Here is a 241,013-nt window from a genome sequence, read left to right as displayed (position 1 = left end):
TAGTTCGCTCGTCGAGCCCTTCGTCGCAAGCGACGGGTTCGACGAGGACGGTGACCGGAAGGTAAAGGTGTATTCGTCATATCCGACCCAGACGACGCGGACGCGCAATGGCGCCGTTGTCGGCCGGAAATATGTCTTGTCGGATCCCCCGGATTCACTCGCGGTGTTTTTAGGCTCTTTAAGCACCTATTACCATCCTCGTTGAACTTATCGATTGCGACGAATAGTTCGCTGAGCGAAGTAACCCACAGGCGCAGTTTCTCACCGGGACTTCGTCGTAGTGGGTCACGATTCCGATCCGGTGGTAGATTCTGCAAAGCAGTGCTCTTGCTAGGGCTAGAGTTAGCAATTTCTCTCAGATTGAGGCCGTGAGCTCACACCTACCCGTCAGCGCTAGAATACTCCCATAGGCTACCAGCGAATTAATAGGGAAAAAAGTGTATTCGGAACTTCGGAAATCATATAATAAACGGAATCATATAATAAAATCGGAAATAATAAACGCGAAATAAAAACCTCAAAGTATTTATATTCTAAATATTCAGATTTAGATGCAAACTGCTTTGCTGGTTTTTCGAAACAATGCCACGCTATTATTACAGGCGTTTTACACTTTCAATGCTTGAACAGTAAAACAACAACTGATTACATTAAATAAGTAAAAAATTGCTAGTCAGGTACATATCCTTCACGTGTTTACAAGTTTAATATCTATTGGAAACATTCCACAAATACATACATCTATTGATTCAGGTCATATAAGATAAGGGTTCCGTTGCGTATTTAATTTTATATCGGCTAATTATGATAATTAAACTTCATATACTTTATTATCATCGAAGCGTTCTTTATATTTCAATGTCAATATGAAACGATAACTTCAATTATTTATGATACTACACAAGTTTTAGTTCAGTATTTTAACGATCGCGGAAAGCATCTGTGCTAGATAATAACTATGTAGAAATTTGCAATTGTGAAGTGATGTTATAGCAAAGCAAAGTAAAATGGAAAATCAACAGAATGCTACGAATAATGATAATCGATCTGGCATTGAAGAACGACAGAATGATAATAGAAATAAAAATAGATCGAAACTTTCGAGGATGTAAGTAAATATTTGTGAATTCAACAAACATTTCTCTTTCAATAATAGGTAAACTATTTAATATTTTTTTAATCGTGATTATTTTTCCTTATGACGATAGATAAAAGGCGCATTTGCAGCTGATTTCATTTATTATGCCTATAAATCTTATAAAATAGGCAGCATTTAATTTTTGCTTAAACTATATTTCAGACAGCGTTAAGTAGGTATCTCTTTTCAACTTCTTTAGCTGTATTGTGTTATAATATTTTAATTGTCGTTCAAAAATATCTAATGTAGATAAAATTAGCGCCAACCAATGTATTTTTCAATTTTTGTGTTGAAGAATTGAATATAGTGAAGAAATGTAATATAGTAAATTTCACTTTAGAATTTAACCTTAAATTATTCTTAAATTTATTCTTAAAATTTATTCTTAAAAAAATCATGTCAATGCAGCTCAATGTTTAGTTGTATCCGTGTACAGATAAATGTATTATAAAATATTTAAATATCTTTATGATAAGATTAAATATGTTATACTATAGACATTTAATATTATTTTAGTCAGTAATGTTTTAATAGAATTTCGAATTCGATACTGATAGATATAGGACGTGCATGTAGAAATATAAAGGCTGTATATTTTGGCCCCGAAGCAATATGGTCCGGCCTGGAGATTAGGGTAACCGTTTTATGTTCATGAGCAATGGTGACCACTCATTATAAGGTGGCCCTATAGCCATATAGCCCACGTAACACCCGTCGACCTGCAATGACAATAAATAAATAAAATTGAAATTTCGACCTCATGTGTCTTTTTTTCTATGCAATTTTCCTCGTAATTCTTAGGTTGCCAGATTCTTAGTCTGCACGGATTGGTATTATTGTCCTATTTTTGCGGGCCGGGGGTCCGTAGCTTAGGGGGCGCTCGGGATGTGTAAGACTCGGTGGCCGAAGATGTTAAAGGCCGGGACCAAAGATGTTAATGGGATTACCGTCCTACCCGTTAACCGGATTACATTAAATAGGTAATGAGAACGGTGGTCTATAAACTATATAAAAAAGTTGCCGTTCACTTTGCCCCCATGTCCTCTATGTATGAGTTTTGTCTCATCCGATACTCGGATGGGGGTTTTTGAGCTATAGGGTGATTTACTCGGTCCAACTGCAGCATGCCTCGCTTACCGGCGTCAAAACGAAAGCGCAGGTCCGGCAATTTTCTCTTGAACCAAAAAACCAATTTGTCCCCTAAGGAAAAACGCTACTAAGTTTTGATCCTGAAATGAGAGTAAAGGAATGTTCAAAAAGGTAAATCTCGTAGATTCCACAATCCGGCAAAAATTATGATGCATATTTTATTATATTTTACGTTGGGTACAATGATTTAATATACCTACAACTTATTCACTACTTTTTTAACTACGTAAATAGGCAAATCACTTTAGAATCTGTTATCTTCTCTTTGTTAATCAATTTTGTTTTTTTGTTTCTTTATTTAGTACGTAGATAACACTTTAAAACTTAAGGTGACAATTGTTATTGGTCCACCAAGCATTTCGAATAATTGGCGAAAAATAATAAATGCAATTAATTATATTGTTAATTATCAGAGGTGCCCTTTACCGTTTTAATATAAAGCTACTCTGCTTTGAAATATTCACTTTAGATTAGACTAGACATTAGACTGCTGAAACCCGGATACGATCTGTTATGACTGTAGCTGTATATGAAAAACATCGATTTCTTGAAGTTACACGCGTGATATCTATTCTGAGTTGATAGTAAGTAAGTAATATGACAGAAACCTATCGCGGACACTCATCAAAAACCATTATACCAAATTTCATCACACTTGGAGGAATAGTTCAAAAACACATTGACAAAGATATGTACCTAGTCAGGTCATAAATTCTGTCACATGTTTAATGTAAAATAATTGAAACAAGTTTATTCATTATGTAACCATTCATATACCAAAATGAACTTCACAAAACCTAGATTCTTATGACACTAAAGTTTATTCAAAATGACCTCCGTGATTTTGAATACAGGCCTTCAATCTGCGCGGCCAGTCGTCTATTGCAGCACGAACGAGGTCCATGTCAATATCGGCGGCTGCCTTAATCAATGATGTCTTGAGTGACTCCAAATTGGGATGAGGCTTTGAGCACGCCTTTTCCTCCAAGTGTTGCCATATCTTGTAATCTAACGGATTCAAATCTGGACTGGAGGAGGGCCAGTCTTCGTGCCGGATGAAGTCGATTTCACGCGCCGCCAGCCAGTCTTGTGTGCTCTTCGCTCTATGAGCTGGCGCCGAATCTTGTTGGAATACCCAGTGCCTGTTATTGAACATGGTATGAGAAACAGGTTCCACAAGGTTCGTCAGGACTGTATTTTGATACACAACTGCATTCGTTTTTTCAACCTTTCTCACAAAAATGTACCTCTGTTAAGCCCCAATAAGAAACTCCCAACCATACCATGAGCGAGGATGGAAAATGTCCTCGTTGGACACGCGGAATACGGTTGTTCGCTTCTTCGCTACTGTGTGCGTACACGTTATCATTTTGTTTGTTGTAGCTCTCTTCTACGGTAAAAATTTTTTCATCCGAAAAAAGAATTTCCCGATATTTTTTTCCCGCGTACCGCTTCAACAAAGCGCGGCATCTCTTCAGTCTCAGGTCCATTAGACGAGCCTTCAAACGATGTCCTGTTTTTCTTCAATATGCCCGAAGCCCTAAGTCTTCATTTAACACCCTTTTCACCGTGGTTCTGCTTAACCCCATCTGAAGGGCCAACAGTTTCTGCTTACGTTTGGGATTTCTTTGAATTCGCGCCTTCACAGCTTTTATCACTGCTGGAGTCCTAACAGACTGAGGGCGACCACTTCTTGACCTGTCATCTACACTAGAGTCTTCATTGTATCGTTTGATGGTACGATAAACGAATCTTTTGGTTATATTCAAATTTTTCAGTATGTTAAAAATTTGAATTGGCGCGTAACCGCAACGATGCAACGCAATAACTGCAACACGGTCTTCTTTAAGCGTCCACTCCATATTTTAAAATGAGTAAAATTTCTAAAAGTATACATTTTTATTTTCATGAACAATTCGAAATTCGAATTCAATAAACTTTTTTGTGGCCAGCATTCTAAAAGAAAAGTTTTTACTGTGTGACAATACTTATGACCTGACTAGTTATATACAAACACTACATTTTAACTATAATACATAAATCTCATTTTTCAATTTAAGGTGGCCGTCGAGCTCTATTGTGAATTTGATTAATAGTAATAGGAACAGGAATAATAGTGTCAACGAATTTGTATCGACCGAACCCGAAACTATCACAACACCGGGAAACGCTCTTGTTTTGGCAGCAGAGGTTTGTATAACACATACGTACACTTACATTCAAATTTTATTCAACAGGTTTTTTTAAACAGCTTTTTGAAATTTATTTATTTATTTATTACTCTTCATGTAAAATTTACATTGGCGGACTTATGCCTAAGGCATTCTCTACCAGTCAACCAAAGGTAGTGCAGAATGAATAGTGGTAGGTGCAATGAAATTTATATTAAGTTACACATACATACACAAAAAAAGTACATATATACATACAGATAAACACAATCACATTCACATACATGCATACACACACACATACATATATGCATACACACATATATACACACATACATATATACGTATAATAGCTTATAAAGTATTAAAAGGAAAATTAAAAGGAGGATTAAGGAGTATTAAAAGGAAAAGTTTGTTGAAAAGTTGGTAGGCAGCGGCTTGGCTCTGCTCCTGGCATTGCTGAAGTCCATGGGCGACGGTAATCACTTACCATTAGGTGGGCCGTACGCTCGTCTGCCTACAAAGGCAATAAAAAAAAATTAAAAAAAAAAAAAAGGAAATTTATGATTTTTTTATGTATGAAACTTTTTTAATTTTCGATGTCAGATTCCAGTAATTGATCGCGTTAAAAAGAATAAGGGGAAACATGCGATTGTATCTATAGTCTTAGTCGAAGCTAAAGGACTTCCGAAACCACCTGAAGATGGTACTAGTCATGTATTGTACTGCAAGATACGGTAATTATGTAGTGTTATTGTCAGCAAGAAATTACGTAGCGATCGTGTACTTTTAGAAAATTTTCAGCGTAGCCACTGAAAGTTTACTTTTTTGTCAAAGGGAATGAATTAATTAAATACCTAATGTGATTGTTTCATTATTGCCAAAAAACGAAGATAAGTTCTAGGGTTGGTGATTATCAGAAATACGATTTACAGATATAACACACTGTATAGACAGCATTGTAATACTGGTGGTAGGACTTCTTGTGATACTGATGGTAGGACCTCTTGTGAGTCCGCACGGGTAGGTAACACCACTCTGCTTATTTCTGCCGTGAAGCAGTAATGCGTTTGGGTTTGAAGGGTGGAGCGGCCGTTGTAACTATACTGAGACCTGAGAACTCATGTCTCAAGATAGGTGGCGGCATTTGCGTTGCAGATGTCTATGGGCTCCGGTAACCACTTAACACCAGGTGAGCCGTGAGCTCATCGACCAACCTAAGCAATAAAAAATAATAATAATAAAAAATAGTACAATGTAAAAAGCTGCTTTTCCGAACATGAACTTATTAAGTTTGCTTAATATATGAAAAATATGTATGCTTACCTAAGAAAAACTTACTAACGAAGAAAGTTTATGGTTTAATTACAGTTTCGACTTTAACATCAGTTTTCTTTTACGCCTTGTATGTGGACTTGAAAATATTAAAAAAAACCTTTTTACGTTACATCGCGTTGCGTGTTTCATTAAAATGGTTTTTCATTTGTAAGACACTCTTAGACTTTTTTGTAGTTATTGTTGCATGTCGTCACATTACAGATTAGGTTCAGAGACATATAAATCGAAGACTGTAAGTACTCGGAAACCAGAATGGAGAGAACGCTTTAAGCTCCGGCTCGGTAATAAAAACATGCTATCAGTCTCGCTGTGGGATAAAGGAAAACAAAAGAATTTTATGGGAAGGTGAGTGCAGTGTTTTACATTTAAAAACACATACTCCAAGAGGACTTCAATTTTAATATTACCCTATGGCAATCTTGGATTTAAGACAAAGAAAAAGTTACCAATTTGGAAAATCTTAAGAATAATTTTAGGACAATCTAAGCAAGTGTTCCAAGATTCTGTGAATAACTTCATTAGGGATATGCCAAGGAAACTGGCTGTTTTAAAGAGCTAGTGGGGGTAACGATTTTAGCTCAAATTAGCCTTTCATAATCATTAGTAGGAAAATTAAATAAAAATAAAAATTATATGAAGCACAATCTATATTAATAAACTTAATTGTCACAAACATCCATGTTTTTTTCCATTACCTTAAATTATTTATTGACTAGAGTTATAAAGCATCCTCTATAAATTAACTTCCTACGAATTTACGTACGCCTTTACAAACACCTTTATTAGGCAGAATACAAAAAATTATCGTCTTTATTCAATAAATGTAGTTAGACATTATAAAAAAAATTAATGAGTTTGAAACTAAAGGAGAAAATTTAAAGGTTTTATTAGTCTTGAAAACTAAATTAAAACTATTTTTGCAGCACTAACCAAAGCGTAACTCTTTGTACACCTTTTTCGATCTTTCATTAGTGCTTTGATGATCACAATAAAATATATTTCTAAATAATTCAGACAATTTTGTTTTGTAAGTTGTGTTCTAGACCTTTCATTGCTGGAAAAGGAGCGTACTCATGAAATATGGCAACTTCTTGATGACGGATATGGTTCTATACATCTATCCGTGACGGTGTGTATGGTGGACAATAACACAGACTCTGGCACCACTTCTGAACAGGAAAAATACGTAATTATCATTTTTATACTGTAAATTTTATTAATCGCCCGCCCCTTATTGACACCGTCGGACTCAAATGAATAACTAGAACAATTACACTTAGATTCCGAACGGGAATTAGCTTTGTTAATGTGTACGTTGAATTTAGAATAGTTTTAACTACATACACCGATACAGAAAGCTCCAAAATCAAGAAAAATTCTTATTAGTTTTTGAAAATGCGTAACGACAGGCTGATGTTTTAAAATATGTTTTGCATGTTTACATACATAGTTTGTGGGCATTAGGGAAGGTGTAATTGAAGTTACGAAAATTTACATAACTTAGTCCCAAGATATAGTTCCGTCGGCATTGGCAGCATGCGCTGCGTTTCGATAAAGGTCTTCTAATATTATTACAGCGAGTACCTACCTAATCATCCTAGTGAAGCTAAATTGCGTTTTAGTGGTTTGCAAAATAATGAATCTAAAATGAACTTCATTACAATCAATGTTTTTTTTAAAACTCAGTAACAATGAAAATGTTATAATTATAAATTATATTATAAGTATTTCTTTATTACCAAGTTTTAATCTGAAATGAAGGAAAAAATGTAACTTTTTAAAACGGTGATTTAGAACAAAAGTTATTTAATTTATTTACAGTCTTTGTCGGATTTGAGGAACTGGAAGTTAGTGGGACAGTTACATGTAAAATTGATAGCCGCTAAAGGTTTAAGTGGAAAACCAAACGCGTATTGCGTATTAGAACTAGACAACGAAAGGGTGCAGACGCCGTTTGTTCCGGGTCCAGAACATTTATGGAACAGGACTTATGTATTGTAAGTACATTGTATGTTTATGGGTAAAATTTCCACTTCGATAAAGCGGCACGACACGAGAACCCTCCCATCGTGGCCGCCGGTAACTACATTCCCGATCCTGGGGAAAGAATGGAAAGCAGTCGACGTCGCCCAAAACACGTCATCTCGGATCCTGCCGATCCACTACCGGTGCTTTTAGGTACCTCAAGCATCGGTCACCGATCTCGTCGAACCAGTCGCTCGCGACGAAGGGCTCGACGAGTAAATTAACCCTCAGACACAGCCCACTGAGTTTCTCGCCGGATCTTCTCAGTGGGTCGCGTTTCCGATCCGGTGGTAGATTCTGCGAAGCACGGCTCTTGCTAGGGTTCGTATTAGTAACGTCGTCAGGTTTGAGCCCCGTGAGCTCGCCTACTAGTTAAGGTTACGCTGGAATAGCCTCTCATGGCTACCAGCTTAGGTAGGAGAAAAAAAAAGGTAAAATTTGATTGGGACCTTTTATTTTCTTACTTACGTTTTAAAACTAATTTTACGGCTTAATCTGGAGTTTTTTTTAGTTTAATTACGACGTTTCGTATACTTTACAGTTTTCGTGGACACGGACGACTGAAGATTAAACCGTAAAAGTAGTTTTAATTGTGTTTTCGGCTCGCGAAAACTGAAGATAATTTTTATTTACTAATTTTTGGTTGCATCTGATGGGTGACGTAGCTAACGGTCCGACAGCTATTTGGGATAACGTCAAATGGGCTGATGGCCTGAGAAGTACACTCAATACTAATCTGCTTTGTAACCACATAGACCTTTTAGGAGATTGGACGTAATTTACATTATCATGTTATTAGTAACTGGAGGTCGTGTTTATAAACTGATTGATATTACTAGAATGAGAGTTATTCAGAGAGTCCATGACCCTAAGCATCCAAGTTTATCGCCGTAAGGAGGAAGAGAATGTTATTACTAATACCGATTATAGTGATTTATAATTATTAATACCGAGGATATATATATTTTCTCATTTGTTTTATTTTAGTAACGTGTATGACGTCACTTCAACATTAGACTTGAAAGTTCATGATAGTTCATTAATGAATTCATTCTTAAGTGAATCGCTGGGAAAGATTTCAATACCGCTACTGAGAGCGTGCAACGGTGAAGCTCGTTGGTACGCCCTCAAAGATAAGAACAAACGGAACAGCGCTAAAGGAAACTGTCCCAGGATACTTTTGGAATTGAACTTAATTTGGAACCCCGTAAGTATTATTTCAGATTGTATACCATTTCTATTCAGAAAATTACTAAATTTGATTTTATTGTAGAGCAGATAATATCACTCAATTAAGAGGCAGCATGGAGCAGGAGGATTGGTCTTTGGCAATGGACTTTCATTTTGTTATAACTTTAATGTTGAAAGTTTCGTAAAACTCAGTATTCATTGATTATAGATTTTTGTTTTCAGTTAAAGGCGTCTTTAAAATTATTCCAACCAAAGGAAGTGAAGTACATTAAAAAGTCGCATAAATTCGATGTATTCCTGGTCTATAGGAATATTGAATTCGTTCGAGATACGTTCATACTCTTATATGATGTCAACGAAAGCTTTAAGTGAGTATTGGTTGATTTAACGCTCTATTAATTATATCTTATATATAAATTCTTGTGTCACAATGTTAGTTACCATACTCTGCTGAAACGGTTTGACCTATTTTTATCAAGTTTCATATGCATGTTCAGTGGTCTGAGAATCGGTTACTATCTATTTTTCATACCCCTAAGTGATAAGGATTGTCGACCTCTAACATTTATTTTTTATTTTATGGACAATTTTTTGTTGTTGTTGTAATGAGGCATTATGTGGTTGATTGAGGTTTTGTTATTTTTATATTCCCTCATCGTTCAGAGCGTTACATGCCTCTTTCACTCATTTACCACATCATTACACACTTACAATAAGTTAGCTTTTTTTTCCACACTAGAAATTCCCTAGTAATCTTATATACGACAAAACGTTTGCCGGGTCAGCTAGTAATTAATATAAGTATAATTTTAGTATTACTATTCTCGCGATATTCACATTTCGCGAATTCATTTCATCACCTCAGTTCCAAGTACTTCTTAGTTAAAACTGTGGGATATTATTAAATGCTTTTTACCAAAGATAAAATAGTTTAAAATTTACCGGTGCTAGAGTGTATTGTAAGCCCGCACGGATAGGTGTCGTAATTCTACATATCTCGATTCTCGACCACGAAGTTGCGTTCTGTTACGAAGAACGAGAAAGCTCTTTTGTAAGACGAGAATTCATGATTTAAGTTGGGTGACTACATTCACGTTGTCATTGTCTATAGGATTCGGTAACCACTTAATACCGAGTGAGTAGCCAGTTGGTTCACCGATGAAAAAAAAGCGTCAAAGTTAATTATTAAATAAAAACAATTTCAATAAAAATTATACGTGAAGCAAAAACTTTGTATCCCTTTTTAAGAAAATTGCGCGGACGGAGGAGTACGAAATTTTCCACACTTATAGAGAATATAGAGAAGAAGTGCACAATGCTAATATTTTTTTAGAATAATGCATAAAAGATACATTAAATCAATAAAGAAAACATTACACACACTACATACCATGTATTTGACGCACACACGCATGCATGCTATTTATTGTCAAACTTTTGTTCTTGACGTCTGTCAAATTGAGATTAAACATTGTTTGTCTTTTTTAATATTTTTTAGTCTTGGCGAAATTTGTGATTATAGAAGTATAAAATACAATCGTAATAGTGTACAAACTTACAATTCCAATTAATTATAGTCGAATTTCGACTGCTGCGGGACCTCTAGTTTCGATAAAAATGCCGTTTAATAATTAACGCATTTTTCTCAAGTTAAATTTCGTGCAGTTACAAACAAAAAATAAAAAAAAACCCAAAAGCTAAGTCTAGCGTTATCAATCTTTTTTCACTGCAAAATGTGTCAGCCTATAACCGTAATTAAAATTTATTTATTCGTATTATAATTTCTTCATTTTAACTTATTAATTATCTCAGAAGAACATATTTTTCACATTTGAAAATACGTTACAAATATTTCTCAAATTGTTAACATACTTTTTTCGCATTAATTGGCTAAACGACTAACCTAGTGTTTAGCCATTGCCAAAACCATAAATGAGTCGAGAAATGACGCTGAAGACAATTTTTTTTGTGTACTGGTTATTCTATATCTACTGGAATGCTTGTGAAACAAAGCCACAAGGTAGCAATTAGCTTAATATTAGTAGTAAACTTGATTGATAACTTTTTTTTTATTACATATTTTCACAATATTGAATAGTATTTTGAAATACCTTAAAACGGTTTAACGGCCGATAGCTTTATCTTATCGGTTATCTAAAGAACGTTCCCATTATTGTTGTTGTAATTTTCATTAACATTCGGTCAGCTATGTGGTTTTGATAGATTATGCGCCCTTGGGCACAACTAGGTTGCCCGGTGTAGTCGTTTCAAGTGATGCGTCTATGCCGAGACACAAACCTCTGGATATTTTTCCAGATGTTTCTTTTCCATATGCTTACCATAATGGCCTATGCGATGATGGACTGTAGTATCGGGTATATGAATGAATGATATTTCTGTCGTGAAACAGGTATGCGTTTTATTTGTCAGGATGAAACAGCCGTTCGACAATAATGATGCAACTTTATCCAAATGTCTTCTGGTGTATTATTTTGTGAACACGAATAATGAATACCAAATCTAGTAATTATTGACTTAGAGAACACATCTTATAAAATACATAACCAATATTTTAGTTACAGATACGCTATTATATTGTAGGATAAGCCATGTTTATAACCTATTTGATTTTAGGCGACTTTTTGAATGGGATAACCAGGAATTGTCGGCAATAGCACTATGTTTGTGGCTCGTTTTTTGGTATCATTTCAAGTTTTGGACCCTTCCTTTACTACTCGTGGGCCCGTTTATATATTTTTGGGCGTTCAACAGACGACAACGTAAGTAACTTATTTTAAGCATTATTAAAATGTTACATAAAAAAAAGACAATAATTTTGTAAACTCAATCAATGTGTTTTAATAAATGGTGGGCATTTATTAAACTTACCGATGAAAGGCGAATGGAAATAATCAGTATCTTTTTTTTAAATCCTACCTATGCTGATAGCTTTGAGAGGCTATTTCAGCTTCTCCTTGACGTGTAGGTGAACTCACGGGGCTCTAACCGAGAGTGCTGCTAGCACTGGCTCTAGCAAGAGCAGAGCTTCGCAGAATCTATCACCGGATCGCAAACGCGCCCACTAAAAAGATCCGGCGAGAAACTCAGTAGGCTGTGTCTGTGGGTCAATTCACTCGTTGAGCCCTTCGTCGCAAGCGACGGGTTCGACGAGGACGGTGACCAGTGCTTGTGGTACCTAAAAGCACCGTTAATGGATCGGGAGGATCCGTAATGACGTATTTATTAAATATATGTATGTGTATAATAAAAATCTTACATTTATTTCCGTTATGTGGTACCTGTAACACAAGTTCTTTATGAACTTATCACGGGACCAGTTAACGTGGCGTGATTGTTAGTAAATATTTATTAATATTATTATTTATTATTATTTAGGACACATCGTTAGTTATTTCATTTTAGATTGCGCGTCCATTTATTATAATGAATCTAAGTAGCAAGACGATATTATTGAATTAACAAATTTTCAAATATACTTCCCTTATATCGCAACATATAAAGGTTCTCGTCGAATTATATTCATAAACTTATATATTAATCTCGAATTTCAGAAGAGATGTCTTTTATGCGTAAGTATAGTCCGAGCAATGACCCCTCTGAACAGGAAAGTCCACAAAACGAGAAAACATTCACTGGACGGATTCAAGGTCTGCCCGATATGACCCTAACCATTACTAATGGAATTGAATATATGGCTTCGATAGCAGAGAGATTGTACAAGTGAGTTCGAGTTTTAAAATTGAAATTTTCAGCTGATACGACAAGAGCGTGAGTTTCTGAACGGAAAATATCGTATGCTATGAATATAATATGAAGCTATATAGTTTAGTAGAGTTTATTGCGTGTGTGTGTGTGTGTGAGCAAGCAGAAATTAATTTTTCTAATGAAATGCGTAATTAACTAATTTTCACGAATGACTTTCACGATAGAAGGCGATACGAAGGAATAAATAACATTCAGTAATAAAAAAAATTGTTCACACGGGTAGGTACCACCATCCTGCCTATTTCTGGCGTGAAGCAGTAATGCGTCTCGGCTTGAAGGTTTTTTTTTTTTTATTGCTTAGATGTGTGGACGAGCTCACAGCCCACCTGATGTTAAGTGGTTACTGGAGCCCATAGACATCTACAACGTAAATGCGCCACACACCTTGAGATATAGTTCTAAGGTCTCAGTATAGTCACAACGGCTGCCCCACCCTTCAAACCGAAACGCATTACTGCTTCACGGCAGAAATAGGCGGGGCGGTGGTACCTACCCGTGCGGACTCACAAGAGGTCCTACCACCAGTAATTACGCAAATTATAATTTTGCGGGTTTCATTTTTATTACACGATGTTATTCCTTCACCGTGGAAGTCAATCATGAACATTTGTTGAGTACGTATTTCATTAGAAAAATTGGTACCCGCCTGCGGGATTCGAACACCGGTGCATCGCTTCAACATGAATGCACCGGACGTCTTATCCGTTAGGCCACGACGACTTGTGGGTGGGGCAGCCGTTGTAAATATACTAAGACCTTAGAACTTACATCTCAAGGTGGGTGGCGCATTTACGTTGTAAGTGTCTATGAGCTTCAGTAACCACTTAACACCAGGTGGGCTGTGAGCTCGTCCACCCATCTAAGCAATAAATATATATATATACTCGCAAAAAAATATAATTTGTGTTTTTACTATAAAATTGAGCAATCAAATAAAATTTCAAATCTCAAGGTGGCCGGTGGATGACTATGGGCTCCGGCACCCCCCATCACCAGATGGACCGTGAGCTTGTTCACCCTTTTCTAAGCAATAAAACAGTGCATGTTTAAAATAACTTAATTTTCAGTTTGGCAAGCTTCAAAGTACCGTTCATAAGTTATTTAACAATGTTGATACTTGTAATATCATCAGCTGCGTTTTATTGGATACCTTACAATTATTTGATGATGAGCTTAGGTGAGTGTGTACATTTCACTTTGACCATAACACAGTAAAAAAAGCAAACAAATTAATTAATTAAAAATTATGTTCAAAGATTCCGTTACATAGATATATACAAAGCTAATAAAACCGCGTTAAAAAGAAAATCGGTTAAGACCCATAGAAGATAATAGTACTGAACTATTTTAAATTTTTATTATTGAATATATATTACAGAGATTAGGTATATATCAGACAAAGTATGCACGTTAAGCAATATTGTTTTTTTTAGGGTTTTCTTGTTTGTGAATTATCAATAACCTGTTTATCTATATTATAAAAATAAAATAATATGATTTTTAAACTTATTCAGGTATTTACAAATTCACGAGAAAATTCTTGAATCCGGATAGAATTTTGAACAATGACTTATTAGATTTCATATCAAGGGTTCCAGATAATAATATATTGGTGAGTAATTGTAACCTTTAATTAGCAACATCCTAATAGATTCGTTTCTTAAAAAATCGGAATCATACAGTACAATTTCTATTGCCCAAAACGAGTTGATTTTATTAAGGTCTTCATGGCCTAAAGGCTAAGACTTCCGATGCATTCGTATCTAGCAATGCAGCGGTGTTCGAATCCCTCAGGCGGGTACCAATTTCTCTAATGAAATACGTACATAACAAAATATGTTCACGATTGACTTCCACGGTGAAGGAATAACATCGTGTAATAAAAATAAATACCAGAAAATTATAATTTGCCTAATTACTGGTGGTAGGACCTCTTGTGAGTCTGCACGGGAAGGTACCACCACGCTGCCTATTTCTGCCGTTAAGCAGTAATGCGTTTTGGTTCGAAAGGTGGGGTAGCTGTTGTAACTATACTGAGACCTTAAAACTTATATCTCAAGGCGGGTGGCGCATTTACGTTGTAGATGTCTATGGGCTCCGGTGACCATTTAACACCAGGTGAGCTGTGAGCTCGTCTACCTATCTATGCAATAAAAACAAAAATATTTTTATGCAATAAAAATAAAAATATTTTTATGGCCCTTGTAAGCAGCACACGGCACACCAACTTGAATATTAAGCGATTATCAAAGAATATAGAAATTACAATGTGAATGCCGCCACCCACCTTGAGAAATGTGATCGAAGACTCTCTCAGTTTTCAAACCGGAATATAAGACTGAATGAGGACTGTTTCGCATTATTTATAAGCAAAATATTACTTAGGTGGGCTTACAATACGCCCCACCATCGCAGGCATGGTACATAAGACGCATGAGTGAACTTGTTCATAAAATTAATTTTAAATATCCCGATATAAAAAAAATACATTTTAGACATAAATAAATACCAGATTACATCGTGAGTATAATTATTAATCAACTCTGTTTGAGCATATTTAGCGTGATGAATGGCCTTCTGTTCTAAATTTTTTTACACAACAACATTTTTATTTTTGCAGAAAGAATGGAAGGAATTAAGCGTTCCGGAGCCTGCGCTCTCGAGATACAGCAGTAGTTGCAATGGAAACTGAAGCTTAAACCATAAATAGGAAATAGAGTAAACATATTATATTTTCTAAATAAAACAATTCCTTCTCGTTTACAAAATTATTTATTCTCTTAATTCTATCGATCACAATCTTGAGCTATGAGTTATTTATTATAGGCAACCGCTGCCTATGTAATATAGTTATTACACAAAAGGAAATCAACTATCACATATTTTTTTGCAATATCTATGCAGCACCTAATGAACGCATTTAAATATAAAAACTTAACTCTCATTGCTTATGTAGGAGATCAGCAACATCCCTATTGGTGGTAGGCAGGCACCGTGGCTTATACATATCAGTAAAGCCAGGGGTATCAGTAAACCTAGCCGCTGCCTACTGCAAACTCACGGTTAATCAATTTATATTTACAAAAAAATACCTAAAGTGCTCATGAATATATAATTATAATAATTGTATTAAATCAATACAATACAATATCAAATAATTATTAAGAATAATAAAGTATATAATTAATTTAGATTTTATTTAGAGACGGTAAAGTATAATATCATTTAACATTAAAATGCTGTTTAAGCTATTCTAGAATCGAGTCTTAAATTATATTGTGATAATAGAGAATAAGGATCCACATGAGTATTGGTCAAACCGTATTTCCGCTTTAAACTTTTGAACCTACAAAAGTGGTGAAACAGGTCAAGTGTGGTTTGAGGAGAACCTAGCTCTCATATTTTTTTATATTTCCATTAAAGAAACATAGTAATGCTAAGATTCGGTGTAAATATATATTTATAAAATAATCACGGCTGTTTTCTAAAATTACTTCGAAATTATTTCGAATCACCGAAACGGCTTAAAATTATTTTTATCACATTTTTTTTCTATATTGCCTTTGTTCTTTATTCTTAGATAATCATGTAATTGTTTATATTTAAATTGATTGAGTATTACATGAATAAAAATGAAGATCTCAAACTTGCTTGCCATTACGAAAGTTTACACTATCAAATAAATGTAAATTCCAGAATGGATACCGTATTATTTCAAATGAAACCTAATGCTTAAATCAAAATTAAAATCTAACTAAAAATGAAAGTCTTTTATTTAAAATTATAGTCTACAAGTATTAATACAGTTACTAAACAGTTCATTGTAAATCTACAATAATAAAATGTAGATGTATTTATTCTGTGATGTTAATAAAATGACCACACATTTTTTTTAAAATATTTGGAATGATTGGAAAAAAGTATTTTAATATAAATATCTTTGATTACTAAATAAATAAATTTGAAAGCTTCTATATTGATAGTAGTATTTTTTCATAATTTAAGTAATAGAAGTGAAACTACAATCGTACAGTTTATATACGGCATTATATATTTTTATTTTATTTTATCCTAATTATTAATTTTTAAAATCATACTTGGCAATTACTTGAATAAAATTAAATAGTGTACATGATGTGTACTAAATTGTTGTACATTTTTATAGGATATTATGGATCATCAATCCTTCTTCGATTAAGCACTCCGGAAAATTACCCTGAGCCTATTTCCGAAAAGATCGCAACCGATAACAAATCACTATTCTTTTTTCTGCACAATAAATTATTTTAATATCTAATATTCAAAATACAATATCGCTTTTTTGTTTCGCACTTAAAATAAAGTTATCAATTGTGAGATAAGAGAATACTAGTTCACAGACTGGGAACCCCATTTTTTTTATTGCTTAGATGGGTGGACGAGTTCACCCTTTGCTAAGTGACTACCGGAGTCCAGCAAATCCTAGTGCCCTTTTTTTCGCCTACCTATGCTGATAGCCTTGATAAGCTATATCAGCGTTATCCTAGCGTGTAGGTGAGCTCCTTTGATTGATTCAGAGAGAGAGAGAGAGAGAGCGAGAGAGAGTATACTTTATAGCACGCCATAATTAAAATCGAATAAAACTCAATAGGTAGGTGTCATTAGTATTTAGTACACTAAGCGGTCTTATCGCTAAAAGTAATTTATTTCTGACAATCGTTTTCTTCTAAAGAGATTCTAAAGCAGGTACTAGTACATAATATAGATAAAAAAGACCAAACCTTCAGGAGCATTATTAAATAATGAAAATACGTGAAATAACATCATACGGGGCTATTAAATTGAAGTATATATATAACAACACAACAATACAATAACAAATAGGGGGCTATTAAATTGAATGTCTCTTACAACAAACTTTGTAGGTGATAAATTAAATATAATCCTCGCCCTAATACTAATACATTAAGTACATACGTCTAATCAGATCTAAGCGTTATGCAAAACATGACTTATCAATTAATATACATTATAGATAAAAATAGCATGTAAGCAAATGGATAAGTGTCAAATCCGATTCACGATAAGACAAGCGTTCATTATCTTCTGCACTTTGATCCTGTCCTGCTTAAGCTCGGTTCGGGTACTTTCAATTCCTGCCATTGTTTCTGAAAGGTGATAGAATGACACGTTGACGTATTTGATATTGTCACCGGACTCATAGAAGCTACAGTGGTTTTTGTTATTGCCCTTAGTAAGCAGCAAGCATACCTGACGGACCCAAATTTATTAAAACACAAGCGGCCCGTTCCGACTCCGCTCGGGTCCTTAACAAAAATTTCAACGATATTTGACGTTGTTTTATATTTTTAAATAAAAGAACACTTATTGCAGCATAACTATAATAGTTAGACATATGCTATCCCGACACTTTTTGTAAATAATAATGTGTTCTACAAAGTTGTAGTACGTTATTTTATTCTATCATCAATAGTTTTCGCAGGGCACGCGATATAAAGAGAATATTTTAGGTAATTTTTTTACACCTTGGGTTGCATTATTGGAGTTTTAGTAAGGATCCCTAATTTTTTTTCAAAAAAGATTATAGCCTATGTCACTCGGGAATAGTTTAGCTTCCAAACAGTGAAAGATTTTTTCAAATCGGTTCAGTAATTTCGGAGCTTATTCAATACAAACAAACAAACAAACAAATCTTTCATCTTTATAATATTAGTATAGACTATTATTTACGCGAATTGTACATAACAGTATATATAATATAATATTTACTTATAGTTTACGAATAATAGATATTTCAAAAAAATTATAGTTGATGATCTCAATTATTATTTACCAGTGTCCTATCGTCGGGCACCCTCGATATGAAATCCAAGATATCATTGTTCGGAACTCGATCGGGATTCAAGTATTTACGAGTAAATTTATAAATACCTGAAACAATATCAATCGTTAATGTTTACGAATTTTGCTATACTTGGCCATAGCTTGGTCATAGTTACCATAGTATGGTAGGTATTTCGAATTAAATTAAGACTTTGATCATTTGCTGCGGTTGCAAAAAAAAAAAAAAATTAAGAGGCAAAATAAATGTAAAGTGATGTTTTTATTTTGAATGTTAAGGCTTCTTTTATAGGTAAAGTGTAAACAAAAATCTGTAAAGCGCTTTACGTACCCAATGCCATGAAGATGTAGTTCGCAGGTATTATATAAAACGCCACGCTGAGACCCACCATTGCGGCCATCGCTAAATAACTTAGGTACGGTACAGTGAAGTTCAATAAACTGAAAATTAATTGAAAGATTAATATTATTGGTTCATTTTACTGCATAAACATCTTAAAAATCTTCATTAAAATAATAAATTGACTCCCTGAGTGACGAACAGCGAAGACGCTGATATGTTTAAATCTTTGTAGTACACGAGAGGCACACTAAATATTTTCGCGGTAAAAATGAAAGCGACAGAAATATAAATATAATATAAATATAAATATTTACTAACAATCACGCCACGTTAACTGGTCCCGTGATAAGTTCGTAAAGAACTTGTGTTACAGGTACCAGATAACGGAAATAAATGTAAGATTTTTATTATACACATACATATATTTAATATACATCCATAACCCTGGAAAAGACATTTATATTTATCATACAAATATCTTCCCTTGGCGGGATTCGAACCCGCAACCCCCTTGTGTAGTGACCATGTCACTTACCACTACACCAGACGGCCGTTTGTATTGTGGAAAAAAAAGTGAATTGATATATTATAGATTCGTAAACAGTACCTATAACAATATATCTGTCAAGTCAAGTCAAGTATAAGTCAATGAGAATATCAGACGAAACGCAACATTTTGATTTCTGCTCCGATTTTTATGGGACAGCAAGGAAAGTAGCATCGCGTATGTTTAACAGCGATTTTTTTCTTCTATCAACGTCCACTGTTGGACATAGGTCTCCCCCAAGCATCGCCACAAAGATCAGTTTTGCGATGCTTGCATCCAGCGGATCCGCGCGAATCGCAGTAGGTCGTCTCAATTCGTCTCAGCGAATAAATAAAGCAATTTCACACTGTATTCGATCGCATCGTTGGCCATGTGGTTAGTATTCGAGATATGGATGTATTTGTTCTTATTTCGCACGTGTGTTAACGGTACCCGTTGAATATAGATTCATTTAATATTTTGAATTCTAAAGTACTTACAGAAATGACCTACCCAATCCGACTTTGCATTTTCTAAAAGCGCACTTGAATATTTTTATGACAAACTAGCTGACCCGGCAAACTTCGTAGTGCCTTAATCGATAAATAAGAGACCTAAACTTTGTATAAAATAAACTTAAAACAAACAAAAGGAATCCGTCCGACGGGGGACACATCAAAGGAAAAACAAAATTGTTATTTGTATTTAATTCCGAGCATTTTCATATTTATCTACCTTTTAAACCTTCTCTGGACTTCCACAAATAATTCAAGACCAAAATTAGCCAAATCGGTCCAGCCGTTCTCGAGTTTTAGCGAGACTAACGAACAGCAATTCATTTCTATACATATAGATTAACATAATTCAAGTTCGAAGAATAATCTTCGCCAAGTCGCTGTGTTGTGAAAAATTTGTGAAAAAGCTATATCGCGCTAATTAAATTTTCAAGATAAACTTGCTTATACATACAAGCTTTCAAAAACAAAGTTCGGACCGTTGGCCTGAGGAGCAATATCACTCAATCCACAACAAACAACAATATAAAATCTTCTCTTTCTCGTTTCCCCCAAATAGTCAAGGGGAAAAACGCATATTAATAACAAACAAAAATCCTAAAATCATTTCACACGGTAGTCGTTGATCACAAAACTTTTGATCGGGAATAACTTTGACCCTGTGAGCTTATGTTGTGTTTGACTTATGAACGACGCTATGATGAGCCAAAAGTAGGTATGTGTATAAAAAACTTACTTTTTAACTCGCTCTAAAAGTGACACTATGTAATCGATGCCGTCTTTTATTGTAAACGTCAGTTCCTGCAATCCGTACAGACGGGTTTTAATCGTTTTTTCATCCTGAGAACAAAAACGAAATATAGATTTATGACAATCATATATTAATATAATTTATATTTAAACATTGTCTGCGAAAAAACAAAAAAAAAAACACAAGGTCAGCTTCAAAGTGCAGCTAATTTAAATTAGAAAATTAAAAACTGGCTGAATTAAAATGAACGATCACTTGTACCGGTGACAGATATGGATACCGGTTTCAAGGGTGAAACAGTCGAAACATAGTAGAACTAATGAAAACAATTCGATCATGACTATGACTCATGTTCTAAGACGACTTTGACGTTTTCATCCTTTTTTTTGCCTATACCGGTACCATGACTCGAAACGAGTACACTAGGCGTCTTATCCTTTGGGCCACACCGCCTTCTTAGATCCCTACAGGCTTCGGTAATTAACGTTACGTGCTAATAATCCGCCTGCCATTTTTTCACAGACAGGTTAAGTCACGGCCCGAATTATGCAGAGTTACTTGAAGCCATTACAATGTGGATATCACCAGCACCCTCATGAGAGACGAGATCAAAGTTTCAATTATATAATTTAACGGCTGCCCCAACACTTCAACATGGAACGCATGACTATTCCGCGGAAGAACTAGGTAGAGTAGTGATGATACCTATCCATGCCAGCTTACAAAGCGCTCTGCTATCACAGTCTGCCTGTCTACAGAAATAAAAAAAAAACTCGCGTACATCCGATCTTGTGTTGTTTAAATCAATATTAAATATGTAGCAAGTAAAATTTACGTAAAATGTAAGTAAAACCTGATATTCATTAGTAAAATGACGCGCGAATGTACAGACTGCGAACAAAAAACATGACTTTTTACGTATTTATAAAAAAACATACAAGGACTACTTCAAATTAGTGAAAAGTAAATTATATTTAGATTTTTACTAGGTGATCCGGCAAACGTTATTTTGCCATATAATTTAGTAAAGATAAATAATCTAAATACCGACTGCAGCGCCATCTGGTGGGCTGATTTGTGAATCTAAATCATCTCTGGCGCCACAAACGCACGCACAGAAGAAAGAATATATGTGTAAAGATGTACAAAGTAAAAAGAAGCACCTTCGTTGATTCAAGATCCTCTTCCGATAATTCATCCTCGGATCCGTAAATGTTACTTAATGAATTAGTAGTACCTGTGAATAATTGAATCTGTTTTAATCACGAAATAAGCACAAAGTCACTCACTCATTTCAGTTTACAATTGGAAGCAGTCTGAACGAAAACGTAAAGTCAATTTATCAATCACGTTTATATCCTATAGATACACTAGATTTGACCGACGGCCTCCCTGGCGTTAATATCAAAAAATATTTATATGTAATATATTTTTGAGAATTGTCCTTTTTTCATAATAAAAGGCACTTAATGTCAATTTTGTAACCCTGACAACGTGTATGCAAAATTTCACGTTGGGTAGTAAAGACGTGAAAGCATAAATAACAAACAAACTCATTCTCGCAACTTTAAACTGATATTAGCATGGATATAGAATGCTTAATGATTTTTTTTTTTGAAAACGAATTATACCAAAATCTGTTTATTTTCGCTGGATCGCTAGGTAAATAAGAACACTGTGTGATTGTGTTTCGTAGTATGTGTCTAGTTATAAGATTTTTGATTAATCATTATTAATTGAAGTGCTTTTGCGTACGTGTTAGTTTTGACACAAAACATCCTAGGGAACACTTACTATTGCTACGATGACCGGTCCAGTAGTAAAGGAACGGTAGAAGAACTAGCAGCGGTGTCATCCACATTCGGAAAAAGAACCAGAAGACCAGCCAAGCGCATAACGCTAGCACCGACTTCTCTCTGTTCTCCCATTCAAATGAATTCCTGAAACAATTTCTTATTAGCGTAGGTGCGTAGGTGACGGAGCTCACGACACATATAAAAGGCTACCTGAACTATGAAATCTCAATTACACTGAAATGGCGATTTTTTTTTTGTTTGCCTACCTAAGCTGATGGTCTACAGAGATCATATCAGCGTCACCGGGCTAGTAGGTGAGCTCACGGGGCTCAAACCTAACGATGTTGCTAATACGAACCCTAACAAGAGCCGTGCTTCGCAATCGACTTAATTATTGCGCTATTCAACTTATACGAGCTGACCTCAAGTGATTGGCGCAGCCTAAAAACAACGCAACGTAAATTTCTAACCAGCACATGGGCTTAAAACAATTGTACTATCAAATTTAAATAAGGATATTTTGAATTTCAGGCTGTATTCGGAATTCAATATCAATCTAGCTCAATGTTTTCTTTCCTCTTTAAGTACGTACATTACATCAAAATACCCTTATACAGTACAGATGAGCTCATTTTTTTTCAACCTATGCTGATAGCCTTGTGAGGCTATTTCAGCTTTGCCCTAACATGTAGGTCAGCTCACGGGGCTTCAACCGGAGTGTTGCTAACACTGGCCCTAGCAAGGGCAGTGCTTCGCAGAATCTACCACCGGATCGGAAACGCGACCCACTGAGAAGATCCGGCAAGAAACTCAGTGGGCTGTGTCTATGGGTTAACTCGCTCGTCGCGCCCTTCGTCGCAAGCGACGGGTTCGACGAGGACGGTGACCGGATGAATTTAGAAGTAAGCGTCGGGTATACGGGTATGATAATACTTTTGTTATTTATTTTTAGCTCATCTAGCAATATAAAGTACCGAATACGAAACGTTAAAACCGAAACCCCAAAATACGGTAGTGACTTAGACTTAACTAAGTCTAAGGATATTACCGTATTTACCGTACTAATAAAAGTTTATTACTATTATTATTGTTAAAATTGTTTGAACGATAAAACGTAAGAATATTTGAATATCGTATGTAAAAACAGTAATTAAATAAACTTTTAGCTCAATGTAAAAAGTGAGCATCGAAAATATAATCGACATTTATAAAATCAGTAATAATTTTTGTAGGTACAATAGGCATTCACAAAAACAAAGTTGAATTAAAATTTTAATGATACATGGTTTTTCCATGAATAATTGCTAAAGTTCGACCACAATCAAAACTGGTTTTAGAAGATCGATTTATTTATTGCTCACTAGCTGACCCGGCAGACTTCCTAGTGCCTCAATCGATAAATAAAAGACCTAAACTTTTTTATAAAATAAACTTAAAAAAACAAAACGAATCCGTCCGACGGGGGACATTTCAAAAGAAAAACAAAATTGTTTGTTTTTATAGAATTCCAAGCACTTTCATATTTTTTCAAACTTTTAAACCTTCTCTGGACTTTCACAAATAATTCAAGACCAAAATTAGCCAAATCGTTCAAGCCGTTCTCGAGTTTTAGCGAGACTAACGAACAGCAATTGCTTTTTATATATATAGATTGGAAACTAATTTCATTGCAATAGGTAGTTAAAAATATTTTGTGTAATAAAATAAGAATACATAATTCTAAAATAAATAGCCGGATGGAGCAATGTTTATTGTATACTTATTTAAATAATGATATACTAATAATCATGAACCATCCAGTAAATTAATAGCCTTTATAAAACTACGGTCATTAACGTATCGTTGCTTATGCTTTTAAAATACTTTTTTATCATTATGATCTTTTGTAAAATATTATGCTAAATCTATTACTAAGTTTTTTTTATTTTTATTGTCCTTGTAAGTAGACGAGCATACGGCCCACCTGAAGGTGATTGGTTACCGTCGCCCATGGACTTCAGCAATACCAGGGAGGGAGCCAAGCCGCTGCCTACCATTAAGTACTTTCCACAAGCCTCGTTTGAAGAAGGATAATAAGTCGTAGCGCTCGGGAAGCATTGTGGAGGGCAACTCATTCCAAGGTCGGATGTTACGTGGCAAAAAAGATCTCTGGAAACGCACTGTGGATGACTACAGTGGCTCCAGGTAGTATGGATGAACTCTACTCTGGTGGCTTGCGATGCGATGATAAAAACGAGATGATGGTATCATCTCAAACAATTCCTCAGAGCACTCCCATGGAACATACGGTTATGTACACGGTACGGTACAGTTAAATATTAAAGCAAGTATTTGATTGCTTATTAAATTGAGGCCAGTATTGGAAATATCCTTGAACGATAAAAGCAAGTTCGGGCCAAACTCGTTGAGATTTTCTATCTGAATTCTTGTACTACTCTATTGCACAGAACATAGTTTGTATTTCAGCTCATCTGAATACCATATTTTGATTGTTCTTTAAACAAACCTTTCCATACACGCGCAGTGTCATCGTGTCAATGCGTTTGAATGAGAATTTAAATGCGGCCAGGTCAATGTCCGATTTGGAACTGTGTAAAGATGTTATAGTATAACTGCATATCTACTTATAAATAATCTAACTACACATATAATTATGTTATTCAGAATAATGAATGTTCCTGTTGAAAAAACTATACTGCTTTGATTAATTCTCATTTTTACATTCAAATAGCTTTCAACCAGTTTTTTTAAATTAAAAACCAACGGAATCTCAACGGTCTGTTATGTTTTACTAAAGTTTTTTCGAACGCTTTGGATCATCGAGGAACAATTAATTTACAGGTTTTTTATTAATTAGCTGCTTATGAACATTTGAAGAAGTGATCCACGTGGTTTTAAGTAGTTGTAGGAGCGAGCACAAATAAATAAAAAAAGTTTCGAGAAAAACAACTGGTACTGTAGCCGTTGTAACTATACTGAGACCCTAGAACTTATATCTCAAGGTGGGTGGCGCATTTACGTTGTAGATGTCTATGGGCTCCAGTAACCACTTAACACCAGGTGGGCTGAGACCTCGTCCATCGATCTAAGGAATAAAAAGAAATAAAAAAAACTTTTGATTGGCGATTCATACTCGCTTATTCATATTCGCTTCGCAAATGTATTTAACAGTATAAACAAAAATTACTCACTTTAAATATTCGTTCCCTGTATGTACCACATTAAAGATATCTTTGATGAACAGCAGATCGTTATATATTAAGGGAATACTAAATTTTTTAGGCGTCTTCTGATCGTATTTCGTTTCCTTAGGACTTAAAGTTCGTAGCGCAGCTTTTAACTAAAAACAACAATCGTAATTTAGTAATTTCACCATTTTGGAGCTTTTCAATGGATCTTTGACTCAATTCTTGCTTTATAATAAATAAATAAAAATGATACAAAAGATCTAACATCTACTGTCTATTTATTAAAATAGGTATAGATAAAACCGTTCTGTAAGAACTTCTTATTTTAAAATAACAATTATTACATCATTATTTTATTGTATTAAAAAACGCATTAGGGACGGTTTTTCCCCCTCTTTGCATAAAAACAATTATAAATAAAACAACAGAAGGTAAGGTGTGAGCAGTAAACAACCTTTAAGAAGAACACGCAAAGCAGCCCTCACGCACAGAAACCCTACGTGATCAATTTTTAAATACTCTATGCATATTAAGTGTATAATCCAGGGGGGTGCAACTCCCATACAAAGGAAAATAACATACAACTAGCGTCATCTTACTCCTGTGGCGACGTCATTTTTGTAACTTTTAGGCATTAATGATCTAATAAACTCACTAGATGGCAGATATGAGTTCTGACTCAATAAAAAATGTAGCGTACTTTGAAGCAGTGCTTCCACTTTTAGGGAATTCTCCCTTTTTTAGGGAAAAATAGCTGATATTTTGGATGATAAAGACAATTTAAAAAATACCAGGATTTAGGATATTTCGGGGTAAAAAGCAAAGCCTATACTAGTAACTGTTGTGAATTTTAAAATAAACGATAATTAAAGTAAAACAATGAACATTTTATTTTATGGAGAGAGAATGACATTAAGTCGAGTTGACAAGTAAAAGAATAAAACAGAGTTGTGTATAAAAACTATAAAGGTTTGATTCAACAGTAACCCTCTAGTAAAGTAAATCATAGATTAAGCCACTGCTTTTTCTTAGGGATTCCCCAGAATCCCAATAAGTATAATCCGCCAAATTTTTATTTACCTATTTTCGTTGATGTCACCAGAACTTACTTGTATTGTAATATACAGGTACTTCATGTACCATGAAAGATTATCATGGTAATTTCATTTACGAAAACCTTGTAATTGTCATTTCACTTTTGCTAGCAGTTCCTTCTTCAAAGACTGAGGTGGAAAGATTATTCAGTGTTCTCAAATTTAAAAACTGACAAAAGAAACAGGCTTTCTAATGAAACCCTGAACGGCTTGCTTCATAGAAAGTTCCCAACTTTGCCAGCAAACAATTGCTCAATTTTAGAACCGAACAGTGTTAGGTTGTGCAGCAAAAGAATATAAAAGCAATGCGTCGACTTCCTTGAAAATTCTAATCCTATAGATCTATGATCTTCTGGGGGCGTTTATATTATATATACCTACATTAAATAATATGCTGTGGTTTATTTTCTGTATTTTATTTACGCTTTCTATATGAGTCGTCTATTATCAAAGGTGGCAATCTGTGCATTTGGACAAAAAAATGTTATTGATATGTCAATACAGATTGATTTGAATATAATCGTCTCCTTCAAAGAATACGGTTCAAAACCTGCATTAAATAAAGGTTAATAGTTAACCTGTTATTTATCTAAGATGTCGTTCCGAAGAGTTTTGTGACTGCCAATGGAATATAAAGTCAATAATTCGTTTTTCTGATTTACCAATCATTGTCCAAAAGTCAGATTGCCGGCTTTGATAATAGTCGACTCATATAAAGGATTTATGAAAGTTGTCTAGGAAATTTTAGGGTAAATTCAAAAGAAACTAGGGTAAAATGTGTTAAAAAAAACGTAAGTGGAAACACTGCTTTGAAGTTTTCAAAATTCCAGGGCCGTAAAACAATCTCAAAAAAAAAAAAAAAGTTTTCAAAATGTCGTAACGATTTAATTTTTTAAATCGTTTTTTTTTGGTCTTGGTGTGAGTTATTTTACGTTGTAGTATTAATTTAGAGCAACTTTTAGCTTTATGAGAATATTAGACGATTAGACATTGAGAAACTCTGTTTTGAATTCTCTTTAGACATAACTTGGCTCCAATACTTTTTTCTTCGTTAGCGTTTCGTAAGCCTGTGTAACTATTTTCATTTCTTACAGAATGTTTATTATTAAAAATCAGCATGCCTCGAAGATCGAAAATGAAATGCTATTTCGGATGCCTTGATAACGGTGAGTTTACACTATTTTCCCGGTATATTATTTGCTAACATAATTATTATTCATAATATAATTAAATGAATTAGCACCAACTAATGGTCCTTCCTATTTCTGCTGCCTAGCTATCATATATGTTAAGTTTTGATCAAAACAGTCGGTATTAAGTCTCGTACTATCACACACACACCTCAGATAATAAAATTGTCTCGAGTGGGTGGAAGTATTTATGTTTTGCAACTCAGCGTATTATATGCTTATTGTCAAGTGGGCCCGAACTAGTTTTTTGGAATGATCAATCAGTCATGCTTTCCTGTTTAAATAAAATACAGCACAATTGATCTCACATCCAAAGTTAGATGATGGCATTCACGTTTTGTTTCCTGGTGTTTGATAACTAAGTTACACCAAGTGGCCTGTGACCACGTTCATCCTTCTACCCAATATAAAATAATGTTTTTATTTTTGTAGACAAAGGTTTGATAATGACAAAATTTTATGGAAAAATTATAAGGAGCACTAAAATGTCTGAAACATGAAAATATTGATGCACTATATTTGAACCAGAACGTGTTATGTAATATATTAATTTGTAAGTAAGATTACATTAACACTAAATTTTTCATGGTCGTATTTTTTCAATATTTGTTACATACTTAAGATACTTTGTTTCTCCGTTTCAGAAGAGAAACTGATTCAGCAAGGAACGTGAACTCTCAAGGGATCTTAATTTTTTTTAAATATGTTTATAATTGATAAATTAATAATTGAAATAGTTCATAAGAACTAAATTGATGCCAATTTTGTTTTAAAATAGGTTGTTTAGTTCTTATAGTTATAGTATTACGTTTGAATAGTTGTAATTAGTAAGTTAGTAATATATGAAAATACTGATATAAATTTTTGTAAATAACCTTTTGTAAATTCTACGAGAAGATGATTTTAATTAATGATCAAAAGTCAACGGTCTTTAAAAGCATTATTTGCAATTATTTAGATTTACTGTGGAATATATTTGCTAAGTTGTGTTTTCTGTATGAGCAGATATAAATGAAAATGCCCAAACATGATTATGTTTCTTACATTTTCATTATGTGAAATCAATATGCTTGTGACTGAGTATATTAATAATTTATTAAAACTTAAGTGATAGACAGCAACCCCTATGGCACTGCTGAAGTTTATAAGCACTGGTGACCACTTATCATGGGCCGGGTTGCGTGCTCGTCTGCTGTTGAGTGCAATAAAAATTTTCGAAACCCTTTCTATTATTTAGATGTAATATTAGTGTACATTTAATTTGGATTAAAAGATAAATTTACATTTTATGTTTGCATGTGTATGTTTATAATTCATTTGCATGTAACGAACACCAGTTTCTTTTTTAACAAAATGTAAACTAATGGTTTGTAATGAATGTAATTAACTTTAAGATGATTTTCTTTCAATCTGCTGTTTGTTTCATCTAGTATTACCAAAGCTAAAGCATCAGAAACGTCAGAATAGAAATAATTTAGATAGGGAATAAAAGTATAACTAATGTAATCATGTCTAAGATTACTATAAGCGTCATTAAGTACAAACTATCAATATTTAAGAGTACTTTAAATCATCATTACATTTTTTAAACATTTTTTGTTTTTCAAATCATGTAATAAAACGTTTGTGCAGAACAAAATGTCACATTTTATGAACATGATTGTGGGTTAATCGTTTCTTAAATTTCTAAATGTTTATAAGAATGCTAAGAATAATTTAGTATTCACTTTAGTGTGTGTATTATCTCTACAATGCTAGTATAAATGACAATTATTGTATGACGAAGCATAGGTAGTGTTTATAGATGTAATATTTTCATACAAGGTCATGATCTGTCACGATCAACTTTAAGCAAGAACTGCTATAGTTAAGAAACAAATTTATTAAATTTAATTCAAATTGTCTACTATGTTTGTAATGGAAAGCTGACATGTTTATATTTCGCACAAATGACTTAAGTGACATTGAATGATTTGATTATCTAGACTTAATTAACTTTTAGATAACTTTCGATTTAATGTTATTAAGTACTCTAGTAGGATTAATCTAGAGGAGTTATTGTTATTCGAAATTTTATACAATTGTACATTCATACTATCTTTTAACAGTAAATTGTTTGTAATATAGGGAAATTAAATAGCTTACAGAGAATTACAGCTTTTTATTTAAAAAAACTGTTTTCTCTCTGTATGAAAAGGTCTTATCGATTAGAATGCTGAACACAATCAAACGTTCTTTAATATTTCATAAGTACTACCGGGAATTTCAGCGATTCTAAACGATAAGATTTTTTCATAAAGAGAGTTAATTATAAAAAATATTAAAATTACTAAAAAAGCCACCTGGTGGGGGGTAGGGAGACTAATAATCGACAGCAGCGACGCCTGCTGTCCTGGGCTCTAACTAAAGCAAAAATAAAAATGAGAGTTGCGCATCTATCTCAAATATACTAAGTGTATAATCTATGGTATAATCTATGACTCTATGTGCTTCAATACAAGTATTGTCAGTTGATTTCTGCTTGACGTTTTCTCGCGTACCAGCGCTATTGTCGATACGGCGAAGGTTGTATGAAATGAATTAAAAACAGGATTTTTTATAATATATTCAAAAAGTTTTTGTTTACTCTAGGTATTGCGAGACGACAAAGAACCGTAAATAATTTCACATACCGGATTCCATATAATGGACATCTGCAGGAGTATCCTGGGGCAGTTTCCCTTCGCATTCGACTTTTTCGTTTTATCTTTTAGAGCGTACCATCTTTTCTCGTCGTTGATGATTCGTAAAAGTGGTATCGATATTTTACCGAGAGTTTCACCGATAATCGATTCATCGTGAACTTTGATATCCAGGGTTGACGTAATATCGTTTACGGCACTGAAAAAAATAGATTAATTAAGTGGTGACTTTCGTACGATGACGAAATATTGTGCAATAATTAATTTGGTTACAACAATGGATTTTTATTTTCAATAAACGTATGTGTATATTTTTTTTATAAAGATTATTTTTACATAGAGGCAGAGGATCTACGGTTCATCTGTTGATAGGCACTATTAGAAAAAAATATAATAGATTTCTTATAACCAAAAGATATCTTATAGTAGCTAGGAGAATAAATTGGGAAAAACAAGGGAATTGGAGGTACGAAAAAAGATAAGGATACCATCAATGACGTATAGTAGGAAAAGAGACAACGTGAGGGAACATTATATATTAGCCATAAGTTCTGTTACAAAGGAAAATGCATTTTTTTTAAAATGAAGTAATGTTAGAAGCAAGGCAATATATTCTTAAAATTTATACCTACATATTAATTAGTCTCAGCAAAAAATAAATAAAATATTCTATTCGAAATGACCACCTTTGGCTTTTATACAGGGCTTTCTGTTTGGCCACGAATCTATGGATATACGAACTGTTTCCAAGGGAAATTTCGCCACTGCTTGCTCCACAAAATTTTTAAGAGACTCAATATCTGGGCTAGATGAGAGCCAGTCTTCAATTCTTATAAAGTCCGGAACGTTGGTTTCAGGCCAGGTTTGGGTAGTTCGTGCCTTATGACCACTGCAGAGTCCTGCTGGAAAAAGTCCCAGGTATATTTTTAAAAAGTGTATTGCTGAGACGTTTCACAAAATGATCCCAAACTTTGGCTGAAGTTCTCAGTCCTTTTTCACAAAATTGTAGTTTTGTGACTCCTTGATAAGACACGCCCCACCAAACCATCATAACGCAGGATGATGACCATGTTGTACCTTTGCGACCACTTGAGCAGCTTCATTAGAACTGTGAGCGTACACTTTATCATTTTGCTTATTGTAGTGGTCTTCAGTGAAAATTTTTTCATCGGTAAAGAGATTAGTTTCTGTGCCTTTCACCTGCGTATCGCGACAGAAGGCGTTTTGATCGATCCACTCTCTTTAATTGTAAAGATTGATTTAGGGCACGTCCTGTATATCGACGATAAGCACCGAGCTTCAGGTCTTGTTTTATAATACGCGACAGAGTCCTAGCGGGAATCTTCATTTCTCGCGATAAAATTTTTTGCTGCCTAATGGGGTTTCGACGAATTATTGCTTTAACAGCATTAACGGCCTTTGTAGTTCTAGCATGACGCGGCTGCCCCGATCTTTTCTGATCTTCGACAGACGAAGTATTGTTGTATCTGTTGATAGTACGATATGCGAACATATGGCTGATCCCAAGCTTTTGAAGTGTCTGGAATATGACCGACGGCTCCATACCCACTTTGTGCAAGGCAGTAAATGCAGTCCTATTTTCTTTAACACCCCATTCCATATTGTAATTTGATAATGAACACAAAAAAATATGTGAAATGGCGCAAAATCGAAAGAAGTTTTTAAAATAATATACGTGTTCTAAATTCAAAATAATTGAAAAGTTGAGAAAAAGAAAAGTTTTTATGTAACAGTATTTATGGCCAGACTAGATATATATTAATATTTATATATATTCATAAATGTAATATATTGTTTACTTTTCTATCCTAAAACTAAAGTATCCCTATTAAATTAGGAACAAAAATTAGTACAGAAAAAATCAAAGTTTATTATTTCACAAATGGAATTTCCGATTAACAATAAACCCCTACTTTGATTTTACGAAACACAAACTACAGACATTGTTATATCTTACCAACAGTATGTACAAACAGATAATATTAAGATTTAAAAAATTGTGACAAAAAAACTTTTGTACAAATAAGAGCATTTGAAAAAAAGAACGATTTTATTAAAGTGGTTTTAATTATCAGGTTGAGTGTTAGAAGCAAAAAGTATTAAAAAAACGATGTGTTGTACATTTTTTGCCATCGTCACTTTAAATTCATCATTCCTTACATGTGAGTAGAGAGCTTTTTGTAGTGCTCTCTAGATAAAAACTCCTTGCCATTAATCTTTTTTTTATTGCCCGTGTAGGCAGATGATCATACGGGCCACGTGATGGTGAGTTGTTACCGTCGCTCATGGACGTCAGTAATGCCAGGGGCAGAGCCTGCCCATCGCTTAATACTCTCCACAAGCCTCGTTTGAAGAAGGACATATCATAGCGTTCAAGAAACACCCTGAAGGGGAGCTCATTCCAAAGCCGCAGGGTACATAGCAAAAAAGGTCTCTGGAAACGCATGTGGATGACCGCTGTGGCCACAGGTAGTATGGATGAACTCTACTCGGGTTGCGGGTTGTACGATGGTAAAAACGAGATGACGGTATCATCTCGAACAATTCCTCTGAGCACTCACCATGAAACATACTGTACCAAATACAGATGGAACAGAAATCCCTCTGCAGACCTCTTTCCAAATGGGTCATAAGAATGGGATTATCGACAACTCGAGCGGCCCTCCTATATAGAGTCAAATGGAAGTAGCTGGTGTTTGGGAGCCCCAGCCCAGAGGCAGGAGCAGTACTCCACGCGAGGCTGGACTTGTGCTTTGTAAAGAAAAAGCCTTTGTCCAGGCGTGAAGTACTGCTTCGCTCTGTTGAGGAACTCCCAGCATTTTAGATGCCAACTTGGCTTTTCCCTCCAAATGACTCCGAGTTTGGACATCGCTCGAAATGTCCACCCCAAGTATCTCAATACTCTTGGTAGATATACTTAATACTCTTGAAGGTTACAGAGATACTCCTTAGAATTACGGTACTATTACAAAGGGGTCTTTCTTCGCAGTGAATCCGCAAACTTGTGGCTTCAGCAGGTTGAATTGAACCAAGATCAATTCACCCCACTCGGAGACTCACCCCAGAGAGCTTTCCACTTCAGACCCAAGTTTTGATCGTCTCTCTTGTACCACGTTCCGAGAGAGATTCTAATGGCCGATTATTATAAATATTTTCAAGGTTAATTAATAAATAATAATTATTATTATTATTATATCGCGCATCCCCCGTGCTGTCATCCGTATAGCAATGCATGCCATCAATAGATAGCATGTCATTGATATACAGGATAAAGAGCTTGGGCGAGAGCACGGAGCCTTGTGGAACGCCACCGTTAATGGTCATGGTATCGAAACAACAACCTTCTACAACAACAGTAAAGCTCCACCTTTCCAAAAAGCTACCAATCCACTCGGGGTTTCCGTATGATAGTAAATTCGACAGAAGTGGCCTATGCCAGATCCTGTCGAAGGCCTTCACGACATCCAGGCTTACAACGAGAGCGTCGCCCTTACTCTCTAAGGCTTCAGCCCACTTGTGAGTAAGGTACTTCAGGAGTTGTTTATTATGCACTTCATCACTTTGGAAAACAAGGACGCTATCGTAATAGGCATATAAATCGATGAGTCCGACCGGTCATCCTTCTTGGGGATTAAAGTGGACATGGGCAGTCTTTCCTGAAGTCAGAGCCCTGTTAGTACTATACGAGAGGCGATACAAATGCGTTAGCGTCAGCTCAGGGGCGCATTTTTTACAAAATCACTGCGGGATGCAATCTGGCCCAATCGACTTATACACACTGTGTAAAGCAGATCTCCGACAGAGAGGTAGTATGTAGTATAGAGTTGTGGTGGGCAAACATTTTTAATGGCGGGCCACAAAGCTTAAGAAATTCTAGAGGAGGGCCAGATTTATAGATTTTTTTTTGTATTAAAGCGTTTTAATAAACAAAATACCTTTTACTATTTATTACGCCTTGTTAGGCGTGTGAGACGTGAGGCGTGTGATAGATAGGTGAAAAGAATAGTTTTTTCCAATAAATAAACGAATACTTGTGACAGACTGCCGAGATAATTATAATGATGACAAGTTAATTATGAGATATTGAAACCTCAAAACACCTTTGACCAATTGGAGCTTTCATAAAAAATTCGAAGATTTTCAATTATAAACGTCAGATTTTATTTTACGCGCCAAAATCCTGACTAGAATATTTAGGATGGAAGGACTCTCGGCGGGCCGGATTAAATACTTCCGCCGGCCGGAGTTGACCCGTAGGCCGTACTTTGCCCATCACTGGTCTAGAATGTAATCATTCATTCATTGCAGTGGCTTTGAGGTATAACCATTCTAATCGGAACGCATATCTGCTTCGCGGCAAAAACAAGGTGATAAAACAACACGGTGATAACTACCCCTGCAGGCTTACAGTATGTCCACTCGTAAAACAATCTCTAATAATTCTTTAGGATTTTGACCGTGGAACGTACAGTACAAAGTGTAGAGAGAGCCAAAGTACCTCCGAAAGGATTTTTTTTTAAAGTCATGTATTTTGAATAATTTTGTTTTTATATTCTGAATCGCACTTACTGAAGCGTGACATAGTTTTCTTATCTAAGTAATCTAATAGCCTTAAAACTGTTGCAGTCCTTTGCAAAGTCATTTTGCGAGACATTTTTTGTAACATAAGCTTATCATAATAACAAAGTAGGAAAAGTATTATTCCTATTCTAAGTAATATTTTTATTTGTAACTACCCTCGTCGCATTATATTGCTAAATTTCCATAAACACAAATAAAGTTTGGTTCCACACTAAAGCTGATTAAAATAGATAATTGCGATTTAATAACGTTTCGTATACTTATTTCGTTTATAGTTTACGTTTTAATAATATCTCAATTATCTTAACGCTGGAGCCGAAATAGTTACATTTAAGTATCGTCTCAGTTGCTTGCAAATGAGTGAGTATATATTATTACTATTGATATTTATAAAGGTCAATATTACTTGTAGGAGGAGCTAATAGTATCTTGTAGCGCAGTTTATTTTAAATATAATTTCATCTTAACAGTTACAGGACTCCTGGCTTACATCAGGTAAGTGTAAGTAATTACTTCCATCTTACGAAGGGATTGAAATAAATATCAAAAATGTGAAATAACCAATTTAAAAATCGTTAAGCAGATTGTGTATATTTAAGACAAATTGCTATTTAGATTAATCTAAGTGACTGCTCGTTTAAGTCACTATCAAGCAATGACGCATAATGTTGATTGCAAACGACATTAATATATTTAAAAATATAAAATTTGTTGGTTGGTTCTTTGTCTGCGTTCTGTGTGATAGTACCTCGTTAATTCGATAGATTTGTATCTGCAATTATTCTTTGCACGATGCTAATATGAAGCCCAAGTCATACTACCTATAGTTTTATTTCATACAAGAAAATCAAGCTATAGTGTAGAGAATTTTTACAGTTATAAGCCATAAAGCACTGAAACTAAGATAAGATAGCTAGTACACAAGCGCACATTGATACCTATAGAAATTAACAGAATATTAAATAATCAACTGGGTTAATATGGTAGATTCTGCAAAGCACTGCTCTTCTTGGGGCTAGTGTTAGCAAATTCTCTCAGGTTAGGCCCGTTAGCGCACCTACCCATCCAGGCGTAGCTAGAATAGCCCCTTATGTTACCAGCCAAAAGGTAGCAAAAAAAACTACATAGGATTGGGATTTAAAGTTACGAATTAGACATTTAAGCATTATTACGTATTATATACGAGGATATCACTAATATGATCGAATTTTATTAAGGAATTAACCGACACTAAGAATCACTGGACAATATATTTACAGTACATTCTGATTAATACATCGATAGACTATTGCTACTAAGATCTTGTCAGAACAGGGCCTGTCCGCACAGAGATATTTCGCGTATTAAATTACACCTAGTACGCATTGCGAATAAAATTTCGTATTATTTTTGTCAGTTTAACTCAGTTCTCGGCTGCAAACTTTTCAATAGCGACGTTGCACGACTGAGCGAAATGCGCGAATTATTATTCCGCAGTGCCATACTTACATAGCCATACTTTATCTATATCTATACTTCTATATCTATACTCTATACTAATATTATAAAGAGGAAATATTTGTTTGTTTGTTTGTTTCTAATAGGCTCCGAAACTACTGGACCGATTTGAAAAATTCTTTTTCCATTAGAAGCCGACATTGTCCCTGATGAACATAGGCTACTTTTTTTTTTTTTTTTTAATTTTTTTTTTTTGGTTTCATGTGTGTTTTAATGTTTCCGAAGCGAAGCGAGGGCGGGTCGCTAGTACGGTATAAAATATTCGCGCGGAAATAAATCGCACCGCTTCGCGTTCAATTTGCATGAAGTCACAGATTTTTTTCCCGCACCATTTTTTTTTACCGCCAGTGTGACTACTCCGATAGGATTAAACGTGTTATAGAATTACAAGAAAAATAAACACGTGCGGTGAAATATAGCAGTGCGAAAAATGGTCGCCTTCCACTGCTCACTAATAGCACATAAAAACCTAATGCTTTTTTATAACCTCGGCTTTAAGAATTTACTTACAATGTAAAACTTTTGTTCCACATCGGCTCTGCCGCGCCACGGACTGTGTGAGTCTGTATCCTTGAGTTATCCAAGACTAAAACGCAATATGCATCAGCCTTTCCGCTGATCCCAAGTGGACTTAGCCCTCTGGCGCCGTATACAGTCACTGACAACTGACCCACTTCATTCCAATTGTTCTTTAGGCGATACCATGACTGAAACAAAAGAAGCATATTAACCTGATATTTAATTTTCTGTAATGTACATACCTACTCGTATAATTACTATGTATTCTAAAACAATTTGAATGTCCCATGGTGAATAAATTATTAATGTATATAATACATTCAATAAAATTTGCATATACAACCAAGAGGAAAAAACTGCAAAATAAAAATTATTTTAAACATTTATGTAGGTTTGACTTAATTAGTTAAACTTGTTTTTGTTCAAACAAACGGTCTTGGTGTTTGATTTGATAAAATAAACTTACATCTTGTTGTCTTTCTAACTGTCTTGTTAAACTATTTCAAGAACTTACGATTAACCTCAACTTGATCTGAGGTCTCAATGATGTCGAAGGCTATTTTTAATTGAAAACACCTAATCCTATCTACTCTTCGATTACGTGAGTGAAGGTACTCGCTATTATCTGAATAAAAGTCATCGTCATCTTGTGAGGGCTCACAATACCCAAAAATAACCAGTTAGTTTTGAAAAAAAGAAATAATGCATAGATAGGAAGAACCATTATCTTTTTTTACAATGATCTTATTTCGAATTTATAGGTATCTTTATATATAATGTAATTTTCCTGTGCGCTCAAGTGAATTCGAGTATGGTTCATATTCACAATTCGGTCCACTAAAAAATTTTGTTTATATTCTATTTTTTAAATGTTTAAAATTATCAGATTTAAGACGTATGTACAGGACAACGTTTCTTGGGTCCGCTATAGTACTTTAATATATTATATTCAAATCTATTAAATACTTCATAAATTGTATAGAGACAAAGAATCCGAAAGCTTAGTTACCTATCACTTTATGCATACGTTTTGAAACAGTTGTTTTGATGAGAAAATGATTGGGTTTTTTCCTAATTGACGTGTTCGGTGTTCATCCGACCATTTTGTTGAAATGATTTTTTGTTGAAATGAAACGTAATGTACCGGTTCAGTTAATTCTCCTTCCTCGTTCATAAGCTTAAGCACATACTGAGAAACAATAACCTTTGTCTTTAACAAAACAATATAAATTTGAATGAATACTAACTACGCAAAAACGAAATTGTTGAAATTATTATTTTTTCTATATCTATACTTCTATACTTATTACTTATATATAATATAATATAATATAATAATATTATAAAGAGGAAATATTTGTTTGTTTGTTTGTTTCGAATAGGCTCCGAAACTACTGGACCGATTTGAAAAAATCTTTTTCCATTAGAAGCCGACATTGTCCCTGATGAACATGTGTATTAATGTTTCCGAAGCGAAGCGAGGGCGGGTCGCTAGTATATCATATAATATCGAAGTTCGTCGGCATGTTAAAAAAAGTATACATTAAGTTGAAACACAAATAACGAATGTTATTTTCCATGAAGTCACAATGAAAACTATCGTCATCATCATCATTAACCTGCCCTTCTCCCAGTCACTTGGGGTCGGGGTTTTCTCCTTCCATACTCTTCTATCATATACCATTTCTTCGCTCACTCCCCTCTTACCCATATCGTCTTTCACACAATCCATCCATTTCTTCTTAGGTCTACCTCTTCCTCTAAATCCTTCCACATTCACAGTTAACACACAATGAAAACTATCGTATGAATGTAATATCCACATCTGGGATATAAAAAACCTACTAGTTATCTGAGCATACATTGAATTATACGGATGCGATTAAATAAGTCACTTTCTGTTATAATTAATATGTTCAACGGTAAGTAGTACGTAGGCGGTTAAAGGAATATTTCAATTATTATTCAAACCGGATTGTGTCGATCGTCACTAATGAGAATTTATTGTAATACACTCATACTTAGAGGTACATATGTATGTGGGAGCTGAACGCAGAAACTTGATTTTTGAAATCATGTAAAAAGTCGGTCTAGTGTCATGTTTATATTTGGAAAACAACAAAATTAAATTGACTTTTTTTTTAGCTGAGTTTGAGGCTTAGGCAGTTGTAATCCATGAATATTATTCTTTTTTTTATTTTTATTGCTTAGATGGGTGGACGAGCTCACAGCCCACCTAGTGTTAAGTGGTTACTGGAGCCCATAGACATCTACAACGTAAATGCGCCACCCACCTTGAGATATAAGTTCTAAGATCTCAGTATAGTTACAACGGCTACCCCACCCTTCGAACCGAAACGCATTACTGCTTCACGGTGGAAATAGGCGGGGCGGTGGTACCTACCCGTGCGGACTCCCAAGAGGTCGTACCACCAGTGATTACGCAAATTATAATTTTGCGGGTTTGATTTTTATTACGCGATGTTATTTCTTCACCGAGGAAGTCAATTGTGAACATTTGTTGAGTACGTATTTCATTAGAAAAATTGGTACCCGCCTGAGGGATTCGAACACCGGTGCATCGCTACATACGAATGCACCGGACGTCTTATCCTTTAGGCCGCAACGACTTCTAATGCAAAGCATTATTATATTACTCATTGGTTACGCTGCTCATTGAGCAGAATAGAACTCTTGAATGACGTGAAACTTCTTCGATCAATAATACTGTTATTGATCGAAGTGAAACTTCTATGGTGTAGCAAAATATAAGCGATTTTACAGAAGGCAGAATCAATCTTAAATCTGCAGGAAAATTCACAGCAGAAATACGCAGTCCTAGTACAAAAATCGCAATATTTTTGTTAAACATTTTGAAATATTTATAATTTAAATGAAAATAACAAAACTGAGATACCTACTGAACATAGGAGGACATGATAAGGATAAGTAAACATTAGATGCAGCGTAATGCATACAAATACCGTGGATTGGGCCCAAGCAAGTAATGTAAAACGAATAAGTAGTTATTTCTTTGTATTATTTGTATAAAACAATCTACAGTTTGTACGTGTATTGTATTCAAATTAAGTTATGTACTTTACTAATATACTGAATATCCATTATATAATTTATTCATGTTGCATGATCATTTCTATATCTCAAGTGCTGATGGCGCCTTGCATGTGTTGAGAATTCGCCTAGAACGATATCGATCTCATAAAAGAAAAGAATACGATGTTAGGATTGCTGGTGGCCCGAAAGCCTTGTTACTGGTGGTAGGACCTCTTGTAAGTCCGCACTGGTGGGTACCACCACCCTGCCTATTTCTGCCGTGAAGCAGTAAGGCGTTTCGGTTTGAAGGGTGGGGCAGCCGTTGTAACTATACTGAGACCTTAGAACTTATATCTCAAGGTGGGTGGCGCATTTACGTTGTAGATGTGTATGGGCTCCAGTGACAACTTATCACCAGGTGGGCTGTGGGCTGTGAGCGAGTCCACCCGTCTAAGCAATAAAAAAAAGGCTCAGCAGGGGGTTTGTGGATTTTTGCTATCAACTGTCCTAGCGTCCTAACAGCTGAAAGGCAGCTGCTTCACAAATGCATCTACAACCGGGTTCGGAGTCGAGAAGATCCGGCGAGAAATGGCGAGATGGTGCAATGGACTAAGTGACTCGTTGAACTCTTCGGTGAGTAGAGCGAACTACACTTTGATGGTTTCTAGCGTTACATCTAGTATTACCGAGTCTAAAACTCAGAGTGGATCTACTGGATCCATCAGGAGGGTATAGGGCGTCAACTGTGATTGACGTCAAGGTTGTACTCGACGGTCGCTTTTATAAGGGGATTATTGTATCGCAATATCATCGCGAAGAAATGTTCGATACTGTTTTCATATACTTATGGATGAGATCGAGATCTATAAAACAAGCTATCAATTCGCGTGAAACTAACATTATGGCAAGTCGAAATCATACTAATGGTGATAAAAAATTGTAATAAGTTAAAGAAGATGGCATTAATGATTAATAGTTAGTACAAATAATTTTGTAAAATATATCCATAAATAATATCTGTCAATTTAAATACTACTTAATCGAAATTCAAAACGTTATGACTTCTATGCCGATCACCCGATCAGGCTCTTCCTAGCAGTAGGCAAACGAACGACTGCTCGTTAACGCTTCGGGGACTTTATCACCTCGAAAGGCATCCTCATAAACAAACAGTTTGGATTTCGCGCCAAATACTCGTGCATCCAAAAGTACACCATCTCATGGACCGCATCTTAGTAGGACTGAAGAGACCTAGATCCGTTCTCACGACAGCCCTCTTCTTCGATATCGCAAAGGAGTTCGACAAAGTCTGACACAACGGTTTATTTTACAAGCTATACAACACGGAAGTGCCAGACAGCTTGGTGCTCATCATACGAGAGTTCTTGTCGAACCGTTCGTTTCGCTATCGAGTAGAGAACTTCTTTCTTTTTTTTTTATTGCTTAGATAGATGAACGGGCTCACAGCCCATCTGGTGTTAAGTAGTTACTGGAGCCCATAGATATCTACAACGCAAATGCTGCCACCCACCCTGAGACATGAGTTCTAAGATCTCAGTATAGTTACAACGGCTGCCCCGCCCTTCAAACCGAAACGCATTACTGCTTCACGGCAGAAATGGCGGGGCGGTGGTACCTACCCGTGCGGACTCACGCAAGTTTCTACCACCAGTAATTACGCAAATTATAATTTTGCATATAATTTTTATTACACGATGTTATTCCTTCACCGTGAAAGTCAATCGTGAACATTTCTTAAGTAGGTACGTATTTAATTAGAAAAAGTTGTATCCGCCTATGAGATTCGAACACTGGTGCATCGCTAGATACGAATGTACCGGACGTCTTATCCTTTAGGCCACGACGGCCTACTCTCTTCCGCGTCAGATCCGGGCCAGACTCCCGCAAGGCTCTGCTGTCTCCCCGCTACTTTTTACCTTATACATTAACAATATACCCCGGTCGCCGGTGATCTAGTTAGCTCTCTTCGCCGATGATATAGCTGTCTACTACTCGAGTTCGAACATGTCGTTTATCCACAGTAAGCTCCGGACCGCGGTCATCAATTTAGGATAGTGGTTCTGGCAGTGGCGCATTGACATCAACCTCACAAAAAGCAAAAGATGGTCGCCCTCCCGACACCACTGCTAGTATCTCAATTTATGCGCGGTAACACCATTTCAGCCATCAACATCTTTGGTTAGCCCATATCGTGACCCTCGAAGGCTAAGTATCAGGCATCAACCTTGACAGAGGGATGACATTCCATTCCCTCAATAGGACAGTCTGCGGCCGAACCGCATTCCTACTCGGTCTACTTTACTCCATGATATAGGCTGTTATATGTATATAAGCTGTCCCTTCGTAACAATCTACAAAACTTGCATACGTTCCATCATGGCCTATGTAAGTGTAGTCTTCGTTCACGCAGCACATTAACTCTCTCCAGGTCATCCAATCCCGTTTCTGCAGGATAGCCGTCGGAGCACCATGGCATGTGAAGAGTTAATTTTCGAAATGGGTAGAACCGATACGTAAGTATTTAAAAGAAGCATCAGAATATTACTTTGATAAAGCGGCGCGACACGATAACCATCTTATCCATCGCTACCGCCACCGTTAATTACTTTTATCAAGTTTTATCCCCTACCTATTCGCTGGTAGCCTAAGGGCTATTCTACCTACACCCGGACGGGATTAGGTACATATACGACAAAGCAACGTGGCAAAGTAAAGGCACCCCCGCCTAAAACATGTCTCATTAGATCGTTCGGATCCGCTCTAGGTGCTTATATATTATTATTTTTCTCCAATTATATTACTTTTTCACTAGAATGCACGGCACTAATGTAAATTCGTCATGTATACCAAGGCAATCTAAAATAGTAAGTTTTATTCAGTATATGAATAAATCCCCAACTAAACTAATAAGGAAACTGCAGAACACAGAGTGGATAAATATTCATAATAGTTGAGCCAATATTTAACATTTGCGCAGACTTCCGTCTATTTAAATAATTATTAATTTATTTGGCGTTTGAAAAAACAATTAGTTTATTACATAATATAATCTATAACATAAATTTTTTGAAACATAGTAACTTATTATTAGACAATAAGAGACAGTTAAAAAAAGATAGTAAAACTTCGCATTCGATACTATTTTTAGATACAATTTTTTTCCAGTGGTAATTTAAATCATTTTGTAATAATATAAACGCTAATTATAATCTATGTCGTCGTATTTCAAACATGTAGCCGACGCTTATTCTAATAAGAAATATGCTAATGAATAATATATGTAGCAGGTTGATTCATTTGTTATTCTGCATATTCTGGTACCAAAATATTTGTCGTCATAAAATCTTATGATTTGACCAGCAATCTGTTATACTGGTTTAATACGACGTTTAATACGTTTATTAATGTGCGAAATTCTCATGAATGTTTTTGAAAATATTATGTACTCATTTGAAAATGTTAGTTAAACTTTCTTCTATTTGGCTATTAAATCAATATGACAGGAATTAACGCTGTGCACTATAGTGTCTTTGACTACTGTACCGAAGATTTGACACCAAGTTGGAATAATTTTATAGATTTAAATTGTTGAATGATCCAAATTCGACCATAATTGAGATCTCAACTTTTAAATTTAATTTTATTGTTTGTATGTGTTTGTTAATGACATTTAAAAAAACTTTTTTTTTTATTGTTGACATAATTCTGACACAAAACAACAGCTGTTGATTTCGAGCGGCCATTTTGAAAAGAACAGTTAAGCTAAAACCTAATCAACTGCTACATCGCGGTCGCTTAAACTTTGAGATAGTTCAATCTACGACTATAATTTAAAACTACGTGTTGATCGTCAGTGACCGTTTAGCCTTCGATTTTACTTTAAACTACGATTGCTATTCGGCTTAAAGGCTATCAACAGCTACTATAAAATTAAAAAAAACCCTTATTATGTAGCTACTAAACAAAAGGAAAAAAATATGATTTGTTTAGACCATCGATTCACAAACAGAAGAGAAAATGGTATACTGGTACTTAACTGGTTTGTCTTTGAATGTTTATGTAGAATTTACGTTCGAGGTTCTGATTGTATCTTAAATTTATTTTTTTATTTTTTATTAGTAAACAACTTTCTTCAAAGCAACGAATTCACAAATAAAAAATATAAACTCAGTTTGAAATTATTAAGCTTATGATTTAGATTTTTAAATCGAAGTAAATGGTTCTAATATTAATAAATAATAATTGTACTTACAAATTCTTCAATATTTGGTGTTGGGTGTAAAACGTTGTTGCTTGTCGGTATATTGTCAACAGCCAATCCTCTGGTTAACTGTGATCCGTTGACCGTGATCAACATATGTATAAAACCGTATCCACATTCCAATTCCTGCCAAATATCGTGAGTCTTTTCTTTTTCGAGTCGAGAAAGGTCAATGACGCATCTGAAATCGCTAAACATGTTTAAGGAGCAAAACCAGTAGGTACATTTAGGTTATATTTATGATACAACAATTTCAATCCGTATATTATTACAAAAAAAGATTCCTTAGGCTATTTTCAGGATCAAGAATTAATGTTATACTATTTATTAAAAACTAATATTTTAGTAATTTTATGGTATAATTTGTATGTTTACTAGTATGACATTTCTAATCATAAAAGTAGGTACTACTATCGATATGTAGGCACTACTGGGTACTACTACTGCTACTATCGATATAAACTTCGACCTCAAGTCTGCGGTGGGCGTGGTCATGATGTTATGAATACGGGCTCCCTGTAACCGATTTACAATAAACAGGCAATTTGCTTCAAAATGCTGCCATAATCACAATTCTATGCAAAAAAATCCGTATATAACTTAATAAAATTGCAATAGAATAAAATATTTAAAAAAGTACAAAGATATGATTAACAGGTTTGAATCTACACGTTGACCTCACTAAGAAACAAAGTACCAGTAACATTATTTCGTATAAAGTTTACTATTTTAATAATGGCGGACTCCATGGGTTTCATGTTCCGGTTCAACATATTTCTGTTTAATCACATATAATGCTAGGATCATGCGACGGCTGTGGGGGACTTCAAACAATCCATTTTTAAAGACTACATAATAAAAATCGTACATATTTCGATAGCTTTAACGTCTTTCTTAAAAAATAATTTATGTTTGATTTTTTTTAGATGTTATTCTCACCTTCCCATAAAGTTTTTCTGTTTTCCTTTATGCCACAAGGATACCTCTAAATTGTTTTCCTCGTACAAATATATATTGAATCTCTCACACCACGCAGGTTTTGTTTTCAATACTTGTCTAGATTTGTGGGATTCGTTGCCTAACCTAAATAAAAGCAAGTTTAAAAAATATTGACAAATATAGGGATAAAAATAAAGAATAACGCGAAAAATATAGTGAGTGACAAAAGTGTTATATATCTTAAAATACATTGATTACTATTTTATTCTAAATAAACATATTATGTAATTTATCGAAAATGCTTATTGTTGATCTTTTCATGTTGGTGATTCTCGGCACGAAAAACAAAAATGTATGAAGTGGAATGCTTCATAAAATACACTACAGAAAGAGATCAATAATTCAATTTAATATTTCAATTATTAAGTTTCGATTCATTAGTGCTATTTAAAAATACCCCACAATTCTGTACGAAGACGGGATGTGACGACAAAATACTGAATAGCTTTCACACTGGTCGAGACCTTGATGTCTCTTACGAATATTTTATTTAAAATATTTCCGTGACGCCTTATTTATTGACTACATAATATATTTTTCAAATTTACGAATGAATTAAGTTTACGTATGAAGTTATTTTATCGCTTGATTTATCTCTTTGTTAGGGATTCTAACTGCAAGAACACGTGATCCAGATTAAATTTCTCAAAGAATGTCATTCTTAAAGATCTCAAGCGCAGATATTTTCACCACTTCTAACCAAAAAGAAAATCGCTGTTTTAGACCCTACATTTTATCGTACCGTGTACCGTATATTTTTTAGTTAACTTTTAGTCTATTAGTTTAAAAAAGCAAACAAAATTGTATCAAAATATTTGTCAGACAGGAAATACAAATAAATAATTTAACAGCACAATAGAATAGACTTTATTCGATTGTTGAAAAGGTATTATTTTTTTCGTGTGTAAAGGTTTTATTAAATTCATATATTCTTTCGTTGAACATTCTAAATGTGTTATCCTTAGTGCGAGCTTTAGTAAGGTATTCTGAGGATAAGATCAACTTTAAACATGTATTTGTCCAACGTCTGGGCATTATTCAGCGAAAATTTAGACATTGACGGACATTATTTGATTTGTTAATAAGATTGTAGAATTTTTTTGAATTATACTAACTTGAACTTGCAGTAGAGGCCATTGCAGGTTGTAGTCTGGTCATCCGGCAAGTCTTTAGCTTCTATTAATACGATATTTACTAAAGATTTCGTAGGCTTCTTCAGTACGTCAAATTTTCTGTTTTTCCACACGTACTAGATGAACAATTTATTTCTTTATTTCATCAATAGAAAAATGACAACAACATTTTACCGTACACCATAATGAACTTTCTTCATTCATTTATTTTTTCAAATAAATTCGGAATATAATTCTTAGGCGTAAGCAGTGCTTAGACGTGCTTGACATGACTAATGTACATGTGTGATGGCAACTTACGAGCACGTGGGCGGTAAGCTCATTCTATCTACGATGGCGATTAAAACGAAACAAACTTAACTGTGTTTAACCTTGGAGCCTAATTTGTAAAATACATATTAATCAGCAGTAATATATTATCGAACTCGACACATACCTTTTGTACTTTTTTGCCGTGATCTCGGAGCAACGAAAGTCCGCTTCCGATCCGGTCCATGATGTCTGCTGATACCACCAGCGTGTTCGGTACCATCGGATCCATACCGAAACCGTCAGGGATCGGGAACGACCTAAAGAATAACACTAATTTCACGTACAATCCACTACGTTTGCCCCGTTTTACGAAGTTTTATTTCCTTAAACAATTTATTTTTATCCACTAAATCGATCACTAACTGTTGATGGACTTAAAAGTCTTCCTCACGAATATTATACATGCAATATTATAAATAAAATAATTATTCTTGTTATAATCATACTTTAAATCGTTCGAAAATTAATTAATTATATGCGATATTGAACGACATGCGTGCTATATCCGCGGCGCATGACTGTAAACTCGGTCGGTTCAACTCAGCTCTGTACCGTACCATTGAAATCTCGTTTTTGTTTAAACAGGTAGTGATCTTCGCCAAACTTTTCACGGTCGCAATAGGTAATGTAATCTTAATGCTTAACTGAATTGTGTTCGTAAATTTTACTACAAAGGTACTAACACTAAACACCTGTGTTGTAGTTCAACTTTACTGTCTCAGAATAAGGGATTGTGTTTCTATTTTAAAACAAAAGAACAATACTTAATTTAGTCAAAGATCCAGGTTACATAAATTAAATGATTGTCTTTTTTGTCGTTCTTTATTCATGAGATTTATTCCTTCGTCGCTTTAACTACAACTAAGTTACTTAATGTATATTTTTAAATGCATTTCGGATTTTGGTAGGAAAAAAAACAGAACAGCTCTTAAACAATTTTTGTACATCCAAGGGCTTAAAATAGGGTTTCCGAATGTACTACATACACTTCATGGCAGTACCGGATCGGATACATTTGAAACAGGAACACGCAGAGCGTAAAAACAAAATATTAGACTGATTGTTTTTCTGAAATGTTGAGAAACTAGCTCATTACTAATAGATTTTGAATTCGATGAGTTTGTTTTATTGATTTTTAATCATCCTATGAATTCAGAATCAGATGCTCTCCTAAAGTCTGTTAGTAAATGGGCCACTATTGTATCGTGGGAGGCGAGTTTGTTTCCAGCTTGAAGGTAATATTTTAGTAAATTTCATTGATAACATTTCGTATTCAGAATATACACTATTGTGTGCAAAACATAGTAGGAAATCCTAGATGGAAAATGAAAATTAAGGTCTTTTCGATCTAATGTACATGTGATTTATTTTCAAACTATGATTTTAGAATTTTGCGAATGAGTACATAGGTATAATAGAAATTTCTGCTGCATACACGGTCCAATGCAAACAGTCGAAGATTATAGTTTCTTGTGCTTTTTAAGAGTTTAAAATAAACCTTAAAAAACCCAAAATCTGAATTATATCGTAATGTTTTCCGTTTGAAGAATTCAAAATCACGATCAAATCGTAATTCGTAATTCTTATATTAATAATATGATGTTGCAATGATTTATATTTTCACTATAGAAAAAAAAATCTGACTGAAATAATACTGTTTTTTTTTTTTAAAGAAGGATTACTGGTGGCCCGGAGGCCTCTCCAGTTTCACCAGGACAGGTGGGCGAGCAAAGGCTCAGCCAGGAGGGGTGGGATTTGCTAACAGCTACCCGAGCGCGTCCGAAGGAGACCTAACAGCTCAAGAGTAGCTGCTTCGCGAATGAATCTACTACCGGATCGGAATCGCGACCCGCTGAGAAGATCCGGCGAGAAACTCAGCGAGCTGATTCATGGGTTAGGTTGCACGGCGAACTCTTTGTCGAGTTCGACGAGTACGGTTACCGAGGTCCCTAAGCCTGCTAGTATTAGAGCTGAAGGCGTCTAATGCAAAGGTTACTGGATCTGATGGATCCGTAAGGACGTGTCTAAGGCGTCGACGGTGACTGGCTTCTGCGTGTACAGGATTCGGGGAGTAGTCAGCGGCGGCAACGATAAGGCGATTATCATGACGAATATTCATTGTTGTGAGCTGCAGCTGTGACCTCGACATTGACGATCAATCAACCAAAATGATCACTACGAGTATAATGAAATGAATATCTTCCTTTAGATTTTTTTATCTAGTATTACTTTGACCTCAGATGTCTGAATATTTCATGTTCATGAGAAATGTATAATTAAAACTACTTTTACGGTTTGATTTCTCGTGCTTTATGTTGTACTAACTACCGTCTGTTCAAATGTCGACGAAAAACACCTTCATTACCAAGTATTCGAAACGTCAACAATAATATAAATAATAATAGTTTAAAAAAACTAAAAAAATACTCTTTAGAAAATCCAACTAAAACATAGAAAATAAATTTTAATAAATTTGAATTAAAAATAGTGTAAGAAAAAATGAAAAGATAATGGGGTGCATGGTATCAGTAGTTATAAATATTTTATGAACAGATATGAGTAAAAGGGTTATTTTGATAATATCTTGAAAAGCAACTCACGCTTTTTTACAATAAAATATTTTTTTCTTACACTATTTTTAATTCAAATTTATTAAAATTTATTTTCTATTTTTAGTTGGATTTTCTATAGAAGCGTATTTTTTTAGTTATTTTACATTATTATTTATTTTTCATTTTTTAGTTGTATTTAAATTTTTCATATTTTTTTAAATATTGAATTGTCATCGGTCCTTAATAAGCATACCAAATTTCGAGTTAATCCGACGTTTTGAAGGGGGTCAAAATCATGTTCAAAGATTCCGTTACATACATACATACTTACATACGTCTGAAGCTAATAAAAGCGTATTAAAAATAGTTTTCATTATTGAATATGACGTCTTGTCCGCACGGGTAGGTACCACCACCTTGCCTATTTCTGCCGTGAAGCAGTAACGCATTTCGGTTTGAAGGGTGGGGCAGCCGTTGTAACCATACTGAGACCTTAGAACTCATACCTCCAGGTGGGTGGCGGCATTTAAATTGTAGGTGTCTATGGGCTCCGGTAACCACTTATCATTGGGTGGGTCGTGAGCTCGTCCGCTCATCTAAGTAATTAAATTTAAATGATTCGGGAAAACCGAAAAAAATACTAAATCAGATCCGCAAAGCGAATAGTGGAATGAAACACCATTTATAATATTTAGTTTCCGTAAAGCTAAGCAAGGACATTATTATAATAATAAATTTCATAAGAATGAATTTAAAACTGGTTTTATTCTAACCAGAGCTTATTTAGCGACAATGTTTATTTGTACTAACTAACGGTGAAGCCACAAGCCTCCGGTTCGCTGTGACTAATATAAAATGTAAGTATTATAGTCTACAAACTTCAACTTAGTATATTTATCGAATGAATAATGCACGTACGCATAGAACGCGCAAACAAACATAAATTATAAACAAATTAATGAATATAATATACCTACTCGTAGTAGGAAGATAGATTAGCATCGTGTATTTATTGTAATTTTTAATCACGTAATATACCTACTAGACCCTCAATGTTACGATCGTTTACACGTGTGTTGCTTTATTTTTTTATCTCCCTCCTAGGCAGACGAGCATACAATCCATCGGATGGTAAGTGATTACTGTCGCTCATGGACTTCAGCAATGCCACGGGCAGAGCCTAGGCACTGCCTGCTGTTAAGTACTCTCCACCACTAACCTCGTTTGATGAAGGACATGTCATAGCGCTCGTGTATCAACGTGTAGGGGAACTCATTCCAAAGCCGGATGGTACGTGGCAAAAATTATGTATAGGAAGTGTTAGTATTCGTAGGTGAACGTGTCCATGTGTCAAAAACTGTTAATAAGTCTTAGTTTATGCTTGGAACATAGTTTACAAAATTAACGTTTTTTTTTTAAATTATACGTACAAGGAATCTGCCAATATACCAGTATTTGCGCAAAATACATAATGAGCAATTTATAAACAGTCTGCTATGTCTTATTCGCTCGAGCCTGGTTGGTATAATCGTGATGTGAAATGATCCAACTCTAGTTGAAGACCGGCTCGACCTCAAACTTACTTAAGAATAAATAGTACACTTGCTTAAAAAATCAAAACATGAATTATTATTACTATAGTTAATTTATTTGTTATTATAAGACGGATGATAGTGAGATGTAATATTAGTTCGGATCGGCCTTCGATCAACAATAGTAACTTAGTAGTTACTATTGTTGATCAAAGGAGTCGGCATACTTAGTGGGGGCATTTGCATGTGAGACCTTCTAGTGAAGTATTTTGATATAGTTATAATTATAATCGTAGCATACAAATTGAACACATAATGCATTAGTCAGGCTAAGCTTTAAATTAGAAAGCAAAGGCAATTATCATTTTACCAGACTACCGAAGGGTGATTGATATTTTCAGAAAATGTGATGTTTCTCTGTATAAAAACAAAACGGCTAACCTTAAGGTCATGCTTTTCAAATTCTCGGAAGTATCTGTGCGTCACAATACATATTTTTTGTATCTCATTTTATCCTCCATCGCTCAGCGGCGTACTCAGTTCAAAACAATATGTAAAATTAAAACTGTTGATGAATGCAATTAGCTTTTGTTATTATGTATAAGGTAATAAATAGTACAAAGTAAATACCTAAATCTATGTTTTGTACATATAGTTTTTAAGAATATGATTTTTGTATCTACTTATAATAAATCCACTGGTAAACTAGGGTATTTTAAATATAATCATGCTTATTATACCAGTACCTTAGAAAATTATATCGTACTATATAATAGTAGGTATATATGATAATTACCTAATGACATTTTATAAATCCCAGAAAGAATAACTGTTAGACCCGAGTAAAGAAAAGTACTCGAGGGATCATAACATAACATCAATAACGAGGTAATTTACCTGGTATAATATGATAAAATACCAGTTAATACCTGTGAATCGTTGCTTAAAGATTAAGAAGAGTAAAAGCTGTAAAGTAATTTAAAAAAATACACATTGTGGATGACAAGCTTAACTGGCTTCGATCAACACTATTGTTGATCGAAGTTAACCGGGTACGCTAATTTGCACTCTGTCAACGTGCACTTGAGATATGAGGTATGGAATCTATATATTAATACGTGAAGGAAAAACTTTGTATCCCTTTTTACGAAAATTGCGCGGACGGAGGAGTATGAAATTTCCCACACTTATAGAGAATATAGAGAAGGAGTGCAGATGTTAATATTTTTTAAACTATGCCTATAAAATACATTAAATCAATAAAAAAAACATTACACACACTACCATGAATTTGACGCACACAGGCATGTATACTATTTATTTATTGTCAAACTTTTGTTCTTGACGTCTGTGGTCAAATTGAGAATAGATTGAATATGTCTTTATTAATATTTTTCTATAGTGTAGTCTTGGCGAAATTTGTGATTATAGAAGTAAGTCTTTGAAAATAGAATTATAATAGTGTACAATTTACAAATTCAATTAATTATAGTCGAATTTCGACTACTGCGGGACCTCTAGTTGTTCCAGTTTCCAAACCGAAATGTGTGACTGATTCGCGATAGAATTAGGCTGTAAAGCGAATCCCATGTATAGGTGTTTTTTTAAATAATTTATGTAATTATTGGTGGTAAGATTTACTTTAAAACCGCACGAGTAGGTATCATGTAGTCATGCGTTGCGGTTTGAAGAATGAGACACTGGTAAACAATACCATCGAGACGACCTCATGTCTCAAGTTATGCTATGATATTTAGGGCTCCGGTAGCAACCTCGAATCGATAGAACGTGAACTTGTTCACCTACCTATTTATTAAATAAATAAAAATCTTGATTGTTTTATGGCCACCTTTGAAAACAAGTGGTATTAGTTTAATTGACCAAAATAACATAGGTTAAGTGTTTTACAATTGAATAAACAATGCCTTTATTTATATCACAAATGTATCAGGTTTGCAAATATGTATGTATATTAAGTATAACAATACTTATATTGGTATATTAGTGTATTATTTATGATTTACACAACTGGGAAAAAACTATGACGTATTTCTTGACATTTAGTTGACATTGAGCTTTAGCGAGTTTCTCCTACAATATAAAGCTCTGTGTCGCTCTTCAAAAAAATAAGATTTATTCATTCGCCGACCCGTATACATGGCTTACTGTAAAGGGTCAATCAAAAAAGGTAAAGACGCGAAGAATTCTTACAGGATAACAAAAAAACGTGCTTCTCTCTAAAATTAATATTGTATATTTTAATCCTTTGCTTGAGAACTTGGACTAGCGGGGAGAGAACAGCTTACGGTAGTCAAAGGATTATGTTCTTGGCATTGCTAGGGTCCATGTGTGGCTGTAACCACTTAACATTGGATGTGCTCGACTAATTACAAAATAGTAAAAAAGAGACTGCTACACATTACGATGCGAGGGCAACTACACTTCATCAGTTCCAAGACCCACGACCTCTCAGCCAAGAGCATATAGAGTGACATGGCGTCAGGTATAAAGATATAAAGATGTAAAGAGCTACAAATTTTTTTTATTGCTTAGATGGATGGACTAGCTCACGGCCCACCTGATTTTATGGGTTACCAGAGCCATCTACAACGTAAATGTTGCCACCAACCTTGAGACATCAGTTCTAAGGTCTCAGTATAGTTACAACGGCTGCCCCACCCTTCAAACCGAAAAGCAAAACTGCTTCACGGTAGAAATAGCAGGGTGGTGGTCCCTACCCGTGCGGACTCACAAATTATACGTTGATTTTTATTACACGATATTATTCCTTCACCGTGGAAGTTAATCGTGAACATTTGTTAAGCACGTATTTCATTAGAAAAATGAATACCCGCCAGCGGGATTCGAACACCGATACATCGCAAGATACGATTGCACCGAACGTATTATCCTTTAGGCCACGACGACTACTACCATTATTATGGATATATGATGGAAGCTTTAACTTATTTGAACTGAATTTAATCTTAAATAAAATAAGTTAATAACTGAGAACAAATCACGCAAGGTCATCCGGCCCCAAACTAGAATTCTCTGTGTTATGGATACCAGAAACGACATACATACCTACTTATTTACATATAAATATATACATATGTAGATAATAAAACCCAAAGGAATGGCAAACAAACCTGTTCATCACACGAATGTTTAGTCGATGCGGGAATCGAACCCACGACCCTCGGCCCAACAGTCAAGAGCGCTAACTATTGCACCACCGAGCGAGTCAATCTTCAAATCGGATTATAATAAAAATTCAAACATTGCTATTTTTATCCCCAATTTCAAGTTTTTTGAGGAATTAAGCATAAAATCTAACAAGTTTTGTTTTTAAAATTTTTAAATTTTACAATTTCACCTTTGACCTATTTTCAATTATTATTTTACTAAGTTACTCACAGATTATCTGTTTCGGAGTACAGGCTGATAGGACTCAGTTCCAAATGTTCCGATTTCAATACTTGAATGATCGATTTGCAACTTGTATTCTCGGTCGAGTCAATAACCGCTTTTTCGGTAACTTGCAACATACTTTGTCGTCCGATTGTTCGTTGAAGGTTTCATCACCAACTGTTACACCGATTCGTTTGAAGTCCCGCAAATGACACCATTCTGTTTTCAGTATCAAGTGTAGCCATTTGCAATTCATCATTTTTTAATGATTCAAAGATAATTTTTTTTCCAAATATAAACTTCTTCATTCGATGAAACATAACTCGTTCCGATATCGAGTCGAGGGAACGGTTCCCGGCCCCGTCACGTCACAGCCGGAGTCCCGCAAGGCTCCGCCTCTCCCCGTTACTATTCAGTTTGTATATCAACGATATACCCCGGTCTCCGGAGACCATCTGGCGCTCTTCGCCGATGACACCGCCATCTACTACTCGTGTAGGAAGAAGGCGTTGCTTCATCGACGACTTCAGACCGCAGCTACCACCATGGGACAGTGGTTCCGGAAGTGGCGCATCGACATCAACCCCACGAAAAGCACAGCGGTGCTCTTCAAAAGGGGTCGCCCTCCGAACACCACGCTGAGCATCCCTCTCCCGACTAGGCGCGTCAACACCCCCGCCCCCGCCGTTCGCCCAATCACGATGTTCGACCAGCCCATACCGTGGGCCCCGAAGGTCAAGTACTTAGGCGTCACCCTCGACAGTAGGATGACATTCCGCCCCCACATTAAGACGGTACGCGACCGTGCCGCCTTCATTCTAGGACGTCTCTACCCGATGATATGTAGGCGAAGTAAAATGTCCCTTAGAAATAAGGTGACACTCTACAAAACTTGCTTACGCCCCGTCATGACCTATGCAAGTGTAGTGTTCGCTCACGCGGCCCGCATACACTTAAAATCCTTTCAAATCATTCAATCCCGTTTTTGCAGGATAGCCGTCGGAGCCCCGTGGTTCGTCAGGAATGTCGACCTCCATGACGACCTGGACTTAGAGTCCATCAGTAAGTATCTGCAGTCGGCGTCCATGCGCCACTTCGATAAAGCGGCACGACACGAGAACCCTCTCATCGTGGCCGCCGGTAACTACATTCCCGATCCTGCGGACAGAATGGAAGCAGTCGACGTCGCCCAAAACACGTCATCTCGGATCCACCCGATCCACTAACGGTGCTTTTAGGTAATTCAAGCACCGGTCACCGTTCTCGTCGAACCCGTCGCTTGCGACGAAGGGCTCGACGAGTAAATTAACTCTCAGACACAGCCCACTGAGTTTCTCGCCGGATCTTCTCAGTGGGTCGCGTTTCCGATCCGGTGGTAGATTCTGCGAAGCACGACTCTTGCTAGGGTTCGTGTTAGCAACATCGTCAGGTTTGAGCCCCGTGAGCTCACCTACTAAAGTTAGGGTTACGCTGATATAGCCTCTCAAGGCTCTCAGCTTAGGTAGGAAAAAAAAAAAAAAAAAAGAAACATTACAAGTTTTTCAGTTTTATCTAATTGAAATAATTTACGCACGGAACCGCTTTAGAATGCTAAACTTCAAGCGCACTGATGTCTCCGCAACAATTTCAATAAAGCACGAGTCAGGAAAATTTTAAGAAGAGATCCATGCAATCTTGTCAATATTCATATGGTGAATCGAATAAATAATAAATTTAAGTTACATGTCGCTGTCAACTATCAGTTGTACAAACTGGCTTCTATGATGTCTCAAAAACGCAATTGAGGCTCGTTAGTTAACCACGATCGTTAAATTTGTATTATGGAATAGCTATTAAGTACAAATTGATGAGATTTTATTGTTCAAAACATACCTTCCCGGCGTTCGATCGAGCGCGATGCTAACAACAATGACTTGTTCAATGATTGCAACGAGCCGGTTCACTGAACATCGAAGGGACTTCCACATTGATTGCGGCTTTGAGTTCACACGTTTTAATTTATGTTTGGTTAATGAGTAATGTTAATATATGTTTAGTGACGAAGTGTCCTCCCAGTAGTTAGGCAATAGTTGCGAGTCATGAACGAATATTCTTTTATGATTCTCGACAAATAATCATAAATTAATTTTTAATCGAAAAAAAATAATTACCTAATATAACCTCTACATAGGCGGCACTGAAAATTTCGGGAATTGACGAAGTGACACAACATTACTATTTAAAAATGTATTTATTGCTTTTCGAAGTATTCTCCGCGAAATTGACACATTTTTCCATACGATGGAACCAATCATTGAAGCAACCATTCCATTCGGAAGTTGGGTCTCCAAAATGGCCGTTTTGTAGGCATCCACAGCTTCTTCAGGTGATGAAAATCTCTGTCCATGCAATTTATTCTTTATTTTAGGGAAAGTATAGAAATCATTAGGCTTAGGTCGGGGCTGTACGGCGGATGGTCTAATAATTCTATGTTTTCTTGCTCTAAAAACTGTTCTGTGCGCGGTGTGAGAACTCGCATTGTCGTGATGGAGGATGATGCGGCGGTTGCAGTTCTCTTTACGGAGTTCAGAAACGACCTGTGGCAAACAAATGCTAGCATACCATTCTGCATTAACCGTTCTTTGTCCCTCAAGAGGAATAGTCGTAACATGGCCGGTTTTGGAGACAAAACGTGGCCACCATTTTTTTGCAACACTCCGTGAACGAACAATTTTTGTTGGCTTTAACTCATTTTCGAACACCCAAACTCGTGACTGGTTTTTTGTTTCGGGTTCGTACGCGTATATCCAGGATTCGTCACCTGATACAATGTTGTATACAGCATTTGAGGATCCTGCGTGGAATCTTTCGAGAGTTCTGACGCACCAAGTAACGCGAGCCGCTTTTTGCTCTTCACAGAGCGAATGCCGGTATCCATCGGGAAAACAACTTTTTACACCTAATTGTTCATGCAAGATTATTTGTATTTGACTCATGCCAATGTCTAAAGTTGCCTGAATTTCGCGGTATGTCACATGTCGATCTTCCTCAATCAGCTTACGTACAGCATCAACGTTTTCTTGGGTACTGCAGTTTTTGGACGACCTTGACGGGGATCATCACTGAGCTTGACGCGTCCACGTTGAAACTCAGCAAACCAGCGATAAATTGTGGTTTTGGATGGGGCTTCATCACCAAATGCAGAAATCATCCGGTCAACACACTGTTTTTGTGTTAAACCACTTCGAAAGTCATAATAAATCATCGCTCTTGAATTTTCCGAGTCAATTCCATTTTCTCAACGACTAAACAAGTTTGACAAACCTCGTGACAAGACCGAGAATCTTTTTTTAAATAAATAAATGGTATTCGATTAAACCAAGGAGTTTTCAATTAAAATATTTTAATATGACAGGAACAGTGGAAATATTCCATTCCCGATACTTTAGTGCAGCCCTCGTACTAATAGGTGACAGACGACCACTCTCAAAGCCCTAACTTGAACAAACTGCCCTAATGTAATTGGAAAAGATATTTATGTATTATAGTTGAACAATTAAAACAATTAAAATGACAATGGTCCCTCCGGAATCCGGTTACTACCCTGTTGAATGTCTACAGTAACCATAAACTTAAGCTGTTTAATCAAGTTTTTTTTTATCGATACAAGATTCTTAATGGTCCATGACGTGTCTTGCGACTTGTCTACCAAGTCCCTCGAATGTAGTTGTTTTCGTGAAACCGCATGCAATGGAAAGTCATCCGTGCCAGGTGTGTGTGTCAGGTGAATATTGAATTGTGTTCCATTTTGACCTTTGAACACAATGTTTTCATTGTTGTCGTGTTTTAAATCACTAGATCCAATGTCTTACGTATTCGAAAACCGTTCTAACACACCCAATACAGAGCAATACTTACTTGTCAAAAGCATTTAATTTCCTTTAGGTCTTTGGTCTTAAGAATACCTAATTTTCTCATAAAATCTTGATGTTATTGACCTATTATTGGGTTTCAATTCAACGTCGCTAATTGAGTGCCGCACCCACCTTGAGACATGTGGTCGAAATCTCAATTGTGTTTTTAATTTTAATTTCATTACCTATCCATACGTTACTTCACGTTTAATTACTACAGTATTTTGTACCCTGTTATTGATAATGACGGGAACCCATTAACACCAATTAGCATTAAAAAGAAAGCAGGAAAACACATAGTCCTACAGTAATTATTTAAAAGTCACGAGAGCTATAAGGAAGACCTTAACCTTCATGAAATTATTATCTACTCGCTAAAGTTCAGCATTTAATTGCACGTCTTCAATAATTATTTTTCTTTTCCGTGCTTATTTGTTTTTAAGAATCAGACCAAAAGTTTTATTACAATTAAGCATAATGAATATTGCTAGTTAGCACTAATAAATATTACAAATAAATGTGTGATCTTTGTAATTAATAATTAGCAATCTTATACAAATAACTTACGGCTGTGAAGTGGCGAAGTGTGGTAGGTGAACTAAAACAAACTAACTGTTGTCTAATGTTAAAATCGCATGATCGCAACTGATTAGTCGAAGCTTATAGAAATCACAAACACACATTCTTTCTTTGAGCTGACTTCTTTTATTCCATTAGGTCGAAATGAACTCTATAAAATTAAATTACGAGTAGGTACCTAAATTGTATTGAATTGATAACTATAAAACTTAACGGCATAAAATTCTCTAATTATTAACCGTTACTTTTGAGGACATGGGCTTACGGTAGTTTATAAGAGCAGCTGCTTTAGTGGTGCAATTGAACACGTCATTTCGGATCCTCCCGATCCTAACGGTGCTTTTAGGTACCTCAAGCACCGGTCACCGTTCTCGTCAAACCCGTCGCTTGCGACGAAGGGCTCGACGAGTAAATTAACCCTCAAACACAGCCCACTGAGTTTCTCGCCGGATTTTCTCAGTGGGTCGCGTTTCCGATCCGGTGGTAGATTCTGCGAAGCACGGCTCTTGCTAGGGTTCGTGTTAGCAAGGTCGTCAGGTTTGACACCGTGAGCTTACCTACTAGTTAAGGTTCCGCTGAAATAGCCTCTCAAGGCTATCAGCTTAGGTAGGTAAAAAATTATTATGCAATTGAATTTATAAATATTAGATTCGCCGTGTGCTTGCCCTGCTTTGATAAATTCATATAGGTACAATATTTCACAAAGGAAGAAAAGTGCTCGAGTCGCGATCTTAAAACCTTTAAGTACAAATATAAAACGATGCCAATCACTCTCAAATTCGAATGAACTAAGCATTCCTTATGTACCTTTAATTTTATTAAATATTTTCAATATATTCTACATGTGTTACTTCTTTTTTATGTTCTAGACACTTAAGTATGTTTTGGTTAATTGAATACTAGTTTTAAATTTCCATTTTAAATTAGAAACAATAATTGAAATTGTGAGAAACAACCAATCCTTTACCTTGAATTGCGGTAAGCCAACAAGATATTATGAAATATGTTTTTTCTCATTCTAAAAGTAAACGACGCATTAATAGCAATCAATGTTAAAGCTATTTTTTTTTATTTCACTGGCATCAATGAAACGAAAATATTGATATCGTAAATTCAGAAACGATACGTGAATAATGTAATTGTAATCAATTTTATCGTTAACAATTTACCTCTTTCCTTTAAGGAGCCTTGTCTCTTGAGAGGTGATTGGTAATCTGAGCATGGTTTGTCATTTGATAAGGTTACATACGTCCTACGCCTGACCGTGATACGGCTTGACCTTACCCTGATACTGTGACATCTAAATGCAATTGTTTACACTTAATAACGTTAAAATGCGTACGTGAATCCGAACCGTACCTATTATAGTTGGATGTTTTGTGTGGACACTAAAAGCTCAAACAACAACTAACTACGGAACTTAGTAATGATGTTTTATGTTCTTCTAGAATACATATATATCAGAGCTGTGGGTAAACATTTCACGTAAAAATACACATACCATATTTTTATGTTTTGACTACTCTACGGCGTTTTTAAATAGAGGGCGACTTTTATGTATTAAGGTGTTTGGGCTTATTCGGCTATTTCCGATACGCACGACTTTGCTGCCTGCACATACACTGACGTCTTAAACTAGGATGGGCCTTGGGCACACAAGAATTGAGGCCCCTTTGGAAAGTAAAAAAGCGAATTATAATAACATTTTTTTACTGAGTATGACCATTTATTATAGGTAAACAAATACAGTATGATATAATATGTCATTAATGATATTTGAATGCTGCTGGTTTTTGGTTACGATTTCGATAACGGTTTCTTTCGGATTTCTGTTGAGCAAAATCTTCTATTATAGGCATAGTATATGCCTTGTAAATACCTTCTAATTACTGATTTGTGAAAAAAGTTAATGTGCCGACAAAACGTTTTGAGAATAAACGTGTGGAGAAATTGTCGGTCTTTCGGGTCCCTGAGAATGGGGCCTGGGAACGGCCTCGTGTGCCCTTATGGTAAAGACGGTATTGCACATACATACGTATTAGGTACGTGGCGATAGGTATCATAGAGATATTTGATATGTGCCCGAATCGCGCTATGTTTAACGTCGTCGTGGCCTAAAGGATAAGACGTCCGGTGCATTCGTGTTGAGCGATGCACCGGTATTCGAATCTCAGACGGGTACCAATTTTTTCTAATGAAATACAGTCAAACCTGGGTAAGCGAGAACTGGATAAGTGAGAAAACTCTATAAGTGAGAGTAATAGCCAGGAACCGTCATTTTAAGCTCTCAAAACCTCTATTAGAGAGAAACAGAAACCTCTGTAAGAGAGAGTCGTTTTTCCTCATGGACCTCCGTAAGTGAGACTGCTACTTATCTACCTCTATAAGTGACAGTCGAGCTTTATTTATTTATGTTATTTAGGAGGAACAAATGAACAAACAAATTACAAATTTAACATTGCTATTTTATGACTCATTCTTAACTTTTGTGGAACTTCCTTCTATTGTTTTTGAATTGTTTTCTCGTCAATATTGAACCTATTCTATTCGTGGAACTAAATAACGTTGTTATTTTATCGCATTCTTTTCGAATGGACACGTGTCCCTGTGTACCGTCCTGTTGGTCGGACTTACTCAGTTTATCGTTAATCAATTGCGAAGGAAGTTCTGTTCTGCATCATGTTAAAACGGAAAATTAAAGTACTGTCATTAAGTGAATAGTGAATGCGTTGAATCCGGAAAATCGCGAAATGAAATTCAGAGGGAGCATTAGCGAGAAACTCGGGTTAGTGAGAAACCTCTATAAGTGAGAATGAGATTGTGCTCCTTGAACTCTCGCTGATCCAGGTTTGACTGTACATACATAACGATGTTCACGACTGACTTCCACGGTGAAGTAAATACATCTATACTAATATTATAAGAGGAAAGATTTGTTTGTTTGTTTGTTTCGAATAGGCTCCGAAACTACTGGACCGATTTGAAAAATTCTTTTCCATTAGAAGCCGACATTGTCCCTGATGAACATAGGCTACTTCTTTTTATTTTTTTTTAATTTTATTTTTTTGGTTTCATGTGTGTTTTAATGTTTCCGAAGCGAGCGAGGGCGCGTCGCTAGTCGTGTAATAAAATCAAACCCTCAAAATTATAATTTGCGTAATTACTGTGGTAGGACCGCTGTGAATCCGCACGGGTAGGTACCGCCACCCTACCTGTTTCTGCCGTGAGCAATAATGCGTTTCGGTTTGAAAGGTGGGGCAGCCGTTGTAATTATACTGAACCTTAGAACTCATATCTCAAGGTGGTGGCAGCATTTACGTTGTAGATGTCTATGGGCTCCGGTAACCATTGAACACCAGGTGGGTTGTGAGCTCATCCTCCCATCTATGCAATAAAAAAAAATGTTAAGTTCAAGATAAGTTTGCATTTAAACAAGTTCCGAACAACGTTGGACTATTAGGACCGACGGTCTACCGATCAATTTTGCTCGCTCGGTGAAGATCTACCCCTAAAGATACATAATTTTCTTTCGGCAAGCTGCTTTAAGCATGAACATACTGACAAAAACGCTCATGGTTTCCAAACAATCGCGATGACCGAGAAACTTGGACTGGAGAGACTGGATAGGTCATATTACAACTAAGCTGACTTATTTCTCACTACCAGTTGTTGATTTTCATAGAAGCTTTCTTAATTATACTGTAATAATCGATGGTATTGGTCAGCAACGCTTTGTAACTAACATCACCTGACTTGACTGTTATTTTCACAGTACAATGGTTGAATTCATTACCCAATATAAAGCAATATCCAGAAATAAACATCGACAATTAAAATACATTTCAATTTATTTGTATTTCTAATAATTCGGGATGCTTTACCATCTATTTCTTATTATAATTTATTCTTTTTTTCATCACCTTTGTCGGCAACCGAACGCGCATACGGAGCTGTACCCGATGTGAGTGGTTGCTGTTGATGACCCGGCGGTTGCTGATAGTATAGATGAACTTTGCACCGGTGGCGGGAGGTGCGATGGTAAAAAGGTGATAGAGGGATCATTTCGAACAACTCTTCAGAGCACTCCCAGGCACATACGCTACAAACACAGAAATAACCGAATTCCAAACGATCTGTGAGAACGGGTTTATCGACAAAACGACGAGTCCCTTTCTGTGTGGAGTCAAATGGAAGTAGCTAGTATTGGGAGTCTCCGCCCGAAAGTCGGAGCAGTACTCCACACGAGTCGGACTGTAAACCAAAGCAAGGTTTATAAAACTGTTTCATCTCACACCTCAAGGTGTGCTCGATACTCGATGCAAACTTCCATCTCATGATTGTGACGTGTGTGTGTGTGATGCCGCATTATCACGTATTGGATACAGTAAGCAGAATGGCCGTTACGCAGTTAAACATTTACGATATAAAAACAGGATAAAACATTTGCGGTGCTTTTTTTTTTTTTTTTCCTACCTAAGCTGATAGCCTTGAGAGGCTATTTCAGCGTAACCGTGGCTAGTAGCCGTGGCTCAAACCTGACGACGATGCTAACACGAACCCTAGCAAGAGCCGTGCTTCGCAGAATCTACCACCGGATCGGAAACGCGACCCACTGAGAAGATCCGGCGAGAAACTCAGTGGGCTGTGTCTGAGAAACGGTGCGACAGTACACATTTCCGAAGTATGTAGTCTAAAAGACAAATCAACCGGTGTACCTAATCATTAGCAAGCATGCGTCCTGGTTTTGTTCCTCAATTTAGATCTCAAAGTGGTCAACGGTATTTACGGTATGCTCTATCATGAACTTCGATAATAACTTGTAATAATGTAATAATTAAATAAAGTCAAAGCTACAAATTGTTATCAATCATTGACGAATCGTTGTTAACTTGGTTACGTGACACTAGACTCATGTTGAAAGCAGCATAACTAGATCAATATGACAGAGACGGGTAGAATAATACAAGGTATATGCGTAGTTAGTCATCAGTAGTAATCGTTATCTTGATGAATTAATGAGGTCTAATTGTTTGACTTCCGACTTTTAATACTTGGAATAAGGACAAATTTAACTGCAATACATCTATCTAGTTTTGAAATGTTAGTGTCATTTGTGCCACAATACACAGTACAATGAGACAACAGATGTAATTACCAAAACACTGATTATTTGTATACAATTGTTTATTACAAATAACTTTAACTATAATATACATAATGCTACTCATGGTACAATTACAAAAGCCACTGTAAATAAGTGATTATATAATATAATATAAAGTGACCCAATTTATTTATCATTTGGAATCATAGGTATTTTAAACATTTGTTATTGTCTGCTTTGATTACTTCGAATCATTTTGATTGTCTTTATATTTATTTACAGTACATAATTGAAATAACAAAGGGCAATGAGGTAAAGCTATTCTGGGTTGAAACAAGTCATTGAAAAAACTTATATAAAAATAGATAAACTTATTTATTTATATAAATGTAACAAAATTTTAGGTTGCCATAAACAGCTGTAGAACTTACAAATAAGCATAAAAAAGCTTCTAAATTATTATTATACATTAGTAAAAATTGTGCAAATTTGCAAGGTTTAATAGAAAATATGTGGTGGGATAAAATTTGATTAAAAATTGAGTTAAGTATTCAAAATGCAGCAGTAACAAATTATGAAACTTTCACTTTAATACTATTAAATCTAGAACGCTACATTATTATAATCTAACACACATTCCCTTACCATAGTGGACTGTTGATATAAAATATTTTGTACTTCTGAAAATTTTATCATTATTAACGAAGTATCAGAACAACTGTTATTAAAATTATAATGGCAATCATCTAAAATCACCTGTACATATTTTGTGATAGGTTTACTGTATGTATCTTTTGGGCCTGTATGATACAGTACGATACAGGCCCAAAAGCAGCAATTTGAAATTAAAATGAAATCTACAATGTTAATGAACCGCTAATAGGTTTACTCCATCTTATGGATATAAATGTTAATTTCAATTGACATAAAAAAACTGAAAGAATAGAGGGAAGTCAGTTCAGTCTAATCTATGGGAAGTCAGTTCAGTCTAATCTACTGTTGCTCAACATAGTAGACTGTACAAATTTGAATTGACAATTTTGATAATCTTAAATAATAATACATTCCATTCAATATACTGTTATTTGTTTTTTATTGCTTAGGTGGTTGGACGAGCTCACAGCCCACCTGGTGTTAACTGGTTACCGGAGCCCATAAAAATTGTACTAAGTAATGTAGCTAGTAATATTTGTACTAAGTTCTATGATAAAATGTATATACTCAATTTAAACTATATTAGATAATATAGACATTAAGTACACATATTTTATGTCTTATGCCATACAAACAACAATAATAGAATGGGAAATCATAAAAATTAATAAAATTCAATTAAACAACCAAAGGAATGTTAGAAGCAACAAAATACAAAACTAAAATTATTATTTTTTATATTTATCAGCCGTGATATGTTTACATTTTTCTTTCTCTTATTTTCTACACATAATTCACTGATAGTCAGTCTTTTGTTCACTGAATAATGAACACTTGTTGAATTTAATTGTTGGGTTCTGTTTAACCGTGTCACATTTTTGTGGTAGCTTCTAGTGAGCGCAGCAATGGTGCGCGGGCCATATACTAGAAGCGGTCTTTAGAGGCATGCAAGTCTGGGTTGGTCAGGTACTGTAGCTCTTGAAGCTCCTGGAACTTTTCATGATCACGGATATGTGCATAATTAGCTGATAAGCACATCAAATAATGCACTAAACTCAATATGACTAAGATACATGACACCATTGCAAGGATAAACATAAATTCTGCTTTTTCAACATAATCTTTGCAAAACAGTTTTATTTTGTGTGGTTCGCATATTTTCATGTCTTCTTGCTTCACCGTTGAAGGAAACATGAAGTCGAATTGAGTGAAATCTATACAAGTTGATGATACAATATTTTCTGGTTTTGAACATAATTTCCAGAATATTGTGAACAAAAATGTTGTTATTACTAGAAATCCTAGCAACACTATCCAAACAAAGGTCAAAATATATGTTATGATCATAAAAACGGCACACGATATTCTCCCACCGACCCGAGCTCTCCACGCCCGATAAACTTTCTGGCGAGTTGCACCTGTAGTCAAACAGCCTAGACAAAGTAACATAAATCCTAGTGCTGCCATGCATGCACTTCCCACAATGAATATCATCTGCAGGGCTTCAATCCAAATCAATCGAAAGTGGAATACTTCGTCGAACATAAGGATGGAGAGTGCAGATCCACGGTACATGGTCCCACAAAACACACCCACGCCTAGACAACACATTATTGTAGCGATAAGGGTTGCATGTGGCACCCGTGTTAGACAAGCTTGACACGCGTCCCCCATTATTTTGTTAATTCTTATTCACTTTTAGAATCAAAACTTTCGGTCCGAAGATACACAATTAAACACTGAACAAAAAACTATTTAATGTTTTTGAGTTCACTGATGTCAAGATTCAAGATTCTTATTGTCTATGGTCAAGATGACGAAGGCGAACAAACCAACGACCGAACAAAAGTTGAGTGTACACAATATATTAACAGAACAAAATAAATAAAAATTGCTGAAAATTTCTGGCAATCTGAGAATTATTTTATTTTTCATAATTAGTGTAATAACGACGGCTTATTAACTGTTTAGCATCTGTAAAAATAGACTAATTAGGGAAATGAATCAAGCCGCAGTTTTTCCCATGTAGCTTGTCGGGATCTTCTAAAAAGTCCATTGAAAATGTGTCAATAAATAACAGTCATTTCACTGAGAATATTTAATGATACCTCATCTCGTTTCATTTAATTTAATATATTCTATAAATTCTGATCTATTTTATTTAGTCTTTAAATCGCAATCGCATCGCATCTTTTTATTGAAAACCACATCATAATTATTATCATTTTTGTTTCTCAGATCTACTCGGTTTTTATAAAAATTACCTATAAGCAGAGTATGTTCTATTTACTTGTCTAATTATAGAAGATTACTATTTTGATTATATAGATTCAGTGTTTCTTTTTCAAGGTTTAAATGTAAGGTAAGGTTTAAATATAAGCCCTTATTAATCACTAGCATCTATAAGCTGCACAAGCTGGGAAAATCAAACCAAATCGCTTGATGTGGCTTCTTGGGTTTTTAATACGTTATGTTAACGTTATGTAACGACAATGTTACTTTACCTTACCTAATTAATTTCATATTATTCCGTTCTGATTTTGAATTTGTTTTAATGTCCAAAGATCATTCACTTCGCATACAAAAGTCATGACTTCGACTTATGTTATAAAATATTTGGCACTATGGGCTACATTTTCAGTGTCTAAATAATGGACGAACAATACGAAGAATTGTATAATGAAATTTGTGATGTGTGACATGCAGTGCTGCCAACTATACCAACTTTTCGGTAGATCTACCAACTTTTAGTGTCGTAATCAAAAATCTACCAACTTTTGAAGTTTTCAAAAAGTTCAAATCAAACCTCCATGAAAATAATATTGAAACAATTTTTTTTTTTCATATTCTTTTCAATTATCACTATTTTCTATTAATATTTTGAATATTAGTGACCTGTAATTCTGTTTTATCATTGGATTTCTAATAAAAATAGTTCAAATATGTCTTATCCAATCGAAAAGTAAATTAAGGATGCCAGATTCTTATTGGAGGGTCTCTAAAAGACTTGAAAAGTATGGGTGGTAGATCTACCAACTTTTCATAGTAGGGTTTGTTGGAAACTTCCAACTTGTAGAAACCTATCTCCCACCTTGACGAATTTCAAGTTGGCAACGCTGGTGACATGTGTGTGACACATCATGTGTCAGACGTGTCAGTGTCGTCACGATTTGATCACGTCAAATGCTGCCCTTCGAAAAGGTTCACAATCTACCTAACTTAAACAGTATAAATATTTATTATCGTTGATACGATAATATAAAACTTTAAGAAAACATTTTACGTGATTATGATTCATTTAATATAAATGACCACTGAAATTATTTGAAATCCTATTTAAAAAAATACATTACCAATATGGAAACATTATACCATCAGACAAATCAATTGCTACAAGAAACTACAGATCTTTTTAATAAATTAGAGAGAGATCCAGCCAATCACCAACAAATAGAAAATGCAATTCAATCAAAGATAAACACAGTCAATGCGTAAGTAACATTAATTTGCTTGTATTTTATTCTTATCTGAAATGTACTGTAAACTGCTAATAGTAAAACTTATGATCATTAAATTTTCTGTTTCATATTTAATAATTTACAAGCTAACTGGCTTGGGAACCACTTAACGTAATGGCATTTCTGCTTAACTGTAAAATTTATAAGATAATTTAAATCGTACATTAAAAATATACATATTTACATCAATTTGTACATATTTTATAATGATATTATTATTTTACTATTAGACAAACTAGATTTAAATGTTAATAAAATACATAAGATCAAACCAAACTTAAATTTTATTTGTATTCTCCAGGAACTGTGAAAAACTAGATATTTATGTTTTTAAAACACCAATAAATCAAAGGTCTATGGCTAAAATGAGAGTGGACCAGCTGAAGTATGATAACAAACACATACAGGTAAAAAAAGTACTGTGTGTATATTAGCCAATGTGTATGTATGTAGCTTGGGCTGACAATGTGATTGTTCACAGACTTCTGACAATTGACAGAGACAGATTTTTGCTAAAACAAGAAAACATATCACTCCACAGGCTTCTCTTATAAATGCCCAAAACAAAAGACAAAAACGGGAACAAGAATTAGCTGAAAGGGAACAACTTTTGAACCGGCGTTTTGGACATGATCACACAGAAATAAATGTAGACTACTTAGCTCAAGAGCAAGTGTCTTTGCAGAATTCACATAGACATGTCGATGATATGTTGCATACAGGTACGATCAATTGGAATTTGTAATTTTGACTTATCACAACTAATTGTAGTTGGAGTTCCATAAGAACTATATTTTCACTTGTAGTTTATTCTGTTTTAAAGTAAAATAATGTAAATTTTATTTAAAATAGTAATTTTAGTTTTGATTTCATAATTTTAATTTATTTCGATTCGCAATGTTTTTATATATCTGGGTAAGCAGCTTATGGCCATGGCTCATCGCTATCAAATTTAAACAGATACATATAGCTGGCAGAACAATGACCATGTCAACTAGAAATCAGTGAAACACTTTCAAGTGCAATAGAAAATTGTTATTCTAAATTTGTAAATTTCTAAGGCAAATTTATGTTGCACCAAATTTATGTTGTTTTAGAAGTCGTCGTGGCCTAGAGGATAAGACGTCCGGTGCATTCGTATGTAGCGATGCACCGGTGTTCGAATCCCGCAGGCGGGTACCAATTTTTCTAATGAAATACGTACTCAACAAATTTTAATGTTCACGATTGACTTCCACGGTGAAGGAATAACATCGTGTAATAAAAATCAAACCCGCCAAATTATAATTTGCGTAATCACTGATGGTAGGACCTCTTGGGAGTCCGTACGGGTAGGTACCACCACCCCGCCTATTTCCGCCGTGAATCAGTAATGCGTTTCGGTTCGAAGGGTGCGGCAGCCGTTTTAACTATACTGAGACCTTAGAACTTATATCTCGAGGTGGGTGGCGCATTTACGTTGTAGATGTCTATGGACTCCAGTAACCACTTAACATCAGGTGGGCTGTGAGCTCGTCCACCCATCTAAGCAATAAAAATAAAAAAAAGCCAACTAAACATCTTTATGTCTTTGTCGGTACTGATTTCAATAAATCTTGTGTGTATGATCTAGAACTGATAGATAATGTAGGGTCAACCTGGTAATGCTTTTGTTAATTTAAGTACATATATATTAATAAATAATTTTGTACCTATTCTATATAACCATAACTTTCACAATGCTGATTATGACAATTAATTAATATTCTTTGCGCATGTGTGTAGTTGTTTGAAAATATCAACTATAGAGATGGGGTAATTGCTATGCTCAGGGAATGCACTGGGGGCTCTAAAGTGTGAACAAGACCATCAGAGTTTTATAAATTGACAGAATCGGTATCCCATAGATGATATATCTTTATCGCATTTATAAATGAAAATAAATAACAGTTTAAAAAAAACTAACAAAATACGCTGTTATAGAAAATCCAACTAAAAAATAGGAAATAAATTTTAATAAATTTGAATTAAAAATAGTGTAAGAAAAAATATTTTATTGTAAAAAAGCGTGGGGTGCTTTTCAGGATATTACGAAAATAACCCTCTACTCATATTTGTTCATAAAATATTTATAACTACTGATACCATGCACCCCACGCTTTTTTTACAATAAAAACATTTTTTCCTACACTATTTTTAATTCAAATTTTTTAATAATTGTTTTCTATTTTTAGTTGGATTTGATTTTTAGTTTTTTTTAAAGGTTTAGATGAAGAGCTTTATGAAGCCTGAATTTTTAAATTTAAAAACAAACATATTAGAGCTGGGTCTGTACTTAAATATTTTGAAATCGTGAGCTGATATACCAGAAAACAAGATTTGTTCAAAAATAAAGATAAAAATCTTCTTTTTTCTCAAGTTAAATTAATGAACCTGATTAGTAACCCCTCCAACGCTATAATAACAAGCGCGACTTAGACTATGACCCTGATGACGTCATGTATTTTGCAAGTTGAACACGGAGTGTCGCTGCGTTCACTTGTATAGTGTGAAAACATTTTATGCAATCTTAATAAAATATTCAGATTAAATGCACAACGTATAGAAAATTACAAAGTGAATATTAATAAAACTAATTAATTATATTCGCGTTCGGAATACTCAAGAATAAAATTCGTTTGAAATTATCTGTTTACAAATACAGTGTAAATTATATTCTAGGTAGGTACTTACCACATTTTGGTTTTGGGTCAGTTGACGTTAGTGTAGAAAGATGTATATTTCCGTCACTTCAATTATAAAACAAGACTAACCCGTCCGACCTAGTGAACACGCATGATCACTTCAAGGCAACAAATAAACAAGATAATTAATAACCGGTAAATGTACTACCAAGTAACCTAGATTAGATACACTGAAGTCTACGCCATGAGTTGTCTAATTCACTTGAACTCCGAGCAGGGATAATTATTACTGTTAATTAAACCGCGTTAATGCGACTGGTCCCATTGTTTCTGATGCCGATACTCATTTAAACATAACAAACAAATATATTTATAAAATAACGTAGTCACAAAAGATACATTTTTTTCGGTTACAAATTATTGTGTTGATTATTTTGGCCTTGACTTCTTCCTGCGCATGGGAAGTCGACGATAATAATAATTTAAATCATTTCCACTGGATGAATATTCATTAATTTAGAAAAATAAAATAAATTAAGTTGAGTTAATACCTAGATAATAAAAAAAAACACGGTGGGCCATGGAAAACGAAGGCATTTTGTAGTCCCGGCTATTACTGAAACGATGATGACAAAAAGACTCGGTTCTAAAATAATAATAAAAAACGGGATTCGGGGTTTGGTCCTTTGTTTAGTATGCAATGGATCACTACTCGGAATTTATGGTCAAAGTATAATGGTGTTCGATAAAATCGTTTACTACCTTATTTAAATATTGATTGCACTATTTATTTTTTATTTTACAAACTTATAATGTGAACCAGTAGGCGATAGTGAAACGGTGTCAATTGTACAGTTATAAAGGTACAAACTGAGGCACACGACTGCTTCATAGAAATGAGCAGCAGAGAGGCACCTACCAGTCCGGACTTACTACATATAATATTAAATTATAATTAAATAATTCTCGCCAAAAAATATACGTACACCGCGGACATATTTTACAACACCGCAAGGTTGAAGCGGTGCAAAAACGACTTATTTATATCTGTTCATTGAATTCCGAGTTTTTATCTTTATTGAATAACTTACTTTGAACTTCTATGTGTATAGAATAGATCCGGAAAAGTGACGTCTACCTAGTTATAAAAGAATTTGAACCAGAAAACCAAGTTGCATGCTTTTTTATTTATTTTTATTGATTGCTTAGTTGGGTGGACGAGCTCACCGCCCACCTGGTGTTAAGTGGTTACAGGAGCCCATGGACATCTACAACGTAAATGCGCCATGAGATATAAGTTCTAAGGTCTCAAGTATAGTTACAACGGCTGCCCCACCCTTCAAACCGAAACGCATTACTGCTTCACAGCAGAAATAGGGAGGGTGGTGGTACCTACCCGCGCGGACTCACCAGTAATTACGCAAATTAAATTATAATTTTGCGGGTTTGATTTTTATTACACGATGTTATTCCTTCACCATGGAAGTCAATCGTGAACATTTGTTTATGTAAATTGTTTATGTCTCTTACAATACCTAATTGGTTTTTCATCACTACGCCTATGAACTCTTTATATCATAAAATGTGGTTTAAGTCAGCTATTAATTATGATCTAGTTTAGAAATTGAATATTGTTTATGTTAGGGCAAGATATCGTTCGATAATAAAGATAATCGTTCATTGCTTTGCGAACGAGTAGGTGAGCTCACGGGGCTCAAACCTGGCGAAATTGCTAACACTGACCTTAGCAAGAGCAGTGCTTCGCAGAATGTACCACCGGATTGGAAACGCGACCCACTGAGAAGACCCGGCGAGAAACTCAGTGGGGTGTGTCTGTGGGTTAGTTTACTCGCCGAGTCCTTCGTCGCAGGCGACGGGTTTGACGAGAACGAATACATGAGTCGACTATTATCAAAGCCGGCAATCTGACTTTTGGACAATGAACGAATTATTGACTTTGTATTCCATTGGCAGTCACAAAACTCTTCGGAACGACATCTTAGATAAATAACAGGTTAACTATTAACCTTTATTTAATGCAGGTTTTGAACCGTATTCTTTGAAGGAGACGATTATATTCAAATCAATCTGTATTGACATATCAATAAAATTTTTTTGTCCAAATGCACAGATTGCCACCTTTGATAACAGACAACTCATATATAAATGAATTGCTGTTCGTTAGTCTAGCTAAAACTCGAGAACGGCTGGACCCATTTGGCTAATTTTGGTCTTGAATTATTTGTGGAAATCCAGAGAAGGTTTAAAAGGTAGATAAAGGTAATATGAAAATGCCCGGAATTAAATAAAAATAACAATTTTGTTTTCCCTTTGATGTGTCCCCTGTCGGACGGATTCCTTTTGTTTGTTTTAAGTTTATTTTATACAAAAGTTTAGGTCTTTTATTTATCGATTGAGGCACTACGAAGTCTGCCGGGTCAGCTAGTTACTATTATTTTTGTTCTGCACGCTATGTAACATGTTTTGTAGCTTCCTTCACTTTGATTGCTGTTTCAGGAAATGTAAAACTGCTAAAGGAACAAGTACACGCTTAGAAATACGGTTTTATAATGAGTTACCGGAGTTGCATAAGCCCGTTATAAGAAGATTGTCAAAAAGTGTTATTCATTGATATAACTTAATACAACTGGCTTATAAAGCTCGGACAGCTCATTATAAATAAGTCTATAACTCATGATTTTGTTTGTTTTACGTTTATAGAAATAATATTCTTCCCTTCGACTACGGGGTTACATTAGACCCTGAATAATAAAAACGATATTTTTGCTTTCGGGTAAAATTGTTTTATGTTTCCATGAGTGGGAACATAAAACAATACAAGGGACCAATTATACATCCCACACTAAGCTTGGACTAATACTAAGTGTTGCGTTTGAATCTATCGGCAAGAGAACACGGAGAAAACATGTTAATTTTAAAATGCTTATAAAAACTCGGTACCTACCCTTAAAGTAAAGTAAAGTAAAAGTTAAATTACCTTACGATTAGTAGTTTCGAGGTGTCCCAAACATAATTTATGTAATTAATACACTGCACCATCGCACTTCCTTTATGAGAACTTAATTAAATCAACTCGTGATTATACACTTATTTTAGTTTTATAAGACTAGTGGAAGTCATTTAAAAAAATTATTACGTTAATTTACGTGACTATTAGCGGGTAGATAGCTGTTGAGATATCAGACAAGAGATAAATTCGCCTCAAATAATTCGTTATCATTTTTGCTGTGAAGCAATCACGCGTTCTGGTTTGAAGGCTTTCAATACGATCGAACCTTCAATGTTATATTTCAAAGTGGACGCTCATGTTTCTGGAGTACATTCAATTTGGCAACCCCAATTAAGGGATGTCGCTCGTTTCTTTTTAACACGACCAAATGTGTATTTGTCTATAATAACGTTATATTTTTTTTAATTACAATTGAAAATATTGTTGCTAATGAAACCATCCGATGATCTGTAAAAAGACACCATGTTTTTCTTGTTCGTGTGCATCGGTCGCTCTAACTTTTAAATCTGTTGAATATTTCTCTTTTAATATACCTCAATATGCATTTCTTCGTCAATACGTAAGTAAGCAGTCTCAGTAAAATGGTAACTTTCCGATGCTCCAATATGACTATTTTGAACACGAGACACTATTCACGCACTACTACCACACTAATTTAACAAATTTTTTTTAAGAATTACTCGTGTCCCGGAGGCCTTTCCAGTTTCACCATGACAAGTGGCGAGCAAAAGCTCAGCCAGGTGGGGTGGACTTTGCTAACAGCTGCCCGAGCGCCTCTGAAGGAGACCTAACAACTCAAGGGCAGCTGCTTCGCGAATGAATCTACTACCGGATCGGAATCGCGACCCGCTGAGAAGTTCCGGCGAGAAACTCAGCGGGCTGATGCATGGGCTAGGTTGCACGTCGAACTCTTTGTCGAGTTCGACGAGTACGGTTACCGGGGTCCCTAAGCCTGCTCCTAGTATTAGAGCTAAAGGCACCTAATGCAAAGGTTATTGGATCTGATGGATCCGTAAGATGCTATAAAAGTTCGCCAATTCAGGAAACATGAAATTAAATCGCATATTTTTGTTCGCAGGTACGAATATTTTAAACACGCTAAAATATAACAGAGACACGATCAAGAGTGCCCATAGGAGGATCATCGATTTGGCCAATACCCTGGGCTTGTCTAATGCGACTATCTCACTGATAGAACGCAGAGTTTCCCAGGACAAATATATTTTGTTTGGCGGAATGATATTCACTTTGGGTGTTATCGTTCTTGTTGTTATATACTTGACGTAGCATTTTTGGCGTACTTTGAAATACTAGTGCTGTGTATTTAATGTTTATATGTAGTTTAAGAAAAAAACCGACACCTCCGAGGGTTGAAGAGACTATAGCCGCCAACAACGGTATTAAAACTGGTATTGCCAATGTCTACGAGCGATGATGATCACTCGTCATCCGGTGTTCATCGATATAAAAATGATAATGTATCAAAAGTTCGCTTTCGAGTTTAGGGTGTGCTTCGAGAAGTAAATGTTATGTAATACGTTAAATATGCTTTTTTGTTATCAAATATCTTTTTTTTATTTTTATAATGATATGTTATCATTCGAAATAATTGTGGAAATCGTTCGCGATAAGGTCGAGTACAAAAAAATAGTGGCTGTATCAGAAACGAACCACAGATTATTCGCATGACTTACAAGTGCATGCTTTAGCGATGATAATAATAATAGAATTGATTGAAACGGTATCACATGTTGTTTAGTATTTTTATACAACTAATTATTATTGTACTTTAATTTATTGTTAAACCTAAGTGGAAAGTTTTGTTAGTGAAATAAAAATATAGCAACATTCCCCTGCTAATGTAAGTTATGAAGTTTTTCCGGACACTCGAGGAATTCCATATTCATCAGTGGACATCTTGCGACATTGGTGCAATTGCCGCAACTTAAAACAATGTACGGAAGGTGAATACAATAAAGCAATCGTAATAAAACTTCTATAAACATTTATTTTATTGGATATTGTTATGTTTGTTGTAAAAATTAAGGAATGTAATTCGTTAAGTATTATTTTATTAAAACTTTATACAAAAGCACCTTTTTTATTTATTTTTTATTGCATAGAGATGGGTAGAAGAGCTCAGAGTCCACCTGGTGTTAAGTGGTTACCCGAGCCTATAGACATTTACAACGTAAATGCCGTCGAGACATGTGTAATTAACAGTTGCCCCACCCTTCAAACCGAAACGCATTACTGCTTCACGGCAGAAATAGGGTGGGCGGTGGTACTTACCCGCGCGGAATCACAAGAGGTCCTACCACCAGTAAAAATCAGCCATTTTATTATTGACCTAAAGCCCCTAAATATACTTGAAGATATGAATCGATCAGTGACATGATTACAAATTTAGTACCATGGTAATGCGGCATAGTATAATGATGATAATTAATAATTTTCAATAATAAAATACACAGATATCTAGATATTTTGTTTTTTTATTTTTTTTTATTGTTTAGATGGTTGGACGAGCTCACAGCCCACCTGGTGTTAAGTGGTTACTGGAGCCCATATACATCTACAACGTAAATGCGCCACCCACCTTGAGATATAAATTGTAAGGTTTCACTATAGTTACAACGGCTGCCCCACCCTTCAAACCGAAACGCATTACTGCTTCATGGCAGAAATAGGCAGGGCGGTGGTACCTACCCGCGCGGACTCACAACAGGTCCTACCACCAGTAATTACGCAAATTATGATTTTGCGGGTTTCACTTTTATTGCACGATGTTATTCCTTCACCGTGGAAGTTAATCGTGAACATTTTGTTGAGTACGTATTTCATTAGAAAAATTGGTACCCGCCTGCGGGATTCGAACACCGGTGCATCGCTTCAACACGAATCCTCCGGACGTCTATCTTTTAGACCACGACGACTTTGTATCAATCATAATAACAATGTACCTATCATTATTTATTCTGCACTACCTTTGTTTGACTGGTAGAGAATGCCTTAAGCATTATGTCCGCCAATGTAGATCAATACATGAAGTGTAAGTCAATAAATAGTAAGTCAAGTAAACAAAAGTAACAATAAAATTGTTTAATTAAGATACAATTTCTAAATGATTATTTTCGTATACAATAGCCTTTTTTTGATTAATCATGCCCGCCTTCGCGTTCCCTCCATTCTAAATTAAACTTTAGCGGTTTACAAAAAGTTGACAGCTAAATGTATGTATTTTATTTTTTTATTTTGAAGTGATTTTATGACCTGGTAACTAAGACCTTTAAGTCATGTTTTATTTTAATTTATATTCTTATTTTTATGAAAAATTATTATTATGTAGTGAAATGCAATGAAGATGATTAATTTGAGACATTAATTAACTGGGATGAAATTAAATGAAATGAAATGGGATGAAATAATATAATCTCAGTAAAATGGTGGTCATTTACTAAGATTTTTTCAATGGACTTTTTGGAAGATCCCGAGAAGTTACGTCCAGCGGCTTTGTTTCATTTTCCCACATTTGTGCACTTTCACAGATATTAAACGATTAATAAACCACCGTTATTACACATTTAAACCTGAAGAAACACTAAATAAACAAAATAAAACAAAATCACACAACTTCACCCCTCGCGTTCCCGCCAAAAAGTCCGTATGTATTTTATTCGGAGTATTTTTCTACTTACCTGTAGTCTAATAATACTTGAACATTTTTCTATCTACCTGTAGATAGAAAAGTAGTGATACTGTGTTTCATGGGTATTCAGTCGCTCCGACGATTAATGAATAGACGCGGCAAAAAAATGTAATATTTGTATTCTGATAAAACAGTCGCAGTACCAATAATGATGTGAAAAAAAAAACAAGTTCTCATTGATTTTTTTTTAATTAGCCAAAATTCACACGCACATTTATTTTGTAGAATAATACTATATAATTAACTTTAAACGGGTTTGCATGTAGGTACGTACATAAAAAAAAGAGTAGTAAACCATTTTTTCATGGAACATATTTTATAATGTACAGAAAGCCGCGTAGTTTGAGCATAAACGCGACCTTCGAATTATATAAACACTCATCGAAAACCAAGATCTATTGTCTCTTATCCGGGTCACAGCATGGTAGCCCGGGTTTCACGTGAGCACATTCAAAGGCCACATCCTCCGGCTTCATTGGGGCGCAAGGTCCCGTTTCTTCGGGCGGCGGGTTCGTACACGCCTGCACCGGCGGCGCGGGCTCCCTCGGGAGGGCGGCGACGCGACCGGCCGCGGGCGATATCTGTGGCACGTCTTGACGTAACCTCTTAACACGTTCATACGCGTCGCTTGGAAGCTTCATAAAATCTGGCGTCTTTGGAAAAGAAAAAAAAAACAATATCAACTATATAGCTATGTATGTATGATTCGACTATTTTATTCTACATTTCTTTTTATTGGCCTTGTAGGCAGACGACCATATGATGGTGAGTGGTTACCGTCGCCCAAGGACTTCAGTAATGCCAGGGGCAGAGCCAAAACGCTGCCTACCGTTAAGTACTCTCCACAAGTCTCGTTTGAAGAAGGGAATGCCTTAATGCTCAGGAAACACCGTGGAAGGGAGCTCATTCCATAGCCGGATGGTACGTGGCAAAAAAGATCTCTGGAAACGCACTGTGGATGACCGCAGTGGCTCCAGGTAGTATGGATGAACTCTACTCCGATGACGAGCGGTGCGATGGTAAAAACGAGATGACGGCATCATTTCAAACAATTACTCAGAACACACCCATGAAATGAAATTTCTTGCACTACATGAAATTACCAACTAATAGGTACCAGCAATTTTACCACAGTTAAAATTATTCCTGTGCTAATCGCTTTGTCCTTTAAGCCGTATCCAAAATCAGAACACACTGAATACGGTTTACGAACTTACCTACTTTCCTTTTGAGTATAATAGAATAGAATAGTTAACTAACGTCTAACCTCTTTGCAATCCACTCTATAAGTGCCCAAATAACCAGGAACCTGTCTGTTAAACTTTTCATCAGGGGGAGCGCCTGCAGTTTGAGCACTTGGAACTATATCATAAGGACATTCGTCACGGGCACGACGTTCCGCTCTTTCAGCCGCATCCTGTGAACAGATAATACTATACTGAGACCATAGAACTCATATCTCAAGGTGGGTGGCGGCATTTACGTTGTAGATGTCTGCGGGCTCAGGTAACCACTTAACAATTCTGTAACATTAAATCGCAATTTCATACTTTAACCCCTAATACCTACGTACGTCAAACTTCATGAGGATGTAACTAGAGTGGGTAAAAATATCACAAAAAAAATCACAATATATCAACTTTTTTTTTTTTTTTAATACCTATGCTGATAGCCTTGAGAGGCTATTTCAGCTTTGCCCTAACGTTTGTAGGTGAGCTCGCGGGGCTCAACCGGAGAGTTGCTAACACTGACCCTAGCAAGAGTAGTGCTTCGCAGAATCTACCACCGGATCAGAAACGCGACCCACTGAGAAGATATATCAGCACAGTCATTTGCTATATTTATACCTACCTAAGTTCTATACTCCGGTGAATAATTGAATTAAGTTAATAATAAATAAACTAGATGGCGTTACTAGTTTAATAAACTATATTCGCTATAGGTGGCGACCTCGCATAGCCTTAATCGTGTTTTTACATATCTACCCTTTTATTAAATAGAGAGATAATATATATTTTTTCTAACGAATGATTAAGCTTTTATAAAGCATGTTAAATTATGATTTTTTTTTTACATTATTTTATTCAGTTTCCGTGAGTCGTAAACATAATTAAAACTAGTTTCACGGCTTACTCATTATTTATTACGGCTGATTATTTTTTATTCTAACGCTTATCATTTTCATTGTAATAAATATCAGTGTCGCAGGATTCCACTGATGCATGACCACGAGCACTCTGTCAAGAGTGTACAACTAGGAAGAAGAAGAAGTTAATGCCGACAAATTTCTTGGTCGCGTACCGTAACCGTAAAAGTATTATGGTATTAATTAAATTTATTATAAATTACATTGAAAACTCTTTATCGGAACAAATAGTAGGTACAGGGGCGAACTTAATTAATGCTACAGAATATTGCCAGTGTTAATAAACTCTTTCAGGTTGAGCCTCGTAAGCCGACTTACCAACCATAGCGTAGCTGGAATAGCCCATTACGCTACTAGTGAAAAGATTTAAAAAAAATAACAGTGCATTTTTTACTATCTAAACTTAGTGCACACTTGTATAGTATGGCAAACAAAATTGCACACAAATAAATACTAACAACTATTACTACTACTTACTATATTTTGTGATCTACCATGACTACTCGAAAAATCTAAGGTAATATTGCAACTACCCACATAATTATTTGTATCTATACTAATATATATATATATAATATTATAAAGAAGAAAGCTTTGTTTGTTTGTTTGTATTGAATAGGCTCTCAAACTACTGAACCGATTTGAAAAATTCTTTCACTGTTTGGAAGCTACACTATTCCCGAGTGACATAGGCTATTTGAAAAAAATTAGGGATCCCTACTAAAATCCCAATAATGTAACCCAAGGTGTAAAAAAATTACCTAAAATATTCTTGACATCACGTGCCCTGCGAAAACTATTGATGATAAAACAATATAATGTAATAGGACTTTGTAGAACACATTATTATTTGCAAAAAGTATCGCGACAGCATATGTCTAACTATTATAATTATGCCGCAGTAAGTGTTCTTTTATTTAAAAAAATAAAACAACGTCAAATATCGTTGAAATATTTGTTAGAGACCCACCCGAGCGGAGCCGGAGCGGGCCGCTTGTTCATTATAAATATCTACTAACCGGGTCCTTAAATCTGTCGCAGAAGTCAGCTTGTTCGTTGAAATGCGGCTGTTGTCCTGGCGGATACGTCACGTGCTTTGCTTGTGCCCGGTGCTCGTCCGGAGCCGGCCCGCTGAAGCACACCACCTTCTGGTGCTCGGTTGTGGCTTCCCCGGACTTGAGGATGCCCTTCAGAGGCGCGATCTCTTCACACGTTGGCTTACTTGAATCAGACGTTTAATAAAGTAAATATATGAAGGAAGATACACCGTGAGCTTCTACGTAACTGTAGAGAGTACAATAAGAGACCAAATAAATATCTATAAGGATACTACAACCAAGTCAATAAATCAAACCAATATTATAACAAAAAAATCCGATAAAGAAAAGTGATAGAAGATTGCCAGACTTAAACATATTGAAAACCTTTAAAATATTTTAAGTTGACAGTGTTTTTATATATATAATCTATGGTTACCATGACGAAGGGTCACTTGGTCTTTTCAGTGCAGCCACGACGCGTGCTATTAAAAATAGAAATTCATCACTAATCTCAGCTTAGAGGCCCGTGAGCTCACCTGCTCTTTCGGTTACGTTGGAATAGCCCTCTAAAAGAACCAACTTAGGTAGGAAAAAAATAGAAATAAAAATATCGCTAATAGTGTACCAACTGTGAAGCAGTCGTAAAATCGCAATACATTAAGTCCGCTCGTATAAAATTCCTACCAGCACTCATAGGCACCAAGATCAATGCTGTCACGCCCTTTGAGATAAGTTCAGCTTGGCGGTTGCGTTGTATAATTTAGAATAAACATTATACAATACATAATCTCTACATCATACAGGCTCACTGTACATTTTATCTTTTTTAACGAATGTATACTCTATAGTTCTAGTGTATGCATTTCTTTTTTGAAGTGGAACTTCTTTGGGTGCGTTGAGAATTAAATTTAACTCGCGACAGTTTCGTTACGGCTAGAAAGAAAAGATACAATTTAGGAAGAGCTAGACTGAGAAAATAGACGGAGCGTCTCGCGAACCACTCGACCGTGGAGAGAGGGAAAGGACAAAACGAGCTAGGTAATTTTTCTTATACACAGAATTCCCTATTACAAATTTGATTTAAGGATGAAAAATGAAGAAAACCACAATACTACACACCGCTAAAGAAGTTTCACTTCTTTCACGTGCACCAAATTGCAAGCGCACCTTTTTATTTATTTACTAGCTGACCCGGCAGACTTCGTAGTGCCTTAATCGATAAATAAAAAACATAAACTTGTGTATAAAATAAACTTAAAACAAACAAAAGGAATCCGTCCGACGGGGGACACATCAAAGGAAAAACAAAATTGTTTGTTTTTATATAATTCCGAGCATTTTCATATTTTTTTTTTTTTTTTTTTATAACAACTAAGAGGCAAACGAGCAAGACGGGTCACCTGATGGTAAGTGATTCACCGCCGCCCACGGTCACCAGCGTTTGCGCCAGTGCGTTGCCTATAATAATTTTTTCACCTTTTAAACCTTCTCTCGACTACCACAAATAATTAAAGACCAAAATTAGCTAAACCGGTCCAGCCGATCTCGAGTTTTAACGAGACTAACGAACAGCAATTAATTTTTATATATATAGATAGAAGATAGATTTTTGTATCGCATACCTCTGTCGTGTAATGCGTAAGGAATCGTCATAGGGGATGCGATCGGTTGTGGTGGGCGGCGTCGGCGGTCGCGGCGGTGTCGCGCTGCCCTCCACGACATTGAGCGCCGACAGACACTGCTCCATCGGATTCGGCTCCGCGACAGCCGCTTGTCCAATTTTGGTGAGTTGAGCTCGAGTTTCAGCAGCCTGCTCTTCACGTATCGCCGCCTTTATATAAAATATACAATATACAAATTTAATATAAATGTCGGAATAGTTTAATTTAATCTGTGTATTTACTATGTCATTGTCAGGGGGTTGTCAAAAAAAGTGTCAGAAGTAAGACGCTCCGTTGTTAAGACGAGAAATAAAATTAATTGTGAAACACTTGAGGAAGTATTGCTTCATTCTACTACGCCATCCCGCATATATATAGTTTTAGATACGTCCGATTAAAGACCTCTGGTCCTAAGCTGCAATTTGTTTTAAATATCTTAAGACTGGAATGTTGAATTTAGAGTATATCAGAGCAAGTGTGAAAGTAGCCCCGATAGTTCACAAATTAAAGACCGGACGGTTAGCGTGGTATGGACATGTGATGCATAAAGAGAAGATGCTTGTGACTAGGAGATGTATGGAAATGGTAGTGCAAGGTCGAGGAGGAAGAGGTCGACCGAAGATGACATGGATGGAGTGTGTGAATGACGATATGAGAGAGAGAAAGAGAGGAGTGAGTGTTGAGATGACGGTTGATAGAAGAGAATAGAATGGAATGGGATAGGTGGAGAAAAAGAAGACTGGAATGTTGAATTTAACCTAAGATTAGAACATTGCTTTTGTTTGTTTTTTCGTCTTCCACTACGTCGTTTACCCGATAGGATCATTTTTTTACAGCTGTTATCAGTAGTATCACCTACGCACGACAAGTAGCGCGCGAATAGTTTCAACTAACTTATTTGTATTTCGTTGTAAGAAAGCATAACTGAATTACACTAATTACACTTAAGTGAAAGTGCTTTAGTAATTGTAGCAATAATTTACAGAGTTCTGTGTATTTTTATATCTCACTAAGACTAACTGTAAATTTATTGCTTTATAGATTACGATCACATTAAGAACCTTAAAATATTAGGGTGAATGTGACTAGAACACTGTTTGAAGCTAAACAGTGAACCAACCACTTCGACTTCGAAACTTGGACCTTAGTCTCAGGTTGCACAGCGAAATTCTCATCGTAGTGTGTAAAACCGCTTGACATCAGATAGCAACTGAACCCAACTGCTGACTTACGCCAACATATAAACGAAAAATCTACTCGCATGGCGTCATTATTACAAGCGAACACATCGGACATTCTTATTTGATATCCGCGTAGAGGCCACCGGAAGCTCCCAGCAGTCCGCACTCCGGAACAAATAAAGGAAGTAGGTATTTGTCTTCGTTCTATGTTTACCATGTATTATATCCATTATCCATTAGGCTCATCGTGTAATTTGCTTTCGTATTGAACCAAATTGGCATGTTTATAGGTAATGGATTCCTAATAGGTATGTTAGCCTCGATTAGTTGAGGGTAAAGGGCAAGCTTTTATTTGTTCCAAAACTACCGCTGTAAGGCTTCTGTGACACGTTGGTGAGAAAATTAAAAAAGTTATAATGCACATTTATATATATTGCACTGTGAGTACTGCGATATTTCCCCGCCTTAAATTTTTTTATTGCTTAGATGGGTGGACGAGCTCACAGCCCACCTGGTGTTAAGTGGTTACTGGAGCCCATAGACATCTACGACGTATATGCGCCACCCACCTTGAGATATCAGTTCTAAGATCTCAGTACAGTTACAAAGGCTGCCCCGCTCCTCAAACCGAAACGCATTACTGCTTCACGGCAGAAATAGGCAGGGTGGTGGTACGTACCCACGCGGACTCACAAGAGGTCCTACCACCAGTAATTACACAAATTATTTGTAATTTTTGTATTTTTTAATAAACAATAATAAATAAATAAGGTTCTAATTGTATTTATTTACCCTTAAAAATGCACCAATGCATTTGTAGTTATTAAGAATAGAACTAAGACAGGAAACATTAATTACCGCTAATTACAGCTCACTCAGTTTGCCATTACCGAATGTTCAACCGAAACTTAAAACAAATCTATGCTAATATATAAATCTACAGTGGTTTTTACGGATGTTCCGTTATAACTACTGAAACATGCATCCGATTGACTTGAAACTTGGTATCCGTGTAGAAAATACACGTACTTAATGGATAGGCTAATATTTTTATATGAGTGTTGGACTCCCTAATAATAATGACAATAAATAATAATGTTAATTTTAAATGTCCACAGCAAAGCGGCCGAGTACGGCTAGTAAGCAATAATATCGCGGTAGGCGTAGTAGTACCTCGAGTTCGTCCTTCAGGTTTCCCTCTCGCATGTGGTAGTTTCGTACGTTATCGATCACCTCCGGAGGGAACTTTTCGGGGTTCGCACTCATGTATCGATACACGAAAAGATCGCAGCCGATTATCTTGAAACGGTGCTTAAAAACTGGTACTATAGCACCTGGATGAAAGAGATATTGTATCATATGAATACATATAGAGATAGAAATTTTGCTTAATACGTGACATTTATCTTTGTAATTAAAGGTACGTTTTATTTGGTATTAGCATCAGCAGTTTGATATTTTTAATTGAACTTCAATTAAGTTTACCCCATTCTAATTGCTAAAGAAGTTTTTTTGTTACGATATTTTTTCTAAATTATAAACTTTGCTATGGCTATGGCTGTCTTGTAATATAAATTAAACGAAACGGATGGCCTTTCACCTCTCGATATGAATATCTATTGTTGAAAAATTGACACAGAGTTTGTTTACAATTACCTAATCAAGAACGAGAACTAACATGAAACTGGTGGTAAGACCTCTTGTGATACTGATGGTAGGACCTCTTGTGAGTCCGCACGGGTATACCCCGCCTATTTCTGCCGTGAAGCTGTAATGCGTTTCGGTTTGAAAGGTGGGGTAGCCATTGAAACTATACTGAGACCTTAGAACTTATATCTCAAGGTGGGTGGCAGCATTTACGTTGTAGATGTCTATGGGCTCCAGTAACCACTTAACACCAGGCCATCTAAGCAATAAAAAAATAAATTATATTCGTTATCAAAACATAAATTATAGGGCTTACGAAAAGAAATTTGGGTAAACAACGTCACCTATATAAAACCTCTCCGGTGTGAAGTAGCTCGGAAAATTGGGATCAGATTCAGGCGTTTCCAACCGCATGGGTCTAAGGAATTTTCCCTCCCATATACCGGAATTTCGACGCGGTATCTCGCCTATTTTAACAGTTCCATCCGCAAGGCTGTACGATAGCACGAATTTGCGTCCTTGATCTTCTGGGTGGATCCAGTCTATCTCGCACAGATAACGTAGATACTGTACAAGACAAATAGATTTTTAAGCAATTTTTTGTGTCTCGAACAATCCCTTGCTTAATGAAATCTCTCGTTTGTTATTATCCAAAACTTTATAATAGAGGCAGAATGCTTCAGGCGTTTCATTAGTATGCCGCAAACTATCTAGTCTGGAAATACAATAAACTTTTTCGACTTTTTTTTTTACATTGTTTTTTTATGGGTTAGTGTGTGGACGAGCTCACAGCCCATCTGGTGTTAAGTGGTTACTGGAGCCCATGGACATCTACAACGTAAATGCGCCACACACCTTGAGATATAAGTTCTGAGGTCTCAGTATAGTTACAACGGCTGCCCCACTCTTCAAACCGAAACGCATTACTGCTTCACGGCAGAAATAGGCAGGGTGGCGGTACCTACCCGTGCGGACTCACAAGGGGTCCTACCACCAGTTTCTTAGTCTGGAAATACAATAAACTTGATCCGCACAAAAAATGAAAATCAATATAAGCTAAATTTTTAATGACTTCCAGATATGTCATTTAAACACAGGATATTTGAAAAAAAATTCAACTGGTCCCAAAAAACTTTGTAGATAGATGTAGGTAGATGTCATAGTTGAATGCTGGATAAAATTGAAATAGTTTCGGATTCTTCTATAAAGTATTCGAAAGATGAATTCTGAGCGGAAACTTTAGAAGCGGGATTCCGCGGGACACAATAAAATTTCAGAGAAAAGTCAATAAAACATCTTAAAGATTCAGGAGGGTGTAGTGTCGCTCCGCGAATGAAATATTAGTTTTAGACAATATCCTGTTTTGAAGTTCTATCAAAGATTTATTCTAAGAGTATTAAAGATACATTTATGTCACTTGGAAATTGTGATGCGTTTTTCAAACCTACGATCTTATTTCCAAACTCTGTAACAATACTACTAATAATCTCCGAATAAAATTCTTGTAATACACACACAGACAGCACACGGCAAGCGTAAAAATTTGCGACGATTCCATTACGGAGCTATGAATTTGGAATTGTCTCTTGTTATTCAATCTCGTACCTTGTTGGCGTTAAGGTTGTATTTGATGACATCTTTGTGTGGTGGTTTCGGCGTCAATCCGAAACACGACTGCAGGGTGTCTTCGGGAGCGCCGATACCAATGTGTGGCGGTAGCGACTGCACAACAAGCATAAATAAACACCAAAGTTATTTAAGCGTTTCAAATAAATAATATTTTTAAGGGCAGAACAATCAATAGTAATAATGTTGTAGAGTCAACTCATGCCTATAGGCTTAATGATAGTAAAACGATACGAACCTTAGCAAATTCTTTTTTGGTTTCTTTTCGAACTTCAACTCGAGCCGGCTGGTCTATATTCAGCATCGACCTTAAAGAAATAATGAAATAAGCATCCGCTACCATCACACACTTAATAAATTGTTTTCACTATTTAACTTGGTTAGGGTTTTTAGGAAAATAATACATTTAGGAATGTGATGCGGCTACCTATGTATGTACATTTTTTTTTTTTTTTTACCTATGTTTGTACCTACGAGTATATATCCGTTTTCTTTGAGGCAAAATGAACAATCACTAATTATTTGCGATGGATTTCTGTTAAAAGCCTCCGACTATATTTTAGTTTGCAGGTTTTCTGATCATCTCTCACAAACGGCTTTTATTCCCTTAAACTCTAAATAGAGCTATACAATAATAGCACGCTCAGTCGGAAAACTATTGAAATGTCACGACAATTTTATTCATAAAATTGAAATAAACGCGTATTCTTCCGAAGTAGGCGTCAATTAATCCACTAAAATGGATACCTAAATAAAAATACAAAAAACATCAACACCAATAAACTCTGTTTTATATTGAGTTAGATTTTATTGGAAACACTGTTGTCCCAAATGACTGAAAAAAGTCATCGCAACAACTATTTTTATGAATTAACAAACATAGGTACTTCGAATATGACTATAGATGTAGTGAGAAATTATTTTCCTTCGGGAAAACTCGGATCTTTATCGGAATACGATGACACCCGAACTGTCAATGAATGATCGTATTAAATGAGTGACATTTTCATATCCATTAATAGGGAACTTTATTGTTTGTTTAGTGTCAAATGTCAAAACGAATAATGTTATTTTGTTGCTACAACCATAACAATTGAGATGCTACAACCATAACAATTATTACTTAAAACGGGATATTTACCAATGTATTTATTACACGAAATCAGTTCCCGATATTTTTAAGTCATAATTGTTATGTTCGTGACCATGTTAGCTTAAATCATAATTATGTTACAACCACCTTCTGTAACTTTGAAAATATTCAGTTTTATTGTCATTAGTAAACAAACCATTATCTCCACTTTAAAACAAAATTAAAATTACAACAAAATAGAGCCTATTGGGAAATATTTACAATAATAAACCTCAATACTTGCCTAAATTTTATGTCATTGGCGTCCCTCTCGTACCTAAGTAAATAACCTGCGTGTGAGAGGGATGCAATCGACATAAAGGCTTTCATACTAAGATCGTTAGTATACTTATAGGTACCTAACATTAAAATTTTACCTACTGCATATTTGGATCGATGTTTTCAATATTTTCCATTTCAAAATTTGAGTAATAGACAGAAACATCATTGTCAGATTTGTCAGTGCTTTCATTGACGTTAATAGCAATCCTTTGCTATTGCTATCAATTGCTATTTTTGAATTTGTTATTTCCGATATAACGTACAGGTAAATATTAAATATAATTCCTTGACTGGATTTTTCAACCGTTTTCGAGGTTTCGGCATGGCTGTACATTATACAAGTACAACCTTTTTATAAGTTATCTGAAAATATGACTAAAACTATAGCGAATATTTGAATTGCGTATTATCCACTCTATATATATTGGTCTGCTGATGCGACTTACTCCTACGGCTCTAAGATGGGTAGCTATTTGAGAGAGCAGAGTTTTCCGAAAAATTACAAAGAAAAATCTTTTCTCACGATATCTATACATATATTAAACCTACGTAATGTAAATGATGAAGATACAAAACCTCTCGGTTTGAGTGGATAAATAGATAAATAACATGATAAAAGTATGTACAATGTTATTTTATCAATTATCCAATGATAGGTAAAAAGTAAATTACCTGAAAATAACCCTAAAGGAATAATTAGAACTAACTTTATAAGAACACGAGCCCTAAATAGTTTACAAACACAGCTAATCAAAGTACATGTCAAATTGTTATACAATAACAACTTCCACACGAAAACCCTTCATGTCGGTGCCTTTACATGCTAATCACCTTAATCGCAGAACCAATTTGTGACTAATTAACAATAATGTATTGACATAAGCTTGGACTAACATTTGATATTTGTTCCTTTTAAATTGCTTGATATTAAGCGCATGTATGAGCCTCAATGGATTTTAAGTACAAAATAACACCGGATAAATTGAAAGTTTATTTAATAGCCGTCTATTTTGCCTTTATTTTGTAATCCTTATATGTAGTATGTTTTATTGGGTGTCTCAAAATAGCGAAAAAGTGATAATTTTCATTTTAGTTTCATTTAAAAAGGAAAACAATAAGGTGGGCTAAAACAGCGATCACTTATAGATCATCTAAGGAAAAATATTTCCTGTAGTCTCATTTTTCAAACCGTAATCAGGTGTGTGTTTATGAACAAAACGCAACCTGCTCGCGTTTCCGCCTAACACAGCGCACAATATGCTTGCTCCGGGTGATCTCTCGTAGATACTATTTTTTATTTTTATTTTATTTTATTTGGAAGATAAACAGTTCACTTAAACAACGCACCAGTTGCTCCCACGTCAAGATTGTATTGTTGCATTTAGAATATATGAACACAAACATCGGCTCATTAATGTTGTTCAATTAATCTCGACTGTGACAGGCGCTAATTCGAGCCGTGTGATTTTGTCACCATATTAATTTGAGTTGAATTTTTTTGCGTGGCTGAGCCAGAAACGGAAACCCAAATTGACAACAGGATGGAAGAATGAATGAAGATTATCTGCCCTAAAGAAACGTTTCTGATTGAGCCCCGATTGATGAAAAATGTTATATCTATTTATATCCATATACATCCGAATATTTGATCTTCCTAGATATAAGCAGATATAGGATGTATACGGGTATATATGTACTATATTGAAATATATTGAATTCTCCAATAACAAACTTTCGAAATTCAAAAGTTTTTCCTTAAATTTCCATAAGAGTTTTTGGAATATGAATATGAATAATAATTCATAAAAGTATCATGTTAAATGAAGTAGAAAGTTTTCTATAGTGTAGTTCGTCTTTTGGATCAGATTTTTTTGTATTACGTAACAAAGTTTCAAGTCTGTTTAAACGCTCGCGTCTCTATTGAAATATTTTCACATAAGAGGCAGGAAAATATTTTACCAACAGCAAAAATCGGACGCAGATTTTTGAAGTTATACTTCTTTAGGCGCGTTATGAAAAATTGATGAGGTGAAATTTTACGATGCGCGCGTACCGTTGTACAAAATTAACAGAAATGAAGTTGCCCAAAAAATTGCTCAGTACAATACGACCGACGTAACTTGGCGAGTCTGAATATAGCCGCAGGTGAACTTTCCGAACCGTACCGAGAATTACCGAATTTATACGATGTCAAGAAAAGGGATGTCCAATATGCGTGTTTGAGGATGTTGTTTAATCGACTTTTTTTTCAAATTGATTAAAATTTAAATAAAAAAAAAAAGAAATTTCTTACGCGCGTATATTTACGCACCCTTTTTTCTTTCTTGAGACAAATATACAATAGTTCATCGTGGTTTCGTTAAAAAATGGCGGAATTACTATGAAAAATTTGCTTCAAGTTAACGACGCGATAACAGACTAAATCAGGTAAACATATGAACCACAGACTATCAACATGAATAATTTTCATTAGCTACTACTTTATGAACACGCTATGCATGAGAATTTTTGAGAACATACCAATGACACCTTAGTCTACCGATGAAAAAATATTTTAAATAAATATTTTGTCTCATATTAATTAAATGCTTATGTCCCTCCCGAGTCACTAACGGTGCTTTTAGGTACCTCAAGCACCGGTCACCGTTCTCGTCGAACCCGTCGCTTGCGACGAAGGGTTCGGCGAGTAAACTTACCCATAGACATAGCCCACTGAGTTCCTCCCCGGATCTTCTCAGTGGGTCGCGTTTCCGGTCCGGTAGTAGATTCTGCGAAGCACTGCTCTTGCTGGGGCTAGTGTTAGCAATATCCTTAGGTTAGAGCCCCGTGAGCTCACCGACTCGCTTGGCTAGACTGGCATAGCCTCTAAAGGCTACCATCATAGGTAGGAATACAAAAAAATTTATATGTCTCATCCAAACTCGACAAACGAAGCAAAAGCTTGCCACCTAATGGATGCGAGCCGTAACTGTTAAACCTCGCCTCACTTCGGGGAGTGGACTTGGGCCAAGGCGAGGTGCTATCGCTCGAATAGAACCTAAACACATTCGTTGCCTGCATATTAGTCTAAGTCATATTAGTCTAATGATGATATTAGTCTAAGTAATATTTCATAGATTGGGACTGTTTCTTCTCCACCTTCTCCTTTGAAATCAAGGTTTAAAATGTTGCCTGGCTTAGGAGGAGTGAAGACATCTCGGTACTGTCATCATTTCATGCCGCGAAATCTCTTTGCACGATTACCCACCATACGCCCACTATGTCATTAAGATAATGAAGATATTTTTTCATTCATTCTCTTTAAAATTCATTCTCCATCCATTCTCTTTAAAATGGGCGCAAAACTAGGTAAATAAAAAACCCGATAATCCTGTTACATATAAATCTCAATCAGGAAACTATTCAGTGCTTTATCGTTCGACCTAGATAGAACGTACTTTTTATGAAGAAAAAAAAACTCATTTCCGCTCCGGTATTCATTGTCCTTGAACATTTTTCATTTGAGTGTAAAAAAAATAATCTTACTTGTAATAATTTCTAGTGAAGTTATCGCAATCGCAAAGTAAGAATTTGCGTCCAAGTATGAACACAGTCTGTCCGACGATGAGATCCCTCGGTGCGTAATACTCAGTCACCTCTTCTTCGCTCGTTTCCAAAACAGTTGACGGAAACGATACTGTGAATAGATAGATATATGAATTAAGTTATTGAAACACGATACCTGTGATACTACATGTACCTAGTGCGTGTTTTTTTTGAACACGATACCTGTGATACTGCATGTGAATACCTAGTGCGTATTTTTTTTGGGGTTCGTAGGTAGACGAAAATACAGTCCACCCGGCTCAATGTCAGGGGTATAGTAAAGCAGCTGTCTCCTAGTAATCTCTTGGTAACACTGTTAATGACTTTAATAGCAGCAAATGAAAAGGTTGAAGGTTTTACTGGTGGTAGGACCTCTTGTGACTCCGCACGGGTAGGAACCACCACCCCGCCTATTTCTGCCATGAAGCAGTAAGGCGTTTCGGTTTGAATGGTGGGGCAGCCGTTGTAACTATACTGAGACCTTAGAACTTATATCTCAAGGTGGGTGGCGCATTTACGTTGTAGATGTCTATGGGCTCCAGTAACCACTTAACACCAGGTGGGCTGTGAGCTCGTCCACCCATCTAAGCAATAAATAAATAAAAGTGATTGATTGTATTGTCTACATTAAGCGGCTGCCAAAACTCATAAACAATATAATCTGAAAACAGTCCTTGAATAGACACTATTCATTTTCACGTGATCGCAGTACGTTAGTACAATACCAGAGAACGATGCTGCCAGTTCTCCAGCAAATCTCTTAGTCATATTTTACGACACCCACGAGATGAGATGGGGTGGGCCTATCCCAAGCCACACACCACACACCTCACAGCCGTATAAATAGCATCTACAGTAAATTTAATAAAGCACGATCCTCTCGAGGAATGTTTTAAATCCAATTGAATCGGGCTTAATTAAATATTAAGATCTTTCACAAGAATTATAAACAAGAACAAAGGGGCCGCGGAAGGAACGTTTTCATCAATTGCAATAATTCATAAGCTCCTTAGTTAAGAAGTTGGAAGTCGGAACGGCTAACAACTCAAACTTTATGAGCTTAATCTCTTTAAAAGCGGCCTATTAATGAAACGTATACCTTATTTGTCATTACGCGCAAACTGTTTTAGCGCAAAAACCGAATCTAGTTAAACATTTATGTATTACGTAAAATTTAAATAAAATAAAAATACATATACGAGAAATTATCTGAGGCTAACCCGGCATCTCCTTTTGTCTTAAAACAACTTGCCATAGCAGGTTGTGGTGAATTAATGGTGTTGAAGTCGTAAATGATGCTAATCACTGCGTTCAACCTTAGTGTTTGTTCAGATATCACTCGCATCACGTAAGATGAGGCTTTTTTTGGTCAGGAGGAAACCGCAGGACTTTCGCTCTCCACTGAGGATGGTGGGCAGAACATGTTGGAATCGAATTGACTAAAACCTCCTGTCGCTCAACAACCAACGTCCAAACCTCGCATGAGACAGAACTCATGAAAAGGCAAAGGGGGGAAAGTGAAGCGTTTAGTGTGGAGCACATCTCTCCCATCACCCCCCCCCCCTCGGGACGTACGATCAGGCTCTGAAACGAAATCCCCTCCAGCGTGTTTCCGAGCGTCTAGCGCCGGCTTCTTCAAAAATATTCTGTAAATAGTCTTTCTCGGTCTTCCGCTCTGCCGTAGCATGTATATGAGTGGCGGCTAGTACTTAGGATCATGTCATGATCATAGACTCAACTGCCTTTCTTGGCAATAATAAAACAAAAGGGTTCAATAGTTAAAAACTCCGAAACATACATACATATGTACACAATAAAATAAACCGGTAAATGGATTTGTACCATTCACTCTATCTCACACACCTTACCGGTGGTAGGGCGTGTTATGAGCCACCACCCTGCCTATTTCTGCCGTGAAGCAGTAATGCGTTTCGGTTTGAGGTGTGGGGCAGCCGTTGTACTATAAAACTGGAATATAGAACTCATGTCTCAAATTGGATGTTACGGTATTTAAGTTGTTGATGTCTATGGGCTCCGGTAACCACTTAACACCAGGTGAGCCGTGATCTCATCCACCCGTGGAAGCAACAAAAGAAAAATATAGTTATTTATGAAATATTATATCAAATAATGAAGAAATAGCATATTTCATGATTTAAATTTATGGAGATAATTTGCTGAGCGCACCTGGCAAAGTTAATTCTGGCAGGGGTAGAACATTGGAATGCTATTTGGAGAGTTAAAAATGCGGAAACGAACTGTTTTCTGAAAGCTATAAAGAGGATTTCACTGTTCATTAAAAATGAATGAGCCATCAAAACCTTTACGAAACGGTCTGTGTGCTCAAGAGGTGTGTCTGGTCAGCCGTCGGCCGTCGATTTAAATAATAGCTATAACGTTTTAAGTTTTATAGGTTCATTTATAAAACACAGGTATCGCACGCTCGTATCGAATTATAAATCTGTGCTTGAGTCAGGCACAAATCATGTATTCTAAACTAAAAAAAAGACCCACGCATCTAACACATGTTCACGAGTGAAAAAACAAAACCGTGTCAATAAAAATTAAACCTAGTAATTCATATACTAAAGCTCCAGTGGTAGGTCTTATAGTGGTCGTAGTAAATGTATGTGTACAGGCATAAATACTTATTTCTATTTAAAAACATTTGCACGTTCCAGTTTAGAAAGCCAACCAGAAAATAGTATTTTTTTATTATGGATAGTTTTAAACAGAATAATAATGAACGTATGATTTAAATAACCATAAGGAATCGACCCCTTCATGCGCATTGAGACGTTATGGGAAGAAATGTTCAATATTTCCGCCGACAGCAACGCATACATCATTTCCACATTTATTTTTTATCGGCATTTTCACACGAGCTCTAACAAGCGCCATCGTAAGACCATTAAAGGTTTTTTGTAACAACTCCCCCTTGCGTGATGCTAGAATCTCACGAGATATTATGCGTTATTAACCAACATTCCCGCTGGCGTAGCTTCATTTAAACGTTACCAAATAAATTGACGTAGACCATTTCTAATATTAAACGATGATCGAGCACACAAAACCGTTCTGTAATCAAACTTAAAAGTTTCGACTTTTATAGACTTTGAAATAATCTCACCGGGTTTTTCTTTCCACTTTTTAGGCAGTTTCGTTTTCTTAAGCAATAACGGAAATGGATCTTTCCCGCCCTTCTCGTCGTGGAGCTCCTGCAAAGTAAAACGCAGTTATTAAGGCATACTTATTTACTATCCGGACGACCCACTAGCTTCGCGATATGGGCGCAAAGGAATTTTTATTGAGCTTAGTAATTGGAGTGCGCCCTCTTCCCGGAGCCGAATAATAAATATTCATTGCTCTGCTTTTCCAAGGACGCCTTGTATCGAAAATCAAAGCCCGAAATGCGATAAGTAATTAATATCACAAATAGTCCTTCGACGTAGTTAGTGGAAACGATTAAAATTAAAAAAGCGTGAAATATAATTGTTATGTCGACGGTATAAAATAAAGAGGTCGACGTCATTAAGTGGGAATTACGAACGAATGAGCGAGAGAATTACTCGTGAATCGGAAAGCACTCCACTAACGAAAGGCTTTTGTGTGTTCGTTTTTATATACGGAGATACGTCTGAGAATTCAAAGGGAAAATCAAATATCGCTTGACTTGGTAACGACTTACTAAGAAAAGATAAAGGTCCTGCTTGCCATTCGCCGGCTCATTTTTATTACAATTGTTTTATTGAAATAAGAACAAATGCGCCTTAACGAGCGTGAAGATTTTAATAAAATACATGAAAATAAAATAATGTGTGATTAATTTGACAAAATAATTGCCGTTAAATAAATCATAGATTAACTTAAAGTTCTCTGTAAACCATACTGAGCGTTATCGATATCTGAGCTAGTTTTCCGATAAAACAAATTGCACCAGTTTCCAATATACAAAAACAAACAAAAAAAACTCGCCTTTACAGCAATGGTGTCGTCTTGGAGAAAATACAAAAGTTTGTATTCACGCAGTTCCCCGTTTTCAGAATCACGATCGTCCCACACAACGTTGAACCTGAATAAGACATTAGAGACTTTATTAAAATTGTTGCTGCACGGTTTCCTTTTTCCGGTTGCAAAAACTATTTCTCGTTACGTAAGACAAGTCATTAGATTCTCCAGGAACTTGGAACAAAGAGAAAGCAGTTTATGTTGAGATTATTGCATTATTTGAAGATGTTATTTGAAGATGTTCTTTTTCATTTGTTTTAGCTGTGCGGTGGCAGGAAATCTTGCTAACCACGACGTGTCCATTTCTACTGTATAATATATCATCATTCTAATTTCACAGAGAGGATAATCGTAAATGTAATTAATGAGATTATCTGCACATCAATGAAAATAAAAATTAAAAAAACGAATAAACGAAACGCAAAATAGCATTCATTAGTACAAACTGCTTATGATACAAAATACAAATCATTAATTTATCGTAGCGTTATAGCTGGAAATAAGCCGCATTGTATATTCAGGTGAACTCACTGTTCGTGATACCGTGAAGCTATTTTTCAAGCTATCTCGGGAATGAATCATTTCGGAAGCACAAAAGTAGGCTATATGCTAATGAGGTACGTGTACAAAAATAAGTGTTGTGGTTCAATGTGGACAAACAAGAAGATACTTATTATTTCGAAACAATTTTTGATGACTATTTTCTTTTTAGGAGATTGACACTAAGCGGTTATATCTGGTATGTCTATTAACATACCTAGCATTTAGTAGATAATGCAAGTCAGCCTTTAGCCGAAACAACTGATGGTAGCTATCCAGACAAACAGGCTCAGACCAGCTTCCTATTTATTACACGATATTATTCATTCACCGTTGAAGCTATTCGTGACAGCTTATTAGACACATATTAAATTTATTTTCTAAAAAAAATTGGTACCTATCTGTGGCATTTTAAGCCTGGCGTAGCCGCATCAGTCGATATGAGCTTACTGGTCATCTTTTGTCAAATCACGAAAGTTTTAAGGACGTTAAGGAGAAAACTTGATTTAAAATCGGAGCCGAGCCTATTGTCTCCCATCCGATGGAGAACATTCTATACAATACTGGGAGTAGGACCCGGGTAGGTACCACCACCCTGCCTATTTCTGCCGTGAAGCAGTAATGCGTTTCGGTTTGAAAGGTGGGGCAGCCGTTGTAACTATACTTGAGACCTTAGAACTTATATCTCAAGGTGAGTGGCGCATTGACGTTGTAGATGTCTATAGGCTCCAGTAACCACTTAACACCAGGTGGGCTGTGAGTTCATCCACCCACCCAAGCAATAAAAAAAAAATACACACTTCTCAAAGTACAGACAAGTGTAGAAAGTAATTTTGAAGGAGGCATAAATACTCCATGGGCCATGCATCGCAGATTGTTGGTAAGTCAAGAACTTCATAGCTTAACCTTAGCATTTTTCTGAAAACTGGCTTTTCAAAATCTTCGCACAGTTTAGTTATAAGGTAGACTTAGCACGTGTAAGCGCAAGGAATGATTTAAAACCATCTAACAAAACTCTAAGTATTTTTTTGTAAGGAAAAAATACAAATAAATCATGATTTTTTTTCCGCAGTCTGCCAAAAACTTCATCATGTACTGAGGTCAACAACAAAAGAGCTTTGAATAAACACAGAAAAAGCCTACGAATCGACTATGGCGAGCGCTGATAAGAACAGCGAATAAAAAATTGAAGAAAACGTTCCACCGGGGTTTTATTTCGAGGAAATTCGCTGATTTATTAACAGACCTCGAGTAACTCTGGTTCGAGTTTATTATAACCACAGATAAGAAACATTAAAAAATAAGTAAGTATAAAATATCTTTAGACATTTTTTTATGGGGCACTGTCAAAAGAATTGAATTTATAAAGAATGTTACGATGGTTTCGTATTTTTTATTGGTTTATTTGAATGTAAATTTAAAAAAATGGCTGTCATTTCGTTTAATAAGCGTTCTCTATTTTTTTTAATGTCCGAACCGTTTGTTGTCGTTTTCTTTATAAATACTTTAATAAAGGCATTGACGTTATTGCATGTCTTACATATCTTGGGATTGTTTCCTTAATGCGATTAGGTTGATGATGCCTAAACGATATTAAGTTTCGTGAATTTTATTATGTTCTGTTAAATTCATAATCTTCACTATATGTATATGTATATCTAGATATAGAATAAAGGCAAAAGCAAAACTGACGCACTGCGATCAAATTGCAGTGATCTTGGGACAAATCCAAGTTACATTATTTTAATATCATGCAGTATTTATTCATGTATTATTGTAAAACTAGCATTTATAATATATAATAATAGCATTTATTTAATAGATATGTTTGAATGTTCATTGAAATACAGTCCTATTAAGAACCAAACAACATGGTTAAAAGTTTATAACTATGTTCCGTACTCATTGCCATAGTATTTTTTTTTTAAATAACATTATTTTAAGTTAATAAAATTACGTTTGGTGATTTACTTTGCAGCTTAACACATGAATCAATAGCACTTGCAAATTATATGGTAAAGATGAAAAAATACTGTACTCTTATTATTTCAATTACAACGGATGACTATTCAAAGACCTCACGAAATTCGTTTAATATCGTAACCAAAATGCCACGATTGAGATTCATTTTGTGAACTACGTTTTTTTGTTTTGTTATTGACCTTTTTTCTTGTAAAGATGAAAAGAAAAAACTAATTGTTTCCAATATTTTTATTGACAACACCAATCCACGTCAAAAGTTTTGCCCTTACTTTTATCTACGTTACTACTGCAGCGGCATCCCTAGGCACCGACTGCCTATCGCTAGCGGCTGCGGCTAAATACAAACACCACAAAGATGCTAGTTGATAAGGATAAAGTAAAATTTACGAATTGCAGAAGCATGAAAGCATTGAAGTCGTCGTGGCCTAACGGATAAGACGTCCGGTGCATTCGTGTTGAAGTGATGCACCGGTGTTCGAATCCCGCAGGCGGGTACCAATTTTTCTAATGAAATACGTACTCAACAAATGTTCACGATTGATTTCCACGGTGAAGGAATAACATCGTGTAATAAAAATGAAACCCGCAAAATTATAATTTGCGTAATTACTGGTGGTAGGACCTCTTGTGAGTCCGCACGGGTAGGTACCACCACCCTGCCTATTTCTGCCGTGAAGCAGTAATGCGTTTCGGTTTGAAGGGTGGGGCAGCCGTTGTAACTATAATTGAGACCTTAGAACTTATATCTCAAGGTGGGTGGCGCATTTACGTTGTAGATGTCTATGGGCTCCAGTAACCACTCAACACCAGGTGTGCTGTGAGCTCGTCCACCCATCTGAGCAATAAAAAAAACCTAAAACCGATTTCTGGCGTGGCGACGAGTCGCCACGCTATATTATGGTATGTACTATATACAGTCTATATGCAGTAGTGTGTACGGTGTGGCGACGCGTCGCCATGCGCAATCGACTGTGCGATTCTCTCTGTATTTTACTTGAAAACAAGTTCTTTTTTCGTAATATTTTATTTTATCATTATGACATATTTAGTTCCTATCACAATCTGTTCTTTTCTGCATATTACTTTTACAAAATAATGTCGATGTTTCACATCTGCTAGGCGTCCCGTGACGGCTCACATTCTTTTTTTATAATCGTTTATTAATTAATTTGTTAATTTATAAATTCATACTTGATCAAGAATTAAGTTAATCGGCAGAGAACTAAAGTAGCGTCATAGTTCCGACAGTCGTCACGCTCATGTGGCAGTGGGCTGGACATGTATTCCGTAGAACCGAGGATCGGTACGGGAGACAGGTTTGTGAGTGGAAACCGCAAATGGCAAATATAATTGGGCGTTCTTTTTTATTGCTTAGATAGGTGGACGACCTTACAGGCCACCTGGTGTTAAGTGGTTACCGGAGCCCATAGATATCTACAGCGTAAATGCCGCCACCCACCTTGAGATATAAGTTCTAAGGTCTCAGTATAGTTACAACGGCTGCGCCATCCATCAAACTGAAATGCATTACTGTTTTACGGCAGGAATAGGCAGGGTGTGGTGCCTCACAGGAGGTCCTACCACCGGTAATTGGGCAAATTATAATTTTGAGGGTATGATTTTTACTACACGATTTTATTCCTTCACCGTGAAAGTCAATCGTGAACATTTGGTAAGTACATATTTCATTAGCAAAATTGATACTTGCCAGCGGGATTCGGACACCAGTGCATCGCTAGATACGGATTCACAGGACGTCTTTCTTATCTTTTAGACCACGACGGTGGAGCGATGACGTGGAATAATGACGATTATGATGATGATGATGATGAAATTTGTATTTCGGTTTATACTACACCTATTTTATAATAAGATATGTATTACATTATTTCAGTAGTAGGGACTATGCGTAGAAGTTTTAGCACCCATTTACGCGTAAAATTTTCGAGGCTGGCTTCGACCTTTTTCAGTTCTGTGAAGGTTCTTGATTCGGGGCTTTATTAAGTATTACTGCAATAAATCGTAATAAAGATCACTATCGTCGAGTCCGAACACCAGATGTAGACTGGTCACGTCACCGTTGTAAATTATGTTCAAGGACAAATTTAGTACTAGCTAGGATCTTGGGGATAATCCGTTATGGTAACTTCTTACTATCAATAATTCTTCATTATTAAAAATAATTATCAAATTGATTTTTAAGTAAGACGTCACGACAAATTGAAGAAACAAACAATTATTCCACAAAAGCGTATGTACCTACATCTTGAGATACGAGCATCAACAAATTAAAGCACAATTAAGGCAAAATTTACTAGCGCAAAACTAATTAGCGTACCCCAAACAATGTTGCCTATTTGTGTCTCAAATAAATTCAAAGAAAGCTCATTAAAATCACAATGGAACATCCATTGTAATGAGTAGGTATTAAGGCCCGGAACTAGCTCCAAGGCGAGAGAAGATTGTGTAATTAAAGCTAACAATTAACATAGAAATAATTCTTGGTGAGCCTGACACCACAGTCACCCCCGGTGTTGGGTCAGTCAATAGCCCCCAATTGTCTTCCGGACTTATTAACTAAGCGCACGAGGAAAACTTGTTTCCTGTAACTTTATTAGTGGAATTGACCTAATTTTATACGACAATGTCTCTCTCCAATAGCCAATTAAGTTATTTTAAGAGGTGAAAGGAATATTTATTACATATATTTAATATCAATCTATAGCTCAAATTATTAACAAACATATAGATACTCTACTCTCGAGATGTCAACGGGAGGTGTAGCCGTCAGGTGTAGTGTCACCACTCACGTGGTGATATTCATAAGTTCCGGCAACCACTTAACAGCAAGTGGGCCGTGAGCTCCTTCATCCATCTGAACAACGGCATAATTATTTTTCTCTCAATCTAAAGACTTTCGTGTATAACAATAACTGATCTTCAGAACGACTTATATCCTAAGCGGTCTATATTGAGAACGAGTATAATATTTTATTTCATATTAAAAAATCTATAAGCGGTAGGCAGCGTCTGCCTACAAGGGCAATAAAAAATAAATAAATAAAAAAACTATTACGAACTATTACTATATTGTAATACGGTACTTGTTATAGAAAACAGTTTTGATAACATAAAAAATACTAAATATACCTTTGCAGGCACACGTAAACCTAGAGGAAAATCAAATTAACTGTCGCTAACAACACTGGTTTATCTTGTGCTCTCGGTACTCCTATTTACTAGTCTCAACTAAGTCCCGACTAAATTAGTAATTCCAAGTGTGATCTAATTAGCTTCTATGCTGAACTGTAACTAGTTTTGTCTTTTACTATACTACAGAGACACGATGGAGGCGAACTTAGGTTTTTCTTAACTACCGTAGCTCCAACCAGCGAACTCACATTCCACATCGTATTCAGGGGCTTGCAGAGCCCATCTTGATACTAGAGAGGGGAATTTCATTTGTTACGGTTGTCCTATCCGAAACCGGAGCTCATAAATAAAAAAAATACATGATGGGGCTACCGACACGTATGGGACTGTTGCCCCACTTCTAGCACTTAGAACATGAATTATGGAGTTACGTAGGAAAATAGGAAGGATACCGGTACGCGAAACGAATGAAGTTATTGTTATTGTTACTCGAGGAAGCCATATTTTATGCATAATAGCCGAGCAGATCTTTAACATTAGAATCCTATGACTAAAATAGAATGAATATATTTAACTATTCTTCATATATTCACATGAAAAATATCTTGCGGATCACAATTTAAAGTGTTATTATTAAGAGTAATTTAGCACCATTATATTTTGTTTCGTTTATTTTTTTTTTGCAGTCAGTAGCGCGGGGATATAAGTAAAGTAAAGTGATGAACTTACGCGAGAACTTTTCCATCGTATTCAAGGAACCGTCGGAGCGGATCATCCCGGGGCTTCGCTCGCTTTGGAGTCTGCACAGATTTCCATCTTTCCTTCACTGTATAGGGATCAACTGGTAAATCTTCCTCTTTCGACAACTCTACACCTTGAGATTCGAGCCATTCCTATGACATAAAAATATATCGGTTAGATGACGTCCCATACTGCTACTTACCTATAATGTTTAAGTGACTCCGTTCGAGCTATCATCTGTTTTGGGTTTTTCATATTTTACCATATGCCATTTTAGCCATATGGCTGTTAATTATTCCTCAATAAATAATGAAACGCCATTTAAATTCGGAGAACGGTATGGCAGAACTTACTCGTACGGAAACATGCTTCAGAGATTATTTGTTTGTTCTATAGGAAACACGTAATTACTCAGGAGGAACATCTTTGCCGCGCGACACGTACCTACATAAATATATATGGGCGCAAACGCCACTATTGGCAATAATTAACATAATAATATATAGTTTAGTTTATTCTATGTTATTGTTTATTTATTATTAGCAAGATGGAACTATTATTCTACCATATTTAATAATTAGCAGACACTGTTTCGATCTTAAGATGTTCAGAATATGTTTAATGTTTATATTATTGTTTAAAAACACAAATCACTTATAAATAATTAAATATGAATAAAGCATAAATATTAATAATAATTTATATTATAATTAACAGTAATAATTTAATTAAGTATTGTAATTGTTATTCAATGATGTTGTTGGCGCCATCTATTATTAGGCTGGATTTTATCAATGTTAGTTTATATTATTAGTTAAAAGTAGGTAATTCATGTGAAATAAATTAATGTCAGTCATGTAAAAATCACTAAAATATTTATTGTGAATATAAAACTATATTTTGTGAATTGTTTCGCAGTAATTTCATTTGTTTGTATAAAAGAAGTTGTAGTTTCTATAACCATCACAAAATGGCTAAATGTGTAAAAACTAAGACGTAGCGTTTTTCTAATAAAATAGTAATGTTAAAGTTTTATAGAATTATTAAGTTTTATAGTATTTTGATTGTCCAAGACCTTATGTGTGTAAGCTCTGGCTTAACGCCGACATATACATACTTTACTAATTATACATACGTGTTATCTTTTAAAAGAGTGATATCGTCCTCATTCATTACGTAAAGTTTGTTCCGAAGATGGTGATTTTTCGGTACTATTACCAGATTAGTATTTCATTAATAGTGAATTTTTTTTGCTTGATTCACATTTGACTACGACTTGAAAACGATTGTAGTTCTTATCTTAACTATACATACAGTTTTGTATTGTGTTATTTTGATGTAGCGAATATCTGCCTCCGTGGCGCAATTGGCTAGCGCGTTCGGCTGTTAACCGAAAGGTTGGTGGTTCGAGCCCACCCGGGGGCGTTTCGTTTTTATAAATTAAATCCTCTAACTCAGTGATTCTCAACCTTTTTTTTGTTGCGGCACATATTTAACGATTTCAAGATTTGGCGGCACACAAAAAAAAAAGATAAAAATTATTTACTTACTACAAACACACTGCATAAATAGTTTATAAAAAAAAATTAATATACGAAATAAACTAAAATATACTTTTTTTTTGTGGATTTAAATATGTATTCATGTTTAAAATATTTTTCTTTTAAAATGATATAATTTAATAATATTAACATTATTATATATTCGCAAAATTTGGCGGCACACTTTTGAAATTTGGCGGCACACAAAAGTGCCGCGGAACAGTGGTTGAGAATCACTGCTCTAACTAATCTGTAATCCGATAAACAACACATTTCAGTGATATTCCGATCGAATATCCAATTAAAGAAATCTTTGTGCCGTTATAAACATAAGAAACGTGATTTGGCCGTTTTTTTTTTTTAAATTTATCATGCCAATAATGAGGTACACATATTATACTTGAAATAGTTGCCGTCCTTTATATGCAGTAATAGAAAAAAAAACCGCTTTAATTGATCGCTTCATTGATCAAGCGGTTAGTGACCCTAACTACGATATCATTCGAATCAGAGTCGGTTTTCGGGTCTAAATATATCCTTATTTTGGGTATTTTATTCTGGTAGGTATTACACACGAGAAAATCCCGACTTCGGTAAAATTTATTTATTTAAATGACAAAATTATGTTTAAACAATATTTTCGTAGTACACGTAGTACCTATATGTTTGTTAGGAGTTTTTACTAAACCCTAAATCAATTATAGTAGAACTGTCATTGGTTAAAAAATTAAGCAAATATAAATTAACAAATGAAATTGGTAACAATAGCTTCAATCGATAATTTGAAAAAAATCATAGGTAGTTATACATTTTATTAAAGTCGCAAGACCTACCTAATGATTGGTTAGCATTGGGTGTTTTAGAATATTTTTTTCATGTAATAATTTGTACACTATCGCAGGTAATTTATTCATTTTAAGTATATTAGTCTATGATATCTGTAGCAACAAAATTAATGAGTGTGCCTAGGGCAAATATTGAATACATTTTTATATTATTTGCGCAGTTGTATGAACCGACTAACGACCTGCTTGATGTTTTAAATGACAATGTAAATAAAACAAGGTACATCTTACCAAAACTTTAAAAACCGAATAATAAGTAAACTATGTAATACACACAACATAGTATCGACATATTATTTATTATATAGCTATCAATATTTGACGTAAGATAAATAAGCCGTCAAATTAAGTTACAGCCCATAGACTTCAGAGTAAAAGGATGTAAAAAACAAAGCCCTTCTGAGGCAACCGGATGAGAAGATAAGACCAATGAGTTTGTTTCGCGATTCTTATCATGACTGCGGCTCTTTACTACAGTACCGGGAGAGTCCATTCTAATAAGGTTTACATCCAAAAATGGAATCGAACAGGTAAATGACAGCTGGACCGCAACAACTTGGCTAAGTCATTTTAAGTTTAATGTTTGTCCAATGATCCAAATTTAACTATAATCACTGATAATACTGAAGAACAAACAGAGGATAAAACGGTATCAATTTAAGGTTTGTACTTTTTGAAAGAAAAAAAACCGTGTTGTATTGTGCTTTTTACTGATTACAGCAAATCTTGTCTAAAGCTACCAAATAAACAGACAAGCGATACACATAGAAGTAAATAGAAGTAAAATGGTACTCAAACAATTCTATTTTTTCTCCGATCTAAGTACAATATCTCTAAAAACATTTACGAATTATTAAATATCATCTTTTTCTTCTTTTTTTTCCTATCTATTCTAGTAGCCTCGTGGGGTTATTCTAGATTCGCCGAGCTAGTAGGTGAGCTCACGGGACTGAAACCGAGAGTGTTGCTAACACTGGCCCTAGCAAAAGCAGTGCTTCGCGGAATCTACCACCGGATCGAAAACGCGACCGACTGATAAGATCCTGCGAGAAAATCAGTGGGCTTAAACACCATATTGATTAATAAGTCTTGTATGTGTTCAAGTCAGAGTACGTTTACGCTTTGAGTAGTAGTTCCATTTTTCCAAGGAGAAATGTGAAAGGTATCATATAGGTGTAGGCCTACCATACGGTGTAGGCTTTCGTTTAATATTAATTAACATTTATATAACATCAAAAAATTTCACAGATAAACAGTTCATAAGCAACCATTATTACACATTTAAACCTGAAGAAACACAAAATTAATAAAATAAAATAAATCATGCAACATCGCTCCTCGCGTTCCCGCCAAAAAGTCCTTCACGATATGAGTTGAAACTAGTAGTAGGTAGGTATGTAGTATTCAGGCTAATAATAAGATCATACCGAAATTGTACACAGATTATATAAAAATGTAGGCTAAAGTGGCTGTTCGAACAAAGTTCACGAATAAAGGCAAGAACAAACAAAGTTAAAAAATATGTGTTTAAAATATTGGTAAATATTTTTTTTTCGTGATAACGTCTTATAAATCGATGAGCACCAGATGCACGCACGAAAAAGTGTCACGTTCCGCCTGAGCTTGAGCGTGCAAGCAAGAGCGCGGAACATACGTTAGAGAGGCACGATCGGCCCAATCGTTATCTTTATCGAAAAAAATGTAATTTTCAATGAACTCCTTTGTACTATACAAAATAATGATAATTCAGTGATAATAATTCAATTCAAATTTGCGAACAAACAAAGTTAAAAAATATGTGTTTAAAATATTGGTAAATATTTTTTTTTCGTGATAACGTCTTATAAATCGATGAGCACCAGATGCACGCACGAAAAAGTGTCACGTTCCGCCTGAGCTTGAGCGTGCAAGCAAGAGCGCGGAACATACGATAGAGAGGCACGATCGGCCCAATCGTTGACTTTATCGAAAAAAATGTAATTTTCAATGAACTCCTTTGTACTATACAAAATAATGATAATTCAGTGATAATAATTCAATTCAAATTTGCGTAATTACTGGTGGTAGGACCTCTTGTTGGACGCAATTACACAAGCTTGTAAAATATTTAATGAGAATTTGTTTATAATATCAATTTATTTTAGAAGACAATTTTGCTATTATAAGCTATATAGGCACTTACTTCAAATTTTTAAATTACATATTACGATAAATCAAATTTATCAACTTAAATTTTTGAATAATTTTCAAAACATAACATTGATTACTTACTCTTTTATATTATTTTTATATAATTTATTTACAAAATAATATTACTACATTTGTTTAAGTAGGTTCATACATATAAAGAGCGTAAATCACGCAGCATCATGTTTTCATAATTAAAGTGTAATAAGTGAACTTTGAACACACAGTAAAGTGACATGATAATTTTGTTTTTACTTACATCTCACATTTGCTTTGACACATCTCAAACTAAAAATGAATAAAAGAGGCAATGACTAAAGAACATATCAATAAAATACAGTAGTGTTTAACCTATACTAGTATCAAATTGAATGGCACATACTTTTAGTTCTTGAAATTTTACCCATTCGTATTTTGTTAGTTGAACATACTAGACGTCACGTAGTAAAACCTGTAGTAGAAAGTGTAAACGAGTGCGTTTATAAAATGGTGTCATTAACGTTAAATAATCCTGTCGTGCAAGCATATATCGTGCATTCTGCGATATTAGCCCTCAAGTTATTATCACTAACAGTTCTTACAGCACTAGCACGTATGACACGAAGAATATTTGCTAATCCAGAGGATGCGAAAATGCTCAGAAGAGGAAAGGTCAAGTACGATGACCCTATCGTTGAGAGAATTCGCCGAGCCCACTTGAACGATTTGGAGAATATTCCGGCATTTTGGATACTCGGAGCGTTTTATGTGACTACTGGACCGGCAGCAACATTCGCAACGCTTCTTTTCCGATTGTTTACCGTGTTCCGTATTCTGCACACCATCGTTTACGCTGTTATTCCATTACCTCAGCCTTCAAGAGCTATAGCTTTCGGCATACCTTACATCATAATGCTGTACATGGGTATCCAAGTAATCCTGTATTATGTCACAGCAATGTAAAGACTTTTAGTGAAAATACTGACTGTGACCTTCCTGCATTTATTTATTGTTTGGGTTTTGTGCATACTAAATTCGAATACACCATATGGTCTGTTAACTGTAAGAACCTGTTTTCCAATGTGCCTCGAGTCGCGACCGACCACAGGTTATCGCATGTACCTATATCAACACAATGTTACTATATCTGTAGATAAATCGTGACTCGGCGTTATAGCTGTTGTATAATTCAACTTCATTCGGACGGAAATATCCGAGTTGTCAACATTGTGTTGTTATCGGCTGTCGTCGTATCTAACCTACAAAACATAAAGTATGGTGTCCATTAATCTCAGTGATCCTGCCGTGCAATCGTACATTTTATATTCGGGTATTTTGGGTTTAAAATTATTGGCCGTTACAATATTAACCGGCAGAGTGCGTTACGCTAAAAAAGTGTTTGCAAATGAAGAGGACGCGAAGCGCACAAAGGGCAAGGTGAAGTACGATGACCCCGACGTTGAACGAGTGAGACGCGCTCACTTGAACGATCTCGAGAACATTCCAGTGTTTTGGGTGCTTGGGGCGCTCTATCTTACAACAGCACCTGAGGCTGCCTGGGCAACTCTGCTGTTTCGAGTGTACACAGCTGGACGAATACTTCACACTATTGTGTACGCAGTAAAACCATTACCTCAACCGGCGCGAGGAATCGCCTTCGGTATTCCTTTCATAATTACTGTCTACATGGGTTTCAAAGTAGTTACACATTTTATAACTGCTTTGTAGCAATATATTTGGTATGTTTCGACTGTGAAATGATTTTTTTTATTAAATGGTTGAAGTAAATACGGTTCGTTTCTTTTTACTAGATACTGTATATATACAATATTTATAAGTAACTTATGCTTTGGAAATGGAATCTTACATTACGATGCAAAATTTAATAAATTAATCAAAATTTGATAAACAAAATTTAGATTTCGAGAACAATCAATGGCTGGCGATGAATAGCTAAAATTACGGGAAAGACAACATTGTAAGAATAAACCAAATATGGAATTTCTTCAAAGTCTTGAAAATCACTACTGAGAGTGTAATAGTATCCTAAAAATAAAAACTAAAGCAGATTAATTTCGGGTTAAAGATATTCTTTATTCTCAAAAGAATTACATAAATTCACTTAAATGAGAACATTAAAATAGTTACAATTAATTCAGATCGTGCAGTACATGACAATAATTTACAGTAACAACATGCGATGCTATGCTATAAACAATACATTTAACAAAAACTATAAAGATTATTATTTTCTTAAAATGTATAAACAGGGTAGATTACCACAGCATTAATTTACTATTTATATCCTGGACAAGAATGATAGTATCTACGCATGGCATATTTACTGGGTATTTATTTGCTGGACAACACATTTTACTTGTGATTTTAAAGTTTTCCGTATTTTAGTTTATAATATGGGAAAAAGAGCCTTAGTACTGACTCAATGTTCCGTTTGCCATAAACATATTTTTTTTGAAAACGACTTTCTAAGTTTGGTTGTATTCGAAAACCCATTCAATGGGTTTACGACGGCCATTCGTTTTGCATTATTGCTCTGTTATTGCGGAGGAGTCGCATCGTGAATTTAAAACCCCGCTGATAATTGCGCTGAAACAGTTAATAAATCGCTAAACGTATTGTTCCTCGTAACGAGCTCATTTCGATACTTTTGTATTGGATTGGCCGGTAATAAAATGTAATGTAACCATAACAAAACCGATTACCTATTTATGAGCACGTTATAAACGCCTACACCGCCAGCAAAAACGTCACCATAATATATATGGGCGCAAACGCCACTGTTGGCAATAATTAACATAATAATATATAGTTTAGTTTATTATATGTTAATATTTGTTTATTGTTAGCAACAAAACTGTTATTCTACCATATTTAATAATTAGCAGACACTGTTTTGATGTGAAAATGTTCAGAATATGTTTAATGTTTATATTATTGTTTAAAAACACAAATGACTGTATAAATGATTAAATATGAATAAAGCATAAATATTAATAATAATTTATATTATAATTAACAGTACTAATAATTTAATTAAGTATTGTAATTGTTATGCAATGATGTTGTTGGCGCCATCTATTATTAGGCTGGATAATAACAATGTTAGTTAATATTACTTAAAAGTAATTCATGTAAATTAAATTAAATGTGAGTCATGTAAAATCACTAAAATATGTATTTTGAATATTAAGCTATGTTTTGTGAATTGTTTCGCAGTAATTACATTTGTTTGTATAAAAGAAGTTGTAGTTGCTATAACCAACACAAAATGGCTAATTGTGTAAAAACCACTGAATAACTCAGGCGTGGCTTTTTGTTGTAAACAAGTAATGTTAAAGTTTTATAGAATTGTATTGTATTTTCATTGTAAAAGAAGTTATGTGTGTAAATCCTGGCTTAACGCCGACATCAGAAGTGGGATCACAGCCCCAAAATTAATCGTAAGCCTCCGAATGAAGTAGCCCACTGTTGAACTAGTGATGGGTCTCCCAACCTGTATTAAAAAGGCGAAAAGTGATGATAGCTGCAAATGCTGTACCCTTGTAGTGGCATTATAACTTTTATTTGCCGCCGTTCAGCTCCGATGAGGGCGTGACATCAAGACCGATGCGGAAATGTGGACGAAACTATCATGAAGCTAATTGTTTCATCGCATGAACATCGAGTTCAAAAGAGCAAGCAAGACATAAGCCGATATCTGGTCTTTGTATTGAACCGCATTGGAGCAAGTGAGGGACGAACTGATCCATGCATTCAGTAAAGTTGTGGATATTTAAAATGAGTTCTAGACCGTGGATGTTTTGGAAAAGCTACTGACGCTGAGATGGTAAAAATACTGATTTCAGGTATTTATCTTAAATTTATTCGATCCAAGTTACTGAGAAATACGCTGTGGTATGTATTTCGCTTCCTAAATAATATCGATTCTAAAAACGTTCCGAAAGCGTCAAATTGAAAATATTCTGTAAATATAATGTTAATAATCTAAACATAACTCAGTTTTATCACAATCACATAATGATTCCTTCAGTTTTCGTGGCACTTTTAGTAACACTAAGGTTTTAAATGTGGTTACTGCGTCACTTGCGTCATTTCGAGGAAAGTTGTTACCGCCGTCAAGATGACAAACGTATCACCACAAATAAGACTTCAATCATTGCAGATCTAGTTTAGTAAGCTAAACAACTTCATGTAAAGTTTTTGAGCATAAGGGGTCAACTGATTTCAAAACAAAGCATTGTGACTTTTAATGGAGAAAAATACTAGAACTGTTATAGAATTTCATATGGTAATCATAATCATATGGTAATACTGACAGTCTTGCTGACATCCTAATAGGTTTTAATCTTTTAAAAATAACTGTTCTCAGTGTTGCACTCTTTGAAGAGAACTTATCTATTTTTATAAGTTTCTATCTAGTGAATGCTCAAGTTTGGAGTCATTATTCAATCATCATGTAACTTTGGCAAATCAGTTCTCATAGATGGTAATCAGGCAGATAAAAGTTGGATTTGAAATAATTAATTTGGATAGGACAGTACAACGCTGTACTTACTGTATGTCTCCTGTTTATTGCGAGGAGGTCAAGCATATTACAATAAAAATAAACATAAACTTGTAATAAAATGCCATAATAAGAGACAGCTCATCCCTGTTCAGCAGCTCCATATTATTACTTTTCCTTTCATAATTATTTATTTTTGGATGAGTGGGTGATTAACTCTCTGCACCCTAGGTTTCTAGTGGGGATGCCACTTTATTATTAGTCAAGAAAAAGGATTGCACAGATCTCTGTATTGATTTCTGATTTCAAAATCTTAGTTACATTTTTGGAACCCTGTCACTTTTAAAAAATTCACCAAGATAAAAGATAATTCAGGAGTTTTAAAAACTTGTGAACAGTATGAAATTCAGTACCACATTATTGCAAAGAGAGCGAGCATGGTCAACAGGCATGCTGAACTATTGATGGGTTATTATAAATGTCACATGTTTGTAAAATATAATTTAATAAGCTCTAACAGGCAGCTTTAAGAATCACAGTTGATTAAAAGCTACAGCACAAAAATAAAACAAAAATGCAGAGGCATTAGGAGGATGATGTTCCCTACCTGCCATTAAAATAAAGCCAATTGGAAATGGTCCGCTGAATGATGAATTAGGGGAAGTTGAATCAGCTGGTGAGAAATGGATGGACGAGCGGTCTCTGCCATCCAATGTGTTTTGATAAAGGTAAAGGTAAAGGTTTGGTAATGGTAAAGGTTTGATACAGGTAAATCTATCCTGTTAATGTCAGAGGATGCTGATAACTGAAAAATTGACCGTATGGGCAGAGAGATTTGTTCTGCTGTAAAATGATTTATAATTTGTTAAAGTGTCTACTTTTATTTTCCTATCCAATTATCCTTCCTAAAACGCTGGCCGGCCACCATGCGCATCCTTAATCCTGGTCTTGTTGGCTAGATCCCGTATGGGTGATGCCTTATGAGTTGGCTAGATCCCGTATGGGTGATGCCTTATGAGTTGGCTAGATCCCGTATGGGTGATGCCTTATGAGTTGGCTAGATCTCGTATGGGTGATGCCTTGTGAGTTGGCTAGATCCCGTATGGGTGATGCCTTATGAGTTGGCTAGATCCCGAATGGGTGATGCCTTGTGGGTTGGCTAGATCCCGAATGGGTGATGCCTTATGAGTTGGCTAGATCCCGTATGGGTGATGCCTTATGAGTTGGCTAGATCCCGTATGGGTGATGCCTTATGAGTTGGCTAGATCTCGTATGGGTGATGCCTTGTGAGTTGGCTAGATCCCGTATGTGTGATGCCTTATGAGTTGGCTAGATCCCGAATGGGTGATGCCTTGTGGGTTGGCTAGATCCCGAGTGGGTGATGCCTTATGAGTTGGCTAGATCCCGAATGGGTGATGCCTTGTGGATTGGCTAGATCCCAAGTGGGTGATGCCTTGTGAGTTGGCTAGATCCCGAATGGGTGATGCCGAGTGTGTTGGCTAGATCCCGTAAGGGTGATGCCTGGTAAGTGGGCTAGATCCTGTAAGGGTGATGGCTTGCGAGTTAACTAGACCCGTATGGGTGATGCTTTGTGTGTTTGGTAAATCCCGTTGGGTAATCCTCTTGTGTGTTAGCTAGATCTCGTAAGGGTGAATGTGCTTTGTGTGTTGGGTAGATGCCAGTAGGGGATATGCCTTGTTTACTGTTATGTGAAATGCTAAAACAGCGCAAGGGACGCGCTGGAATCAGTATGGCCGTATGGGCGCAAACGCCACTGTTGGCAATAATTAACATAATAATATATAGTTTAGTTTATTATATGTTAATATTTGTTTATTGTTAGCAACAAAACTGTTATTCTACCATATTTAATAATTAGCAGACACTGTTTTGATGTGAAAATGTTCAGAATATGTTTAATGTTTATATTATTGTTTAAAAACACAAATGACTGTATAAATGATTAAATATGAATAAAGCATAAATATTAATAATAATTTATATTATAATTAACAGTACTAATAATTTAATTAAGTATTGTAATTGTTATGCAATGATGTTGTTGGCGCCATCTATTATTAGGCTGGATAATAACAATGTTAGTTAATATTACTTAAAAGTAATTCATGTAAATTAAATTAAATGTGAGTCATGTAAAATCACTAAAATATGTATTTTGAATATTAAGCTATGTTTTGTGAATTGTTTCGCAGTAATTACATTTGTTTGTATAAAAGAAGTTGTAGTTGCTATAACCAACACAAAATGGCTAATTGTGTAAAAACCACTGAATAACTCAGGCGTGGCTTTTTGTTGTAAACAAGTAATGTTAAAGTTTTATAGAATTGTATTGTATTTTCATTGTAAAAGAAGTTATGTGTGTAAATCCTGGCTTAACGCCGACATATACCTAGAGACCAAATAATGACAATCTGGAAAGAGGTGTGTATATATCCAATCTTGGAAGTGGGTGGCTAGTAAGACTAGGAAATAAGCGTGGTATGCCCAAAACACAATAACGGTGTATCTGTAATGCGCTATGTAAATAAATTTTTTACCAAACCATTTTGCTCAAATAAATTCGAGTCTAACCTTGCAATATACATTTAATAAGTATCGATTTTATTAATAATGCTTTTACCTCATTCGTCATAACAAGAAACAATTTTTTTTCCGTACCTATGCTAATAGCCTTGAGAGGCTATTTCAGCTTCGCCTTGACGTGTAGGTGAGCTCACGAGGTTCAAACCGGGATTGTTGCTAACACTGGCCCTAGCAAGAGCGGTGCTTCGCAAAATCCACCACTGGATCGGAAACGCGACCCACTGAGAATCTCAGTGGGCTGTGTCTATTACTCGTCGAGACCTTCGAGACGGATTCGGCGAGGACAGTGAGTGACCAGCAAGAACCAATGTGAACATGATTATCATCAAGCTTATCATATAGCTGAGCCACCCACTTTAGGTTTTTCCTTTTTTTTCTTTTCTTTTTTTGTATCTTTTTTTTTAATGTAAAAGGCAATAAATTGTTTTATTATTATTATTATCTACTATTACTTATCAATCTATTTGAGTAGAGAAGTTCATGGACCACTTGCTTTGAATTAAGGCTACACACAGCACTTGAAAGTTTCAATGCAATAGAATATAATAGGATAGTAGTTAAGTACCTCCCTCGAGAAGGTATATTTTATACTGTTCCTATTTGATTATGGTTCGTTTAGTTCCCGAATGTGAGCTGAGTTGTTTTGAACACATTTTTGCTCATTTTGAAATTAGATTTGTATAGTCACCTGGTTTTAGTTTGATCGACAAAATTGTAAATCGTCCAAACTATGAAAATAATTTACTAATTCTACTCGAGTTGCAACATAAAAAATCACTGTTACATTTTATTTTCGGGTTCATGTACAGTTTCCGTCATTACAGACCATGATGTTATGTTCAAAACATCGGAAATAATTTAATATATAAAATGCTGCGAGATTAAACTGTAGAAGCAGAAGACATCCCGAGTTGTGTAGATACATATTTTGTGTTAAGATAGACCTATTAAATTTAGTATCTTTAACTAAATTAAGTCTTGTTAAAAAGAAATATGGTTGATTTTAACTTAGCACCATAATAACCACTCCGAGCTTTTGTTATCTATGGACCAGCTGCGAGTTGTGACCTTGAATGCGAATCGAAGTAACCAAACAACCATACGGCAGCAATAATATTCCGTTTTTAAATTATTGTACAGAAAATACAGTGTCAATAATACAGTTTCTAAGTAAGTTTGGCTGTGGCCTTTTGCAAATTAATTTATTTAAGCATCGAAGCGGTAAGTAAATACCTATTGTAGGTTATGTTGTCAACGTTTTGTTATTTGTTTTGTATGTGTTATACCATTGATTTAAATATACTTATATTTCAACTCTCTGCGTTATACACAATACGACAGTAGTTTACATTTATTTTATCAATCTTAAAAACTGACTCAAACTTTCAAAACATTTTATAATCACTAATAATCACTTTACAGTGTCCTAGTCCTAGTTCACGATCGTAATAGAACCAATACTTAGGTACCTACTTGAATTAATGTGATTTGTTGTGAAGTATATTTTGCATTTTGTGTTTAATATTAGTTCTATAAACGCTTGTCTGAAAAAGATCGATTTTTGCGATAAGACCGCCCATTGTATTGACAGTTTTATTTTATTTCGTGTTAATCATTATTGCCTGTTGTATACAACAAAAAGTAAAATAAATAAGTAAATAATATCTGTAAATACACATAAGCTATGTGTTAAAAAAATCACATACTACGATATGATAAGATCTTACATTCTCATTTTTTTCACACTACATACTGGACCAAGCTACATAAAATAACATTATTCCTATGAATACATACATATTATATCCTTTGTTCGTTCTTTTTGGAATTGTCAAAAATCAACGAAATCTGGATCGAAATGTAAGAAAGACTGAGACAAAGAATAGATCCAGCTAAGTAACTTTTTGTTTTAAGCCTGTGTATTTATAAATAAAAATTAAAAACTAGTTTGTATAACCTGTGTCGACAAACAACTGTTTAAAAAGGGGACTTTTGGCGGGAACGCGAGGAATCAAGTTGTGTGATTTGTTTTATTTTGTCTATTTAGTGTTTCTTCAGGTTTAAATGTGTAATAACGGTGGTTTATTAACTGTTTAATATCTGTGAAAGTGCACAAATGTGGGAAAATGAAACAAAGCCGCTGGACGTAACTTCTCGGGATCCTCCAAAAAGTCCACTGAAAAATCTTAGTAAATGACCACCATTTTACTGAGATTAGATTTCATCTCATATCATTTCATCTCATTTCATTTAATTTCATCCCCGTTGATTAATGTCTCAAATTAATGATCTTCATTTCATTTCATATCATTTCATTTCATTTCATTTCATTTCATTTCATATCATTTCATTTCATTTCATTTCACTCCATAAACATTTTTCAAAAATAAGGATATAAATTAAAATAAGACATGACTTAAAGGTCTTAGTTACCAAGTCATAAAATCTTGAAAAAAGCTCTATATGTCACAATCCATTTTGCTCGTAACAAAACATTAAAACTACAAATATGTATGGAAATGTAACTTGTTTAATGACTAATAATAATTAGTCAGTTATACAAGTTACATTCTCCAAGTAATTAAAAGAACTAAATTATTTTAAAAGACTCACAGAAACAGTTTAATGTTTTCGACAACGTGGCCTCGTTGTTGGAATACAAATCAGCATGCTGCCGTATATAAACAAATTTATATTCCCATCGCGTCTATGGGGCGGATTGAATGTATAGTTCATTCCACCACATTCAACTTAAGTGATTCTAAGGCGACCCAATATGGTGCTGGTAGGTTGAGGTGGAACAATAAAATGTTGAGAATCATTTATATTAATGTTAAAACACTTCACTCTCTCCTGCAGTTTAGAAATATTTAGAGCCAGTAATTTTCTACTGATTTTTACAAAATATAATACTGTATATAATACTGTTCTACATAGTCAAATAATCTTTATAATAGTTGTTATTGTCAACACGGATATTAAATATGAAAATATAAGGCTTACCTTTGTGAATAGATCGCAAGAGACTGTATGAAACACCTTTCCGTAGATACAAATGTCTTTACCAATGTCGAGATCCTTCCAGTGCCAGTATTCGCCGGCGTCATTCTTTGGAATCCTACCTCTTTTTACTAAACGACCTTGCCATAAACCCGAATTCTGCAAATTCAATAACTGTTAAACTTTGAGGCATATCGAGTATTTTAGACGGTCCCATCTTACCACAGCAACAGATTTTCCCTATTGACTTCTATTACCAAAATAACTTCCTAACCTCGGCGTTTCTCACGTCTCCTTTCCGATTTCAAAAAGCGTCTTCAGTGGTAGGGTACGGATTATTTAGCTGTATTGTGACATCACTGATGACCATGAGCAATGGTAAACACATAATAAGACCATTGTCAAGTGTAAAAAGAATAGGTACAAAAACAAACGTGTGCTAAGATAATAAACACGGCATCTTGGGATAATAACAGACATACTCCGCAAACCAAGCAAGCGCATCGTAGCTTTGCGGAACAGATAAAAAGGAACCTGGTATGACTTCATATCAAACCCTCAGTAGATCCATAAAATTTTGCTGGATTTTATTTTATAATTAAGGTTTTATTTTATAATTACTCTCTTAAAAGTAATATATTCATTAAAACAATAATACTCGTATGCACTTCATAAATTATTCACAAGCAAAATTATAAAACCTTAGGTGTATTCAATGCAAAAAAGATGGTCCCATTAAACGAAGCTGGTTGCATCTGCCGCTGGCATTCATATGGAGACAAATGCGTGCTCATTTCCTAGCTCCGTCGCAGATTCGCTATTCCTACCTTCCACTCTCAGTGCATTATTATACTTTTGTTATTTTTAAGTACGAACAACGCTAACGTGAAAAGTACAAAAGATAAATAAGACCTTGAGAAAATGCTAGTGCCATAATTGGAAATTTACAGAAACAAGACAACTAAAACATAATTATAACTAAAATTAACTAAATTTTAGTTATAATTATTTACGTTTAACTCGTTGCGGTCTGCAGCTGTTTAATAAAACAACAAAGAAAGAAGTTAGTTTACGAATACTTATTTTTAGAACATGGTCGGCCATGATATTTGCTATGAATATCAAATAGGTTAAAAATCAATACGCATAGACATTACGTACATCTTTAATATAAGTACAGGCACTGGGATTGCATTATACCGACCTGCCAATTTGAATAAACTGAACGTAAGCCCTTGAATACAATCTACATATTTGAATTTGGCCGCGAAAGTCGTTTACGAGTGACAGAAGAAATATTCGGAATCATAAATCTTTGTGGAGGAACTCATTTCAAAGGAAATTACCATTTCTAAAATGATGAATCAAAACGAAATATGAAATTTAAATTCTTTTAGCTCCGATCCATTTTTAGCGGCTTACAAAAAAATTTGTACGTAGCATGTGATTATAATCTCGTGTAGTCGCGTCGTCGCCGAAACACCGTCTTGACAAAGTGGCTTAATATTTTGGGGTAACTAAAGTAAACTATGAGATCGCACATAGTTGGAAGACGTCGGTATTTCATAATTTTAATAGTTAAAGAAATAACAAATGTCAAACCTTAATTCTGGGTTCCATGACTGTCATAGAATCATCTTCGAGGAAGTAAACAATATTGACCACTCGTACTCTATAGTTTTCATCCGGATTTTCAAACACTGGCTGTTTGAAAAATGCCGTGAAATTAAGGCAACGTTTGTCATAATGGACCCAGTGCGGCACGACTGCCGGCAACGCTGGCTGTTTCACCCGTCCATAGGTCAGAGATGGGTCATAGCTAGAAATAAAAGTACGTATAAAACAAGTTAAAGATTATTGTTCTCATCGATAAGTTCTGATAGGAAAATATCGTTTGTAACTAAGCAACACTTGTTGTTATTGTTCACTTTATCAAATTTAGTAATTATCTGAGTGATTTCAAATTAAGTCTTGTACACAAATAATTTAAAGTTACTTGATTAGTAAGTATGTCACGATATACAATAGTAAAAAAAAAAGTTAAGCAGGATTTTAGTTTTGTCTAAATAGTACAGTAGTAATTTGAACGCACGTACACATAATTTTTAATTGATTAATATTTTCATTGTATCTCATAGTCTGTGTTGTATCTATACATATACCTAGTCAGGTCATAAATTCTGTCACATGTTTAATGTAAAATAATTGAAACAAGTTAATTCATTATGTAACCATTCATATACCAAAATGAACTTAACAAAACATAGATTCTTATGACACTAAAGTTTATTCAAAATGACCTCCGTGATTTTGAATACAGGCCTTCAATCTGCGCGGCCAGTCGTCTATCGCAGCACGAACGAGGTCCATGTCAATATCGGCGGCTGCCTTAATCAAGGATGTCTTGAGTGACTCCAAATTGGGATGAGGCTTTGAGCACGCCTTTTCCTCCAAGTGTTGCCATATCTTGTAATCTAACGGATTCAAATCTGGACTGGAGGAGGGCCAGTCTTCGTGCCGGATGAAGTCAATTTCACGGTAAAGTAAAAATTTTTTACCGTAGAAGAGAGCTACAACAAACAAAATGATAAGGTGTACGCACACAGTAGTGAAGAAGCGAGCAACCGTATTCCGCGTGTCCAACGAGGTAATTTTCCATCCTCGCTCATGGTATGGTTGGAAGTTTCTTATTGGGGCTTAACAGAGGTACATTTTTGTGAGAAAGGTGTAAAAACGAATGCAGTTGTGTATCAAAATACAGTCCTGACGAACCTTGTGGAACCTGTTTCTCATACCATGTTCAATAACAGGCACTGGGTATTCCAACAAGATTCGGCGCCAGCTCATAGAGCGAAGAGCACACAAGACTGGCTGGCGGCGCGTGAAATCGACTTCATCCGGCACGAAGACTGGCCCTCCTCCAGTCCAGATTTGAATCCGTTAGATTACAAGATATGGCAACACTTGGAGGAAAAGGCGTGCTCAAAGCCTCATCCCAATTTGGAGTCACTCAAGACATCCTTGATTAAGGCAGCCGCCGATATTGACATGGACCTCGTTCGTGCTGCGATAGACGACTGGCCGCGCAGATTGAAGGCCTGTATTCAAAATCACGGAGGTCATTTTGAATAACCTTTAGTGTCATAAGAATCTATGTTTTGTTAAGTTCATTTTGGTATATGAATGGTTACATAATGAATTAACTTGTTTCAATTATTTTACATTAAACATGTGACAGAATTTATGACCTGACTAGGTATGTACATCTTTGGCAATGAATGATATGCAATTTCAGCAGAAACACAAAATTTCACAGCATTCCCCTATATTCAAAAACTATGAAAACATAAAAAAATATATATATGTAGTAACTACGTGGAGGGTATGTCCGTTTTAGATATTAGAGTGACGCGACGCTCTATCTTGTCTAGTCAGCTCGTGAACAGGTGAGGGCTTCCTCAGCATAATCGATTTATGCAAAACTCTCTAACGCTAATGCTCACCCGAAGCCTTCAGGAAACCTATCACCAATGCATCTAAAACTGACGAACTGACGACTAACTGTAGTCGTAAATGATGTTCTTTATATTCTAACTTATAAAAGAAAGAACACAATAAAGTCGTAAAGAACATAATAAGTCGTAAATTGTGTCATGAAAGAAAATCTGTTCGAAGTTCAATTAGCAGCATTGACCTACAGCAACGACGCCTTGGTGGCAGTCTGCAGGTGTGTGGTGCAGTTGTGGTGAAAGATTCACCACGTGATTTAAGCCTATATGATTTCTGCTATTCATAGCGTGTTCCGGTTCAAGCTAAATCCGTTATTACAATGCAGTCAACAGATTCAAAATGTATGGCACCATTTACTTTGTGATTTCTAAACCCTCCGATAATGGCATCAAGGGCACAATTAAAAAAAAATACATTATACTAACTTGATAGAATCATCGGGCAAGGCAAACGCATTGCTGTCAACATCAGTTGGTGCTCCACCGGGCCCTCTAACTACGGTGTCCGGGAATCTGTGGCCTTGATAATATCTTAAAGAGCTTCGCAAATGATACTGCGTCCTGGTTGGATCCGAAAATGTCAAACCTGGTAGCTTAGGGAGACCCCACGCCATGGCTGTAATAAAAATTTAGGAAACAAATAATATGTTCATAAATAAGCGAATCGTTCAAATTTGGTAACGAATAAACAGGCATTAAATTGAATGTACGAAACTATTCTGTGAAGTTAAATAACTTTTGTTTCGCATTTTTATTCTACCTACAAATTATTCTAAGCTCACCTATTCGATTAATTGTTATTGTTCAATCAATGTATTATCAAAAATATTTATTAAAAATAATTAAGCAAACAGCGAAACAATATATACATTATCTTGGAAGCGAAAGTTTCGTTGTTGGGTAGACTGCTGTTAATATAATGAAGGGTCGCGTTTCTAAGCAACCAACCTTCCGATGAGTCTTCAATGACAACGAATAAAGATTACATTATTTAAAAAGGCTACATACTCTCCGTTTCTGTAGATATTTTATGGCTAAGCTGACGATGCACGACGAAGCTTTCATATAACATAGAATAATACAGTCAAATAAAAAATGAAAATAAATATTTGAAAGTTCGTCATTTACACCAACAGTGGCGCAATTTTAGATTTTAAAATCAATAACGTGTTGTAAGTAGTAAAGTTGAAAGAGAGACGTAAATAGAATTCCGAACAAAAGTTACGTTTTAAATGAAAAATAAAATAGTTTTATGGTTGGTTAAAAAAAGAAAGAAAAAGAAAAACCGTTATTTAGTTTACTTGTACCGTAAACTCCCAACTGTATGAATTTTAAAAACTATATACAATGTACTTACGACTTTGAACGTGTCAATATTCATAACTTTCCATTTTATTGTCAATACAGATAAACGAGCTCATGACCTACGTGATTTGTAGCGATTGCCGGAGCCCATGGCCATCATAACGCGAATGCCGACACTCACCTAAAGCCTTATGCGGTCAAAGTCTCAATTGGATTATAAAACCAACTTCCCATCCTTCAATCCGGCTCATAGTACGTCCTACTAATCTGTAAATACCGATTGACAGTCGCAGTACACTGGTATAATACTCGCTAGTATGATAATAACGAATAACACTGCGGCTCATTCTCCGGTGAATGCCTCAGTCGCCTTTACGACACCCACAGGAAAAGATGAGGGCCTGTTATTCTGGACCACACTGATGAAATTGAAACCGATACTAACAATATGTACTATGGAAATTAACTTCCACAAGCATACAAACGAAGAGACAAAACCATGAATAACATTCGATGCTTAGAAGGCGCAGTCAAGTTAAATTCCCAATGATGTTATTATTGAAATATTAGGATATTATCCACTTCGATTATTCTGCAGTGAATTTTTACTAAATTTCTCGTGGGATCGTGTAGTCGAGATGGAGGAGGTTGATTAATGTGTAGTGGCTGTGAAAGCCAATAGATGGCCTTTATCAAAGTTGCACCGTCAGAGCCTCCATAAATCCATCTCAGGTGAACTTGACTGCTCGTTGATAAAGGGCAAACCATCCACACACATATTCTACAGTAGTACAGCTATTATTTTATTTATAACACTGATCGCTAACTCTAATCAACTAATTCCTTTAATACTTATTACGATAAAAATTATACATTACAAAAAAAAAATAGAAAGGCTTTCGTCAATGTAAACTTTTTTCGAGCTTTGAATATGTAATGACTAGATTGATTAAACAAGGCAACGACTGTGTATTTTAAGGCTCGCTATTTAAATTTATTTTATTTTTAGAATTCAAGATGGCGTACCTGGTAAATGGCATACCGAAACTTGTTCAACGTAATTTGGGTTTTCTTAGAAATTATAGCGAGTCTCGTCATCCCTTCGTTTATTCCAAGGAAGTTTCTCGGGCAAAGTCAGAAAATATGCCAATAGTAGCCCTCGAATCAACTATTATTACGCACGGAATGCCTTACCCACAGAACTTGGAAACGGCTCTGGAAGTGGAGAATATAATTAGGCAACGGGTAAGCGAACAATATGGCTTGTGTTGTTAGAATGGGTAGAGTTTTACGATATACGATTATAAGTTATTGACAATTAATTATCACAATTACGTAAGCCTTTTGTGATGCCAATTTTCTTTGTAGTACGTCTACAACGCTTCAACATGCATACGTTTTCTTTTACTTTTTTTTGTAATTACGAATTACTTATGTGAGTTTTTTAAAATCCTAATTTCAAATTTATTGGTTTGCCTGAATTTTCGCTGACTTAATAAAATACCTATTCAAAGAATAGCCCGAACACATTTATAATAACTTAATTAAGATACGGTTTATTAGTATGAAAATTAAGTGCAGGTAAATTGTTTTTTTTATTGCCTATGTAGGCAGTTGAGCACACGGCCCACCTGATGGTAAGTAGTTACAGTTGCTCATGGACGTCAGCAATGCCAAAAGCATGAGGACATATTTTGACATGACCTGAGGACACTAAGCGAGCGAAATATCGAACTGCATATAACTGGAGTCAGAATTCACATGCTTAACCCGCAACCTCTCCCTTTAAACGTCACTGTGGGACTAACTATTTTTGGAAAGAAAGATATTGGTGTATTTGTTAATAACTTATAATTGAACATAATTTGTTGGTCTTTATATATCCTAGGGTGCCGTTCCAGCGACTGTGGCAATTCTTAAAGGGCAATTGACCGTTGGTCTGACGGAAGATCAACTTCGATACCTTGCTCAGGCCAAAGGTGTAGTTAAAGCATCGAGACGTGATCTTGCTTATATAGCTGCGGCTAAGCTTGACGGTGCCACAACCGTCGCTGGAACGATTATTGCTTCAGAACTAGCTGACATACCAGTCTTCGTGACCGGTGGAATTGGTAAGTTCAATCTATACATATATCTGCTCGCGTTGTTCCCTCACTGCTGAGGGTCGTGACATCATATTTAGATAAAAAAAAATTGCTTAGATGGGAGGACGAGCTCACGGCCCACCTGATGTTAAGTCGTTACCGGAGCCCATAGACATCTACTTTTTTGGAAATGTCACCTCGAACCCGGTAAAATAAGGGCTGTATGGAATTTCGTCATTTTCAATCACGAAATTTCTTATACCTCTTGCTTGTTAGATATGTATACGTCTGGTATGTATATCATAGTTTTTCAATTGTTTACCAATAAAAGAAGAAGTAATTCGCATATAAACTTTAGCTCAATTTCTTAATTCATTCATGCGTTTGTGATGAAGCCTCGTACAGTTTTTGTTGACACAACGAGAAAGATTTCTGCCATAGGACCATCTTAACACGATCGATAGCGCGCGAGTAGGTTAAGAAAACCTATAGTTTTCATACAATTAGCTACAGTCACGACAAAATGTGACCGAATTTCACTATTGTCATATTAACAGTGTGCTTTATCTATATTTGGTACTGACGGTACATTGTATTGTAATCTCGCATGAATTCGATTTTATAATAAAAATCAAACCTCGTTTAGAATAGGTAGGCTTCTATTACCACTTAACACCAGGGGCACTAGGCACACCGTGAGCCCATTATATATGTACATACATGCATATATGTACATCACCTCATTGATCTAGTGTTCAATTACCCTTACTGCTGATACAGTCTTTAAAAAGTCGAACTTCTACGAATACAGGTATAAATGCGTATCCATTTATGTCTGTAGACCTTTCCTTACATGTAGGTCACGCTCTGAAAATGCAACAATGGCTCTTAAATTATGGGAAAGTATCCGCTTGATTACATTCAATAATTTATAAGTTATTACTCCAGATATACTCCGAGCTGATCCACACATTAGACGTTAGGCGAGTACATGAATTGTTAAAATCAATAAAGCAGAGCTCCCCTTGGCAACGAGATTGCTTAATGCATCAAACATTCAAAAGGGAACAAGTGCAATACCCAGTTGCGAACATAACAAAAGTACAACAAGGAAGCTTTTAGTTACGTAATGCCTTTCCCCGGGCCGTATCCATTATTTTCCCTATGCAATACGCTGAAACATAACGACTGTGTTTTTGTAAACAAATAGTTACGTGATAGATATTATAGGTGTTTTTTATTTATTTATTTTATTTACATATTAGTTGGATTTTTTCCCTACCTATGATGATAGCCTTGAGAGGCTATTTCATCTTCGCCCTAAAATGTAGGTGAGCTCTCGGGGCTCAAACCGGAGTGTTGCTAACACTGGCCCTAGCAAGAGCAGTGCTTCGCAGAATCTACCACCGGATCGGAAACGCGACCCACTGAGAAGACCCGACGAGAAACTCAGTGGGCTATGTCTGTAAGTTAGTTCGCTCGTCGAGCCCTTCGTCGCAAGCGACGGGTTCGACGAGAACGGTGACCGTTCCTTGTGGTACCTAAAAGCACAGTTAATGGATCGGGAGGATCCATAATGACGTGTTTTGGGCGACGTCGACTATTTAACATTCGGTCTACAGGATCGGGTATGAACATTAGTAGTTAAGCAGCTCACGGCATACCCGGTGTTAAGTGCTTACTGGAGTCAAAAGATATTAATGTCGCAACGCAACTTGAAGTATGAGGTCGAAGTTTGGATTATGTTCGATAACGGCTGCCTCATCCTTCAAGCCGAAACCTTGACTGCTTCACTGCAGAACCGTGGCATATAACATTACAACACACACTATAACAACATTAGTGGCAGCTCTCAGTATATATAATTTTTTCTAAATGATGCGAATTTTCGAAAGTGTTACATCAATCTAGTGCTGGTGGTAGGACCTCTTGTGAGTCCGTACGGGTAGGTACCACCACCCTGGCTATTTCTGCCGGGAAGCAGTAATGCGTTTCGGTTTGAAGGGTGGGGCAGCCGTCGTAACTATACTGAGACCTTAGAACTTATATCTCAAGGTGGGTGGCGCATTTACGTCGTAAATGTCTATGGGCTCCAGTAACCACTTAACACCAGGTGGGCTCTGAGCTCGTCCACCCATATAAGCAATAAAAAAGAAATCGTCAAAACATTAAACACGTGTTAAATACGGGTTCAACACGTGCAAACCTTAGAAAATACATCAGTTCAGTTAACTGAGCATCGCGGTGTTGCAATGAAACCGCAAACTGCCAGTTTGCACTTAAAATACACCCAGGGCTTGCTTGTACTTTTTTACGAATCAAATTCAACGGCACGAACGAATTCATCTACGTGTCGCAGCGTTCAATTAGTCGGATGTAGACGGATCCCAGCCGTGCCAAACGAACGATGTAATTAACAACGTATTCTGCGCTCTCAACTGCGATTCGTCAATATAATACATCTATTTTGTCTTTTTGCTATGATAACTATGTTTTCTTTGCTAAAAAGTTGCTTACAGTTTTTTTTTTTTTTGTTTCGAATTCTTCTTGACTTTAACGTATAAGTCGCCCGCTGTAATCATATCAATGCGATTGTGCCGGTATTCAAATCCCCACAGACACAGCCCACTGAGTTTCTCGCCGGATTCTCTCAATGGGTCGCCTTTCCGATCCGGTGGTAGATTCTATGAAGCACGGCTCTTGCTAGGGTTCGTGTTAGCAACATCGTCAGGCTTGAGCCCCGTGTGCTCACCAACTAGTTAAGGTTACGTTGATATGGTCTCTAGACCATCAGCTTAGGTAGGAAACAAAAAAAAAGATAAAATAAAACATGTATGAGTATGTGTGATTTATATAATTCACTAGCAGCGTCTCTTTTTGGTGTTACTTTTCATTTCATCAGATATTTAGTGTACTATTTATGTTATAATAATTTTCCAGGTAATAATTTTATTACCGTAATCAAAATACATAAAGGAGGCTTAACTTAAGAAAAAAACGTATGATTATCGAAAACATTAATCCACCGAAATTTCGTTTAACAACATAAATGCTATTTCACAAAAAAAACTCGTATGTACCTAATTATTAACGTATCTCGTAATGTTATAAACTCAAGGCTATGAATAAAGTTATGTGTTAAAATCTACAGATTTTGTTCCGGGATTTGAAATTTCGAAAATAATATTTATAAAGTTAATTCAGGTGTAGGTATTTGGTTCAAATACTCGATGCAATTCACTGGACCTCGTTAGGCGTTTAACGTAGGAAACTATTTTGAAAAAAAAACGCAATAACAATTTAGGTTCGAGATCAAAATTACGTAATGCGCAATATTGTTAGTAGCGGCCACGGCCAAAAAAATTTATAGGTTATTTCATTACAGTCATCGTTCCTACGCCGGCTAAGGATATATTTATCGAGTTTCATTTAAAGGGACGACGTTTAATAAAAAAAAAGAAATAATTAACATTTCTATCACAAAAAAAACCTTTTCTTAATAAAATATTTTTATTTTATTTATTGCTTAGATGGGTGGACGAGCTCATAGCCCACCTGGTGTTAAGTGGTTACTGGAGCCCATAGACATCCACAACGTAAATGCGCCACTCACCTTGAGATATAACTTCTAAGGTCTCAAGTGTAGTGGACCGTATGATTAGGATGGGCAAGGAACTGCATAAATAAACTCGCGAGGATTGCACGTATAAAATTTGTATATTTTTAAAATTTTATAAATCGCTTACAATGGCACGGAAAAAAGAGAATGACAAAACTAAGACATTCCAAAATTCAAAACTCAAATGTAATGTCAAAAACCACAACGACAACAATAAAAAAGCTTTTATACCATTTTGTTGGGTTTTCAACATCAAGTATAGTTACAACGGCTGCCCCACCCTTCAAACCGAAACGCATTACTGCTTCACGGCAGAAATAGGCAGGGTGGTGGTACCCACCCGCGCGGACTCACAAGAGGTCCTACTACCAGTAATTACGCAAATTATAATTTTGCGGGTTTCATTTTTATTACACGATGTTATTCCTTCACCGTGGAAGTCAATCGTGAACATTTGTTGAGTACATATTTCATTAGAAAAATTGGTACCCGCCTGAGATTCGAACACCGGTGCATCGCTCAAAACGGCAGCCGTTGTAACTATACTTGAGACCTTAGAACTTATATCTCAAGGTGGGTGGCGCATTTACGTTGTGGATGTCTATGAGCTCCAGTAACCACTTAACACCAGGTGGGCTGTGAGCTCGTCCACTCATCTAAGCAATAAAAAAAAAACTAGCTCATAGCGCTCGTCCTTACATGAATTACGAAAAGAAATCCAATGTTAATAAACTTTTTCAGGGGGCGTCCATCGTGAAGGTGAAAGTACACTAGACATTTCAGCAGATCTGAATGAACTCGGGCGAAGCAAAACACTCGTTGTTTGCAGCGGAATCAAATCAATACTCGACATAGGAAGAACTCTCGAATATTTGGTAGAAACTGTTCATGAAAACTAAAGTGCTTTTTTTGGATTTAAATATGAAAACAATTTCGTTGATGAGTTTCAATAGATTACTTTATTCGTAACTTATCTGACCATTCATAAATGAATATTATACTATATTCTATTCCAATTATGAAGTCCCTTTTGACACTTCTTACAACGTAACTCTTCACGTTTCGCATAATTTGAAATAATAATCATTTTTTGTTCGTGGTCTTAAACATCTTTTTTTTTATTGTTTAGATGGGTGGACGAGCTCACAGCCCACCTGGTGTCAAGTGGCTACTGGAGCTCATAGACATCCACAACGTAAATGCGCCACCCACCTTGGGATATAAGTTCTAAGGTCTCAAATATAGTTACAACGGCTGCCCCACCCTTCTAACCGAAACGCATTACTGCTTCACGGCAGAAAAAAGGGCGGAGTGGTTGTACCTACCCGCGCGAACTCACAAGAGGTCCTACCATCAGTAATTACGCAAATTAAAATTTGCGGGTTTGATTTTTATTACACGATGTTATTCCTTCACCGTGGAAGTCAATCGTGAACATTTGTTGAGTACGTATTTCATTAGAAAAATTGGTACCCGCCTGCTGTATTCCAACACCGGTGCATCACTCAACACGAATGCACCGGACGTCTTATCCTTTAGACCACGACGAATAATTGAAGTTCTGGTATGATTTTTTTATATCTTATTCAGGAAACGCAAGGCGTCTGTGTGTGTTCGTTTGGCGAGTCAAACGAGTTTCCAGCATTTTACACGGTCCGTTCCGGTCACCGGGCTCCGTATAACGTTGCCGACGCGGAGCATGCCGCTCGGATTCTTCACGAATCACATAGATTCCACCTCCATTCCGGCATTGTCATCGCTGTTCCTGTGCCGCGACGTGACGCTATGGACGGTGAGTTACGCGGCTCGCTTATAGCATTAAGTTAAAAAGAATCATAATTATCTCATGGGTACCAGGAGCGTGGGGCGTTCTCCAACCAGGTGGACCGACGACTTAGTGCGCACGGCGGGAAGTCGTTGGATGCGGAAGGCGGAGGACCGCATTCTGTGGGAAGCATTGGGGAAGGCCTATGTCCAGCAGTGAGCAGATAAAGGCTAATGATGATGATAATGATGATATCTCAGCGCAAATTCCTAGACAAACTTCATTCAACTCATCGTTTTAATCTGATTCTATATAGGTATCTATAGTCTATACTTAATATATAAATCTACAGTGGTTTTTACGGATGTTCCGTAATAACTACTGAACCATGCATCCGATTGAATTGAAACTTAGTATCCATGTAGAAAATAAATTTACTTAATGGATTGGCTAAAATTTATATGAGTGTTGGACTCCCTAATAATAATGACAATAAATAATTTTGTTAATTTTAAATGCCCAGCGAAGCGGGCGAGTACGGCTAGTGTATACATATAAATAGATAAAGGACACTTAAGTTCTATTTTATTTTATGTTAGTCAACTTGTTGATTTTTTTACTAAGTAGATATATATCCACGACGGCTTAGTGTTAATTGAATGAACGAGCTCGCTCCAGCACTCATAGACACCTTGAGACATCTTGAGACATAAGGTCGAAGTTCCAATGATTCTATAATTCTGACTGTCGATCGCAATATCCTGGAATAATATTGAGAGGAAGATGTGGGGTCGTGCTCTTCTAGGCCAGGCTTCTATTTGTTACAAAAAATATTATGATACCTCTATTTTTAATTGATCGTAGAAAAAGTAATTGAAGAGGCTATCAATAGTGCCCTGACGGATGCCAAAAGAAAAGGTATTCGCGGTAAAGAAGTTACTCCTTACATTTTATCAAACGTCAATGAAGCGACCAGCGGCACGTCACTTGAAACCAGTATCCTTTGAAAAACAATCCAACTCCAACTGCATACTAACCGTTTGACCAGGTCGATGTATACACACCATAGTGGTGATGCTCCTATGCCCGGGATTCGTCTTGTGTTTAACGAAGATTTTTACAATCCAGCACCACTCTCCACTTACGGCTGCCACACATAAGGAAAGAAGCACCGGTAGTTTATAAGAGTCGAATTTTCATCTTATCTATAAGAGGATCGCAGGTGTTAGGCTTATCTAACCACCCATTTTATCTATTAAAGTTTGGAGATTTTTTTTTCAATGGATTCTCGCACCATACGTGCTATCATTCCGATTAAATCGTAAATCGTAATTTTTTTTTATTGCTTAGGTGGGTGGACGAGCTCACAGCCCACCTGATGTTAAATGATTAGTGGAGCCCATAGACATCTACAACGTAAATGCGCCATCCACCTTGAAATATAAGTTCTAAGATCTCAAGTATAGTTACAACGGCTGCCCCACCCTTCAAACCGAAACGTATTACTGCTTCACGGTAAAAATAGGCAGGGGTGGTGGTACCTACCCGCGCGGACTCTCAAGAGGTCCTACCAGCAGTAATTATTTAATAAGATTCATTGAATTATTGAAAACGTTACAACAAGCTATGTCTGTATGCTATCTACCAATATATCAAGCAAATAATCAAGTAGCACTCATACACAATCAACTGTATGAGGGCTCATAAATCTTTTTATTTCCGAATGTCTTTCCGTCGCAGATCATTAAGAGATCGTTAACTACATAATTAGGTCTCGGCGCTCTCGTTACTCCGTAACAGTGTCGTAAATTAAACGTCCAGAAACATCAACGATCTGTAAACGATAGCAGCCGAGTTAATTGTCACGATTTTTCACTCAAACGCCCCTCAGATATCGCATTGATAAAGAACAATGCGCGCGTCGGCGCCGATATAGCCGTCGAATTTAAAAAACTCAAGAACGCCGACAATGTAAACGATTCTAATATTGGATTCCGCAAGGGCGCCGAGAATATCTCGAATTTCACGAGGACATTTCACACTTCGTCTAATACGAGGAGCGGGGCGGAGAATTGCGGAGATGATACGCCTATGCTCGCTTTAGATATGAAGGCGGACGGAGACGTACTCGTGATCGGAGGAGCCAACGTTGACAGAACCTTCAGAGTATCAGAAGATACCATTCAGGTAAGTTTACGATCACCACGTATCGGCCAATGTGGATATTTACGTTATTTTATTTATCAAAATGTTTTCCAAGTCAAATCAAATCAAATCAAATAAATTATTCAACATAAATGAAAGTATCTACATACTTGTTGAACGTCATAAAGAACTACCGCCAATTTACAAAATCTAGCCTCCGTTCTGAGAAGAACTGGCAAGAAAATCAGCGGGCATATTGTCTTTTTTTTTTTTCATAGTTACGAATGAAAAGAATTTTAGAAATATGTACATTCGAAAAGAAAATCTGATAGTGTATATTATGTATATTGCAGCACAATTATGTTCGCGTGTCCAAGCGAGACAGCGAGATATTGCTTCTTCACACCAACTCGCACCGTTGAACCATGCGGCTATTTTAAAAAAAATGTCATTTTTTAATACTAATATATATGTACATATTTAAATGATGTACAAAATGAAACCAAAGAAATAATACTTTTGTCTTGTAAATCAATGTTAAACATGGAAAAACAGTAGATTTAATAGTTTAAAGGTTTCCTAGTAAGATGACGTCATGTCTTTTAAGAAAAATAAAGCACGATATTTTAACAAACATTTTATTTAATGCATTTATAATGATAGTATTAGCTCTCAGTCGCCTAGTGCGTACCTTCGGAAAGTTTGAACAACTATAGTTATTGAAAATTAAACATTTTTAATCAGAAACCATCAAGTTGCAAGATAAGAATTTTAAGCGACACATTACACTGACGTATATAACCTTCCTCTTTTAACAAACTATTTTACATGCATAGAAGATAGGTTAGTAGTCATCCAATAGTTACCAAGAAAGTATAATAATATAATTAAAATTCAGTAAAAAGGTAGTTGATAGAACATTATATAGACGGAGGCAGCACGTTACTGTAAATTTCAATCATTATTATTCTTTATTTTATCTCATTTCGATTAGTAACATTAAATAAAGACAACATCAGTAATATAATTATGTAAGCCAAGGCACATGTAGTTTAACCTTTTATTTGGAAGAAATGCAGGACTTAGATTGGATCCTATCTACAAATTATTCAACTTTCCGAATATAGGTACAAATTTTATAAGATTGGTACATTTATGTGACAACAATATTTAAAAAACTATTTTTCTGCATAAATTCACAAAATATTAGACCTACTCTAAGCGAACATAATACAATAATCGTAATTACAATATAATATCTATAAAGTTACACCAATATAAATACAAATATGTACGACAGAAGATATTCGAATATCATTTTGATAAGGGCTTTCGGGCACAATGGCCGGCTCCAACGCGCCACAGAACACGCGCGCAATCGAGGTTCTACGGAACGATCTCAGCACGAGGCACGTATAGGTCACACCTATACTTGACACAGCCATGATATAATATAATCTAACCTATGGATACGACGCCACACATACGATTCTCGGGATAATTTAGAACCTGTGCATGCTTACGAGTGAGTCCCCCTTACATTTTTTTACATAATGATTGAAATTAATACGTTTGAAATTCTTCTGCGACAGTCGAACTAGAATGGTGCTCGTTCGATTTATATTGTTCACAAGCATATTATATTTGTAGGCACTACGTTGTTTAAGCTCATATCAGTACTATTTGTGTAAATCTGTCCATGTACAACAACTCGCGCTCTGCTCATGTACAAATTGTTATTATTATTTACACATTACACTCACCTTTACTAGAAGGTTTTCCAGTTATATAACGAGAACTAGATAAATAGACAACGATCGACACCACTCGCACACTCGCTCACGTGTTTAAAAGCTTACGGGACATTGGTTCTTGAATAACGCATGTTTCCTAACCAAGCAAGTGAATCACTAATCTACGTTCCGAAGTGTTCGGACTAAAAATACTGTTTGGAGATCGGTGCAGGATTAAAAATCTGACTAAAAATGTATGTTAAATGTATATATAACACGCTGACTTCGGAAATTATCGAAAACGTTTTTAGGATCACGACAATATATAACATACGATGCCTGTAATAAAACGCCGCTTTCTCGTACCTATAGTAGAATTATTTTGTCCGTGCAGTTTGAGTCATAAAAAATCGGAGCGGTGAAGCGAGTATTTCGCTCTCTTTTCCACTCACGAGCCTTATAGACGGGCATAGTGATGCGCATTATTTTTGTCGATAAGCGTTATCGATAGTGTATTTAGTTTTGTCATTTTGTGGGTTAGTGATAAAAATGAAAGAAAGTACCACTCTTCGAACACTTGCAGCACATATCGCCACAGCAAGTTAACGAGAACGGCAGAAATTAACACTTTGTAACTTTTCGGAATTTATTCTTATATCAGTGAAAAATTTTAACACATGTACTATAATTTGCAGGTAAGTACAAATGACTTAACATAACAATGTCTCGATGATTCATTTATTTTTATTGATAACGGCGTTGCGCCCGCGCAATGTGCTCACCGCCCTAGCCGGGCTATGTTTTATGACCCAAACTGCACGGACAAAATAATTCTACTATAGTACGATATACGAGTATACCTTGTACTATGTGTTGTGAACATCAACGAAATGTTTTATTCAAACGTGAATGTTAAACAGAGCGAATAAAACAAACCGAGAACGAAATTTCAAACTTTTTACCCTTTCGTATGATGTTTCATGTTACCCTTAAACGTAACGAAGGCTAAAACAATTATTGTTTCGCGGATTTTGAATTTTTAACATATCCAGCCAGTTATTTTAGCATTTTAAGAAAGTTTAAAATAAGTACATAAATATTTTTATTACGGAATACATTTTTTTTTTACGCTATTATTTAACGGGTTCTTAAAACTGATAAACTCAAGATTGTGGCTTGGGTGTTAGGGCCAACAAGTCTGTCTACCTTCATTCTAGTTTTGTGGGTGTTACTGCTACACTTACATCGACAGTTTTTTCAGAACACTGTGAGAACGCATTATTTTTTAACTTTTAATTTTAGTACTTGTTTATTATATAAGAACTCGTTAAATAATACTGTTTTAATATCGGTAGCCGTGAAAGTTTAAAACAAAATACTTATCTGTTTAAAACATATCAATGTAATTACACATCATGGTGGTGGATCAAACGGTATATATAAGAAACACAAAAGAAATAAACTACGGCAGAATGTAGGAACTAAACACAAGCTTCGCTCGTAGACTTCGTAGTCTGTTACACGTAATCACATCGTTTCAAACTCACATTTCACACATTTATTCTTAGGCAACTTCTCTAACTCTTACTGTATCGATTTTAGACTTTAAACAGATCTATCTAAATTACATTTTAGTCCAGTTTTACCGATTATACTTTGTAATCTCTGAGAATTTTCAGTTGACAGCGTAATCGTTGATACTAAATATCATTAGGTCCGCCGTCTGCACCCATTATAATAGCGAGTTGGTCTTGATGAGCTTAAAGCTCGAATTCGGAGCGGGTTTGGCGACGGTGGTCGAGTCGAACTCGAGCGCCGGCAGCGCGCGCCACGCATGCCGGTGGTCCGCGGCCTAGTGGCAGCTCCACCTCGCTTCCGTCCGCAGGAAACGAGCGCCACCGTCGCCCGAACAACCGCTCCAAGTAACATCTTAGTCAGATTCGAGTCGCCGCACTGTCCGCAGCGAGAGGTCGATATTCTCCACGAGCCAATTCACGCATCTCACAATTATTATTACCGTTTATTGTTTTGGGTCCTAAAGGCTCATCGTGCGTACTGCGCCGAGAGCACGCTTCTGAAGCTCTTCCCAAAAGAGCGTCACGTTCTCCCGCACGCTCCGGGCTACCCCCGTGTGCTCTGACGCCACCGTTCACATTCACTGCGTTCACAATGATTGTCTGAGATAAAGGTCCACCGTGCATCGGACTACCGTCGAGAAGTTCGCCCGCCCCAAGTTCGCTTCTCAATATCCTAATTTTTTGGATCATTTCTTTTATTTCGTATCGAAGGATGCCTAGGAAACACAGTTTCAAGAACGCAATTACACAATATCCTAAAACGAACAATGCATCCGCCGTTCTGCGGAGCCAAACCAACAGCCTCTCGGCACAAGCTGCCGTGTGCGGAGCGCAATGAACGGGAGTGAACGGCCCTGGCGAAGTTGCGGAAGTAACAGCTAGTAATGTCGGTGTCACGGCGGGGGTATGTGCAGGAATACGGCAGCAACTTGCCGGAAGCGTGGTCTTGTTGAAGGTCGCAAAATCAGAAGGACCCGTAACACCGCAACAACGCTGCTCTCTTTGCAACCGATCCCAGGCTTCTGCAAAGTCCACGTCTGTATCGTAATCTCTCGCGAGGCGAAGTCGCAGTTGCGGTCGAAGCTCACGACAAACACGTTCGAAACGAAAAGCCCAATATACACCGATGGCTGCGTCACCTACCAGCAAGGCCAGTAGAGCTAGCCAATAAGCGTTGAGCATACGTTCCGAGAGGCGTAAAGCCGCAAGGCAACCCAGAAGCTGCAAGAGTCCCGCTTGAACTGGAAGGGCTGCGTACCCGTAGAGGAAGCCGGGTTGAGCGATACCGAGTCCAGGTACTAGTGCCCGACGGTAATCAGAGAGCGCGCGACCCGCCGCCGCACAGAAAGCTAACGCCCCGAGCAGCAGCGCGCCGTTGCAGGCGTAGATCCAGATGCGGTAATAGCGCATTGCGCGATGCGCGGCGGGATGCGCGGGGCGCGCGGGCGGCGGCAGCGTCATGCTGGCGGGCGCCGCGTCATGGCGCCGCCCGCGCACGCGCCGCCGCCACGCGCCGCGCCCCACTCCTCTGAAACAATAATATCAGTCATTTAACAATAATGTCAAATCTAAAAAAAAGATAAAATATTATTAGTTGCACTGAAGAAAAAAAGAAGTATACATATATTAGACGTTACATACACAAGAGAATATACCACAGCACGCGAAGAGCGGGCAATGAAGCAGACTTGTGCTTACTTTCTTGCCTGAGACATAAAATGTATATATAGTGATATAGTCTAAATTAGGTTATAGCCCTATGGTTACTCCGGCCTCCTCCGGATTGGTTTCATAGTCCTAGTTCTGCCACCTACAAATTTTAAAATAGATTTACGTAACTGAACAGACAGGCTCAACCCAATCTCGGCTCACCTGATTTTTGTCAGTTAACGAAGACCATCGACAAAACAGCGTAAAAGCCTCAGGTGGATTGTCCGCTCTTTACCTTAGTAGGTAATGAAAAGGTTTCCAACAAGATATATTCCAACCAGAGTATGTCGCGTATTTTAAGATGACTTTGAACTTGCATCTTAGAAGAGATGCACTGAATTACATAAAAATGAAGTGGGTGGTACAATCCAACCAACTTCTTAGGCGATACGCATAGGGGTTTTTTGCCCCTACCTGTTTGCTGGTAGCCTAAGGGGCTATTCCAGGTACGCACAGACGGTTAGATAAGCTCAAGGACTAAACCTGAGACAATTTGCTAACACTAGCCCTACCAGCGAAGTTCTTCGCAGAATCTACCACCTGGTTTTACTGTTGGTAGGACCTCTTGTGAGTCCGCGCGGGTATCACCGCCCGGCTTATTTCTGCCGTGAAGCAGTAATGCGTTTCGGTTTGAAGGGTGGGGCAGCCGTTGTAACTATACTGAGATCTTAGAACTTATATCTCAAGGTGGGTGGCGCATTTACGTTGTAGATGTCCATGCGCTCCAGTAACCACTTAACACCAGGTGAGCTGTGAGCTCGTCCACCAACCTAAGCAATTAAAAATAAAAAATAAAACCTGATTGGTATCGCAACCCACTGAGAAGATCCGGCGAGAAGCTCAGTGACCATAGCAAAGGGCTATAAAGAGAACATTTCTGATTTCATCAGAGCTGACGACTGACCGTCTTGTCTAGTCACAGTGTTAATCAGCTTAATTAAGATTTATAAAAAAAACTTTATTATGTCGTTTGTAATATTTATCATACAATAAAAATAATAATAACTGGGAACAAATCACACACGGTCATCCGCCCTCAAATTAGGATTAGGTGTTATGGGTACAAGAAACTGACATACATACTTATAGACGTTTAAATATATTCATAAAATATTTAAATAATAAACACCCAGACAAAGAGCAAACAAACCTATTCATTATTCGACCCTCCGCGCAACTACAAGTATCAGGGGCACTACCTTCCGTACTACCGAGTCATTCAAATAATAAACATAAATAATCCACCTTCTGAATCAATATTGTATGTATCTGTCTATATAATTAAGTAAATATCAGTGCTAGTCAGAGCTCTGTGTGTTCCTTAACCTGTTTGTGGATGAAACTTGGTACAGTTGTTAGTAATCCAGAAGAAAAAAGAAATCTTCATACGCCCTTACGGGGGCATGAAACGAGCCTCGGGGCGAACCCCTATGCCTGAGAAGAAGTACTCAAGGGTAGGTTTCCTAGAGCCTTTCCTAGAGTTGCCTAGAGCGGATTAACCTACCGTGATTTACGACATAGAGTCTTCGGCCAGCGGTCCTTGGGTTGAACTGCGAGTCTGATTGTAATATTGACCGCGGTAATCTCCCTACCTATCTCAGGCTATATCTATTAGAAAGAAATCGATGTTTATTTTAACACAATCAAATTATATATCAACAGCGAAATGTGGACCGGATCACTAATTGTGTTTGAAATTAGTAGATAAAATAATTTAATATCTTTGAGCTGTACATCAGCTTTATCTTCGAAAATTTCATAAAATTAAATAGCTTAGTTGTTTACTTACAATCCGCCTCCCGTGCCTTGTGCGAGAGTTCGAACTAGTCACAGAAGTGGCCGTGCCACTCTTTGAAGGGCTCCTAACACGCCGGTGCGAGGCCTGAAACAAATCCACATTTTAACACACGATAACAATAATATGAGTTCTATTTTCAAATCAATTCAGAATTCAATTGACCAACAAACTAAAGTGCATTAGTTATTCATGCGAGCATTTTTAATTTTCGTTCCAAAATTACACATTTATGTAGAATAGGGATCGCAGCGCATAAAACAAAACTTCTACTGTTCCAAAATCTTCTGTTATAATAATAATTAAAATTAATAATTAACACTTTTATTACGTCTTGCTCATTTTTCAACCGTCTTCGTCATCTTCCTATTTCTCTGTCATTCTGTCTGTCTTTCTCTTCTCCCTTTCTTTCCGTTTTCTCTCACTCACATCTTAACGCACACACACTCTTTTCATACGTTCTGTTCTACTATATAGGTCTATGGTTCTTACCAATCCTACATTTATCTATATATTAATACGTGAAGCAAAAACTTTGTATCCTTTTTTACGAAAATTGCGCGGACGGAGGTGTATGAAATTTTCCACACTTATAGAGAATATAGAGAAGAAGGGCACAATGCTAATATTTTCTTAAAATAATGCATGAAAGATACATTAAATCAATAAAGAAAACATTACACACACTACATACCATATATTTGACGCAACACTCATGCATATTGTACTATTTATTGTCAAACTTTTGTTCTTGACGTCTGTTGTCAAATTGAGAATAGAATAAATATTGTTTGTCTTTGTTAATATTTTTTATAGTCTTGGCGAAATTTGTGATTATAGAAGTCTAAAATACAATCATAATAGTGTACAAACTTACAATTCCAATTAATTATAGTCGAATTTCGACTACTGCGGGACCTCTAGTATGTTTTATTGCCTCATGTTATTGACTATAGTCATATAGCTCGGCAGTCTCACGAACATGTTGAATGTTCATATGGAACACAATTCTCTCGAAGTAAGTTTTGTCAGTCGTATACGCCAGAACATGGTACATTGTGCATAGAGCAAACTTGCACGGCTGCGCTTCCTGAATAGCCTATTTTATAAACATGTTTCGCTACTGTTTGAACAGACCAAGTTCATACGTAGACCGAAGTTGAATGTTGGTTAATAGAATGTGTATAGGTGAAGCCACTAGCTTTTTTTTTGTTTTTTTTTTATTGCCCTTGTATAGCCGGATGGTACGTGGCAAAAAAGACCTCTGGAAACGCACTGTCGATGAACGCAGCGGTTCCAGATAATATGGATGAACTCTGCTCCGATGGCGGGCGGTGCCATGATAAAAAGGAGATGAAGGGATCATCTCAAACAATTCGTCAGAGCACTCCATATGGAACAAACGGTACAAAATACAGAGGGAACCGAAGTACCTCCGCAGACCCAGACCCAGACTCAGACTATTAACATGTAATGAAATACTTTACCCAGTTCTATCATTGTTTGAAGCACTCAGCCGCGTGTACAAGGCTCGAGTTTGTTATAGGACTGATATGGAATGCGTACTATCTCGACGTTATTTAATGTTACGGAATATTGCGTGAAGCCGTACTACATTCAATTGTTCGCACTCGGGTTACGTGTTGTAATAGACTGTTTTGCAAAACAAAACATATTATACGAATCTTTAGAAAATAAAATGCTGTGTAGCGGTATCGTAGAATGGAAAGAAATGCTGCAAAAAACCTGAATCGCGCTAACGACATTTTAAACGTTAATTGAAATCGTCGTCGGTCGGAAAACCCACTGAATTTCTAGTGAGTTTTTCTCAGTGAGTTGAGATTCCGATCCGGTTTCGATACTGATTCAACGAAGCACTTCTTTTGCGCTGAGAGCTCGATCATCAACCAAAGCGAAGCTAGAATAACCCCTGGAAGTCACTGGCCGAAAGGTAGGCGAAAAAAACTCTACCGAGCAAAGAAACCACATATGTCTAAAATCTAATCTTTGTCGTGTGCGTTATACCCCTCTACGCCAGTTACGAATCTTTGAAAATGTAAATAAATGAAATATTATGTATATTTAATTACCAGAGCATCTACACACCACTTAAAATTCGTTGTGAAAATAAAAATATTGTAACTCACACAATAGAATTGAATTGCGCATTAATGTGCAATTTCTTGCTTATCTTACTTATGTTGTCTTATTTATGTTATTAAAAGCAAATTTTATTTTTAAAAAACATATAGAGATCGTATACAAGCTCATAATAATATCGGAATTAACACTACACTATCCTTGAACGAATATGAGCTATATAGTAATGCTGCAAAATATATTTTTAGTTTGAAATCTCAATAATTGAAAATCATTTGTGATATTCGGACGATGAGAGCAAAACTTTAGCTTTTAGCGAATATTGCAGCTACAGTTTGAAATGGTGCGATGGAAAAATAAACTGCGACGTATACATAATATGCAACGATTCAGTGTATGAACGTCTACTGTCTAGACGGCTTGTTCAGGTGTCATTCACTCTCAAATTACATCACAAATTTCGCTAAACTTTCGTTTAAAAAAATTTTTTTTCTTCTCGTAGATAGATTCTTTTGATACTCGTAAATAATCAATCTAACACACTTGAATACCAATAAAACAATCAATAAACTTAATCTCATTCCATATTCCGATTTGTAAGTCAGCACCATTTTGCCTATTTGTGTCGCGTCCAGCTTTCAGATATGAAGGGTGAGATAGTCATAAAATACAATAGACTTCGACCTCTGCCTCAACGTAGGTAGCGAGCGGCATTCAAGTTGTGATGCTTCTAAGCTCGGGTAACCTCTTAACACCAGCTGGACCGTGATTTTGTTCACCCGTCTTGACAATAAAGATAAAGAAATCCTTTTTTAACACCTAGCAACTTTAAGTAAGTGTAAGTGATTAAGCCTTATCTTTGTTGCTGTGCTTAGGCACGAGCTCACGGCTCACCTGGTGTTCAGTGATTACCGGTGCCCATATTAGCGTGAACGCTGTTACCCTCCTTGGTATATGGAGTTGAAGTCTCAGAAACATTTCCGATACCCCCTCCCCCCGTCCTCGAACCGGGATGCGTGAATGCCTTCCGGTAGTTATAGACAGGATAGTAATACCCACCTTCGTGAGCAAGCGTCAGTATTTGTTTCATAATACTGAAATTCCTCAAATGTGTACTTCTAGTTACAGTTCAGTCGTATGGACATGTGAAGCTAGTCTGTGATAGAGTTGAACACTGATTAGCGAAACTGTTTTACACGACAGCCATCAAGTTTGACTTGATTAGATTTATTTACATTAATGATATCCCTATTTATTAAGACCTATTATTCGCACACAACATGACGATTCAGCTAAGCGTATTTATTGCAAACATTGTACCTACACCAAAATAGGTCTGTTGCCTACATTTTCAAAAACAAAAGGTATAGTATTAATATCGAGGGCCGCGGTGTAGAAGATCACTTGTATGAAAAGTCCGTTACCTGCGTACCCTGGGGATCATGCCGTTCTATAAATATCACCGTGACATTACACGTAATTCGAAGACTCTGACATTTCACAGAAACATATGTATCTACTGTAATCGTTGAGCTGTTGCTATAGATACATATTATGTGTGATTAAGTCGCGAATCGTAAATACAAAAGTTCAAATTACAATCATCAAACTGATATACGGTTTCATTGGTGTATATCCAGATTTATCTGGAAACTTTTTGCGTTTTCAGAATTATAACAGTACTAGACACGCCCTGCGGTTCGACCTGCGATTAGATAATATATTTAAAAAATCAAATCACGGCTCATTTCTCCGGTATTGACAACTGCTTGTGTTACTCTCTGGTAAATAAACTGCATGTCAATTTGTAAAACTGTTAGTACGTAAAATTGCCTAAAACTCCTGGTGTTGCCTGGGTTATACATATTATTTACTGTTCCAAAGCATTACTTAATTACACTTATTAATCCAAGTGTTTTAAGTTTATTATTCAATTTTAAGTAACGTTAACTTTTTATCTATTTTCTATCTTTTTCTTCTATTTTTTTTAATTTTGTATCTATTTTATATATTATATATATTCTATCTTTAGATGAAATTTTAACTATTACAAACATACAAAATTTCACATTATTGTAAACTTAAACAATAAAATATAATGAAAACGTTCATTGAATTGACGTCCGTGCGACGAGACAAGCTCGAGTTCGGAGGCCGAAAAACGAAATACGATACATAAAGACGTTTTCCTAAACATCACAGTGTTACGTATTTTCCTTATTGATTGGCAACATTAAATTTGACGAGGGTGCTTGAACGATACGATTTTACCTCGTTATTGGAAATTCTGGCTACAATGTGTCCTTTGAAACGTATAACGAAAGAAGAACTTATAGCCGATTGCGAACATATATATGAAAACTTTGACATTTATTATGAAGTAAATTTTACGACTTACATAATTTATCGGCGGCCCTACAAAAACGGGTGTTATTCAGTTTCCTAATTCAGCTTCGTAGCTCTTGCAGTCATAACTCAAGCTTACGTAACCGTTGTTCTTAATAACGTTTACTTCGACGCCAATAATCTTATAACGTACAGCGTCGCTTTGAAAAAAAAAAACCAGTATGATTTAGCTACGTAGGCTAACGCAGAAAAATGGGCAAAGAGTCCGTTTCTTTTCTCCATACTTATTCGATGGTAGCCAAAGGGGCTATTCCAGCTACACGCCGACAGGTAGGTGAGCTCAAGGGCTTAATCCGAGAATATTTGCTAACACTAGCCTTAACAAAAGCAGTGCTTTGCACAATCTACCACCGGATCGGAATCGCGACCCACTGAGTAGATCCGGCGAGAAAATCAAGTTGTGTCCATGGGGGTTAAAGAATCCGTAAGAATCTGTTCGATACGATTATTAGGGATAGAAGTGCGGGGAGCAAGTGCAGTAGTAAGAGTTCTCCTTAAGTTAACCAGCTGTGAGCTTCCATGGCAGCACACCTGGTCTTTTTCCACGCAGAAGTAGTTCTGCTTAAACCGACGTTCGTTCAGTTTGTAGGATAGGACAACCGTTATTCCATTATGTACTCAATATAGAATGAAATAACAAACCAAGCTATACGACGCGAGGATGGAATCTCAATTCCATCCTTGCGTCTTACAGCTTGGCATCCACTTTTTGCCGAGTTGACCTTAACCTTAACCTTAGGCGCTTAGTACAAAGTGATTTATGTGTGGGTGCGTAGTAAGTGCATTGTTGCCCCTCTTAGCTAAGAATTATAGTGGTGTGCGATAGGAATGAGATTACTATTAAGAGATGTGCCTTTGTTTGACTCGATTAGGTTGTGCATTCTGATCAAGTTTGCAATTTTCTTTTAATATTAGGGGTTAAAGTATGAAATTGCTAAAAAATTTAAATTGGTTTTTTTTTTCATTTACCATATTTATTTAATCAAAATATCTACCATTATTATCTATAAATTGCTGCCATCTAATAGGAAGGTCATTTATACCTTTCGGATAGAACTCTGGTGATCTAGATTTTACAAACTGTGTGAAAGCATTTTGTGCTAGGTACCTCCTGGGAAGAAAACTTTTGATCACATAGAAAATTGTCCAAATCACGAAAAAAATGGTAGTCCGTTGGAGCAAGGTCTGGCGAATACGGAGAGTGACGAATAGTTTCTAATTACAGTTCCTGTTTAGTTAAAACGGTTTCTCGTGCTGTATGAGGTTTCGCGTTATCATTAAGCAATAATGGTGAAGATCGATTCATGAGTCCGAGCTGTTTCACTACAAGTTTTGCTATCATTGTTCGGAGTTCGGCACAGTAAACATCTGCCGTTATTGCTTAACAAGTTCAATGAAAACTAGTGTATAACACCATGCTGAGACCACCAAACCGCTACCATTACCTTTTTATTGGTAAGCTTTGCTTTAGGATACTATTGCGGCGTTTGACTTGGGGTCAGCCATTGCATTTTTCGCTTACGTTTATCGTAAAGAATCCACTTTTCATCACATGTCCCAATTCGATCCAGTATTCCTTCATTTCTGTATCGATTCAACAAGGCAACACAAGTTTCAACACGCGTTTCTTTCTGCAAATCATGAGGCACACATTTTTCATATTTTTTATTTTATTGATTTGACGCAAATGAGTCAATATTGTTGATAAGGTTAAGTTAAAACATGCCGCTAATTCCTGGGTATTTTGGCTCGGATCGGCTTCCACCGTCTCTTTCAATTCATTGTTATTCAGATGTGTGGGCGATCTTCCACATGGTTCGTTCTACAAATAAACATTTCCATCACGAAAGCGTTTAAACCAAAATCACACCGTGCGTTAATTAGCAGTCCCCCTCTCCAAACGCAACATTGATATTGCGAGCTGTTTCTGCAGCGTTGGTTCCACGTCGGAACTCGTATTCAAAAATCACTCGAATTTTCGAAGTATCCATCTTTCTTGTCTAAGCTGAATAAAAAAAAAACAACTGAAAGTCGATAGTCGAATTGTTTAATAAAAGATCTTCATAAGTACCACTTGAAAAAAGTTTCACTCAAAAATCTCAAACCATGAAGGTCTTTTTTTTATTGCTTAGATGGGTGACTAGCTCACAGCCCACCTGGTGTTAAGTGGTTACTGGAGCCCATAGACACCTATGAAGTAAATGCGCCACCCACCTTGAGATATACATAAGTTCTAAGGTCTCAGTATAGTTACAACGGCTACCCCACCGCTCAAACTGAACCGCATTACTGCTTCACGGCAGAAATACGCGGGGTGGTGATACCAACCCGTGCGGCCTAACAAGAGGTCCTACCACCAGTAATTACGCAAATTATAATTTTGCGGGTTTCATTTTTATAACACGATGCTATTCCTTCACCGTGGAAGTCAATCGTGAACATTTGTTGAAGACGTATTTCATTAGAAAAATTGGTACCCGCCTGGGATTCGAACACTGGTGCATCGCTCGACACGAATCCACCGGACGTCTTATCCTTTAAGCCACGACGACTTCTAAAACTTTTACAATAAAACGGCAATTTCATACTTTAACCCCTATTATAATCCGATTTACTGCCTAGCTTGACTAATCTAAGGTATGTTCAAGACATACTTCCGGTATTAGTATTTATTCTCATTTCAGTTAGTCGTCAGTAATGAGAATAATAATCAGATGTCTCTGTCGTCATTAAATCTACTCTGATAACTAAAGTTCTCGTTACAAAACGACCCTTGTCAACCGACAAACGAGGGCAAACTGACAATAATATTGTATTAAATCATCGTCTTCGCTTAGTTTTAAAGTAAAGTACTTCTTCTGCAAACGTATTATTTTTCATGGAATGTCTGTATTTACATTAAAAGGTAAAAAGAATATCTTGGGTTGCTTCTTAATAAAAACTAAACATTTTCTATAAAAGTATCTCTCCGAATTTTGATTAATTATGTAAAAATGTAATTACTATTTTATAATCAATTGCCTTGCATATCATGTATATGTTTAAATAAATCTAACAGTTTTTTACTACATTTGTTTGGGCTACATACATATTGCATGAACTGCAGTGGCTTTTTTTATTTTTCTGGACAAACTTGGCCCCCTTTGCTGGTCGATCTTTGATTTGGTTTTTTTTATTGCGCTTGTAGAGAGACGAGCGTACGGCCAACCTGATGGTGAGTGGTTACCGTGACTCATAGACATCAGCAATGCCAGGGGCAAAACCAAGCAGCTGTCTACTGCAAATTTTTTGAAACCGATCTTGAAATCCAAACTGAGAGAGAGAGAGAGAGAGAGACTACACTTTATTGCACACCAAAACACAATTTACATTCGAAATTACAGAAGTTCTGCAAAATATAAAAAAAAATATAGCAGGTATGTTGTGGTGTACTATAGACAATACATTATTATAGAAAAAATATACATACAAGAAACAGATATATACCGTTTACATATAATATGAAATAATTGATTTTTATACCAATTTACATACTTACATATATTACAATACATACTTACATAATAATAATACATAATAAATCAACAGTATGGAAATATTAAATGATAATGATGCAAACAAACAGCACTATATAAGCATATAAGTAGTATTCCTTCACCATTGTTTTAAAACAGTTTAAAGTTGGAGCACTTCTCACTGCATCCTGCAGTGTACTCCACAATCGAACCGCCTGGATGGTGAACGAACTATCAAAGAATGATGATGAATGAGCCGGCATTTTCAGTCTCAGACTATCCGATGATCTCAGGGAAAAACTATGCGTATCACCTAGGAACTAGACAGGTTCTTTGAGATATGACATAGGGGTTAAAGAGAGTACAATATAGTAAAGAAAGGATACGAGTATTGTGGCGAAGGCTAATTGGTAACCACTTGAGTTTAGTGCGAAATTCAGATACATGATCATATTGCCGTAACCCAAATATGAATCTTATACAGAAATTTTGTAGTTTTCAGGTGACTACATTCACTTCATGTTGATTGAGCGGAACCCGTGAGATCGCACCGAGCATCGTTCATTATTTACCTTTTAAATTTTCTTTAAAAAAACATTCACTCGACCTGTGGCAACTCAAACGATCTATACGAAATCGATAGATGACAAACAATCAGCCTTGTTTCGAAACCAATAGAAACGTGCGACGTTTTTATTGTTGCGATGCGAGACCTGACAGACGGGCTTTGTGGAAACACCACACAAAGATAATTAATCTGTCAACTAGCCGTGTTTCGATTTGAACCAACACCGATACATGCACACCACACATTAAATCGAAACACGATTGCTTTAAAAAAACGTTTTCGACAGCCAAAAGCACTTTACTCATTTTAATTTATAACTTAATCTCCAATTGTGAAATTTTTAAATAAAATATTATAAAGTATTCATATTCACCGGACGTTTGTTGACTGGATCTGCACCATACCGCGATTTAAACTTGTGAGAATTAAAAAAATATTCAGGAGCACTCTTATAAATTTTAATACGAAATCAAATGAAGAGGAAAGTAGTGTTCTTACATTAAGAAAAACAGCGTAACAATGTGTAAGAACGCAGCTGCCGCTGGCAATGTTCCAGCTCAGTACGGCCTACCGGTTATAGTCTCCTCGTGGCCTTGTTGTCCGCTACTACTAACTGAAATAAATAAAAATTCTTGCTGCGGAATATCTCAATATATTTTAATAGACAGACCTTTTTCGATAAAGCAAGAACTTTATAGAAATTGTACAATGACATAAAACGACATCTAGTCGTTTATTTTTAAATTGGACATGGTTTGTAATAATATACTCTGGTCGAGTATATTCTAGAGAGTCATCCGTTTTTAAAATAGAACGGTGAATATTATTTCGTACAAAGTTCATCAATAAATTAAAAACAGCGAATTCGGGGAAAATTTAAATAGATTATTCTTGGCACTTGGGTATGTTATTAATTATTGTTATCTGTTCTATTCATTTTAATTTGATGGACAGCTAAATGGTATAGTTACTATGTGGATGAATATAACGCAATAGTTACTTTAATAAGTAATGCAACGAAAAGGCATAGATTTTGTAAAAATAACATAATTTGGCAGAGGTTATGAAAAGTTCACGGTATTTATTTTTGTTCTGCGATCAAATTATCAATTACAAAACACATATTAGGGTGGTCCTTATTTAGGGTTTGCCCGAAAAAAAAAATCACGATAGTCCTAAATCGGATCTAAATTAAAAAAAAAAACTTGCCAAGTTACAGCTCTTAATTTTAATTTTAACTCGCCCCTCCTGATAACCAAACTTTTAAATAGAAATAACAGGGGAAAAAATCTTTAGAATTTTTTACGTCATGAACGGATGAACAGTGAATTTATGATATAATTTTATGTAAATTTACAAATGGTTGATGCAGATTTTAATTTACATGTATTATTTCTGTGAAATTTTATTATTCCAGACATTTTAAACAATGGGTTCGTGTATTATTTCAAAATTATTTTATTCATAGTTTGAATCGAGAAACCTTTATTTTCCTAATTTATTGCGTAATGTTTTATATAACAGAAAATTTAAATATGTGACAAATATGAAAATCAATAGTTTATTGTGTTTCCAAATCGAACTCTTAGGAATACCAGGAAAAAAAGAATATCACCAAACACCCAACCCAAGTTGAAAGCTTTATAATTTGTTCAGAAACTAGTTCCAGGCACAGCCTATGACACTTAGAGACTCGTTCCGTAAAAAAGAACTCTGATCCACTGCCAACTTTGATCGATTACTGCCAGCTTTAACAGTATTATGTAACCCTATAGCAGAAACTTATCCACTTCGCAAATTGTTACTCCGTACTGTACGTACTGTGTGGATACTGATTACTGGGCTCCTTTCTAGCGAACTTATTGGATTTATATCTTTATCAATCATAATTCTGGGCTAATCTAATCAAAGCTAATTCGTTGGATTGGGATCGCGATCATTTGGGATTTAATTGAGGTTCAATTGTTATATTATTCATTTAATGTGCGAAATTTTGATTAATTTCGAATCTAATAACTAAGTAAACGCTTTCAAGGAATGTTCTAGAATCATACAGGTATTGGAATTTTTTTATACAGCAGAAGTAATTGAATTACTTCTGAATAATTAAATAACTTCTGCTGTAATATTTTTATATTTCATAACCCTCGATAAGAATTTCGGTTTAATTATGATATTATGTTTGTTTTATTTTCAAAAAATCTGGAAACTTATCATAGATGCATTTTTCTAAGGGTATAACTTTAGAAACATTGTAAAACTTGAAACTTATTAATATACTTGAAGGTCCAAACTTTGCGTGATTTGCATGATTCAGTTCCCAGTTATTGTTAGTTATTATTATTATTGTTATACATATATAACAAAAGAGGTTCGAAGGGATCCTCAGAGCTAGGAAACGGCTTGACGGTTCCCCTTGATATTACTGATATACGTGGGCGTAGGTGATCGCTCACCACCAGGAGAATCACTTGCTTATCCGCCTTCTAAGGCAATCAAAAATGTCTCCTGCTCTTGAAAGTTTCGAAAAATTCAGGGAGTATAATTCAATGAGCGCCCTCAGAAACCTTCCCAATTATTTTGTTCACATGTTCCCGAATATCAAAGTACCCTGCAAAATAATGCTTTCTCATTTGCAAGCAAACGCGAGTTTTATTGTTCGCACATTATCACGTTCGATGCTCTCGTTGTCTTGTATTTCAAATTTTTATATAGCTCATTCTCACGTTCTCTAATGTCACTTTCTTTTATATTTGAAAACATTAGAGTTTATCTATGATTTTTGAATGAAACTTTTTGTTATACCTGCAAACAACGTTCACATGAAGTGTCCGTGTAATGCTTTAGTACATAGAAACCTAAATCACGATTCGATTTGTGAACTTTTCTAGTATTCCACAGTCCACAGCGCTATGATCTTCTTCAAACGAGGCTTGTGGAGAGTATTAAACGGTAGGCAGCGGCTTGACTCTGCCCCTGGCGTTGTTGAAGTCCATGGGCGACGGTAACCACTCACCATCAGGTGGGCCGTATGCTCGTCTGCCTACAAGGGCAATAAAGAAAAAAAAAGTCTTATTTTCCTGACAGCATTGGCATTGGTCCAGGTGCCATGTTTAATCAGTTGTGCTTGAAATACAATATCGTCATTACGCGTTTTATTAGCTTAAGCTGGAACGACAGTACAAAATCGATTTTATACAGTACTTAATCTAATTTTTTTTTAAATGTCGTAGTTGCCAGCAAATAAAAATCTATGTTACTTTGTTATTATATTTCATATAATCAGAGTACTGACTGTATTTTTTTCTTTTTTTCTCTTAACCTTTATTCTAATATTAAAATTAGTCGTTTAAATTGCAAATGCTATGTAAGCGAATGTTTTATAGATACAGAACGTAGAAAATCGTTAGCAATAAAACTTCTCTCAAAATAAAATCTTCATTGAGTTTATGAAATACGACATTTAATCATTGTTATTTAATTATATGTTATCTTTGGAATAAGCTCTAATTTAAGTTACTGATAAAATTTTAAACCATCCGCTATAACATCAAAACCGGTTTCTTGTTTGCAACAGGTCTTATTACCATCAAGTTTCTAAGTCAAGAAACTGATACCTAATCTTAGTTCAGAAAGACATGTTAATATTATTAATATAATGTTATGTTCTAGCACACAGATTTAGCGCTATTTATTTTTATTCATTGCTTAAGTTTTTTCCCCTGTCTAATCGCTGGTTGCCTAAGGAGCTATTCCAGCTATCCCAGACGGGTAGGTGAGCTCACAGGCTCAAGTTAAGAGAGTTTGCCAACACTAACCCTACAAGAGTAGTGCTTCACTGAATCTACTAGCGGATCAGACTCGCAACTCACTGAAAAGACCCGGCGAGAAACTCAGTGGGCTAAGCTTAATCTGATTTTTTTTTCGTTCCATAAACATCACAACGCGTATGCCTCCAGCCACCGTGAGACATGCGGTCGCAGTCTCAATTGAATTGTACAGCTTTCCCACTTTTCAAACTGGGACGTATAAATATTTCGCGGTAAACATAGGCAGGATGGTGGTCGGCAGTGTAGGCCTATAATACGTCCTACAAATTTCACGTTCGCCAGAATTTAACCACCCTGGAACAAACTATAATTTGACAATTGCTTACATTTCTAAATTGATAATATTCAACAAGTTCTAATTCGACATCGAATAAATAAAATATTAGTATCATCATCATCATCATTATCATCAACAGCCCACAGTCGTCCACTGCTGGACATAGGCCTCTCCCAATCTACACCACTGAGCCCGGTCTGCGGCTCAGTATTATAATTCAGTATTATCAATATTAGTATGGATGGATGTAATTATGGTCGGCAGTGCAGGCCACACGTTCGACAAATTTCACATTCGCCAGAACTTAACCACACTGGAACAAACTATAATTTGACAATTGCTTACATTTTTAAATTGATAATATTCAACAAGTTCTAATTCGACATCGAATAAATAAAATATTAGTATGGATGGATGTAATTATCGTCATAATCGCCTGGAGGTTTTGACAGTGGATTGCTTTGAAACTCAAATAGTCTGTTTACAAAACATTCCTTCGTTTCGCTTAATGATAATATTGAGAGGTGAAAGGCCATTTCGCTTAATATGCGACATTTATCTTTGTAATTACAGGTTCGTTTTATTTAGTATTAGCATCAACAGTTTGATGTTTTTAATTGAACTTCGATTATGTTTACCCCAGCTGAAGAAGTTTTATTGTCGTGGTATTTTTCCAAATTTTAAACTTTAAATGGCTCTCTGGCTCTCCTGTAAAGATGCAAAAATGTCGCTCAGACCAAAATAACCTTTCACCCCTCTATCCAATGCTCTAGTAAAAATAGATTTTCCCAGTCTAAATACGTAACTTATTCGTATATGTAGTTTTGTTTTTGTTATTATTTAGTTACTTTTAACGAAAATCACAAAATATTTATATACCTAGACGAACGTTACATTGTTTTAACTTTCCATAATACTAGTATTATTTACGACACGTCCTTGAGCGAAAATAGATTTGATAGCAATTAATTACCGTCCCGTGCTTGATAGTGAAGTTTCGTGGCCATCCTTAATTTCCCTTCGAGTAAAAAGTGCGTGATTTATAACTTGTATCTACCGTGTCTATCTATAGACCGAAAACGCTTTTTGTGAATATGAACTAGACTATTTCTGCCAGGAAACAATCTTGACTTCATGACCGTTATTACTATGTTAGTCAGACCTTCTTATGTCAAACTATCTCCCAAAAAGGCAGCGCATTCCACTTTCAAGCATCAATGTGTTCTGGTTATTAGGACCGATGAAAAATTATTACTGGTGGTAGGACCTCTTGTGAGTCCGCGCGGGGGGTACCACCACCCTGCCTATTTCTGCCATGAAGCAGTAATGCGTTTCGGTTTGAAGGGTGGGGCAGCCGTTGTAACTATACTCGAGACCTTAGAACTTATATCTCAAGGTGGGTGGCGCATTTACGTTGTGGATATCTATGAGCTCCAGTATCCACTTAACACCAGGTGGGATGTGAGCTCGTCCACCTACCTAAGCAATAAAAAATAAATAAATAAAGCAATGTGAAAATAACAAGACCACACTGTATTCATATATCTTATACCTTTAAACGAGAAATTCTTGTGTATATTTTATAATTTAAATCTCGGAAACAGCTCCAACGATTTTCATAAAATTTAGTATACAAGGGATTTCGGGGGCGATAAATCGATCTAGCTACGATTTATTTTCAGAAAATGTTGTTTTATTCGTGTTTTCAATAATCAACTCTTCCCGACATCTATTAGCGAGACACAAGATGGCGTTATAAAAAAAAACAAACAACAAACAAAGCTCGGTCATAATCTAGTGTAGTTTAATAACAAAAAAAAACGTTTAAATAGGAAAGCAAACTAAAAATTTATATCATATTTTTTATCCTGTTGATATTGGTCATGATACTAAAGCGAAGTTATAAAATTATTGTGTTGTCGTCTTTCCGATGTGTACGCAAATTTTCAACTGAATCGGACTTCTTGGATGACAATGACGTTACATTTAAACATACATACAAACTCAGCCCATAAAAGCGTGTTAAAGAAACTATTAACTGATTAAAAACATTATTATAATATTTTTTTATATATTTTTATTATTATATTCTCCACTACTACGCGCTATCCCACAAGAACCATGCCTTTTTTTAAAATGAATAGCAGCTAAAATCTTCTCGTTCTCTTTCCCATTAAAAAAGCTAAAATATAAAAAATAGAGGTCTAAAATCTCATTACTATTTCATGAGAAATGAATACACAGTCATGACTCAATATAAGTTAGAAAGTACACAAAGTGGTAAAAGCAATGTTGGCTACAAAGTCAGATTGCTGTGAGCAGAGCGCTCTCTAGATCCGACATGATTAAATATTCCACATGCATATTTTACTTACATACATACAGTTGACGTGATGTTTAGAGAAATCAACATTTAAACGTGCTCTTTAGAAATATCAACAAAGAATGAAATTAATAGTGATTCTATTGGGCAACGGGTCTGTATTCAATTTCCGGTTGAAATCTGTACCTTTGTTAACGATATGATATTTTGGGTTTAGGTGTACTTTTCTGTGAATGTGGCTCTGCACCAAGGAAACTATTAATATAAACAAATACCGTTGTCTGATGTTAAAGATTTTTCTTAGGAATCAAGTAATAACAAAGAGAAGCTAATCAATTAAATAAGACTCTAATTAATTTTGAAGATTTTAAGCTACACAGATTGTTAATACTCGGATAATAATGTAACAATAACAAAATCTTATACGTTTTGTTTTTTCATTATGTATCTTATTTAGCTTCTCTCGAAGCTAAAACCACAGTGTAGCGGCGAGATTAATTTCAAAACAAAACAGTTTTGTTTCATGTAAATATGTTTACCCGTATTTTGGAAACAAAAACACTTTTCCTAGATAAAATACGTTTTCTTTATCTTTACAAAAAACACAAAATTCTATCCGTAACCCCAAATACTCCATTGAAGAATTCGCCTTTGATTAACAGGTTTCTATTAGCTTGACCTGTATCTATCTATATAACGCAATTTTTCAACTTAATTTTCAACAACTTCAAGACTTGATCCGAGTACATATTATGTACGTGCATCAAAAACCCAATTTTTAGTTCCAATTAATACATAATATTAACAAGGGTTTTATTTTAAATTTAATGAAACTATAATACATATAATGATATGGAATACTCCAGAATGAATGAATAATAAAAGACTTAATTGTGGTTTCTTTAATATAGAAAAACACATATAAAACCATTAATCTTTTTTTTAAATTAATATTTTAAACAGTATTATAATACAATGAAAAACTGAACTACTTCTCTTCACAGAGTGATAGACAGGTGAGTGACTGGGTCTAAGAAACAAAATTTTTTTAAACAAAAGTGTTTTAAATAATACTATAGGTTTTTCTTTACATACATTTCATTGTTTTATACCATAACCGTCTTGAATTTGCGTGAATATCTGTTTACGGCTCACTTCCTTTTTTTAAACCTAGATTATAGATACCACTAAATGATTTTTACCGTACACTAAGAGATTGACGAAGTATGAAAGGTCGGCCGATTGCTGTGGAATAATTGATATCCCGACCTCCGGGATACGTATTTACTTCACGGTAGAAACAGACAGAATGGTTGAAGCAACCCTTTTAAGCAGAATAATATATATCATGGTCAGGGTAGGAAATCGGAGGCAGATAGATCATAGAAGATAGATAAAAAAGACATGTATGTTGCGGTAAGTATCATAGATTGGAATAAATGCGGCAAAATCTGAATTGCACTAAAAACATTTACAATGTATGTTTACATGTGTGTATACAAGTACGATATATAACTATGTAGGTATATATACGATCACGACCACTCTGTCAAGAGTGACACGACTGAGAAGAAGAAGAATACAAGTACCGAAAAATTACTTTCGGAACGTCAGTCTACCGATTAATAACGCTGATTCATTGAAGGTTCCCTTTCCCTTCGTAGTCGTGATGCCCAAACATTTTAGCCAACCATCACAAGTCCTGCACACGTTTACATTGTCAACGTGTCATCAATTTTTACCGCAGCTTCAGTTCGATCCATGAAAAACAGTCGTCATAGCAAGTCAGCATTTTTTTATTGCTTAGCTGAACGAGCTCATGGTACACCTAGTATCCAGTAGTTACAGGAACTAATAGATATCAACTACATAAATGCCGCCACTCACCTTGAGACATGAGTTGTAAGTCCAAGTTATAACTAGTCTGTCCATAAATACTGTTACACAAAAACTTTTCTTTTTTTTCAACTTTTTAATCATTTTGAATTTGAAACACGTATATTATTCTAAAAACTTCTTTCGACTTTGCGCCATTTCACATATTTTTTCATGTTCATTATTAAATTAAAATATGGAATGGTGTGTTAAAGAAAATAGAATTGTTGTGATCGCCTTGTACGAAGTGGGTATGAAGTGGTCGGTTATATTCCAGACAGTTCAAAAGCCATATTATCAGCCGTATGTTCGCATAATAATATCAACAGATACACCAACACTTCGTCTGTCGAAGACAAGAAAAAATCGGGCCAGCCGCGTGCTGTTAGAATTGCAAAGGCTGTTAATGCTGTTAAAGCCAGAATTCGTCGAAACCCCATTAGGACGCAAAAAATCTTATTGCCAGATTCTCAGGACTCTGACGCGTATTATAAAACGAGACCTAAAGCTCGGTGCTTATCGTCGATATACAGGACTAAAACAATCTTTACAATTAAAGAGAGTGGATCGATCAAAACGCCTTCTGTCGCGATACGCAGGTGAAAGGCACAGAAATTTCCTCTTTACCGATGACAAAATTTTCACGATTGAAGAACACTATACACAATAGGCAAAATGATAAAGTGTACGCTCACAGTTCTAAAGAAGCTGCTCAAGTGGCCGGATAGGTACAACGTGGTCATCATCATCAAGGAGTCACTAAACTACATTTTTGTGAAAAAGGAGTGAGAACTTCAGCCAAAGTGTATTAAGTAAGATACAGTCTTGGATCATATTGTGAAACCTCTCAGCAATAATTTTTTAAGAAGGACATGGCCTGCTCTAAAGGACACGGTGACATTGAGTCTCTTAAAAATCTTTGGAGCAAGCAGTGGCGAAATTTCCCTTGGAAACAGTGCGTAGATCCATAGATTCGCGGCCAAACAGATTAAGGGCCGGTATAAAAGAACAAGGTGACCATTTCGAATAGTTTTTTTTTTTTGCTGAGACTTTAATAAATATGTAGGTATAAATTTTAATAATACTACATTACTTCATTTGAAAAAAAATCATTTTCATTTGTAACAGAACTTATGGCTGGACCAGGCATATCTAGTAAAACGGTAGTAAAACCTTTCTAACCGAAACGCGGCTTCTTCGCGGCTGAACAAAGAGTGGTGGTGATACCTACTCATACGGGCTCACCAGTCTTCAGTACAAACTACCAATCTTATCACCAAAGTACTACAGTCAACCAATGTGTGTACCAATAAATCAGCGGAACGTATCTATCAGACCTTGCATATCCACTTCGGCGATTGCTTTGTACCACAGGAAATTAGTTTTCAACTTCCCTAGTTTCTCTATACCTGAAACCATGTGAGTTTAGGTATAACACAAGTTGATCTACCGAGCTTCTACGTAGATGGAGCGCATGCATTATTGAATCGGAAATTTTCACTGAAGAGCGCTACATTGAAGTAACTAATCTGTGTCAACCATGTCAAACCAGAAAATTGCAAAAATTGTAAGAGTAGAAATATGCTCCTTGTATTTACGTAAGTATAAGTAAGTTTTAGAACATTTAAATAAATACGAGGAAGTATTATTTATTAACTTTGTATAAAATAACCGTAGTATTGCTATAACAATCACAGACTAAAAAACACTATATGTAAACACAATGCATTTGGTAATACTATATAGTTACAAGATTGCATTTGGTTACCTACCTATAAGTCTTTATTTGTGACTTCTGCATAATAATGTATGACCTGTGACAGTATAAAAATTACCGTCAAAGGATTAATATCAAGTAAAAAAATTGTAACCGCGTAAACCACTGCAAAAATAAGAGTAATTAATCCGCAAATGAATAAGTCTTGCATGTTTGAAAGCGAGTTACACTAGTTACATAATCACCAATCGCTTTGTGTTGCGCGATCACTCCCGTCTCCGAGAATTTCCTAGTGGTGCAGAGGGGTGGGGGCCCACAGGAATTGATGTCCACGAAGAAAAAGAGCTGGACAAATTGCACGGTCTCTTTTTATCCATCACCTCACAATTTTTAAAATTTAATAATTACCACATATAATACCCTTAAAACCGAACAAGGGAATCGTGTATTCGCGCAGCGCAATATTATGTTAGTCTAAAATTGAAAAAACCTTGACACTTCGTCGCGGCAGTGCTTGCCTATAATCTATGGTGTTTTATAGCCAATGACATGCTCTAGACATGTTCGTGTGATGCACAGCAGTTTACCACAGATTTGCACCAGCCGGAGCCTTGTACTGCACTGACATACTTTTTATCTATGTACTTTAACTGACATTTTACCTATCCATATTACAATAGTTTTTAAATTTCCGGTAATATATTTTTTCATTCAAAACCAAAATAGTTTTAAAAACTGTAATTAAAGTTCATTAAATTTTACTCTTATATATTAAAAAACGTGCTATGTAATCTTTACTAGCGTATAACAAAATGTAACATTCCTTATTAATATTATTATAAATATACAGTCTAAAGCAAAAAACTGCTAATTAAACCAGAAGTAGAGATATATCTAGTTAAGTTAAATACCCATTCTCATTATTTAGCTTCTTAACTAATTGTTGAATTTCGTGTCTTTTGATACTAAACGTGTGCCGATTTATTTGAAACTAACAAAATTGCACAAGAAAACGACTGTTCCGTCTGGTAAGAAAACAAATTATTTAAGCGATGTGTTTTTCAATTCATTTAACAACTTTTCAAACATCGACACTGAAAATGAAAATTATTTCTTACTGGTCGTAGGGCTTATTGTAGGTCCGCATAGATAGGTACCACTAGCCTGCCGATTTCTGCTGCAAAGCAGTCATGTATGCCGGATTTTAAAGTGCCATTGCCGTTTTACAATACAAATAGAATCGACCTAATGTCTCCAGATTGATGACGGCGTTCACGCTGTGATATCTTCGGACTCTCGTAATGACTTAAAACCGGGAGGGTCGTGATTTCCTTCACCTTTCGATGCATTAAATAACAACAGCTAAATAGGACGCTCGTCAGGTCAAACGAATGTACAGCTCATTAGGAGTATATAATTCTGAAAACATGTACGCTGGCTTTTGTGAAGTATTCTTCAAACTTTTAGGTCTAATTTAAGTTTGGAGAAGGACATGTGATGAGAACTCCGTGAAGAGTAAAAGATAAGATACAAGAAACATCTAATTGAATGCCAGCTACAGTAATTCAAAGATGTAGGTTTTTACTTCATAACTAGCGACCCGCCCTCGCTTCTCTTCGGAAACAATATATTTTATTATTGATAGCACAGTTCCGCGATGCTACACGCGGTTATTGTGAAGCTAGTCTAAAAAAGTAGCCTAAGTTACTCCTTATATCATCAGCTACCTATCGGTGAAAGTTTCGGCAAAATCGTTCCAGCCGTTCCAGACATTAGCCGGAACAAAGAGACAGACAGACAGACAGACAAAAATTGTAAAAAATGTTAATTTGGTGTATATACCGTATTATATGCATATATTCATATGCATGTAGTAAAAAGCGGTTATTTCTATATTACAAACAGACCCTCCAATTTTATTTATGTGTATAGATACGGTACGGACTTAAACGACTATGTAACTATACATAGTTTGGATGGATTCAAAAAATAATAATTATGCAGTCTGTAGAAAGAGCTCACCCACCTGCTGTTAAGTAGCTACCGGAGTCCACAGACACCAGCAAATGCCCCAGCCTACATTGAGCATGAGTTTTAAGTCTCAATTTTATAATAAAACGGCTATCTGACCCTTCAAACTGGAACGAATTATCGCGTTGCGGCAGAAATAGACAGTGCGGTGGGACCTACTCATGCGGGCTCACTAGACGCCATACCACCAGTAAAAGATAATGCAAAACAATATTTTGTATAATGCCGCTAATCTCATACAACTAGAAATGTAAAATTACTACCTTACTAGGCATACATAAGTTTTAGAGATTGAACAATAATTCTACTAGTGATAAACTGCGATGGTAAGGTGTGGCCACGCACTTATAGTTAACATCATCTAGCCTATTTCTGCCGCAATAAAATCATGCATTCCTATTTGGATAGGAAAAGACGCTCGTAAGTATCCTATTATCAGTCCTGGCAGTCTTGAAGTCTAGGGACGGTGAAGACTTACTATGAGGTAGACAGTATCAGTTACCTTCCGTAGCATACGACTGAGACTCCAATCTCATGTGGCCGACAGGTACATGCAAGACATGTGTAAAGTTGCGTCTAAAAGCTGTGATCATTTTACACCAACTACCTAAATATGTCAAAAAAGTTAACACGTTTTTTCGTAGATTTTTATATTGAGCACGTGGGCTATTTACAATTATCTTTACGCACTAAAAATTTTAAATCATCAGCGAAACTAATTGTTTACTCCTAAATTGAATTAATAATGAAAACTTCATAGCTATATAACAGAAATTGGGAAAGCCGAAACATTCAACACATTTTGGTAACCTCCAATAATGCCTCTACGTTCTACGTAAGCTTCATGAATTAAAATAACATTCGTACATGCCGACTAAACTAGCATATCATTAACAAAAGCGCTATAAACACTTAGCTTACTTAGGTGGCATGCCGGGTACGCGCTACAGCAATTTTCCTGTAATAAAAGAAAATTCTATTACAAAAACTCTAGCTAATACCCTTTAATGGGATTTCGATTCAATTTGACATCAGCTATTACTTTTATAGGCCTTCCGGTAATCAGTAATCATTCTATCTTTTTTTTGGGGTTTGAACAATTATGTGACGGGTATATGAATAGTCAGATAATTGACAAAAAAAACTTGAGTGATTTATTTTAAAATATAAATGTTTAATGTTCCATTAACTAATAGAGTTTTATTTGTATTAACAATATGATTTTCATGTATAAATTTAATATCTATATCCATTCGGACAAAATCGAAAACCCTAACACGTCTTCAAAAGTACGTGCCTTTGTTTAAGGAAAATGAATGCTCCAAAAAAGCAAAACTCCGAAAATTCCCAAGTTAATTAGGACAGATCGTGACACCTTGTTATCTAAGATAATAAATCTTCGAATAACCGTAGCCTTTAATCTTCATTCACGATATAGTCAAGTGCGTTAAGATATGATTCAGTAAGTAATATATAGATTTTCCACGATAGCGAAACTTTGCTTCTTTACTGTCTTATGATGTTAAAAAACGTTTGTTTAATGAAAAATCATTACGAGTGTTGAAAATTATTGGCAACTTCCTTAGTTGGTTATCTTAGATTTTATTTGAATTATAAAAAGCTTAGATTCGAGATGTTATTCCTGCGTTTTTTTTTTTGTTAATTCTGGTTCAAGCGGTGAACGGTAATAATAACAGTATCATAATACTTCGGTTTTAGTGCCAATAAAACTCGATGACAATGCCTACTGGATGACATTGTCACCTCGAATGCTTGGTCGCCCTACCAAATTGCTTTAAACAACACTTCGCAGAGAAAATCTGCATTATGAAGAACCTTAAAGACGTAGGATCCTTAATTCAAACTTGATATCTTCTTTTCAAGTACGTAACCTCATGTGACGTCGTAGCGGGTATCGGAAAACACTTAAAATAAACGTTACATAAGTTTTGAACTAAGATCTAAGGCATTCGAACGTCCACATACGAATAATGACATCACTAGTGTTTCTTTAACGCACATTCGGTGAACTTATATAACATGCAATGCAATATTAATACAAAAATATCAGACCACATAAAAGGCTGATTTGCATAGACGGGTAAATCAAATACGTGCGACGACATTATCGAACTCGACTATTTGTCATGCAAGAACACTCGTAGAGTTCTTAATAATATGACACGATCACTATCATGTAACTATACCGAGACCTAAGAACTTAAATCTCAAGGTGGGTGGCGCATTTACGTTGTAGATGTCTATGGGCTCCAGTTACCACGTAACACCAGGTGGGCTGTGAGCTCGTCCACCCATCTAAGCAATAAAAAAAATTAAAAAACATTCAACAAAACTGCTCACACAATCTTGAAGACTCGTTTCATTCGGTTTATAATAAAGGAGACAACATTCACGTGCAGCTATTGTCAAACTAAGCAAGATTTTACTTTACAGACTTTCTTGGCTGATCGTATTCAAGAAATTCTCTGGGTGAAGTTAGTATCTGATTACCGTCAGTTAGTAAAAAATCCCTCATTGACATCGCCAATACTTGAACTACGATAAAAAAATCACCTTTATAACAAATATCATGAAACACACTGCATTTATGTCGGATGATCCATTTGCATGATTAGATACGACATTTTTGTACAGAGCGATACATAAATCCTATTATAACGATAAAAAATCAGTACATTAAATATATTCATTTTAATCTATACCACATATACTTCAACTTATAAGGTAAGGTATTGCAATAATAGCTAAACGACCTTCTATATCAAACCTGTCAGGAACACACATCGGCCAACCAGTCGATACCACAAATAAACGTTTGATTTCTCCTTAATATATTATGTACAAATAGGCCAGCGCTTGCTACATATTTACGGTAAAAAGGTTTTTTGTTGTTTTATTTGTTGATTGGTTCCGATCTTTTTCCAAGGTAACATTAAAAAACAACATGTACAAATATTATTATATTACAAATATTATATAATTACTGACTGACTGAGTGACTGCTTTTAATAATAACTACTCTTGTTTATATGACTTTTGTACAGATGTGTGAACATCCAAAAAAAATAAAAATTATAATAATATTTGTTCCCATTAATGAATGTTTTACCGTGGTACGTCATCCAGAGAATTTCGGAAGAATCACTAGCTTAATTGCAACTTTGACACCGTTTTAAACACCATTCAAATTGAGTTAACGCGTTCGCCACTCGACTATTAATTGCATAGAGTCGGGGCTCATTGTTTTAGACTGGCGACATAGAGGAGTAATGAACAGCGAACTGAATAATTGTTTGCTATTCAGACAGAACCCAAGCCTGAACGAATGCAGAAAAACACCAGGATAATAATGCCATCCCGAATTTTCCTTTTTTTTTTTTCTTTTTTTTTATTGCTCTTGTAGGCAGACGAGCATACAGCCCACCTGATGGTGAGTGGTTACCGTCGCCCATGGACTTCAGCAATACCAGGGGCAGAGCCAAGCCACTGCCTACCAAATTCCTACCAGCATTAATAGAAATTAGGATGACTAGAAGAGCGTTAAAAAGGAGAATAATGGAATAATGGGTGCTACGTAATGTAATAAATGCAAATTTACACGTTATTATTTGACAGCAAGCTCACAGCTCCTCCTCAATTAAACAGCTTACGGAGACCATAGACATCACATATGCCGCCACTCACATCCATATAGGTAATGCGAATTAAATTATATTTCACTCAATTACATTCTATAACGCGTATCCCACCCTTCAAACAGAAACATGAATGCTTCTCACGGACTAATGGGGGGAAGGCATTGATGCCATCGTCGCATAACCGTATCTACTGTTTAATCTCTCAAGAGACTGTTATTATGTAAGATTGTACCATGTGTTTAATGTAATTGATAACTCGTATCTATACTAATATTATAAAGAGGAAATATTTGTTTGTTTGTTTGTACTGAATAGGCTCCGAAACTACTGAACCGATTTGAAAAATTCTTTCACTGTTTGGAAGTTACACTATTCCCGAGTGACATACACTGTAATCTTTTTTGAAAAAAATTAGGGATCCTTACTAAAACTCCAATAATATAACCCAAGGTGTAAAAAATTACCTAAAATATTCTTTACATGGCGTGCCCTGCGAAAACTATTGATGATAGAATAAAATAATGTACTACGACTTTGTAGAACACATTATTATTTACAAAAAGTGTCGCAACAGCATATGTCTAACTATTATAGTTATTGTGGATAAGTGTTATTTTATTGAAAAAAATAAAACAACATCAAATATCGTTGAAATTTTTGTTAAAGACCCGAGCGGAGCCGGGCCGCTAGTAACATAATAAAAATATTAAGAATACTTCTACATTTGTAGCACAATTGATCAATTTATAAAATTCAAAGACATCAGTCGAAGAGTCGTCTTTAAACGATCTTCAACAAAATGATTTAGCCTATAGTCAACTGGACGTATTGTTGAAACCTAAACGTAACCTATTAAAGTATAGCCATTATTAATTATATCGTCCATCACCTATAGATCGCCTATATATTATTCACTAAGTTTACAGTGTCCACTTTTATCGTAAAGTGAAATTTGAATATACAAACCATCAGTATACGTTTTGTGCTGGTGCGGAACACAAAATCGTTTTAATAAGCACCACATCAAATTGAACCTAACGTGAAACGGTATCAATTAAGTTAAATCACAACAGTCGCTCAGTAGCGATATGCAAAAAATAATCAAAATTAATTCTCTCGAATCACACGTATCACACTATACATATAAATAAAATTGGTGTGTCTGTTTGTAATATTGAAATAGCCGCTTTTTACTACATGCATATGAATACGGTACATACACCAAAATAACATTTTTTTAAATTTTTGTCTGTCTGTCTGTATGTTCCGGCTAATCTCTGGAACGGCTCTACCGATTTTGACCTAACTTTCACTGATAGGTAGCTGATGATATAAGGAATAACTTAGGCTACTTTTTTTAGACCAGCTTCGCCTCGCGGCGTTCACCGCGGTACGGCAGTAACCGCGAGTTACATCGCGGGACTCAGTTATCAATAATAAAATTTAATGTTTCCGAAGCGAAGCGAGGGCGGGTCGCTAGTCTCAAATATACTGGGAAAAAAACAGGCAGTTTTTAAATTTTAAACCTTACTCTGTGTTCACAGAAGCGAGATCTCGTTAAGAAAGCAGTTAATAAAAATTCAGTAGGTATAGATATTCAAACCCAATGATTAAGTAGTAATAACTAATTAATACGTGAAGCAAAAACTTTGTATCCCATTTTACGAAAATTGCGTGGACGGAGGAGTATGAAATTTTCCACACTTATAGAGAATATAGAGAAGAAGTGCACAATGCTAATTTTTTTTTTAAATAATGCATAAAAGATACATTAAATTAATACATAAAACATTACACACACTACATACCATGTATTTGACGCACCCACGCGCACATACTATTTATTGTCAAACTTTTGTTCTTGACGTCTGTTGGCAAATTGAGAATAGATTAAATATTGTTTGTCTTTGTTAATATTTTTATTGTGTAGTCTTGGCGACATTTGTGATTATAGAAGTATAAAATACAATCATAATAGGGTACAAACTTGTAATAACTAAAGTTTATGCTTATGAAGAAATTTCTAACAATATTTAATTAAGCGAATTTACAAATTCACACTTACACACACAAAATACTTGAACTTGAAAGTGAAAACTCATAATTAAACGTTAAAATCTATACGGCGAATACAATACATTCCACGACAAGGAATGGAATCTTTCGAGCCATCAAGTCTATTCGAAGAATTCAGATTATCTAGAAATCTAGACTAGTTAACGTGATAATAAGAAACAATAAAGACATAGCTGTCACGAAGAATGTAAGGTTAAAATTTTAATAGGGATTTCTATTTTATTAAGAGTTTCGTACATTTCAAGGACATTTTACGACTTAGAGGAAGAGGTAGATCTGAGAAGAAAGGGATGAATTGCGTGAAAGATGATACGTGTAAGAGAGGAGTGAGCGAAGAAATGGTATATGATAGACGAGTATGGAAGGAGAAAACGTTTTGCGCTGGCACCAAGTGACAGGGAGAAGGGCAAGAGAATGATGATGAAGGACATTTTACCGCTATGAGTGCTTAAAACTATCTTCTAGACTGGATCTGATGAAATATGCTTTATCGTTTGATGCTTAAAATGTAAAGTTTAGTTGACCCCCTCGTCACATTACAAGCGTCAGGATCGAACAGACTGTGATTGCTTGGTACGTTCACATCAAAAAGTGTACAAATCAAAATACCACGTCAGAGATATTACGCGATACAATGCCGTAATGGAGGTATTAAAAAAAATGCTTTCAATTTCGACTGTAGTGAAATGACAAACCCGAGCAATAAACAACAAACAAATTGTAATGAATTTCGTAAAACAGTCAAATACCCTATTATCGAGTTCAATTGTAGATTGTCAGTACTTAATAACTATTATTACTGACTGAAATGATTGCGTGCTCACTACACGCCGTATTATTAACTTCGATGAGCCGTTAACATGAGTGTGTATATATTGTACGTTCGTGTATTGATGATCGATTGTGATATAACAAAGTTAATGTTGGCACGACCTAATTGAATGAAGGGGCACAATCATTTATGTGTCGATTTGCAGGTATGTAATATCGGGGAAATAATAATTATTTTCATCACCAATTAGCGTATTAATTAATATTTTCACAAACGACTCCATATTGAACAGACATTATTTGGACAATAATTACCGGTTTTGTGAGCCCGCGCCCGTATTTGCTATTCAGCTTATTTCTACCAAAAACATACCCTAGACAACAGTCATGTTCATGTTCATGATATGATGTCTATTACCCAGTTACCCAATATACTAAGGAGAACTCATTTGGTCATCCAAAGTGTCTTGTTAAATATTTAAATAAATATAAAATAACCTATTTTTTTCAAAAGGCGTACACAACCAGCATTTTGAATTATAAAGCTGATAATATTAACGACACCACTCGTCCCCTGTTTATTACCATAATAAAACATTTTATAGCTTAGGGACAAATATTGCGATCTTGTGACTTAATTAAACCTTTTAATATGAGATCATTAATAAGTAAGAAAATAAATGCTCGTATTTTTATTTGCTAATTGTACTTACTTATTGAATTGAAGTTACGCGTATCGGATGGTGACGCGACGTTCATAAAAGTATAGAATTTCGTACGTAAATCTAAATAAATGTAGATGGAATGCGGACAAGGCATATCCCATAAGATTTTCTAAGGATTTATTATACATAGAGCATCGCTAACAACACAAATTCATTGACCCTGCACGTTTTAAATGTACGGTAACAAAAATCCTTACGCTGTATTGAATAAGTTTTGAAATCTAACAAACTAGCATTTCGTCTAAAAATAGATCAGTTTCTGTTTGTGCGGCCTTCTAGCGATACCTACTCAGCCCTCTGGGGATCGTGGGCGGGGGAGTCGACCTCGCTCTCCTGCAGACTTGATTTTCCTCGCAGAGATCACATTTTCTTCGAAAATATTTAATGAGACCTCAATACACGTGATTGTACAATCTTCATGTAGATACATTAAATATCGATTGTGTTTAAAATACTTATCGACGAATCTTTACATTGTATTGTTTGTCATAATAATTTTAAACTCATCCGTAACAAATATCAGTTCTGATTTTTCTTTACAAAATAGTATTTTTTGAAACTACACTCAAGCAGATCTTAGAAACGGAAATTCAGTTTCTGTTTCTATAGTTAAAATAAATCCGACAGCTTTAACAATGGTAATTAGAAAATCAGATGAAAAACTTTGAACCATAACAAAATGACGTGCTTACGAGCGTAAAATTAAATGGCCAGTAATTTAATTAAGGAAACTACGAACTACGCCGAACAAGCTACGGAATTAAAATTAATTTGTTCGTGTTGAAATAAAATTAAATTGTTTACATATAAGGGTTAGAATCCGTTCAGTAAGCCATTTCCTAAATTAATTTGAATCTAAAGTTTAGTTTCAAGATTTAAACAAACGGTATTTTTTTATATATAAATAAAACCGTTCACTTTATTAGTATTCAAAGTTCTCAACATTTTTTTTATTACCTACGTTATTGCAACGTTTATTTTAATGACTTATATAATAATATACATAGCCAAGTATAAGGTATACCGGCACCCGACAACAAACATCGAAATGCCACGAGTTAAAGCTACGGCGAGTGCTAAAAATAGGTTTATCCAATTATGTACCGAGACAGGTTCTGCTTAGCTCTGACGTTACCGGCCAAATGACAGTATCACGCGAAACATTAAATTTCAACATACCAAAGTAATTCTAAATCTGTAATATAAAAATAAACTTCTTAATCTTTGATTATCCGTCACGTATGTAATTTTTTATACTACGTTGATTGCGTAGACAGGTGAACATAACAAAATCTATGCACAAGGCTGTTACCCACCTTGTGGAACTAGGTCTAAGTCTCAAGTGTTTAGATTAATGGTTTTTCCTTCAAAACTGGAACGCATGACTGCTTCCGCTAGCGCTGAATTTTGCATGGTAAAGAATATAACCATCCTTACCTACATACTCGTACCTACCTTACCCATGTACAAAATCATTTAAACTAAATTATCCCAATTGAATTTATTTGGAAACTAGGTGTGCATTTGAGACTGTGTGCTACAAACATTAGGAAATAATAAGAATTACAAATATTAGCCAACACCTGGACATAGAGGCTTAGTTCATCTAATTTTTACAAATGCTTGTAGCCATGGAGTGTGGAGCAAGCGTGTAAACCTAGCATTATACATTCAATCAACGAACACGTCATGTCCTCGTGTACTGTATATATATGTTTGACAAATTTACGACAACAAAACCCCTAATTAGAAGCAGAGAAACGTTGTGTGTTGTGTTGTGTTTCAATTAATCTACTCATTAAAGTAGTTATCTGAATTAGCGTAGGGAGCTTTACTTGAACGAGAAAGATCGTTTTGCATGTTATAAATTCAGTAGTTGTAAGTGTAGTTGTTTATATGTTGTGCCTAATATGGTATGTTCGATATAGGGGACATGATACTTTATATTTTGTTTCATAAAATAATCAATAAGCTAACAAAAATTATCTAATAAAATTGTACGTTTAATATTTAAAAAAAAAACATTTCATACAAATAATAATACTTATAAAATTTTATTCTATATGTTTATAAAAGAAATCAATAAAATATTTAAATTCAATCGGCCGTAAACAAGGATCGCATTTTCAAATCGCGATATTCGTGCACTCGCTTGAAAATAGTTTACTGGTCTTAGGACCTCTTGTAAGTCCGCACGGGTAGGTACCACCACCCTGCCTATTTCTACCGTGAAGCAGTAATGTATTTCGGTTTGAAGGGTGGGGCACTGAGTTTCTCGCCGGATCTCTGGGTCTGCGGAGGGACTTCGGTTCCCTCTGTATTTTATACCGTATGTTCCATGGGGAGTGCTCTGAGGAATTGTTCGAGATGATACCAGCATCTCGTTTTTACCATCGCACCGCCCGCCACCGGAGTAGAGTTCATCCATACTACCTGGAGCCGCTGCGGTCATCCACAGTGCGTTTCCAGAGATCTTTTTTGCCACGTACCATCCGGCTATGGAATGAGCTCCCCTCCATGGTGTTTCCCGAGCGCTATGACATGTCCTTCTTCAAACGAGGCTTGTGGAGAGTATTAAGCGGTAGGCAGCGGCTTGGCTCTGCCCCTTGCATTGCTGAAGTCCATGGGCGACGGTAACCACTCACCATCAGGTGGGCCGTATGCCCGTCTGCCTACAAAGGCAATAAAAAAAAAAAATAAAAAAAAAATCGTCTCAGTGGGTCGCGTTTGCGATCCGATGGTAAATTCTGCGAAGCACTGGTCATAATAGGGCCTGTGTTAGCAACACCTCCGGTTTGAGCCCCGAGTAGTTTGAGTACCTGTGGCGGGTAGCCATCATACAACGCAAGATATTTGACCGATGCCTAAATCTCGCTTACAACATTTTCAAGATAAGCTTGCATATATACAAGTTCCGAACAACAATATTCGGACCGTCGGTCTACCGAGCAATATCACCCGATCGGTGGAAGATCTTCCTTTTGTCATATATACCTACAAGCTCACCTATACGCTAGGGTAAAGCTGATGTAGCCTCTCAAGGCTATCAGAATAGGTAGGAAAAAAAAGAGAAAATCGCAGCGAGAGTCAAATGAAGGTGACATAACGATTCGACCCCATTGCTTAAGGTGGATAGCGGCTTTCGAGTTGTAATATCTATGAGTCTCGGTAATCACTAACACCAGATGGGTCACGAACTCCTTTGCCCACAAAAGCATTTTTTTAATTGACTTCTTTTACAAAAAAACATAAAGGAAGCTATTTTTCTCAATAAACTATTGAAAACCATACCTAAAATTCAGCTATTGAGTTTGCTGTGACGAATATTTGTATTTTATAAAACTAATTGCTGTTTAAAATTGCGGGATTAATGCGGTGTTCTTACATACTAATATCGAAATTTACTTTTTACTTGCGTTACAATAATTTTAACCCACTATAAAAAATTTAATTGAAATGTATGAATTATTCATGACAAACATAGGCAATATGATGATGACTCATTGACATGAACAATGATGGATTAAAATTTATTGAACAAAGTAATAAAATGCTCAGAGTACCAAAACCTTCGAAGTCGTCGTGGCCTAAAGGATAAGACGTTCGGTGCATTCGTTGTTGCGATGCACCGGTGTTCGAATCTCGCAGGCGGGTACCAATTTTTCGAATGAAATACGTACTTAACAAATGTTCACGATTGATTTCCACGGTGAAGGAATAACATCGTGTAATAAAAATCAAACCCGCAAAAATTATAATTTGCGTAATCACTGGTGGTAGGACCTATTGTGAGTCCGCACGGGTAGGTACCACCGCCCTGCCTATTTCTGCCGTGAAGCAGTAATGCGTTTCGGTTTGAAGGGTGGGGTAGCCGTTGTAACTATACTGAGACCTTAGAACTTATATCTCAAGGTGGGTGGCGCATTTACGTTGTAGATGTCTATGGGCTCCAGTAACCACTTAACACCAGGTGGGCTGTGAGCTCGTCCACCCATCTAAGCAATAAAAAAAAAAAAAAAAAAAAAAAAAAAAACCTTATTATTTTATGTTTAGACGAAGGAACAGCTTGGACAACTAAATCATCTACCCAATAAAACATTTTTTTTTTCATATCACTATTGTAGAATTTGATATCAAAGGACTACGTAGCGTGTGGTCGGACTCAAATGCACCGGCCGCTTGTATACACTACTGCGGTGACTCATTCAATTATGAAAACAATGTTTACTGAAACCTTTACAGTACCCACGATGACAATTCTAATTCTATGTTAATTTAAAGTTATCATACGTAATTTAATCTGAAATTCTTCATCTGAAATTCAGATGCAGTTCAACGTTAACCCCCTTTGAAATGTTTCATAAAATACAATTATAGTGTTCTGTTTTCCGAAAATGCATCGTGTATAGTAAATAGTTGAAAGAAGAGAACGTAAATAAAATTATATTTAACTTATTGAACGTGTAATATGGTCCTAATTATTATGCTTCATTTACGTTTTCCCCGGGGCAAGATAAGCACACAAAGCGAGTTCATAACGAACAGAAAAAACTTGTAAATAACAGCCGCCAAACGTGACCAAATTTTCTCGTCTTTAATTATAGGCAAGTTGTGCGAATATATTTTTCTTAGTATTATTGATATTTGCATATATTAAAGATGTTAAGAAGTGACGCTAAAAATATCTATCTATACTATAATAATATTATAAAGAGGAAAGATTTGTTTGTTTGTTTGTTTCGAATAGGCTCCGAAACTACTGGACCGATTTGAAAAATTATTTTTCCATTAGAAGCTGACATTGTCCCTGATGAACATAGGCTCCTTTTTTTAATTTTTTTTTTTTTTTTTTTTGTTTCATGTGTGTTTTAATGTTTCCGAAGCGAAGCGAGGGCGGGTCGCTAGTACTAATATATAGAACTACAGTGGCTTTTACGGATGTTCCGTTATAACTACTGAACGCATACATCCGATTGACTTGAAACTTGGTATCCATGTACAATGCATGTACTTCATGGATAGGTTAATATTTATATGAGTGTTGGACTCCCTACATCAGTTGCGGGGGCGTTAATGATGAGAATCTTTGAAGGGGTGAGAAATGTTAATTTTAAATGCCCAGCGAAGCGGACAGGCACAGCTAGTATATTATAAAACAATTTGCCAGGATTTTTATTTGTATGTGACAATAAAAAACTCTTCCGTCGCTTAATACAGAAGCATAGAGATGTAGCTTTCGGAATACAGAAAGGGCAAAGCGACGATGTCCCAACTCAGCATCTCGGTATACGGAAGGCTACCCACGTAACGGATTCTCGTAACATGAATAAAATTTCATGATAGCCACGCCGTACCCCAGGTCATCAAACAATTCGCTAGTAACACTTTTTTTCTCTCAAGGCGCCATGACTTAAAATACTGGGTGACCTCTTTTGAGTCTACTGTTGGTAAGACCTCTTGTGAGTCCGCACGGGTAGGTACTATCACCCTGCCCATTTCTGCCGTGAAGCAGTAATGCGTTTCGGTTTGAAGGGTGGGGCAGCCGTTGTAACTATACTGAGACCCTAGAACTTATATCTCAAGGTGGGTGGCGCATTTACGTTATAGGTGTCTATGGGCTCCAGTAACCACTTAACCAGGTGGGCTGTGAGCTCGTCCACCCATCTAAGCAATAAAAAAAAACAAAAAAAAGGTACGTCAATAAAAATATTAAATTAAACTAAAATTCTCTTATACCATATGGAAGTAAACAGTAATGGTTATTACAAAGTATTCCGGGACTTAATGTGATGTACGACGCCAAAAGCCAAGGCTCGCAGTGAAATGGGTCGACGTGTCTTCCAAACTTGATTAAGAAGATCGGTTTTACGTGACTTATGACCTTGTCCTCCACTCTGGAAAAGCCCTGGAGATATGTTTCTACAACTTCCGGATGTGCGCGGACAGTGAGTAGAGCTGAGCGGCTGAGGGTCACACTCATCACTTGGCCCTAATTTCAGCATATTAATACTCATACTATGAAACCGCAGCTTTTAGCCTTTGGCACTAAATAGTTGTTACTATTTTTACGTCTATTCAGTGTATCTTTGCTACGCAAGACTAAGCAATACACGAATCGCAGAAATGACATTCATGTTCAATAGATACTGAACGAAAGGATATGGATATAATATTTTTTTGCATCGACGGATAAACGACTTTAAGGCCCATATAGTGTAAGTGATTACCGATGCTCAAGACATTACAACGTTAACGTTAGCGCCCACCTTGAAACACGAGGTCTAAGTCTTGATAGCATCTGCTCTTCCCTTTAAACCGGAATGCATTACTGCTTCGTGGTATAACTAGTCAGGATGGTGGTACATACCCATGCCAGCTCGCAAAACCACCACTTGAAACCCACTACTCGAAAAACTTTATTTTTATTGCTTAGATGGTTGGACGAGCTCACAGCCCACCTGGTATTAAGTGGTTACTGGAGCTCATAAACATCTACAACGTAAATGGGCCACCCACCTTGAGAAATAAGTTCTAAGGTCTCAGTATGGTTTCAACGGCTGCCCCACCCTTCAAACCGAAACGCATTACTGCTTCACGGCAGAAATAGGCAGGGCGGTGGTACCTACCTTCACGGACTCACAAGAGGTCCTACCACCAGTAGGCTGCTTTAAAAGAAATTAATCTTGGATACCTGATTATTATTAAGAACGCGCATTGAGCTCACAATTAATTTGTTGCTGCTGAAGCACGATAAACATCTTCACAATTTAATTACGTGGATTAATGAAACTAATTATCGTTGTGAATCGGGGTATTGTTTACGCTTATAATTTTAATTGAAGCATATTAAAATTGAGCTATGCGTACCATAAGAATATTACCGGACTACTTAAGGAAATGAAGAATTTGAAGTATAATGTCATCTGTATACCGATAAAAAGGTATTATTAAATTACTATTTTTGTGTTCGTAGCTTAACCTGCGTGGACCATACTTTTTTCTGGAATTCCTGATATATACCCAACATTGGGATGAAATGTAGACTATATTTTTCAGAGTTCAAAACATTGTTTGACATAACATGACATGACAACATCCTCACAAATTGACTAAATATCTAAAATAAAAATTAAAAGAAACTTTTAACATCTCAGTAGTTTAACAACTCTCTAACAGTTTGAAAGTAAATTCCAAAAATCTTTAATCGACGATAAATTTTCGCCAAGTCCGATTTAAAATAACTTACTATGTTTAAAACCACCAATATTCTGGTCTAAATAAATTTCCGTGTACAGCGTGAAACTGCATGAAAACCCATTCAGTTCTTCCGGAGATTTGCGCTAACAAACAAACAAACACACAGAAAACAATCCTTAATGGATGATTTACGTTCATTGCTCTTTAGTTATCCATTTCTCTTTTTATTGTACTTCTTTCTCTTCAAGATACACACACACCTGATTCTCCTTCTATTTTATTAAATGTATTGATAATATTCGCCAGGCATTATACCAACATTTAAGAAAAAAATTAAGTTCAACGGAAATGTTTCCCTTTCAACGAACATCTTTTCACAAGCATAAAAGGAAAACATTCAATGGCCCTAGCGAAAATGATGAAAGATTTATGTGGATAAATTTTATGCAAGAAACGATCTCGACTTGGTTGTAATGTCCTAAGAAGCGCCGGCGGCTGATTGAATTTGCAATCTAATCTTCAATCTAATCGGCCGCTTACTTCGTTTACCTGACATTGCATGGGCGACGATCGCTATTAATGAACTTATCTAAGCATCGCACGACAAATAATTTGGCGAAATATATAGATACCTACTGATCTGATCTCTAAGAAGATTAATATAAACGTACTGCATATTTCGGCGAAATACACTCCGTATTTCGTAAACAGGTCAATCTCCGAAATGAAATTCGTGCAAACCGTATTTCCATTTATCATTACTGGCAATAGGCACTTCTAAAATCGTCACTTTTTTTACCCGGAAGAAATAAAAAAATTAAATATCCAAAATTACGTTGACTCAGTCAAGGCGCTTTCAAATCACGATTTAAAAGATATTTTTAACCGGTTTCATATCGAGAAGGCGGCACGATATGAGAACCCTCTTGTCGTGACCGCTGGAAACTACATACCCGATCCTGTAGACCGAATGGTAAATAGTCGTCGTCGCCCAAAGCACGTCATTACAGATCCTCCCGATCCATTAACGGTGCTTTTATGCACCACAAGCACCGGTCACCGTCCTCGTCGAACCCGTCGCTTGCGACGAAGGGCCTGACGAGTAAATTAACCCATAGACACAGCCCACTAAGTTTCTCACCGGATCTTCTCAGTGGGTCGCGTTTCCGATCCGGCGGTAGATTCTGCGAAGCACTACTCTTGCTAGGGTCAGTGTTAGCAATACTCCGGTTTGAGCCCCGTGAGCTCACCTACACACGTTAGGGTAAAGCTGAAATAGCCTCTTAAGGCTATCAGCATAGGTAGGAAAAAAAACCGGTTGAGACTTGAGCACTTGAGGTAAAGTTGAAAACCGCATAAAATATTGTTATTTTATTAATCGTGTCTCCACCTAAAGTGGATGTATTTTCAAATAAATTAATCTGTGAAACTATCTCGGTAATCTGAAATTTACAAAAACCGCGCTTTTAATAGCAGACCGAACAAAAAATATCCTTATAGTGCTGATTGGAATATTAGTCGAAAGTAATAAGACGAATTCTATTGTCATCGATCTTTGACATATGATATATGAACACATTTTCAAGATAATCGGACGTTTTGAAATTGGTGAAATTACATTGAAAGATTCCGTTACAGAGATGGATAGAGAGACACATATGTATGTATGCATCAAGCTAATAAAAGCTTACTATGGGTAAGGAATCATTACCTTCTTTACTTACTGTATTTTTGGCTCTTAGTTATGTTATTAACATCACGAATTTATTGTAAATATATGCAAGCCAATTCTAATGTATTTATTTATTATACTTTGTTATTATAATTTGAAATTCCCTTAAATGAATTCAAGAGCAATTTTTCGCAATAAAAATACTCAAAATAGAGAGGGTTGACGTTTAACTATTACCAGAGATCCTCTTATTGTCTACACAAAATATGGAGCTTAGCAGCAAACTACAAAACGTCAAGACACGCATTAATTTTGTTTGTAGTAAAACAGAAGATATTTTTTTATTAGTCAAAGGCAGTTAGTAGGTCTATATTAAAAAATTGAGTATGTGCTCTATTGTCAAAATTTACTAACACTAAGCTGTTGATGGGCTCCGATAATGACTTAACACCAGATAGGCCGCGAAGACGTCCACTGATTTAGTGCAACAATAATAATAACAAAAGGTGTAGCAATAAATTTATAGTCAATATTCTGATTAAAATTTCCGTGATCAATCTCATTTTATCATTTATAATTATTATTGTTTTCTGTATATCTAGAAACTAGTGTGACCAGATTCATATTTGAATACCCTAACGGTTCAGAGAGAGCTTTAATAACACGCCGATAATGTTTTTGTACATAATTTATATTAAATGAGTGCACCGGCCAGACTGTGTCGTGCTGTGATGCCACAAAGCAATGCCCGCAACGAGAACCATCGCCATTAACTCACTTTATCATCACCTATTATTTGACACGCAATCCAAGACATTCACTTTACATAAAACACTAATAAAACAGACTACATAAAAACTTCATCTGACCTCAACCTTACACATTTGAATGTGACAATGTGAGCGTTGCGTCAATAAACACGAGGACATTAGAATTATTACTTTTCTTTCAACACGTTGTCATGCTACCTTACTTTTAGCCAGAGAAGAACTTCTGGTAAAAAAGGTAGGAAAGAAAAAAAAAAGAAGAAAAGGCAACTCAAACTCAAACTCTTCGACTTAACTTATCTGTTTAGTTATTACGACCAAATTACCTGTAGTGTAACACAAACCTCTATTAGGTACCAAGAATTCGTACAAATCATCAAAGATTTTCTATCAACGACCATGCGTCATACTGGGAGCTATATCACATTCATATTAGATTAAATTTATCAATGTCGTTTGTCACGAACGTCCGACGCTCTTATATCATATCTGATTTCGATTTTAACAATCGTTATGGAACCGAAAACCTGGTCAGTAATATGGTCCGGACAGTAAAGATTAATGGCATGCCAGTTGTTATGCTGTTACGTGATTTATTAACTTGAACCATGCAATTCAATGACGTGTCGAACGCGGTCGTAGCGTGCCGCTACGCTTAACACGTAGGCTCCTAGTCGCTACGACGTAGGCTAAATTTAACACGAAAAGATATAGCCGTCTTAATACATACTAGAGGTCCCGCAGTAGTCGAAATTCGACTATAATTAATTGAAATTGTAAGCTTGTACACTATTATGATTCTATTTCCAAAGACTATTATACTTCTATAATCACAAATTTCGCCAAGACTACACTATAGATAAATATTAACAAAGACAAGCAATATTTAATCTATTCTCAATTTGACGACAGACGTCAAGAACAAAAGTTTGACAATATATAAATAGTATGCATGCGTGTGTGCGTCAAATACATGGTAGTGTGTGTAATGTTTTTTTTATTGATTTAATGTATTTTGAGGCATAATTTAAAAAAAATTTAACATTCTGCACTCCTCCTCTATATTCTCTATAAGTGTGGGAAATTTCATACTCCTCCGTCCGCGCAAAAAGGCATGCATAGTTTTTCCTTCATGTATTAATATATAGATCTTCATAACAATACCACTATATTTACTAATTCGAAGGCAACGTTTACATATTGTGACGAATTCTGTCATGAAATTCTGATTTTAAATTAATCCACACGTACGGATGTAAATTCTAAATAGCAAGATAACTTTTCGATAGCGGTTCGTGCCTTATCGACATCGTCAGTTTTGCTGGCCACAGAATTTCAGCGAAGCAAAGTCAACTTGTTCAAGGTGCGCAAACTTATTTATCCATAGGATCGAATTTGTCCCTATAATCGGATTTTCTATAATAGCTTTAGATGAGTTATTAGTCCGCCGCTAATACTGACCTAGCCCCGGTATCGACGTCGGCTTAAATGGAAATAATATACGGAATGGATGCTCTCATAATATTATTAAAGTAATACCGCAATACATCAGCTTATTTTTAATGCAGAAAATATATCTCCAAAGGCCGATTCATTGAAACGACCATTCTTAAAATTGAGCTGCTTTCCTTTTAAAAACGAATTTAATTTAATTTTAATATTTTTTCTGTTATTTTTAGGAATACAAAAAACAAAGTAACTGCTATAACATTAACTTTTAAGTAATTCAAACAGTCATGATAATTACAAAGAATAATAAAATATTAAAAATGAACATTAAAATAATAAAATGCTATCAAGCAATAAACGCTGACCTGTGCTTTGTTCAATAAATGGTCTCCTGTTGACGGAAAAGGGAGGCTGGTTCGACAACGGAAATTAATTACTATTCGTAAGGTTCATTAAGGCATCAAGCGACAGACCGAGTTCCCAATTTATCGATCCCGGCGCGGCACGCATCTGCTGTCTGCTCCCGAAACGGCCTCGTGGATGAAGCAAACGAGATAATAAAACAAAATTAAAGTATTAAACAGCCCCACACACAATAAAACCGGCTTAGGCCTTTAATTATGTACGTAACAAAGGTGGAATAGGCCGTTTTGAACAAATGGTACACCAAACGACTTCTTTCGGTTTGCGAGCAAATACATCTGGTTTTCGGAAGTTAATCACACGCGAAGGATGAATATTATTGTTGTAACAAAAATAACAAACAGTAAGTTGTGTTAAAACATTTTTCAAAAAGAACTAATTACCTGGGTGTTAATACAATCAGTGTTGTTTACTTAAGTAAGCCTTTACACGCATTTGGAAATCATCATAACTTTACCAGCGATTTGGAATATAGTTCCACGGCGGAAAAATATCTGCGCTAACACACGACTTGCTTGTTTCCAATAAATCGCCACACAGTAATTTACTAAATTTATCCAATAAACATGGCTAGAACTATAATAGGTCTACATTACTGAGCAGTGAGTGATCAATGATCTGTTTACTACTGTGTAGACCACTATTTCATAGTCAAGTAAATAAAAATATTGATGTATTGTTTATTGCTTAGATTGGTGGACGAGCTCACGGCCAACCTGGTGTTAAATGGTTACCGGAGCCCATAGACATCTACAACGTAAATGCCGTCACCCACCTTGAGACATGACTTCTAAGTCTCAGTTTTATAGTACAATGGCTTCCCCACCCTACCAAAACGCATTACTTCTTCACGACATAGATAGGCAGGGTGGTGGTACCTAGCCTTGTCGACTCACAAAATGCCCTAACACTAATAATTATTTAAATTATGTAGGCTGTCATAGAGTTACTTCATAAAAATAATGTGTTTCATAAAGTTAGCAATAACTTGAAGTGTAGCCGGGTTTCACGAGCGCTTTAATGAAAAATCCGTTCTATTACGAGTGCTGGTTGGTGTTACCGAATTAAAACTCTCAGATTTCTTCATTTAATTTTATCTTTATAGGAACATAAGTTCACTGCCCAGAAAATATCGAATTCGCTTTACATTTCGTAATGACTAACCCATGGCCTGTTGGAATAAAATGGAATTGTACTGTACCCTCTTCCGAAAAAGAGATCGAAAGTTTTAGGAAAATAAAGTTTTTATTCACTTCAAAATTGACGAAAGGCATAAATTTAATATTAACAACATAAATACCGCATCAAATTACATCACAAGAATATCGAATGTTGTGGTTAAAATCCATTTATACTGCGTCTCTTTACCAGACGAGGGTTGTGACGTAATTTGCGGTGCATTACCTTTCAATTGGATGCGTCGGAACCAGCACGACCTAATGTGCTCCATTGTTGCGACCTACTCGTCCGATGCCGACAGCTACTATCTGAAAGAGAAATAAAACTGCTGTATATCTCTGGGAAAACGTTTATTTTTTACTAGCTGACCCGGCAGGCTTCGTAGTGCCTCAATCGATAAATAAAAGACCTAAACTTTTGTATAAAATACACTTAAAACAGACAAAATAATCCGTCCGACGAGGGACACATGAAAGGGAAAACAAAATTATTATTTTTATTTAATTCTCAGTATTTTCATATTTATCTACCTTTTAAACCTTCTCTGGACTTCCACAAATAATTCAAGACCAAAATTAGCCAAATCGGTACAGCCGTTTTCGAGTTGTAGCGAGACTAACGAACAGCAATTCATTTTTAAATAATTTATTTTCATTTTTAAGATAAGATAAGATACACTCTAAGGAAAAAGTAAAGTACAACAATGTTAATGTTTTATCTACGAGTATATTGCTTGCTATAAATACTACTTTTTTATTGCTATTAATGGACAAGCGACCCCACAATTCATTCATAATATTAAGTGGTTATCAAAACACCAAACATAGCAATCGATTGATATCTACGTGTGGGTACGCTTGTAGTTTGGTACAAAGATAGGTATTCGGTTATTAAGAAATCAACTTATTAAAATTCACACACTCTTCAATTTTTTATATGCAAAATTTCATACATTTAGATTATATAATGACAATGAATGAATGAAATGAATTTTTTGTAAATTTGTTTTCCTTTGTTGATTACTTTGATAATGTGTCACAAGCTATCCAACCGAGACAACATTATTCGACACTGAAACTCGATTGGATTTTGCAGTACCCGAGATCAGAAACTATTGTTAAGCTAAGATGAGCAAAGACAAGAACACTTCCCGATCCGATTTATCTCTTCGCTCTTTCACAAATAGTTTTAAGACAGGATTTTAGGTTATAGGAAACGTATTTTTTGGGACATTTAGCTTTTCTTTTCTCTTTCAAATTACTTCTCATTCGTGAGGTTATTACTTTATCGACATTCTTCTCTTTCTAAATTGTGTTATAATCAATAAGACAAAATTTGTCACACTTAAAATCAATGAATGTCCCGTCATTCGTCTGAAGTCCTGAGAGTCGTTGACTATGGATTATGCCTAGTCATGTCTGTTCAATAACCACTTAGCACCAAATGGCCCGTAAGCTCTTCTATAATTATGTAAGCAAATTGTTCTCAATTAAAGTCTTCACAATCAGCGAGAACATTTTCTGCTGGACCTCCTGAGTCTCCGGAGGGACTTCGGTTCTCTCCGGGTTTTGTACCATTGTATCGTATGTTCCATAAGGACTGCTGTAAGGAATTATTTTAGATGATCCCATCATCTCCAATTTTTACTGGTGATAGGACCTCTTGTGAGTCCGCACAGGTAGGCATCACCCTGCCTGTTTCTGCTGTGAACCAGTAATGCGTTTCGGTTTTAAGGGTGGGGCAGCCGTTGTAACTATATTGAGACCTTAGAATTTATATCTCAAGGTGGGTGGCTCATTTACGGTGTGGATGTCTATAGGCTCCAGTAACCACTTAACACCAGGTGGGCTATGACCTCGTCCACTCATTTAAGCAACAAAAAAATAAAAAAAATCTCGTTTTAACCATTGCACCTCCCGACATCGAAAGAGTTTATCCATACTACCTAGAATTATTGTGTTCATCCACGGTGCGTTTTCAGGAATATTTTCTGCTACGCACCAACCCGCTTTGTAATGAACTTCCTTCTTTGCGTTTCCTAAGCGCTTTGACATGTCTTTCTTCTAATAAGGTTTACTCTTACTGCGGAACGCTGCAGCTTATCTTTTTTTATTTTTTTTTATTGCCCTTGTAGCATACGGCCCACCTGATGGTGAGTGGTTACCGTCGCTCATGGACTTCAGCAATGCCAGGGGCAGAGCCAAGCCGCTGCCTACGCTGTCTATGCCTCTGGTATTACTAACGTCCATGAGTGACTAAAACAACTCACTATCAGGACAGCCGTAGGGTCGTCTGGATGATACTGATATCATTAGGGTGATAAAAAATGATCTCGTAATATTTCAGTGGGCCACAAAGTTCAATTTTTCTCATACACGAAAAATTAAATTTAGAATGTTCCTTTTTTTCTCTCTCAAATAATCTAATTTTATATTCAGGTAACACTAGGTAACACTCTGTTATTTGCCAGTATCTCACAGTGGAAAAGTTTTTGCGCGGCCAAGTAATTAGCTGATAGCCTTGGAACTTAATGTGGTACATTAAATCGTAACTAATGCCGTTCACAAAATAATGCGATGGCGAATAAAAACAAAAAATGCTATCTTTAAAGAATTTTTTTTTATTCCAAAGCATACTAGTAGATGTCGGCGCAACGTTACTTAAGATTAGTTAAAGTTAACTGTTTCCTTAATGTTTCTTTAATTAACCAGTTTTTTACATGCGTAACATTACTACAGTCTACTGGTATTCAAGAGAATTCATGGCTAAGCTACCCCCACGTTCTACTATAAATACGAGTGACTATTGTTGTACAAAACTTGCACCTCTACAAAACTTGCATACGCCCTGTCATGACGTATGCACGCGGCCCGCACTAGCTTGAAACCCCTTCAGGTTATTCAATCCCGATTTTGTAGGATAGCCGTCGGAGCACCACGGTTCCTGAGGAACGTGGATCTTCATGATGACCTGGAACTCGACTCAGTCAGTAAGTATCTACAGTCGGCATCATTGCGCCACTTTGAGAAGGCGGCACGACATGAGAACCCTCTTGTCGTGGCCGCTGGAAACTACATACCCGATCCTGTAGACCGAATGGTAAGCAGTGGACGTTGCCCAAAACACGTCATTACGGATCCTCTCTATCCATTACCGGTACTTTTAGGTACCACAAGCACCGATCACCGTCCTCGTCGAACCCGTCGCTTGCGACGAAGGGCCCGGCGAGCGAATTAACCCATAGACACAACCCACTGAGTTTCTCGCCGGATCTTCTCAGTGGTTCGCGCTTCTGATCCGGTGGTAAATTCTGCGAAACACTGCTCTTCCTAGAGTCAGTGTTAGCATCACTCCGGTTTGAGCCCCGTGAGCTCACCTACTAGTCAAAACTATCAGCTTAGGTAGGAAAAAAAAAGCACAAAACATTCCGGCCCGAGCAGTCGAATGAAGCGGACGTCTCTGGTGGCGCCAGACTCTCCGTCATATATTATGTGCTAAAATAATATGCCGGGTTCAGCGGATAATGGTGCGTTCCATAAACTGGCATATTAAAATAACTGATATAAGATCGTTGCTAATTGAATAGTATTTACTACACTGTAGTTGAATAACAAATGCAACAGAAACTTAGAAATAAATTTTTAGATCGGCGATCGTTTTTTGCTTGGGCATCGTATGTATCGATTCTTCTAGTTTCTTAACATCAAAGGTGTAAAATTCATAAAAGGCGTATAATACATTGAAAAAATCAACCATTTATAGCTTTATAAATAAATATGCATTAGAGTTCGTCCAGTCCTTACAGCTTCGATACTCATTATGTACCTGCTTACATTGAAGAAGATTAGGCGATTATCCGCATCATAGCACAAATACACAGCTTACGAAATAACTTATTTATAAGTAGTAAATTAACGGCTGTGGTGAAGGGAAGCGAGCGTTTCGCCTTTTCCGGAACTCAGTTCACGCAAAATGGCAGAACTTCCGTTGAGACCAACATGACCTAAATACGTCAATCCTTGAGAATTATAATTTTCTGAGCAAATTTTGGATTCTCCACCGCAATGTTACGGCGATTAACGCAATACGTACTGAAATTGAAGATATCCGTTTTGTAAATTAAAGTTTTCCGTGTAGAAGATGTCATACCTATCATTATCTAGCCCACTGAGTTTCTCGCCGGATCTTCTCAGTGGGTCGCATTTCCGATCCGGTGGTAGATTCTGGTAAGCACTGCTCTCGCTAGGGCCAGTAGTAGCAACACCTCCTGTTTGAACCCCGAGAGCTCACCTATACGCTAGGGAAACGCTGATATAGCCTCTCAAGGCAATCAGCATAGGTAGGAAAAAATCATTATCTTTAACATACACACATAGTTACATGATTAATCACGGATTAATCCACTGATTAGACCGCGTGTGGGAACTCCGTGTATACCCACAATATCGCTATAAATTATTAAACACAAAGTGTATAGAATTAACTCCATTATATTCCGAAACAGTAATATAAGCCGTGTAGAAAGTTTTAAGTACAAACTATAAATCCAGCCCTTACTTCTTCACTGTTGGACCTTACAGCTCTCGTGTTAGAAGTTTGAAGCCTCTCACAAAGTTTTCAAAAGCACTTGCAGAAATCAGTCTACTGAATATAACTCTCACGAACAAATAGGATAGACTCAGTTTCTACTTTAAACTTAAATGATATAATTTAGCTAAAAATTTTCTATAACTTTTTAAAATTTATCAATTTGCTCATCGCCGCAAAAAAGACGACGAAAACGCTAAATATACCAATAATGATAACACATCAGCGATACTAAAATGTTGTATTTTTTTTATTTTATACATGAAAGTTATATTTATTTAGAAAAACAAAGAAAAGTATGTGCTTCCCTCTAGTGGCACGTGACGAGAAGGCACTCGTAATCCCTATACGGTGTACGTGCACGAAAATACTAATGATAGCGCATCAAAAAGTAATCGTGGCGAGTGTTTGCTTTTACAATATATAAACAACACACTATCAACCTCTTATCTACTACATCCAGATTTACTTGCGATCAATGTTTTTTTTTTCAAATCTTACTTTTCGTCGTCAAGCTGTAATGTAACGAAATATGTGCGCATATCATCATTGTGGTCTACAAAAATACCTATCATTTTCAAATTTCATTGTACTTTATTATTGCATGAATTTATATAGAAATTGTAGATTGAAATCAAATTATTACTGCTAATTTTGAAAATGAGCAATATAATAAATTTGTTTTAAAACTTTTATAATGCATTGGTATTCTACAAATATTGTTTTTTTTATATTAATGGAAGAGCCAGACTTTAACACTCCAATGTGTGTTGAGAAAATTACAAGCAAGTTATTTGATCACCTTTAAATGTTTGCCTGGCCTTGGCATTTTATCGGTACAACAAAAGCAGTTAAGCGCTCACATTACTGAAATGAGATAAATAGCAGGTACCTAAATATACATGTGAGCACCGTGCTAAAAATAACTATCTAACGGAATGGCTTCAGCGCTTCATGTGCCAAATACTTTTGCCTGAAGTTAAGTGCCTCTTCACTACAATACCCAAAGTCGACAACTGATACTGATATAATGTAAAAGTGTTTGTTTTTTTGTCCGTTTTATACCCAGTAACGAAGTTCTATTACGCATAGAAATAATTAATTGGTGGGAGTGTGACATCGGTTATCCTGAAAAATTTATGGAATTGTAAGATAATCAATTTGAAGGTGCGTCATTTAAGTCCGAGGAAGTTATTCGTGAACATTTTTTATGTAATATTAAGTAAGTATTTCAAAAAAATATTGGTTCCTGCCTACGGGATACCGACACCGTTGCATCGCTTGATACAAATCTACCGGGCGTCTTACCCTTTAGACCATGACGACGACAAAATACTATAATATAATATATACACCAAATTTATATACAAAATACAAAAATAATGTATACTTAACTTAATCCATTTATGAGTTTGTTACTGTCGTTGTTGTTTATTTACTTTTATATTGACAAACAACAACAGTTATTATAATATATAATATAAAAATGAGTAAAATAACGGCTCAATACGCTTATTTATAAATTACGTTACATAATAATATAGATAAATTAGCAGTTCTTTGTAAATCATACCAAATGTAAAAATGGTTCTTCATAGTATCCCTTTACTTAAAAGCTCTTAATGCCAGTGTAGGAGCCAGTTAGCCGAGCCGGCCAAGCATGTTTCGTGTGCCAGTTACAACGTCCATGAAGTGAATCGTTTTAAAAGCATACTCGTACAGACGCAAGACCGAGGACACTTAAGTTTCACTTTTCTAGTAAATTTTCCACACAGTAAGATTTTAATTCATATAACCTTAGTTATATTTCTTAGGTAATACAAATTCTATATTTGTGTTTGAGTTGAAACTTTGCACTGTTGTTGTTGTTGACAATTCCGCGAAAGTTTCTGGCACCACGGTTGTATCTTCCACGTAGTCTAATGAGGGGCGACTAATTTCAGTAGAGGTACACACCTTTACAGCAGTTTGTGTATTTTGCAGTGTAATTAAGGTCGTTTGGCAATATTAATAGATCTTAATTTAATAGTGTATTAAATTGAATTTATCACGTGATAAAAGTTGGGAACAACAACTAGTGCAAAAAAACATAACGTCAAATAAATAAAAAATGTGTAGTATCTCAGTTGATGATTTTGCCCATAGTTTTTTTCTGTACTTGTTTATTTATTTCATTAAATAATAGCATATAATAATAATAGCAATAAATGATGACACTCAAAAGACAGGTAAAACATGCGAGATTTTTAAATGTTGTAGTATAATATATTTTTATCTATTGTTTAGAAACTTCCAGAGTTGTCAGTTGTTATTATACTCATTTTTACAAAACATGCAAGAAATAAGCTTATCAAATGCCCTCACGCCACATTTAATATTTCGTATTGTAGCCGCTGCCACATCGCGAAAGCCATATCTAGAATCCAACTTTCAGACATATGGTTCTTTTATGTTTGAGGGATTCTTGGTGATCCGGAAGCCTCTCCAGTTTCACCAGGACAGGTGGGCAAGCAAAGGCTCAGCCAGCAGGGGTGGTATTTGCTGACAGCTGCCCGAGCTACTACATCAGACATATGTCTCAAAGCATTAATACGAAGCCTTTTCAAATGCTGACCTATCAGTATCTACCTAAAGGGACTTGCAAACTGTGCCCAAACGCTGGTTGATATTTAAGATAGGAATGTAAGGCCTAGAAGTACCGCGGTAGATTATCTAATTAGCAAATTACTAAAATAATTAATTTACTACATAATAATATGGACGACGGTCCTGATTCAACTATATACTACATATAACTAATCTTGAAAAACATGATACCTAATATTAATTTTGAAAAATCATTAATATCTGACTTCCTAAATGCAAATGATGCCGTTAAAAAATTAATTAGCCGCAGTTTTAATGTATTAGACGGTCTCGCAAAACACAAAGAAATAAGGTTAACGTCAACATTACCCAACAGTGGGGAGGGAACCGTGCCCAACCATGTTACTTGTACAATATGGGTCGACTATAAATAAAGTTATAAAGTTGCGTGCTAAAATCTATTCAATGCTGGGGATGTTTATGATTGTGGCCCAGCAGTGACCCCAGTCACAATGAAGTTTTAATGACATGTTTGTGTTACATTTGCCTATGATTAGTGATATTCGATTTGCATTACTGTCACTAATTAAAATGTTTGAGATCATTGACATATCGATGTGTGAATGCTTATTTAGATAAAGCGACATTTTTGCAACATTACAGGAAAGCCATTTAAAGTTTAAAATTTGGAAAAAAACATCATAACAAAAAACATTTTCAGCTATGTAAATGCGGTAAACATAATTGAAGTTCAATTAAAAACATTGAATTGTTGATACTAATCTATCTTCTATCTATATCTATACTTAATATTATAAAGAGGAAAGATTTGTTTGTTTGTTTGTTTCGAATAGGCTCCGAAACTACTGGACCGATTTGAAAAATTCTTTTTCCATTAGAAGCCGACATTGTCCCTGATGAACATAGGCTACTTTTTAAATTTTTTTTTTAATATTTTTTTTTTTGTTTCATGTGTGTTTTAATGTTAACGAAGCGAAGCGAGGGCGGGTCGCTAGTCTTTTATATATAAAAATGAATTGCTGTTCGTTAGTCTCGCTAAAACTCGAGAACGGCTGGACCGATTTGGCTAATTTTGGTCTTGAATTATTTGTGGAAGTCCAGAGAAGGTTTAAAAGGTAGATAAAATTAAGAAAATGCTCGGAATTAAATAAAAACAACAATTTTGTTTTCCTTTGATGTGTTTCCCGTCGGACAAGGATTCCTTTTGTTTGTTTTAAGTTTATTTTATACAAAAGTTTAGGTCTTGGCACTACGAAGTCTGCCGGGTTAGCAAGTACCAAATAAAACGAATCTTTAATTACAAAGATAAATGTCGAGTATTAACCGAAATGTAGCTTAAATGTAAATGGCGCATTCACCTCTCGATACGTACATAATAATAGAAATAAAGTATAAATATTTGTTACTATGAAACTCATAATAAATTTTCACTATTGTAAAGCCATCTCTGGTATTATATATTATCTAAATATATACGGAAAATATCAAACAATTGCTTAATGTAGCATTAAGACAACTCGGTTTCGTTGACGCAACTCTCTTTTGTGAACCTATAAACTTTAAGCAAAAGCATCGGGCTTACGCCGCTTCGTTGGTCAACCATTTCGAGCGTCAGCTGATTTTAGATGTTGTTACATTGCGTACTGGCAAAGAATTAGCCCCACTGAGTTTCGCGCCGGTCCTTCGCAGTGGGACGCAATTCTGATCCGGTGATAGATTCTGCGAAGCACTGCTCTTACTAGGGCTAGTGTTAGCAAACTCTCTCAGGTTGAGCCCGTGAGCTCACCAACCAATAGCTGGAATAGCCCCTTAGGCTACCAACGAATCCTCCTCCTTGCATCGTTCCCCTCATTACTGAGGGTCGTGACTCCCTCGCTGCACCCACGAATAAGTAGGGAAAAAATCTTGATTAACAAAATCGATCGCAATTGAATGCACTAACTGTTCCTATATCCGAAAACAGTTCCAAAACACCTTTTATGACATGTTAAACGAATAAAAATCCCTCATTTCACGAAATTTAAGGGAATAAAACCGTGGTTTGGAAAGATCGGAGGCGTTCGGGGAGCTGTTAGCAAATCCCACCCCTCCTGGCTGAGCCTTTTGCTCGCCTACCTGTCCTGGTGAAACTGGAAAGACCACAGGGCCACCAGTAGGTAATCGTTCAACCCAAAAACATTATACAGGAACGGCCAAGCTAATTTCAACTTTATATCTCGAGATTGAATACGATTATTACGTGGTGTCTATGGGCTTCACTAATAACTACGCAGTGGTCAGTCGAGTCTAGGTTAAGAAAAGACTATTTCTCAAATTACGTACAACCTATTTCCTATAATAATGTATGGATATAGAAAAATAATCATTAATCATTCGGTAAGTAACGCTTGCATGATTTTATAAATTAAATTTGATTGGAAAATTTTATCCAAAACCATTCATTAAACCCATCGAGCGACTATACCCGTTTTGCATACGGCTGCTAAGTACAATGATGTGAATTTCGTAATTTAATTAATCACTGCAACCAGTGAACTGAATTTGTGATCATAACCGCTGGACAAATCAGATAACCATAAAATTTTGCACAATTGAGATTTTGCAAAAACTTCCCGTTATTTTATAGGAGATTGGGAAATATATTATATCACAAAGGAAAATTGTTAACTTAACAATTCATTGCTCGAAAGTGGTCGCTACGTAGACTTCGTCTACCCCAACCATTTTCAAAATTTGTGTAAAAATGCGAAAATGCTTGACTCTACTGGAAATACGATATATGTTCTAATTATACGTTTATTAATCCCATCTAAATTCACAAAAGTCTAAATTACTCGCTTAATATAAACTTTGTATTGCTATAATAATTTTTTTAATCTTATAACGCAATGCCTTAAATAAATAAGACATAAATTGTGGAGAAATCCTGAATCATTCTGGGTCATAGCCTATTATCAGTGAGATCCGAGGACACCAGTCCGCTCTGAGCAGAAACTTATTCAACTTATAATAAGATTGGATCGAAACTACCTCAAGCGTGCACTTCGCGCACCTTAATATTTTAAGAATTTTACTCACTGTGATCTTCCTTAGTGAACTTGTTTGTTCTTTCCCGTTTAAATCGGAAGTTTATAGTCAAGATTTTAAATGTCTGAAATACTATGAAATGAAAATCATGTTTTTGTGAATACTATGCAATCTTAGAAGCCATTTCGTCGTTATAGCGGGATTTTTTATTATCAAGTCAGATTACTTTTTATGATTATGACATAATCTCCATATTTTACAAATAGATTTTATTTTAACAGTAGTTCGAAAAACCTTTTTTTATTTTTTTGTTACTCGTTTCTGGCCAAAGTCATTTCATAATTTAATTCTTACTGTACCTGACAATAAATTAGAATTATTTTAACTGCAGAAGAAACTGAATGTAGTTATCAACTATCACAAATTATTTGTTGATATTCTAATATTAGGTATACCTTTACCGAAATGGAGTGGTTATGAACAGAACTAGATATATTAGCCCTCAGTCAAAATTCTAAATTATATCATTTAGTAGACCAAGTCGATTTCGTTTACCCAAGAAGAGCTAAGAATATTTCAATTCTTAATATTTCAATATAATCTGTAGTACATTAAACACCTTGGTGTTTGTCTTGACAATGTAATGCTTAAAGGTAAAAAATATTTGGAATTATTTTTGATCAAAAACTGAGGATTCAATACTGAATAACAGTATTTAACATAGCCAGGTTGCAGGTCTAAAGTCTGTTGAGTTCTGATTTACTGATACCCCCGACAGCTGTATATATTTATGACTATTTTCATTATTATTAAGAAAGAAATCTTACGACGCATCTATCCAACTGTACAATTTTATTTGGGAATAATTTATATTTTCTTTTCATTCATATGCTTTATTTGAAGAAATTACAGTCAATATTCTATTTTTGCTTTTCTACAGAATTTACTTACTGAATTCCCATTTTTTCATTACCTTCAGCTATACTTTTAACTTTCCCGGGCTTAGTAGCACGTAAATTAAATGTTAATTATAGTTAACAAATCAAATTACTAACAAATTCTTCGGAATTAGAATCTACTTTAGTTCGGACTGTGTTCACAAAACAAAAGTCCTCGATGCATTTAAATTGCCTATTGACTTTAGAAGATGCCGTCCCTTGAGTTTTTCTTATTTGTCTCGTTTAAAATACTCATTACTTAAATTTGTCATTTAATTAAAACATTTCAACAAATTATTACCTTTTTTTGCATATTGGGATATTCAGTAACAAAAAAATATTAGTATACTCGATACTCGATTGAGCAATAAAATTAGGGAAAACCGGTATATATTATTAACCATTAAAATCCAGAATAATTTTAAAAAGAGATTCCTTTACTACCTAAATACTATGTAACTATACGTGAGACCTTAGAACTTATATCTCAAGGTGGGTGGCGCATTTACGTCGTAGATGTCTATGGGCTATAGTAACCACGTAATACCAGGTGGGCTATGAGCTCGTCCACCCATCGAAGCAATAAAAAAAATTATTAAAAAAAAATACGTTCATTCATATAAGAAAAAAGGAACTTTTTGTCCCATGAAACGGGCACTATCTAACTTTGGCGGTGTAACGTGGACATTTATAAAAAAAAAAAGTATCGAACAAGCAGATTTCTAAATTATGTTGACATCTACGATTTTCGCACAGGTCGGAAGGCGTGCCTCTAACCTACTTCCCTGCTGACACTAGGTCAATGCTTGTTATCGGTTACCGCAGACGTTGTAAGACGTCTTTTGTTAATACGACGACGTTTCCAACTCAATCGAAATGCATCGTACTTTAATTATTACTAGAGGTCCCGCAGTAGTCGAAATTCGACTATAATTAATTGGAATTGCAAGTTTGTACACTATTATGATTGTATTTTATACTTCTATATTCACAAATTTCGCCAAGACTACACTATGAAAAATATTAATAAAGACAAACAATATTTAATCTATTCTCAGTTTGACAACAGACGTCAAGAACAAAAGTTTGACAATAAATAGTATGTTTGCGTGTGTGCGTCAAATACATGGTATGTAGTGTGTGTAATGTTTTCTTTATTGATTTAATGTATCTTTTATGCATTATTTTAAAAAAATATTAGCATTGCGCACTTCTTCTCTATATTCTCTATAAGTGTGGAAAATTTCATACTCGTCCGTCCGCGCAATTTTCTTAAAAAGGGATACAAAGTTTTTGCTTCACGTATTAATATATAGATTTTATGTCGCTTTAATTTGCCATCATAATTTTGTTCGCAGTTTACATATACATTTCTTGAAATAATTTAAATCCGCAATCTAAAGCAAAGTTCGCGGGCGGGTAGTCGGGTTATTTTGGCAGGAACGTGAAGAGTATGTGAAGATATTTTTTATTTATTACTTATTTTAATGTTTCTTCAGGCTTGATTCCTTATTTAAATCCGCAATCTAAAGCAAAGTTCGCAAGCAGGTAGTCGGGTTATTTTGGCAGGAACGTGAAGAGTATGTGAAGATGTTTTTTATTTATTACTTATTTTAATGTTTCTTCAGGCTTGAATCCTTATTTAAATCCGCAATCTAAAGCAAAGTTCGCGGTCAGGTAGTCGGGTTATTTTTGGCAGGAACGTGAGGAGTATGTGAAGATGTTTTTTTATTTATTACTTATTTTAATGTTTCTTCAGGCTTAAATGTGTAATTTTAGTGGCTTATAACCGCTTAACATGTATGAAGACGCACTAGATGAAGAAAATGAAAACGTTCGAAGTAGCTTCTTGAGTTCTTCCAAAAGACCCATTGAATACTCATTAAATGTATTAAAAACATTTACTAGGACATTATTTCATATTTCGTTCATTCTATTTAATTTCATTTCATTCCTCTCTAACTAATTTTTTATGCAGCAAAGTGTGCAAGTAAGAATAATATTTGACCTATGGACTAGGATTTAGGTCCTAAATATTATTTCTAAAAAGAAACCGATTGCCTTACTAAAAATAATAAAACCTCGCGAGTAAGCTCCAACGTCATAATATTTGAATCTTTTCCATCATGATTTTTATATTAATGTGGCATCATCACACTACTACCTACCTACCTGTCTGTGTTTACGAGAATGCTTCCCTGATAAGTTTTATAGCATTTTGTTTAATGTATTATTTATTTCTAGTTTAAACTTAACCTAGGTTAACCTTTCTTGAAAATCTAGGTTAACCTTTAAATTGAAGTTCATGTGAGTCAAGGCTTTCATGACATTACACGTAAGCAATTCAATGAAAGTATATCAACATTGAAATTTCCACCGTTTCAATATTTAGTCACATAACATAAAACTCAATTGAATTTTTATTAATTAATATTTCCTTCGTGCCCATGTAATGAACAAAGTATACGAAAAACTTCAACAGTTTTAGGGTTCCTAGATCATAAATTCATTCAAAAAGTCAATGTAGTTTTTCAAAGTCAAGTTCAAGTTTAAATTCACCTTAATTTTATTTTGTGCTACAACAGACACAGTATATGAACCACATTAGTACAGGGGTTTTCTTGGCCTAGCTAAGGTTTTTCGAATAGCCTTGGCTTGCACCCGAAACCTCATACCAGTTATACTTGCACTTGTCCAAGGAATTAATTATCCACGGGAACCATTTCATTTTCTTCTTCACCCTGAATGTCCATAGTTGAACGACTTCGTAACTCTGATGGCGAAACAAACTGAATAAACAATATAATACATTTTTGATATGTTTTTTTCTGAGTTGTCGTAACTTTTACTAAATTCCGGTATATATCTACCTATAGAATGCAGTATCCACAGCACAAACTATAGCCGTGATCTAAATAAACCAGGTCAAACAATACAATAACTAGTGCAGAAACCAACGATTGTTATTTTCCGCAAAACCCATTTTTTTCAATCAACATAAATCTTTTTGAATACTTGACACATGTAAACAGGTTGGAAAAAGGAATGTTACTGATTTATAGGGCTCCACACTTACGATAGGTAAATAAATTTTCTACAATAGAGAAATATATTAATTTTGAAAAAAAGTTAAGTTAATTTTGCTAAATTATGGTAACAAACAAATCAAAATGGTATTCGTAATGAAATAAAACGTGACTTAAATCTTTCCTTGTATAGATACCAAAGTTTCCCACAGCGTAGTAATGTACATACATCCACTCACCATAATATAATATCCGATTTGAAATACTGAAAGCAGTTTGGTGAAAGCAATCTATTTAATTTTGTTCCGGTTTTCGTGGCGCAGGGTTATGAAATATGTAGTTCTAGATGAGATAGTAAGTATCGGACATATCGTTATGTTAACAGACATCAATTTTTTTACTATTCATTATTTAATCAATACATCCATCCAATCTATCCAATACATTAATCTAATGAATCTAATTAACCAAGAATATTTTGTATTTTTAATGAATCTATGAATCAACATTTCCATAAACAAACTCAAAAAATTTACGCTAAGTGGATATTTAAAATACTACGTCATTCGATAATGATGTGTAGGGGCAACGGGCGCAGCGTCAGCAGGCTGAGTGGGCAGCGTGCCAGCTTTCTGCGCCCTGAGTCACGGCTCCACCAATCACCTCACTACAAGTGCTTGTTAACAAAGCCTCAATGTTTACAATCTTATCTCATAACCCCTCAATACAATTTCAAACAAAGAAGTACAGTTACTTTAATGATTTTCTATTTCATTATAGTATGTACCTAAACATAATATATATAAAATTATGAGCTCGATAAAAAAAACAATGCTAATTTCCTTTTCCTCTAAAGAAAGTTCGTGCTCTGCAAACAATATACGTTAAATCATTGGATTTTGTTAAAATAATTTTATTATTATAAATAGTAATACAATGCTTAATATTGCACATTATTTTCAATTTTTTTTTTGTTTTAATTAAGTTTAGTTTGATCCACTATTTGTCTACTGATACTGATCTACTGTTTGTCTAATAATGTAAACGCAAAAGGAAAACTATTTTGGAAAATAATGTTCAGGACCGCCGTTAAAACGCAATGCTGTGGCTTGCAGCCAAGAAGACGTCAAAACATAATTTGGTGCGAATCTTCTGCGGTGCCAAATGAACCCTGTTGGAATCTCAACCGGAATCAATGGTTAATTTTTTAATCTTCATAATTTATTATTATAGCAGTAGCATTTATAGCAGTAGGCAGCGGCTTGGCTCTGCTCCTGGCATTGCTGAAGTCCATGGGCGACGGTAACCACTTACCATCAGGTGGGCCGTACGCTCGTCTGCCTACAAAGGCAATAAAAAAAAATATATATATATATTTTTAAAAAGAGATCGTCTGAATTGACGTAATTTTCAACCAAGCTTAATGTTTGTAACGCTTTAGCATATTGTGATTCTTAGCCAACTTTTTGTTTTCTTCCGAAAAGCAATCTCTTTAATTACTTTTAGTTAACTAGCACACGATTTCTCTATTAGATAACAAAATCTATTACAATCATTGTAATTATGACGGGAGATTAAAGATAGCTTCGAAGCCAAATAACAAATAATAACGTTGGTTTGGCATCATTAACGGAGTGTGAACGACGCTTTAAAGAACTTTGAACCATAACTATTATTACAGATTTTATGGTTTGGATTTGTTTATCAAAAAAGATGACGTAAAATCAGTAAAATTTTATTTACCTGTAACTTAAAACCTTTTAAGATTGAATAGTTGATAAGTGAAAGGAACATCAGACTCGTCTTTAGAGCTGCGTATGTCCCCAACTATAGATATTAAAAATAAAAAAAATTAAGCATCTCGCATCTAACAATATTATGTTATTTTTTGGTATCTCATAAGGCGGTGTCATAATCGTGACGGTAAATGGCTGTGATCATTTTAAGAGATTTTAAATAATTATCAGTGCTGTGTAGTCATAGAATCGTTACCACCATTCTGCCTATTTCTGCAGTAATCCTTTGTTTAAAGAGACAAGTGTTAAATATAAGGTGGACCGTGCGGCCGACTTTCGATAAAGACTAAAAAGGCCTTTCGTCACGTTTTTATTTTTTTATTGTATAGATGGGTGGACGAGCTCACAGTCCACCTGGTGCTAAGTGGTTACCGGAGCCCATAGACATCTACAGCGTAAATGCCGCCACCCACCTTGAGATATGAGTTCTAAGGTCTCAGTATAATTACAACGGCTGCCCCACCCTTCAAACCGAACGCGGCAGAAATAGGCAGGGTGGTGGTACCTACCCGTGCGGACACACAACAGGTCTTACGACCAGTAATTACGCAAATTACAATTTAGCAGCTTTGATTTTTATTACACGATGTTATTCCTTCACCGTGAAAGTCAATCGTGAACATTTGTTACGTACGTATTTCATTAGAAAAATTGGTACCCGCCAGCGGGATTCGAACACCGTTGCATCGTTCAAAACGAATGCGGCCACGACGACTTGAAATACGGTTCACGGTATGACCATTTTTTTAGCATTTTCCTATGTCGCATGAATTGTTCCACTATACCTATATTTGTACAGAAACTAAAAAATAATATAATTAAATATTTTACATATAATGTATTTTACATATAATATACATATACATATATATATATGTACATTTTTTTTTTTTATTGCTTGGATGGGTGGTCGAGCTCACAGCCCACCTGGTGTTAAGTGGTTACTGGAGCCCATAGACCTCTACAACGTAGATGCGCCACCAACCTTGAGATATAAGTTCTAAGGTCTCAACTATGGTTACAACGGCTGCTCTACCCTTCAAAACGAAACGCATTACTGCTTCACGGCAGAAATAGGCAGGGTGGTGGTACCCATCCGCGCGGACTCACAAGAGGTCCTACCATCAGTAAAGTAGTACATGTATACATATTATTATATAATGTGTATATAAATATAGTATTTAATAACAAAAAAGAGTTACTAGACATCGTTAGCTACTTAAGTAAGCAATGTGTTATGTCGTTATTTCCTTGAGGATATTGCAACCATAATACTAGTTTTAGTGCTCCGTGGCAGTAAAACGATATTTACGATCATTTTTATGAATAAACTAAATTAAAGTAAACCAGATCTTGGAACGGTTTTAGATATAAAAACGTTAAACAAAATATTGTTAAATGAAAACATTGTAATCATGCGTACCATCTTTTCATTAATTATTAAAACGGTAAAATTAAATTTGCTGAATCCTCATAAAATAAACAGAGCATGTGTACAAAACACAAATATAACATAACAGCTATTCGTTGGCAGATAAAACATGATTCTCCATACAATTTACTCCATGGTCGACGTAAGGTCACAGTTGACAAAAGTTTCTACAAATAAATAGTGTTTTTAACAGTAATAATGGTTGGGGAAAAAGTCTTTTCGCATTACAGTATGTATGAACTTGTAATAAAATCTCTTTGGCTATTTGTATCTGGCTGGTTTTGGTATCATTCAAAGTTTAAATTTTAAAGAAGATAAATCCAAATTCAAATTAGGAAAATGTGTGATTTTTATTTATTTTTCGTACTGTCAAGATGAGTGAACCTAATGAAGAAATTCGATCCATTTTAAAATTTTACTACAAAAAAGATAAAAATGCAACGCAAGCCGCGAAAAAAATTTGCGATGTTTATGGACCTAGTGCAATGTATGTGAGAGTAGCACAAATTTGGTTTAAGCGTTTTCAATCCGGAAATTTTGATGTCAAAAATGCACGTGGCTCTAGTGGTCGCCCTATTACGGATAAAATGGATGCCATTTTTGAAAAAGTGAGCAAGATCGGCATATCAGTAGTTACGACGCAGCTGAAGAACTGGGAATTGACCACAAAACCGTTTTGGCGCATTTGAAAAAAACTGGGTACACAAAAAAGCTCGATATTTGGGTACCTCACGAGCTCACTGAAAGAAACATAATACACAGTGTATTTATTTGTGATTCTTTATTTTTGAAGAAGCTATTGATGAAACGTGGATCATGTGCGACAAAAACGTGCGAAAAAGGTCGTGGTCAAAGGCCGGTCAGGCTTCACAGACTGTGGCGAAACCCGGGTTAACTAGCAACAAGGTGATGCTGTTTGTGGTGGAATAAGAAGGGCATTATTCATTATGAGCCATGTTGCCACTAGGCAGGACCATTGATTCTGAACTCTACTGCGAACAACTGAAATTAAAGCAAGAATTTGAGAGAAAGCCGCCGGAATTAATCAACAGAAGAGGTGTGGTTTTTCATCATGATAACGCTAGACCTCACACATGTTTAGCCACTCAGCAAAATTTAAGAGAGCTTGGCTGGGAGGTGTTAATGCATCCGCCGTATAGTCCTGACTTTGCACCTTCAGATTTCCACCTGTTTCGGTCTCTTCAGAATTCTTTAGGCAGTGTCAGGTTAACATCACGAGAGGACTGTCAAAACCAATTGTCGCGGTATTTTGATCAGAAGCCCCATAATTTCTCTAGGAATGGGATCATGTCGGGGAATCGAAAAGTATGATTATTTCGAGCCAAAAATAGGGAATACGGTGGAACCAACCTCTGAGGACTACAATAGTTCTTATAAAATTATGAATAAAAAAACAGTGATGCTGAAAGATAAGAGAATTTGTCGAAATTACTGTCTATTTACCATTACTATCGAAAGGATTAGTACTTCAACAACGAAACCGTGAAAATCCAGTTGCCTAGTTCTGGTGGGTAAACTAATTTAACTTCGATAATTTCATTTCCACGTAACATTCCAAATTCCACCTGTGTAATTTATTTTTGTTGTAAGCCCCTAGACCCTAAACCCTTAATTTATGGAAACTTGCGGTCGAGGGCTTCCTAAATAAATCATTCGCGATATTTGCTCATGACCTACAAAGCCTAGTCTTACACGCCCAAAGTCAATTTCGAAAGGGTCCTTTTATTTCATGCTGTTCAATTAATTATTCAATTCAATAATTTAATTAGGCAATAAAAAGGAAAAGCTACACTGAGTGCTCATTACTGTAAACAGTTAATACAATTTACCAGTTCGTTGACGGAGACGTTGTGCAAGACACCAAATATTGTATCACGTTCGCAAATATGTATTTCCTTTAGTTCTTCTTTCTCGCGAAGAATTAATTCAAGCATTTTTAATAACACTTTTACACAGTGTTGTTTTGCAGAGTGTTATATTAAAACTTTAGAATGAACAGTAATTGTGAATTCAAATTTTACCTAATAGTATAACAAAACGAATTGTCTCAACGACGATCGGACGACAATTCAGAAATTTCAGAAATATGTATAACGTAAATCTTCTCGTTTCTAGCAATTTTAAATAATGGAGCCAATTTTGTTGATTCGCTATTAATTTTGAATAAATAAATTTCAAATATTTAAGCATGTTAGATATCCCTATTATTACTTTGTTTAACTCGGATATTTAATTATTTTCAATACGCGTTTCGATTCAAATGTTTCCTTTGTCTTTTGTCTAAAGATTTTCAAACAATTCCATCAATTTTTCCGTAGTATATATACATTGATTTATTTGACCCGGTGACAAAAACCTTATTGTCTTGTAATAATTAGTGTATAACCATAAATACAACGGAAGTGTGGCAATCTTTTCTTGGTTTGATGTCGATGGTAAATAATTGAACTAATACTTTATGATTGAGGAATTACTGGTGCCCCGGAGCCCTTTCCAGTTTCACCAGGACAGGTGGACGAGTAAGGGGTCAATCAAGAGGGCTTGGAAGCATAGTCAATTGCTAACAGAGGAATAAATCTTGTGCTACATTCTGCGGTATAATTCAAAGTAATCTAACAAATTTGCGAGAGTGGGTTCGACTTTCAAATTCAAATAAAACAACGATGCTAAGCATGTGGCCGGAATAACTAATGAAAATTTTAACAAATATTAAGTGATATTGTTACATTAATCTTTAACGTTCCCGACCCAAGGACCATGCTACATTACGAAATTAAACCACAGATTCTTTCTCACTGTGAGGACGATAATGAAAACATCGTTAAATACACTGAATTAAAGTTTGATATCTAGATTAAGATCTAGATTTAATTCTAGCATAGCTTGAACTTGTTATATAGCTTCGACATAAATGTGTTAATCAAAGTACTACGAATTGTTCCACAGGATAACATACCTATACCGATTAATAAAACACCGATTGATACTGAATCGATAATAGTCATATAATGCCAGATATCACCTCTGAAAGGCCATCAACAATAACTATAGGTCCATTTTTTTTAAGTATAGACAATATTAATAATAAAATGAGTTTTTTTGAGCCGCAACTTATTATATATCATCATAATCGGTTGCTCTTGGCAGAACAGTCGTGGTCATGTGGAATTCTTGCTCATTAAAGCCTTGACAGATGTTTTCCACAGTTTGCGAACCGAGGCCCGGCGCACACACTCGTTAGGTGGGGTTTCAGTAAGGTCTTTCACCTGATCAGTCCAACGCATGGGGATTCGTCCACGAGATTTCTTACCATTGACCCTACCCTGAACAACAAGTTTCTCGATAGACTCTGCTGGCCGACGCGATTATTATATATAATTGAAACAAAATTCCTCATACTAGGTAAACCTGTCCTATGGGAGTAGATACAATACATCAAATTTAATAACTATGGAAATGAAAAACGTTAATAATGAAACATTCAACAACTGGTACAGACAAGGAATGCGTCGACACATACATCGTAATCAAATCTACAAGTTAATGTATTAAACTCTAATTTACTGTACCATAGTAAAGATTTGCGAGCGGTTCTAAATTTGTACAGCGCACATATTTTCAATGTATTTTTTTTAATATCCTTATTTTTTTAGCATTTCAACTGACTGTTTTCGCGGAGGACGGCAATTCCTACCAAACTTATCAAATAAAATTTGAGAATTTCGTACATGTCTGGTAGAAAGAATACTCAGACGACAAAATCTATATATTAATACGTGAAACAAAAACTTTGTATCCCTTTTTACGAAAATTGCGCGGACGGAGGAGTATGAAATTTTCCACACTTATAGAGAATATAGAGAAGAAGTGCACAATGCTAATATTTTTTTAAAATAACGTATAAAAGATACATTAAATTAATACAGAAAACATTACACACACTACATGCCATGTATTTGACGCACACACGCATGCATACTATTTATTCTCAAACTTTTGTTCTTGACGTCTGTTACGTGACGTCTGAGAATAGATTAATATTGTTTGTCTATGTTAATATTTTTTAAAGTGTAGTCTTGGCGAAATTTGTGATTATAGAAGTATAAAATACAATCATAATAGCGTACAAACTTACAATTCCAATTAATTATAGTCGAATTTCGACTTCTGCGGGATCTCTAGTCATGTCAGATAGCTATTGACGTTACATTCCTCTAGGCGTATATTAGATCGCATGGTCACTGGAGGCAGGGCGTGTTCATGTTCCGTGTTACTATTTAGCTTTAGACCGGACTGTCTTTGTACTGATTTGAAATTAAAAAAAGGCGCGGTGTCAAATTGCGTGTGTATTGTTCTCATAACAAACAGGATAAATTTTACCATTTCAGTTGACAATTTATGTTCCGTGATACAGTTTAGTTTTAGACAGGAATGTCTGTAGGCTGGTTTTAAATTAAAAAAGGCGCGGAGTGGAATTGCGTGTGCGTATTGTGCTCATAGCAAACAAGACTAATTTTACCATTTGATTTGATAATTGAAATATAGTTAATTTTAAAAAAAACAATGCAAATAAAAAAAATTCTCATTCATGTAAGATAGTAAAACAACTATACTCTTTATTGCTGCTGTGAAGCGTGCGTCCTATTTTGCAAAGTTGGATAACTGTTGTTCCTACAAAACCTCGAGTCGAGAATTCGACCTCATGTCTATAGATCGAGCGCTATCGCTAAATATTATACTATCGATAATCTGGGATTATACCCTGCGCAGCGGACCGGGATTTACTAGCAATTAATAAATTAATTTGAACCAAAAGGAAATCGTATTTTGAGCAAAAATAAAACAAGTTAACAGGTAGACCGTATAATCCAAACGAATTTTTAGAAGAGCGCTCTAATTAAAAATAATCAAAAATATATTTTGTTTACTGCATTGATCGATGAAAGGGTTCGGCGGAGTAATATTAGTAAAGTGATAACAGGAACCCAGAAATATAAGTTCGGAGTCTCAACTGTATTTTCACCGCTGTTCGACCCTTCAAACCGCTACGCATGACTACTTCACGGCAGAAATAGAAAGAACAGTGCTACCTACTCGTGCAAGCTTGGTAGGCAGCGGCTTGGCTCTGCCCCTGGCATTGCTGAAGTCCATGGGCGACGGTAACCACTCACCATCAGGTGGGCCGTATGCTCGTCTGCCTACAAAGGCAATAAAAATAAAAAAAAATGCGTCATACCTCTAGTAAATGCTGGTTGGGAATCGTAACACATTAGTATAACACTCAGAGAAATCTGCTGCCCACATTCCGGTGAATCCCTTAGTCGCTTTTACGGTACCCACGAGAGGAAATGGGGTGTTGCTATTCTAAGCATATACCACGCAGTTGTTTTCTTCAACGAAAACATTTAACGTAAATGAATTTGGTTAAAAAAAAACTTAATCCATAAAATGACCTTAATTATTTTAACGTTAACTTGTAAATTTATTTTCAAAACTATAAATCTATATATATAAATGAATTGCTGTTCGTTAGTCTCACTAAAACTCGAGAATGGCTGGACCGATTTGGCTAATTTTGGTCTCGAATTATTTGTGGAAGTCCAAAGAGGGTTTAAAAGGTAGATAAATATGAAAATGCTCAGAATTAAATAAAAATAACAATTTTGTTTTTCCTTTGATGTGTCGCCCGTCGGACGGATTCCTTTTGTTTGTTTTAAGTTTATTTTATACAAAAGTTTAGGTATTTTATTTATCGATTGAGGCACTACGAAGTTTGCCGGCTCAGCTAGTTTTTAATAAAACTACCTTTGTACAATTTTTGTTTCTCGTGGTTCAAATTAAACCTTGTTAAATTTGGCTTTCCCTTCAACATGACAAAATAAAGTATTTGTTAATGTTTCGGTTAAATTATGCCTACAGTTTTAAACACAATAAGCTTTGTTTGAATTGGTGAAAGAATTTTCGGGATCCTCAAGTAATTACAAAAAAAAACAGATATGCTGAGATTTGGGGTCAATATTATAAACATTTTCATTTCACAGTTTTATAGAATATAATGTTGAACAATTAAAAAATAATTTGAGTACATTGAAAATACTTCAGAAATACATTATTAAACCTAAAAAGAAAACGGGATCAGATTTTGGAATAAATACTATTCAAAGATCGTTGTTTAAAAAAATTCAGAGAAAGAAACGTGCGTTTTGGACGCGAGTTTGTTAAATAACCATATTTTAATCCTCGTGGTATCCTTATAATTTGTCGTATCCTTGTTGTCTGAACTACATTATAAAGTCGTCTTAGCTGTTCACATTCAGTTAATACTGTACCTCCTATCATTACGTATAGGCGATGTCGCTGCTGCCCAATTCGTATGTTAAACACTGGTTAACTGTCACAAATCATGTTATTTATGTCACACTATTTTTAATTACGAAGTGTTTTAAACGTTTATTGAATAAAACTATTTTTTAACGTTCGTTCGCTCAACGCTACTCGAGAGGCACGCGTGAATCCACGTGCAATTCCGCGAGAAAAATATGAATATGCAGTTGTATATTGTGATGTGGAGTGAGCGATACTGACGCGTCGAGGAGCGTGCGCACCCTGGCTCTCGACGGACTCAACTGTAGGGCTTCAGAGCCGCGGGGGCGGCGCGCCCACGCTCGATAACGCTGCCTTCCCAGCGCCCTCCCACATTACAAAATCATTTATAAAATTCAACATTTTTTTTATTATATTTCGCCTTCATATCTTTTTTCATTTCGATGAATAAATAATTCGAAACTACCAATAATAACACGGTAATGTAAGTGAAACCGTCTACGTAATGACCGCTTTAAATAAATACGCCCACGATTTAACAACCATTATTACCATATTACATTATAATTTGCCTTCAAAAAGTTTTACTGTCATACCTAAGCTTATAGTATTGACAAATAATGTTCTGGCACCTATAAAAAAAAGAAACAGGTTTGTTTATTATTTTTATTTAAAAATTCACGCTATTTACAAGCGTGTCTTAGTCAGAGAATTGTAATTTTTCTATGTTGTAAGTTAGCTTGCCGGCTCATTAAGATGGTCACTCGTACATGATACTCAAGTTCTCATGGATCGTTTGGAACATACGAAAGGCCTTCAATTCTCTCTGTGTTTTGTACGATATGCACCATTGGAGGTGGAATTGTTTTAAATAATTATTCTTATTTAAACTGGACTCAATCATACGAATAGAACAATGAACAATTTTATATAGTTCAATCACATTCACATTACAACTGATGATAGTTTCCGTAGCATTTCGTAGCATATCTGTAGAAGGGTAACATTTTTTTAACCTTATAATCTCCTCAGATATCAATATATTACAGCCTACTTTCTCATATTATCATATTGAATGAATGTCTTTTGTGTGCAAAGGAAAGTAAACGTCCTATAATAATGTTATAAAAACGAGTTAGCGAGAGTATAGCTACCGCGATATTTATATTTGAGATCATAAGTAATACATACATTGGTCGTTCGCTGGTATAAATTCGATAATTACAATTTAAACTTACGAATAAATGGCACAATTTTTTTTCGTATTGCGGTGTCTGTTTATATACAATCTTGAAAAAACTACTTTTGACAGGAAATCCATACACACTATGACTATTAAAAATAATAATTCTGAAACCTCGTTAAGGCTCAATGTGACGCATGATGAAATAATAATTAATTAAACATTGGAAGCAATTAATCACTCTACGGCTGCTAGTAACATCATCTATATACATATACAATAAATCAGTAGAATTCTGTGTGTCTGCACTCGGATGAAAAATGGAAAGAAAGTAATAATAGTAACTAGAGAAGAGTAATAAAACAAACTTTAAAATTATTTTGTCTGTATTTTTGTTTGAATACCCACATCTCCGGAACTACTGGGCGGATTTCCAAAATTATCCACATCCAGATCATTTTTGGAATCTATACTGCTAAATGTTAGAATTGAAATAGCAAATAATTATAATATTATTAGCACGATAGTAATTCTGTCTGTTTGTTACGGTGTTCCACGGCCAAACAGCTGAACCGATTTTGACGAAATTCGGTGTTGAAATAGTTTGAATCCATGGAAAGCAATATAGGCTACCTTTCGTTCCATCTCTTCTTTTCCTTGTCTCCGTCCGCTTGATATATAATGAAGTCCACACGGGCGAAGCTGCAGACGTAAAGGTAGTCAATAAATAATTAATCAATATAATATTTACATGAAATTCGAACCTGATTGAAACGTTGTTGAGGGGAGCTTACAGATAACATCATTAATCACTGTTGAAAGTACTGGTTGATTGTTAATAAAATACCATGTATTTTGAATCTGCAGACCGGTTGCCAGACTTAAAATGTAAAAAAATTATATTAGCTATCGTATTTTGTTGAGGAAATGTACCTTCTACGCACGGATGATAGGAAGAAGCAAGTAGCTCTAGATGGCTACAGTCATCATCATCATCAGGCAGTATAAGTCCACGGCTAGATATGTACTGGTATGGATTTGTACTGGTGGTAGGACTTCTTGTGAGTCTGCACGGGTAGGTACCACCGCCCTGCCTATTTCTGCCGTGAAGCAGTAATGCGTTTCGGTTTGAAGGGAGGAACAGCCGTTGTAACTATACTTGAGACCTTAGAACTTATATCTCAAGGTGGGTGGCGCATTTACGTTGTAGATGTCTATGGGCTCCAGTAACCACTTAACGCGAGGTGGGCTGTGAGCTCGTCCGCCCATCTAAGCAATAAAAAATAAAAATAATAATAAAAATAATAAGGCCAGCCCCTAATCCGCTGTGTCGTCAACTTTGGACCTCTGTCGGATCAGCTCGTTCCTGATTCGATTCTTCAAAGAAACTCCAAGCATAGTCCTCTCCATAGCTCGCTGAGCGGCTTTAAGCTTGTGGACCAACATAGCCGTGAGTGTCCACGTCTCGCACGGTCGCAGACCCGTTATCTTCTGATCAAAAGCCAAACAGACTATAATCGTTATGATATCCTTATCGTTGTGTAAAAAGGCCGTATTGTCAACAAATTGTCGAAAATAATAAAAGGTTAAATAACTCAAACTTTTGATTGGAACCCTTACTTATGGTGTATTTTTTTGTAAACTACCACATGAGTGTAATATAATATTAAGAGCCACTAGTATGTATTGCTTAATTTTTTTGTATCACGATATGTTAAATATCTGTACTAACCAATGTCTATTAGTATCTGTATTGTTTGCTCATTTCCGTTTCCTGTAAAATCTGTCACTCTGTCATTCAAGGAAAAATATAATAATAATAATAATATGTTCTTTCTGCAAAAAAATGTGTATTAATAAAAGAATCGATTAGCATCCAAAATATAGTAAGCTCCTATGATAAACAAAATATCAAAAATCAAAAACAAAAATTTCTAAATAACCGCTTACCTCTAATCTCGGCTATACCAAACATGGCTCTGCACTATTCTAGTTTTTAAATTTATTATTTAACCTCAAATGTAAATCAGCTCATGCGGTAACTCGTTAACATCACGTAGTGCAGTAAAACCAAACTAAAGAGGCGACATGCAACGGTATAAGTCCTGCATTTATAGTTGTAAAAACAATTGGTCGCATACTGCAGCGATACTGCGGACAGAGGAATAGCATGCACTTAATGTATGAAAAAGAAATGAACAAATAGTAAAATTTTATTTTGTAATAAATAAAAAATTCAGACACAGATTCTATTTCATTGTTTATTAGCTATAAATAAAGTTTACGTTAAATTCAATAATTTTTTGAAAATGTTTCATATTAAATTTAAATTCTAAAAGACTAAACCCTGATGTGGCGTGCTGGATGCCGATAGCATCGCTGCCAACGGTACAGGGAACAGCCTACTGACCGACCGACGTTGAACTATACATAACTGCAGCCAAGTTTATGCCGTCCTCGTTTCACACACGTAACGCTCCATTTGTCACTATGTCCTTAGGCTTCTGGCAAACTTCGGTACAACTACATCGGTCAGATTATCGATGATTCGACTCACGAGTTGTTCGAAACCTTTACAGATAAACTGGCGTTCTCTGTATCCGATGTATGTTTAATTTAGATACTCACTTGTGCTGCTCGTTAAGCCCTCACAAAATTGAGTACAATGTATACAATTTTAGGTAATGTTGACTTGAAAGAGATCATCCCAGATTTCCAGAATAAAGAAGACAAACCTATCTATCGTTAAACAAGTGTTTATTATTGCTGTTTGCGTTTCATATAATTTCAATAATTACTATTATTATTAGTATTCTTTTCTTTTTCTATACTCTTCAACTATTATGTACCTATTATATTATACATTTGTACATTATATTGCTTAATACCATTAGTTTATCATTGTTATTGTTGCTTAAATTAATGAACGAGGTCCCGACCCACCTATAGACATCATAACGTAAATGCCATCACCCACCCAGATTGGTGGTAGGATGTCTAATGATGGTAGGACGTCTTGTGAGTCCGCATGGGTAGTTATCACCATCCCGCCTATTTCTGCTATGAAGCAGTAATGCGTTTCGGTTTGAAGGGTGGACTATACTTGAGACCTTAGAACTTATATCTCAAGGTGGGTGGCGCATTTACGTCGTAGATATCTATGTGCTCCAGTAACCACTTAATACCAGGAGGGCTGTGAGCTCGTCGACCAATCTAAGCAATAAAAAAAATACGTTTTTCATTCTATTACGAATGAGAACAATCAGCAGGAAATTCAGGGACTGCTCTTTCCCAGATAAATCTACTTAATCTATAATACCATATTCTACATAGCAATACAGAAACCAAATATTTTAAATCAGTACACATACTAAGTACGACTTGCAATAGTAGAAACAGGTTTTGTTATTCTGTTTAACTAATCTATTGAATTTTGATTGAAAATTAACTTAAATAGATTATTAATATTAACATTAAATTAAATAAAAGTTAGAATTGTATGAGTATTAAGTTAGCTACTTAACGTTTGTAGATTTCCTAACAAACAGGTAAGTATGGCAGTGAATAGCGTCTTAATATATAACACACCGTATTAAATTACCATACACATGCATTTCCTGGTTACAGCAAAAAAAACACATTAACTAACCACTGCACTTTAATATTTTATGTAGGATTTAAAGCATATAATAGGTACTAAGAGGTAATATTTAATTTTATACGGGGCTTAAAATCTACTGCCTCCGTAGATATTTAGCACTAGAGCTAAACCTGAAACTAAATGATAAGACGCCAGGTGCATTTATGCATCAAGCGATGCAACTATGCTAGTGTTCAAATCGAGCGGGCAAATACTAATTTGTATTTTTTTTTTTTTTTTATTGCCCTTGTATGCAGACGAGCATACGGCCCACCTGATGATGAGTGGTTACCGTCGCCCATGGACTTCAGCAATGCCAGAGGCAGAGCCAAGCCGCTGCCTACCGAATAATGATAATATACTTCCATATTAAATGTTCACGATTGACTTCCACTGTAAATCTACTCTACTATATACTTAGTCTGGCCATAAATACTGTTACCATTAAAAATAAACAAAATATTACATTTGAATTTGGAATCTGTCATTTTTATATGATTGCTCATTGAGTTTTCTCATTTTGGCGCCAATACATTGTACAATATTTTGCGATATTAAAATGGAGTGGGGTGATAAAGAGAACCGAATCGCTGTGATAGGTGCAATGAGACCTCCTCTGTTTGTGACAGAAAAAGATCAGGCTGTCCACGTAGTGTTCGTACGAAAAAGGTGGTCAAAGCAGTAAGGGAAATAATTCGACGAAATCCTGTCCGAAAGCAAAAGATTTTATCTCGGGAGATGAAGATAGCACCTAGAACCATGTTGCGTATTTTAAAAGATGACTTAGGACTTGCAGCCTATAAAAGACGTATATTGGTCATTTGTTAACTGATAAGTTAAAAGAGAATAGGGTGGTAAAATCGAAACAACTACTGAAGCGGTACGCAAAGGGAGGCATAGAAAAATTTTGTTTACGGATGAGACAATTTTTACAATTGAGCAACATACCATTCTTGAGAAGGTAGTGAAGCCCCTTAACAACACCATGTTCAATAAACAAGAATGGTCCTTCCAGCAAGACTCGGCGCCAGGTCATAAAGCTCGGTCTACGCAGTCTTGGTTGGAAACGAACGTTTCGGACTTCATCAGAGCTGAAGACTGGCCGTCGCCTAGTCCCGATCTTAATCCGCTGGATTATGATTTATGGTCAGTTTTAGAGAGTACGGCTTGCTCTAAACGCCATGATAATTTGGAGTCCCTAAAACAATCCGTACGATTGGCAGGGAAAAAATTTCCCATGGAAAGAGTGCGTGCTTCTTTTTTTTTTTTTTTTTTATAACAAGTAAGAGACAAACGAGCAAGACGGGTCACCTGATGGTAAGTGATTCACCGCCGCCCACGGTCACCAGCGTTTACGCCAGTGCGTTGCCTACCCTTCAGATAAGAATATGCTCTTTTCTTGAATAACCCAATGTCGCAGTTGTTGGGGAAGACCGCTGATGGCAACGAATTCCAGAGATTTACTGTGCGTGGCAGAAAACTGTTTTTAAAACGCATTGTAGTGGAACGCCAACCATCCAGATGGTGCGGATGATAGTTCCGGCGAGACGATCGGTTGCGAAAATCAGTGGCTTCTATTAAATTGAACAACTCCTCGGAACACTCCCCATTGTAAATTCTGTAAAGTATGCATAGGGAAGATAAATCCCTACGCAGTGCCAAAGGATCTAGCCGATCGGTAAGTACAGGATCGTCGACAATCCGAGATGCCCTACGTTGAATTCGGTCAAAGGGAGATAGCTGATAACCCGGAGCCCCGGCCCAAAGGTGGCAACAATACTCCATGTGAGGCCGCACCTGCGCCTTATACAGCTTAAGGCGGTGAGCCGGCTTGAAGTACTGTTTGGCCCTGTTGAGTACTCCGAGTTTTTTGGAGGCCATTTTAGCCTTGCTCTCCAAATGACCGCCAAACTGGACAACACTCGAAATGTCTACGCCCAGAATGCCCATGTTCGGCTTGGCACAAAGGTGAGTGTTTCCGAAGAGTGGCGATGCGACAAAGGGGGCTTTTTTTTTTTTAGCGGTAAACGCGCAAACTTGAGTCTTAGAAGGGTTAAACTGGACTAGATTTAGTCCCCCCCAATCGGAAATCTTCACAAGGGATGATTCGATTTCAGACACAAGTTTGTTCCGACACTCATCGACGTGATCCCGAGAGATATTGCTGCGGCCGAAATACAGTGCATCCACGGTACTGTCATCCGCATAGCAATGAATGCCACTGGTATGCAACAAATCATTGATATGCAGAATGAACAATGTCGGGGATAACACGCAGCCTTGGGGAACACCAGCATTTACGGTCCGGGGGTCCGAGCATGAGCCGTCTACGACGACTTTAACTCTCCGTTCCGCAAGGAAACTGCCGATCCACCTACAAAGTCTCTCAGGAAGCCCATAGGAAGGAAGCTTCGATAGTAAGGCTTTATGCCAAACCCGATCGAAGGCTTTCGCAATGTCCAAACTAACGCCTAGTGCCTCACCCCTACTCTCAACCGCCTGCGCCCAACGGTGAGTTAGTAAAGCCAAAAGATCACCAGCTGATCGGCCTTTGCGGAAGCCATATTGGCGGTCGCTGATCAGCTGGTGCTCTTCCAGGTAGCCCATGAGCTGGCGGTTGATTATGGATTCCATAATTTTGGAGAGCAAGGAGGTGATAGCGATAGGCCTGTAGTTGGACGGATCTGAGCGGTCGCCTTTTTTAGGGATCGGGTGTACTAGAGCCGTCTTCCATGAATGTGGGACAACGCCGAGGACATAAGAGTGTCTGAATAAGCGCGTTAAAACCGGTGCCAGCTCTGGAGCACACACCTTCAGCACAATAGGAGATATTCCATCGGGCCCACTCGACTTGTTGACATCCAGGGAGAATAATGCTTTCCGCACAGCACACTGTGTGAAGCGGACGTCCGCCATTGTGGTTTCACACCTCGGGATGGTAGGAGGAGTGTTCCCCCTGTCGTCAAGAGTCGAGTTTTCCGCAAAGATAGAGCCAAGAAGATCGGCTTTCTCCCTTGCGGAATAGGCCAATGAACCATCCTCCCCACGCAAAGGTGGAAGCGTCGACCGACAGAAATTACCCTGGACAGCCTTGGCGAGAGACCAGAACGCACGAGAGCCAGATGGCAGGCGCGCCAGTCTCTCGCCAATTCTCCCAACGTAATTTGACTTTGCCAATGCAATTTGCTTCTTAAAGAACCTGGAAGCAGAGTTGTACTTCTTCTTGAGTGAGTCAGAGTTTACATCCTTAGCGGCCTTTGCCATAGCCCAAGCCTGGTAGCATTCCCGCTTGCGACGATGTGCGTCACGGCAGGACCCACCAAACCAGGGCCGAGACCTACCACCGACAGGCACCGCTGAGCTAGGAACAAACAATTCCATGCCCTGCAGCACGACGCCGGCAACCGAGTCAGCGCAGGTGCTAGGATCCTCTGACTTGAAGCAAATCTGCCCCCATGGGTAGGATGCAAAGAAAGAGCGCATCCCGTTCCAGTCTGCTGACCTGTAGTGCCAAACACGTCGTCTACCAGATGGAAGTGGTTGTGACGAGACGGTGAGAGGCACCACGCTCCGAACTAGGCAATGGTCCGATGACCCGAGAGGAGCATCGACCCATACCCGAATGGGTTCGGGGCGAGAGGTCAGCAGAAGGTCCAATAAGGAAGGCGAATGGTCTTCCACATCCGGCACACGTGTGGGAGAAGGTACCATCTGCGTCAGACCATTGGCAATGGCAAAATCGTGAGCAGACCTTCCCGCATGGTCAGTACGTGTTGACCCAAGCCAGTCAGAGTGGTGGGCATTAAAGTCGCCCAAAACCACTATTTCTGCGGTAGGAATCTGCTCAAGTATTCTGTCAGTGGACACCTGCAGGTGCTCGAAGAGCCGGTCAATTTCCGAATTTCCGCTATGAGACCTGTAAAGGCACGCGTAGACGCGAATGTGATCCTCACAATCGACGCGCACCCAAAGGGTCGACAGGTCTCTGCCTTCAAGACTGCTGAGCCTACGGTAACAAATTCCCTCCCTGATGTACACACACACGCCGGCGCGTGGCACAAAAATGTGCTCCAGGCTATAGGCCGGGTACTTTAGATATGAAGTGTCAGTTGGGGAGGAAATCTGCGTCTCCGTCAGGAAAAGCACATCTGGCCTTTCCGTCTCGAGATGGTGGTGGACGGCATTTAAGTTCGAGTGAAGTCCCCTGATGTTAGAAAAATCCACTGCTAAAGTGGAGGGGGACTTCCTCGTTATTGGGCTCAGTTTGCACCCAGCAGCTGTGATAAACGACGCTTGATGTGCCCCCCCAGAATACGATGGGCAGCCTGAGCCAGAGCGAGAGGATAGCATCTCTCGCTCTCGCTCAGAGAGGGATTCTCCAGTCTCTAAGAGACTGGTACCCTCCTGGGGTATTTTATTTGTATCACTCGTCGCCATCACAAAAATCAAAAATAGCATAAGGGGTGGGGAAGGAAAGGGAAGGAGAAAGGTCACAGAGGGTGAGGAATTGTGGGACAGGGAATAAAAAGACAGGAAGGGGCCAACTGATACTCATTCCCACACGCAACGCAACAGTCCCTAGAAAATCTGTTGCGATACGTGTAGTATAATGAAAGTGCCAGTTGCTATTTGGGCCCCGAGGTAGAGGGATAAGGGCACCGGGACTCTCACTCACCAGTCGAAACGCGGTGGCCTCTAGGAGGCCCCCACTTCACGCTGATTTTCTGTGAGAGGGTAGTGTTTCACCGGTCGATCCTGCCCACCTACGTGCTACAGCGAACTGCAGACTTGGATCTACTACTCTTAATTGTTCAACTCTTAATAATTCTATTGATAACTGGCCTCAACGTTTAAAGGACTGTACTGCAGCCAATGGAAACCACTTCGAATAAGCTTTTTATACTTTAAATTGTTTTATATTTATGTATTAAACCAACACACTGTAAAAGTAATAAATGTTAACCAATTATTATTTTCAGAATTATTAAGCTGGATTAGGAAATAGTTTTTCACTGTTTTTAGACACTCGGGTGATATTAGCAAGCAAAGAAAAATCAAATTTATTTAAAAAAATCTTTCGCATCTGTTTTATTTCCGGGGACGAAACAGGAAAATGAGGATATCGATTTCGACTCTAACATTTGTATTTTTAGCCCGACTATAAATCGCTGATGCCCCTTTCGTTATAAGGAAGTTTGAGGGATGAAATGCAATATGAAAACGTTTACTAGAAAAAATATCGAAACCCGTATTACCATTGAACGTGCAAGCCACCTTACAACATTGAACACGTTCGTATAATGGTACAAGCGGCCCGCTCCGGCTCCGCTCGGGTCTTTACCAAAAATTTCAACGATATTTGACGTTGTTTTATTTTTTTAAATAAAATAACACTTATTGCGGCATAACTATAATACATATGCTGTCGCGACACTTTTTGTAAATAATAATGTGTTCTATAAGTCGTAGTACATTATTTTATTCTATCATCAATAATTTTCGCAGGGCACGCGAAGTAAAGAATATTTTACGTAATTTTTTTACACCTTGGGTTACATTATTGGAGTTTTAGTAAAGATCCCAAATTTTTTTGAAAAAGATTATAGCCTATGTCACTCGGAAATAGTGTAGCTTCCAAACAGTGAAAGATTTTTTCAAATCGGTTCAGTGGTTTCGGAGCCTATTCAATACAAACAAACAAACAAATCTTTCCTCTTTATAATATTAGAATTGATAACGCACGCACCGTTAAGATTATGTTCCGGAGCACTTAAGAATGCATCCTGTTTATGTTGTTTAGTTGGACGGCAGTACACATGCTTGCGTCATGGATCAATGCGGCGGTGGAGTCGGACGTAACATGGCAGAAGCACTATGGAGACTGCGGGGCGGACGTACAAAACTTCTGACCGCCATAGGCGACGATGCCGATGGAAAATACTTAGAAGAGATTGCACCAGGCCTGATACTGAACGGTTTGTTTATATGCTATATTGCTATTCTATGCTATGGTATCCTTAGCTTAGCACTAAACATACCATAACCGGTCAAATGACCCATTTTGAACTTTTGCATTGAAAATGCACGTATGATCTTATTGCTTTTGTAATGACTTCATGACTTTTTCTTACCAATTAATCTACAGTTATTATACCTACTATTTTTTTGTTATGTTTTGTTTATTTTGAGTAATATTTGTCGTATAACGTTATCTACCCGCTATGATAGAAAAGGTACCAGTAAGTGTTGGTGTGATTAGTGTTAGGTAGTCGTATCGAGCAATGCGATTGTGCCCGTGTTCTAATCTTGCAGCTAGCAATTTCTCTAATAAAATATAAGGCTAACCCATGTTCACGAAAACATCACATCAACAAACATCACACAACAATCGCTTAGGAACACAAAGAATAAATATTTATTCGACACTGCGATCCTTGAGGTGTATCTATTTTGTACTAATATTCCCTTATATCCGCTACTCGTGATATTTAAACAACACCTGCATGATTTTAAATTAAACGTCTATAAAAACCTTAATCCGGATGTTCATTGCCATTATTATGTCCATTATCGACCTTGCTGGGCCATCGTATCCATAAAGTAAGAATGTGATTCTCCCTTAAATAGCCTCGAAGTCGCATCAATCAAGTTTAATTTTTCTTCAAGTACTTACTTTCAGGAGCTTTCAAGTGCCAAAATGCGCGGACAAGGCCCAAGGCTTACTGGTGGTAGGACCTCTTGTGAGTCCGCGCGGGTGGGTACCACCACCCTGCCTATTTCTGCCGTGAAGCAGTAATGCGTTTCGGTTTGAGGGTGGGGCAGCCGTTGTAACTATACTGAGATCTTATAACTTATATCTCAAGGTGAGTGGCGCATTTACTTTATAGATGTCCATGGGCTCCAGTAACCACTTAACAACAGGTGGGCTGTGAGGTCGTCCTAAGCAATAAAAAAAAGGCCCCAAGTAAATTTCTAGCTGAGTTTTAAATAGAAAATCTTACTTAAATTATTGAAACTTAGAATCTCTATTTGAACAGCCAATAAAAATGTCCGTGGAGTTTTACTATTTACTACACACTCAGTTAATCTAATTTATAAACAGGATGCGCCGTAAAGAACGGTCGGACGCCAACATATGCGGCAGTGATGGATTCCCGGGGAGAATGCCTTCTAGGTCTCGGCGACATGGCATTACACAATGACATCACCGTCGACAGGGTGAGACCTAATTTGTTACGTTAAAATACACGGACCAACATCGTTGGATATTTTTTTAATTACAGAATTGTAAACGCTTATTTTCTTCATTCTGAACAAGCTTAGGCATAGAAATGACTTATAGACACACTTAAAATTCAATATCAAGCAATGTGACAATGCTGGGACTCAATTCCAGATGAGACGAACTATTTCCACGATAAATATTGAGAAATCAAACTACTAAAAATTGTATAAAGTGCGGTAGGCAATACTGGTGAGAATATTGTAAGCCCGCACGGATAGGTTTCACAAAAATCTCTTATTTTGGCAGTAAAGCAGTAAGACATTCCGATTTGAAGGGTATGACTACAGTTATACAATCCAATTGAGACGTATGTGTCAATATAGGTTAGCCATAACAAAATAATTTCAATCATTAAATTTCGGCAGGTAAACAATAATATGACGGTATTAGAAAGGGCTCCACTTGTAGTTCTCGATGGCAACGTCCCACAAATTACTATGGACCATGTCTTAGAGCAATGTCAACGGCTTCGAAAACCTGGTAAGTTTGTAGAACGCTTTTGAGAATATAGAAATGAAATAGCATTCATGAGCGAACTTTCCTAGCCTCAAATCGCAATTTCAGCTTCTAGCAACTTGACTGTGCTCGTAGTGTGCAGGTTATTTCTGCTTTTCCAATATAAAAGTCCAACAATGTTGGTGCGACGGTGAGTAAAAGATGTTTTCAACCACGTTCTTTGGTTAAAAAAAGGAAAACATATTTATCTAAAATAAGTATTTAATATGCTACAAATTTCTGCCACATTAAATAGCATTAAGTGTCATGATTACCCTAAATTTGAAGAAAAACTTTTTAAATACGTTTAAAATATTAAAAAAGAAAATAGATTATAGAATTAAACTGTCCTTAGTAAAATCTAAAAATTGAAACAAATGTTCAATGAGTTTCAATTATCGTACAAAGTACTAAGGCCTCAATATTTCTAAGTACATTTTTTTATTTTTGTCTTTATTTTAGTAATAGTTTGGTAAAACTACAAACTGCTTAAAACTATAATTAAATTACATACTAAATGCCAATTAATTCATTTGGACGGATTTTTATTCGGAGATTCTCGTCAGACTTGTAAGAACATTTTTAAGTATTGTACCATTAATGATCTGGATATAATCACAATAAAAATTAAGTAAAAAAATATTATATGTATATAGTGTGATGAATTGTAAATAATATTAACATGACCACTATTATGGTAAATATGTATGATCAATTGTAGACACATAAATTTCATGAAACAAACAAGGTCTGTGGAAATTTTTGTGACAATTCAATATTCAGTGCAAATTGTAATGAATAAGTGTGTGTCGATTTTATTTTTGGTTAGCAATCAAAACAACATCATTTCCACTGACGCTGTTGCTGTTGCTGCAATTGGTCCCGGAGTTGGTTAAGGGTGTGTTCAGGTTGACTATGTTGCATTTGAGCGACAAGATTTTTCGCCTCCAAGCGAAGTTTATATAATTTTCGAAACTCCAAATACAGGAAAATCGATGCCAAACCTATAACCAAAAAAAATATATGAACATGGTATTCCCGCCCACTCCATTTGTAAAAATATTAAAGTTTATACATGTCATAGGTAATATGAAACTCTCCAAAATCTAATTGGTTTATAGATATCTATGCGACTAGCTTTAGCTTTAGATTTCTTTAAAAACTGATTCTATAGCTACTAAAAGTCGAAAGCATAAAAAAATGAGTTGTCGTTGCCTAAAGGATAAGATGTCCGGTGCATCTAGCGATGCAACGGTGTTCGAATCCCGCGGGCGGGTACCAAATTTTCTAATTAAAAACGTAGGTAATTAACAAATGTTCAGGATTGACTTCCATGATGAAGAAATAACATCGTGTCATAAAAATCAAACCCGCACAATTTTAATTTGCGTAATTACTGGTGGTAGAACCTCTTGTGAGTCCGCACGGGTAGTTACCACCAGCCTGCCTATTTCAGCCGTGAAGCAGTAATGCGTTTCGATTTGAAGGGTGGGGCAGCTGTTCTAACTATACCAAGCCCTTAGAACTCATATCTCAAGGTGGGTGGCGGCATTTACGTTGTACATGCCTATGGGCTTCGGTGACACTTTAACACCAGCTTGGCTGTGAGCGCGTCCACCCATCTATGATATAATTATTTTTTATCAAAATGATTTCATAGATTTGATTGTATGTTTCTGGTTATGATAATTATAAAACAAACCCAGCTGCTGCCCTAAGAAAAAAATACATATTATTAGGGTATATAGGGTATTAATAAATAAATAAATATTTACTAACAATCACGCCACGTTAACTGGTCCCATGATAAGTTCGTAAAGAGCTTGTGTTACAGGTACCAGATAACGGAAATAAATGTAAGATTTTTATTATACACATACATATATTTAATATACATCCATAACCCTGGAAAAGACATTTATATTTATCATACAAATATCTCCCCTTGGCGGGATTCGAACCCGCGACCCCCTTGTGTAGTGACCATGTCACTTACCACTACACCAGACGGCCGTTTGTATTGTCTTGTATTGTATACAGGAATCAGATTACTTATCACAGAACATATGGCAAAAAAGGCAAAGATCTGCCCATGACCTGTTACTATGTTCGAATAATTACAACAGAAGCTACTTGTCAATCAATTCAGATCTGAACTCCTGATTACCTCTGGATTATCAAATTTCAATGGATACAATGAAATATAATTTACTCCTATCGAAGATGGGCTTCAAAAAGTTATACACTGCAGGGAGTTTGCTTTTAATAATGATACAATAATCATTGATCATGTATGTCCCAAATTCTTGCACAATCATACACCAAGTATAATACAGTATTTTGCTTTCAATATATGAAATAAGTACATACCAAATAATATAAAGGAAATAACCGCAAATGCATAGGACCAAGACAAAACATTGAATGAAGGATACAAGAGCCAGTCACGTCTGTAGCAGTTCCCACCGAATATTGCCACAGCAAGAAAGAGGAAAGCACCTGTAACATAAGTTTATAATCAATTTTATACACATATGAGGAAAGACATACACAGCATTTTTGCTAAAGTTGCAAATAATTCTGACACATTTTCATTATAGTATATTTATAATAAGTTATGGCATATTTAGAAATGCAGACATGGTCAAGTGTGGACACAATTCCTTACATGCAACAACCCAATTTTTTTTATATCTAAGGATGTCATAAATAGGTCAGGATGATTGGACTCTCAGATTGTAAAATAACAGTTGACTTCCTCTTTCACTTCACATGTAATCACACTAATTCATAGTATCAGTCAATTTTATAATTTTGTAGGTATTCATTTTTTTAGTCATGGTTCTTGCAACATAGAAGTAACATTGTAAACAGTAATGTCCTAATCTAATCATTGCCACAGGTTTGTACTAGTGCATAATCACAAATCTACAAATACACTAGCCTTTTACCTGCCTATTTAGGTAATAATATTTCCAATCTTTATTCTAGAAAATTCTGGTAGAAAATGTTTTTGTTTAACTTAAACTAGACATTAATATCTTTGAAGAGTAAGAAGTTCAGTGAATTCCTTCTCTTCTCTTTATCTTAATTTCAGAATAATTAAATGACTATTTCAAAACCACACATACTGTGACTATTTATTACATAAGAAACTTTTTTCCTATGAAACTAAGGCATTGATCAGGATATGTATGCAATGCTATGATAAGCAAGGATATGTATGCTTAATGCGTTTTTTTTAAAGAGGAAGGCTTATATGTATAATAACATCTATTAAATAGTGGAGAAATCAATAATAAATTACAGTTTCCAAAGCAAAGCGCGGGCAGGTCACTAGTATGTTATAATGTATATTTCAAAGTATTCAACAAACAATAAAACTTACTAGAAACTGCTACCATAATGAATGAATAGAACACAAAGATCCATTCATAACGAAGCACAGTCTTCAATGGCCAACGAACAATGACACATGCCAATAAAACCTGGGCTGCAAATGACAACATCAGCGCAACTGTCACGAAAAACTGCACAGCCATTAACCATCCGGGCAACAGCCAATGCTTGATTGCATAATATTCCTAAAAGCCATGAATATTAATTGTGAAAAGAAGTAGTTGTAAGTGGGTACTCATTACTCATTACTCCGAAAAGTAGCTCAATTTCTTAACTAAATATCTTATACTTATAGTTAATTGAATAAAAAACCAAAACTTTATAATTAAGTAGAAAGGTATTTTAGCAGTTAATTTGTATACTTGCTAACTACATACTTGGCTGTATATATAGTGACACCCATCAAACTTTTTGTCAAACCGGTAACCAGGGAACCTGAAATTATCAAAGCAATACTCCCACAGTCCCATATGTTTGAATGGAGAGAACATTTCTGGATATGATTCAATCCAGTAAGGACCAGCAAATGAAAGAAGGAGAAATAAAGCCCCCACATAGGTGATACTGGCTCCAATGAGCGTAGCATCTGTAACAATTTTTATACTTCAATTATGAAACATTTTAATGGGTTTTCACAAGTCCTAGACATACGATTTAATGAACTTAAATATTTTAAAATTTAATAGATTTATTAGACCTCTATAGAATTATGTACTTGTACTATATTTCATTTAGCCTTCGCAAATATCGATCCGGGAATAATTAAATATCTTTGTACTTGACAAACTATGTACTTAACGTCTTATACATAGCTCCTAATAGCAGGAATAACAAAAAGAAACGACAGTAAGTGATTTAAACTTAAAATACAGTAAATTAACGTCTGTAAATAAAAGAACTAAGGGCGTGACAACGGAAATTAATACTACTTACTTGATGCTTTAGGATATTCATTATCAGCAGTCATATTTACAGCCACCAATCGAGTATAGTTTAATAAAATACTTGAATTATTGTTTATCAAATACAACTCTCTTTCATAAATGTGTGTACTGTTAATATTATTGCATGTTGGATGTTAATTAGTGAATTTGAACTTCTAAAGAGTTTGATTATGTAGGTACCTGTACCTACCTACTTAGTTTTGTTGTTGTTTTGTTTTTTGCACTTGGACAGGCAAAGGGAATATAGTTCATGTTATATTTGTAAAAGTTCTTCACTTTAGCACACATATCAAGGACCGATGACAATACAATAATTCAATAATTTTTCCCATTCTCGTAACCAAAAATCTTCAGGGTTAGCAATTTCATATATCCGAAAACATTAGTTTTTTGAGCAAAGTTCTTGTTTGGGCTGCGTACATGAATGACCCCCACACTTTTTACAAGTTATATTAAGCTTTTTAGTTCAGCTTCAGTACAAGTGAATTTGGATCCTATAGACTATTATATTTTATTTTAATCAAATATGAACTTAACCCTTAAATATTACTATAACTATTAAAAAATAATAGTGTACAAATCGAAATTGAACACGCAAAATATTTAATTTGTGTAATTATTAAATCATCATGCATTATTAGCATCCTGCCTTTTTGTGCCACGAAGTAGTAATGCGTTCCGATTTGAAGGATGAGATAGCCGTTAAACTAGATCAGATAGAATCAAGTCTCAAGATGGATGTTGGCATTCACATTGTGATCCATAGATCATATCTAGGCCATGGATCATGAGCTGGTACACTCGTCTATGCAATAAATAAAAATCTATTTATTGAAGAACACACGGTGCGGTACCCTCGGATCGCACTGATTAAGCCAACTTTTCGAAATGTGCCGGAAGATCCAACAACCGCTATCTCGGTTACCTAACTCACCCAGCCAGACGAGGTTGATCCCAAGACAAGGTTCTAGCTTATCTAGTGTCGGTCTTATATCGCTAAAACCGACCGCAACAAGGTAATGAATAAAACACTTCGTCAAAATTACCATCATGCGGAATCCCCGAAGAACTTTTTCTACAGTCTTCTAAAGCAATAGTTTTAGGGTCGATATTTCGAGTGGTGTTCCCTTATTAACTATGTAATTTGACTTTAGATAGAAGAGACCCGTTTGGATTGTCTATTATCACGATCTCACATATCACTCGAATCTTCTAGCTCTGGATGGAGGAACTTCGATTCTTTGGGTTTTGTACAAAAGGCTTCTCCCGCAGAATCTATGCACTCGTCGATTACCCATTTTTATTTATTTATAAATGATCATATCATCTCTATTGTATGTAATCACACTATCCACAACTGGAACAGTTATTAATTAATAGTCTCGGCGTGTAAACTAACCCACACAGCCCACGAAGTTTCCCGCCGAATCTTCTGTGGGTCGGTTCCCATCTGATGGTAGATTTTGCGAAGCACTGCTCTTGCTAGGGCTAGTGCTAGTTAGCAAATTCTCTAAGACTGAGCCCGTGAGCTCACCTACCCGTCCGGGCGTAGCAGGAATAACCCCTTAGTCCTTAGGCTAGGTACCAGAGAATAGGTACTCGCAGTGTATATCGAAACATAGCCATAGATAGAAAAGGGTATAATAAAATTCAATTAACGAGTAAAACCACTTTAAAATGAAATACTCAAAAAATTTCTTCGCGCTTTCTGACCATAAATGTACATTAATGTTTTTATTTTAAAAGAAGGGATTATTCAATGTTTTTAAAGTATAAATAAAACAATTTTTTTTCTACATTTTATTATTTATTCTTCAAAACCAAAGTTCAGTGTTTATAACAATAATATAACAGGAAATTGTGTTTACAACAAAAATAGAATGGGTAGTGTTAGATCTTCACTCTTTGTCACCTTTTCACATAATATATTTGTTAGTCTCTCAAATTAGGTATTTTGCTTGAGTTTTGTGTTATTTTTTAACAGTCTTTCATCCATTATATTATTTATTGACGTTGTGATTATGTAAAACAAGGTTCTAATGTTTTCTTCTTTTAAAAAGTAAATGTTAAGACTATACAACATATATTTTTCATTAAAACTTTAAATACCCACTTTAGGAGCAGTATGAAAAAAAAACGTTCTGTTTTTATATAAACATCATAATAATATCTAATAATTATACTAAAAATTAATGGACGGTGTATAGTTATAATTCATTGGCCCTTGAACGATTCAACCTTAACCAGTAAGATATCTAAAGCTTAAATCTAATACATGGAATATGAAATTACACTTAAAGGGGAAAGAATCTACACAAATTTGCTAATGGTCATTTAAATAATTAAATAACGATAACAATATTTTTAGATAAAGCAGGTTCAAATTTGTACAAGCCTTATGATTGTATTAAGTCAATCCTGTTATACGCAAACCATAGCATATATAATAGCAGATTATAACTTTGATAAAAAACACCAAATATATTAACATGTAGTTTCCCCTAGTAGTCTAATTAATATCGAACTTATTCTTCTATATATTTTGAATATAAACACGTATATTGTTTATATTCTTTCAGCGTTTACAAATAAGAGAAAAAAGGACGGATGCTCAAATAGTCTTAGTCAGTCAATGAGTTTGCACCATTAAAATTTATTAACTAAAAATCTATAGTTATTGTTTGAATTTCTGAAGTCATTTGTCATGTGATAGTAAAGTGATAGTGAACTTCTGACCACAGCTTTACAATATGTTTTGTACATTGGCTGTTTTTATTTTTGGTTAATAATATTTTTTTAGTGCATGATATCTAGAGATACAACATAGCTTTTTTTTATGTATAAACTATTACATGTACTTAAATACAATGATTGCGTATCGTGAAAAGCTTAAATGTTTAAAGCTCGCGTTACTTTATTGCAAGAGCAATTATTTATAACAATATACAAAAGCTCTAGAGATTCACTTTAAACTTACTTACTAATAATATTAAAATGTTTGTGGCGAACAGTGCATTTTTTTTTCTTTTTTAATAGCATTATCTCATATTTTATTAACACTAATATAAAAGTATATTAAAAAAATACGGTTTAACCCGGAGGTTCCCATTTAATAGACACTAGATGATGTTTTTTTGATAACGCCATCTTGTTGTGTCTTTAAGTCGGTTAGTTGCCCTCAATTAAGAAAAATAGTATTATTATTCGCCAATAGATGTCGGGAAGAGTTGATTATTGAAAACACGAATAAAACAACATTTTATGAAAATAAATAGTAGCTAGATCGATTTATCGCCCCCGAAATCCCCTGTATACTAAATTTTATGAAAATCGTTGGAGCCGTTTCCGAGATTCAGATTATATATATATTAATATACAAGAATTGCTCATTTAAAGGTATGAGATTAGACAGCATACGAAATTATTTCCTCAATTTCATTTTTTCGGGAGGTATTTAAATGATATAATAACGCAAATACCTGTGCAAAAGTATTACAAAAGTAAGTTCTATTTTATGTATAAATTTAAAAATATCCAAAAACATCTAAAAACGTATGATTATTAATGTTACAGATTTAAAGCGATTTTACGCTGACGACCTAAGTTATTTAAATTTAATACTTGTGAAATATTTTAAATTAAACGGAATGATACAGTTACCCATTGATGTATTAAAAATATTACTGCAGTTACCGTTGAAATTCAAATACCATTATTACATTTACAAAATACATAATTGATTATTGATAATTTAAATGGTGATTGATAATTTAAAATACAATATTATCACCTACTTATCAATAAAAGCATTGAGTTTCAAGAAATAACTGTCAAAAATAGATCAGTAAGTAGGTAGCCGCTATTCTATAGAACTGGCACAAATGAACACATTTTAATATGTAAATTATTGTAAATATAAAATATCTGTGCTTCAATATTTAACAAACTTACACGGTAACCTATTATTTTTTTTCTTTTTTCCAATGCACTGGTATCTGATGTTGCACTTACTTAATATATATTGGAGCGCGGGCCTGCAGTTTCGTGTGAGCCGATGCGTTTTTCTGGAACATCGAAAATATTTTACATTTAATCTGATTTCTGTAAAAACACGCAATGTTACGCAATATTTAAATCATTTTGTTTGTTTTTTTTTTATTGCTTAAATGGGTGGACGTGCTCACAGCCCACCTGGTGTTAAGTGGTTACTGGAGCCCATAGACATCTACAACGAAAGTGCGCCACCCACCTCGAGATATAAGTTCTAAGGTCTCAGTAGTTACAACGGCTACCCCACCCTTCGAACCGAAACGCATTACTGCTTCACGGCGGAAATAGGCGGGGTGGTGGTACCTACCCGGGCGGACTCCCAAGAGGTCCTACCACCACTGAATTATTTGTTAAATAATTTAGAAAAAAATTGTTATAAAAGAGCGACTTCGTTTCGCTTTCAAAGTAAGACACAAACAAAGCGAACACAGCTTCAACAGACTGTTAGCCTTATTAACCTTAATCAGCTCGTTCGGTTTGGTTCGTTAGGCCTTTGATTCGTATTCCATTTCGAAGCGCGCTTGTGACTCTTTTAGTTTATTGCGTTTCTTACGTTGGATATTAGCTTCGGTCAAAAACAAAGCGGAAGCAACAATACACGCTATAGCGCCGACCACGCCCAATCCGAATGACCATCCTGAAATAACGACATTTGTTCATATACTATAATTACTACACTATATTATTATACTACATATTCACTTTTTAAACAACATTATTATTGAAATAATTATGATTATTAGTTAAAGTTACCTAAATAGTTGTTGGGATGATCTGGCATCCACCCATCGGTGTTACCCAAACATGCAAATACTATAACAGCAATTGCACCACTTATTCCTGCAGAGATAAAACATTTTCAGTTCATAAACAATAATATCCCTTGAAAGAAGGTTATTTAGATTTTCAAGGTATAAGTCGTAAATAAATTATGTTTTTTTTTCGTTTAATTAATTCGCGTATTACCCAAAGTATTACACATATTTACTTCTTTCAAAGTAATTTCCGATGAAAGTTGATTTGAAAATTTTTTATACCAAGTTTTCCAGAATTTCTGATAGTTGGTGTTTCGATTAACTTAAAAAAAAATATATATATATTACCTCATTATAAAAACAGCTCTTCGTAATTTTTATACATTTACTTACCAGCACCCAACATAATGAATCCAATGCTTTTTATCAATAAGATGAATCTGCTTTGGTCGGGTCCACAGCAAAGAAAGAATATCAATACCAATATGGTACTTATCAACACTCCGAGGAGGCACAGTGTGAAGAAAAATTGAGTTGCTATCATAAATCCTTAAATAAAATCAAGAAATACTTTTAGTTCAAATAAAGACAACAAAAAGAACTGTTGGCGAAGTTACAAGCAATATAGTAGCATAACTTTATATTTTATATAGTATCTTTTTTGACAAACCAAAAATTGTGTTGCAGACATAATCAGAACGGAAAACTAAGACTAAACAAGTATTTCCAACCAACCAGTATTAAAAAAATTTGACGGAATTAACATGGAAGCGGACAGATTGCGCAGCCCTACCAAATATAACATTTTATTATCGCTAATATAATCACCTGGTAACAAATAGCCTCGAATCTTATCATACCCTGTAGTAAACGGGTCATAGACCCAACGACAACCCACGAAAAACCGTCTCTGGTGCTGATCTAATGGATCTGGCAGTGATCTGAAGCAGTAGTTCCATAATCCAAGCCTGCAAAACATTCGATGCGACATCATCAAATATTAATTCCAATAGGTACCTACTAATTTAAAAAAAAATTACGAAATCTATGAAACATTATAGTTTTTTTTGCAATACAGCCTAATTTAATTACCTGTCCAATCTTGCACTCCTTATTCTAGAGTCGCTAACCAACCAACTTGGTGTGCCGAAAGCCAAGGCGACTGTGACAAGGGCAATAACAAAAACGCCAATGCCACAATTACCGGCCAAACTTCTATTCTTCATGATGCCTGTGACAAATTTCAATGCATATACTACAGAACTGTAGAAAATTTAAAGGTTTTTTTTATTTAATGTTTATTATTTTGCAATTATTTGATATTAAGTGAATAGAGTTACGAATAGTTATTGAAATAAATAGGTATCTAGTTTTAAAATATATGCTTTGCAATGTTCCACTGGGTGAACAACGACTTAGTTTTCATTGTAACTAAAACTGAGTACCTATTTATCCTTGACGATTAGCATTAGTTCAACGTCTGCTACCATTAAACAGTGCTAAGGAACTTTATATGGCAACGGCATTTCACATAAAGCAAGGCTCTTTTAAGATGACCGGACTACGGATACGTATGTTTCGCAACATACGACGTGCACGCGTGTGAGTTACATAGAACAGAACATTCACCAAGAAATACAATGCCGATAAGTTCACACGGATTACTCACTGTGGGAAAACATTGAAGATTAATTACTATAACTATTTTTTTTCTTTTCGAATTCATAATACATTTATAACTTTGGCTGAAATTAACGAATTTAAATGAACTTTGTGGCGATTGCTCTCGTAATTCTACCAACCCGAATTAACTTGAAACAAATAATATGAACCTTGAAATGTATTGAATTCTCACGCAGTTCTACTTTTTTTTAATATTTAATCTGAAATACGCGAATACTCACGCGCTACCTATTAGAGGTCCGTTGATGATATGAGAATAGCCGTAACTAAATACTTAACTTGTAACTTGTAATACTGAGACCTTAGAACTCATGTCTCAAGGTGGGTGGCGGCATTTACCTTGCAGACGTTTATGGGCTCCGGAAACCACTTAACATCAGGTCAGCCGTGAGCTCGTCCACCCATCTAAGCAATAAAAAAATATATAAAAAAGCCATCCCTGAAATTTCAACTACTCTATTGCCTATGTTTCAAACAGATAAAAGACACACGAGCACATGTAACAAAGGCACAATATACAAACTCTTTTTCTATATTTTCCATATAACATAATTTTGATTACACATATTATTCTATCATAGATATTCATAGATATTTCAAGTTATATTTTTTTATCCAATCACACCCTGCAATAATTAGAATAGGCACTGATTTTTATTTTCGAAAAAAACAGAAATACCAGAAAATGAAAAATGTCAGGATTTTTGTTTTTGCCATTCTTAGTGTAATTTGTGATCCTGGACACATCTGAAGATGTACAGCTGTGATGCAGTGTATATTAATAATGAAACGGACTTCTGTATTCACATCCACTTATCTAAGTACACATATTATGATTCTTGGTGATTACAACACTTATCAAAGTTGGTTTAGATACAAAATCTCCATGCTTCTGGCTTGAACTATCTACAATGCTACTTTGCCTTACAACTCAGTATATTGTAATAATAAGATACTAGTACATTCTACATCCAAACCATAGTTTCTTTCAATATTGTAGTAGATATGCATACTTGAATTATCAGAGTACCCAGTAATATCTAGCAGATTGGCTGTTCTGGCATGACCTGAGCAATGCTAACCATTCAATATCAGGTGGTGGCATACTTATCTTGCCTACAATGACAATAAAAATTAATAAAAAAGGTACATTCTGACCAGCAACAGAAAAGTAACTCACGTGTTGGGACTATAGGAAGTCAGACTGAAAACTGAAAACACTTTTGTTGCTTCACATTCGATGTTTTATAACCCCACACAAGTTACCTTGTTTCATCATTGTATTATATTTAAGTGATAAAACACAATGTCACCATTAGTAGTTCTAATGTTAGTCTTACAACTTCAAATACAATGACACTATTAAAACTTTGACTACACACTATTCCCGAAGAGTAAACAGGAACAAAAAAAAATTTTCCTATTCAAAAAACTATGTTTGTTTTCAGTAAAAGTCCTAAGATATCCTGCTAAATTAATGAGTAATAAATGACTATAACTTATAGACATACTAAGAAAGCAAAATACCTCTATTTTTTTACATTTCTTAAGAACTGGTGGATAAGCTCAACATTTACAAAAAATAAATTAGAAGATTGGAGTTTAAATTGAACCCCTCGATATAGAGCACATAAATGTTGTGAAACAGCAATATAATAACAACCACCTTGGAACAAACTTTATTTGAATAAGAATAGTGGTGATTGGTGTAAAAAGAGATGAGGATATTGCCACTCCAAACCAATTATAGAGCAGTAGCACAACATTCACTAAATCAGCTATGGAACCCTAAAAAATAATAATGCTGTATTTATTTAAACTTAAAAGTACCGCCACTGTACCTTTATCCAAATCCAACTCACTTTAAACAATAATTCCATCAAAATGAACATCAAAATAATATATTAGATTTTGGAGTGATCAATTTAAGATAATTATCACTCGTGTAAATGTTAACAATTATAAATTAGAGATATTTGTTTGTATAGTTGAAATTTAACTTCTTTAAACTAGCATTTCAATACATACATACACATATTATAATACTGGTAAAGAAGTAAGCTAAGGCTGCACATTTTTCACTGAATTAATATCAAACATTAATTTTTTCCATAAACATACACTAAGCTTTCCATAAAATTTACTTTCATTAAATGCAAAAAAATAAAACCCTTGATTTATAGAAATATACCTGTTCAAATATGAAGACAGTATTTTTAAAGTTTGTAACAAACGACGACCGATAGATAATCAAGGAAACGCCTATTTTAAGTCCCACTTACCGTTTCGACGTTATTTTTGTATTTTGTGTGCTGAAATGATACTTTTGAATGTCATAAACACTTGATTAAAATTATATGAATTAGACTTGACAGCAAATAGAAGTAATTTATCACATTAACTCAAAATCCGATCCTTTGATTACAATCACTTTACGGTGTAAGCCTGTAAGGCATAGTACACATAATAATTGAGAGTATTCTGGTAGGTAGGCAGTGTGACCATCTCAAAACTATAGATCATGCCATAATTTAGTTGAAAACCTGCCAAATCCTGCCAAAATCTGTAGTAAATAATGCCTAATTAATGTCAACTTTATTAACCGTTTTAAAAAACCAAGAATAGTAAGAATACAGGAGTTGTTGCCGGGAACTTAAAGGGGATGTTGTGCTATGCAGCTTTATTTTCTAACAATGTGCAAAATTACTCTAAAATGAACAATATTTGAAGTATAATATATTAATGGTTTTTTAGTATTAGTTACATAATAATATGTGTTTATGTGAGAAATGTATAATATAAGCTATATTTTTATTAAATTAAAATTAAACATTGCAATTAGCGTTATAGTTTTCATTTTCTTCATCTTTATATATGTTAATCAGTCTACTTAACATATCTTTGGTTGGTTTAAATGCAATGCAATCTTCATGCTCACCAATACCTTGTTTAACATGCAAGATAGACGCTACATGTTTGTTTATAAATCTGTTGCGCGTTTTCGTTTTAATTAAATTTATTTGAGAGAATAATCTTTCGCACGTAGCATTAGACATTGGTAAACATAGCAGTACCTTTGCGAAATTTGCAATATTTACGTATTTTAAGTGCCCACTGGAATTCCGCATTTTCCAAATAGCATCCCAAAAGCTGTCAACACTTAGAGCACAATTTGAATTATTGCTACCACTAGATTCTAATAAATTACTTACGTACTGCTTTGTCTATTTCTAATTTTTTCATCAGCAAGATTAGGGAATTGATTTATAATATTTGATATATATCTATATATTTTTATTGCTTTGATAGGTGGACGAGCTCACAGCCCACCTGGTTTTAAGTGGTTACTGTAGCCCATAGACATCTACAACGTAAATGCGCCACTCACCTTGAGATATAAGTTCTAAGGTCTCAGTATTGTTACAACGGCTGCCCCACGGGCCCCACCCTTCAAACCGAAACGCATTACTGCTTCACGGCAGAAATAGGCGGGGTGGTGGTACCTATCCGTGCGGACTCACAAGAGGTCCTTACTACCAGTAATTACGCAAATTATAATTTTGCGGGTTTCATTTTTATTACACGATGTTATTCCTTCACCGTGGAAGTCAATCGTGGAAGTAATCGTGTAAATATATTAAATTTCCTAACTCAGCCTACTTGAATCAGCTAACAACTGATTCATATCATCATGAATTCATATCATACCCTGTGCCTATGCTAGTGTCATTCTGGAGGATTTTTGAAATATTATTTAGAGCTGAAAGTGGGACACTTTTTCAATCTTCTCCCATATGAGACGATTCGCCTTACATTTACCCTCCATAAAGTGGAGCTATTAAAAATTGTATTAACAACCATAGATAATACACATAAATTAGTTAAGGCGTAAACACATTATTAAAACGCGAAGTGACGCAACCTGTCGACATCCGATATGCATAGTGCACATTACCATTACGCGACGCCACGATATAGTAGCAATTTCTGAGAACAGTTAGCTAACAGCAGTGGAAGTGTATGGTTAGGTATGTACAATGGATTTAATAAAATATAATGAATCAGGTGAAGACTTTGAAGAAGATTTGACGAAAATTTTGGGTACATATATGATACTTAAACGACGATGAATTTCTTCCCATGCATTATTTCTCATTATATGATCCCTGTATATAGCTAAATTCATGTCTTAGAGAACAGGATATCGTTTTACTAACTCAATTAACTGTAGGTACGTCGGTCATATCAAATGCTAAACGCTAAATAAATGCAAAAAAATAATATTAAATTGGCATAAATTCTGTTTGAAGGGTTAAAGAATGCATATATGCTCTATGACAGTTTTTGACTGATGTTGGGTGTTGTCTAGAATCTAAACATACCGCGCACTACGCGTCGGATTGCGTGTTTACCCCCACCATGGACAACACACCGACCTGGCAGGTCTGGATCGGGTGGCGTGTGCGCGCATGGCGTCTCGTCAGATGTTTATAATGTGATTTTGATCTATAGAAAACAATACGTTTGATTCTACTCAACACGCATCGCGTTTTAATAGTGTATTTCCACCTTTATAGATAAGCAGCTCAAACACTCAACAATAATGCTTTCGGGCGTCGGTCACTAGGTGGCTTCGCTTCAAATAGTTTCCCATTGCTCCTGTAGATGGCAGTAACATATTACCTATCCTATATTTTATTTTTAATAAAGGATTTTGTAATGTTAATTTAATCAATTTGTCTATAACAAATAAAGACGTGTATAATTTATTGTTTTTTTTTAATTTCTGTGTTTAGTTATGCAATAATCAAATGCCTTAACTTTAACAACATATAAGTTTAGGGGCATTCGCTACAAGATGTCGCTAGTTTCAGTACTAGTAAAAAAAAGATCAAAATAATTTAAATAAAAACTTTGCTAATTAAAATATTCACTAAAAATTTATTTCCTGTAATCTAGCCTATCCCTCAAAAAAGTTTTACTATTCATAATAATAATAGCAACTAGGAACAAATCACGCACAGTCAATTTAAGATTCCCTGTGGTACGGATACCTTCTTCTTTTTTTTATTTTTTTTTTATTGCTTAGATGAGTGGACGAGCTCACAGCCCACCTGGTGTTAAGTGGTTACTGGAGCCCATAGACATCTACAACGTAAATGCGCCACCCACCTTGAGATATAAGTTCTAAGGTCTCAATTATAGTTACAACGGCTGCCCCACCCTTCAAACCGAAACGCATTACTGCTTCACGGCAGAAATAGGCAGGGTGGTGGTACCTACCCGTGCGGACTCACAAGAGGTCCTACCACCAGTAATTACGCAAATTATAATTTTGCGGGTTTCATTTTTATTACACGATGTTATTCCTTCACCGTGGAAATCAATCGTGAACATTTGTTGAGTACGTATTTCATTAGAAAAATTGGTACCCGCCTGCGGGATTCGAACACCGGTGCATCGCTCAACACGAATGCACCGAACGTCTTATCCGTTAGGCCACGACGACTTCAAATTCTTCTTCTTCTTGCTTCGGTTTCCTCAATACTGAGGGTCGTGACCACCTCCTCGCAACAAGAGTTTATTACGGACCATTCCACGCCATTTGCCTCTATCTGCCGCCGAGTGTAGAGAATCGTAAGCTGTGGTGTCGAGGGTAGTGCGGATCTGGTCAGTCCAACGATAAACATACTTACATATGTTTTAGTATATACATACATGGATAGTAAGCACCCAGACAAATAGCAAACAAACCTACCTGTTCACCATACCCGCCTGCGGGATTCGAACACCGGTGCATCGCTACATACGAATGCACCGGACGTCTGCAATAGAGCCGCTCACATTTTCTCTTGGGTTTCCTTTGCTGGACCCCCCAATCGCTAACCGATAACACTTCCGGGATATCTCTATCGTGGCGCCGTCTCGACAACAATGGGTTGACACCATCGATCGTACGATCTACGATCGATGGTTGACACAAAGAGAAGAGTGCTCTGCTTCTGTAAGATGTAATATTGCCTTAATACAGGATAAGCGATAAATTCACATGCCCAGCTACAGCAATAAATAAAAAAAGGTTTTTTTTTCCAGTGTTCTTCGAGCCAACCGACCGAAGGAAAGCAACAAAAATTCTTCAAAACAATGAGAACACGGTGGCTTTCTCCAGTCCGAATGTTGCGGAATTAAGAGCTATGGCTACCTTTCTAGAGCCGAATTTACGAGGCCCTTTAACTTCAGATTTAGAAGAAATTAAATTACTTTCAAAAATTGTGGCCAAAAGGGTACAATATTTGATAGTTACTGCTGGATCTAAAGGTGTATTTATTGTAAATAAAAATATAACAACAAAGGAACCATTAATAAGCCACTTTCCAGTTGATTACATACAAAATGTTGAGAATGTTTCTGGTGCTGGTGATTGTTTTTCTAGTGGTTTTGTACTAGGTGTTCTACTAGGATTAAGGAAATCTTTGTGTATCCGCATTGCTTTTGAAACGGCAAAAGCTGCCTTACACTGTAAAAAAACAGTCCCACAAAATTTAAATGTACGACTAGTCTACCCAAAATCCATTAAATAAAGATGGCTACTAATAATTGCAACAAAAGAATTACGAATCTTGTTCTCAATTCTTTAAAATTACAAAATGACTTTATTGATATCATGATCTAAACTATCTAATATACAACTATACGTATACGTGTAAATGTCAATGAAGCTCAATAATATAAGAATAATTTAGTTTATCTACATTTTGTAAATTCGCTGAATATTTTATTTAACAACAATCTTATACTTAATATTATAAAGCTGAAGAGTTCGTTTGTTTGTTTGAACGCGCTAATCTTAGGAACTACTGGTTCGTTTTGAAAAAATCTTCAGTGTTAGGTAAACCATTTATCGAGGAAGGCTATAGGCTATATAACATCACGCTAAGACCAATGCAAGCGGAGTACCAATAAAGAATGTTTCAAAATCGGCGTTTTTTTTTTTCTTATGAGAGCTTCCACTGCGTGCGCTGCGGAAATTGTTAAAGTTTCGCTAAATTAATGTATGAGAGAATTCTTCCCCTTTAAATGATTTAAAAAAAAATCCGCGACAGTATATGTCTATAGGTATGTTAAGGTTGGCTCACTATTACCTTTTTTTATGCTATCCAAATTTGTTCTAAAATAAAGCATTATTTATGAAGGTGTTTTTATAAAGATGATATTAATCCCTATCCAAATACGTTATTCATTACAACATTGAAAAACCCAAATCACTTCAAGATAGGCTTAGACAATTATAGATTTTTCTGGATTTCTCCAGGATCCCATCATCAGATCTTTTTTTTTACTTAGATGGGTGGACGAGCCCACATCCAACCTGGGATTAAGTGGTTACTGGATCCCATAGACATCATACAACGTAAATGCGCCACCTACCTTGAGATATAAGTTCTAAGGTCTCAAGTATAGTTACAACGGCAGCCCCACCCTTTAAACCGAAACGCATTACTGCTTCACGGCAGAAATAGGCAGGGTGGTGGTACCTACCGGCGAGGACTCACAAGAGGTCCTACCACCAGTAATAAAGATCTTGATGAAAACAGGACCATTCGGGAAGTCTACCCTATCGAACAAAAAAAAAAGAAAAAAGAATTATCAGAATCGATTCAAGCATTCTCGAGAAATCGGTGAACATACATAGATAAAAAAAAAGGTCGAATTGATAACTTCCTCTTATGAAGTCGGTTAAAAAGACTGCTTCTGGTACCTTACATAGCTCCTTAACATTCTATTATTGAAAAATATTTTCACTTTCTACGGAAATGAAGAGGCGAGTAAAATTTTGCGTTATGCCAAAGTAACTATTTCACGCGGACGAAGTCGCGGACAAAAGCTAGTTACATAATAAAACTTTTATAAAATAAAATATTATTCAGAAGTTTATTTAGTCCTAGTGCTTGTTTACCTGTCTACAATTTTATTGTTTTATGGGACATAAAAATATCAAAAATTAAGTACAACACATACAAAATCATTTATTTATATTTAGAATCTTTCTTCATTGATAACACTAAAAAAATTATAATATTCTGTCTGTATGTAGACTGAAAAACGAGTAACATAACTTGGTGCACGTGAAAAAAGTGAAACTTGTTTTGGTCTGTAGTATTATGGTTTTATTTATTTTTCATCCTTAAATCAAATTTCTCTTGTAATATGGACCTAGCTCGCTTTGTATTTTCTCTCTCTCTCCACGGTCGAATGGTTCGCGAGACGCTGTATATTTTGTCTCTCGCTCTTCCTAAATTGTATATTTTCTGTCTAGCCGTAACAAATCTGTCGCGAGTTAAATTTTACTCTCAAACACAACTAAAGTTTCACTTCAAAATATTTAAAAACATTGTATGTACAAAAGCAAGTTAACATATTAAATCATACTAAACTTTTCTTCGAGCTTACCCACAAATCGAGTAAAATGGGATATACAAAATCTGTATCATTATAGAAATGTTATATTTGTACTTAGTACCCCTTTTACACATTTTGTAGATTCGTACCTAGGTGTTTAAAATTAAAATAATCTTTAAGCAACACACAGTTTACACTCACAATACCTACACTAACAGTTATACTTAAATAGGCAACCTATTTATCAGTTTTTATTCGTTTTACCCTTATTATCAGTTTTTTTAACTCTTATATTTATTTATACAATATATATTTGAAAATATAAAAAAAAAATACAGGAATGCAGACTGGCCTGCATTGACGAAACTCATTCATACACCTTACATAATAACTTTATTACCTATACTATGATGATGCAGTTGTGAGATTCCTACACATGCTCAGGTATTTTCATAATTGTATTCATTCAGACATGATTTTTTGTTTTAACAAATTCCATAGAGGTAAACTAAAACTGGGGTAGAATGTTAGGAGCCAAATAAACATGTTAACTTATATCTAAACAATTTTCTCAGTGTTACCAATTGACAAATTCTATTACTTACGATATAACAAACATCACCTTTTAGTGCTGTATGCTGATATTTCTACCAGAAAATTGTTATAACAAAGCTGTGGTAAGAACCAGTGTAATAATATTTAAAAAAAATGTTTATCATACTCTACACTCTTATGAAGAAATATTTTATTAGCTTTAGTAGATTAAAAAGAATAAGATGGTATCATTTCAGTAGATAGCTTGGTTGCCCATCAAGTCGGCCTCAGACTTGTCTATCAATACTGGCAACCCAGTGGATTTGAACTTAATAGTTTTGTATATAAACGACAACCTAACTTACAACTACTTTTACATTGATGAGTTTCACAAAATGGACGGATTACATTTAATTAATATTAAAATATCTTTAAATATCGGTGTGTCCTCTGGTATAACCAAGGTTCCTTTCATGCATATTGTAAGCAGATGGCTCACGACTCTGCATCTCATGCAGTTTTTTGTATTTGTGTACTCTGGCTACAATTAAAAACAGTATACCAGCAGGAAACAGTGATATTACACCCACAACTCCAAGAGCATAAGCCCAACCCAAGTCATTATTCTGCCAATGGGGCATCCAATCACGCCCATCACCTCTGGCTCCAAATGTCACAACTGATATGATTCCAGAAAAGCCTGAAAAGTACACAAATTGATTTTATTCTTCTCTCTTTATTATTAATATTAATTATTATCAGAAGCTTACTTTCATTGCTAAATTCATTTTACAGCTTACTCCTTACATATTATTTGCCTTTGTTTCTTTAATTCCCAAAGACTAATATAGATAATAATCATGACACAAGATCAATTAAAATTGAATTTCTAAACATAATATACTGCAACTAATATTTTTGCACTGCATTCAATGTACAGTGGGCTAAATGATTTAAAGGGTGCAGAGCAGCCATTGTAAAAAACTGCTTAGAACTCATGTCTCATGGCTTGGGAGGGAGAATTGATTTTGTCGATTTTATGGGCTCTGGTAATTACTTGAGATTCATTTTGTAAATATTTTAATTGAATATTGTATTTATAGTTAATATTAATATTCAAAATAAAAAAATTGTTAATCAATACTAACCTCCGATCACTAACACAGTTCCTAAAGTTACCAAAAGTGTCAAATAGTCATCATCATCCTTGTCCTTCTTTAAATAAAGAAAAACCAAAAACATCGAAAGCAGAACACAACACAATGTTATGGTGAAGAAGAACTGTGTCGCAATGAAAAAACCAGGCAATAAAATATCATGTATAATATAGAATTCTTCTTCAAATATCCACCAGCAGCTGTTAAAGACGGTATCGTACCAGTGATGTACGTCTTCGAATTTGTTGAAACATACTTCCCACAAACCTGAAATTATCACAAGGCAGTATTATGAGTTTGTCATTTTACAGTAGAGCCTGGCGTTAATGATATTGATGTTAATAAACAAAGATTTTTCCGTTTACGTACGTACGATTCTTACCTATTTTCAGAAACTTTGAATCCTTTAGCTTCCCATCAGTTACCAACCAATATGGACTTCCAAATGCTATTATAATAAAAAGAGCTGCGAATGCGAAAAATCCCAAAGCAAAGTAGCCGGTCTTAGATTTCGTCATTTTAAAAACTACAAAAATTTATTAAATTTTTTAAATAAGTTTAGACTAGTTTGAAAATATCAACAAACTACACGCCCTACCACAGATATTACATTAGGCATCAAATATGTGTTTAAATCTATGATATCAAATAATTTTCTTACAGCGTATGATTAGACAGGCATAGGAGATTAAGCCCACAAACTATAACTTACACTAAATAAAAAATTTATGGCATGTAAACTCATGTAAAGTCTCATATTTTTTTTGTCCAGTCTACCTATTATTAATAATTTTAATCATAGTTTTTCTTTTGTTTTAGAATAATGGAAACTGTAAAAGATTACTACGACCTACATGTCCATTTTTATACATGGAGGATAGAATCAAGGAATACCATCATGTATAGAGGACAGGTTGAAAAAGCGGTCACCTGTAAACAGCAATTTATTGTTCGAAGACTCCCTGAAACGGCGCTAGTGTAGGAAGTGGAAATAGTACGACTGTAGCAGTTTTAAACAGTTCAGCGTGCTGGATTCTAGTGAAAGCTATGTTCCGACAAACTCTGCAAGTATTTTTCAGTGCTCTTGCTTGCAGTGCTAGGGAGAAATTCGTTTAGTTAAGTATACAGTCGTAGTATTCTAGGGAAATATATAACGTCATAAACCATTGCCATTTTTTTGGTATTTTCGAAGTAAGGCTCTCTCAGGGCTTAAGCGCGTGATCACTTTTACCGTGCACAACCTCGTTTCAAGAATTCAGTTAAGTTATTGAAGTGAAATATTAATGCATTTAATTTCATTTCACTTAATATTATCATTTTTCAAATTAAAAATTATAAAATACTAGGCAGTAAGTATAGTGTGATATCTTTGCCTTTCCAGTTAGAAAAATAGAACTACTATTTAAGCAAGTGTATAGTCTATGCCTTAAGGCTGTATGGGTTTAGACCCCCTTGCCTTTTCAAATAACGAAAAATTGTACCAAAAAAAATCTATGCTTTAGTCTTTACTGCCATAGATTATACACTGATTACCTATTAATATACTGCACTGCAATGAATTATAATTTGAGAATTTGAAGTAAATAAATATTTAAACTAAATATATATACCAATATACCAAAGACTGTCCGAATGAATTTACAAAATGTAAGACTTAAGAGCCTTCTCCGACGGAGATCAATTTACACATCCAAACGGTACTCTTCTACAAACGTTGAAGAAACCAGTGTGAAACATTTGTGTAAACATTTAAGTTTATCAGAAAGCAATGTACAATACATCTGTTTAAAATATCCTGTGTTACGGAATATAAATGAAGCCAAAGTACAAGATTTAGTGAATACTGTTCGAGAACTCGGATTTGATAAAAATGTACTTATTGAAGAGCCTTCATTGTTTAGTATTTTACCTCAAACATTACGCCTTAGATACCAAGTTCTAGACGAATGCGGAATACAAACAATCAATAAATCACACCTACTTTCATATTTAACTTTAGTCAAACATAAAACAGTATATGAATTAAAAAAATCAAATGACATCCCGTTTCATATTAATGTTGAGAATAGACTTGCTGGTTATATGACACAGTGGCCTACATCACTAACTACGTTAATTTTAGGAGATGTTAATAACTATAACCTGTATGATTTACGTCTCAAAGTATTACAAAGGTATTTAGAGTTAGTTCTGGATTTGACAAACAATGAATTTGATAGAGGATTACAAACATACCCAACAATTCGACACAGACCATTGAAATTTATAAATAAAACTTTATCAATACTAAAATCAGAAATTATGATGCCAATTAGCAAAATTAAAAGCAACTTATATTTAATACATGTTGACCCTGAAAACCTGAAGGACATTATGTATAATCTACAATCCTTGGGAGGTTTAGATATAAAAGAGGTTATAAGAAGTCATCCGAAGTTGGCCACTAAGAGATGTTCTACAATGATGGAAATGAAAAAATTATTAAATGAATATGGAATTGATAATGAAGCACAAAGAAGATGCTTTGATATATATACATTAGCACCGAGTACTGTGAGAGAAAGGTTAGAGAATGCCAAAAGTATACCAGAATTTAACACCTTTCAGAATCACCCTAGATTTTTGAAAATGATTCATTACAATAAAACAGCTTTAAATAGACTTCGTAAATCATTTGAAAATAATAAGAAATGTCTAAGTCTGAACATTTTATCAGGAAGCTCCGCACATTATGAAGTTTTTGAGAAATCTCCAGGTGACCGTTTGGGTAAAGGTAAAGACCTTTTATTCTGTGTATCACAATCACTTGGTAAAAACTATGGAATGAATGAGATCCGTAGAATTTTAAAGAGACATCCATTTTGGATAAACGTTCCATTAGTACAAGTGCAATATGTCTGTGAAAAGTTATCAAAAGAATTTAGCCACGAGGATATTTATTTTAATTGCCCTATTATTCTGTATCCATGGGATAAAATAAGAGATGCATTAAAGTCTTTGAAAACGGCAGTGCATTCAAATTTGGACCATCTAGATTTTAATAGATTAGGAAATCGTCAAAAGTTAAGTCTTGTACTTTATGCTTTAGAGAAGAAACACTATTTTTCTGGAAATGGTGTATGGGCTGAAGACAAAACCAGGAACATAATTTGTCCATTAAATAAAGAAAATATAAAACAAACTGTGCCTATTTAGCAGAGCTAGTGTTAATGATTAATTAATTGGCAATGAGAAGACCTAATGAAATGAAAATTTATGTAAAAAAGGAATGAATCAAAAATCATTACAATTAATTAAAATGAAAAAAATCATTAAACAAGTACGGAACAAATTATGAGAGTTGTAATTTACTAAACTCTACCAGTTTCCTTAATAAATAGTTGCTCAGCTTAATCATATCAAAATCTTTAAACTTTTAAATTTCAGAGCGCAATTACGAATCAGAGGAAACCCACCATGTTTTAGTTTTCTCTAAGTGTTTCTTACTAAAACAAATATACAGTCTTGGTGATTTTGCATTTTTTACTGTTAAGTATCTAATTCATGTCATAACAATAAGTTTTAATTTTTAATTGTATGGTACAATTTTAATTTGAAGCTTGCATTTTTTTAATTGCATGAATTACATTAATTAAATTTGAAGTAGGATTGATTATGGTCGAATTTGATCATTGGATCTGCTAATATTATATATCGAGGGGTGAAAGGCTTTTCAATTTGATATAAGCGACATTTTCGCAACATTACAGGAGAACCGTTTGAAGTTTACTAGGCTGCACTAAAAGTATCGGGAATGGAATATTTCCACTGTTCCTGTCATATTAAAATCTTTTTAATTGAAAACTCCTTGGTTTTAAAAATCGAATAACATTTATTTATTTAAAAAAAGATTCTCGGTCTTGTCACGAGGTTTTGTCAAACTTGTTTAGTCGTTGAGAAAATGGAATTGACTCGAGAAAATTCAAGAGCGATGATTTATTATGACTTTCGAAGTGGTTTAACACAAAAACAGTGTATTGACCGGATGATTTCTGCATTTGGTGATGAGGCTCCATCCAAAACCACAATTTATCGCTGGTTTGCTGAGTTTCAACGTGGACGTGTCAAGCTCAGTGATGATCCCCGTGAAGGTCGTCCAAAAACTGCAGTCACCCAAGAAAACGTTGATGCTGTGCGTAAGCTGATTGAGGAAGATCGACATGTGACATACCGCGAAATTCAGGCAACTTTAGACATTGGCATGAGTCAAATACAAATAATCTTGCATGAATAATTAGGTGTAAAAAATTTGTTTTCCCGATGGATACCGCATTCGCTCTGTGAAGAGCAAAAAGCGGCTCACGTTACTTGGTGCGTCAGAACTCTCGAAAGATTCCACGCAGGATCCTCAAATGCTGTATACAACATTGTATCAGGTGACGAATTCTGGATATACGCGTACGAACCCGAAACAAAAAACCAGTCACGAGTTTGGGTGTTCGAAAATGAGTTAAAGCCAACAAAAATTGTTCGTTCACGGAGTGTTGCAAAAAAAATGGTGGCCACGTTTGTCTCCAAAACCGGCCATGTTACGACTATTCCTCTTGAGGGACAAAGAACGGTTAATGCATGATGGTATGCTAGCATTTGTTTGCCACAGGTTTTTTCTGAACTCCGTAAAGAGAACTGCAACCGCCGCATCATCCTCCATCACGACAATGCGAGTTCTCACATCGCGCACAGAACAAAAGAGTTTTTAGAGCAAGAAAACAT

The 241,013-nt window shown here is 35.7% G+C and overlaps 13 protein-coding genes, 1 long non-coding RNA gene and 1 other non-coding gene across 27 annotated transcripts; 8 read left to right on the top strand and 7 right to left on the bottom strand.

Moving 5' to 3' along the window:
• Positions 1 to 756: 756 nt before the first annotated feature.
• Positions 757 to 15,566, top strand: LOC114248985 (multiple C2 and transmembrane domain-containing protein). The gene is made up of 13 exons (XM_028182439.2): positions 757 to 1,108; positions 4,348 to 4,477; positions 5,065 to 5,195; positions 5,998 to 6,141; positions 6,829 to 6,982; positions 7,618 to 7,793; positions 8,809 to 9,028; positions 9,235 to 9,380; positions 11,647 to 11,792; positions 12,585 to 12,753; positions 13,866 to 13,975; positions 14,313 to 14,410; positions 15,419 to 15,566. The coding sequence occupies exons 1-13, from the start codon at positions 1,008 to 1,010 to the stop codon at positions 15,488 to 15,490; spliced, it is 1,797 nt and encodes a 598-aa protein (XP_028038240.2). The 5' UTR covers positions 757 to 1,007; the 3' UTR covers positions 15,491 to 15,566.
• Positions 15,567 to 16,342: 776 nt separating this feature from the next.
• On the bottom strand, positions 16,343 to 71,375 carry LOC114248981 (multiple C2 and transmembrane domain-containing protein). Of its 4 annotated transcripts, none has more exons than XM_028182432.2 (14): positions 71,080 to 71,375; positions 47,246 to 47,378; positions 46,792 to 46,925; positions 45,617 to 45,760; positions 44,669 to 44,858; positions 37,333 to 37,529; positions 30,715 to 30,922; positions 25,762 to 25,910; positions 22,569 to 22,714; positions 21,938 to 22,011; positions 20,760 to 20,863; positions 18,971 to 19,080; positions 18,632 to 18,729; positions 16,343 to 17,945 (listed from the first exon to the last, which is right to left on the bottom strand). In XM_028182432.2, the coding sequence occupies exons 1-14, from the start codon at positions 71,082 to 71,084 to the stop codon at positions 17,877 to 17,879; spliced, it is 1,761 nt and encodes a 586-aa protein (XP_028038233.2). In that variant the 5' UTR covers positions 71,085 to 71,375; the 3' UTR covers positions 16,343 to 17,876. The 4 variants fall into 4 exon arrangements, with proteins under 4 accessions (XP_028038233.2, XP_089589063.1, XP_028038235.2 ...); XM_089732937.1 differs by lacking the exon at positions 71,080 to 71,375 and adding an exon at positions 56,492 to 56,601; XM_028182434.2 differs by lacking the exon at positions 71,080 to 71,375 and adding an exon at positions 54,626 to 54,771.
• LOC149501462 (uncharacterized) lies at positions 26,831 to 30,193 on the top strand. Of its 2 annotated transcripts, XR_016324193.1 has the most exons (4): positions 26,831 to 27,770; positions 27,947 to 28,018; positions 28,475 to 28,595; positions 28,687 to 30,193. It is a non-coding gene; the product is annotated as an uncharacterized LOC149501462 (long non-coding RNA). The 2 variants fall into 2 exon arrangements; XR_016324192.1 differs by having other exon boundaries at positions 26,838 to 28,018.
• M6 (neuronal membrane glycoprotein M6) lies at positions 64,261 to 66,705 on the bottom strand. The gene has a single exon (XM_028182436.2). The coding sequence runs from the start codon at positions 66,521 to 66,523 to the stop codon at positions 65,774 to 65,776; it is 750 nt and encodes a 249-aa protein (XP_028038237.1). The 5' UTR covers positions 66,524 to 66,705; the 3' UTR covers positions 64,261 to 65,773.
• On the top strand, positions 67,966 to 76,153 carry Membrin (golgi SNAP receptor complex member 2). Its single transcript, XM_028182437.2, has 4 exons — positions 67,966 to 68,340; positions 68,669 to 68,774; positions 68,909 to 69,089; positions 75,140 to 76,153. The coding sequence occupies exons 1-4, from the start codon at positions 68,207 to 68,209 to the stop codon at positions 75,346 to 75,348; spliced, it is 630 nt and encodes a 209-aa protein (XP_028038238.2). The 5' UTR covers positions 67,966 to 68,206; the 3' UTR covers positions 75,349 to 76,153.
• A 1,793-nt stretch (positions 76,154 to 77,946) lies between these two features.
• Positions 77,947 to 121,486, bottom strand: LOC114248958 (EF-hand domain-containing protein 1). The gene is made up of 15 exons (XM_028182405.2): positions 121,112 to 121,486; positions 118,779 to 118,995; positions 117,180 to 117,335; positions 102,484 to 102,647; positions 96,046 to 96,142; positions 95,201 to 95,288; positions 92,011 to 92,161; positions 87,310 to 87,379; positions 87,051 to 87,167; positions 85,790 to 86,012; positions 84,972 to 85,132; positions 82,579 to 82,787; positions 80,936 to 81,137; positions 79,038 to 79,187; positions 77,947 to 78,423 (listed from the first exon to the last, which is right to left on the bottom strand). Exons 1-15 carry the CDS (start codon positions 121,297 to 121,299, stop codon positions 78,166 to 78,168), a joined length of 2,451 nt encoding a protein of 816 aa, XP_028038206.2. The 5' UTR covers positions 121,300 to 121,486; the 3' UTR covers positions 77,947 to 78,165.
• Positions 103,847 to 103,920, top strand: TRNAN-GUU (transfer RNA asparagine (anticodon GUU)). The gene has a single exon. It is a non-coding gene; the product is annotated as a tRNA-Asn (tRNA).
• On the top strand, positions 107,555 to 108,835 carry LOC114248959 (microsomal glutathione S-transferase 1). Its single transcript, XM_089732942.1, has one exon. It carries the CDS (start codon positions 107,555 to 107,557, stop codon positions 108,008 to 108,010), a length of 456 nt encoding a protein of 151 aa, XP_089589068.1. The 3' UTR covers positions 108,011 to 108,835.
• Positions 108,323 to 112,147, top strand: LOC149501461 (microsomal glutathione S-transferase 1). Its single transcript, XM_089732943.1, has one exon. The coding sequence runs from the start codon at positions 108,323 to 108,325 to the stop codon at positions 108,773 to 108,775; it is 453 nt and encodes a 150-aa protein (XP_089589069.1). The 3' UTR covers positions 108,776 to 112,147.
• LOC114248952 (uncharacterized) lies at positions 112,824 to 233,147 on the top strand. Of its 4 annotated transcripts, none has more exons than XM_089732935.1 (11): positions 112,824 to 114,014; positions 123,000 to 123,235; positions 123,879 to 124,101; positions 128,435 to 128,568; positions 129,284 to 129,485; positions 130,323 to 130,454; positions 131,350 to 131,645; positions 213,360 to 213,534; positions 214,662 to 214,777; positions 215,210 to 215,324; positions 232,264 to 233,147. In XM_089732935.1, exons 2-11 carry the CDS (start codon positions 123,008 to 123,010, stop codon positions 232,749 to 232,751), a joined length of 2,109 nt encoding a protein of 702 aa, XP_089589061.1. In that variant the 5' UTR covers positions 112,824 to 114,014; positions 123,000 to 123,007; the 3' UTR covers positions 232,752 to 233,147. The 4 variants fall into 4 exon arrangements, with proteins under 4 accessions (XP_089589061.1, XP_028038192.2, XP_028038193.2 ...); XM_028182391.2 differs by lacking the exon at positions 112,824 to 114,014 and adding an exon at positions 115,116 to 115,397; XM_028182392.2 differs by lacking the exon at positions 112,824 to 114,014 and adding an exon at positions 115,121 to 115,346.
• LOC114248953 (uncharacterized) lies at positions 132,225 to 203,055 on the bottom strand. 5 transcript variants are annotated; one of them, XM_089732939.1, is made up of 5 exons: positions 202,724 to 203,055; positions 179,204 to 179,286; positions 159,982 to 160,018; positions 138,413 to 138,505; positions 132,225 to 136,441 (listed from the first exon to the last, which is right to left on the bottom strand). In XM_089732939.1, exon 5 carries the CDS (start codon positions 136,372 to 136,374, stop codon positions 135,271 to 135,273), a length of 1,104 nt encoding a protein of 367 aa, XP_089589065.1. In that variant the 5' UTR covers positions 136,375 to 136,441; positions 138,413 to 138,505; positions 159,982 to 160,018; positions 179,204 to 179,286; positions 202,724 to 203,055; the 3' UTR covers positions 132,225 to 135,270. The 5 variants fall into 5 exon arrangements, with proteins under 5 accessions (XP_089589065.1, XP_028038194.1, XP_089589066.1 ...); XM_028182393.2 differs by having other exon boundaries at positions 202,742 to 203,055; XM_089732940.1 differs by lacking the exon at positions 159,982 to 160,018.
• pck (Claudin superfamily protein pickel) lies at positions 215,544 to 219,881 on the bottom strand. The gene is made up of 5 exons (XM_028182399.2): positions 219,672 to 219,881; positions 219,116 to 219,324; positions 218,728 to 218,923; positions 217,710 to 217,838; positions 215,544 to 216,343 (listed from the first exon to the last, which is right to left on the bottom strand). The coding sequence occupies exons 1-5, from the start codon at positions 219,703 to 219,705 to the stop codon at positions 216,183 to 216,185; spliced, it is 729 nt and encodes a 242-aa protein (XP_028038200.2). The 5' UTR covers positions 219,706 to 219,881; the 3' UTR covers positions 215,544 to 216,182.
• sinu (claudin family member sinuous) lies at positions 221,468 to 228,651 on the bottom strand. 2 transcript variants are annotated; one of them, XM_028182402.2, is made up of 7 exons: positions 228,453 to 228,651; positions 225,580 to 225,718; positions 225,316 to 225,455; positions 224,881 to 225,036; positions 224,486 to 224,572; positions 224,191 to 224,369; positions 221,468 to 223,746 (listed from the first exon to the last, which is right to left on the bottom strand). In XM_028182402.2, exons 2-6 carry the CDS (start codon positions 225,711 to 225,713, stop codon positions 224,218 to 224,220), a joined length of 669 nt encoding a protein of 222 aa, XP_028038203.1. In that variant the 5' UTR covers positions 225,714 to 225,718; positions 228,453 to 228,651; the 3' UTR covers positions 221,468 to 223,746; positions 224,191 to 224,217. The 2 variants fall into 2 exon arrangements, with proteins under 2 accessions (XP_028038203.1, XP_028038205.1); XM_028182404.2 differs by having other exon boundaries at positions 224,286 to 224,369; positions 228,453 to 228,644.
• A 1,030-nt stretch (positions 233,148 to 234,177) lies between the features above and the next one.
• Positions 234,178 to 236,976, bottom strand: kune (claudin). Its single transcript, XM_028182401.2, has 3 exons — positions 236,644 to 236,976; positions 236,253 to 236,528; positions 234,178 to 235,804 (listed from the first exon to the last, which is right to left on the bottom strand). Exons 1-3 carry the CDS (start codon positions 236,777 to 236,779, stop codon positions 235,536 to 235,538), a joined length of 681 nt encoding a protein of 226 aa, XP_028038202.1. The 5' UTR covers positions 236,780 to 236,976; the 3' UTR covers positions 234,178 to 235,535.
• Positions 236,977 to 237,762: 786 nt separating this feature from the next.
• LOC114248977 (transcription termination factor 5, mitochondrial) lies at positions 237,763 to 239,592 on the top strand. The gene has a single exon (XM_028182427.2). The coding sequence runs from the start codon at positions 237,894 to 237,896 to the stop codon at positions 239,454 to 239,456; it is 1,563 nt and encodes a 520-aa protein (XP_028038228.2). The 5' UTR covers positions 237,763 to 237,893; the 3' UTR covers positions 239,457 to 239,592.
• Positions 239,593 to 241,013: the final 1,421 nt, after the last annotated feature.

Source organism: Bombyx mandarina, chromosome 15 (assembly GCF_030267445.1).
Source record: "Bombyx mandarina strain Sakado chromosome 15, ASM3026744v2".
In the NCBI taxonomy this organism is placed as follows: domain Eukaryota; kingdom Metazoa; phylum Arthropoda; class Insecta; order Lepidoptera; family Bombycidae; genus Bombyx; species Bombyx mandarina.
Note: the sequence above shows the minus strand (reverse complement) of the source record. Positions and strands in the feature narration are given on the sequence as shown.

Bases quoted from the DNA above. Each gene is read 5' to 3' on its own strand.
- LOC114248953 (XM_089732939.1), bottom strand. From the start codon at position 136,374: ATGACGCTGCCGCCGCCCGCGCGCCCCGCGCATCCCGCCGCGCATCGC.
- kune (XM_028182401.2), bottom strand. From the start codon at position 236,779: ATGACGAAATCTAAGACCGGCTACTTTGCTTTGGGATTTTTCGCATTC. The intron at 236,529-236,643 runs GTAAGAATCGTA...TGATAATTTCAG, and splicing joins TTCAAAGTTTCTGAAAATAG to GTTTGTGGGAAGTATGTTTC. The intron at 235,805-236,252 runs GTTAGTATTGAT...TGTACTTTTCAG, and splicing joins AACTGTGTTAGTGATCGGAG to GCTTTTCTGGAATCATATCA.
- Membrin (XM_028182437.2), top strand. From the start codon at position 68,207: ATGGAAACATTATACCATCAGACAAATCAATTGCTACAAGAAACTACA. The intron at 68,775-68,908 runs GTAAAAAAAGTA...ATCACTCCACAG, and splicing joins ATGATAACAAACACATACAG to GCTTCTCTTATAAATGCCCA. The intron at 69,090-75,139 runs GTACGATCAATT...TTTTGTTCGCAG, and splicing joins CGATGATATGTTGCATACAG to GTACGAATATTTTAAACACG.
- LOC114248952 (XM_028182391.2), top strand. From the start codon at position 115,250: ATGCGAATCGAAGTAACCAAACAACCATACGGCAGCAATAATATTCCG. The intron at 130,455-131,349 runs GTATCCTTTGAA...AACGCCCCTCAG, and splicing joins CGGCACGTCACTTGAAACCA to ATATCGCATTGATAAAGAAC. The intron at 214,778-215,209 runs GTGAGACCTAAT...AAATTTCGGCAG, and splicing joins ATGACATCACCGTCGACAGG to GTAAACAATAATATGACGGT.
- LOC149501461 (XM_089732943.1), top strand. From the start codon at position 108,323: ATGGTGTCCATTAATCTCAGTGATCCTGCCGTGCAATCGTACATTTTA.
- LOC114248977 (XM_028182427.2), top strand. From the start codon at position 237,894: ATGAATTTACAAAATGTAAGACTTAAGAGCCTTCTCCGACGGAGATCA.
- M6 (XM_028182436.2), bottom strand. From the start codon at position 66,523: ATGGGGGACGCGTGTCAAGCTTGTCTAACACGGGTGCCACATGCAACC.
- LOC114248985 (XM_028182439.2), top strand. From the start codon at position 1,008: ATGGAAAATCAACAGAATGCTACGAATAATGATAATCGATCTGGCATT. The intron at 5,196-5,997 runs GTAATTATGTAG...GTCACATTACAG, and splicing joins GTATTGTACTGCAAGATACG to ATTAGGTTCAGAGACATATA. The intron at 9,029-9,234 runs GTAAGTATTATT...TTTTGTTTTCAG, and splicing joins TGAACTTAATTTGGAACCCC to TTAAAGGCGTCTTTAAAATT.
- sinu (XM_028182402.2), bottom strand. From the start codon at position 225,713: ATGAAGAATAGAAGTTTGGCCGGTAATTGTGGCATTGGCGTTTTTGTT. The intron at 225,456-225,579 runs GTAATTAAATTA...AATGTTTTGCAG, and splicing joins AGGAGTGCAAGATTGGACAG to GCTTGGATTATGGAACTACT. The intron at 224,370-224,485 runs GTAACTTTAACT...TCGTTATTTCAG, and splicing joins TCATCCCAACAACTATTTAG to GATGGTCATTCGGATTGGGC.
- pck (XM_028182399.2), bottom strand. From the start codon at position 219,705: ATGACTGCTGATAATGAATATCCTAAAGCATCAA. The intron at 218,924-219,115 runs GTATGTAGTTAG...CATGGCTTTTAG, and splicing joins GTCACTATATATACAGCCAA to GAATATTATGCAATCAAGCA. The intron at 217,839-218,727 runs GTAAGTTTTATT...CTTATGTTACAG, and splicing joins CATTATGGTAGCAGTTTCTA to GTGCTTTCCTCTTTCTTGCT.
- LOC114248959 (XM_089732942.1), top strand. From the start codon at position 107,555: ATGGTGTCATTAACGTTAAATAATCCTGTCGTGCAAGCATATATCGTG.
- LOC114248981 (XM_028182434.2), bottom strand. From the start codon at position 54,756: ATGTTGCAAGTTACCGAAAAAGCGGTTATTGACTCGACCGAGAATACA. The intron at 20,864-21,937 runs GTGCTTCTTTTT...TTTTGTTCTCAG, and splicing joins AGGATCTTGAATCAACGAAG to GATGAAAAAACGATTAAAAC. The intron at 19,081-20,759 runs GTAAGTTTTTTA...ATTAATTTTCAG, and splicing joins CTTTTAGAGCGAGTTAAAAA to TTTATTGAACTTCACTGTAC.
- LOC114248958 (XM_028182405.2), bottom strand. From the start codon at position 121,299: ATGGCGTGGGGTCTCCCTAAGCTACCAGGTTTGACATTTTCGGATCCA. The intron at 118,996-121,111 runs GTTAGTATAATG...TTTTATTTCTAG, and splicing joins TTGCCCGATGATTCTATCAA to CTATGACCCATCTCTGACCT. The intron at 87,168-87,309 runs GTTCGTATCGTT...CTTGTTGTGCAG, and splicing joins CCAAAAAAGAATTTGCTAAG to TCGCTACCGCCACACATTGG.